Source organism: Lissotriton helveticus, chromosome 3_1 (genome assembly GCF_964261635.1).
Source record: "Lissotriton helveticus chromosome 3_1, aLisHel1.1, whole genome shotgun sequence".
Classification (NCBI taxonomy): Eukaryota; Metazoa; Chordata; class Amphibia; order Caudata; family Salamandridae; genus Lissotriton; species Lissotriton helveticus.
In genome coordinates, this window is record NC_136061.1 from 726,825,841 (window position 1) to 727,114,198 (window position 288,358).

The 288,358-nt window shown below is 43.9% G+C and overlaps 1 long non-coding RNA gene across 1 annotated transcript; it reads right to left on the bottom strand.

Moving 5' to 3' along the window:
• Window positions 1–26,807: 26,807 nt before the first annotated feature.
• LOC144824729 (uncharacterized) lies at window positions 26,808–223,183 on the bottom strand. The gene is made up of 3 exons (XR_013609086.1): window positions 223,080–223,183; window positions 63,693–63,810; window positions 26,808–26,881 (listed from the first exon to the last, which is right to left on the bottom strand). It is a non-coding gene; the product is annotated as an uncharacterized LOC144824729 (long non-coding RNA).
• Between the last annotated feature and the right edge of the window lie 65,175 nt (window positions 223,184–288,358).

A 288,358-nucleotide genomic window follows, 5' to 3' on the forward strand; every position in this document is an offset into this window, starting at 1 on the left:
GGAATCACAGGTTGCACTGCCCTTGTCTTGTGGGTGCCAGGTAATAGGAAAGTGATAGCTTGGTAATCAGACCAGTTTCATGGGTCTATAGAGATAAGATTGACCGCTGACTCCTTAGCGATGATCCAGTCTGGAGAAGTGTGGCTCACTGGTTAGAGGAGGCAGACCTGGAAGCAGAGGTCAGCCCGGGACCAGGGTTCAATTCCCGGCTCGGCGGGGTCTTGAGTCCTAAAAAATGTCCATGGACTCGACAATTCTCGCTCCGGTGCCTAATCGATTCATGGGTTCACACTCTGCGACTCTGGGCAATAGATTGCTTAATCTCCACAATGGCCCCTCGCGGCGGGATGCCTGGCTTTCACCTTGCGAATACCCTGCCGGGGTATCTCACAGGGGAATACCAGGACGGGTTCCCTAAGCAAGCGCTTAGAAACCAGTGGTGATTTGCGTTATACAAATCCATGTACATTTACATTTACATTTACATTTACAGTCTACAGTGGTGCCTTTCAAGTGTATTGGAAGTGAGCAGGCTTGGGTATGGGCTTGGTCAGCCAGGAAGTCTTTGATGGCGTTGGGCTGAGGGTCCTTGAGGTCGTTCCAGTGCAGATTGAAGTCAGCAAGAAAATTGTCTTTAGAGTTGGAGGAAACCTTGGTTGTAATGATTTCCATGAGGTAGTCAGTGAATGTGCCCTTCATACCTGGAGGGTGGTAAAAGATGTGCACACTACACAGTTGTGTAGAGTTGCTGCATATGGCGAGAGCAAGATATTAACAGGAGTTTGTGGAATCAGCCAGAAGTTCCGTGACGAGGAGGTTAGATCGGTAGATGCAGGCAATGACTCGCCCTTTTTTTTTTAGATTGCCTGTCCAGCCTTGTGATGTTATAGTTGGGAGGGACTAAGAGGTCTAGGCAGGGAGATAAGGATTCATTGAGCCACAATTCGGTCAGGATTGCTAAGTCAAGTTTTTGGCTCAGGATGAGATCGGTGATATCAGTGGCATGCTTAACTGCTGAGTGGCAGTAAATTAGGAGGCCAGACAGAGGGGGGACGGAGAGAGTGTTGTGAGTTAGGGCGGACAAGGGTATTAGCGCTAGGTTGCTATCAACCACTCTTCTGTTGCGGAGGGTAGCTGATCTGTTGTAGTTGATTGAAACCGTGCAGGTAGGATGTTCGTGATTCACGTCTAGTAGACTTGGGGCTACTGGGGCAGGAATTGTAGGAACAGAATATGGCTAGAATTTCCTCTTATGTGAGGTCTAGTGGACTTGGGCTACAGAGGTAGATTTGTAAGTTAGGAGGAGGGCTAGAATTTCCTCCTCCGAGAGGTGGCAGGGCTGCTTGCGGGCGTGAAGGTGTCTCAAGGATAGCGGTAACTGGTGATGGGGGGCTCGGTGAACAGGGTTGGGAGTAGAGTTCAGCAGGAGCTTGAAGTTCGAGAAGGACAGTTCAGCGAGGTGAAGGAGACTCTTTAGTTCCAGAATGGAGTTATGGATACTCTGAGTTAGTTTGGCTGCTCAGTGTTGCAGAGTTTCCAAATCCATATAAGAGGGAAGAGCTTGTGGGAAGGGGTCAAAGGTATGGGAGCGATTCTGTGGGCATGCGCTGGTACTGTGGCAGTGGGGCTAGGCCGACCGGTGTCGTAGGCTCTTGGATGAGTTTCTATATCCAAATCAGAGGGAATTGGTTGCGAGCAGGAGGTCAATGGATTGGGAGCGACTCTGTTGGCAAGCGCTGGTAGCATGGTTATGGGGCTAGGTTGACCTGTGTTGTGAACCCTTAGAGGAGTTGTTTGTGAGTGGCTAGGCACAGTTGGCGGATTGGTTGGGGGATCGTTGGGGCGGATGTTTGCTACCCTGCAGGTGACAAGCATATGGGTCACTGTGTAGGTGGGGGATGAGCACTGGTTGAAGGAGGTTGGCGGCGGCAGGATCTCCTTGAGGGATGGCAGAGGAAGTGTAGGAGTGGGAGGAGATTCCCTAGAGAAAATATGGGAGACATACTCTCGAGAGCCGTTTAGTGTAGGGAATGGCCAGGGTTTGGTTGGTGTGGTCCCCGCCCTTAGAGAGGGTGGGGAGGTTGAAGGGGAACTGTAGGGTCTATGGTGTGACTAGGTGGGAGTCAGGTGGCGACAGATGGTGTTGAGGGAGCATGGCAGGATGCGGATCATTCACATGTTTTTTGAGGAGGGTGAAAAGGTCCGTGAATTTTTGAGGTTTTTGGTTGTAGCTTGGATCTGGACGATGGCGTTTTTGTATAGGGTGATGGTAAGGTCAGCTTGCAAGATTGAGGAGTGTGTGATTGTGAGTTTAGTGCTGTACAGAATATTCCTGGTTTCCTGTACGTTAAGGAGGTTCGAGATGTTTTTGCGCCATAGGGATGTTATTCTGGAGTAGAAGATGAGGTAATTAATGACTGTGCCCTTCTCCACCCTATATCGTAGGTCAGAGATCAGGGTCTCAGTTTGAGACATATTTTGAAAAGGCTGCCTATGTGGATGCACAATTAATGTGGCATACCCACTACTAGCATTAAATATATAGGCCCTTGGTACATGTAATACCACCCTACTAGGAACGTACCAGTAAATTTAATAAACCAATCACGTGTAAGTCAATATTACCATGTTAAGAAAGAGTGCACACGCACTTTAGCACTGGTTAGCAGTGGTAAAGTGAGCAGAGTCCTAAGATCAACAAAATTAATTTAGCAAAGAAGGAGGCGGAAGCCCAAATGTATGGGGGGAAAACCACACCAAGGATGTTAACTTTAACAACCACTAACCCTGAGATCTTAGTGGTATCTACAAATCAGGGATGAGAACCAGAATAAAAAAGAATTTAGTGGAGAGCCACATTTTTCCTAGTGATCCAGCGGGTTACCAGCAACAGGTAATCTAACACCGCATACTCACCTGGGCCCATAAATTCATTCACAACACACTGATAATAACCGCTGGGGTCATGTTTTTGTAATTCTCTAGATTAGTTATCTTTAGTCCCTAACTAATCTTTTCACTGAACAAAAGTTCTTTCCTCTGGTCAATTGGCCATTTGTTAGAACTAGTTGATTGTGAAATGACTTAAGATTTCAATATACTTACACATTGGAAATGATCACAGAGTCGGGATGTCTTTAAATTTTTATCTCAGATTAAATTCATGTGAACCACTTGCACAGTACAGAACAAACTCCGTCACTCTCTCCGACAGCTTCCCAGCCTCCAGACTAACTAACTAACTAATGCTATCTCAATTATACCTTTCTGTATGCTCATACCACCCATTAATGTTTCAAATTTATGAAATGCCTAACTCTGATTGGACAGGCATGGGGAGGTGATCATCACACCATGCTTGTTTCCCATTATTTTCTTTCAGCTCTTTGTTTAAAATCCCACCCCTTAAGTTTTATACAGCAGTCTTTATTCCCATCCGTATTCACAATGTCATTGTCACATATTAGAGGGAAAAAAACAGTAGTTCTCATGCATTTCAGTGGACTGTCATTCCGGTTCCCATGAATGTAACCATTCGCAGTTGACATGGCGTCTGACGAGAGGGAGTAGACTGTGGCTCACAACTGCATGCCCATAATAAGCACTATTGAAAGAGTCAAAAAGACAAATGTTAAAATCTAAAATAAATGGTTTCACTGTATACCACCTATCTCTACTCTAATCCCATTTACTTATTATTATTATTCCCGCATTATCATTAGCAGTATAGCTGGGTTTAGTTTTTCAGCAAGCAGGTGGCAAGCAGGTGAGTTTCAAGCGGCCATCTTGTTAGCTACTGCGCAAGTGCAGAAAGTTCCCTCCAAGCGTTAGATACGTCATACTATGTAGATTCAGTAGATGCATGCGCACTACAGAATTTCAGTTAGCGGCCATCTTAGCATCACTCTCGATTTCCTGGTTAGTAAAACACATAGGCAAGCTTCGTTTATACTATTACATGGCATGTAAATGCATGTTATTTTTACAATACAAGTTTAGTACGGGGTTAGAGGTTACATGAAGAGATTGCATCCGAGCAAGTCTCTTTTCCACAAGTCCTTGCGCCATCAATCCCCTCTCTGATGGCATTTCAAAGCCATCACAAAATGTACCCATGCCTCATCAGATGCCAACATTAGCATTTTACAATTTCTTTCCTTTTTCCCCCTTTGTTCTCATTTTCGTTCTTTAACCCTTTCATTTGCTCATATAACTTGCCTTTCATTACTTCTAACTGAATTTCTTCATAATTTCTTTTGTTTACCTTTTTATTTATTTCATTTCCTCTCTTTCTCAGTTTACTTGTACAACACTTACACCATATTATTATTGATAACACTATTAATGCTATACCTACTATAGGGAATACTATTTGTCCTAGGAAACATTTCCCTATATTGGAAAACCAATTCCCTACTGAAGCAATACTCTTTGTCAGTCTTTCCCATACATTATCAACTTCCATTGGTTTTAATTCTTCTTGCATTTTTGTAATATTATTATATATCCTTTGATAGTGCTTTTATGTTGAATATAGGTGCAACAATGTTGAGCTTTCAACATTTTACAGACTCCGCCCTCTTTAGCTAAGAGTATATCAAGTGCAAGTCGATTTTGCAAAACAATATACCTAATTGCAACCATTTCTGTATTAATCATCAAAAAGCCTCCAGCAGTATCAGTTGATAGACGATCAACTACTGTTGACAATTGACAGATTCTATGTGAATTTAGTACGACTCCCACTGAAAGTATCAATGCACAAAATATGTCATCTATTATTTCTGCAAAACTAGCTCTCTTTCTACATGTTAGTCCATTAGTATTTTCATTGCTTCCAGTGATTTTCTTTACATGATACATGTTTGGAAAAACTATTCCAAAATAGCAACTCCCATACCACCTGGCTGCAGCTTATATTAAGCTTTATTCCCACACACAAAGTAAATTCCAGGAAATATTGGATCAGTTCCCCCTTATATTCCCAAACCTCCCAAAATTAGGAAGTTATGCTCACATTCACTGGAACCAATAAATACGTTATTATAATCTGTCTTTAATCTATGGAGGCATATTTTCCCATACTTCTCAAAATCTAGAGCCATCGTAGCATGTTTTTTGCCAGCTGTGTAAATTCCTTCTTTTCCTGCCCATGATGGAATATGATGCTTCTGTTCAGCAGCTTTTCTTTGGAAATCTTGCCTCCTCTCCTCAACTAAATTAAAAAACATTTCCTCTTCTTCACGTAATGAACATGTTAGATTATTTGTATGTGCTTTTTCTATATCTAGTGACTTCATTGTTAGGAAAAATGTGCCCATAAACTGTGCATCTAAACTAACTTTTACTGGATTCTTATTCTTTCGAATACGAATTTCTGTAAACACTACATCTACATTGGAATAATAATATTGTAATTTTCCTGTTCTATAAAATAAACTTGAAAGTACACTACAAGAAATGCCATATGTTAGCGGTACATGGTGATATGTTACTCCCTCAGCTACTGATGTAGGTAATTTCATACAACCATAACAATCACTAATCTCCATTGTCTCTACATACTGGAGTAACAACTTTGTGAATACGTTTAAAGAGGTATCATTGTCAGTCACTGTGTGATGTAATTCTACCTCATCTGATGCTTCTAATTCTACTCTATCTCCTTTCATGTTAGCTGTATTTTTATTTAGGTTAGTGTCATATTTTGTATCTGTTATTATAAGATAAGGAACTGCTATAGGTAAAAATAGCAAAACTAGTGTCACTGATAACAAACTACATATACAGACCCTACAACATCTTTTTATACAATTTCTTTTTGGTCTTTCAGTAATTCTGGTCTCAGCCATTTTTTTGATTCCAGAAGATTTCTCTTCTTTCTTTTAATTTAGAATCAAATTATTTTAAAAACTTCAAGGAGATCTCACTTTCCCTTCGTCAATCTGTTCTACGTTTGCTTCTTCTTCAGTTTCTTCATTTATGTCTAGATTCTCAAACTCTTCAAGAATCACATAGGCCCATTCAGGTCCTTTGAACTTATTGTTTAATGTTTTCAATCTTGAACTTCTACGAATGTTTCTAGCAATTGACTGTTTAACCTGAGTTTGACTTGTAACTTCGTTTACTTGTTCTGGTTCTTCATTTATTGTTTTTAAACAATATTTTAACCTTTGATCCCACTTTGCCAATTGTCACCTTTTCTGACCCTTTTGACTTGCACTGCACTTTCACCTTCTTGATCTCTTTCAAGAGCTCTTTTGTTTTTGTTAAGTTGTGGGACAACTTAAGCTCTTTTCTTCCTTTCCTCATTCAGGACTTGTCTGTGTTGCTTTTTCTGCCTGAACTTGTTCTTCTGTTTCTACCTGTTCCTGTTCATGTATTCTGTCAAATTGTTCTTTTTCTTCTTCTTCCCGATTTTTTTTTCTATTCCTAACTGGTCCTGTTCAGGTCTTATTACACGTTTGTCTTTTGCCGCCTGAACGTGTTCTTCTACACCTGTCGGTCCCTGCTCAGGTCTTTCGACTTCTCTGTTTGCCTGAGCATGTTTTTCTGTCCCTATTTGGCCCTGCTCAGAATATTCAGTTTCTTTGTTCAATTCTTCCTGAGCATGTTCTTCTATACCTGTCTGAGCTTCACTATTCTCTGGTTCTTCTAATTTTGCTCTATTTCATGTTTTGATGAAGGCCTCGGGTATGTCAACTATTGGTACCCAATCCTCATGACTTGTGCTTGGTTGTTTGTTGTCAAACTCTCTGGAGTCTCTTGCTCCAAGATTTTTGACTGTACAACCTTCAGCAGATTCAACTGTTTGCTTCAGTTGTGGTCTTTCCTCATCAGGAGCTGGAACCCTTTTGTATGATTAGCATGGACCCAGTTTGGCAGGCCTGCACATTTCACTGCTGTGGTAGTGACCAGTATGACTTGTCATTGCTCATCCCACCTTGGTGCTAGGCTCGACTCTCTGGTGTGGTTCTTCTTCACCACCCAATCTCCAGAACTCAAATCATGAGCTCGATCCGGCTGCCTGTTCACTGTGTCTTCTCTAACCTGGTGAGAGATAGAACGCACTAGGTCAGCCAATCCTTTGCAATAGTCCAATACCAGATCATCAGTTATATTCAGCAATCTATATCCTGGTATAAATGCCTGTCTCATTGCTATTCCCATGATAATTACATGGGGACTCAATCCTGTGTTCCTGTCAGGAATACTTCTGGGTCCCACCAGAACATGAGGCAACGCATCTGGCCAACTCATCAAAGTCGATGCACACACCTTTGCAAATCTTGACTTTATTGTGCCATTCAATTGTTCTCCCATGTCAGAAGCCTCTGGGTGGTATGCACAGTGCAGTTTCTGTTCGATTTTGAATGCTTCACGGATTATTCAAAGTATTTAGTTGTTAAAGTGAGTTCCTCTATCTGATCCCAAAGTTACTGGAAAACCGAATCTAGGAATGAGTTCCCTCAACAATAACCTGGCAACAGTTATGCTATAATTTCTTCTTGTGGGATATGCCTCCACCCACTGTGAAAACAAACACACAATCACTAGGACATTCTTCAACCCCCTGCATGATGATAGAACTATGAAATCTAACTGTAGCCTCACAAATGGTCCCTCTGCTTTCCCAATTTTTCCCCAACTGACCACTGTCTTTTTTCCTGGATTTATTTGCTGGCAGGTTAAACATCTCTGGCAAAGACGCTCTGCGACCGCCCTAAATCTTGGATTGTACTAATAGTGTCTGAATAGTCGTATCATTGTGTCCCTGCCCTACATGTGTGTCTCCATGATACATTCTTGCCATTTGTGATAGCAAACAATCTGGCATAGCTGGTCTGCCATTATGGTATACCCACACACCATCTGCTTCCCTTAGTTTACAACCCTGTCTTATCCAATTTTCCTTTTCACTTTCTTCACTTCTTCCTATAACTATCTCACTTCATCCAATGTTTCAAGAACTGAAAATTACATAAGTTGGCAGCTGATTCCACTTGTTTCCATTTTTCTGTTTATTGACATTTTTCTTTTAGCACAATACTGAGCAACTTAGTCAGCATAACGATTACCAGCTGTCACTTTGTCATTTCCTGACTGGCGAGCAGCACACTTGACCACTGCTAGTTCTCTTGGCAATTATATTGCTTCCAATAATTCTTTTACAAATTTTCCATTTCTAATAGGGGATCCTGAAAAAGTCATCTATCCCCTTTGTGACCACAACTGGCCATAATCAAGCACAACCCCGTAACCATATTGGCTATCAGTCAATATGGTCACTCTCCAATTTTTCCCAATTTTGCAAGCTTTAATTAAAGCGATCAATTTGGCTACTTGTGCAGATTTAACTCCAGGTAAATACGAAGCTTCAACAACCCCAGTCAATTTGCATACAGTGTAACCTGCACTCAGTCCACCTTCCTCAACTCTTAGACAGAAGCCATCAACGAATAATTTGTGTTCTGGCGCTTTCAGTGCTTCTTCTTGTATGTCAGGACGTGGCTTAGTACACATTTATGTAACATTTAAACAGTCATGTTCGGTATCATCTCTCACTTCTTCACATGTCGGATCTGGCAATAGTGTGGCTGGGTTCATCATTGTACATCTGATCACTGTCACATTCTCTGCTCCTAAAATGATTCTTTCATACTTAGTCATCCGACTAGGGGTAAGGTGCTGTGTTCGAGTTCTTGTTAACAAAATCTCGACTGAATGTGGAACATACACTTTCACGGGATGTCCCATCACAATAGACTCACTTTCTTCTATGCTCATACAAGCAGCAGCAACTGCTTTTAAGCAGCCATGTAATGCTGAAGCCACAGGATCCATAGTAGCAGAAAAATAGGCTACTGGACGTCGGCTTAATCCATGTCTCTGTGTTAAGACTGAGAGTGCACAACCTTCTCCTTCACAAGAAAACAGTGCAAATTATTTGTATAGTCAGGCATTCCCGGGGATGGGGCTTCTCATAAACAGCTTCATAATTTCACAAAGGCTTCTACACTATCATCATCCGAAACTATTGGATCTTTGGTTCTTTTCCGTGTCATTTGTATTAAAGGCTTCAACAATAACGAGTATCCCAAAAAACCATTATCTGCAGTATCCTACAACTCCTAGAAACATTCTGATCTCTCTCCGAGTTTGAGGTAGTGGCATTTGTCTTATTATTCTGATTCTTTCTGTGGTCACTTTCCTCACTCCTCTTTCTATTTGATGTCCCAAATATTTCACTCCTTGCTTGCAAAACTGTAATTCTTCTGGAGATAGCTTGTGTCCTCCGTCAGCCAAATGATTTAATGGTGCAATTGAATCAGTGACACAATCTCTGCACTTTGATGCCACAAACAGGTCATCAATATACTGCACTAAAACTGAGTTTCGGGGCATACCTAACTTTTCTACATACTTTTTCAAATTCTGATTAAAAATGAATGGACTTTCAGTATACCCTTGAGGACCAGGATTCCATGCTAAAATACGATCCTCAAATTTAAAAGCAAAAAGATACTGGCTATCAGGGTGTAAAGGAATCGAGGAAAAGGCTTGACACAAATCAATCACAGTGAACCAGCCAGCATTCCAAGGTATCTGATAAAAAATTACTGCTGGATTTGGCACCACTGGACAACATGGTACTATAATTTTATTGATTTGCCTTAAATCGTGCAGACCTATTACAGGTGAGTTACAAGAACTGCTCGTTATCTCTTTTAGAATGCATTGCTTAATCTGTCAATCAATTTCAGAAGCTACTCCTGTTTTAACTTCTGGACTCATTTTGTTTTGTCGGGTATTTGTATAAACTGCACCTTCTTTCACAGTCACTTTCACTAGGTCTACATTTGCCATTAGACCTATTTCTTTTCCAGTGAAATCCCATACTGGATTTACTGTATTCTGCAACTCCTCTGGTAAGTCATTTTCTGTCATTAATAAATACATTTCGTCAAGTTTGGTACCTTGCTTAGCTAGCATTATTTTATGAATCATATTATCCTCAGGGGTTTGGAAAGCAATACCATCTAATGTCCGATACATTGTGCAATTTATTTTGCACAAAAGGGGCCATATGTATGAACACATTTTCCCATAGAATCAGAATGGGTAAAACCCTTTGATACATCTGGCCCAAGGTCTCTACCTAATAAATTTACTGGACTTGAATCACAGACTACAAATGTAATCATATCTTTAAATGTCCCGATTCACACCTTCATAGGTTCTGAAATTGGGGTTCTAATCTCCTGATTAGCTACTCCAACCATTTGGATACAGTCTCCCAAGAGGGGCAGGTTTGGGATGTCTGCTGTTCTCACAATAGAATGGGTAGCACCAGTGTTCAATAGAAAAGTGATGTCATTACGTTCCACCTTCCCATCTACAAATGGACCTGAGTGATCTACCGGTAAGGATGCGCCAAGTACGCACTCCTCTTCCTCCCCCCTCAGGCATCGTCATTGCATCAACATGTCTTCCTCAGTTTTATTTTTCTTACCGCTTCCTGGAAATCTGGCGCCCGCACTCTACTGTGCCTGATTCATAAAATTTGGAATAGGGGCAGGTGGTACTGACGCTGATACTTCTGATTAACAACCTGCTGTGGTTGATTCACACATCCCTCATTCTGCGTCTGTGGATTTAAGATTTGATTTTAGCCATTGGTATTCTGCATATTTTTACACTTGTTTTTCCAATGTCCAAGCTTTCCACATCCATCCAAGGAATCTTTTTCTTTGCATCCTCTCTGCTCATACGTCCCTTTTGTTTACCACTACTTACCACATTATCACTCTGACTCTGCTCCTTTGTCTGTCCATCTGTTTGGCCATCTAAATGTATTCCTTGTTGTTCTGCCAATTTCACTTGTGCCCACATCATCTTTTCTTTTAATTTCTTATGCCTATTCTCAATGTCATCACCACAATACTTACAAAACTTGAATACTTCATCTATGGTTTTACTCTGTCAACAAATCATATGCAGTTGAATCATTTAACAAATCTGAGGTTTCAACCCGGTAACAAATCGGTGGACAAAATGTCCCATATCTTTATCTTCAATACTTTCGCGCCCACTATACTGCTTAAATACCTGTAATAACCTTTCATAATAGGGATGAACAGATTCATTTTGCTCTTGAGGAGTTCTATCTATTTTTAGCCAATCTGTTTCTTTTGGAGGTATCTTCCCTTTCAAAATTGTAATTACTTGATGATATTTCTTCATCACTTCATCTGTAGGTGCTCCTGTTTTTGGATCTCTTGGATATTCTTTACTAGGCCAGTCAACTGTGATTTTACATTCTGTCCATAAGTCTACAGGCACCGCTACATCAAATAAACCATCTAAATATTTCAACAAAACCTTCAATACTTTCACAAACCTTTCAACTTGCCTATACCATTCAAATGGTTTTTCTCTCAACTTTGGGAACTCGTTTGTAAATGACACACTATCTTGTCGAGTCCATGGAACATGTATGTATCCTCCACCAGGTACCTCCTCATGGGACACAATCTCTCTACTTTCCCTGTTTCTTCCATCAAATATGCATGAGATGCTTCCTCAGCCTGTGCTTCTTCCTTTTTCCTTTGCCATCTTACTCTCCACTTGTCAAGGTCTCCCCATTTCTGAAAAATACTCAATAATTCTTTAACTTTAATTTTCTTCCTGACACATTCATATTTTCCAAATCCTTGTCAGTAAAATCCACTCTGTAAGGCTTCTGCAATACCTTAGATCTCCCTATGTCTATTCCCATCTCAGAGGATAGTTCTGTCAATTTCTCATGAAACAATCTCACATTTCTAGTTATACTCCGGCATACAAACAACAATTCTTCTTCATCATAGGTATTCAATCTATCTATTCCCACATTTCCAGCAATTATTTCTTCCAACTCTTCTTTCAATGTGTAAATATCTTATATTTTAGGAGGTGAAATCTGTTTTTCAAATCCTTGTGCCCATCTCTCAAAATATTCTGGTGTTACTGATGTGGCACTCCTGATCACTTAGGATGTTACTGTCCTTCCTTCCTTTGAAATGCTAGATATAACTCTTATTGGGGTTTCACTCACATTGTCTCTTATTTGCAGATCCATTAATGAAATTACTGAATCGCACTCACTGGCTTGGTCATCAGTTATTATGATTTCTTTTCTCGGATTATTTAAAGGCGTTACTGTAGCTGATGTTTTTGGGCAATTTACTTTATCTCCATGCAAAGGAACAACAGGATCTATAGTTACAGGTATTGTCAATGCTTCAGGATTTACATTTAATTAAGTTAATTTCTCTATTAATTCTTCTCTATGTTTATTCAAAGCTTCTTTTTCTTTATCATAAAGTACTGTATTTACTGTTTGCTCAGGTATAACCTGCGGAATCAATGGAAATCCTGTTATTGGAGCACATGGGCTAACTTTACTTGGTCCTTCTTGACACAGTGGAGGGTTTTTATTCAAAATGTCCTCTAATAACTTAGCCTCTGATTCTCCATAACCAGTGGCACTTAAATGTTTCGATTTCTCTTTACACTTACTCCCTGCTTGTTCCTCAGCCATTAATACAGGATACAACCCTTCTGATACCATTGTTCTCCTCCACTATTTCAATTGTTCTTCACACGTCCCATTCATACCTCTTGTATAATATCCTGAAAATGTTCCTCTTTGACCCTTTTCTCTCTCAAATGACTCAGTCTCCCATTCTTCTAATGCTTCATACTGTGTTACTCTAGGTCTTGGTTCTAATTTATACATCTGCATCCTCAAATTCTGTAATATTCTTCCATTAAAAGTACCATGCTGTGGGAAAGCTAGAACACCATCATCTTTTGTGTATTCCATCCAATTTTCCATCCATACACATGAATGATAACGTCTCTCCATCATCATAAATGAAGCAGGCGTCTGAGGTGGTGTGATAGGAATTCCCTCCCTGGTCAAAACGGGTTAATCTTTCTTGAAAAAATTCTTATTTTTCTGAATAAATTACTTTCCTCTTTTCTCCATACATTTTCCTAGACACTCAGTGAATAAAACAATAATCCGCAAAGTCTTAATTTTTCCTATCAGGGCTTTAGCACCAAGATTTGAAACGATCATACAAATTCCTACTATCCAATCAAAATGTAGTTCTTATTCCGGCTTCCAATCAAGTTTCAAGGTATAAAGCAGGAATATCGACGGGATAATATCGACTAGCATAAATATCGAGGTAAATATCGTTGTTGTAAATATCGATTTTGTATAATGACAAAAATATCGTCAAAATAAAATATCGTTGTATAGAATATCGTTTAGAGAAATATCGTTGAATATAATATCGACAAAATAATTGAATGTGTTATATAAGTGTAGAAAAATGTGTTTTATGTTTAAATATTATTAATTAAATGTCTATTTTTATTATTATAGGGATCAAAATGTAAAAAAAAATTAAATGTTTGTAAATATTTTAGGAGCGGGTTATTGGTATTATAGGGGATAAGGGTGGGTAGTAATTTAAAAAAGTAGTGTAAATAATATATATAGAATGGTAAAAAATTAGAAAATTTTAATTAATTTTTTATTTTGAATGGCGAAATTTGAAATTTAATTTAAATAACAGAATTATTTATTTAATGGGTTTTTAAAAAGATTTAGCAGCGGGTTGTTGGTGATATAGGGGATAAGGGTGGGTAGTATATTAAAATATGTTTCATAAAATTTAAATTTAATTAAAAAAAATTATAAATTGAAATACGAAAAAATATTATATTTAATTGAAATTGAATGTAGTATATAATAATTTTGTAATTAAGTGTGGGTTTTATTTATATAGTGTTTAATAAAAAATTAAATTGCTATCAAAAATACGAAATTTGAAATTTCAATATTTAAATTTGAAATTTGAAATTAGAAAATAGATTTTTAAATTATATTAAAATAAGTCAAGTGTGTAATATTTTATGTTTGTGTATTTGTTATAATATATGCTAAGAATAATTCGAAAAACACAAAAACAAAGTTTGGGTTAAAAATTATAAAATTGTGAAAATTATGTAAAAATTTATAAAAAATTCGAAATTTGAAATTTCAATATTTAAATTTGAAATTTGAAATTAGAAAATAAATTTTTAAATTATATTAAAATTAGTCAAGTGTGTAATATTTTATGTTTGTGTATTTCTTATAATATATGCTAAGAATGATTCGAAAAACAAAAAAACAAAGTTTGGGTTAAAAATTATAAAATTGTGAAAATTATGTAAAAATTTATAAAAAAATCGAAATTTGAAATTTAAATTTTGGTTAAAAAATGTGTTATTGTTATTTTCAAAAAACATATTTTGGGATTGTAATTTAATAGTCTATTTTGCAGTATAATAGATAAGAGTTGTTATTAATATATGTAAAGTGATGTTTATGTGTTATAATATCACAAATATTATGGTTTACTGTCCAGCAGTTTCCCTGACTTATGTAGGATTGGAGTTAGAATAGTTATTAATTATGGTTTCCTGTCCAGCACTTTATCTGACTTATGTATGATTGGAGTTAAAATAGTTATTTATTGTTGCTTACTGTTAAGTATTTTCTATGAGTTATGTTTGATATTTTTTTATTTATAAAAATTGTTTTTAAATATATATATATTTATTTTAATTAGAATTATTATTATATATAATGTTGTAATATTATTTTTATAAATAAACAAATATGAATATTTTCAACATTTTTACATACATATCACAAGTGTCAACATTTATTAAGTACAATAGTAATATAGTTTTGTACACATTTCTTTTATTCATACTTTCATTTGTTGATGCAAACATTTACATAATTTTATTACACCTTTTTCAATTATTTGTTTACATTTTACATTGCAATTTTAGTCATATATACATTGTTATATTACATTAATTAGTATATTAAATTTTAAATTTTCTTTTTTTAAATTTAATATGTTAATTAATTTACATGTAATTGTATTTTTCTAAAGTATGTACATAAAATAGTGCTCAGTTTTATACATATAAAAAATATTTTTAACAATCAAAAACATATTTTTAATATACAATAATTAATTAATATATAAATATATTAAATTTATTATTGTATATTTTACATTAATCATATGTTTATTTACAAACAATAAGTATAATTTTTAATAATGGGGATTTAGTCCTATTTTTATTTTTATTGTGCTGCCATTTTGTTTTTTGAACTTCACTTTTTAGTCTATCTACATCGTTGTTTGGGTCATTTCAGAAAACGGAACCTCGCGGTTGGGAGCTGCTTCGTGTTGGTGAATGTAAGTTTATTTTACATTAATTTTAACTACATTTTAAGAGCTAGTTGTAGTGTGTACGTGTTGCTATGTGTTGTACTTTACAGTTTATGTGAAAAATACGTGTTATTTAAGGTCGTTATTGATAACGTACTTTCTTAGATATTTCTTACGAAATTAAGGTTTATGTATTGTGTAAATGAATTAGTTCAGGTGTTTTCCTATGTTTTATATGTTATGTTTAGGCTTTCTGGCTTTCGTATTTATTGTGGGTGGGTTTTGTTTGTATTTATTTACAGGTGTTCGTTTTGGTGAGCAGATGGATTTTATCTCGTATTTTTTGTAAAATACAGGTAAATGTTTCACTACATTTCTTGATTTTTCGGGATTTTGGAGCGTTTTTATCGTGATTATTTTTCGGGTTTTTTATGGTTCCTTTCTCCAGAGTATTGCTACGTGGGACCCTTATAAAACAGTTGTATATTTTGCATTTTGTGGGGATTTTTTTAAAACATGTGGATTGATTTTGGTTCTATTCGTCTTGAAACCATCTTCTTGGAACACATTCTACAGCTGCAGAACAGTTAAGTTATTATTATATTTTTGTTTGGGGTGGATTGTGCTATATTGTGCAATTTTTTTCAATGTCGTTTTATTATGTCTTGTAATAATAGATTACATTTATTTTTACATGACATAATTTAACTACATTAAAAAAAATTTGTTTTATTTATTGTTTGAAATGTTTTTATGTGTTGCTTGTTAAAGGATAGATTTGGCTATTAGTTCTAGTATTCAAGACCTTCGATACTTGGGTACATTCTTATTTTTTGCTGTAGGTATTCGTACATATTTAATGTTTGTTTACTTAGTTTAGGGCCGATTTTAGATAGAGATTGCTCTATTCTTAGTTCTTGGTAGCTTTGCTCTTTTTTGATGCTTTGGATTAGTTTATGAAGTGTGGGTTGTGTTCTTCCTATTGTGGCTTGGAAGGCATTATGCCATCCTTCGACCGCGTTGTTAGTTTTGGATTTCTGTGCCACAGTACTAGCATACACATTCCACCATGGAATTTGGAATTTAGGTTGTCTGCGGTGGCTAGAACGATGTAATCTTCCCACCCAGGTATCTTCAAAATAGTCTAAGAAGGGAGTTAATTTTTTCTCATTGGTGCGGTAGAAAGGGCTGTCAAGTAGTAAATTGTAATAGTTAGCAACTTCTGTTGTTGGTACAAATGCCAATGCAATTAACTTTTTAATCTGATAAGCAAAGTTACTGTTTGTTGAATATTCAATGCTTAAAGTAGATTTTTGTAAGTGCCTCCATATACTTTGGTTGTAGTGATAATAACACCCTTGTATAGATGTGTGAGGATATATTTTAAGTATAGCTTGAATCATGGCTATTTCAAAGTCTATTATTATTCTTTGTGGATAGTAATTATCAGTATAATCTTTGATAGTTGTTAAAATTTCTACGTAGATAGCATTTGTTTTATTTGGCAGCAGTGTATAAATTAAAGGGATATTTGTTTCTTGGTATTCACCATGGATGGTGTAAAGTTGATAGAAAGGTTTGGGACATACTTTAAAAGTTCCGTCCATCATCCAGGTTTCACACGATTTTAGTTTTTGCAAATTGCTATTTGTTGCAAAAAATAAAATTCTTTTATCATGACTGTGGTTATCATACATTAAGAATGTATCTTCATTGTGTGTAATAGTATATTCAGGATATATTTTAATGTCTTGAAAAGTTTCAGGTGCTGGTGGAGTTGGATCAGAATCTCGTTTTGTTTTAGCAATTAATCTTTTCAAGTTGGGTATTGAAGGTAACTGTCCTGTGACATGTTCTGGCACCTTGCTTAAAACATTTTTCAAAATAGTGGTGCTTGTTTCTTGTGAGCCTGTACTAGCTTCTCTCAATGTCTCTAGTGCTTCTCTTACTTCGACTTCTGTTACACTGGGTGGGTGGTTATGCTCATGTACATTTACAACATTGTTATCAACAGTCTTTGCTCTACCATAGCATGCAGTTGAGTAATATTTACTACATTCCCTTTTATTCTTTCTTGGGTGTAGGTGTAACCCATGTAGCTCAGCATTATTTTCCCTTTTTGAGAAGTAATAAAAGTAGCTCCTGTTGCCATGTCTAAGGTAGATCTTTGAAGACATATATATGTTTTTTTAGTAAAAGTGAAAAACATTTCTTGAGATGTGTACGTTAAAAGGAAAAAGTGCAAAAACTTACTTACAATGTTGTTTTCCTGCTAATTTTATGTTTTCTGTTCTTATATGTAGATTTTCACTCTTTAATGTTCTGTAGTTGTGGTAAAGAATAATACAAAAAAATGATTTAGTTTTATAGTTGTTTATTTTTTCTTTCTGATTATTAATAGACACAGTGGGTATACTTACTTAATGTAGTAGAAGATGTTGTTAGTTTAGTTGTAGATTGGTAGATGAAGTTTGTATATTCTGTAAAAGAAAGTTAATTTGAGTTATTTATTGTATTAGGATATATTAGTAGGTAATAACATATCAAGTCTTTTGCAACTTTACTTTGCAACTTTTTAAAATTATATAAAAGCTTTCTAAGTAGACATGGATAAGGCAGTTCATAATTTCATTTAATTATTATCTTGTGGTGGTTGTTGATAGGATGTTGTAGTTATATTTAAACAAATATAAAGAGGATGTTTTTAGTTTAGGGAGTTTAGCTACTTTTCGACAGGTTTGTATGATAAATGAAATGGGACTTGACTTACTTGAGTTGTAGTATGCTGTGTTGTAGTTGTTGTAGTAGGTGTGTATTCTCTTCTTTTCAGCAAGGTAACCGTTTTCCTCCAAGTTTGGCCAAAAAATGGTAATTTAAGTTAAGTTTGTATTTGTATTTATAGTAGTGAGTTAATTAATGGTTATATTTGATTGGTTCAATTAAATATAATTTAAATTCATTGGCTGACAACATTAGTTTGAATTTGAAAGCCGTTATTTTGTAAAGAGTTAGTAGCATCAATAATTGTTTTCGATTTTTATTACCAAATGTATTATATGTGTTTTATTTTAATGGTAAATATTTATTACAATGTTAAAATTAGTGAAATGTGATTTAAAGTAATCCGATAAGAGTGTATGATAGTGTTTGGCAATGTTTATATTGGTATACAACCTTTACAACGCAACTTTTACAACGCACTACCATTACAACCAAACTTTTACAATGCAAAAACCATTACAATGCATGTATTTACAAGGCATGTTTTTACAACGTAGGTACCTTTACAACGCATATCATTACAACGTAAGTATTGGTAAGTATATAATTATATTTAAAATGTAATATGTTTGGGGTTTTTAAGGGATATTTTTAGGGTTCAGGGTCAGTTTTGGCTTTTAGGGTAAAGGGGTATTTTTAGGGTTCAGGGTCAGTTTTGTGTTTTTGGGAAAAGGGGTATTTTTAGGGTTCAGGGTCCGTTTTCAGTTTTTGGGTATAGGGGTATTTTTAGGGTTCAGGGTAAGTTTTCAGTTTTTGGGTAAAGGGGTACTTTTAGGGTTCAGGGTCAGTTTTCAGTTTTTGGGTAAAGGGGTATTTTTAGGGTTCAGGGTCAGTTTTCAGTTTTTGGGTAAAGGGGTATTTTTAGGGTTCAGGGTGAGTTTTACGTTTTTGGGTAAAGGGGTATTTTTAGGGTTCAGGATCAGTTTTCAGTTTTTGGGTAAAGGGTTATTTTTAGGGTTCAGGGTCAGTTTTCTCTTTTTGGGTAAAGGGGTATTTTTAGGGTTCAGGGTCAGTTTTCAGTTTTTGGGTAAAGGGGTATTTTTAGGGTTCAGGGTCAGTTTTTACTTTTTGGGTAAAGGGGTATTTTAAGGGGTCAGGGTCAGTTTTTAGTTTTTGGGTAAAGGGGTATTTTTATTGTTCAGGCTAAGTTTTGTGTTTTTGGGGTACAGGGGTACAGGGTAAAAAAAATTAAAATAATATATTAAATAAATAAATTAAATGAAATTAAATTAAAATAAATTACATTTAATTAAAATCTATTCATTTTAATTAATTTATATTAAAAAAATTATTATATATTTACTAATACTTACGTTGTAATGGTATGCGTTGTAAAGGTACCTGTGTTGTAAAAACATGCGTTGTAAATACATGCGTTGTAATGTTTTTTGCGTTGTAAAAATTTCATTGTAAAGGTATGCGTTGTAAAATATGTGTTGTAACGTCATACATACTTTATATTACTAATGTATTTTTTCTTATTATATATAAATAAATATTACATATTGTATATACATATATGTTAGAAAAGCTTTTTTTGAATTTAAATAACTATGAAAAAGTGAATAACAGAAAGTAATGTGTATATAAGGTTATAAAGAAAATGACAATATTTTTTTTATATTAATATAAGTAGAAAGGTGGTCGATATTAGTGTTGTCGATATTAGTGTAGAAGGTAATGTTATTTTAAATATTGTCGATAATGTAGTAGTCGATATTTATGTAGTCGATATAATTGTTAACGATATTAGAGTAGTCGATAAAAAAATATCGATATTTGTGTAAATCCTTGTTTAAGTATATGGTTACGATATTTTTGTAGACGATGTATTTGTGGCGATATTTTTGTAGGTCGATGTTTTATTAATCGATATTTCATCATGGAACCAAGTTTCAAGTCACACTCGTGATCAGACCAATGCTACCGCAGCCTTTCGTTTGACGTCAGTTCTGCTCCTTACTACTGACCCCTCCTTTACAATCTGTGTTTGCCACACACCCGCTGTTTCCACTAATCCCAGCGCGGCTCACTGTGACGTCAGTGCAACGCCGGCAACTGACCCTCCCTTTACAAGTTAATTCATAAACATCTTTTCTCTATTTTCCTTTTAAAATAAAATCCATTACCAACAACATATAAACATTCGCTACTCTGTCTGTTCCACTGAATTAAAGGAAAGTTAACTTCTCTTTATGGCAAGTAAATCCTTCCACTCACTCTTCTCTTGAGTAAGACCTTCTGTTTACTTTTCATACACTGCAAGTAAACTTTTCCGTTTTACCTTTCAATCAAGTTCGGAAGAACTTGCTACTCCTTCGGTGTTACCCTTACCTGGTGATTTTTAAAAAATGTTTTTATTTATTTATTTGAGTTTTATATAGCGCTGGCTAGACCCAGAGGTATCAGACCGATTTACATGAGGAGTGTTAAATAGGTTACAAGTTATGCATTGTTACAGAAGGTACATCAATTACAAGTTACATCCGTTGGTTCATGGCATGTAGAAGGGTAAGGGGGTAATGTAAAAGGGCGACGGGGAGGGAGATTAAGTGGAGCATAGACACAAGGATAAATAAAGCAGGCAGGGGGAGAGAGATTCAGGGGCAAGAGAAAGGAAAGCAAAGAATGAAGGAGGGAAGAGATGGGGAGGGGGTAGGAGACACAGCGAGGAGAAAAGGAAGAAACTGTGTCTGATGTCCAGCTGGGTGGAAGACGGCTCCCCATGGTAAAGGGATCATTCCCAGTCTTCCATCACAAAGGTTCACCAGCTAACTCTGTGCTATCAATAACTTTCACTTTCACACAAAATAGTCCCTAGTTCAATACTGCCAGCCCCACCTAGCTTCTCAGTTTTATTCCAACATATGAGTAACCTCACTGCAGTGTGTTTTCGATTGCCACCCACTATTCAATTTCCCTGGAATTGTGGACAGCATAAAACAAAACATAACAAAAACAAATAATCAATAGTCAATACTTATCACCAAACTAGTCAATAATAACCATAGCTCTGCTACCAGAAAACTGATCCAGCGGGAAACCTTTTTGTAAACCAGAAAAGGATGTGCCGTGTCCATAATCCCAGTGAAATGTCTTTCATTTTTGGTGAATGACAGGACTTCTAATGTTGGAGAAGTACTTGATTGAATATTATTATAAATTGGGAAAATCCATACATTTCTGAATAACTTTGACAGTGGCAAGGTGAGGCCGTTCCAATATAGCTTATACTTTAGAGATGTCCATTACAGCCCCCTTTTAAGTTATTTCAAAACCTACAAACATGATTTCCTGCACTTCAATATGGGTTTTCCCTCAATTTACTGTTGTATATTAAGTAGATCGATATGTAATCTAAGCACACAACCATGATGGTATCAAACAAATCTCTAAAAATATAATTCTCAAAGAATTGGAATGTAGTGGGTGCAATGAATAGGCCAACTGGCACAACAGGATGTTCAGAATATCTGGACCCTGTATTGAATGCTATTTTCCACTCATCTCCCACTCTGATTCTGACAAGATTGTAGCCTTCCCATCAACCCAATGTGGAGAATATCTTGTCAGAATTTAGTTTTGTCCAATAGTCCTGAGATGAAAGGAAGAGGGTAGCGAGCATAGATGGTGATAAAGTTCAAATCAAAATTGTCAATATATGGTAAATACATTGTTTTAGCCTGGTGTATGAAAAAGATGAGACGTCATGCTTGTGTCATGGAATTCACATGAAGCCCTTGTCTAACAGCCCACATGTTCACTGCTGTGCAGGTGATTTGACTTTAGAGCCTGATTGATAATGTTGTATCCAGTTTATTGTTGTTTTATTTCCACCTGTTGGAATTGTTTTGTTTTTTAATAAAAATTGGGGAAGAAATATAGGGGCCGATTAGGATGGCGGTTGGACTTGCGTCCGTCCGCCACCCCTGAGTAGGAGGGACCGTCCGCATGGGCAGCGGCGGTCCCTCCATGGCAATTAGGATGTGACCGCCACCCTGGCGTTCACATCCTGTATGTTTTACATTGCGGCGGGTGCAGCTTGAAGCAGCACCCGCCGCAATGTAAAAAACGAAAGCTGTGCATTTGCATGCACAAAGCGGCAGGCACCGCGCGGTGCCTGCCGCTTCATGCACGCAAAGGCAGGGTGCACCCCCCACGCAACCTTCACCCAGGGGGCCCGCAACGGGCCCCCAAAGTGATTGTCCGTATGCTTTTCCACGGCGGAAAAGCCGCCGCGGAAAAGCATTACTTTCCCTACATCCTAATATGGCTGGCGGTGTCTGATAGACACCGCCAGCCATGTTAGTGCTTTTCCGCCGTGGTCGCCTTCCGACCGCGGCAGAAAAGCGGCGGACACATTGTGAGACCCACCAGCCATCCTGATTTGGCGGTGGGTCTTTCAGGCCTCCTCGGCGGATTTCCCGCATACTCCGGGCCGGCGGTGGCTTCCGCCGGCCCGGAGTATGCGGAAAATCCGCCATCATAATGACCCCCATAGTGTCCTGCCAGGCACATAGTAGCATTTCGGCCAGCCACTCCCTTTAGGGCTGGCTTTCACTACCATCCCACACCCATCCAACCCAGGCATCACGTGTGATGTGTGCCTGTAAATAAAAGGGTCTGAGTACTCGAGATCCGTTATTAGTACCACATATCAGTGTCCGTGTCTTCATTCACTAAGCATGCGGGCATAGGGTCCACAACAAAATAGGCACCTTCACAGCACCTGCTGCAGATGAAAGTATGCAAATTTGCTGCTCCTCAGTCACAGCATGCGATGACTAGACACCAGGTCGGAGTAGACATGAAAATGACTACTGTGATCCCTTTTTCCTATATTAATTTTTATAGACTTGTGTGTTCTTACAATTCCTATTGTAAGATGTTTTTGTGTTCCTAGACCATGGATTCAATCCCTGTAAACTGGTTTTAACCCCATGCCTAATAAACCTTTTCCATGACATCATTCTATTTTCATGAAAAAGATATTTCGTCATTATGGCCTTTTCCCAAAATGAAGGTGCAGCCGCATGATCTTGTTAGCTGAACAGCTGCCAAGTTTCTCAGTTTCATGCATGACTAGGAACACCAGACCTTGTTTTCTCTTAGCATTCTGAACTTGTATTCTTATTTAACCCCGTATAAAACCAGGACTACAAGTCCCAGAATTCTAGGAAAAAAATTAGACTGAACTAACTAGTCACTCATGAACCTGGGATAATTGGCAGCAATGCAGGTGGCTATATTCATTTCTCCATAATGATGGAATTCCCAAATGCACACTGAGAGAGCTTAGGAAACTTTCCTCATGATTGCAGCAATTTTGTTTAACTTTTCCAGTTCACCCGTGAATTTTGAGAATAGTGGTGTTAGACATATGGACTTGAGCATGTTGGGAAACCTTGGGGTAAAAGAACCCCTGGTTACTCTCCTTCATGTTTACACTGGAATACTTTGGCTAAAAAGCTTATAGGCCCAGGGGAGAATGTATGTCATCTATACATTGCAATCAAGGTATCTGTCAGGGTTACATCCTAGCCCCCTTTTTGTTTCTTATTTATAATAATGGTTTAGGAACTCATTTGTTCCAAAAGAAATTGGATTGTTCAAGGGCAGGCAATCATTTTATCCCCACACTTCTTTATGTGGATGACGCCACCCTATTAGCTAGGAGTGCAATTAGCCTTCAGACAGACCTGGATGCCTTTCTGGAGTTTATGTTATCCTTGGATTTGAAGATTAATCAGCAGAAATAATTTGTAATGGTTTGTGGGCTAAGGAAAACTAAATCTAAAACATTTTTTATTGAGGGAGCTCCAATTGCAAAGGTTCAAAGTTTCTATTATTTGGGGTTCCCTTTCGATCCACAAGTTATTTGACAGTCCTTGATGGTGTTAAGTGCGCAACAAACCAATGGAGAGGTGGGAGCGATTTTTCACTTCGCAGCCAAGCTTGGACATAGGGCAGTGAAGGAAATGAGGGCCATATTATCAAGAAAGGGCGTAACATTATCGCCACTTTAGCCTCAGGAAACTGCTGCTAAAGTGGCGATAAGGGGCTTGATATTATGCCCTATAGCATTCCAATAGAAGTCCAGGTTTGATGTCCTTCCCACCAGAACCTGGGCTACTATTGGAATTCTCTAGGGCATATTATCAAGCCCCTTATCGCCGCTTTAGCGGCTGTTTCCTGCTGCTATAGCAGCGATAATGTTATCGCCCGTTCTTGATAATGATAGAGCGCATACAGCACTCTAATTTTAGGGGTGCATTATACTCCTAGTTTAAAAGCACCCACATGTGTTTTCAGTATTATTATGTATTAAGTCTGTTAAATGCATTTATTCTACACGTAATCAAGAAAATGTCATGTATATTTTACATAGAACTTGCGTATACTAGAAGACACCATTATATTGTATACACAGGTGCAGAAAGACACTATATTTATATTCATGTAATCGTATGTGTTAAAAGTTGACTGCACTGTAGGCCCAAAGTTAAAAGTTGTTTACTGTTTCACTTCCTCAGCTTCTGAAGAATTAATTGAATGTATCAGTGTTTGTGCTAGAACAGTATACTTTCATCCTATTGTAGGTAGAAGGAACTTATCCTCATTATTTTGAGTCGAAGGAGATAACTGGAATGTCTTTGAACAATCTGAGAAGCGAGAGGGGAGGATATCTTCTGTTCCTGGCCTATCTACACTCCAAGGTCACAAGAAGCAAGGAAAATTTAATTGAAGAAGTAATGGAAAATTACCGAAACCTGGAGAAGTGAAATAATTTGTCACATGATCCATTTAGGAGGGAGGCTGAATCTATCCTTTTTGTATTGTGTGCCGGGACAGAAAAGGCAGACTTCTAGATTTTCGGAGGAGAAGGAGCATCTTAAGAGCGAGCTCCAAAGTTTTAAGCGATTTTGACCCATTTGACGTGAGTACTTCTAAGAAAGTCTACACGTGCTGACACCTTTGAGAACTAAGATAGGGGAACCCACCAGAACCATCATTCATGAGAGTAGTGTAGGGAAAGATATTTTATGCTTTCTTTCCTAATGAAAAGGGATTTGGATTCCTCCTCCATCTTGAGGGTGTATTAATCTTGAATTTTATTGTTTTCTGTCTCTTTTGCCAAATTAATTATATGCGTAGATTTGGCTCTGTATTGATCTTCCTGTATCTATATTTGCTGATTTTGTGGTGAGGATATATCCAATTATTTTTGGCCTTATAATAAAAACCCATAACTAGAATCTGGAGTCTGTGGTCTTTAATGCCTTAACCGCGGCGGTTTTTCAGCCGCGGTGCGGGCATTCCATTGAGTGGGCGGGGCTCCGTCGGCAGCACCCGCGTTGGCCGACGGGAGCACGGAACAGGTTAAAGCATGACTACATTGTAGCCATACATTTATTTATTTATTTTATTTAATGCTATTTATAAAGCGTGTGCAATTACCCTTAGGCGTCTCGGCGCTGAAATTGCATTAAAGTCTCACCCTAGACAGAAAAAAGCAGGAAGTGAATTACTGAGTAAAAAGCCATGTCTTCAGTTTTTTCCTAAACTGAAGAAGAGTAGAACTGGTCCTAATATCAATGGGTAAGGTGTTCCAGAGTCTGGGGGCCGCGATTAAAAAGCGGCGATCACCCCAGGAAACTGTACGGCTACGTTGAACCACTAGCTGGTTAGAAAATGTGGATCTGAGCTTTCTCACAGGGTTGTACGGAATCAATTGTTTTTTAAAGAATCGAGGTCCTAAATCCTGAAGTGATTTAAAAACCGTGCACAAAGATTTGAATTTGACCCTATTGTGAATGGACAGCCAGTGGTATTTTTTTAGCGTGTCCCAAATGGGGGCAAATCTGGGTTTTTTTGCAAGTACGCGGGCAGCAGCATTTTGAACGGTCTGTAATTTTTTGATGACTCTGTTCTGGGCATTAAGCAACAGACCATTACAGTAGTCTAGTGAAGACAACACTAGCGAAGAGACTAGTGTTTTTGCTGCTGATTCAGGTAGGTATGGTATGATTTTCCTTACAATACGTAACTTAAAGTGAGCGTTAGCAGCCACTTTATTCGCATGGGCCATAAAGTTGAGCTGGTTGTCAAAGGTAACACCTAAGTTTCTAACTTTGACCGAGGGGCAAGGAGGTGTACCCATAGCTGCTGATTTGATGTGTTCCTTCCCCTCGACAACCTTTAGCAGGCAAAGAGAAGACCCTCATAGCTGAACTTGGGTAGTAAGGCAAGGCCCAATTTTGGCTAAATCAATAATATGGCCCTGAGTGTCTCTAAAAATATATTTATGGGGCAGGAGTTTGGGGGTTGTGTAATAGCTCTAGAGTACCAACAGCAGAGAACGGCTTTCTCCAAAGACGCTTAATGGTACCGCAGGATGCAATGACCATCTTTTTTCATTCGGAAGTGGGATTACATTTTGTGGGGATATTTTGGGTCTGGCACTAATGTTAATACATTTAAAAATTTGACAAACTCTGGAACTAGGATTCTTTAACTACATTCTTCAGGACTGCCTGGCCTCGAATAATGATGAGTCTATACCTTCGATAGGGTATCTTAAGTGGCCTTTTTAATAAGTGTTTAACACACAATGGTCCAGCACACTAATCAATAAATACATTCCAATTCTCAAATATTAATGGTAAGAAAATTATTTACATTTTGGTCAACGAAGACAGCAATTCAGCGGAGTTGTTTGTTGTTCAATCTTTATTCTTTTGTTTTATCTTCAAATAAAAACTGTAGCCGTATCCAACGCATTTCGTCCTTCACGGACTTCTTCAGGGCTACAAAAACATATATACATATATAACAACTACTATACATAAATTTACACTATATACACATAAAAATGATTTTAAAAGTAGAAAATCCATTAGAACAACTTTCATTGATCATATACATTTAAGATATTTACAATATTTACAAAATGTTCTATAATGCAGAACAGATCAACTATATATACCTCCACTCTTGCTATTCTATCATGTTTTTATGGTCCATAATATAAATCATATTAAAAAAACCGAAAGGAGAATTCAGAACCTTAAACATATTTTTTTTATATAGTGGGCTCGCAATAAATAAACCATTATAACAAAACCCCAGTTGGTACAGCTTAAAGTAGAAAGTTAGCATTTCTTACCAGAAAAGTAATATAGATGGGATTTGATCTTTATCAAGTACTTTAAGTATTTCCCAATGGCATCAAACTTGAATTCGGATTTCCTAGTGTATAAAAATAGGGATCAATTTTATAACCTATCATTTCTTTATCATAGGTTTTGAAATTGGTCATATATACAAAGAAAAGGCAAAAATATTTTTTCAAGGTATGAAAACACCTTGAAAAAATATTTTTGCCTTTTCTTTGTTTTCAACATATGTAAGATTTTCAAGGAAATTGTAGAAAGAAGGTACTCCTATATTAAGGATGCTCCTGTGTCCAATATTCAGTCCTGTTGTGAGGTCCCCAATGCGGTCAATAAGAAAAGGGATAGTATTGAGGTGTCCTAATGAGGAAAATGACATTTTGCCTGACCAAGATGCCCCCCACGTGTACCCTATGTTACATATGTTACATATATGTGCATGTCATGCATGTGTTTTTCCCGTGGTGGCCTGAATCACAAGGCCTCTGCATTTACGTCCTGCATTAGGATGCCAGTCATCAAGTCTCCCATGTAAGAAATGTTAAGTTAGCATAAAGCCCATGTATTTGCATGGTGCACTTTTAAATAAATCACGATGAACCCTTTTTGTGGTTCAGTCTGAACCACCAGTCCCTGAATTAGTGTTTTCATAACTCCTGACACACTGAAGGCTGCAGTTACTATCTCTGACCTCGCATGCTTCTAGCTCAGCCGAAAGAAACCCAGCGAGGTCTGCCAAGACAGTATATTTTGCTTAACAGTTATCTGCATGCCCGGTGAAAAAGGTAAACAGAACCCGTCTGCTGAGATAGGGCCCAGCTTTTCTCTGTTTAAATGTCTCTGTTTAAATGAAATTACAGTACTTGCATCTGTAAAAAGCTCACAGCCCCATGTAATGAACGAAGAAATATATGCTTTTTCTGATTCTTAGCGATGAATAACCTTTTCTTCAGATAATACATCCCCGACTCAAGATATCAAGGTATCAGATAGTACCAGATGTGCTGGTCGCCCTGACACTGAAGGCTTCTCTACTAGACTTAAAGTCAGCTCTCCTCCCAGTTACACGTCAATTGCACGTCATTCTCAAATTGCGTGCACAAGTAGGGCAAAGTTCCAGCCTGCCATGTAACTCCTCCTCTATTTAGCCAGCCACCTATCACACACCTGTGACTCATCAAGTGTACACCCTCATGCACGCCCACATGCTCTTATCTCTTTTTGTCATGCTCTGCCTCGAGCCTTCCTTCCTGCGCCCTATGTACAAGACAAAATGTATATATGTTGTTCATTGTTATGAAATGTTAGAAGACCCTTCCTGAACCTCAGTGGTGATGGAACAGATTCTCCCTTAACTCGAGTTATTGGAATAAAGCCCTTTTAACTTGGACACCACGGACTCTCTGCCTCTCATTTGATATATGCTAATTGTTAATGCCTAGAAATTATGCCAGGGTAATTATTTTATTTACCACATTAATTTGGCGCCCGATCAGGACTATCCCTTTCCCCACGCGCCGGCGACGTAGGTCCAGCCTTTGCCCCCTTCCACAGCCGTGACGGACTTTAAAGTGTACACGCCATCGGGATTTCCCGCTACTCCCTCAGGCCCAGGAGGAGGACGGACTGCGACCAGGCGTCCACACGAAGCGGTGAGGATCGCGGATCATCCCATCCAGAGCCCAACCCGTGAGAGAGCAAGGTCCGAGGTCTCCAGAGGTCCACCTGTTCCGAGGCGCATGCGTAGAAGTCCGAGGCCTTCAAGTTTCAAGTCCTGCTTCCCGGTGAGTACCACTATGGGGAATGCATAAAGTTTCAAGACGGGTTCATTTTATATGAAAACGGTCAAGACGGGTCCACGTTATTCGTGGAAATGGTCAAGACGGATCCACGGTTAAACGTGGAAACGGTAAAGACGGGTTCACGTTATTCGTGAAAACGGTCAAGACGTGTCTCATTTTTGAGACCGGTATGGTTGTACTGTATTCCAGTGCATAAAGTTTTTCAAGTACATGTTTAGCTCTCTGTATCAGTTTAGGTTGTAACTGTTTTAGTGTTTAATATTTGTTTGTGTGTGAATGATTGTTGATTGTTTCAGTCTATTTTGTGAATATTGGTTTCAAACATGCCACTGTTTTCAAAATTGCGTCAGATAGGGACCAGAAAAGGCATACTAGAAGAGTCAGTTAACATCCCGCCTAGAGACACACCTGGTCATTATATGTATAATAAGCATGGATTAGACGCCATTTTGTTTTTAGATTTATGGGTAAACTATACAAAGGACCTGGAGGAAAAGTATAGATGGCCTGTCTCGGGAACATGGGATCCTGAATGCATTATGAGGGTGGAAGAAGCGCTATGGAAAAAGAAGTCAAGACCCTCTCAGAAAGATGCCATCGAATTGTGGCGCAAAGAGTCACATAGGAGAACAGAGAAAGAATTGAATAAAGCAGATAGAACTAGACAAGCAGGGGAAAAAGCCAAAGAAAAAGAACTACGGGAGGAGGGGGAACGGGTCAAAACAGAACAGACTGATAGAGAAAGAAATGCCGTCATTACTGGTATTTATCCCGTCCTGGTTGAAGAACTAGCTAGAGTGACCACCTCTGAGAGACCCAGTAGGTCGCGTACGCCACCACCTGTACCATATAGAGAACATAGAGTAAAGCCGACAGCATCAGAGGCGTTCATTTCCTCGTATCTAGACGATTCCCTTCCGGACTACGTTAATGCAGGTTTCCCTCCACTCCCACCAGCAGATCAGCTCCAGCAACTTCAGCAGCAGCTAGTAAAAGATGACGTAGGTCCCGGGGCAGTGGGAGGGGTGCCTACTGTAGATGTAGCAATTCCACAGTGTATATATGATCCAGAACCAGGAAAGGGTTCAATGCTTGTGATTTCAATAAGACTAAGACAAGCCGTTGCATATCTAGAGACATTACCAGACATGAAAGAACACCTAGATAAAATGTACCGTTTTATTAGAACGGGGGAGGGACCAGATAGTATAGCACAAGCCATGGCACAAAGAAAGGTAGGGGTTAGGAACCATATCCTACGTTTTATTATTAACTGCCTGATCAGGGAACAAGACGAAGGAGACGGAGATGTAAAACAAGGCTTGATAGAATGGAGCGAGCACATAGATGCCGGTAGACATGATAAACAGGGACAGATAGATGCCATGTGCAAGAAAATACGAAAGGAAATAATAGAGAGAAACAGAAAAGAGTCTGATGAGAATGGTGAGTTATCAACAGAAGAAGTAGATGAGCCAAAAGACAAAATGAATTATGTAGGAAAAGCGCGACAGTTTGACAGACCCAAATGTCTTGACTACCGTAAACAAGGGCCAGCTATAAAAGAAAGATATTCCCTTGAAAATCTGTTCCAAGCTACTGAACAAGCCCTGAAAAAACGGATAGGGAGTGAGAGACCTCCCACCTCACACGAAATTGAATTGGCCCGGTCAGCCACCCAGTGGGTGTCTAATTCTGATATATATAACAGTGATATAGTGGCTCAGACTTTCTTAAGCCTTCCACCGAACGAACAGCGTTTGGCTGGTATTTACATGGTCCAACACTTGATAACGTTGTATGAAAGTCAATATTCTGATCCTGGTCACTTGCATAAATTACTAGACGACATTTTACTAGACAGATGGTCAGGTTTAGCTACCGAATTAATTAATGTTATTCTGGATCAACGACATAAGTACATAGATTCTCTGACTACATGCATGCCTCCAGTCTCACACCACGGCAGAAATAACTTACACATAGACAGACAGAACCCCCTACGAGAGGTACATCCCGTCAAAGACGCGGACAATGTGTTGCAACGGGTGTATGTTTACACCCCCTTAACAAAAATAGAAATCTTAGAAATGAAAAAGATGCTGCCTTGTCATGATAAAGACCCAGGGGGGTTTCACCGAGAATTAAAAGACATCCTCCGCATAGGAGATTATACGTACGATGACATTCTGAAGTTATTGAAAGTACTGTTACCTGCAGGGATTTATGAAAAGCTTAAGGAAAAAGACTGGGAAGTGGGTGATAAAAAGTTAAGTTGGGAAGCACTGGAAATAGAAGAAAAAGGCAGGCTCCCTGGAGTTGGTCTTGGGGAAAGAGCTAGAGAACTACCTGAATTCTTGATACAAGTTTTGCCGAGATTATTGATTACTAAAAAGGAAGACTGGGATGCTATTTCAGCCTGTAAACAAAAGCAAGAAGAGGACACAAGTGATTTCTATTCTAGATTTGAGAAATGTTTTACTATTAATAGTGGCCTTAAGCCTGGTAGCGAGTCATTTCCACATCTTTTTGTGAGCAAATTAGTTGAGAATTCCTTACCCCAGATCAAGAATAGAGTACTGAAGGTTGAGAGTACTTGGCAAGCAAACAGCCCTTCACAAATGTTACAGATGTTACAGTCTCATCAGAACAGAATTAGAGAAGAGCAGGATCAGGAAAAGAGACGCATGAAAGAGACAAAAATGAAAGTGCTGGTTGCCCAGACGGTACCAGCAAATAAAACCAAACATAACACGACACCTGTTAAAGGGAACTGTAATTATTGCAAACAACCAGGTCACTATGTAAATGAATGTACTGTCCTGAAACACAATATAGCTACAGGCAAGACAAAAGAACGACAATACACTCCTAGACAGAATAGCACGCCACAGAACACACAACAGACAGTAGCGAATTATCCTCCACCACCGCCTGTTAATGCCACACCACAAATGTATCAGTACACACAGTCTGACTATCCAGAATATCAACAGTTCTCATGAAACAGCCTCGAGAGGGAAGTAGGCTTGCCCCTTATTGAGGTACCTGTAGATCAAGAGGGTCCTTATGTACATAGTCGTGTATTAGGACAAGACCGAAAATTTCTGATTGACACAGGGGCGAGCAGGACTACCATCAGTCATGACGAGGTTCCAGGGGCACCTCTCTCAGGCTCACAGAATGTTTCCCTGGGATTTTCAGGAAAGCCTATTGTTAATGAAGTATCAAAACCAGTTTCCCTAGGGGTTGGTCCACTGTCACGTACCACTGACTTGCTACTTACTAAGTCATGTCCAGAAAACTTACTTGGTATGAAGACATTAAAAGATCTAGGAGCAGTTATCTGCTGCTCTCCAGGAGGAGTATGCCTGTTCTTACGTGATTTTAAAGGACATTATGTACTGACTGATTTTGACCACAGACTCAAGAATGTGCAACAGACTCTATGGGCACAAGGACCGACTGACGTAGGTTACATGGACATAACGCCGCACCATGTCACACTCAAAGCAGGAGTAGTGCTTCCACGCATTAGACAATACAAGTTACCACCTGACGCCGAAACAGCCTTATTGAAATTAGTTGACAAACTTATTGCACGAGGAGTAGTGGTAGAGACTGACTCGAATGTATGTAACTCGCCTGTCATCCCTATCCTTAAACGATCTGACCCTAGTGTACTGCCAGTGTACCGACTAATTATTGACCTACGAGAATTGAACAAATGTGTAGTACCACAATATCCAGTGGTTCCAGACATTTCTTCATTACTGACTGCCATTGATTCTGAGGCCACGTTCTTCACTGTCATAGACTTAAAGAACGCTTTCTTTAGTGTTCCCATTCATCCAGATAGCCAATATCTGTTTGCATTTAGTTTAAAAGGGCGTAGCTTTGTGTTTACAAGAGCTCCTCAAGGTTTTACAGAAAGCCCTAGCATTTACAGTCAAGCATTAAAAAGACAGCTAGACAGTGTTCACATGCCTCCCAACACTGCTCTACTACAGTACGTAGATGACATCCTAATTACAGCACGTTCAGAAAAAGAATGCGAGAATGCATCACTGACAGTTTTACATTTTCTGGCTGACAAGGGGCACAAGGTGTCCCCTTCCAAGTTGCAATTCTGTGAAAAGCAAGTGGTGTGTCTTGGACACTTACTTTCCAATGAGGGTAGACAACTAACACGAGAACGCATACAGTTAATTTCTAACCTTTCACAGCCCAAGACACAGAAAGAAGTACGTGCATTTATTGGCCTCACTTCTTACTGTAGGCAATGGATTCCCCAGTATGCCTATCTAGCCAAACCACTCATACAGTTAACTACACAGGAGGCAGCCACTCCGACTGTCCTCCCTTGGACACAAGAACACACCTTGGCATTTGAGGAATTAAAAAGAGCATTATGTCAAGCGCCAATTTTAGCGACTCCAAGCTACAGTAAACCTTTTATGCTTTTCGTAACTGAACGAGATGGAACAACGTTATCTGTCCTCACACAAGATCAAGCAGGAAAACACAAGCCTTGCGCTTATTTTTCTAGTACCCTAGATCCAGTGGCCCAGGCTCTGCCTGCGTGCCTGAAATCAGTTGCAGCAACAGCCCTAGCCATAAGACAAAGTGACTCGATAGTGCTGGGACACCCTCTGACAGTACAGGTTCCACATGCAGTGGAGGTTCTCTTAAACAGGACACAGACACAACATTTGACTGTAGCAAGACTGACAGGATATGAACTGACATTATTTCAACCACACATAGAGATCAGACGTTGTAATATTCTGAATCCTGCAACACTTTTGCCCTCAAGTACAGTAAATGCACCACCACATGACTGTGTGGAAGTAATGAATATAGTGACGAAACCAAGACAAGACCTGACAGATATTGCACTACCAGACCCAGACTTAATGCTCTATGTAGACGGATCATGCATGAGAACAAGTGCAGGAGAATTAGTAGCAGCTTATGCTGTGACCACTGCTACTAAAGTCATAGAGACACAGAAAATAGACACACTATCAGCACAAGCAGCAGAGCTCATCGCTCTGACACAAGCCTGCATAAGAGCTAAGCACTTGAAAGTAAACATTTATACTGATTCACAATATGCCTTTGGCGTAGTTCATGATTTCGGGGTACTTTGGAGGGAGAGAGGTTTCTTGACATCCCATGGGACCAAGATTCAGCACGGCCAGCTTATTCAAGCCCTGTTAGAAGCCATACATTTACCTACAGCCATTTCTATCCTGAAGTGCAAAGCTCACACCAAAGTTACAGACACCATTTCCCAGGGTAAGGACCTGGCAGACCGAACAGCTAAACTTACAGCCCAGACAGCCCAGACACCAACAGACACGACAAGGACTGAGGTACCATTACTGACAACATGTATGACAGTCAGGGATCCCACTCAAGATGTACTCGACATACAGACACATGCCACTGCAGATGAGATAAAGAAATGGACTGAACAAGGAGGGGTCCAGACTGAACAAGGTTGGATGACAAAGGGAAAAGGTACATGGTTTCTTCCAGATTCTATGGTACAAGTAATCATAAACACAGCACATAGTCCAGCACACTTAGGAGAAAAGGCAATGCTAGACAGCTTACAGAACATTTGGTTTAACAAGCACATGCGTGCAGCAGCGAAGCAGAAAGTACGAACATGTATGATCTGTTGCCAGTTCAATCCAGGTAAAGGCATTCCGGTGGAACAAGGCGGATTTCATCCTCCTGACCACCCTTTTGAGGTCCTCCAGATGGATTATATCCAAATGAACAGATGTAGAGGTTACAGATATGTCTTGGTAATTGTGTGTGCACTATCTAGATGGACAGAAGCATATCCAGTTCCAGATTATACTGCTGTGACAACAGCCAGGCACTTAGTGCGCGAGTACTTCCCCAGGTATGGATTACCTCGGGTTGTCTATTCTGATAACGGTCAGCCATTCTCCTCTGAATTAATGAAACAAGTGTCTCTTCTGTTAGGATATACTTGGAAATTCCATTGTGTAAGACACCCAGAAGCAGCAGGCCTTGTAGAAAGACATAATCAGACACTCAAAACAAAACTTGCCAAGATATGTACAGAAAAAGGCGTGGATTGGATGGTGGCCATGCCGGTTGCCCTCTTTTACATGCGAATGGTAGCTCATTCCAGAACAGGCCTATCCCCGTATGAAGTAGTCTTCGGTAGACCGCCAAATATGTGGGGTACGCCTATACCAAAAAAGATAACTGATGTTGACAGTAACATGCTGACAGATTACCTGGCTTCCTTGATGTCTGCACTACTCTCTTGTCGTTCACAGGTTGCTGCCGCCTTCCCTGACAACACCCAGGTCAAGGAACACGCCATTGTCCCTGGGGATTTTATATGTGTCCGGAACTTTGATCGATCAAGCCCCCTTGAGCCACGTTGGAAGACGCCGAAGTTGGTGCTACTAACCACGAGGACCGCAGTGAAGGTGGAGGGACGCAAGGGGTGGATACACGCCCAGCATTGCAAAAAGTACTTTGGACAATCTGGAACTTTGATAAACGATAAGGACAATACATACTTTGCGCCGCCTTTGCTAGAAAAGACTCCACAGCAGGAGTATAAATCTAAGTTAAGATCTAGTAAGTCAGACGTAGTTTAATTGTCTAAGTCCACTCAGTGGTGAATCGGTTAGACTAAGATTTCTGACATGTATAAGATCACATACGAGAATAGTAAGAAAAGAAACATGAGAGAAAAATACTGCAAGTTATTACGCAGTAGATGTATAGTTAATTTGATCATTCTTTTTATTCTGTGCATTGATATAATCTGTGTCAGTTTATTACTACATGTTTTCTTTCCTATTTCCCCACATATACACTCTTCCAGTAACAGCACCATAGAGCATACATTTAGCCAACTGCCACCTTATCAAAAGGTGAAGGGAGTTCTGCCCTTCTATCCTCTACCGTTCTCACACAATGGTTCATGTGGAGCATGGTTTGCCTTAATGACCTCAATAGATAGAAAGTACATAGCTTATCCAGGTGGCTGGATATATGGAAACCTGAATAAAGTAATGAATGAAACATGTTTTCCAGACAAAGACGGATTCCCCCAAAGGAAGGGAACCGATCTAGAGAATGAAGAGTACGAGCAGGGAAATGCATCCGTTAATTTTATAATGTCAAATGTGCAGCCCAAGCAAAATACAGGTCCACCGTTTATTTCAGTTCTACCAGCAAAAGGTGATTTATGTGTTAATAAGAAAGGCTCAGTACATATGGGACACAGCGAGTGTAAAGTTGTAGTAGTGTTTAATGATGAAGGACTTTCTTCTTTCAAAACATCACGCCATACCTATTTCATTTGCGGTCAGACAGCCTATGTACATCTGCCCTTAGACTGGGGTGGGACTTGTTATATAGCATTCTTATTGCCACCTGTATTCTTGGCCCCATCCCATTATCATAGAGATTCACGACTGGAACATGTTAGAGTGAAGAGAGAGACAGATGCCTCAGGGATTGATCAGACTGTAACGGCTTGGGAGCAATATACAGATTTTAACAAAGGATTCCTTTTTTTCATAGGTCCCGTCCAAAATAGTAAACTGATACGCAAATTTAACAAGAACTCTTGAAGCAGTAGTGAATGTGACTGCGTCTGCCCTGGCGAACTTGACCCAGGAGCAGTCTGCCATTAGACCTACTCATGATATTTGGTTGCTGTCTCTGTCTGCAGTGTGGCCCGGCCATTTGCGGCCTTTGTGCAACTGCATGTGTTCCACATCCGAGTATACAAAGGGTTAAGGACGAACAAATGATGCTGTATGATCAACTATACGGTCTCATGAATATAGATGTATCCTAAAGGGTTACGTAGGGGACAAGGAGGGAATGAGGAAAATGAAATTTTGCCTGACCAAGATGCCCCCCACGTGTACCCTATGTTACATATGTTACATATATGTGCATGTCATGCATGTGTTTTTCCCGTGGTGGCCTGAATCACAAGGCCTCTGCATTTACGTCCTGCATTAGGATGCCAGTCATCAAGTCTCCCATGTAAGAAATGTTAAGTTAGCATAAAGCCCATGTATTTGCATGGTGCACTTTTAAATAAATCACGATGAACCCTTTTTGTGGTTCAGTCTGAACCACCAGTCCCTGAATTAGTGTTTTCATAACTCCTGACACACTGAAGGCTGCAGTTACTATCTCTGACCTCGCATGCTTCTAGCTCAGCCGAAAGAAACCCAGCGAGGTCTGCCAAGACAGTATATTTTGCTTAACAGTTATCTGCATGCCCGGTGAAAAAGGTAAACAGAACCCGTCTGCTGAGATAGGGCCCAGCTTTTCTCTGTTTAAATGTCTCTGTTTAAATGAAATTACAGTACTTGCATCTGTAAAAAGCTCACAGCCCCATGTAATGAACGAAGAAATATATGCCTTTTCTGATTCTTAGCGATGAATAACCTTTTCTTCAGATAATACATCCCCGACTCAAGATATCAAGGTATCAGATAGTACCAGATGTGCTGGTCGCCCTGACACTGAAGGCTTCTCTACTAGACTTAAAGTCAGCTCTCCTCCCAGTTACACGTCAATTGCACGTCATTCTCAAATTGCGTGCACAAGTAGGGCAAAGTTCCAGCCTGCCATGTAACTCCTCCTCTATTTAGCCAGCCACCTATCACACACCTGTGACTCATCAAGTGTACACCCTCATGCACGCCCACATGCTCTTATCTCTTTTTGTCATGCTCTGCCTCGAGCCTTCCTTCCTGCGCCCTATGTACAAGACAAAATGTATATATGTTGTTCATTGTTATGAAATGTTAGAAGACCCTTCCTGAACCTCAGTGGTGATGGAACAGATTCTCCCTTAACTCGAGTTATTGGAATAAAGCCCTTTTAACTTGGACACCACGGACTCTCTGCCTCTCATTTGATACATGCTAATTGTTAATGCCTAGAAATTATGCCAGGGTAATTATTTTATTTACCACACTATAATAAAGTGCACTATAATTTGAAAATGTTATACTTTCTTGCACTAGGTGTTAACTATCCAAATATTTAAAAAATACATTTTCACTAGCCTTATGGGTTGTTTGCCCTTTTCATTTTACTGTATTTATCTATAGGAGAACTTTTACAAGGACTCCAATTGGTATACTCTCCAGACATCACTATCAACATGTGACCTTTTCCTTGTGGCACCATATTAGTCTGTTCTAAGATACATTTAACCACGGTATTGACTCTCCAAATTCCCCATATATAATTTTTAACTTTGGATGCTATTAACTTTCAATATTAGCTATCCGAAATCGCACACACGATATTGTGACCTAATTTTCAGAAAGGTAATGCAGACCCCTGCCTTGTTCCCATATTATGGGCTGCATCAGAATACTGTAACATTCTGGCCGCGCCATATCAATCTTACCATAATCGCATAGGCCACATTTATTAGCTGCCAGTAGTTGCCCATACATTTCAGAAACGTCAATTATGTCTTAAACAGAATGGGTCCCAGGGGGATGTGGCACATGCCGCGGTCCCCCTGGGAAAGTTCGCGCAATTGGATCGGTCCATGCGTGGGGATTGGGTAAGAGAAGGAAAAGGGGAGGGGCTTAGCCAGCGCGCAAGGCGGGAGGGGCTGTTGTCGGAGGGAGAGAGAGGAGTGAGCAGCTTTGTTTGTTTTTTCCTGTCAGCTGAGAGAATTCCTGTCAGGTTATTGGAGTGTTAGACGACAGAGCTTGGAGGCGGTCCTTTATGATGGAGGACGCTATCGTCAAGGAGGCTGTCAGAGAGCTCCTGGCAGTTGGCAGAGGAGATTTGTTGCGCCCTGGAGCTTCAATTGATGTAGCTGAGGAACCGAAGCGACCGAGGCGTGTGGCGGCAAGAGGGGTGAGTCAGGCAGTTGCTGCATACTTGCCGCAGTCTAGCCGCCCCCCTTTGGTGTCGATTCTTGCGTCAGCTCCCACCTCACAGGTGCGTTGAGCGCGCTCCTCAGGAAGGAGCTTTCGAGGGAAAAGGGCGCCGCTGCGCTCTGCTTCTGCCGCAAGAGTTTTGAGGGGTCGCTCTGGTAGTTTGGTGCCCAAGAGTTTGAGAAAGGTTGGGAAGAGGGGCGGCAGAGGCAGCGTCAGTGTTGTGAATAGCGCTCAGCGGTGTGCTTACAATGAGGGAGCATTGGTTCAGGAGGGTGCAGCAGGAGCCAGAGACATTACCAGGTCGTCAGAAGGGTTTCTACTACATAAGGAGGCAGCATTTACTGGCATGATACCGCCACAAATACAGACTCTACAGAGTGGCTATTCTACCATTAACATAGCGCCAGCTGTATGGGAGGGTGGTTGTAGCGGCGCATTAGTGGATTATCCAACTGACAGCGAGGAGGAGGAAGAGGTGGTGCATTTGGAGTCTTCTGCGAACAGCAGTACATTGCGCAGGGGCTCTGTTTCCATTGACACCAGGGACTCTCAGCAAAATGTTGTTTTTGAGCAAGCAGTTTTGATGCCTCAAGCTAGAGGTCCACCAAGATCACCTGTGGTGATTGACCAGCAGCAGGTTGGTGGAGAGGTATTTTTCTCGGACACATTCACAGAGGAGGAACTTTTTCTGGATAATGGGTGTGAGGTGGGTTCTTTGAGGGTGGGTGGTCAAAGCTCACTTCGCTCTAGCAGCTCGGACAGTCGTGTGTTGGCGGTGTATCCGGAACCTAGGCAACCACCGCACCACCCTCAGTTAGATTTTGACTCTGCTTTGGGACCACAGCAAGGCCAATGGGTGTGGGTTGAACATTCGCATATGGACAACAACGAAGCGCCTGGTGTGCGTCAGGCTCAGGTAATGGGTAAGTTTAAAGCGGTTCCTGGCTCGAGCGGCGAGGAATTTTTCAGGGACTCTGGTTTCCATTCTGTTTCTAGGGGTTCTTTAACAACCAAGGCGAAGCACGGTGCGGCTTTTGGTAAGTCCAGGTATACCCGAGGCGGATCTGTTGCGGATTTAGGGGCAACGGCCGGGAGTTCTAGCCAGGCTCCTGTGACCTATTGGGAAAATTATGATGAGGGCATTGGTGATAGAGAAATGCCAAGTACAAGTGGTGATACCGGAAATTTTAATTTGGAGCAAAGTCATGTTTTGGATGGGCATGATAAAGAAAATGTGGTTACTAATGTGGAAGTGTTGTCACAAGATGCGGCTTCTGGACTTTTCAGTCTGGATTTGAGTATGGGGGAAGGGGTCATTTCACGCCTGCTAGTGTCTTACAGAACTCTAGTGCAGTTTTCTCTGCGGCTAGCAGACGGCGTGGCGGACATCATAGGCGTGATGATCCTAATGAATTCCAACACAGAGCTTCACAACTGCCTTCAGGTAGGAATGATTGGTGGTCTGTGTGGAAGCGGCCTGTGTTGAGCGGCAATGTTGACATTCAAAGGGGTGGTGTTGCGGAAATTGCAAATGTTCCTGTGGGGTCAAGAGCTATTTCAAATTTAGTTCCAGGGTCTCAAGACAGTTGTGGGTCGGTAAGTCATGCAAGTTCAGTGCCGACTGTGGTGCATTCACAACAGACTTTGGTTCCAGGTACAGGTAGAACGAAATTGCCATATATGGGTTTAGCCATGCCTTTGGGCACACATCTATCGGAGAAGACACAACACAAAATTTGAAACCACGACTTCGTGGATGTCTTTAGATTGTTGCATAGAGAGTTGCAATCCAAAGAGGGCTCGAAAGAAGAAGAGTTGAAACTGGAGCGCCGCCCGAGGGTGCCTAAGACCATAGAAAACTGGACGGCTGCCTTTCTCATATACACGAGTGTGTATTGTGAAAGGCATCCGGAACGGGCGGTGGCCTTATTTAAATACATTGACATCATTAGACGTGCACATTTGCATGTGGGTGGGTACTCCTGGCTTAACTACGATGAGGAGTTTAGGGCCAGGTTAAGTATTGACAATGACAAGGCTTGGGGGGAGGTGGACCAAGAGCTATGGCTTCAATGGATGTCGGTTCACCACACATCAACGACCATTCATACAGCAAGTGGCCTCCCCATCTCTTATCAGCCCTTTCTGCAGTGTCCCGCTCCATCGGGGGCGGGTGGGGTTGGCAAAGCACAGTTGCCGGCAACAGGAGCATGTTGGAGTTTTAACCGCGGTTCCTGTATCCGGCAATACTGCAAATTCAAGCATGAGTGCTTGCAGTGTGGGGGGAGACACCCACTTTCTCAGTGTTTTCCCAGCCAGCATTTTGGAGACCATGGGAGGGGTCAGAGGGGCAGAGGGGCCGGTGCATCTGTTGTCCCACAAGGCGCCTACCCCAGTTAGGCTACAGGCTATGTTACCGTATTTGGACGAGTACATGGATGTTTAGGGGTTTCAAATTAGGTTTTCGCATAGGTTACCAAGGCCCTCGGGCCCATCGCTGGGCGGATAATTTGAAATCGGCCAAAGAGTTATTTCAGGTGGTTCGTGCGAAATTGGATAAGGAAGTGCAGTTGGGCAGAATAGCTGGTCCCTTCCGTTGGTGTCCCCTTCCAAATTTGATGGTCTCTCCTTTGGGAGTGATTCCGAAAAAAGCAGAAGGTGAGTACCACCTCATTCATCACTTATCATGGCCAGAAGGTCAGTCAGTGAATGACTTCATTGCTCAAGAAGACACGGCGGTCTCTTATGCTTCAGTGGATGATGCTTTGCGTTTGGTTCGTGTGGCAGGAGTTGGTGCACTTTTGGCAAATGTGATGTCCAGTCTGCTTTCCGCCTGCTTCCCATTCACCCAGTGGATTTTGAGTTGTTGGGAATGTTTTTTGAGGATGCTTTTTATGTTGATCGGGTGTTGCCAATGGGATGTTCCATCTCTTGTTCTCTTTTTGAAACATTCAGTACGTTTCTTCAATGGTGCTTGGTGAAGAAATCTGGGCATACGGTAGTGTGCCATTATTTGGATGATTTTTTGTTTATTGGCCAGGCTAACTGTGATCAGTGTGAACTGGTTTTGGAGTGTTTTCAAGGACTGGCAGAGGAATTTGGAGTGCCATTGGCTCCGGAAAAAACTGCAGGGCCAACTACCAAATTGACATTCCTCGGCATTGAGATAGATACTGAAAGCATGACAGCTTGTCTGCCGGGTGAAAAGGTGGCTGAAATTAAGACCTTCTTAAAGGAAGTGCTATGTCATCGAAAGCTGGAGCTCAGACAGGTGCAGCGTCTGCTGGGATATTTGAACTTTGCCTGTAGAGTGGTGAGACCAGGTAGGACGTTCTGCAGACGGCTTGGTTTCTCCATGTCAGTAGCTTCGCTTCCTCATCATAGGATACGTCTGACTAAAGCAGTGAACGAAGATCTAGTTATATGGTTGTGTTTTTTGGAAGACTTCAATGGCGTCTCCATCAATTTTGTTGAGGATGATACTGTGTGGCAAATACACATTTTTTCGGATGCCGCTGGGACTCACGGCTTTGGGCTCTTTTGGGAAGGACGGTGGTGTGCTGAGCGATGGCCAGCACATTGGTTACAACAAGGACGTAGCATGGAGTTCTTTCCTCTGCTGGTGGCCTTACAGGTGTGGGGTGAGGATTTCAAGAATCGCTGTGTACTTTTTCACATTGATAACATGTCTGTTGTCAACTTAGTTAATTGGCAGAGAGCTAGAGATGTGAGGGTTCTGCATTTATTACGTTCTTTTATGCTACAAACTCTGAAATTGAACATTGTGTTTAAGGCAAAGCATATCCCAGGCATAAATAACTCCATAGTAGATGCTCTGTCTCGTTGTAATTGGCAGGCATTTCGGGAGCTGGCGCCAAAGGCGGACAGCTGCAAGACGGAGATTCCTTCGAACATCTGGGACCTGGGGGAGTGAGAATTGCTGAATTGGTGGAGCACTCCATTGCGCAGTCAACGAGATGTAGCTACCATCAGGCGTAGTCCGAATTTTTATCTTATGCTTCTTCTCAAGATCAAGGGGGTGCAGCAGTTGGTAATGAGCAGTTTATGTTACGTTTTGTGCTGTATCTGATGGACAAAGGGTTGTCGCACACAACCATTTCAGGTAAACTTTCAGGCATTTCTTTTTATAGTCAGTTGTTGTTGGGGGTGGCGTTGCGGGTTGGGATTTTGTTACGTAGGATGCTGAAAAGTTTCAGCAGAAGCAAAGTTCATCCTTCCAAGCTAAGGGAACCAATTACCTTTGCTCTTTTACAAAGACTTTTAGTTTGGCTGCCCAAAGTTTGCTACAACGAGTGGGAATTAATCAGGTTTCGGCTGTGCATGTTATGGCTGTTTTTTTTTGGTGCTTTCCGGATTTCGGAATTGCTTGGATTAAAGGATCAGAAGAGTTTGTTAACGTCTGAAGTACAAGTATTTAAGGGGTTGTTTGTACGGATTTGGTTACGACAGTCCAAAACAGCTCAGATGGCAAAAGGAATGTGGATTCAGTTGGGCGGGAATGGGGTGGTTGGTTGTTGCCCTTTAAGCGAATGTGAATCCTTTGTTAAGTCCCCTCAATTTCGAACAGGGGTTATATTCTGTCACAATGACGGGTTTAAGATTACCGGTTTTCAATTTTTGGCTGTGTTGAGGAAAGTGTTAGCATTGGCTGGGGAAAATCCAATGCTATATGGGACTCACTCCTTTCGCATTGGAGCGGCCACGGAGGCGTCCAGATTGGGTTGGGGGAAGGAGGAGTTGCAAAATTTGGGTTGTTGGAAATCTGATTGTTGTTACAGATATGTTCGTACTTGAATGCAGTTCACATTGTGTATATATGCTGTTTAATTTTGGTTTCTATTCTTAGGTCGAGTTTTTTCTTTTCCAAGGAGAAAAAGGACGTGGATCTTAGGACACTCCTTTGTGAAATGGTCAGCTGTCTTTGCGGAACAACAACTATGTGGAAGAGCCTTGGGTTTGCTTAGTAAAAACCATGAAGTACTGTGGAAAGGGGTTGGGGGAATGAAGTGGAGAGATCTTTTTCCCTTATTGTCTAAATTGGCTACTGAGTGGGGATTTCCGGATCTGTTAATATTGGGGGAGAATGATCTCGTTGAACTTTCAGGTCTTTCGCTCATTCGTCAGATGCAACTTGACTTAGCTGTGATTAAAGACAATTGGGTAGGGACGGCTGTCGTATAGACTGAATTTATATATCAACAGCAATGGAGGGGGACTCGCACACATTCAGCAGTGGAGAGAGCTCGCCGGAAGTTGAATAGAGCCATGAAAATATATTGCACTGCAATGGGAATTCATGTTTTAGTTCGCCAACTTATTTCTGGCAAAGAGCTGCACTTGTTCAGGCAGGATGGTGTACATTTGTCTCAAATGGGACAGGCGTATTACCTCATGGAGTTGCGTGATTGGTTAGCTCGTTTCTGGGGTGTTGAGTTATGGTGTACGAACAAAGTCAATTAAACATTTACATTTTCTTCTTGGGGGGACAGGAAAACTCGTTGGTTTTCCTGGGTGGCGTTCTTTTGGGGGGGATAGGATGTCTAGAGCGGACTTATCCTTTCCCTCTGGGGGTGGGGGGCGTAGGTGGAAAATGGTGAAAAGGAAACATTTGGAGAGAAAAATATTGGTTTGGAATTTTACAGTTTGGGGATTTTGCAAATGATGAATTGTTGGGGAATTGTGTTTTTACAGTATGGGGAAATGTGCTGGGGTAATATACAAAAGTTTTACCTATATAATAATAAATGTGAAGTTGCGGATTTCTGTTTTGAACTGTTCTAAAATAAAAGTGACCTTTTATTCTATCCATGAGGTAAGTGTGGAGTGTCCTTATTGCGCGATTGGTCCCAGGGGGATGTGGCACATGCCGCTGTCCCCCTGGGAAAGTTCGCGCAATTGGATCGGTCCATGCGTGGGGATTGGGTAAGAGAAGGAAAAGGAGAGGGGCTTAGCCGGCGCGCAAGGTGGGAGGGGCTGTCATCAGAGGGAGAGAGAGGAGTGAGCAGCTTCGTTTGGCCCACCCACCCTTCCCCTTTAGTTTATTTATTTTGTTGTCGTTTTCCCCCCCAAAAAATGGTAATTTTGTCACGTTAGGAGAGTCTTTGCAGTTTTCCAATTTCTTTTGTTCTTCTCAGGCGTTCTTTTGGGGGGATAGGATGTCTAGAGCGGACTTATCCTTTCCCTCTGGGGGTGGGGGGAGGGGAGGTTGAAAATGGTGAAAAGGAAACATTTGGAGAGAAAAATATTGGTTTGGAATTTTACATTTTGGGGCTTTTGCAAATGATGAATTGTTGGGGAATTGTGTTTTTACAGTATGGGGAAATGTGTTGGGGTAATATACAAAAGTTTTACCTATATAATAATAAATGTAAAGTTGCGGATTTCTGTTTTGGACTGTCCTAAAATAAAAGTGGCCTTTTATGCTATCCATGAGGTAAGTGTGGATTGTCCTTATTGCGCGATTAACAGTGTGCCCTTTCTTTTTCGATTTTAATTGCTTTCCAAATGTTCGTGCGTCAAAATGTGCAACCAACTTTGGAGTAGGTGACAAAAGATCCCCTTGTCTTGCTTACACTTATTTAACTAGGGATCTCAAACCAGCGCCATGTTAGTCTAACTGCAATCGCATTGGCTGTAGTTACTGCCAGTAGTTACCCATGCATTTCAGAAACGTCAATTATTTCTTAAACAGACTTTAGCAGTGTGCCCTTTCTTTTTCTTTTTCGATTTTAATTGCTTTCCAAATATTCGCACGGAAAAAATGTGCAACCAACTTTAGAGTGAGTGACAGAAGATCCCTTTGCCTTGCTTTTATTTATTTTACAATGGATCTCAGACCAGCGCCATGTTAGTCTAACTGCAATCACATTGGCCGCAGTTACTAACTTTCAATAGTTACAGATGCACTTCAAAAGCATGATTACATTTTAACAAACATGACAAAGTGCATTTTGTTTTCGAGTATTAGCAACTACCCAAAATTTGCACGGAAAATGTACACCTTGGTTGAAACAAGTAACAAAAGCCCCTAGCCTTACTGCAACTTACTTTGTGAGTGGTTTTGAACCGGTTCCGTGTGGTGGCGTCGACAGTGCTCGAACGATAATTATGTGAGAAGCCACCATTTAAATAGTCCCGTAATAGTTGGCAAATGCGTTTCACCTGGAATAAAGCCACAAAACATGGATACCTGATCGCTGTCAGGTCCCCGCCATTTTGAAATGTCTAAACTATGGTTATTTTCATTGTTCTTTACAACAATGCATAAATATATCACTTTTAATTCCACTATATTTTGATTTACTTATAATCTTCATAAGTAAGTGCATTTATAACTCGATATATTTTTCATTGCGACACAAAGTTTTTGTCTACTTTTTATTTGTTGTTTTTTATTAGTATTTCTTATATTTATGTTTTACAAAGACACGGTATTGGTAACGGACATAGAGCCTGATCTAAAAACTAGTAGGCGATTTTCAAGGGATCTTTGGGCCAGATATCATTTGCAGTAAGTCCGTTCTCAATCTCCATTTGGGAACTTTCTTGTAATTATAACATTTTATAGCGGTAAAGCCTCTCACATTATGCTCCGCATTGTACCTTAATAATACGACAAGTACAGACTACCTTGTGCACGAAAGCAGAAGATTTAGGAATAGTGGATAGAAAGTATTTTGAAACACAAGCCAATCACAGAACATCGCTAATCATTATTTGTGAAGTGCTCATTTGTCCACGCCATTTTAAGACGGGAAACGTGCACGTATTGAACTGGTTATAACTAATTTAAACACAAGTTGTATTGTTATCGCTCGTCCATTTTTTAAAAGAACACACAATGACCACCAGATTCAAAGCCCCAAGAGATTAATGTTGTTATTAGAGGCATTTCATTATATCAAACCCTACGTGCAGCGTACAGTATTCGATGGACAATTGATAAATAGCTTTTTTTCAAATCAATAACATAAGTTTATATATCAGCATAAGAATTCACTTTATGTATATTGGTATTGTTATTGTGTTCATTGTTGCAGGACTGACACCTAGTCATATTGTGGATCATCAAAATGTAAATCTGTTACATCCTGAATGCATTCCCACAAACTGCAGAAGTCAAGTATCTCTTTTTTTAGTGTATATTCACCTTGAATGCTCATCAACAGTAAGATCAACTAGTGGGGTGAGATTGTATTTACTAATGATGACCCTGCAACTTATTTGGACGTCAACACTAATATACCACCTAAGTTTTTTTGGAGAAATATGGGTGAATATTCTTTCCATATTATTATAGAAAGTGATGTAATTCAGTATTTATATTCAATCCCATAGCTGTAGTCCTAAGGCGACAGATCCAACAGGCTTCTGCCTTTCTTAATGCTAATTCCCGAACACCCCCTCTTGGGAGTGCCTGTATATGTTTAACAGCATGAAACCAGACATTACTTTCGGAAGGGTGTTTCTCTTGGATATGGAATGCAACTGGATATTTACCATCATTGTTTTTAATAGCTCTAATATGTTCCTGTATTCTTGCTTTTAAACATCTGATGCTACTACCTACGTAAATTTGATTGCAGGCACACCCTAGTATATACACGGTGTGTTTAGTATTACAGTTTATAAAGGTTCTAATTGTGTATTCCCTATTCGTATTGTATTTGAATCTGTTTTTTTTATTCAGGCCAAATTTACATGTTACACAGGTGCCACACACATAAAAACCATCCGTTTTTTGGGGCAACCAAGATGCAACAGTTGTGTCTCTTTTAATTTCTTTTATATAGCGGGGACAGAGGATTTTTTTCAGATTGGCTCCCTTCCTATATACCACTTTGGGTTTAGGTGAGACCGTGCCTGATGGCATCCCGCCAGATGCTATCATGTGCCAATTCTTACGTAAGATATTCTAAAGATGGTCACTAAATACATTGTATTCTGTTATGAAAAGTACCTCTTCGCTTTTGTTAGTTTTGCCCTGTTTATTCACATTGGTTCTCAGAGTAGTTTCGCGCTTTACTGCTCGGGCCCGAGATTCAGCCTTATCCAGGCACTTTTTTGAGTATCCTCTCTTACTGAAGTCACATTTTAAGGTTTTGACATCTTTATGGAAATTCCTTTCCTCACTACAGTTACGGCGGGTTCTTATCATCTCCCCATAAGGTATTGCGTTGATAGTACTCTTGGGGTGGGCACTTGCAGCATGTAGGATGCTGTTGCACGCTGTGGTCTCTGCGGTAACCCTGACCTCAGCCAGAGAGCAGATAAAGTAGGAATGTAATAAGCAGGTGCAGTGAATGCGTAGGCAACAAGCCACTTAGCTTCCCTGTCTGGCTCATTACCGTATTTTAACATCTGGCCATGAGTTGGAGTTCTACATCTCCTGTATGGAAAATGCCAAAAAATAAGTTTTATTTAACTATGCTCCATTTGTGGTCATTGCATTTTCTCTTAGCTTAGCCACACGGGAAATGGTTTGTGAATCTTGCTTTTTCCTCTTTTGATAATTTGTCAAGGCAAAGCACATTGCACTTTTTGCTTTTTTTGCACCATATAAATCAGTGAGGCCGCGTTTTTTGCTTCATCTCCTGCACTTACCCCGTTTCAATTCTCATCAGGAAGATTTCGGATGTTTCCAGTACCTGAACTGCCAGAGATTTGCCATGCTGTGAACAGTTTTATCAGAGGGTCATTTAACAGCAGGAAAATACATTGCTAATTGGGGTAGATTGTCGGTCTTGGCTTTCGGATTTCACTTGTTATTGATATTTGTATCCCTTGTTTTTATATGTTGAGATTTTAAATGTTTTTATTTGTTTGTCCTATGAAATTAACTGTGTGTGTAATATGTTTATAATGTGTCCTTTATGGCTTTTCTAAGTCTAATAAAGTCTTATGATCGACTGCAAACCACCTGGTTCATAATCAATTGTGTCATCTCAGTAGTTGCACTCTTTTATCTACCTTTGGTGATAGTGGTATCAATAACTTTCGTGGGCTGATTGATTCTCAGAAGCATAATTGAAAATGGCGCCAGCGGTGTTTGCGTGGCCTGAAATCGCTTCCCTTCTCAGAAGAAACCTTTATCAGATCTTTCTCTTTCACTCCCCTGTCACAGTATCATTTTCTTGGACCACTGATTTATGGAGCCATTTTGTCTCTGACCAACAGATTGGTTCCATATATTCTCAGCGAAGGATTATCAGGCTGTTTCTTTTTTTGCTATTAAAACCAAAAGCAAAACTTGACTTTTTCGCCGTTACGAACAGCATATCGCCTAATTCGTAAAAAAATGTCGTTAAGATATTTTAAAGGTTTGCATAGTATGCAGAGAAGACACGTTTATTTTCTATCCAACGCTGAGGGCATCTTCAGGAAGCCAATCGGTAAAAAAACAGAAGACGTAGGTTGAAGGCTCAGCATAGTTTTAAAGACACTTCATTTCAATAAATACCTTTTATATAAGCTTTTAGAGAGGCTACTGAAATATAAGTTACCTGTTGCTTCACACAATTTAAGCCTATTGTACCAGCATGCATGCTATTTCTACCCTAAACATTTCCGTTTACTGTTTTCCAATCAAAACACACAGCAATGGATGAAAAAGTGCACGTCTCACCAAAGATAAATCAGTTGTCCATCTAGTGTTGTTTGTCTTTGAGAAAAGGTTTATAGACTTGAGATCCAAGCCTAGACATGTAGGTTATAAGTCTCTCTGATAGATATTGATGGGCATATTACCAAGCAATAGCGATAATTATCGCTATTGCTTGGTTAGAGACAAAATTTTACCGCTGAGCTGCGGCGATTTTTATCGCAGATAAACCTTGGTATTACCAAGGTTTATCGCAAATGCGATAAAAAATGGCCGCAATGCATGAATATCGCTGAAAAGTCAGCGATATTCATGCATTACCGAGCTAATGCTCTTAGCCATGTTATCCGCCTCCCATTGGATAACATAGCTAAGAACTGCTCAGGGCAGGTGTTAGCTTTTGGAGATATTCGCGCTTAGCGCGAATATCTCCAAATGTTGGTAATAGGAGATAGCGATGTTAGCGACTGTTTCCAGCCGCTAACATCTTGGCACGCCCACTTTGCATGTCATTAGTGATAAATATCACTGACAAGCAAAGTGGGGCCCAAGATGGTCGCTATCTCCTACTAGCTGTCGCTAACTGGTGTTAGCGACAGCTAGGTAATAGGGAGATAAATTTATCTCCGCTTTCTTGGCTTTTAAAGCCAAAAAAGCGGAGATAAACCCCCTTGATAATATGCCCCTTTGTCTCTCTCGTTTGACAGAGAGAATGTGTTGAACCAGCTCAAAGGGAGACATTCTCTGCAGTAAAGGCATTCTGTACTGCTGGTAATGCTTAAAAGACTCCTACAAGTGATGGGCAGACATCTGGCGATAATTTACTGGAAATTAGGGGGCATATTACCAAGCAATAGCAATAATTATCGCTATTGCTTGGTTAGAGACAAAAAGTTACCGCTAAGCTGCGGCGATTTTTATCGCAAATAAACCTTGGTATTACCAAGGTTTATCGCAAATGCGATAAAAAACGGCCGCAATGCATGAATATCGCTGAAAAGTCCGCGATATTCATGCATTACCGAGCTAATGCTCTTAGCCATGTTATCCACCTCCCATTGGATAACATGGCTAAGAACTGCTCATGGCAGGTGTTAGCTTTTGGAGATATTCGCGCTTAGCGCGAATATCTCCATAAGTTGGTAATAGGAGATAGCGATGTTAGCGACTGTTTCCAGTCGCTAACATCTTGGCACGCCCACTTTGCATGTCATTAGTGATAAATATCACTGACATGCAAAGTGGGGCCCAAGATGGTCGCTATCTCCTACTAGCTGTCGCTAACTGGTGTTAGCGACAGCTAGGTAATAGGGAGATAATTTTATCTCCGCTTTCTTGGCTTTTAAAGCCAAAAAAGCGGAGATAAACCCCCTTGATAATATGCCCCTATGTTTTAGATTGCACGTAGAATGAAATACTGATTGAAACAAAGCTTAATTAAATATGTACACAATAGAACGTATTACCAAATTAATTCACAGGCTGAGTTAAAGGGAATACGAGGAACTTTTGACTAAGAGGAATGAAGGATGGGAAATAATTTGAATAATTTTTGTGATTTTTTACAGGGTTTTATATAGCCTTAATTTGACCCGATATCGGGTATCAGAGACCTTTACATAGCACCTGTTCTGTTACATGAGGACACAATCATTTTTGTTGTTGTTAGGCACGGGGAGATTAAGTGTTTTGCCCAGAATCACAGAATGTTCAGCGCCATTGCTCAGACACGAACCCAGTTCCCCAGATTTGAGGTCGACCACCCTAGCCGTTAGGCCAACTTCTCTCTCCAAATAATCATATCTGAATGTCCATCTTTACCACAAGAATATAGGCACATTTACAATGAAAAACTGCTAGGCCAGAAGTCAATTTTATTGCCTCAAATGTCCTGCCATAAGACGCCAATCTCTGATTTTTGTTGTGCAACGTGTTTTTCCTATGTTTATATTAAGACTCAACATATGTTTGAAATTGGGCAGTTGGAGCTTAATCAAGGGAAAGTATTTTTTACCAAGACTCAATCAAGGATTTATAGAGCGCTGCAAAGCACCTGTGAGGGTCCCAAGGTGCTGGAGTTTGCTACCTGCTACGTGGTGATCCGTTCATTTGACAGCCAGGTCTTGAATGCTTTTCTGAATTGCTGGTGCAATAAGGCAGTTGTGAGGTGCAGGGGAAGGTCATTCCATGCTTTAGCCGCCATGTGTGGGAAGGAGCGTCCTCCCCTGTTGCTTCATTGGCTCCTGGGGTGGTGTTGGCGAGGAAGAGGGAAGCAAATCATAGGTGTCTGGTTGGTTGGTGGAATGTCATGTGTTTGTTGATTTATACTGGTCCTTGGTTGTCTAGAGCTTTGCATATGTGGATCAACATCTTTAACTGGCATCTCTTCTGGATTAGGAGCCACTGTGGCTTCTTGAGGTGGTGTGTGATGTGGGACCCTCTGGGGAGGTCAAGGATGAGCCTTGCCACTGCATTTTATTTTGTCTGTAGTCTCTTCAGGCGGTGTGCGGTGATTCCTATGTAGGATGTGGTGTCATAGCCCAACCTGCTTATGACAAGGGCCTTCATGACTGTCCTTCTGGTGTTTAATGGGAGTCATCTCAAGATCTTGAGGAGCATGCGTAGAGTGTGGAAGCAGATGGATGAGACTGTGTTTATCTGATGCTTCATAGGTAGATTGCTGTCCAAGATGATGCTGAGGTTGCGGGCCTGGTCCGTCAGAGCAGGAGATGGGCAGAGTTCACCAGGCCACCATGCATCATTCCATGGCAAGGTGTTGTTTCCAAAGATAAGGACTTGTCTTGTTCGTATTGAGCTTGAGATAGTTGTGTTTCATCAGCGATTTTCCCAATACATCTGTGGAAGTTGGTTTCGGTGGTGGAGAGATCTCCTGCCAGAGAGAGGATGAGCTGTGTGTCATCTGTGTAGGAGAAAATGTTGAGTCAGTGCAATCTGACGGTGTTGGGCAGGGGTCATGTACATGTTGAAGAGGGTGGGGCTGAGGGACGGTCCTTGGGGACACTGCTGGTGATTTCTTGGATTTAGAGGTGACTGGTGGGATACAGAGTTTCTGGATTCAGATCTGGTGGAGCCTGTTGTTCAGGACGTGATGAGAGACGGTGTTGATGGCGGCTGACAGGTCTGGAGGATGAGAGCTGCCATATCTCTGTGGTCCAGGAGGGCACTGATGTTGTCAGTGAGTGTGATCAGGACTGTCTCTGTGCTGTGGTTCACTTGAAACCCAGACTGGGAGGTGTCCAGCAGGTTGTTGCTTTCCAGGCATTTGGTGAGTTGTTGTTGATTGCCTTCTCCCGGACCTTCGCTGGAAAGAGAGCCAGGGAGATGGGCCGGTAGTTCTTTGATTCCACTGGGTGGGAGGATGGTTTCTTATGGAGTGGTCTTACTTCCGCAGGTTTTCAATCTTCAGGGAAGGAGGCTGAGGGGATCAGGACTCATCAATCATCTTGCTTCTGGGGTTGAAGACGTGGTGGGGACAGGGATCTGGGAGTACTCACCTTACTTTGTGAGTCTCCCAAAACTCTACCTGCTTCAAATTCCAGTACTAAATTCTCTAATTTTACCTGAGATGTGTAAACATTTCCAATATAGCATAAGTAAACTGCAGTCATTATTGTTTATGGGCATTCTCACCTTATACGGCAAAATAGATTATGTTGCTCAGCATTTAAAAGAGTGTTCCTTTGTAAACAATGGGCATTTCTTGACAAAAAGGGCCCTGGCTAGTTTCACAAATCAATTCCAATAACAATGGATAAGAACGATGGAGCTGTAGTAACCACAAAGGCGATTGGTGATCATCTATTGCCATTTAAATATATATTTATTATATATTATATATATATATATATATATATATATATATATATATATATATATATATATATATATATATATATATATATATATATATATATATATATATATTTTATATATATTATATATTTTTAATATATTTTATTATAAATATTATATTATTTTTATATATATATATATATATATAAATAAAATATATTTTATATATTTAATTGTATATTTATTATATATTATATATATTATATAATAAATATAAAAAATAAAAACAAAACACATTGTGTGTTGCCCTGAATGGTAGCCCTGGAGAAAAGCCTTGTTGCCTAGATAATTCGTGTCCCCACCCAAATTTGCCTCCTTGAGGCATATGGGAAATGTTTGCAGTTTTTGAATTTTTCCCTTCTCTGTATTTCTTCATTTTGTGTAATTTTTCTTATGATGTCTTCTATTCTTTTATTTAAAATTAGTTTGGACATTTAGGTTAATTATATCGTCAGCTGTGTATTTATCTTCGGATGGCCTTGCAGTTGAAGCTAAACTAAAGGTGTGCCAATATTGCCCTAAATAAATCTGCTGTAAGTCCTTCTGATTTGGCAATGTGGCAAACTAGTCACGACTCAAATCAAGAGTATAACATCTCTACCCAGAGCTTCCACACGGATTATCGACAATTCATTTATCACTATTCATTATAGTCATATACTGACATATGAAATGAAATGAACACAACACCGTTACTCAGAAAAAAACAATTTTCTGACATACTATGCTTTTGGAAGGCTAGTAGGCCTGGGGAGGAGTTGGTCACTTGCTCGGAACAAAATGTTGAATGCCAACACTGCTACAACCACGTCACGATATAAAAAGCACATGTTTTGTAACAAGTTGTGAGCGCTTAGTTTAGAACAGCCATGGGTGCATATGGGTAAACACACTGGACTTCCCTGCTTAAAATGTTCTACCCATCGCATTGATTGTTACATTTTACTATCTGGTGGTAATTACTGTTAAGTGGGAGTAATTGATACTAAGTTGATATATGATAGCAAGGGGGTGAATGGGCCATTTAGTGGATGTGTCTGATCTCATTTGGTAGTGCAAAGGACAAACAGGTTGAAATGTCTTCTAATGGAGGAGGGAGGGGACCGGTGTAGTGTCCCTGCGGACAGGTGTCCTCTAGCTCCTCTCCTAGGACTACGTAGGCTTACCAGACTCTGGGGCACATGGACAAACCCATTTCACCCTGGGCAGTGCTAGTCCTTACTTTGCTTACAGCTTAATACCAAGAACCATTAAATGTCAGCAGAAGGGGTGGATTTTATTCATATGTTGCATTCCTCTGTGCACATTAGGTCCACCTGGGTGAACAAAAACGTGGAGGGACACTGTGGTGGCTCAGTACAACACCAAAATAACAACCAAAATGCAAGTACTGATGGAAATTTCAAACAATTGAATGAATGGTGCAAAGATATCCAAACCATGCAACCATAATCTCATTAGTAGCCTTTATTTTCAATATCCAAAGATTTCCTTATTTGCAAAACACATACAGGGAACATACTAATACAAACAGTACAAAGAACAAATGAAAAACACCTTCAAAAAATGACTGGTTTCAATTACTACCACAAACTTTACAATCAACTTTACAATCAAACTGTCACACTCACTCCATCTTCATTCAAACAATCACCACACTCGCCACACACCACAAAGTCCTTTTGGGCCAATGTAACTTTTTCCAACTCATGGACAGGCCCTATCACCCACCAAACAAAGCACTGGTAAATTCTAATTTTATGATGCACATAACATCGTAAAAGTCATTGTGACATTTATTAATCACAACAAAAAGTTTCTAAATTTCTAAAAAGTTTAACATTATTTTCAAAGTGCACCAAAGCAAACCACAAGATTATCACAATTGTTTGGTAGTGAAAACAAAAAGGTCTACGCGTTTCAACCCCCTAATGGATATCGGGGTTCTCATCAGGACCAAGAGACACTATTTTAAGAAAAGCCACAGCCGTGGGCTTCCTTCGTTTTTTTTTAACTCGATGTGTGAAATTTCTAAGAATACAGCCTAGTGGAGGATTTGTCAATTGCCAAGTATTCAACCGCCTCCCTATGTTCAAAAGAACGATCACCTTCTAACTAAGGTGTTTCCGAACAGAGCCGCGTTCACTCTGCTCCCCCTCGCTGTTTATTCTTTCACAGCTCCGGATGGCGTAAAACTCTGCCGTCTTTAATCCGCCATAGATTCCACCAATTGTTTTCGGATGTAGCCGAACAACACCAGCAGGGCTAAGTCACTAAGGGTCACTAAGTAATGTACACTGACTAATGGCAGGTGAGCGCTGTGATTATAGACAAGCAGTATGTTACTCCCCTTTAAGTAACAAGAACAAATACTAGTTTTCACAGGTAATGCATTGGGCCTTATATAGAAGTGTATAGCAATAGGACATCTGGTAAGCAAAATGGTGGATGTCCCATGCTCATACTTGTTTTAAGTGATGCCATATTTAGAAGGCAGTGGCTCATGGTGGTTCTAATGGCAAAGCAGGTGTCCCACTCTGTAGCATCGTTCCGGCAAGCCTGCCACTTTTCAGTGATGCCATCAAAGGGACTGCCAAATTCAGAGTGGATCCTCCAACATCATCCCCATCGATGTCACTTCTGTCCAGGACAGCCACTGAAACTATGGTAGTCCCAAAAAGAAAATCTTTAAAATGTCCCGAGTGTATACGGAAAAATTCCTAGAGCTTGGGGACCAGGTGTTACATACATTAGGAGCAAAAAATAGAAAGTGATATGTGGGAGTCTAGAATACTATGCCTTTTAGAAATGAAACTACAATTTTAAAAAGCTCCAAATGTCCCATTAAAGCTTAAAATGCGCATATTTTGTGTTAGTAAATTAAATACAATATTTCATAACTTGTGTATTTGTTTGAAGTACAATTGTTTCTGTATTGTTTCGATGTACAGCTGGTATTGAATAGGTGGGGTCCCTGGCTTCAAGTATGAGGCAGTGGGACTCCACAGCAGTCAAACTGTTAAGAACTGCTTCTCTTTGGTATTTCAACCAAGGGTATGAAAAGGGGTAAACATCCTTTACAACGCGGTCAAAACACCGCGGTGCCATTACGACGCGTCTTTTACAATGAAAGTCGTTACCACGACTTGCGCTGGAGGGCACTCTAGACTAAGGAATAGTAGATTTACTATTCCAACACCTTCCCTACTGTACGTAGGCTGGAGTTGGAATACTAAATCTTACTATTCCTAAGTCCAGCACCCTACAGCGCAAGTCGTGGTAACGACTTGCGTTGTAAAAGATGCGTTGTGATGTACCACGATCATTTTGATCGCTTTGTAACATCATAAATCCTGAAAAGGAGTAATGTGTGGAAACAGGGGCTTCTCAACCGGAATCAGTTCATTCCTATTAGGGAGCAATTTTATCACCTTGCCTGGGCATTTTGCCTGCTTTGAGCAGGTGGGAGGTCCGGTTGGCCATTGTATTCCTGCAGTATTTCAGCTAATCTCTCTCTCAAAAAAAGGGGCTAGAAGGGGCACTGTAACAGAGAGTGCTTGACTAGCTGGAACATGTGACTAACACATAAACACAGCTTATTTTAAAGAGTATGCGTGCCACATCCCTAAAAGCTTTGCGGGTAATATTTTGATTTGCTATATAATGATATTTTTCTGTGTTTCTTTTTTTAATATGCTAAATTTGCTTTGACAATGCTGTCATGTGTTCTGTTTCTGTATTATACCAGGTAATGCATATAATACCACAATTATATATAAATAAATTAAGCAGCGTTTGCTTTTCTCGTTTACAGTCACAGCCTACCTTTAACAACTGAAACTAATTTACACCCTCCAGCCTCCAGTGTTCAATCTGTGATCACACTTCTATTTTTATAAACAGAATAATTCGGAAGCTAAGCTTTCACAGACAAACAAATTAGTCTATGGAATTGAAGTACAGAGTTATTTTTGGTGCCATTTAACATGCTCAGTTGTTATTGAAAATTATTTTCCCCTTATAAATAATCATAAACACACCAATTAAACAATATATCCTTGATTTATTACAGCAATAAACAAGGCTTACAAGCGTTTAAATGTGATATATATTAGCTGTAAATCTTGATAAAGCAGTTTGGAGGAGAAAAAAAACACCGGAAAGAATCTGAACATAGGTACCTTTCATTCCTAACTCGACTTCTGTAAAAGTAATGCACTGTGCTAATTTTTTTTTAATTATTGTTATTAATAATGTAACTGTTATATTGTAAATATCTATGTCTAACCTGTGCATTTCATGAGTCACAGTATAGTGTTGTTGCGTGTGGCTGTGGTCTTTTGCTGTCCAGGGTTGTCTGTGATGATCTCCGAATTGTACAAGACAGTCGAGAGTAATCAATGTCATGGGTGCCTTGGCTCACGCATTTGCGATGCAATCACAGGGGTGACATGGGTGGATGTTTCCATCACACTGGTCTTTCTGGTCTAGTGTTTCTGGCTGCTTCCTATCCAGCACTCAGAAGTCTGCAATGTTCTCGAACATGCCCCGGTAAATTACTGACAACCTTTATTCAGTGCTTAATCAAAAGAATTTTTTACTGCCAGGGCCCTTCTCGGAAGGCCAAGGCAGCGCTGCCAACGGAAGCAATAACATAACACCTAACCCTCACACTCTGACAATTCAATCCATTTCAAGCTGCACAACGCTAGAATGATGGCATGAGAGACTAGTATAATTTATTTTAAATGTATATTTACTTAATAAACATGGCTGTTGTGCTCATCTCAAAACAGCGCCACCATGTGATGGACTGTCACTAGAGCCGTGCTGACAATTAAGTGCTGGTGCCGAGCCCCGGAACCCACAGGCACAAATTAAGCACTGCCTTTATTACCCTTAGTCCATCTTGTCCTCGCCGCAGTCATTGCAAGATGAGGTGGTGCCACCTGATGATTGGAACAAAGAACAGCAGGGTCTTTGACGGCTAGCCACACTCACCGAACCTGGCAGCCATGAAGGGGGCAGGCACTCCAGGTTCCTCCTGGACTGACAGAAGGCACGGTGGTGGGGATTTATTGACTTTTACAAGGATAAGATGGACTATTGGCTACTTTGGCTTCCGTTCACCACTTATCTTTCTTCCAAATCTCCTACTTCATTACTTTCTACTAATCCCACGTTTTAAATTCTTATCTTCTCTTTCTTTTATTCTTTTCCCTCTTTCTTCTCTTTTCCTTTCCTCTTTTCTTTTCCCTTATCTTTCCCTATCCTATTTCTCTTTTCCCCTCTTACTTATAAACTTATTTATGATTACATATGTCATGTATACTTAGTCATATGTACTTTTTCCCAACATGTATGACATGTCTTTTGTATTATCTTTCAAATGATAAATAAAAAGTTCCTAAACAAAAAAAAGATGGACTATTGGCAATGAAGATTACCAGTAAGTAACTAGGGCATTACCCCTATGTCCCTTGTCCTTGTCCCAGTCTGTACAAAATGTAATATACCAAAGCTAAAGTCAGTGGCAGCTCCTTTGCTAAGGCAGAGGCGCATCACCCCACTGAACAAAAGGACAAATAAAAAGATAGAACTATTGTTATTATCATTTTCTTTTTCCTATAGCTGTCAGTGGCTCTCGGGCGGGGCAGGGCTTCCAAAGCAGGGAGAGAGGTGGTTTGCACTTCTGAAGTGTGCACAACTGCTTGTTGCCCTCCAGGCTGCATTACGCATTACTCCTGGTTCTGAGCGCCGAACCACTGTGCTCAGACCAATCAGAATACTGCATTGCAGCGTTATGATAGGCTCAGGGGAGCGCGGGTGCTTCCTGCTGCTGGCCAGGAATCTGCAGGAAATCGATGGAGGACTCAGGAGAGGCATTGGCCGGTTTGCAAGAAGATGACGGAGGACTCAGGAGAGGCAGCTGTGGGCTGGCCATTCCAGGTAAGTGGGTTTTTTATTTGTAATTTTTTGTTCCGTCCTTCAACCTGCAGGAAGATGACAGAGGACTCAGGAGAGGCAGTGGCTGCTGGCCAGCCGTTCCAGGTAAGTGGGTTTTTTATTTGTAATTTTTACTTCTGTCCTTCGACCCCTGGCCTCACCTCCCAGGTCCGATAGTAGCCGCTACTGGCTGAAGTCCTTTGAAAAACTGGAAGGAAAGAAGATAATGAATCACAGTATTTATGCCACACCCTCTGATTTAATGTATTGCAATACCAAAAACAGAAGTGGGAGCAATAGCAAATTATAGTGCAGAGTTAAAAAAAAACCTTCACCTAATTTCAAATGCAAATCACTCTCAAGGTGGTAATGCTTGACAAAGGTATGCACGGAGGACCATGTAGCTGCCCAACAGATTTCTTGGATTTATGCTTCCTGAAACTCTGCAGTAAGTGGCCATTCCTCTTGTGTATCTTCCCTTAACTGGAAGACTTCCTGTAATTTCCTGAAAATCAATTACATTGTTGACTTATTCCATCTATTGAGAGTCATAGAAGATGCCTTCTTCCCCTTTCCAGACTGCCAGAAAGTCACAAAGAATGATTCAGTTTTCATGACGAGATCTGTAGTATGAATCAAAAATGCTTTTTAGCATCAAGTGTATTCTACAACTGTTCTTCTGCAGAAGAGGGAGAAGGGAAAAATAAGGAAGAATTATTTCCTGGCATCTATGAATGATAAAGTTAACCTTTGGAGCAAAAAGGTCACAAATCAAATGAAGGAAGGGCAACACTTCAAGGCCCTCAGTTCCTCAATTCTTCTAGCCAAGGTGATAGATGGGAAAATAATTTTGTAAGACAGAAACTTCAAATCTACAGGATCCAAAGGATCCACAGGATGATACTGCAAAACCTACAACACAATATGATGATCCCAAGTAGGCTAAGAGGTTTGTTATTGGTCTTACCACCAAGAAGATTCCAAACAGCCTAGAAACGAAAGACTGGCCATCAAGGAAGGCTCAGAAAAGTTCCTGAACGCTTTAATAACAAACCAATGAGCTCTAAGAGTTGACGGAGAGAGATTTAAGTGAAACCCATCCAGAAGCAAGTGCCAAACATCAGACAAATCCCAGACAGATGCAGAAAGACCATAAGATGCACACCATATGTCAAAAGACTTCCAGTGTTTTGATTAAGACTTTAAAGTAGACGGTCTGCCAGAGTGCTTAGTTACCTCCATCAAGGGAGGGGAAAGACCCTTTGCTAGAAGTCAGGACTTCTCAACACCCAAACCGACAGAGTGCGTTGAAACCAGTAAGCCAGAGCCAATGCCTTGAGGGGACAAGGAGACTTCGGCAGAAGCCAAGGAGATAGAAGAGTCAGGGACTTTCAAAAGCGGAAACCACGACTTACTCGTCAAGGCAGCCAGTACAAATGATACCAAGAGCTAGAACACTCATGACATGCTGATAAGTTCTATGTCTCGCCCAAGCACGAGTCATTAAAGGGATAACTCCAGGTAAAATACATAAACAAGAAAGGACTACACAGCACTGTGATACAAAAGGGGATGATGGACTGAGCGTTTGAGCAAATCAAACACTCACCCCCAGTCAACTGATCTGGGTTTAGTCCATCACCATTCTTTAGCCCACTCAGCCACCCCATTTCAGACATGGCTATATGCAAATCAGTCTGACCCTGTGCCTCATGGGAACAGTCCAGCCCAAACTGCCAAGCCATGTCTTCCATTGACCGGAAACAAGCATCCTGGGAACCGGTTTCGGATTCATAATCCTCATCAGCCAGGCTATCTTGAATCCAGTGGCCAAGTGAGCAAGGGACTCACGTCTGAGCATACCCTGCCACACTTAGGGCGAACAAAGCGATACAAAAGGGGATGATGGACGGAGCGTTTGAGCAAATCAAACACTCACCCCCAGTCAACTGATCTGGGTTTAATCCATCACCATTCTTTAGCCCACTCATCCACCCCATTTCAGACATGGCTATATGCAAATCAGTCTGACCCTGTGCCTCATGGGAACAGTCCAGCCCGAACTGCCAAGCCATGTCTTCCATGGACCGGAAACAAGCATCCTGGGACCGGTTTCGGATTCATAATCCTCATCAGTCAGGCTATCTTGAATCCAGTGGCCAAGTGAGCAAGGGACTCACGTCTGAGCATACCCTGCCACACTTAGGGCGAACAAAGCGATACAAAAGGGGATGATGGACGGAGCGTCTGAGGACTTGAAGGAAGTTCTGGTTTGAAATCTAGCTGACAGATCATGATTTTACTGCCTTCTTGAAGGTTGTTAAAAAGAGGAACCGAACTTTGAAGAGCTTGACCTCTTTCAGGAATTGCAATGAAAAGAGGAAGAATGTTTTCTCTCCTTAAAAATGCAGTGGTTTGTCTTCCAGTTCCACTGCAAAGAAACAGGAGCCCTCAAACAGCATCTTGAGGGCAACTGCTCTTTGTGCTGCATCAGTATTCCAGTCCTTTAAATCGAGATTCCTCATTGTGGCTATGGATGCACGTCCTGCTCGAGCCACTGATCTTACTACATTAAGAAAGATGTCAGACAGAAATTCGATTTGGTGCTCAATTTCCTCCAGCAAGGAAAGGCAATCTCTCTCATTCTGAATGGCTGCCAAAGGTGCCTTGAAGTCTGTGATAAAAGATTGTGCCATGTAAGCCCCATAAATTCCTGCTCTCATTCCAAAATGGGATCCAGAAAAAACCTCCCTTAAGGCAGAATCCCCTTTCTTGATTGAAGAATCATTTAGCATGTTCTCCTCTGCCATCACGGAATGACCCACATGACTCTCCACCAGAGAGTCAGCAGGAACAGTGTCTGGCAAAATAGAGTCCAGATTCTCAAGGATATTTAATTTAGACATAAACTGAGGTAACAAAATCCTATCAGGACCCTTCCAATCTTGTTTAATGACATCAGTGACAAAGTGATGAATTGGCAACTCAGAACTGGAGGCCTTATTGAACTGTCACAAAAGAGATTCTTTGAAAGTCCTCAGCTTTTCAATAGGAGGAAAACAAATATTCCCCCTGAAATGGACCAACAGATCCCCAAGCATCAGCACAGATTTTTCCCTTTAAATGAGCTCGAACAGGGTCCAAAATCCTAGAGACAGACAATGCCTCAGTGCCTCTTGTGACAAGGCAGGAGCAGTGGCGGCTCCCCGAGGGAGTGCTGCGGGTTGGTGAGGCAGGGCGTGGGAGGGGCAGGGTGGGGGGTAATAAACTCAGGAATGCGGCCTGATGGAGTTAAGTAAATAAATAAATAAGACACATTACATTGGGAGCTGCATCGCCGATTTGCCGTTGTAGCGCGTGCAATGTAATTCATTTTATTAATTTATTTTTACTCAAATCCGTCAGGCCGCATTCTGGAGTTTACTACCCACCACCCTGCCCCTGCCCTGCCTCACCACCCTGCAGCACTCCCATGAGTAGCCACCACTGGGCAGGAGGGAGTCTTCTCCTTACAGGCAGACAAAATTTCAAGTGCAATTCTGCAAATTCTTTCCTCCTCCTCCTCCTGTGTTTGTGCGAAGAAGAATGGTCGGAGGAGGAAGAAGAAATGGATGGTGAGGAAGAAACATGCCTTTTCCTAGCCAAATGCTTGGCCATCCATCCCAAACATAGTAGACTGTCAAGAAAAACACATAATTACAAACTGGAAGGACACGCATGCACTGAATGAGGCTTCCTGTAACACTCCTGTGCGGATCCCCATACATCATGCATTCGCCAGGCAAAGGACGCTCCCTTAATTTCGCCTGCCACTGGAGGGAGCCCTGGAAACAGTAATCTTATCCCTGACCATCACAAGGATACATCTGAGGCTGATACAAGAGGAGAAATCAATAATCCCCCTCCTGTAAGTCGCTCCCTCTCTAGTGGCCTGCCACTGCTCAAGCCTGGCAGGAAAGGTGTGTCAAAGTCTCATGGAAGCCAAAGCACCAGCCAAGCAGGGACCTCCCTTACACATTCCAGTCATAGAAAACCAAACACAGGAGGAACCAGGAGTGCCATCCCCCTTTATGGCACCCAGGTTGGGTGAGTCAGGCTAGCCTTCAAGGATCCTCCTGTTCTTTGTCCCTGTAATGAGTTTACACCACCTCATTTTGCAATGATTGAGACGAGGAAGAGGGATGTAGGGGAGTTTGTCAGGTTACAAAAGCCTTGTCCAAGAGAATCCCAATGCCTTCTATTTTCGTTCTAAATTCTTGACTCACCTGATGCTCATTTCTCTGGCCAGTATCCTGCTTCTTTTTGGAGGTTGGTGCCCAAGTTGTGCACTACTATCATGAAGTTCATTGTCTACATTCAGTGTAATGAGGATTCCAAGGAAACCTGCAAAGATAAACGAACAGATGACTACAATTTAAAGGTGGTAAGGTGCACATAATAGATGTGGCATGGATATGTGTTTATCGCCCTGGATATTTTCCTAGTATTTATCAGTATCTGGATTTTGAAGCTCCTGAAATATAAAGAGAGCATATAGTTGACTTGAGAAAGGTGCATTTTATCCCCATAAAAGTACTGACTTAATTCTTTTCAAGGACACTTAGGACTTTTCTGCTTGTCTTTTCCCTCTATCCTGGTCTGCAACACATTGTTGGCTCTAAAGAAATGGTTAGGAGATTAACCAGGAATGATTATGTAATTCCCCAAACTGATTTTAAAGTACATCTATTCTGAACGATATATCAGGTAATCAAAGGGATTCTAAAAGAGCATTTTTTACACACATTTTTGTGGAAAAGACTCCTTTAACTTTGCTAATCTAATCTATCTTCTTCGCTATAATTGTTTTCAAGATCTGATTTTGCCCCCATAAGTTGAATCGAAAGTAGAAAAGAGGAAAGTTATAGATAAGCAAGGGGAACTTACGAGAGTTTCAATTGTTATGCGACTTGTGTTTGGATTTTCTGAAGTTTACACAATTTCTCTTGTTTTTTTATTGATATACGTGTAAATACTGTTGTTAGCACATAGAAGGGTGTTAGACCTGGCTTTGACAGCGAGTTTATCCCCAGATTTTGTGCTTTATGGCCTTCTGTTTCTAACCTGTTTTTGTTGGTTTTATGACTCTGGGCACTTTACCACTGCTGATCAGTGCATATGCTCTCCCTGTAAAAAGTATTGTTATGGATTAGTGAATCCCTGATTGACATATTCTATTTACTGGGCAGTCCCTAGTACAGTGCAATGTGTGTGCCCAGGGCCTGTAAATCAAATGCTGCTAGTAGGCGTGCATCGCTGATTGTGCCACCCACATAAGCAGTCTGTAAATGTAACTCAGGCCTGTCATCGCAGATCCTGTGGACAGTTTAGGTCTGCCATGTTGACTTGACAAGTGCACCCACTTGCCAGACTCTAACCTTCCCTTTTCTTACTTGTTAGTCACCCCTAAGGTAGGCCTAAGGTACCCCTGTAGGCAGGGTGCAGTTCATGTAAAAGGTAGAGCATGCCCTGGTGTGTGTGGCATGTCCTGATAGTGAAATACTGCCCAGTTTATTTTTTACTATTCCAAGGCTACCTTTTCCCATAGGATAGAATTGGGAGTTTGCTTATAACATCTTATAAACATAACTACCCCTGGGAAAAAGGTAGGAAAATAAAGTTTAGTATGCCTGAACTCAGAATGTTAAAATGCATCTTTTAGTGAAGGTGATTTTTACATTCTGTGTGTGCAAATACCACTTTTAGAAACTAGGTATTTTTTTGCTTAGCCATTCAGTGTGCCTCTGCTAGGATGTGTTTTGACTGTCTGGCTTTGGAGTTACAGAGGTTGGGAATGAGCCGTGAGAGTCTGATGGGTCAGGGCTGGTCTGAATAGCCATGAGGTGCATTTAGAGTAGGTGGGAAGATTTACTTTCACCTGAATGGGGCTAGCCTGCCTGACACAATGCTGTCTCCACCTCCTGCCAGGAAGCAGCACCAGAGAGGACAGACCTGGTTTTGACTGAGCACAGGGCTTCTCTACCACCAGAGAAGAAATGATTTTGCTGTATAAAAAGAGGGGCCCAGACTCCAGACTTTGAGATCACTTCTGAGAAATCAGAGGAACTTTTGCCTAGGAGAAGAGCTGGAGAAACTGTAGAAGAGTGCTTCCCCTTTGCTGTGTACTGTTTGGGGTTGGCTTGCAGTGGCTGTTTCTGCGAAGGAAAGGAGAAGGACTTTGCTGTGTGCCGTATCCCCTGCTTGAAGAAGATCTCCAAGGGCTTGAAGTGGAGTTTGCCCCCTGTCCACAAGGTCTCAGGAACATCAAAGACCTCATCAAGCTTCAGGGCACCGTCTCTGGAACCACTGGTTTCAGTTGGCTGAAGAAGAAAAGGGTAGCCAACTCTGTCACCTAGTCTGTCGCAGGATTCTATGTCCTAAAGGCACCGTAGAGACCATTGGTCCACTGGTGCCCTCCAGGCAAGAATTAACCCTGTGTGGCAGTGCCAGTATTTTGTCACAAGTCTATCATGTTAAGAATTACTGCAAGCATGTAAGTGCCAGTATTTCGCCCTGGGTGTCTCTGTAAGAGAATAATTACCTTCACAGTGTGGCAGGTTCAATGGCACACTTGCAAGCATCACATCACATTCTCACTTTTTTCCGGTTAATCAATCTCATTCTATCACTCACTCTCATTCTCTTACACCCATATCCTCCTCCTTATTCATTCTCACTCACTCACTTTCGTTCACTGTTAATCTCACTCGTTCTCACTCACTCATACCTACTGACACTCAGGCCCATGTTTACTATTGCTTTGCCCAGCACAAAGTGTTACGGTGGGGTTGACTATCCAATGCAAATAAGGATTTGCATTGAATAGTATCCCAAAGTATTTAAGGTTGCTCAAAGCACTGCTATGCGTAACTTTTCGTCAAGGGGGAGTTCCATGGGTGGTGCATGGCTGTTTCCATACAAAAACTCATGAGTTTTGTTTCCACTCCCTATCTACAAACATTGGTAGACAGGAATGATAGCTAAAATCTTATGCCTTCTCAAGGCAGGCATAACAAGAAGAAATGTTTGGATTTCTTCTTGTTTTTTCTACTTTGCATGTTTTGCACCACCGCACCCACTAGATATTACAAATTGTTTCTCTCTCCCATTCATTCAGGGCAGTTAGTAATTCTGGTGCAGTGTTGCATTATCAAAAAATGGTTACACATACAGACACACATGCTCACATATACAAAGACTCTCTTTCCCAGAAAAAATTCTCACCCGCAAGCAGGTGCACCACATACATTTAAAACGACTTTGACTCACCCCTACTGCCACCAAAGGTCCTGTCCCAGCTAAGTGTGCCCCAACTTTTATCACACAGGTAGTGAATAATAGAATATTATTTACAACTAGTATAATGAAAAACAGGCAAAAAGTAAGAAATGCAGAGTCAGGCCTGTAATTTTGCTATTGATATTGACATGAGGCCATGGGTCACAAAGGCAGTGCCAGGGTCAGAAAGGGAATGGCAAGGGTCATAGTTGTGACTCCTGATGACTGATAAATGATTTCCATGAAAACCATGCAGGGTTTGCAATGGAGAGGGCGAGCTAACAAATCAGGGCAGTGTGTCTGACAGCTCCACAGCTATTTGAAATTGAGTCAGGCATAACCAGGCTCAATACGGAATGATATTGTTATACGTCATGTGTATCGACACTGCAGTTAGTGGCCACATTTTGGTCAAAGAACCACATTGATATGAAATTTGCTCTACTACGGGTGTGTTACAATAAGCTGTCACACATTGATGGAAACATATCTGAAGAAAGAAGTTCAGTTTGAATACAAACATGAGTTGCACTAAGTACAACGTGTATGTGAATAAAAGGTGAGATCCATGCCAGGAATGAAGGATGGTCGAATTATATTTATGTAATGGTTTGGAAAGACTTTGCCAGTGTTAATTTGCTTCATATGCATGAAATACTAACTGGATCATAACTCAATTCAGGTTTTGTATGGAGATTTTCAAAACAGGCCTGGGCATCATAAATAACTATTAAAACAACACCAGCTAACAATATAATATTTTTCACAAACCATTAGCATCAATACACGTTTCCCTCTAGTAAAGAAATAACACTTTATATAATTTTTGTATTTTTTATACTGGCTGGGACATTAAAATACCAGTAGTGCCGGTAGAAAAGTATTCAGGTGGCAGCCCTATCTGATTGTAGATTGAATACTCTGCTGTAAATCCACTCTAGTACTGGGTACGTATTGTTCATTATGTGAGTGTGGTAAACAGAGTAAGCTGAGTGTGGTAAACTGAGTCAGCTGAGCACCCCAACATCAAGCCACCTCCCCTTACACTCTCTGCCCTCATGCCGCTGACCTAGAATTGGGTAACCTTCTTTATTCCAGTGAGCAAAATTAATCTCCTACCACTGTTTTAGTCACCTATCTTGCATCACCTCATGACCCCAGGTCTCATGCACTCTATCCAGACCCACACTTAGTACAAACACTTAACAATCAATCAAGCTGGAGAAGGGCACCTACTCATTTAAGATTATATTAACTTCTCCAAAACTCGAGCTAAAACAATATAAACACAATACCCTAGAGAAATTTCCAGACATCCTCTTTGACCTCATCTTCACCCACAACAACACATCTTGGATCAATATCTTCTACAGTAAGCTAAATGTTACATCATCTGCCAACATTCATCATTACTGCAAGCTTAGAATCTCTCCATCCTCTCTATTCAATGGTTCAATCACCATCTTTATCTACAACAATAGCACCTATTCCAAGCTCTACTCAGTATCTCATCACCAGTCCCTTCTGCCTCCCCTCCCAACATTTAAACTGACTGCACTCAAACTTCTTCACATATGCCACCAGAGCTCAATCCACCCTGTTCCCCCAACAACCCTCATACAGTGACTGTGAGTCCTATCACCAAATGGTACGTCCACCCAACTCACTATCCCAACCATACCTCTCATACTCCACTAACTTGTAATCAAGAACTATGAGTCCTATCCCCATCATGATGCTTCCACTCAACCACTCATCAGTTCCAGCTAAAACTCATAATCTACCTGCCCCATCACCTGACATCTCAGGACTACACATTTTGCCTTTCAGACCTCACTTGAACACGGCCACCAAGTCTGATTACAAACAGAATAATTCATTTCATGATACCATACCTTCCCTTATCACATTACACCTATCTTCAGCAAACACTCCAGAGATACCCTCCCCACTCACTGATTACCTGGAGTGAGCTTTAACTTCTGCTCTTGCGGAGATTTGCCCACTCATCCTACCAAACCTCTACTGCAAGCCCTCTCCCTCAGCCACACTCCCGGAATAGGAACTAGATCTCCACTTGTATCTTCAAGTTAGATGTCACAATATCCCACCTAAGCTGCAGAATGTATTCTCCCCTAGACTCCCTACCCCAGTTGAGATCACATCATCCTTTGTGACCAATACCAAGGAGCAATCTCCTATCCTGACCCAAGAGAATCATTCCCAAAGCAAATGAATATTGACAATCTGCTTGCCTGCTACAGCTTCCCTTTATCATCCTCCTCCTGCACTTTCTCAACTTCCTCTTCTTCAAACGATAAAAACCAATACACTATTCTGACTATTTTATAAACTAGAAATAAACATCAGCCCCATGCACATTAGGTAATGCCTAAACAACAGACACATGCAACACAGGCACTAACTCACAGGAATGTTATGCCTATAACGACTGCATCTCCTCTGGACGCTGCATGCTTCTTAACTGTAGATTAGAAAGGAAGTACAAGCTGGAAATCTATGAAACTATCTCTCACTATAATCTTAACCTACTAATGCTTACTAAGACTTAATTCAATGACACATTACACAACATAATGGACCTTCTACTTCCTCCAAACTACTCCATCGTCAGAAATTATTGTGTTTAGAGAGCAGGAGGAGGTAATCCTGCCATCTTGTGAGACTCCTTCCAATCCAAGGAGCCACCCAACTGCTCTTTCTCTGCATTTCAATACTTACATATAGTTCTACAAACACAACACGACCTACCTCTCAGATTAAATGCCATCTATCATCCATAAAGTGACATATGGCTTTTATTGAGGAATGCATCAATCTCACACATAATCTATCAATGTCAAGTGCGAAAGTGGCCTTTTTGAGAGACTTCAATCTACACTGGGTAATTAATGAGGACTCAACAGTCAACTATCTAGCCTCCTTTCTTACTGGGAATGATCTGATCCAACATTTTTTAAACTAACACACATCAAAGGAGACATTTTCACTTAATAATCTCAAAAGACAACCTACTCAATTGGTCTGATCATTTTCGAATCCCTATCTCTTGGCAACTATCACACTCAGTAACCATGTACCCCAAACAAATTAAGCAACTACTTTGTTTTGTGACACTAAGAACATCGATGTTTGCATTCTCAGCATTAATGCACAGAACATTCTACTAACCATCAGCATAGACCCAAATATCAATGAAGCATCTGCACATTGCTTTACCTGCCTTTTAGATCAGTCATGATGAGGATGCTTTACTCCAGTGCAAAAAGAAAAGACTCAAACCTTTGGCTCACTGGTTAAACAAAGCTTTATATGAAGAAAGAAGAGCCCTGAGAACTCTGGTAAAAATTCAGACAATCAAACTCCACCTTTAACCTCACATATCTCCACAACACAAGATCACTCCACAAAAAGCATATTTTCTATGAAAAATTAAAAATCACTCATTGACTCAGCCAAAAACTGACCAAAACTACTCTATGATCTAGTCAAAGCTGCCAATTCTACCTCTATGTCCATGGCCACCACAAATGTGGACCCAATCTTGAAGGCAGAGGAATTTGTACAATTGTGTGACACCAAACCAAAATTACTTCTGTTTCGAGAAGAAAGCCCTTGTCTCTTTACTCTGTGCAAATCCAAGAACATCTGGCAACTATCTGACAAAAACAGAGAGGAAGGATTACTGAAGACTATCATGAAAACAAAACCATCAACCCACTTTATGGACCCTATCTGAGGTACCTTTACACACACATGCTCCCTTACTGGGCAAAACTGCCCAGTGTGGATCTATCACTTAGTCAAGGAATATGTTCTGACTGCCTAAAGACATGGATAACTTACTGGTCGTGTTAAGAAGCTACAAGAAGGACATGCAAGTAGCATTCTAAAGAGCTTCAGCAGCAGCTGATGAAGTTTAATTAAACTCCCATAAAGTTATACGTAGAATCATAACCTATGAACCTGTTGATTACATCAAATAATGACGAAGATGGGTAAGTGATATTAACTTACCCAATGTGTCAAAGCAATCTATCACGTTATCGCTATGACTAAGGTCCTGATGAAAGTCCACTGATCTTTAGAGACATCCATGGACAGAAACATGTCGACCACTGAAATCATCATTATATAGGTGCGGTGGACCATTCACACATCCACCCGAGGACCAAACACTGCTTTTAATCTTACCCCATCCTGACGAATAAAACAAGAGTACAGTATAGGAGGTACTTTTAATTTATCTCTTTTTTCTGCTAACACTATTGAAATCACAACCACCAAAGAACCAGATGGTCTCCCTCCAGGTGAATGCCACAAGAACGGGAATCTCAGGCGAAAAAGGACCCAATTATAAAACCAATCACCTAACCTACTCAAGCGGAGAACCAAGATGTACTGCTGCCCATGGGTTAGAGTGTTTGAGGGCCTTTGTACAACACTTATAGAACCTATTTTTTCACAATATGTGTTTCATTCTCTTTTGATTATGAACTAAAGACAAGTCAAGTCATCCCAATTCTCAAAGAAATACGTGTCTCCACCCTCCCATTCCATTCCTTGCAAAAACATTGATAGATGCATCGTTGATTAACTTACCCATCACATCAGAGACACCAGCCTTCGGGATGAATACCAATCTGGCTTCAGTCAAGGCTGCAGCACCAAAAACTGCTTTGCTGCAGGTAGTTGATGATACACTCAGAGACCTAGACTAAGGCAACTCCACCTCTTCATTCTTCTAGACCTATTAGCAGCTTATGATACAGTCAACCATTCTATGTTCCTTGATGCACCAAAAAATGAATGGGCATTAATAGCACTGTCTTTAAATAGTGTGATTCATTCCTCACAGCCAAGTTCAAGGGTTAAAAATTGACAATTGTTTCTCATCACCACTTTAGAACAAAGAGTGCCACAGGGATTCATTCTGGCTCTGAACTTATTCACTATCTATATTGAGCTCTTGAAGTCGTATTAAAAAATCTTATACCCAACTATTCTTAAATGTCGGGGGGCGTGGCTACGCAGGCGAACGAAATGGCCGCCTGAATGTAGAGCTCCGCCGGGCGAGAGAGGAACGGGGCCGTTCGCATGAGATCCGGCACTGCGAGGGGGTCGAAATATGCCTACAACTGACCCCTAACGCCACCTGATGCAGCCTGCCTAGTCTGGAGGAAGGGGGATGGAGTAGACGGGCGGAACAGCTGAGGTTGTGCTGAGGCCGCCTGTGCCTCGCGGGCCGTTACGTTGCAGCGCCGGAGCGCCTGGTGAGTCTGCTTGATTGCCTCCTCGTTGTCCCCTTCGGCCTTGGGGTCGCCGTTGTGCTCTCCCGGGTCCGCTGCTCGGCCCCGGTGGTGTCCGTTGTTGGAGGCGCGGCCCCTCGGTCCGCGACCGGCACTTGCGGCCTGGTCCGGCATTGGGAGCCGGGGCCTCGATTTTCGGGGACTGCCCGGGAAGTGCGGCGGCAGGCGGGGGGTGCGGGCGGCGGGCTCCGAGGTTGGGGGGTGATTGGCGGGGGGTGCGGCCGGCGGGCTGCTAGGCGCGCTACGGTCGGCCACGCTTCGCTGCACACGGTGGGGGCCCGTCACCTTTGCCCCCACCGGTAACGTGCACCCCAGACCCGCGTCTGTCCCCCTGCAGACCCAGAAATTGCACACTCTCCTGATCTCCTGCTAATGAGGCTGGCCATGAGTTTCGAACGCCTGTGCAAATTCACAAGACCGGCGCTGGCTGCATGACCTGCGTACCTTCGCCCATTTGTGCTGCTGATGCCTCGAGGACCTGCACACCTGGTCCCCACACTACGCCATCATTTGCTACCTGTCCCGGCGGGGCTCTGGACCTGCCGGCTGCTGCTCAGGGATCGCCGCGGCCATCTGCTGGCCCTACCTCCTATGCAGGGCCTCTGACGCTTTGCTCCAGCCGGGTTAATTCCCCGTCGACCTACGTTCCTCTGCCTTGGCGTCTCTGAGGCTCCTGCGGTGCGACTCAGCCCTAGTGCGGGGAAATATCGGGAACCCCTGATCCTCTGTTCCCGACCTGAACGCCCTGCTGTCGGGGTGCCCTGACGCTGTGCTCGACTTTCTGGCTGGTCGCAGTTGTCGTTGGGTCCTGTGACACTGGTGCTTTGCCCGCCATCACTTCCAACATGGTTAAGAAAGATGTTACCCAGAAGAGACTTACCTTCAGTTCGGCGCCCCCCCGTGCATCTGCGGCTTCGCCTGCAGCTGAGGCGGACACCGGGGGCCAGGCGGCGGCGAAGGACACCGCTGGTATGGTCGCTGAGATGATGGGTGAGATGCGGGCTGGATTCAAGGCCTTGGATTCTCGCTTCGATACCCTCGAAAAGAAAATGGCGGACATGGGCGCGACGATTCAGCTGCACGATAGGCGCCTGGACCTGGCGGAATCCAGAGTCTCCGACATCGAGGATGGAGCTGCATCGACGCTGAAGAGGTTGGAACGTGTGGAAAAGATCCTTAAAGACGTCGCAATCAAGAACGAGGATTTAGAAGCGCGCAGTAGGCGCAATAATATCCGAATAATTGGTGTGGCGGAGACGACAGCAACCGGACGCTTTGACACTTTTGTGGAACACCTCCTGATCGAACTTTTTGGCCGAGACACGTTTACAACTGGCTTCGTGGTGGAGCGCGCACACAGATCGCCGGGGCCCCGGCCTAACCCGGGCCTGCCGCCCCGACCCATTATAGCCAGACTCATGAACTTCAGGGATAGAGACGCGGCGCTGAAAGCTGCCAGAGAGACGGGCGAAGTTAGGTGGCAAGGGGACGTGCTCTCTTTCTACCCGGACTTCACAATCATGGTCCAAGATGCGCGCCGCAAGTACACTGGTGTCAAGGCTGCTTTGCGCAAACTGGGGTTACGCTATGGGATGCTGTATCCCGCCAGGCTCAGAGTAGACGTGGATGGCAGGTTTCGCATTTTTGATTCCCCTGCGGAGGCACAGTAATTTTGTCGAGCCTACAAAAACAGAGGGTTGCCTCGAAACTCAGGTGATGCACAACGATCTCCGCCACACACTGACTCGCAGGCTAGTGCTGACCTGTTTACTGAAACCGGACAGGGTTGACTTGTCTCCGCCCCATCTTTTTCATGACAGGCTATTTACCTCAGTATTATGCATCTGACAATGCTGTTATATTTTTTTGTAGTGCTTTACGTAATTGCTGAGAATTGAATGTTGCCCCGATTGTGGTTCTCGCATGGCGGAGCGTCGCCTACCCCCATGGCACGAGCCGTACTGTACTTTTCTCTTATGTTGTCTTTATTTTACAGGTACATTGTTGGACAACTGTTATTGTTTGTTGCTCTTGGTTATTCTCGTGAGGGTGGGAAAAGCCTCCTAGGGCTTAAGGAGTGGCTGGGTGGTGGGTGGTTGGGGTGGGTTCGTTTACGCTTTGGTTCTGTTATTTGTACACACGCACTGTTTTTCTCTTTGGATGATGCCTGTTTTGTGGGAGGGAGGCGGCGGTTTTGCACACACATGTTTTACTATGATTCCATCAGGTTTGAATGGCTAAGATAGGGCAGCAGTCTGGTCCTTCCAGACTTACCTTCATGTCTTGGAATGTCCGGGGTTTAAATGACACGAGGAAGAGACGGCAAGTTCTAAATTACGCAGCGCGACACGGGGTGGATGTATTATTTCTGCAGGAGACACACCTGGCGGGGGCTGACTCTTCCTCCTTTGCAAAAGGCTGGGGCACACACAGATTTTTTTCTAGCTATAGCAGATATGCAAGGGGGGTGGCGATATTGATACATAGACGCGTCCCATTTGTGCACTCGGACAGTCTCTTTGATGTAGATGGCAGGTATGTTGTAGTTACAGGGATACTTTTGGGCTTCAAGATCACCTTTGTTGGAATATATGGCCCCAATTCAGACTCCCCTGCCTTCTTTCAGGGTCTCCAGGATGTTTTGCTGCGATTAGACACTGATATGATGGTACTGGGGGGCGACTTTAACCTGCTGATGAACCCTACCAGGGACAGCACCTCCTCTTCCCCAGACTGTAAGCCCCGCTCACGCGCTGTGCTGGCGGATATGTGCGCGCACTACCCACTGATTGACATTGAGGCCCGTCTGCACTCCAGCACACCCACCTACACCCATCACTCGGGATATCACAACACTAGCACCAGAATAGACTATTGGCTCCTTTCCCCAGGGGTGGCCGGTTGGGTGAGAGACCATTCGACGCTCCCTCGCATGCTGTCTGATCACTCTCCCATTGTATTGACCCTGCTGATCCCCAGGTTGGGAGGGTATGAGAGACAATGGCGCTTTCCTGGCAAGGCGTTATCTGATCCGGTCTTCAAAGAAGACATTCGTACTGCCATAGAGGAGTATTTTGAATTTAACGAGGGCTCGGTGGACATTTGGGCTACATTGTGGGAGGGATTCAAGGCCACTATTAGAGGGGTTTGCATCAACAAACATGTAGGGGCTTTGCGCGAGATCCGTGCCTCCCTGACCCGTATTGAGACGGATATTGCCGCACTGGACGTGGCCACGCTCACTGACACAGACGGTAGGGTAGAGGCGCAAAGACTAGAGCTACTGCAAGAGTTCAGAGACACTGCTGATAGGGAACTGACATATCTCTGCACACAACACTCAGCTAGACAATATGGTGAAGGTGACAGACCGGGCAAGCTCTTGGCCCACTTGCTCCGTCCCCCCCGCCAGGCTTCATACATCTCTGACATGGTAGATGATCTAGGTGTTCGTCATCAGACCACCCCCGCCATTTGCGATGCCTTCCTATCCTACTACAAGGAATTGTACACCTCACATCTGACGACTGACTGTCGCGACCCTGGCCCCTATATCAACGAAATCTCTATGGTGTTCCTAGAGAAACATATGCAGGAATTTCTGGCGATGCCTATCGACCAGGACTGCATTGTGGAAGCCATTGATGCATTAAAGGGCTCCTCGGCGCCGGGTCTGGATGGCTTTTCGGCCGACTTTTATAAGGAGTATGTTATAACGAAGTCAGGGGGCTGACATCTCTTGTAGGTGATAAAAGTAGGTTTATTCAAATAGATGTAAGCAGGTAAATAGTTACAAGAAGATCCTTATTATTATTAGTAGTTTTAGGTTAAAGCCCCACCAGGAGCAAGGTCCACTCTGCTCAGCCCATCTCACCAACTGATCTTGCTACATACAAAGCCATCTTAACATTCTACATGACATCATAGCAGGCTGAGCAGGCAGAGAGAGAACCAAAGAGGGGAGACATGAAAAAGGTAATAAGCACATTATAACACATCCCCTTCCTTAATAACTGAACAATTAAAGGAAGAAGAAACAGAGAATGTATTAAAACATAGATTCAAAATATCCTCTATCCATTCGAAAGAAAGGGAGAATAAGAGAATGCATTAATAAACGTAACAAGTGGAAGAAGAGAGAATGAACTAATAAAAACCAAAAGGAGAAGAAGAGAATTGTATTACCTAATGTAACAAACTCAACTCTCCCTATGGATTGTGATCATAATTACAAAAAGAAATGCTCAGATGGAAAACGCATTTCCTACAGAAAGAAGAAGACACAGCATTAACTCAATACAATACCTCCTTCTTCCTGAAAATGATCAAAAATAAACGAAAAACAATGTAAGATAATTTATTCTAAAAATCAATAAATCCAAAACTATGCCCAAAACTTAATGTGCCATTCACAAAAACTGCAAAAAACAAATTCAGCATAATATTAAATCCGGATAAACTGGGGCAAAACAGGGAATACAATCCTTAAGTGCACTAAATCCCAAAATGTGGTAAAGAGTGTGTACTCGTCACACACAGACTGTGTATGTAAATAGCATATTCAGAAAAACCAAAAACTTAGGGTAACCCTTAACCCATTTGTGAAGTAAACACACTCAGCATGTACATGCTAATCAAAAACCAAGGGTAATTTAAAATCTAAGACATTCTCGTATAACTGTGGGCAAGTTTTAACCCATGTCACACACTCGATAAACTAAGGTAATTCTTAATTCAAAAATCCTGTACGAAATTGACCAAAACTTAAAATTTCAGAAAAAAAACCAAGCACAACGTGCAGACAAGACATTCCAGTGTACAGAATTAAGGGAACAATTGCACTTGATGGAAAACAAAACACTGATCAACAAGGCCTATGACAAATCCCATGAAAACCACTAAACATCTAACATTTACACACAACTGTAAAAGGGACACACTACACAAAGTCAAGGAAAAATACTTATTCTCATCAACACCATCCTAGAGAGCAAGAGACAAAAATACAAGTGACCAGCAATGATAAAAGTGTCTCAAACTCTGGGGAGCTGTTTCAAGTAAAGAATATCGTAAATACAGGAAGATTCGCGACGTCTTCCGCAAAACAATATTATTCATATAATACATACTCAAAAGACATACATATATTAATAACATTAAGATGTCCCCAATATATAGTTGTGAATATGCAATTAAAAACAAGGGATATTATTAATAAAACAAACTAAAACAAAAAACGTGGTCACCGTAGTCTAAGGTGAGCGATATCTCACCCGAAAATCCTGTTATTAATCTTTCATTCATTGTTTAAAAGTTGTAGGAAATATCCAGCGTAAGTAGTGAATTGCGCCATAAACAGTATCATCTACACGAGAACTCCCTTCATGGTTGAGCGTAGAATCACCATAAAATCTTTGTTAGCGCATGTAAATCCAGATTTGCGCATGTTAGACCAGGTTTGCCACAATTATAGAAAAGTTAGCCTTCTCGTAAATGAAATGTAGGCAAAAGTAAACAATATCCGCCAGCGATGTATCTGCTAGTCAAACTTGGAGGTGAAACGTCGTGAAACTCAGGATAATAAAGGGATTCATCCCAATGTCTCAAAATGGCCGCCATAGCGTCGTTCGGCGTCGCTTTCTAAGGAAATTAGACCACACAAGGACGTTGGATCTGACGCTGTTACTGAGGTCAAAGGAGAGTTGCACCAATACCAATGAGGATTCCAGTGACGTCACCACACCAATCATGCAGGCGAAGATGAAGGAGCTGCAGAGACTAACCGTCTCTGGTGTCAACGATGAGAAATGACTCGCTGCTGCCAGCATATGCGCAGTAACAAAGGGTGAGTGAATGCAGTGAAACGTCCCTCATGTGCGCAGGGTCCATCCGTAAAACAAAGGTCTCGAGTAGAATTACGCGCCGTGTCCCTTCCAGAGACAAAGCCGTCGGTCTCAAACTGCCCAAATCGCAAGTGCCACACATCTTCGCTGCACTGCTCCCAACACAGTGTAGTGTGTTAACATGGTGAGTCAGTCAGGATACAATTGAAGTTTACTGCGTAGCCAACCAACAAAACGCTGCGTGTGTAGCACTGTGAAGAACTCCAGGCACACAACATGACAGTTCATGAAAGTGATCACTCCAAGACGGTCAAAATCTGCCTCCAGGACAAGGCGATTCTCCCAGTGCTTGATGACAGTAAAATCCAGATCAGTATCCATAACATTAAAACAAGAGGGTATTCGTAATTTTCCAATAAGCGAAAATAGTCATAAGCTGAAATCTTGTTGTGAGGTTGTATACAGGCTAATGGAAACTGGCACAATTTAATCCAAAGGGCGACCGTTGGTAGGGTCACTGGTGGGGCCTTTAGGGTGCCTAGTTTCCCCCATTCAGCTTATTAGAAGACAATAATTTCAAAACTTTAAATCCTTTTTGTGAAAACGCTTCTTCATGTACATAAACAGCTTCACTTACTTCTGTTTAAAAGTCAAAATCAACAATGTAGCTCAAGTAGGTTCTTTTTCCGTCGTCGCCAGTGTTATAACGAAGTCAGGGGGCTGACATCTCTTGTAGGTGATAAAAGTAGGTTTATTCAAATAGATGTAAGCAGGTAAATAGTTACAAGAAGATCCTTATTATTATTAGTAGTTTTAGGTTAAAGCCCCACCAGGAGCAAGGTCCACTCTGCTCAGCCCATCTCACCAACTGATCTTGCTACATACAAAGCCATCTTAACATTCTACATGACATCATAGCAGGCTGAGCAGGCAGAGAGAGAACCAAAGAGGGGAGACATGAAAAAGGTAATAAGCACATTATAACAGAGTACAAGGAGGAACTGGTGCCCCGCCTGATCGAGATGTATGCGGAGGCGCTCGAGACGGGGGTTCTGCCGCCCACGCTGCAAGAGGCAGTCATCATTTTACTTCCTAAACCGGGTCGGGACCCCACTAGGTGTGGATCCTACAGGCCCCTTTCCCTACTCAATCTTGACTATAAGATTTTGGCGAAAGTCCTTGCAACTCGACTGTCTTTACTTATGGAATCTATTATTTCACCAGCCCAGTCTGGATTCGTCCCCCATAGATCCACCTCCTTTAATCTGCGGACGCTGTTTTCTGTACTTCACAGGGTTGACCCGGATACACCGGCGGCTGCGGTGTTTTTAGACGCCGAGAAGGCATTTGACTCCTTAGAATGGTCGTTTTTTCTGTCCGTCATGAACCGGATGGGCATGCCATCATTGTTTGTCTCCACGGTCGAGCTGCTTTATACTGCCCCCAGAGCACGACTGCGCCTTAATGGCACGCTCTCTGATAGCTTCCCACTTTCCCGGGGAACCAGACAGGGATGCCCCCTGTCCCCCCTACTGTATATTCTGGCCATGGACCCCTTGGTGCGACACTTTCAGGAGCGCCACTTGCACCGCGGACTCCAGTTTCGGATGGGTCCATTACTCATCTCCCTCTACGCAGAAGATACCATTCTATATGTCAGATATCCGGAGACCAACCTGTCGCCCTTGCTGCTTGAGGTGGAACGCTTTGGGAAATACTCCGGCCTTCGTATTAATTGACACAAATCTGACATTTTTCCGCTCACCCCCTCCACTGCCCGATGGGACTGCCCGTTCCTGCTTGAGTGGAATACTGATTCGGTGAAATATCTGGGTATCCACATTCATCTAGATACGGTATCCATGATCCGTCTTAATTACGGCCAGGCGTTAGACTTTCTGGAGGATAATATTACGCGTTGGATTCGCCTCCCTCTCTCGATGGCCGGCCGTATCGCCATAATTAAAATGCTTATACTTCCCCGTTTTTTGTATTTATTTAATAACATACCGATCCCGCTCACTCAAATCTTTTTCACCCAACTACGCTCATTGTTGTTGCGTTTAGTATGGGCGCATCCTAACGCTGCCTTATGAACGGGGTGGCTTTGGAGTGCCAGACTTTTATATTTATTACCTAGCCGCGCAATGCGCCTATGCGCATCCTTGGTTCCATCCGGACGCTCGGATCCCATATTTGAGACCTGAAGCGGACTTGGTACTACCACTTGCCCTCAATTCGATATTGCCCAAAGGCTTACCCCGAGACCCACTTGACATGCAAACTGTGTCCACTACCTCGTGGGCCTGGATGCAGATGCGTAGACTGCTCCAGTTGGACGTACTGTACTCCCCGGCTCTTCCATTGCCTAACCCACACTGGCTCCCCATCACCGCGGAGGCGGTGGTCCGCAGAACGTTGTCCAAATACCAGCTCGCCACGATAGGGGATCTGTTCCCAGACGGACATGTTTTTTCGGTATCCGAGGATCCACGATTTACGGACCGGACGTTTATGGACTCCTTTGTCCTGACCAGGCTGAGGTCCATGCTTAGAGCACAGTTTCCCTCGTTCCCACTTCCGCCGGATGACATGGCAGCGCTGACTTTCCTACTCCAGTCACAAACGGGAGCCCACATGGTCTCCAGGTTATATGGACTCTGTGTGGCTGCCCTTCCTGCTGCGGATGCAAAAGTTCGTGCGGCATGGGAAATTGATCTGGGTGGCCCCATCACGGACGCCCAATGGGCTGCCTGTTGCCGCTCCACTAAAGAGGTATCTGTCAACAGTAGGCATAAGCTAATACATTTTAAATTTTTGAGGCGCCTATACTTCACGCCGGCGCTGGCCCACAGAATCGACCCGGCCAGACCTCATCACTGCCCTAAATGCAAGGCTCCACATGCCGATTTTGCACATCTCACATGGACCTGTCCGAAACTACACACCTACTGGCTACAGGTACACCACATCTTGGGCGACATTTTAGAATGCGAACTGCAACACAAGCCGGAGATTGCACTGCTTGGCTATGTCGCTGAGTTCCCCCGGACCACGCGTAAGCTTGCTGCCATAGGTTTCTTGCTGGCGAAAAGGGAAATTGCTTTACTTTGGGGGTCCAGGCGAATCCCTGATTCCAAGACTTGGATGCGCAGCCTTGCCCAATGCAATACCAACAGTGTGGAATACTCCACGCAGATCCCAACAGCTTCCCGCCCGATCGACATCTGGGGCCCATATCGACAGTATATTAGCAGGATTACACGGGATACACGCTCCCCAGCTGCAAGCTCTATTGTCCCAGAAGGGGTGGGCTAGGCGGTTTTGGTTCAACTGGCGTGCGCTGCCTAGTGCGTTCTACCAGGCTTAGCATATACACACTATTGGAAAGGGGTATGCGTGGGCTGCTGATTTTAGAGTGTTTGCTGGATGGGGCCGAGCAGTTTCCCTCCTCCGTTTCCCTGTACGCCTTGCCCCGGTTGGAGTGGTCGCTTCACCCTGGTCTTCATTTGTCGTTTTACCTGCCCTCGTCTGCCTATGCCAATGCTAACGCCATCCTGCTTGTAAATGGATGTGTTGCATGCCGCTCTCTCTGTCACGAAGGCTCATTCGTTTTCGTTGTGTTTGAAAAAGGTTATATCTCTTTGCGTCACCTTTCCACATGTGCGATTTTCCTTCAGATTTGGAAAAGTGGAAATAAGACTTTAGAATGTGTTACAATTCTTGTAATGTTATTGGTCTAGTCCTCCATTTACTCACTTTGTATAATGATCACTACTGTTTTCATTGTAAGCAGTTTCATGTATAAATGTATGCTTGCACGGACCAATCTGATGCTAATAAAGAGATTTAAAAAAAAAAACTATTCTTAAATGTCTGCTAACACCTTAACTACTGTTCATGACTGGATGACTTCACACCGCTTAGAGCTAAAACCTTCTAAAACCAAATTTCCTCACATTGTTTTAACGCCACCACCACCTCCAGTACATTCATGAATGGACACACTCCACATCCTAAACAGTATACCCACCATTTTTGACGGTGGAAAATCCTTAATAGTCATCCTAGATAGAAGATTAAACCTTCAATTGCAAAACAACACCATGGACAAAAATACACAATATCAACGACACCTTCTCTTGGGGAATCCACCTGTTCGTTCCAGAGCAAGATTTAAAAACTATGGTCCATTCCTTGGTGCTCTCAAGACCTGACGACTGCAACTTTCTCCTGATTGATTTTCCTATGACCAGTTTCTCTCCCCTTAAATCTTCGCACACATGGCAGCATGCTTCATTTATAGGGCTAAAAGAAACAAGCATTTGCAATGCAATAGGTCTTGCATTTGCGAGAGTTTAAGCTATTTACATTGTAAATGACAATGTCATTTATTTATCTGTTTTGATCATTAACACATAAATAAAATGCATTGTCATTTATAATGCCAGTAGCTGAAACTCTTATAAATGCGAGACCTATTTAATTTCAAAGAAGCGGCTGCCATTGTCCCGGACAACTTGGAAAGTAAAGCCCGCATGGCATGCTGAATGTTGTAGGGAAGGATGTTGTGCCTGCAGTAGGAGAAACGCATAAAAAAAAATAGTGCTTACAGACTAAATAAGACATACTGTGTACAGTTTACAATTGAAGACAAAGCGGTAATAAGGAGGTACTAACAAGCCTGTTAACGAATCAGAAGCCAGCATTTACAAAGGACAATGACACAAGCCAATGAAAAATATGGGTGGAGAGTGGGCGGAGCTTCAAGTTCATACGCATGAACTGTCCAGGCTCGACCTAAATATAAGTTATGGCCCAATGCGTAGTGCCTGTTGAACTAGCATGTTGATTCTTCACAGCATATAAATTCTATGGGTAAGGGTATAGGGGAGTGTCACAAGTGGCATATTGTGGGGGGCCACATATATCCATCAAGCAGGGCTTTAAGCGTGCCTGGTCCTGCTGGGATTGAGTACCAGCAGTTTTACCAATCATTGGTAAATATAACAGGGTTTGCCTATGTGATTATTGATACATTATTTGTTGTAAATTATAGCAACCTGTCTGGAGGAAGCGAGAATAAGGGATGATGCTGTAAGTGAAGTAGAAGCTATACACAAGTGATATTTATAAAATATAAGTTATGATAAGGGATATAATGCTGTTAATATTTCTGGGAGAAATAGTTATGAGAACCCCTTGAATTAGCAGCTTAGAGTTCAACAAGACTAGGGGCCCGATGTAGGTAAATGACATTTACCAATTCTTAAATACCGAATTTTACCGATTCGGTGTTCATGAATCGGTAAATGAGATGTAGGGAAAAAATCGGTATTAATTACCGAATCGGTAATAATCGGTATCTGACTTTCGGAATTTACCGAATCGGTAAAGGCCCATAGGAATGAATGGGAAATACCGATTCGGTAAATACCGAATCGGTAAATTCCGAATCGGAAAGCAAGCAAAAGTGAATCTTAAGACAACAGCCAATCAGGTGCTACCACCCTCCCCCTCCCTACCATGAAGTGGCTACACAAGCAGCTGCAACTAATTAGAAGGTTCTGGAGAGGCAGTTGGAGCAGAGAGACTGGGAGCAGCAGTAGAAAGAGTTTGTGCAGTTTAAAACCAGAAACATGGCAACCAGCAAAGACACAGAGCAGACAGAGAGAAAGAGAAAGCTGAAATTCACTACAGGTCCGAGTGGAGGAGGTGGTAAAGGTGCACCACAAACTTTTTGGAAGGCAGTCCCTCTCTGTGCCTGAATCAGCCAAAAGGAAGATTTGGCTTGATATACTCGACAAAGTCAATGCTGTGGGAGTGACCACCAAAGTCACAGAAGATTTAAAAAAGAGGTTCTATGACCTGAGGAGCCTCACAAAAAAAAAATTAGCAGACCACCACAAACAGGCATCGCAAACAGGTGGAGGAAAGAACACAGCACCCCCCCTCACTGACCTGGAGGAGATGGTGGCCACAACCTTAGAGCCTGAAAGTGTCTACGACTGGGAGAAGTGGACAGCTCTGCCAAATCTGCAAGTAGAAAAGGTAAGATGCATGCACAGCAATCCCCCTCACACCCTCACCCTTCCCTCACCCCTTGAAGCTAAGTTACCCCAGTCCCAGTGTGCCAGCGCCAAACAGTAGCAATGCATCATGGTACATGTAGTCTGTTAATGAAAGACCATGTCATACAGCACAGTAACCACCAAGTTCGGCAAATGATTGCAGACATAATGAAGGGCAGGCAACATGTAAATTGTGCAATTTTCAAAGTTTTATTGTAGTGGCTGTGAGACATTTGCGCCTAGCTGATATACGCTCATATGTCCACAGGTCACACACCCAGAAGGCAGTCACAGGAGACTGAAGGCACGGAACCCGAGAGGGATGAAAGTCAGGAGCCAGGTCCCAGTGCATCACAGGACACATGTGTACCGAGTGGCCAGCCACCTTCCCAAGACCCTGAAATCACACAAGAATTGCAGGCATCCCCACGACGTTCTCAGTCCCCTCTGTTAATGTCTTCTCCAGATATGCCAGCATCACTGGATGTTGATACACCTGCAGCACAACCTAGCAGGAGGCATGGCGTTCCCCCACTGATCGAAATGGAGATAGCTGCCGGTGAAATGGTGGTTGAAGACCCACACACCATGCCTGTAGCTGATATCTCTGCCACACTGCAGCCCAGCGCAGAGCCTGTCCCTAGTAGCACAAGACGCCGCACAGTCCAAGGAAGGAGTGTAGGTGCACGTGGGGAGGGGTCCAGTGTGTTCCAAGGCCTGGAGGGATCCATGGTCAAGATTCAGAGGATGCAGGGAAAGGGCATCATGTCCTGTCAACGACAAATGCGCAACCTCAATATAAATATGAAAGAAATTGGAAAGGGCATCAGGGAACTGGTGGAAGTAAACAAGAACATGGCTACAGGGATAAATGACATGACACAATCCATGCAGCTACTGTGCACCAAACTGGATACAGAAATAGCATCAAGGCGCAGGGAGAAGCAGCGTGCACAGAGAACTGACAAAGCAATTCACTGCCTGGCCACAGCCACATCCCGGCTATGCAGGCGAACCATGAACAGTCAGGAGGTCTTGACGCAAAACAGCAATCATCTGACAAGGGGCACAGCCGGAATGACCAGTGCTCTTGAGGCGCTAATAAATGCTCAAACAGCACAAACAGCTGCTATTGATGTGCCAGAGAGTGAAGGGAGCACCAGTAGGAGCAGCATGGCAAGCCCCCTTGTTGTAGAGACAAGGAGGAGCAGCAGACGACAAGGTGATGCTACAGGCCAAACGCCCAGCGAACACAGTGAGCCACATACATCTGGCAGTGCCAAGCGTGGACGCAAATGAACAGTTAATAGTATGGGCTAGTGACCCTGGACATACAATTTTGAAAGTTAAAAGTTTGTGTTGCACATTTGTACCTTGGATACCTGCGTAGTGACAATATCGAACTACGGTGGGTGCTTACAACACCTGTCTGTGTGTGTTTACTCACTGTGAGCATTGCAGTGAAATGCTTTCTGGTGCACTTTTGTTATTTAAAATACCGAGATCATTACAAAATTAAACTAGTTTTCTTGCATTCTACATATGTCTTTGTCTCATTACTTACTCAGAAATAGTTGCGTGTGATATCCTCACATCTGTATCTGCCATCACTTGGTGTTGACACTCCAGCAGGTTGTGTTTCAGGCACAGCAACCTTGTCGTCATGATCCTCAAAGTCTGACAACTCCACCTCTGTGCCCTTCTTCACAGCAAGGTTGTGCAACATGGCACAGGCAGCAATGATTTCACAGCAGGTGATGGGGTTATACTGCCGGGCACCTCCACTCTTATGCAGGCACCTGAACATGCTCTTCCATATACCAAACGTACGCTCCACAATATTTCTTGTGCTCTTGTGGGCCATGTTATATCTCCTTTGGCTGGGTGTTGAGGGGTTGAGGTAGGGTGTGAGTATGAAGGAGCAGAAGGCATATGTACTGTCTCCTAAAAGGAAATGGGAGTACATTACTCACATGCATACATGTACTTCTTTCTGCAATAGGTGTTAATGGGGTCGCACACTGTGTCTCACCTAGCAGGTATCCTTCACCAAATTCCCCTGCTGTCAGCCGTGCATAGATACCGCTGTTTTGAAATATGTAGGAGTAGTGGGTACTCCCAGGAAATTTTGCCACAAGGTCAGTGATGGCGCACTTGGCATTGCAAATCACCTGCACATTGATGGTGTGGGTGGACTTTCTATTCCTATATATGTATTCTGTGGCAGCTGGGGGACAAATGGGAATGTGGATGACATCAATGCAGCCAATGATATTGGGGAAACGCGCCATCAGATAAAAGTCAGATTTTGTTTAGAGCAGTTCAGCATGGGTTGCAGGGAATGATATATAATCGTCCATCCTCTGTAACATGGCATCAATGAATTTGTTGAAAAAGCGTGACAGGCTGCTCTGGGTCACCCCACCTACCGCAGCAACCACACTCTGGTAGCTCCCAGACGCAAGCAGGTGTAGGCTGCACAGCACGTGCACGTGGGGTGGAATAGCGTGTGCCCTTGGGGTAGTGTGCTCCAACAGTGGTTGGAGGTCGCTGATGAGGTCCAAGATGGTGTCTAGGTCCAACCTGTACCTCTGGAGTATCTCTGCCTCTGTGAGCATGAACAAGGTGATCCTGTGTCTGTAGACCTGCTCCTGTCTCTGCCATTCCCTCTCTCCTTCCTCCCGTAGCCGTCTCGCAATGACATAGAATGCCACCATTGTGAAAAAAAATTGCCTTTTGGGTCCTTTTTTATAGGCTGTTCCTGGTTACCACCTGATTTCAATCCATGGTAATTACCGACTCTTAAATACCGAATTTCAAGCAAATTCGGTATTTAAGAACATACCTACATCTCAATATTCAATTTTACCACTTCTTATTTACCGATTCGGTATTTTACCGAATCGGTAAATTTACCGATTCGGTATATTTACCGATTCAGTAAATTTTCCGATTCGGAATGTTTACCGATTCGGTAAATTTACCGATTCGGACGATTTTCTGTCTCCTACATCCCAAATGCTCAATACCAGTCGGAAACGGCCGAAAATCGGTTTTTTCGGCCGTTACCGACCGGTATTGGGCTACCTACATCTGGCCCTAGATCTCTCAAAATGTGGTCTTATTGGTTGACATGGTAGTGGATATGAGTAAAGAGCGAGGGGAAACATGGATGATTTAGTTTCTAACCTATTGTGTAGTAGGGTTTGTGTAAACTGTTAGAGTGACTCCAAAAGATTGCTTAACTATAGTTAATATTTTAGCATGTCATTTGAACATTATGGTATGGTAATTGGACCGCTAGAAGGGAAAAAATCACAGAGTGGCAGACGTGGTTGTGCAGGTGAGGGTTCACAGAACTTTGCAGGCAACTAAAAGTGTATGATGTGCAGTGCCGAAGTGGGTCAGTCCCCTAGAGGTAAGAGGTTCACATTGCCACAAACAGCCATGCTGTGGATCGAAAGTCGTACAGTGTCATAAAAAGATACAAATATCAGTTCTTAGGCTTTTTTCTTTCCGCTGCTTTTTTCGCTGAGTCTTCCCCGAGAAACGAAAATCTGCAAGCAGCTAGAAGTTATTTGTGGCATAATGCACCAAGAAGCACACAGAAATGCAATGCCACATCCAGAAAACCCATATCTAGAATGCACAACGTATAATTCTGGATTTGCTCCGGACCAGGTGAGTTATGTCAATCAGTGAGAACCAGCAAGACGACCCGAATATGTATTTTAAAAAATGTGAGATCGAAGATGTGAAAGTGTTCTTAGTAGCTCGAGCGAGCAGGATGAACTGAATGGCAAAATAACAGGAGTGGTAGTACACACAGACTGCACAGCAGAAGCAGTGTGTTCAGTATCAACACACACAGCATGCCAGAAGGGAGGGTCATGAGGCACCACATAGAATCCACAGAAGAAGCCAGCAGGGTGCATGAATAGACCGTCCATCAACAGATGTGAGTGTATGTATTAAACCTTCCTACATGTACACTTCATCAGGAGCTAAGAGCGCAGTGCCTGTATGGCCCGTACACGTTGTGCACTAAGGAGTGGAATCCACTGTCCGCATACATAGCGTACATTAGGGGCTAGGGATGGAGCATACACAAACACTTTACACCTAGAGACAGAACAGTAAAGGCAATCTGTGAGCACACAGTGTACAAGACGCTATAAATACAGTGCTCGTTACAAACAGATGGCAAGGGAAGCATCACCACGCATAGATATAAAATACTGCACATTACGACCTAGAGGGACAGTATGCACCTTACACACGGAAGGAGAAAAATAAAGGTAATCCGTGAACATACAGTGCTCGAAGCGCTTTCTATACAGTGCATTTTACAAATGGCAAGGAATGTGGGTCACACATAGATACAAAAAATACTCCACATCACGAGCTAGAGGGAGAGTGTATACTTTACACATGAAGACAGAACCGTGAAAATAATCTTCGAACAGAGTTCATGAGGCGCTATAGTAACAGTACTGGGAGTTCTGATTGAAGTTTCACAGATACTGTTGTGTGCACGAGGGAGAGTTTGCACCCGTGAAGCATGATGTGTTCTGTGCATATCAATATAAACAAAGAGAGAAGGAGAAGTCGTGTTCCATTCGTCTTCCCAATCCACAATGATGTAAAACAAATATAGAACAGATCAGTCACCTTTTACTGTTACGGTTGCTCCTGTCTTCTTCCTTTTGTCCCTTTAGATATTCATATGGGTACATAGGAACCTGCAGGGTGTTTTAAAAGAAGACTCATTCACCTACCTAGTAGGTGACATGCTTCATCATCAATGGGTTCCCACCCTGGTTGCCGAATGATTCCAGGGTGTGCTGTGACACCAGAATTACTGCACAGCTGGTTGTTTTTTCAGTGCTTTTTGTGCATGTGACGTGGTGATTTAATAAAATAGGCTCAGGAAGCCTCACAATATTTTTTGAATTAAGAGTTCAAGAGTTCCCGGTCAATGTTAAAAACCAATGGCGGATATATATATAGAATGTTAAATTGATCCCATTTATCCTCATTAAGGTAATGGGTGTGGTCTACATGTTTCAGCCACTAGTAGTAGCCCTGAAAGGTCTATGTGGCTTTCTTCAGGACCAGAAAAGATTACAGTGGTAGGGGGTGAGTATATTTAATGTGATGTAGCGCAAGGAGGTTTAAGTATAACAATGAGGTTTAAATCAGCACAGCGACGGTCACATAGAGGCACGTATAGGAATAAGTGATAGCTGGCTAGGGGAGGGCATCAATGCGAAGGTCACGTAATGACACATAATGAATTGACACAATATAGGCAAGGAACATATGATGCTGCTGTTTCGGGTTATATGGGCCACATTGCATTTAGCCACTGTTAGAGGCCTCACCTTATTGGCAAGAGACAGAACAACTTAGGCAGCCCTTGCTCATTGCACATCGTGGCTGTCTCCATTGACAGTGCCTAAGAAAACTGGCTTGGATGTTCTTGTTCATTGCTTATGTTAAATTACAGCCTACATTAACAGTAGTCACTGCCCAAAGAGGTTCCCCTGTCTTTTTATTCTAGCCATATTTCACTCTGGCTAAGCATACAGTTGCACTTTTACTGCACAAGAGTCAGGTGGGCAGGCTGATGGAGTTACCCAATGGGTCTATTTACTGCCCCATTGGATAGCCTTGTGATCGCATGTACTGGTCCTGGTCACTGCGACCTGATGTGGAGCTTGTTGGGCAACTGAGACATACACACACTGCTCTGGGGAGCTTGGGGCAGAGGTGGCACGAATGTAGCAGAGGGAGGCGTGGAGTTCAGCCACAGCACCAAGCGCTGACGGGTGACTGGACTGGGTGGGAGGGAGCCGGTCTAACACCAGGCATGCACACTCGGGGAACAGGTGATGTGATATGACGAAGATACGGGTCGGGTGAAATGAAATGAAATTAAAAGGAAATTTATAAAGCGCAAAAACATTCAGCCAAGGGTGTCAAGGCGCTAACTCATCGAACACATAGTTAACAAACAGAATGTACCACATCAAAAATTGAAAAGCCATGTGTTTAATGCCTTTCTGAAGGCCAACAGATGAGTTTCTTCTTTTAACCTTAGTGGAAGTGAGTTCCAAAGTCGGGTAGTGCCGACCAGGAATCTGCCACACCTGGAAAACTTTTTGAACCTGGGAAGTTTCAGGTTATGAGTACAGGCTTAGCGGAGATGGTGGGTCAGAATATAAGGCTGCAGATTTTGTTTATAAAAGGCAGGTCCTATGTCATGAACAGCTTAAAAAGTGCCAACGAGACAGATTTGTGTTTGGATCATTCAACAGCAAACGTGCTGCTGCGTTCTGCAACTTGGTCAAGCATCTCTTCCGAAGATTGATAAAAAGGCCATTGCAATAGTTGGCCTTGGATAAAACAAGGGTGGAGACCACTAATTTCTGTAGGTTAGACAGGACAAAGAAAGACTCCTTCTAAGTAATTTTAAAGTGTAGAGGTAACCTGGTTCACATGACCCTCGAACGAAAGCATGGAATCAAACGTGACACCTAAGTTCTTTACTTTACTCTAATACCGGAAGTTCGTATGACTGCCTACGAGAAGAACTTCGGTCTTACCGGAGTTTAATTTCAGACCGTAGTCTGCCATCCAGTCCCGACTTGACGAAGACAGGTATGGAAATGTGCTGCCATGTCTGATGGTGAGCCTGTCATGGACATCACAATCTGAGTATCATCGGCATAAGAAATAGCAGAGAAACCCAGCAAATGTATCAGCCTTGCCAATGGGGCAACATAAATATTAAAAAGAGTAGGGCTCAATGAAGAGCTATGGGGTACTCCACAGGGCAATGTGAAATTGGGTGACTTAAAATCTGACAGAGCCACAAACTGTTCCCGGTCAGACAGGAAGGACTTGAGTAAGGCAAAAGCTTATCCCTTAATGCCAATCCTATCTAGAACTTCCAGTAACTTTTAATGATTCACAGTATCAAAAGTGGCCGAGAGGTCAAGCAGCACAAGTTCTGATGCGCCCAAGCATTTTAAACTGTAGATCCTTTGTGCCATCTCCCATTGCCTGATAGAGGTGGTAACAGAGACATCGGATCTTATCTTATACCTAACTCCGTCCACCTCAATTGATTTCATCCCCAGGGCTTTCGAGACAATTTTTTCATTTAGTGAGTAAGTTAAAAAGTTTAATAGGATTTTCCTGGCTTGGACCTATTTGTGTTGAGCCTAAAGGGGTCTCTATGGACGCGTTGTAGGTCTTTTGCTATTTCCTCTTCTGATTCTTCCAACTGGAGTTTATTCTTTATCAACTTAACACTGTATGATTTAATGTTTTCTCCTTCTCTGCCTTCTGTCACCTTCAAAATCTTCAAATTGTTGCGTCTCTGGACATTTTCTAGCCTTTCTATTCTGTCCATGATCTCTTTTTCAACAGTCTTAAGTTTATCAATCTCAGCACAGTTTGCCTGCACTGTTTCTCCAAGCTCTTTGACCTCCTTCTGTAGTGTTGTTGTTCTGCACCTGAGGTCATCGATCTTCTTTTCCATCACTGCACAGGCCTTTTTTATCTCCAGCAGATTGGACTCCGATATCTCAAATCTGTTCTTAATTTCGTCTGTAATGCTGCTAGGAGTGCACCAACTGACAAATCTTCCTTAGCTGGATGGCTTAAGCCCTGTTCAGATTTTTTTTTCAACATTAGGGGCTAGCTTTTACAGGTCGCTGTCGGGATTTATTTGCGGCCCTCCTATTTTGTGACCTGTCACCTCTGGACAGATTGGGGACTCTTCTTCAGGAGATATTAGCTGTCTCATGCATGCTTCGCCAGGTCATTCTTTGACCCCGCCATCGTGTTTTCACCCAGGATTAGTATTTTCGGTAGGACTCTAAAATTGTTTTTTAGAGAGGGGGTAGTTTTTACTTGAAGGGCTTCAATTCTTTCATTTGTAAGAGCCCTTGAGGGGATTTTCTATGTTTTATTTTGGTAAAAGAGGGAATCGTTTTAATTGCTGTGATGCATGGAGTTTCAGATGTCCCTACTGTTAATTCTTTCTCTACTTTCCCTGTCTCCCCACACTTACTCCCCTTCTCTCCTTTCCCACTTATATCACCCTTCTGCCTCCTATCTCGTTTGCCAGAAATCTCTCTGTCTTTCTGAGGCTCACCTGCCCCCCAGCTATCTCCTTTGCCCAGCGTTTCATTCGGGCTACGCAGAGCATACCTAGTTATCCCTACTAATGCCATCTAGGAGTTGGGGAGGGTTTTCCAGGGAGTGGGGTGTTTGCGGGGAGCACAGGGTGGGGAGCAGTGGGAAAAAAACAAAAAAAGATCCTCAGATGCCTCTAAACTTTTATTTTTTAGTATTGATTGGTTTCTTTTTTCTCTCCTCTCCTTTCTCTAGTCCGTGTGTGTAATTCTTTTCTTCAAGATAGATAGATAGATGGATGAAAAAAGAGGAGAAGTAATACAAATTCTTTCATGGAATGTTAATGGTCTTAGGGTCCGAGGGAGGAGGGACAAAATTCTACAATACCTAAAAGACTGTCCAGCCCAGGTTATTATATTGCAGCAGACACATTTACCAGAAAAGGAGGGCTTAGATCTTTTTAGGTGCCAAAGTTGGATCTCCGAAGTTGTATGCACATCGCATTCGGCTGTAACAAAAGGCGGTTGCCATTTTAGCAAAGAGAGGGTCGCAAGTGGTGTTTGACGCCCATATCTTGGATAAAGCCCGAAGATGGTTAGTGGTCAAGGCAAAGGTTTCAGGCTATGCTTTCACTCTAGTGGGATACTACGGCCCCAATCAGGATGATGTCTCCCCTCTGGGGGATTTACTGGCGGAACTAGTGGACGCTTCTGATCCAATTATCATGGCTGGAGATGTTAACGCAGTTTTAGATCATAATTTAAATAGGACTTCACATAGTAGAGCTCGTGTTAACCCAAAAATGTCAATGCTTATCAAACAAATAAAGACCCAGCTAGGACTCTGTGATATCTGGAGGCGGAAGGCGGACACAGAAAAGGTTTTACATTCTATGACCAAAAATACAGACATCAATCTAGGATAGACTATTTTGTCACTGACAGCAATCTGACTAAATGGATCCACAGGGTTGAACATGTGGGTGTCCACCTTTCAGACCACTCTGCAGTGATTCTACACCTAAAGCTATAAGAGAAAGTCTCCCAATCTAGATGTACTCTAGATCACACTATTCTACAGAATGAGGATGTAATAGCAACACTGACCAGCGAAGCAGAAGAGTTTTTTCATTTTATTCAGGGGTCAGCCTCATATGGAATAGTTTGGGATGCTTATAAAGCTTTTCTTAGAGGCAGATTAGGCACATTAGCGGCTGGAAGACGGCGTTGTTATCATAAGGAGGTGTCAACAGTCGAAGAACAGGTCCGGAACTTTAGAGAAAGATCTGCCATCCCTATACTAGATGAAGAAGCTCGGGAGAATCTATCCCAAAAAGTGCAGACAGTAAAATCCAAATTGGCAACAATTTTACATGAAATGATGTGAAAAAAGTGGGAGGCAAGCAAGTTGGCCCACTTTGAATACAGTGAAGGCTGCAGCAAGTTGTTGGCCTGGAACGTTAAAAAAGAACAGGTGAGGAATAGAATTAACCAGGTCAAATGTGACAGCACAGATATCCTTATCAGTGGAAATGAGGAGATTGAGCAGGCCTTTCATAAGTATTACAGCAGGGTGTACCAAGAAGATCTACTCAAGATGAGGTAGAAGCTTGGTTAGGTCAGGGCTGAAGGAAGACCCTTACAGCTGGAAAAAACAGGCATTTGAACCAGGAAATTAAGGAACAGGAAATTGAACTTGCATTAAGACAAGGAAAGAAAGGAAAAGCCCCAGGCCCTAATGGCTTGTCCCTTGAAGTTTATAAAGCGCTGGCAAATACATTAAAACCCTTTTTTCTAGAAATGTTTAATGATTTTGTCATCAACTGGGCTGAAATGCCAGCCTCATGGAATGAGGCAAATATCTCCCTAATCTTGAAGCCTGGCAAATGTCCAACCAACTGTGATTCGTATAGGCCGATATATTTACTAAATTGTGATTACTAGATCTTCGCTAAGATACTGGCCGATAGGTTGAAAGGATGCATAGGAGAGTTGATCCATTTAGATCAATAAGGCTTCATACGTGGAAGGTTTCTAAAGGAGTTAACTTTTTCTCTGATAGGCTCAATAGATCTGGCATCTACTTAGGAGCTCCCACCTGCGGTTATAGCTTTAGATGCCACTAAAGCTTAATTAGGTTTTTCTGCAGTCAGTGGCAAAATCCGTGAATCTGAGTCGGAACTTCTGCAGAGCATGGGAAGCCATATATAGGTCGCCAAAAGCTAGATTATTGATCAATGGCTCCTTGCCAGAGCCGGTTTTCATTAGCAGAGGCACGAGGCAGGGGTGCCCTCTATCACCACTCCTGTTTAATTTATACATAGAGCCTCTGGCCAGAAAAATCAGGGATGACCCGTAGATTATACCTTTTCAGTTTGAGGGATGGAGTAGGAAATTGGGTCTTTATGCAGACGACATTCTAATTTATACAATTAATCTTCAAAACACCTTAAGTCATAGTACGGTATTAACAGCAGATTTTGGAAAAGTATCGGGATACGACATAATTAGAAGCAAGACCGAAATTATGTCTTGGAATTTAGAAGTAGAGTAAGTCACTAAAAAAGAGGTAATGAGATATCTGGGGGTTATGATCCCACAAGATATTTCTAAACTAACAAAATTTAACCTGGAAAAGGCAAAAAAGAGATCCGTGGGCTCCTAAAAATCTGGGCACATCTTCAGGTCACTTTGTTAGGCTGAGTTAATCTAATAAAAATGATGATTCTCCCCAAACTAACTTTTTTGTTTGACACCATCCCCCTACCCTTTGAAAGTGAAACACTTAAAAAACTGCAAGGCCAAATTAGTAGTTTTATTTGGTCGAGCAGAAGTCCAAGAATAGCCTGGAAGAAATGAAGAAGGAGAGTGGAAAAAGGGGGTCTAGCATTGCCAGATCTGCTCTTTTATTCTTGGTCTTTTTTATAAAAAAAATGGGAAAATGCTACTAAACACACCCACACCATCCGAGCCAGAGGCGGCCTTGGCTTTATGTTCAAATACACAGACCCTAAATACTTCAAGAAAGTCAGGCTGAAGATCTTGAGAGGTCTGGCAGAGATCTGGTATAGGGCCAGGAAAGCACTAAATATACCATAATATAGTTTTATGGCCCCATCTGGGACTCATCAGGCTCAACGGGTTGGAAAAAAGATGCCTTCGCTAGACCATTGAGAGAGGCAGGTCTAACAAGTTGGAACAACATCATACTGGATACACAATTAATAAGCTGGGAAACGTGCAATCATCTGTTGAATCAACAAGTATCTAGATTTAAATATATACAAATACAGAGCTAGGAAACACAAATGAACTGGAGGACAGGCTGCTGGATGAAACAACTACTAAAAAAGAGCTTGCAATGATCATACTGGCTGCTGGTCAAGCTAGAGGATGGAATTATGCTGAAGATGCTTGCCGGAGTCCTCGCTGGAAAATAAGGGGCAAAAATCAATGGCTATGTGTTAGACCTGGCATCTTTGGCGTGGTTTCCCCCTATCTTTTTGCCTCTACCTCCTGTATTTTTGATGCTGTGCTGGATTTCGTTTTTGCTGGTTTAGATGCTTTGGACACTCTGCCACTGCTGATCAGTGCCAGAGTGTAAGTGCTCCCTATGTAAAGTATTATTCTGATTGGATATACCTGTTTGGCATATTTGTATCACCATGAAGTCCCTAGTAAAGTGCACTGGGTGTGCCAGGGCTGGTGATGACAAATGCTACTAGTGGGCCTGCAGCACTGATTGTGCCACCCACAGGAGTAGCCCTAAAATGATGTCTCAGGCCTGACACTGCAGTGCCTGGGTGCAGTTTAGAAATTGCCATGTCCTCCTGGTCAGTGTCCCCACTGACCAGGCCTAACCCTTCCCTTTTTGTGCGCATCAGTCACCCCTATGGAAGGCCCAAGGTACCCCCCTGGGCAGGGTGCAGTGTATGTAAAAGGTAGAGCATGTACTAGTGCAGGTAACATGCTCTGATAGTGAATGGCAGCCATTTTCGTTTTTCACTATTGTAAAGCTATCTTGCTCCATAGATTAACATGGGGGATGCTGGCTACAATGGTTAACAGCATTTCTTCCCATAGGAACAAGATAGGACATAAGTATCTAGTATCCCTGAACTCAGAATTTAATAACACATCTTTTAGGAAAGGTTGTTTTTAAATCCTGTGTTTGAGAACAGCACTTTGAGAAAGTTGCTGTTCTCTTGTCTGACCCTTCTGTGTGCCTTGGTCTGCTTGTGTATTGACTGTCTGGTTTGAGAGTGACAGGGGCTGGGGATTCCCCAGGAGGCTGGCTGAGTCAGCCCTAGGCTGAATGACTGCATTTGCAACTGGAGTGGTGGGAGGAGTTAGCACCTGGGCCTGAATAGGGCTGTGCCTGCCTTCCACAATGCTGGCGCCACCTCCTGTTGGGCGGCTGATGACCCTGCCCCTCATTCTGAAAGGAAAGAAGAAGCCAGCAAAACAAAGTACTCAGGAAACACCCAGAACTGGTTCAGACCGGGCTCAGGGCCCACATGCACAGAGAGAACAAAGACTTTAGGGGTATAAGTACAGGACCCCTGACAACAGAAAATTAGATCATCCTAGAATCAAGAAGGAACCTCTGCCAAGGAGAAAGCTGAAACTGAAGAAGGAAGACTGTCCTTCTATTGCTCTGCTGGACTGACCTGTTGCTTTGCTGCCAAGGAGAGGGGAAGGACTTTGCTGCTGAGTTGTGTCCCCTATCTTGAAGGAATCTCCAAGGGCCTGAGTAGAGCTGGCTCTCTGTTCTGAAGTCCCAGGAACAAAAGGACTTCACCCCCAGCTTCCCTGAACTCTGCTGAGAGAGTTCTGTCCTTCCTAGAGTGCTTGATCCAGTTGTGGGACCTCTGGAAGTTGTACCTGTGCTGGGAAGCTTGAATCTAAGCTTGAGAGACTTTTGAAATTGAAAAGTGTCGCATCGCTCGCTTGCGGAGCGCATCCCCGACAGAGCGAGAAGTTTCCCGCCGCCACGAATGCCGAGATCGTCGCAGCACCTGACGCCGCTGCCAGAGCCGTCGCATCCTTCGTTTGCGGGACGCACCAGACCGGTGCGGGAAAATCGAACATCGGTGCGAGTGTCGTCGCAGAGCCTGTTGTCGCTGGGTGAGATCGCCGCACCGCTTGCTTGCGGACCGCATCACGTCGCTGCGAGCATCGTCGCAGAACCATCGAGGAGCTGCAAGAGAGAGGATCACCGCTGGACCGCGCATCGTCGCCCCGGAGATCGTCGCAGCCCCTACGAGATTGTTGCATCGTGCCTTTGCGAGAACAAACTTCCTACGGAACCTACGCACCGGAATCCATACAAGTGCCCTTCCTCCCCTTACTGACCGGATTCGTCGCAACACGCCCGCTGCTGGAGCGGGGCTGTCGCAAACACCTCCCCAGGGTCTCAGGAGCCACGCTCGCTGTTTTCCACCGCACCAGATTCTGCTTTTGGAACTTTGTTGCAACTGAAAGGTACTGTGAGTAAACGTGACGCAACTGTCAACTTTTCACGCATCTGTAGAGAATTCTATCGCAACCTAAAGAATTTTAACATAACCTTAAGAACTCTTTTGAAACCATATTCTTGAACTGTGTATGTTGGATTTCTGTCGTTTTGGTCTTGTGTAGTATAGATTAAAATACCTTTATTTTTCTAAACTGTTGTGGAGTCAGTTTGTGGTGTTTTCACTGTGTTACTGTGAGTGTTGGTACAAAAACTTTACGCATTGCCTCTGGTTAGCCTAGACTGCTCGTGCCAAGCTACCTAGAGGGTGAGCAGGGGTTATCTCAGAGGGTTATCTCCTTGCCCTGACTAGAAGCAAGGGTCCCTATTTGGACAGTGGTACCTACCTCTGCCAACTAGAGACCCCTAGTTCTAACACTATGCTTTTTAAAATTTTGAAACCTGCGCACCTAAGGAGAAATCACCTTTACTCCATCCACAGAGTTTATTGGTCGCCACAGAGGTTGTCAAAGTTCAGGAGAGGAGGTGATGTAGCCTGCCCTAAGTGCGGTAGCTTGAAAAAAGACGATGTGCATATGTTCGTGGATTGCCCTAAGATCCAGATATTATGGTTCGACGTGAGTAAGGCTTTGTCCTCTATGCTAGGTTCTGACATCAAGGTAAGCGTTCTCTCGATTATTTTTGGTTGCGAAGACTTCCTTGCAGGATCCACAGAGAAAAAGGCTGGCTGTTTTTTTACTCTATGCTACTAGCATGCAGAGAAATATGTAAGCAGTGGATTTCTGCATCCCCTCCCAGGTTTCTTGATTGGGTTTCCTCTATTAAATATGTGGCCAGTATAGACATGAAGATTTTTAAAAAGCATAACTTTTGGTCTCCCGTTTTTAAGTGGTGTGAGCAACAAACGAATGTTGATATCCAATGATTATGCCCTATCTGCCTGGTATGGCTGGTCTAGTTCTCTCTCCTTTCCTGCTTCCTAATCAGCGCACAGGGGATTGCAGAGGAGATTTAGCGAGGAAGTTGAGGTGGAAGACTGGCTTCTTTTTAAACCAGTGCGGCAAAGATCTGAAGCAGGTGTCTCCTCTCTCCTCTCCCCCTGTTTCCAGCACAAATGTATAGATGACCATGGTACTCTCCATTTTACTGGTGTAAGTGGAATGGTGCTTTTTTTCTTTTAAGGGGCAAATGAGAATAAAGAAAAAAAGAAAAGCAGCACAAGTTCGGCACTACCTCCTGCATCAACTGCCTGATCAACTCGGACGCTGAAATCAATGCCAGCTCTGTGCTATGATGCTTTCTAAAACCAAACTGAGTGGTATCCAGAACAGAATGTTTTTCAATGTGATCCGTGAAAAACATAATTGATGGACTTTTCAACCATTTTTGCAGGTAAGGGGAGTCTTGAGATTGTGCAGTAATTACTAGGACGCCTGCAGCCAGAATCCACGCATGCAAAGGCCTGCCCACTGACCAACAGTAATCTGTGGGAGGAAGCAGATTTTGGCAGGGCTCCCTGAGATGGACCAGCAGCGTCGACCTTTCCAAAAATCCTGTGACCAGGACATATGTTTGCTTAGGGGCACAAGGAGTAAATAAAGGCTGAGGGTTGCTGGGCGTGGTGTAGCCCCTGGATCACTGACATAATATCGAGGGACATAATATCGACAATCAAAAATATCGGCGAAAAAATATCGACAGACAGAATATCGACTTTGTATCTACAAATAGGTAAGTACAAAAATATCGAGTAAAAAATATCGTTTACAAAAATATAGTTTATAAAAATATCAACTTTATTAAAAACAATGTTAAATTAATATTAAAAATTAATTACTAAAATATACTTAAAAATACTTAAATTACCTTATAATTAAATAATTAATGAAAGTAATAAAAAAAAAATTACAATCATATTTGTTAAAACATATAGATACAGTAACATAATATAAACAAATAATATGCAATATTATCACTGTAGGATAGCGGAAGTGTAAAAATGACTAGTCACACTCCAGAGAGTGCAACAGTAGGGAAAGCGTTAGATAGCGTAGGGGTAAAATCTACTATTCCCACTCCAGAGAGTGCAACAGTAGGGAAAGCGTTGGATAGCGTAGGGGTACAAATTACTATTCCCACACCAGAGAGTGCAACAGTAGGGAAAGCGTTGGATAGCGTGGAGGTAAAAATTACTATTCCCACTCCAAAGAGTGCAAAATTAGGGAAAGCGTTGGATAGCGTAGGGGTAAAAATTACTATTCCCACTCCAGTGAGTGCAACAGTAGGGAAAGCGTTGGATAGCATAGGGGTAAAAATTACTATTCCCACTCCAGTGGGTGCAACAGTAGGGAAAGCGTTGGATAGCGTAGGGGTAAAAATTACTATTCCCACTCCAGTGAGTGCAACAGTAGGGAAAGCGTTGGATAGCGTAGGGGTAAAAATTACTATTCCCGCTCCAATGGGTGCAACAGTACGGAAAGCGTTGGATAGCGTAGGGGTAAAAATTACCATTCCCACTCCAAAGAGTGCAACAGTAGGGAAAGCATTGGATAGCGTAGAGGTAAAAATTACTATTCCCACTCCAGTGTGTGCAACAGTAGGGAAAGCGTTGGATAGCGTAGGGGTAAAAATTACTATTCCCACTCCAGTGAGTGCAACAGTAGGGAAAGGGTTGGATAACGTAGAGGTAACAATTACTATTCCCACTCCAGAGAGTGCAACAGTAGAGAAAGCGTTGGATAGCGTAGGGGTAAAAATTACTATTCCCACTCCAATGGGTGCAACAGTAGGGAAAGCGTTGGATAGCGTAGGGGTAAAAATGACTATTCCCACTCCAAAGAGTGCAACAGTAGGGAAAGCGTTGGAAAGCGTAGAGGTAAATATTACTATTCCCACTCCTGTGGGTGCAACAGTAGGGAAAGCGTTGGATAGGGTAGGGGTAAAAATTACTATTCCCACTCCAGTGAGTGCACAGTAGGGAAAGCGTTGGATAACGTAGGGGTAAAAATTACTATTCCCACTCCAAAGAGTGCAACAGTAGGGAAAGCGTTGGATAGCGTAGAGGTAAATAATACTATTCCCACTCCTGTGGGTGCAACAGTAGGGAAAGCGTTGGATAGCGTAGGGGTAAAAATGACTATTCCCACTCCAGTGAGTGCAACAGTAGGGAAAGCGTTGGATAACGTAGGGGTACAAATTACTATTCCCACTCCAAAGAGTGCAACAGTAGGGAAAGCGTTGGATAGCATAGGGGTTAAAATTACTATTCCCACTCCAAGGAGTGCAACAGTAGGGAAATCATTGGATAGCGTAGGGGTAAAAATTACTATTCCCACTCCAGGTAGTGCAACAGTAGGGAAAGGGTTGGATAACGTAGAGGTAACAATTACTATTCCCACTCCAGAGAGTGCAACAGTAGGGAAAGCGTTGGATAGCGTAGGGGTAAAAATTACTATTCCCACTCCAATGGGTGCAACAGTAGGGAAAGCGTTGGATAGCGTAGGGGTAAAAATTACTATTCCCACTCGAAAGAGTGCAACAGTAGGGAACGCGTTGGATAGCGTAGAGGTAAACATTACTATTCCCACTCCTGTGGGTGCAACAGTAGGCAAAGCGTTGGATAGGGTAGGGGTAAAAATTACTATTCCCACTCCAGTGAGTGCAACAGTAGGGAAAGCGTTGGATAACGTAGGGGTAAAAATTACTATTCCCACTACAAAGAGTGCAACAGTAGGGAAAGCGTTGGATAGCGTAGAGGTAAATAATACTATTCCCACTCCTGTAGGTGCAACAGTAGGGAAAGCGTTGGACAGCGTAGGGGTAAAAATTACTATTCCCACTCCAGTGAGTGCAACAGTAGGGAAAGCGTTGGATAACGTAGGGGTAAAAATTACTATTCCCACTCCAAAGAGTGCAACAGTAGGGAAAGCGTTGGATAGCGTAGGGGTTAAAATTACTATTCCCACTCCAAGGAGTGCAACAGTAGGGAAAGCATTGGATAGCGTAGGGGTAAAAATTACTATTCCCACTCCAGTGGGTGCAACAGTAGGGAAAGTGTTGGATAGCGTAGGGGTAAAAATTACTATTCCCACTCCAATGGGTGCAACAGTACGGAAAACGTTGGATAGCGTAGGGGTAAAAATTACTATTCCCACTCCAGTGAGTGCAACAGTAGGGAAAGCGTTGGATAACGTAGGGGTAAAAATTACTATTCCCACTCCAAAGAGTGCAACAGTAGGGAAAGCATTGGATAGCGTAGGGGTTAAAATTACTATTCCCACTCTAAAGAGTGCAACAGTAGGGAAAGCGTTGGATAGCGTGGGGGTAAAAATTACTATTCCCACTTCAAAGAGTGCAACAGTAGGGAAAGCGTTGGATGGCGTAGGGGTTAAAATTACTATTCCCACTCCAAAGAGTGCAACAGTAGGGAATGCTTTGGATAGCGTAGGGGTAAAAATTACTATTCCCACTCCAGAGAGTGCAACAGTAGAGAAAGTAAATACTTCTTCTATTATTTAAAAACAGTATAAATTAATATCTATGAAAAATTAATTAAAAGTAATTACCAATTTAATATAATATACTAATTAATCAATTAAAATTACAAATTACAATTAATTTTTACTATTAGTTACCTATTCAAATTAATTACAAATTAACAATCAATTAACAATTAAAAATTAATTAACAATTAATTAAAATTAAAAACAATTAAATAAATTGAATTATTTAATTAATTATAAATAAATTACTTCCCACCCTATTCCCCTATAAACTCACAACCCGCTACAGAAAATAAATTAGTAAAATTAACATAATTAGCAATTAATCAATTAAATAAAATTAATTGGCAATTAAAATTCAATTAATTACCCATAAAAATTAATTAACAATTAATTCTAAAAAAATACCCATATATATTTTTACATATTTAATTAATAATAAATAAATTACTTCCCACCCAATTCCCCTATAAACCCACAACCCGCTATAGAAAATTAATTAGTAAAATTAACATAGTTAGCAATTAATCAATTAATTAAAATTAATTGCCAATTAAAGTTTAATTAATTACCAAATATAAATTAATTAACAATTAATTAAAAATGAATACCAATATAAAAATGTACATATTTTATTAATTATAATTAAATTACTTCCAACCCTATTCCCTTATAAACCCACAACCCGCTACAGAATTACATTACGCAAAAATTAAATAAACAAAATTCATTAATTAAAATTAATTATAACATAAATACACACTTTTCACACATATAATAACATAACAAACACTATAAAAAATTCGATATTATTAAAAATTCGATAATTTTAATAACCTATATTATATACTTCGATATTTTAACTTTCTATATTTTTAACATTCGATATTACATTACTTACCTTCAAAACGATATTTTTGATGTCTATATTCTGTCCATTCGAATTTTGTCCAGCCTATATTTTGGACTCAATATTATGTCCATTCGATATTTTGTAGTCGATATTATGTCTGTTTACCGTAGCCCCTAGCCTTTGCTCTGCAGTGATGATGATACAAATCTGGGAGGAGCTGCGGGGAGGTCAAGCCTGTGGAAGACGTCCAGATCAGGACAGGACAAACAGAGGCTTGAAATGGCCATAGAGGAGGGGCCAACCACAGGTATGTAATGACCATGAAGGAGGGTAAAAACAGAGGCTTGAAACGGCCATAAAGGAGGACACAAACAGAAGCTTGAAACAGCCATAGCGGAGGGGACAACCAGAGGTTTGAAACGGCCCAAATCCAACAACAGACACAGGTGCCGGATATCGGGAAACAACTGAAATGGGAGGAGGGTGAATAGTTAGGGAACAGCGCTGGGAGCTAACAAAACAAACAAAACATTTGCCAATGTAAGAAAAGAGGCCACAGCAAATAGAACTACAGGAAAAGTAAGCAGCCCGCACATGAACCAATGAAAAGCCAGGAAAGAGAGGAGGTGGGATATAAACCCTTTGCAGACCGTAACTAAAAAACAAGCCCAATCCTCCTTAAAGGAAAGCCCAAAGCAAGCAAATATCCAACTAGAAAAAGTCCACATATTGGTGGAGATCGAAAAATGCAAATAGCCTAATACAAAAAATACAAACAACGGATTTCAGTCACGGTGTGGGTGGCAGCTGTAAAAAAGGCAGCAGTAACACAACTGTGGCATTGAGAGGAGATGGGAGGAAGAATGCTGTATTTGAATGTATGTAGCTATAGCGCTGAAGCCAAACACAGACAAACAGTAACAGAGGAGGAAACCAGCAAAAGGAATAGTCCCCTAAAGAACAGATAAAGAACCATAAGGGAATGAGACAGTACTAAGTCCCTGCTCTGTGGGAGGAACAGAAGAGAGAAAGGAGGGACAAAGAGGCAGGACTGACCACTAGCATGCAAGGACACTGACATAGACAAATGACCAGCAATGCCAAGAAAGGGGATGGACTTGATGCCCACAGACAGATTACAGCAGGTCTTAAGGAGACAGCTGCGCTGTCTAGCTCGACCTTATGATCACATCACACCAATGCTGCTTACTCTTTGCTGGCTGCCCATTGAAGCCAGGTCCTTATAAAAGACTGCTTGTATCAGAAGCAGGGCCCTACATACATCTACTCCTCACTGCCTGCCTGACAAACCCAAGATCTCTGCGGGCATCAGGCTATTGTGAAATGCAGAAATAGGTCTACTTAAATCTCTAACCTTTCGAAGTAACGACTCACGGCACAAATATTCTTAGGTAGTGTTACCAAATTATGGAACTCCTTACCTCTAAACGTACCCACCGCCACTTTGACAGCTGTCTTTAAATCATAATTAAAAGCCCTCCTCCATCAAAAACATTTTATGTTGTCCCATCAATTGCCATTTTCATGTCTTTAAATACTTTTCTTGATTTGGGCCTGTCTAGGGTAGCTGCTTGTAGTGTTGGCTTTCTAGTTGTTTCACATATGTCATCATTTGGAATGTTATCACAGATTGGAATGTTATGTTCTGATGCTAGTGTCAGTTAGGAGTTAAGGATTGAGCTGACTGGTGACAGCTACTGGTGGGGATTTACTAAGGGATTTTACTAAGGATTATTCTTACCATCTTATCTTATATATGAACTGATTTTATTGATTATATATGAGCTCTATGATTTTCTCCTTTGCGCAAAGGTTTTCAAGACTTTTTATGTGCGTAGACGTACGTTACATGAATTGTCATTATTCATTTATTACTTAGAAGTTTTTAGTGTCAACTACTCGGTTCATTGTTTCACAATTACGCCAGTCTGGCCAATTGGTGTGTTTGCTGATTCCGTGAATTTTGTGTTCGGTGTCCATATTCTTATTATCGTTTTCTTCTTTTCCTTTAGGAAGAAGATGTGTTGTCTTTTGTATTTCCATTTGGTTTCTGTTCATTCTTCTTAGTTCTAATCTTGTTTGATTTTCTCTGTTGATTCTTCTTGCTTCTAATCTTGCTTTATTTTTCTTTGTTGATTCTTCTTGGTTTTGATCTTGCTTGATTTTCCACCTCTTAGATGTTACGGTAATTTTCCTTTTCTTCTAATTCACCTTTTCTTTTTCTTCATTGTTACTTAATTATCTTCTACTCCTATTTCTACGTACCTCCTTTCTGTATCCTTTTATTTTGTGTAATTGCTCTTTAACATCTTTGTTTTTGGTTGCAATTGTTAAATGTGTATAAGGGGAAGATGTGTAGTGTTGGCTTTCTAGTTGTTTCACATATGTCATCATTTGAAATGTTATCACAGATTGCAATGTTATGTTCTGATGTTAGTGTCAGTTAGGAGTTGAGGATTGAGCTGACTGGTGACAGCTCCTGGTGGGGATTTACTAAAGGATTTAACTAAGGATTATTCTTACCATCTTATCTTATATATGAACTACCACCTCATGTCAACTTAATTAATAAATACATCCTTCTACAAGAACCTACGTGACCTGATCTTCATTTAACATCACTACACTGCTACCTCCAGTAATGTACATATATCTCAGGAATATCTAAACAGTGTCTTCTGCATGATTTGTAATCCTATGTCTTTGTATTCAAGTATCTTTGTTACAAACCTTTTTTATTGTGAAGTGCTCTAGCATCTTTGATACACATAAATACATTTAAAAAACTCCTGGAGCTAAAGGGAGGAGAGAAAGCCATTGAAGTGAGGGAGGACGGAGACAGGGGGACTCTTAGCAATTTTGTGGGGACATTTTGGCAGGGTATTGCTGATTAGTGAATCCTGAGCACTGTCCTGCGGATGGTAGGGTGATGGGGTGAGTTGTAACACTTATTTGTTGAAATTGAGGATGTTTCTAGACAGAACATGCCCTTTTTGCCTTCCATGATTTCTATTTCAGAAAGGCAGAGGACAACCAACTGTAGAGTGGAGTGTTAAGACTTCTCTGTGTCCATGTTTTAGGAGACCTTTGCTTGCAGCCAGTCTTATCACTATCTGCTGTGAGAGACATCACAAAGGCTGTCTGCACTGAAGCCAGAAAATCACATTTGAAAGGGAAGCCTGCCCAAACTGGGCTTGGCTCTTTAGACAATTTATCAACACTCTTCGTCTTGAAAATAAGCATGAATGCAGAATTCAAATCATCCCACTTTTTTGCAGTTCCAAACTTGTCTTGCTCAAGAAAGAGAGTGCTCTGCGGAGTACTCAAAGAACTGCTGTGAATCAGGGCTGGCGTATGTAAGGCATTCAGACTTCCAAGGGTGAGGGGCAACAACCAAAGCTTCAACAACTTGCTGGAAAAGCTATTAGTCTCTCTAGCACCTAGAAGCATGCCTGTCTGGTCAGAGAGGGAAGGAGCGACTGAAGCTGCTGAAGAAGTGACTATTCAGAAAGAGAGGCCTAACTGTGTTTCCAGTGAGTGGAACACCCAGAAGAAGTTGTCTTGTGTTCAGAAATATGTATGGTGCTGATGCAATCTGAGTGGGTCACGAGGCTTGCGTGTGTAGTTCATGTAATGAACTGCATGCAGCGCCAACAACCCAGTAAGTACCAGAGTGGCATCCATTTTCTCTGGCGTGACCTGACGCACTTGTCCTGCTGCTACTGAAGTCTTGTGGATACAGACAACATAACCACCTTTGTGGAGTGACTCCCAACAGCCTGGATGTCAACCTGTTTAAAAAAGACAACCGCTGAATCAGGCATGCAACTTTGTTTTTTGCTATCGAGGAGTTTTTGTCGCTGCCATGTCCTGCTCCTGCTGACAGAGATACTGTCCATGTGAATTCAAAGCTAAGACAAGAACTAAGCTAAGACAAGAACCACTGCAGTGCTAAGCAGCATCCACATTGTCAGGTAAAACACTGGTTGGTGTTCAGACACAGACAGACTATGCCCTGCACTAGAACTATACCACGAAAAGAGTAACGAGTGCTGATACAAACTCTATTGCTTGATTTAAAATGAAATGACCTACGGAACCCCACATTTAGCAATTATCTGCAGAAACCAAACAGTGATTTCATGCCTGAGCGAATTCTTGCCCTACGTTTTTACGCATGACTAGGTCACTGTAGCAGGGAGGAAGCAGCATCCACTGTGCTACACCTCTTTTGTGGGGCAGTCGCTGCCACCATGAACTAAGACATTGAGGAACTGAGCAGGATGGTATGTTATCGTGAATGTTGGCTGACTGTTGAGTTCTAAATCTGTGTCCCCTATTCTACTACCCTGTGAAGCCACCCTCACTACCTTGAGAGCCAAGTACTGAGAAGATGTACTTGGTCCAGTTTGCAGAACTGTAGTAGTCAGGTGAGCCAGAGGACACTAACTGCACCCACAACGGCTGTGGACTAGTAGACCCAGCCTGAACCGTGACCCTACAATGGGGTATGACATCTAAAATTGCAAATAATTGCTGTATCTTAGCAATTGTACCTTGGTTACCTTGTTGTTGGATGACATGTACACTAGATTCTGGATTGTAGAATCCAGGGGACATAGAGAGATGAGCAGTTACTGAGGGAAGAAGGACGTCTGTGCCTAGGAGTTGTATACCACAAATAAACTACTTAATATCTGCATAAAGCCTCCTGTGAACTTTTAAAAGTGGCGACGAGGATGGGATACCTTTGTTGAGGCTTTATAATAATAAGAAGACGATAGTACAAAAAAATTCTCAATGGAAAACACCCCTTGAGGCGTGCCGCAACTTTAATCTCCTTTTCAACCAGTATTTTGAATGTCTACACAATATACAGACCATTTCTATGTAGATTTGGATCTTTAGTAAGGCGGCTGTTAAAACTAAATATTTTTAAAGTTGGATGCTTGTTACGACATGCTTAAAATCCTGGTGTGCTTGGAATTCGATGTGCCATATTATTTAAATACTTATATGCCAAGCTACTGAGAACTGATTTGAAGTTCAACGTGCCTTACCGTTTAAGTATTTATGTGCCAGGTTGCTGAGAACTTTTCTGAAGTTCATGATTGTAATTGACGGAGTGCCCAGAATTCGATGTGCTTAAATGTGACATATTTTATAAATATTTACATGCCAGACTATGGAGAGTGGATTGAAAGCCGTGATTGAAATTGACGGAGCGATCAGAAACGGAAGATGGAAACCGTTCGCTGCTTGTTATTCTTAGAAAGCTTTTCTTTGAAAGTCACTGCTAGATTCTTACTGTCATTTTATTGGAGCTTGGAGCTTGGTGGTGTCTGATCCGAATCCTCCTCTGCTTCGTCCTGCATTACGTTACCGACGCTAAAGACGTATTGCACTTTGGGAGTGTTTTGATCACGCTGGGGGAGCGCCTAACCTCATCACCGTGGATACTATGATGCATTGAAACAACGTATAGTAAATCACCTTCGATTGCCGGAAAGACGCGTAAAACGAACCATAGCTACAGAAGGAAACAACTCCAATCAAGTTGTAATTGCCTGCACATTATTATCGATTTTGACAACGGTGAATACTATTCTTATTCTATTTCATTGTGTTATAGTCAGTAGACAACAGTGACTGCTTCCTTTATTTTAATTATTTGCGTTATTGAATTTTGACATTGTTTGAGTTTATTGACAACAACTTAAAAATCCTTCTCTACAAAAAACTATAGATACTGCTAGAAGAATAGAAAATACTTCCCATTATGTTAAAGTGCTAAATACTGAGCAACATAAAGATAAAGTGGATACTCATAATGTTAGTGCAATAAATAAGGGAAAAAAAGTGGAACATAGAGATGAACAAAAGAAAATCAATCGTTCAAAACCATTTATGGGAAAAGCTCAACCAAACATGAACAGACGCATGTGCTATAGATGTGGAAGACCTAAACACACTGCTGATTTTGAAAGACGTCCTGCCTCTAAAGTTACGTGCTTCAAATGTGAAAATCTAGGTAATTTTTCAAAATGGTGCAGAACAGGAAACAACAAAAGCTGGAAATATTCCATAAATGTTGTAAGAATACAAGATAGTGATGAATATTATGATGATGATCTAGATGAGGATGATGTTGAAGTCATGGTAATTTGTGATAACAAAGTAAATGAAATATCCAAAGGTTATCAACCTCCCAGATGTGATGTGTTAATCAACCAAGTTACTACATCATTATGGGCGGACTCATGCTCACCACACACTATTATGAATAAGCGTATGTAGGAAACCACAGGTAAGGCTGCATTACTATCACCTGATGTAGAACCTGAAGGATATTGTGGTACTAAATTACCTTTACTAGGGTATTTTATATGCCAATTATCTTACACGAGCAGATCTACCCAGGGCAAAGTGTATGTAGTAGAGAATGGGAGAGATCTATTGGGTTGGAGAGAGCAATAGGAATGTAGGCATCAAATTAGATCAAAATCTTCCTGATCAAGTGTTACTGACTAATGAAAGCGCTATGAAATGGCAAGCAAAATGTCCCAGGTTATTTAGCGACAAACTGGAATGCTTAACCAAATTTGAACATAGAATTATACTGAAGGCTGGTAGTGTTCCACTTGTCTATAAAGTCAGGAATGTTCCATTTGTATTACGCACTCGACAAAAAGAAGAATTTAACAGATTATGTGATGCTAAAGTCATTGAACCTATAGAGGCTTCAGAACGGCGCATTCCCATTATTTTGGCACGAAAACCTAATGGCAAATTGCGCCTGTGTGTGGACTTGAGATATTGAAACAATAACATCTGGATTGATCGCCATCCATTACCACGTATCATTGAGATGGTGGCCAGTTTTAAAAATGCTATGTATTTTTTTTCCATTGATCTATCCAATGCTTATCATCATGTCAAGTTGCACTCAGATTCTAAGCATTTAACTTCATTTTTAACACCCAAAGGTGCATTTCAATGTCTACGAATGTCATTTGGATTGGCATCCGCTTTTGCGGTTTTTCAGACTTATGTGCAGTATACTGAAAGGTATAGACAATGTAAGGGTGTTTCAAGATGATGTTTTAATGTGGGGTGATAGTTTATGCAACCATGATGACATTTTGAAGGAAGTTTTAAACAGACTGCAGGAGGCTGGTTTGACTGTATGTGCAGATAAATGTCAATTTGGAGTCAAGCAAATAGATTATCTTGGTCATACGATATCAAATGATGGATTCAAACCTAAATTGAACTTGTTAGAAGCTATTGAAAAAGGTCCAGCACCTTCCAACAAAGAACAATTACATTCTTTCCTAGGACTCGCTGAATATTATTCAAAATTTGTTCAACATTTTGCTAACGAGGTGCATGATTTGAGACTTTTAATGAAAAAAGGTACCTCATTTGTATGGTAGGACATCTGCCAACAAGCTTTTGACAAAATCAAGTCAGACGTAGTAAAAGCAGTTCCTTTAAAGCCATATGATCCATGTGATGCATCCATTGTTGTAGTAGATGCCAGTGCTTATGGTTTAGGTGCGGTACTTAGGCAAAGAAAGGAAGGAGTTGAACGCATAATAGCTTTAGCTTCACGCACTCTTAAAAGAGCTGAGGCAATTTATTTAGTGATTGAAAAAGAAGCGTTAGCATGCTGGTAGGGGGGTCGATCATTTCAAAACATTCATTTGAGGGACAACATTTGAACTTAGGACTGATCACAGACCTCTTGTTGTATCGATTACACGAGTACAATTTTAATTTGAAATATGTACCTGGTCACAAAATTATTAACTCTGATTGTCCTTCTCGCTTACCCCTACCTCATAACGAGAATGACTTTCAGGAGGACAGGGAAGAATGGCTTGTGGCAAGTGTAGAGGAATCTTGCAATGGTGCAATAAGTGAACAAACATTGAAAACAAGCAGTACTTGACAATAGTAAATTACAACAAATTGTGTGTAACTTATCTACAAATACAAATACATTAATTTTTGAAAAGGGGAACTCACAGATTATAAAATGATATGGTCTGAGTTATCCTTTGCTGATGGTATTCTTAGGAGAGGGGACAGATTAGTGGTACCTTCAGAGTTACATAGCAGACTGTTAACATTGTTACATGAAGGTCACAGTGGCATGACGAATATGAAGAGAAGAGCCAGGTACGATTTCTGGTGGCCTACTATGGACAAAGATATAGATAGATGTGTGCGTAACTGTATAGGATGTATGTGCAGTGACAAGTCACACAAGTCTCAGGAAACGGCTATTTTACCTACTACTTTTCCTTCTAAACCATAGGAAAAGGTTGCAATTGACATATGTGGTCCTTTTTATGTCACAGGTATCGACAACAAATATGCCATTGATTTAATGGATTATTTTACTAAGTGGCCAGAAGTTGCATTTGTAAAGGATATCAAGGCTTTCAATGTAATTGACTTCTGCGAAGAAGTGTTTCGTAGGGAAGGATATCCTAATTCCATTTTAACTGATAATGGACCACAATTTATAGGTGATGATTTGCTAAATATTTAGAAGATGTGTGTGTTAAACATCTCACCACAGCAGTTTATAATCCTAGAGAAAACGGTCTTGTGGAAAGGTTTAACCGAGTACTAAAAGAGTGTGTACAGTAAGCTAATGCAAATGGTGATGATTGCAAAAATGCGGTAAAGGAGATGTTATGGTGCTATCAAAATACACCCCATACAAGTACTGTTGAATCCCCTTTTCAGTCTTCCTAAAGGCCGGGTGGCATGTGATAAAGTGAAGCCTGCGTGGATGTGCAGTACTGACTTAAAAAAAATAACTAGGGGAGATATCTTGGGCAGAGTACAAGATTATCAAAGTAAGTTATACACAATGGCAGAATTAAGGGAGGTACAAGGAAATGTACTATTGGAGAATGGGTATGAACACACCTATATGGGAATCAAAGAACAAGTTTATCAAGATGGTCCAAACCCAAACAGGTCACGAAGGTTGAAGGTAAAAGTATGTGGTTGAGCGATGGAAAGCGGTGGAATGTGAGGAGTGTGACTAAATTTAATGAATTGGAGCGTGATGTTGGTTCAAGGGACCAGGGTTCTGTACCTTTCCATACAAAATCATCCAAGAAGGTAAAATGGTGAAACGTGATAGGTCCAAACTTGTTTGAATTAAGGATTACGTTTGTACTTAGATGCAATTTCTTTTAATTTTTCTGGTAGATGTAATGTTTATTTTCTTAGTGATATATTGTCTTAGTGATATTATTAATAGATAATTTTTTAGTTTTTTTTGCAGAAAGGAAGATATGTTGTATCTTAGCAACTCTACCTTGGTTACCTTGTTGTTGGATGACACGTTCACTGGATTCTGGAATGGAGAATCCAGGGGACATAGAGAGATGAGCAGTTACTGAGGGAAGAAGGACCTCTGTGCTCAGGGGTTGAATACCACACATAAACTACTTTATATCTTCATAAAGCCTCCTGTGAACCTTTAAAACTAATAATTCAAATATTTCTCAGAATAAGCTGTGTTGCCATGCATCACAAAACTTAAGTTGTCTACTTTTGAATTAATGCCTTTACATACAAAAAAACATTCTATACTATCAGCTCAACCTATTGGCTTTGTCATTGCTTGTTTATTTTGCTGTTCCTTTGTCAATAGAACAGGACTATCCACTGTGTGATAAGTCAGTCTGCAATTATTTTCATGTGAAGCATCATGTATAATTTATTTCTTTTAAAAAAGAAAGGACATAGTCATAGCCCTGCCGTTAGTCTGCTTTTACACCTAAAAGAGAAGGTAGGACGATATGTATTTTGTTTGTCATTTGTAATGTGATTTGCTTCTATTTTACGGCAGTAAGCCCTCTTTCTCCACTCTACCTGCTTTTGTTTTGGAATCAATTTTCAGTGACTTGCCAATGAACTGAAAAAGCATCATGAGAAAGAGAACATAAGGGAGATACTACCAATTGTTTGCTGAACCCTAGACATTATATCTTACCTCTAGGCGTACTTCTAAAACGTGGGACTGGAGGAAATGAAAGTGAAGCACTACCAAGGGGACCGAGAATGTTGCTTACAGTAAAATAATATTAAAGATCTATAGAGGGTACATTAGAATGGATTTGTCCGTCGCTACTAGACGAAAGTTAAGAATACCTACAATCATACGATGAATCCTGAGCGTGAGCCTTCTTGGCTTCTCAAGTAACAAATAACAGCGATATCAACAAAAAAAAATTGGTTTCACTGATGACAGGTGTACTTTGATCATAACCAGTTTCTGCGGGTTCCAAAACACATGACCGATGAATACATTTGCCGTAGGAGACTCTAGGACCACCATCATTGGGTCCACTGAGGTGTGAAGAACGGATGTACATGTAGTTGCTTTCGCCCTTACATGAAATAAAGGGTTATTTGTTATCTAGGAATGACGAGGAAAGGTGTAACCTACCTTAAGACTCTTTCTTAAGCCCCTTGTTTTTGTAAGGGGGATAGTAATGATAGTATACCAGTGCTGTTCAGGTCCATCAATTGATGGCTCCTAAGTAGAAAATGTCTTCTCTTACCTCGCCATCTTTTGTTACACTTATTAAAATATTGTAACATACATCTGCACAAGTAGTAAACAAGGCCAGTTCAATTAATAGGACCCCTACTGGAGGGAGTTCCGTCTCGTTCTTGAAAGGACTATTTTTTTTATCTATGTGTAAGAACTGGGACCGCCAGTTCTCCGGGGGGTAGCATGGCTCGAGCAGGAAGGCGGCCAGGGGCTTATGTGTAAAGCAGCCACTTAACACACACGTCCAGTAAAACACACAGTGGCGCAATAATGGAGACCACACTAGGTGTTGTATTTGAAAATTCAAGATCTTTTATATAGGCTTTCAATCAGAGCAAAGCATTGGTAATTCATTAGCATTTCAAATAAGCATTTCATTAAGACATTTCATGTATGATGTGCAGATTGCATTTCTTTTGAAGAGTAAGCATTTCAGTAAGGCTTTGCATTAAAATTACAGCTAGTTCATCTATGCAATGAAACGTTAACTGACCCCGCCTGTCACATCAAACTCTTTGACAGGCAAAGGGGTAATGGTATAAACCTGGAGGATCCTACAAGAAGCGACAATTATAATGCATTTAACCACTTGGATGCTAAGGGGTGTGCGAGTAGGTCCATTGACTTTCCATTGAAATCAATGGAAACTCCAAGACGAGTTACCCTTGTCATTAGCACTGAAGGGGTTAAATAACACATCAGCAAGTACTTTTCAGGTTAACAAAGAACTTCAAAGTACACAGCCTTTAGTCATTTGTGACAAGCCTTTCTTCTTGTGAATGCGGGTCGGCTGCGACCCGGATCAGGTCATCAGAATACTAAGGAAGGCCACCTCTGCAAGAAAACTCAGTACAGTGAAGTGAATCTCCCTTGCATTTCCGGCTTGTACATATGGTGCACTAGGAGCAAATCAGGCTTGTAAATACGGTGCACGCTAAACACTTCAGGCTTGTAAATACGATTCATGAAGAGTAATTCAGGCTGGTAATTATGCAGCACATTGAATAATGCAGGCTGGTAAATTTGTAGGCAAAACGATAAAATGAGGCACATTCAGAACAGGGGGGCCAACAAGACCCGGTCACAGTTAACCCCGGGGGAGGGGCGACCTCGGGCCTCTCTTGGCCTACCGCCCTCCTCCCCAGGGGGTTACCTCACTTCTTCGGCCCTCCGGGGCCCTTGCGCAGACTCAGGGGACCGGAGTAGGAGTTCCAGCACGTCCGGGGCCTCACCCGTCCCTGCACAACGCGGGGGCAGTTTGCTGGGGCAGTTCGCTGGGGCGAGGCTGAATTAGCTTTTGGGGACAACCGGAGGGGGCTCTCAGGCTCCACGGCCCCCTCCGCGTCGATCTTGGGATTCCCTCGAAGGTAGGCAGGGGCATGGAGCAGCAGCCAATCGCTGCCCGGCTTAGGCAAAGGCGCGGCCGATGACGCGGTCGCGTCTCCTGTCACGTGATGAGGGACCAAGGCGGCTACAGGCCTAGCGCAGCCTGTCAGTTTCGATGCGGCGGCCCTCTTCTGGTATACGGGGGCCGCCGAGGGGATCAGGCCAGAGCGGCGCTCCAGCCGGAGGGTACTTCCAGGCCCAGCGCGGCCTATTGAGAATTCCGGCGGCCCTTTCCTGGCATACGGGGGCCGCCGAGGGGGAATACACGCTCCCTCTGAGGAGATTCCTGCGGTGAGTTGGCCGGGCAATAGGTGCTTCAGTGCACAGCGCGGTGTCGGGGGTAGCGCTTGGGAGTGCTTCTCAGCGCTAGGGGCCGGCAGGGCAGGGAGGCAATTTCGATGATCCCTGACAGGGCAGGCAGCCTCAAACACAGCGCTGGGCAGGAGGGCAAATTACAGCGCTCCACAACTTAGTCAGTTAGAACTGTGGCAGGATGGGGCAAATTATAGCGCTTATCACACAGTTCAGTCAGGGGAAGTCAGATAGGCCCAGCTGAAGGCAGGGGATGCGCAGGGCAGGTCAGTCCAGTACCTTGTCTCATGTAGTAAGTCTCTTGGCGCTTGGATGATTCTGCGCCCTTGCTTGCTTGTTGCTTGAAGTTGCAGAAGAGGGGGGGGAATGAGTTGAGGGCCTGAAGAATTTCTCCTTAGTAACTGCAGATGGGCCCTGGGGTTCCCTACCACTGGGCCAGATCAGGGGGATAGCTTTGGACACCTCACTGAGCTTAAGAGGCAGCACCTAAATCCTGTCACTCCCAGTAGCATAGGTTCCTCACTAGGCCCACCCGCCTAAAACTCCTGCGTGATTTCCCCAGGTCAGTGATGCCCCAACTGACTAGAAAGTTTCCCTCCTTTTCCTTATATAGTGTCAGTTGGCAGTTGGCAGTGGCAGTTGGTACCTCCCCTATTCTGGAAGGTTCCAGGAGCTTCCCTCATTCTAACAATGGACAGGGGCTGGGTAGCTGGTGTTGTAACAATGTATGGGGACCCAGCCTGCTCCTGGCAACTAGGGTGCTACACTAAAAAAAACACGCTGCAGTAGCAGGGGCCAGTGGCAGCCATGTTGAAAGTAGAGAGCACCTGCACCCTAACACAGGTTAGCTGTAAAAAGGTGCCCGAAGACCTAAGAATCAACAAAAAATAGGTGTAAAAAATGAGGCTAGGGCGAAAAGTCACGGGGAAAGATCACCCCAAGGCTGACAGGTCTAACACTATGCCTGAATGCTAATGAGTCCTATTTCTTTAGGAATATATTTCTATATATATTGCATATGTATATATAAATCTGATCAATGGAATTGAAATTGAGATTACATTTGCATAGGTAGACATAATGGAGTAGTTTCCAGGGCTGAGTGACTTTTTGTAAAGCACACATTGAAAAAACGTCATGAAGTGGTACAAAATTAGATTGTGGAAATCGTGATTTGTTTTAACTAGTCAGACAGCATCTGCCGAAGACTTGCGATCTTTCTTTTTCACAGCTTTTTACTTGTCTGAGGAATTAACTGAAGCTGTTAGCGCCTGTTACTGAAATTGCTAATGAAAAAGTATATGTGTGGCACGACCCTTTCAAGTGTTTGCCAAGGAATACCATTAAAAGTAAATCTGATAACAGACTTTGTCCGCAGTCGTGATGCTGAGCTAATCTTTATTTTTGCTGACAAATAGAGAGAGGTTTACCGAGCTCTTTTTTGTGAGGACTCCCATTATTTCTGGTTTGATCATCCATTCATGTCAAGTGCCCAAGGTCCAATCACACACATGGTGTAGAATTGTTATCAGTGGGAATGCTCAGAGGTAGGAATTTTGGCGATCCCTGCAGGCTCTTGAAGGTTCTGTCACAGAAATACAAGGTCACAGTGAGATTTGAGGTTTGCATGGCATTGTGGGTAAGAAAATATTGTGAAATACATGCAAGGCACACGGCCCTGGAATCCCATGGGGGTCTAGCTTTAAAAAATGTGTAGGGTTGGCAGAATTTCATGGATGGGGGCCAATCTCAGGCCCAAATACCCTTACTACCTCTGCCGCCGATTTCTCCATTTAGTGCTTAAGGGACTTTTATGTCACACGTGCTAGGCTGATCAGACAAGTAGGGTGGTGTTTTTATTGGGAGCTTTGTGGAAGCACTACATGGTAGAAAATGGTTTAGACTCTGCAGAATCTGAAACTTTCTCTCACAGAAATGTGAGGAAAATGTCTGTTTTTACCAAAGATTATGTTTTGAAAGCCTTCTGGGTAAAAATAAATTGTGAGAACCATGCAGGTCACACCACCATGGACCCCCTAGGGTGCCAAGGTTTTGGAAATGACTTAATTTTATAGGTATACCTGTGTGGCAACTTCCCCCATCGCCTATGTAGTCCGGATGCTCTTTTGCAGTGTTTGGGACGCGGGCACTAGGCTGAACCACACAAGTGGGGTAGCAGTTTTCGCAGAGGATGTGTGGAAATACTGAGCAGTAGCAAATTTGTGGATACCCACGATTCTGGAATTGTTCATAATAGAAATTGGAGGAAAATGCATGATTTTTGCCATTTGCGCTAAGTTTGAAGAGGGATCGATGCAAGTTACACCACCCTGGATACCTCTGGGTGTTCCATTTTCAAAAAGATGTGATTGGCCCTTTAAGAGTCCAGATGTGCTAGGTTCAAAGAGCAATTATTAATACCAATATCAGATCATTGAACTCATGACTACTGGAGGTTGGCAGTAAAGCCACAGGCCTAATACAACACAGCAGAACATTCACATTACCATGCCACTGCCATTCAAGAGCCTATTACTTTCATACATGTAGGAAATGGCCATCTTTTGAAAGATGTCCCTTAGATCTTTGCCCTATCTATGTTGCTGGTTTTAGAACTTGTGCACCTTACTCCTACCAACCAGTAGTTAGGTGCTTCTGCTCACCTTTAAACATGGTCAAATTGGAATACTATTAATTGGTATATTTTACTTGCATACAAGTTGATAGTACATCGAACTAAGTGTACCTTGGGCCTGGGAGTCAAATGATACTAGTGGATTGCAGCACCTATTGAGACATTTACTGTAGTGGCAGTGAAAACATGACTTCTGGCCTACATTCGTAGCCAGACTGTAGCACTGTGAAAGTTCCAATTCAACCTGTCAAAATAAATACTATTGATAGGTCAAAACGAATAAGTTAACCCTCTGAGGCCTTGTAGTCCACAGCATGACATGTAGAACTTTATTGTTAACATGACCTTGCAGTGACTAGCACCGAAAGCTATTTTTACAGTAAGAAGGCCAATTGGCCCATTGAAAAAAACTGAAAAGCAATATTAAATTAATAATTTTGCTATCGCAGTAGAGACAAGCTCTAAAAATGATTCAACAACTCTTTTTTATATTTATTAACCCAATGGTGAAGTCACATTTGTAATGTGAATTAAGAAAAATAGATTTTAGAAGGTTACTTAATCCCCACTTCAAACTTTACAGCCTAATTTAAATTGGCCTTCCAGCTGTCTCCCAGCTTGTGAATGGCCCTAAACGAGATGTAAAAACTGTTCCTGGAGCAGAGACATAGGTCTGGGTGTGCAGACGTGTTTGTGTTCCCCTAGCAAGAAGACTAGTTAGGGGTATCCAGGAACTTAAATTACTTCTAGGAGGCCTCCCCTGTCACAGGTACATGTTAGCTGACACCTGGGCACACCTTTTCTTTATTCCTCTAGTCAGACAGGCACCACATCCAGTGGGAGAAGAGATATTTCTAGTACTGGTTTGGAGTGACCACAGCGGAGGGACTGCTCCTTACCCGTGTCACATATTTGGGTGGACACACAGGCTTTGCACAGGGGGAGAAGGGTTTCATTATTTTGGATTTTAGTAGTGAGTGACACTGTAGGATTCTTAGGGTGAGAAAGCAAAAGACACACAATTGATGGACGGAATGCAGAACACATCAAAACATTCACCCTCAGTCAAGAGATCTGGGTTAAATCCATCATCCTTTTGCTCATCATGCCACCCCAGTTTATACCTGGCTATATGCAAATCAGTCTTGACCCTGTGCTTCATGGGAACAGTCCAGCCAGAACTGCCAAGCCAGCTCCCCGGACTGGAAACAAGCATCCTAGGACCGGTTTCGGGTCCCGTGCTCACTACACCCCTGGATTCAAGATGGCCTGGCTGATGAAGGGTGATGCCCTCAAACCGGTCCCAGGATGCTTGTTTCCGGTCCAGGGAGGACCTGGCTTGGCAGTTCGGGCTAGACTGTTCCCATAAGGAACAGGGTCAAGACTGATTTGCATATGTCTGGGCCAAACCGTGGTGGGGTGGTAAGCAAAAGAATTATGGATTAAACCCAGATCCTTGGGACTTGGGGTGAATGTTTGTATTGTCCAGCATTCCTTCCATCAATTGTTTCTTTTGCAACTGTAGGATTCTTTGCAGTAGGAAAGACAGGAACTGCTGCAAAGGTGGGGAGGGTTGCCCATGGGAACCTTTACTCCATTGTTTAGGGAGGGGCCAGTAGTCACCTGCTCCCACAAGCTAGTGCCAGAAATAAAAGTAGTATCCACTGGCAGCCTCTGAAGAATACCACTGGACCTGAGAAAGAACAGAGGAGGACTGAACATTCTATCTGTGATCTGAGAAGAGACTGAAAGGGCTGGACCTATTCGCTCTTATACCAAGGACAGAGGAGTAGACTCTATGGGTCATAAGGCTGGCATCCTGTTAAATTTACAGGAACACAACTATCTACAAGAGGCGTTTTCTTGAATCTGTCCAGTTGACCAGTTCTAAATGAAACTGCCCTGGAACTTGCATTTGGCCTCTGCTGGAGGGAATCCTGATCCCCAAGTGCTGTTCAAGAGGTCTTGGAGCTCCTGACTGTGTCTGACTTGATTTCACATACTGTCCTCAAAGCCTGAGACTTAGAAATGTTTTCAACTTTAATACCTGGAGACCTGGGACACACCTACCAAGCCAATCAAACCAAGGTGTGTTGCCGCTGGACTGAAAATACTAGTTTATCCTGCTCAGAGCTTCCAGCAACAGCAAATCTGATTCTGCAGGACTTCAAAGACCATTTTTATAGCCTTGTGGAGCCCCTTTCGTGTACAGCCTCCAGTCTAGCCTCCCCAAAGGATTCCAAGTTATGAAGGAGAGACCAAGAGCAAAAGTAGAAATCTTGACTATCTGAATGTGTCAAAAGTATCAAGTTGGTGAGAGTACTTTCCTGGGCTTGAAGTTTAAATCCTCCCACTTGGATCTTTTGTTGCAAAAACCAGCAGCTATTTGAAATCAGCGAGTCCTCTTGAGCTACTGTCTGCTGCTTTGCCCCGCTGAAGATATTTAATTTTCACTATTGAAACTTAGTTCCAAGGTAAAATCTCCGACCGGGTAGAACTTGGTTTCTGTTTCCGATGCTTGCTTCATCATGATCCGCCTCAAATTGTGCCTAAAGCCCAGTCTACTGTGACCAGTTCACTACAGTTGGTGCTTAAAACATTTTGTGCTATTTTTGTTTAAGATTTTGAACACATCATATCTCTGGTTCCCCTTATTGGATTGTTATCATTTGATGTCATTTTATGTTTTCAAATGTTTTTAGTTTTCTGATTTCGTTTGAATTTTTTAGTTTTGTTTTTTGACTTTGTAACTGTTTTGGAACTGCATAAATACTTTTAATATTTCCCTAAATTAAGCCTGTCTGGTCTGTTCCATAGCTACCAATTGATATGCTCATGTTAATGTAGTGATTTTAAGAATTCACCTGGTAATGATAGTGGTTATTACTTGAGGTGAGTATTCATTCCCTCAACTATTGGCGCTTTTGTTTTTTTACAATACACTACAGGACTAAATCACCAATCACACAGGCTCTCACTTAGTCATTGACCAACTTGCATATAAACACACCACCAGCAAGCTTCTACACACAAACCACCAGACATGTTGTATGTCGATGCATCAACAAGCTTAAACATTTTAAAGAAACCTAGACTAAGGGCCTGATTTAAAAATGTATGTATGGTAATTATTCTGTCATGGCTGTGGAGTAAAATACTTCATCAGAAACGTGCGCTTACTCTTTTCTTTCTCTTCCATTTAACCAGACTGAGCCACAGCAACGTGTGGCCGGGTATAGCTAGTAATAAATAAATATTCATATGGTCATGAAAATTAAGGTGTGTGATCATCGGTTTTTAACAGAAGGTTGAATGCACATTAGTATTTTACATTTGCCTTATGGTTTGTGTTAGAAATGGGGGTCGCTAGTTGGCAGAGGTATGTGCCTTTGTCCAAATAGGGACCCTTGCTTTTAATCGGTATAAGGGGGATACACACTTTAGATAACCCTGCTCACCCCCTAGGTAGCTTGACACGAGCAGACTGGTTTATCCCAATGTGTAAAATATTTGTTCCAACACTCACAGTAACACAGTTAAAAAACCACAAATGGACACCACACCAGTTTAGAAAAATAAAATATTTTTATCTAAACTAAACAAGGCCAAAATGACAAACATCCAACTTACACCGTTATAATATGACTTTCAAAAGATTTCAAGAAATTGCACAATAGAAAACTATGGATGCGTGACTTTTCACCAAAGTACCTGCAGATGCGTGAAAGTTCCAAAAGCCAAAAAGACGCAGAATAGGAAAACAAGGAGATGCAACACTCCTGAGACCTTGGGGAAGTGATGCGACAGTCCAGCTGCACGCAGAGGAAGTGTTGCATCAAATACGGTCTACATGGGGAGTGATGCGTCAATTCTTTGTGCCGGTTCCGGTACACAGGTGATGCATCAGATGAACTTGCTGCACAGGTACGATGCGTAGAAATCCGAGATGCATCGGCGATCGATGCGGCGGTGTTGATCGGCTCTGCTTCGGTCCTTTTTAGGCATGATCCCTTGATTTGTCGATTTTAGCAGTTCTTCACGTTTCTTCTTTCTTCCATGTCCCAAACAGCAGCAACATCCTCCAGTGGACCTCTTGGCAGGCTAGAACTCACTGCAGCAGAGTTCAGGGGAGTGGGGCTGAGACTTCAGAACAGGAGGCCAGCTCACTTCAGGCCCTTGGAGAGCTCCTTCAAGGATGAGACACAGCACACAGCAAAGTCCTTCTCCTTTCCTTGGCAGAAATAGCAACTGCCGGCCAACCCCAGACACAGCAAGGGCAGTACATCTCCCCAGTCTCTCCAGCTCTTCTCCTTGGCAAAGTTTCCTCTTGAATTCCAGGAATGAGCTAAAGGTCTGGGGTTTTGGGTCTGATACTTACACCCAAAAATGATTTGTTGTCTTTGTGCAAGGGACTCTGAGCCCAGTTCAAACCAGTTCTGGGGGGCACTCTGCAAGTGCACAACAACATCCATTTTCAATATGAGCCTTGGCTCCAGACACACCACAGGGGGGAGGAACCAGCATTGAGGAAGGCAGGCACAGCCCTATTTGGGTACAGGTGCTGCTCTTCCCACTACTCCAAATGCAAATCAGGCCTATTCAGCCTAGTGCAGACTCATCCAGACTCCTGGAGCCACTGCTCCTCCCCAGCCCCTATCACTCCAAAGCCAGACAGTCGATCCACAAACAGGCAGAGGCACACAGGATGGTTGAACAAGAAAATAGCCAATTTCTGATAGTGCTATTTTCAAACACACAGTTTAAAAAACATCTTTACTAAAAGATGTGCATAAAGATGAATAAAGAACTCCAGATTTCTTCCTTCTTTAATTAGTTTATTCTCAGCATCCCAGCTACAAACAGTTGACTCTCCGCCGCCAGTCAAACCTCCTTCTTCTTCCAAGAATCCTCCCCCACATTCTAAGTTCCATACAGTCAACTCTACACATCTCCTTTGCAACGCAATTATAATAAAATTCAAACATTGGTAAAAACATCATAAAAGGTACCGTAAAAATATCAAGAACAAAATCAAGAATAACAAGAATCAGAACATTAATGTTGAAATTACCTCTGGCATACAGTATACAAAGCGCAACCACTCATTGCTGGACATGCCCAGCAATCACCCATCTTTGGACTCACCCAAAGACTGATTTACTTTACAAATATGACCAAAACACCACGTAGACCCATCATAAAGAACCACCACATTATGTTTCACCTTTTTTATCCTTTGTGGTTGAATGAATTTACTCTCCCCTTCACACACAATTCCACCTTTCCTTACTACTACCCAATCACCTTCCTTCAACCACTGTGTCTTTACCCTTTGGGTATGATCATAATACTTCTTAGTTTTTTCTTGAAAATCCGAGACCCTTTCTCTGAAGATTTTTCGATCCACACATACATCACGAGTACCACATAACCACACCGGACATTCTTTCCTTCACAGTTTTCTCCCCTTTAATGAAACAAAAGGAGACACTCCAGTTACTAAATGTGGTGTAATTCCATGTGCCCAAATCATTGTCCTTAACTTGTTTCTCCACGGAAGATCATTACTCAGAGAAAGTTGAATACTCTCCATAACCATTCTGTTGATCCTCTCAACTAACCAATGAGCCTGTGGCCTGACCAAAGCAAATCTCTCATGAACTATGCCCATCCGAGAAAGATAGCTAGTAATTTCACGGGAAACAAATTGGACCCCATTATCAGAGCCCAGGGTCCTAGGAATTCCTTCATCCATAAAAACTCTTTCCAAAAATTCGATTATATAAGCTCTTGTGATATGTTCAAAAGTTTCCATAACAAACCATTTAGTATGGTAATCCACTACAATCAAGGTGAATCTGTTCCTTACCCCTAGTTTAGCCACTGGACCGATCAAGTCAATAGCTACTCTCTCTCACGGCTTCATGGGAAATTCTGAACATTCCAGAGGTTGCTATCTGACAACCTTGGTTTTGTCACTATTTGCACACGCTACGCCCATTTAAAAAATAACATCAACGTCATTATCCATCCCAGGCCACCAATAAGACTGTCACACTCTGTTCTTTGTGATGCTCCTTCCTGGGTGTTCTCCATGAGCTAAAGCAATGATTCTACTCCGGATGCCAACAGGGGGTACAATCTGGCTCCTTCTCAACACATTATCCCATTCAACACTCAACTCATCCCTCAGCTTGTGGAATACCTTAGGATCACAACTCAAAACATCACATTCATGCCAACCCTGAACTATTCTACTGCTCACTTCTGTCAAAACCAGATCTCCATTCATGGCCAACTTCCATTCTTCAGAACCTAGGGCCATTCCACTGTCATCACAGTCTGCAATGACCTCAGCTTCTCCAAATTTACCTTCCAATATCTTTTCCTCCTTATCCTCTCCACCAACCACAGGCAGCCTAGATAAACAATCAGCAACAATGTTCCTACAACCTTTAACATACTCTACTTCAAAATTAAAGTCAAGCACCGATAATATTCATTGTGATATCTTCAGTGTGATATTTCCTTCCAATCCACGGCCACCGTAAAATATATAGGTAAGTGGCTTATGATCAGTTTTTAACTTAAAAGGAATGCCCCACAAATAAAACCTAAAAAGTTTCATGCCCCAACAACAGGCAAGGGCTTCTCTCTCTATGACTGAATAGGAAGTCTCCACTCATCTCAGCCTCCTAGGTGTGAAACCTAAAATGTGTTCCTCACCATTCACACACAGCACCATTCACACACCTAATCCAACACCACTGGCATCCGTTGCAATGTAGGTTTTTCCAGACACTTCAAAATGTCCCAAGGTAGAGGCCATCACTATACACTCCTTAATCTTTCTGTAAGCCTCCCTGCAGTCTTCACTAAACACAAACAATGCATGTTTTGCTATAATCACTCTCAATGGCTCTACAATATCTGTAAAATTCTTAACATATTTCGAACAATATTTAGCGAGACCAAAGAAAGATCTCAGTTCATCTTTGTTTGTTGGCTCAGGTGTGTTTTCAATGGCACTCTCTTTGGGCCTCACACCATTGGCATTGAGGACATGCCCTAAATATGTTACTTTCCTCTCCCTCAGCTAGCATTTCACTCTCTGAATACTTAACCCTTGAGCTTAGCAACCTCTACATCACCTTTCAAACAACACATCCGTTTTTTTTTCATCCTTCCCCACCATAAGGATGTCATCCTAGAAACACATGACCCAATCGATGTTTCCAAATATGTTTTTCAGCACCCTCTGAAAGACAGCAGAAGCTGATGCTAATCCAAAACGGAATGCTACTAAAGGTGTTATAAAGGAAGTTAAGTGGTGTGACCCTTCGTATAAATTCACTTGGTGATAGGCAGAAGAAATGTCTAGAACACTAAAGATAGATCCATCCCCATCACTGCAATGGTCTCAGAAATATTAGGAAGCAGTTGTCTGTCCACCCATATGCTTTTGTTTAAGTCACACAAATCCACACATAAACTAATCTTTCCCCCTTCTTTCGGTGCAACCACAACAGGGGCCAACAATTTTGACGCCTCAATTGGATCAATTATGTCTTGTTCCAACATCTTATCCAAATCTTTCCGTAAGGGCTCCAGCATCATATTTGGCACATTCCTTACCTTGTGCACAACAGGGTTTACTCCCTTCTTCAATATTATTTAACAGGAAAATCCTTTCAACAATCCCAATTCATCAGTAAATACTTTAGGGTACATTGACATGATGAAGCCTTCATCAGTACGTATAGCTTCCACCTTTTTTGTAGGTTCTACCACCATCACTGATTCTTTGGCATTTGGATTTATTACAATATTCAAGTTTCTCAGATGACGCCAACCCAACAGGTCTGACCCAAAGTTAGTTACATACACACGACCAAAAACCCCTTCAGACTTGAATTTGAGAGCCATCAACTTCATTCCCAGAATTTCAATCCTCACACCATCATAGCCCACTGCCTTTAAATCATGTTTATTCAAAAACATATTTTCATCCATCCCACTCTTAACTATGGATCTCTAGGAAATCAACCTGTACAAACTTCCGGAATCTGCAAGAACTTTCAACATTTTGCTATTAACGGAAATAATACAATGAGGTTTTTCCAACTTATCAATACTTTCCAATTTTATTCCATCTTTCACCCTTGGTTCCATTTCTAATTCCCTTACACCAATATCGTCTTCACCATCAATAGAAAGGAAAATATTGTTGACATTTTCACACACATCATTGATATCTAGTCCAACTTCTTGTACTTTTTTACTACATATTTTTATCCTGCATACTTTGCAAAATGTCCCCTTATTCCACAATTTCTACATATTACATTTCTTGCTCCATATCTCAAACTAGATGATATATGTCCTGGAGCTCCACACCTAAAACATTATGGGGTATATTATCAAGGGGTTTTATCTCCGCTTTTTTGGCTTTAAAAGCCAAGAAAGCGGAGATAAAATTATCTCCCTATTACCAAGCTGTCGCTAACACCAGTTAGCGACAGCTAATAGGAGATAGCGACCATCATGGGCCCCACTTTGCATGTCAGTGATATTTATCACTAATGATATGCAAAGTGGGCGTGCCAAGATGTTAGCGACTGGAAACAGTCGCTAACATCGCTATCTCCTATTACCAACTTTTGAAGATATTTGCGCTAAGGGCGAATATCTCCAAAAGCTAACACCTGCCCTGAGCAGTTCTTAGCCATGTTATCCAATGGGAGGTGGATAACATGGCTAAGAGCATTTGCTCGATAATGCATGAATATCGCTGACTTTTCAGCGATATTCATGCATTGCGGGCGTTTTTTATCGCATTTGCGATAAACCTTGCTAATAGCAAGGTTTATCTGTGATAAAAATCGCCGATGTGCGGCGATAATTTTTGTCTCTAAACAAGTTAGAGACAAAAATTATCGCTAGTTGTTGATAATATACCCCTATATTTCCCTGGAACGTCTCTCATAACGCTAAGTTGGCTTACGCAAATTATTCCATGGCTCTTTCTGAATATCCATTATCTTATTCACCATGCTTCCCTGGGTCTTTGTCTTCATCTTATTCTCGTTCAACACTTCAGAAACCCCTTTTCGTTGATCACTATGTTCCATTTCCTTGATCCATCATGTGGTATGCTCCATACTTTTTGCAATTTGTATGGTTTCTTTGAAATTATTTTCTTTCATCAAAGTTTCTATTTCACAATTTTACCATTAGTACATCTAACTATGATCTCGTATTAATGAATCAGATAATTGTTCAAACTTACAAGGTACTGCTTAAACTCTCAATGCGGCTACATAGGATGCAATGTCTTCATCCACTTGTTGCACCCTAGTAAAGAATTTATATCGCTCAAGAACCATGTTTGTTTTTGGTGTAAACTGCAAATCCACATTTGCAAAGACATTTAATAAGCTTTGCATGGTCGACCATCACCCATTCCCAAGGACAACTCCGAAAGTTCTTCATATACTCTTCTGCCTTCCACACCTAGGTGATGCAACAACATTGCCTGAATGTGCAATGGCCCATACTTATCACCACCACTTGCCAAAATATATGTTAAAAACAATTTCTTCCAATGTGTCCATGGTACCGGGGAACACCTGGAGCAGATAAAAATGGTGGTGGTGATGCCATTGCTTGGTCTGCCATACCTCCAAAAAACACTTCAAATAATATTCTAAATAACAATCCAAAATAACACTTTAATAAACCTAACATAAAAGATTTAAAACATTGACTAAAATAACAATATAACATAATAAATCTTGACCTTTTAGAGGTTTTACTAATGTCAAAGATACTTCCACTGACTTTGCAAAATATAATAAAATAAATCTTGAATTGTTCAAGGTTTTACTGGTATCAAAAATTATTTCACTGACCTGCAAGGGTCCACTCCTCTAATTTCCTTTTTATTTCTAGACTCCTGAATGCAATGCAATACAGAAATGTTTGGCAGTTCAAGAAAGAGAAAGTCTCAGGTAAGACACTACTGACTCCCTACGGTTAAGTTAGTTTATATGATGTAACGCCTGTCTGTGAAGTTATTTCCTGAGGCCTCGAACAGCAATGCTTGTATTTCACAAATCAGCTCCACGAACCTTCTCAGTACTCACTGGACGATGTCACTGCTGAGAGGCTCATTTACTTCACTATTCCAAATAGGCAAACAAGATCTCCCATACACGGTAGTGCTCGCGGTTTAAAGGCACAGTGACATTCCTTTGCTTCTACGAGCTGCCTAACATCACTGCCAGATTCGAGTCACCACGCGCTTTTCTGTGCTGTTTCGCGATCCTCATGATCTGCCAGGCTCGAGCCACTGCGCAGCCATACAATATTCCTTACGCTCGAGCCATATTAACCGCCACAGTAGAATAAGTATTGGTACCTGTAATCATGTGGGATTACGATCACACCCATTGCCAAAGTACTCACGACCATAGGTTCGTTCAGTAGAAATCTTCTGTGATTTCAGTTTTAATAAACAAATTGTGCTCCAATTTCAATCCACTTCCAATTCAATTCAATCCAGCTTCCAGTGGTTAATGCCTGATGTCTGTCCCCTGCTAGACCATGTAAAGATGAATAAAGAACTCAGAATTTCTTTCTTCTTTCTTTAATTAGTTTATTCTCAGCATACCAGCTACAAACAGTTGACTCTCCATAGCGAGTCAAACTTCCTTCTCCTTCCAAGAATCCTTCCACCACATTCTTAGTTCCATACAGTCAACTCTACATTGTGTTATCAAATTCTAAGTTCACAGATACCAAACTCTATTTTTCTATCTTATCCCTATGGGAAGATATGCTTGTAAAATGTCACAAAGCATTCCTCATTCTCTCCCATGGGGCAAGATAGCCTTTCTAAAGTGGAATACTAAATTAGCAGTATTTCACTATCAGGACATTTTACACACACCAGTAGATGTCCTACCTTTCACATATACTGCAGCCTGCTCAGGGGGTGCCTTGGGCCAACCAAAGGGGTGCCCTATATGTAGGACTAATGAAGGTTAGGACCTGGAAAGTGAGTGCAAAGTCAAAATGGCAGTTAACGCCTTCGCTGCTAGGCCTCCTCCCCGTGCTAAGCCTTTTTTTGGCTATTTGGGGTAGTTCACGCTTAGGCCCCTGTAACTTTTAGACCACATAAGGAATCCACTCCAAATTTGCGTCCTTTTCTTCCAACATCATGGGGATTCCAAAGGCACACAGGGTTTGGGTATTACCATTGAGGGGACCCAGAAATTAGCCAAAATATAGCTACATTTTGTTTTTTGGGGAAAAATGGGAAAAAAGGGCTACAGATGAAAGTGTCTATTTTTTTCCCTGGAAATGGTATCAACAAAGGGGTTGTGGGACTGAAATCACTATTTTCCCAGCTTTCAGGGACAAGCAGACTTTTGTCAGAACACCAACATTGTTTTCACAGTTTTGGCATTTTTCTGGGAAATAGTCTATTTTTGCTATTGTTTGTGATTTCAGCCTCCTTCCAGTTAATTGTAGAAATGGGTATGAAAGCAAGAGTGGATCCTGGAAAGCTATACATTTTAGAAAAGTAGACAAAATCTAAATTCAGCAAGGGGTCATTTGTGTAGATCCTTCAAGGTTTCTTTATAGAAACTAACAGTTGAATATAGGAAAAATTGAAAATTAGTTGAAAAAACAGCCATTTGTGTCAACGTTTTCAACTGTAACTTGTTCTAATTATGACAGCTGTTTGAAAGCAATATACCGTTACATCTGCTGGACCTTTCTGGTTGTGAGGATATTTAGGACTTGTTGTATTGCTGTGAGTGAAGTTTGCATTTGTCTCATGTTGATGCACCGGAACATCTTTAAGTGTTTTGGCTATCCAGTTGTTATTCTGTACCTTTCCAGCCTGGTATTGAGATTGTTTTATATCAACCTGACTGCTACCTTGTAATACAACTTCTCTCCTTTATTTACTGATCCCTCGTCCTTATTGTGTAGCCGAATGTGTTAAACTATTAATTACATGCTCTTGACCAAGTGCTAGCTCCCATCACCTCTCAGTCACAGATAAAGACAGATTGGATAATCAATGGTGAGAGGTTGGCCCAGGGCTGGATCCGGTGCATGTGAATCTCAGTTTTACAGTCAAATGAAGGATGGCATATTGTAGGGATAAAGTTTGGTGCCATTTAGAAGATGTATGTTGAGACTGTGACTGGTTGAAAATTAGTGTGAACATTCTAAACAATACTGTGTATAAACCTAGCCATTTGGAAGTGTCTCAGTGTTAAGCAGCGTTGGTCTAGTGCCAAAGGTAATGTATGTCATACTGGATTCGAGCAATGCTGTGCAGTAAATCGTACTCGATTTCCTGGCCATGTGCAAGAGTGTGAAGATATCTAGGGAATAAGATATAAGAGAGGGGAAAAGGTTGTCAGATGTTGCAGAGGGATAATGAAGGTTTAAAATGACTGTTACCATCTCTCAAATATAGTTTGACTGTGGGTTGAAAAGGAAGGAAAAGAAGAAATTATAGTCCAGTATCATCAAAATAAAGGTGCCAGAAGCCAAAGTAAGAGTAAAGTGGTATAGAAGGAGAACAGGAGAGCCTTAGGAATGCCCAAATGGTACCGGTCTATGTGTGGAGGGCAAGGAGGACCAATAGGTGGAGCAGTCTAGCGCCTTACCTTTCACACCTAAAGACGTAACTATCTAGATCAAGGTAGAGTGGTCAACAGCACCAAAAGCACTATCGGTTTACAGGAGAATGGGATTGGAGAGTAAGTCAGTATGTTTGAAGATGTGTGGAAATTTGAGACAAAAGCCAAAGTGTTTCAGTGGAGTGGAATTTTTTTTAGCCACTTTGCTGGTTATTCACTGCGCGTACTTGGGTGAGATATAGAGTGAGCTGACTAAAAAGAAGTTAAGTTGAGGTACTTAGGTGAAGGTGGAAGACGGATCGTGCTTGACTTTATCAGTATGAGGATGACTGCAAACATAGCATTCTAGTTAAATTTCATAGCAAAGTGAATTGTTAAGAGAGGTCAAGAAATAAAGGACACATTCAATAGCTCTAGCAGGTTAATATTGTCAGGGAAAGGGGGTCAGAGAGAATGGGGGCTGAAGTTGTGTTTGCTAGAGTTCAGTTCAATGGAGTGGATTGAAGAGAATGAATGTATACATGCTCCATAGGTGATGTAAGTTGGTGAGAGTTAGGAAGTTACAGAAGGGGCCTTATAAGGGAGCAAGGTGGCAGCAGGTAAGTTATTCATCTTTAGAGTTATGGTACTCTGATCTCACAAAGACAGAATACAAATTAGCATCAAGCTCAGCTACTTTTGAATGTGTGTTGAATAGAGTGTCATCATTATTGTCACCTCGTTCCCCCAGGTAATAAAGTACTGGAGCCAGGAGTGATGTGTGGTTACTTCTTTATTCACTCAGTGCCCTGCTCTAACTGACCCCCGGTCCTTGTCCCTCCTGTTCCTGTTCCTATTCCTAGCTCCGCCCCCCAACCACTAGACTGCATCACGACACGACATCTCCCCCCTTTCTTGACAAACGAAGTTGATTTCCGAAACGTCTATGGTTTCTTGGTCAGCTGCACAGGGCTGCGACCCGTCTGTTTGAGTCACGAGACACATCTCCATTACAGACTCAAGCTCAGTCTGTGTCTCAGGCGTCAGCAGGGTGCAGTCTGTTGGAGATACTTCGTTGTGTCTTTTCGGCTGTCTTGACAGGAGTATCGCTTCTTGTGGTGTGGCTGTCGATGGCTCCGCTAGATGTTGGCTGTCCGTATTCTTTTGTAATTCTTGTTTGAGTGGCAATTGATCTCTTACATGTGTGGACGTTGTTTTTGTTCTCTTCCGAGCGTCTGCATGCACTTCTATTTCTCGTTGTCTTATTCGGTCAGGGGCAACACTGTCCTCCTGTCCGTGGACAGGTATACCAGACAACATCGGTGCACGTTTCCCTTCTAACTGATGATGATGACCTCTCTTTCCCAGCGTGTTGGCCCTTCTGGGTAGGGTGACTGGGTGGTCCCTTCTCGTCCAGCGGGTACAGTCACCTGTATCTGTGCTTCTTCGGTGCCCCCTTTGCATAAGCCTTGCTGACCCCTTCAATGGTGACGGTATATTCTTCACGTCATGATGTTCCTGGGGCTGACATGGCATGTTGTTTTGTGGGGAGTTCAGGCATTGCGGGTTGTTGGCCTGAGGTGTGTTATTTTGGACAGGGAAGACGGTCTTTGCTTCCACTGTGTTTTCAGGTGGTGGACACCGTGACCGTTGTTGGTACCAGGATTCTGTTGATCTAAGTGATCGTCCGGACATGCTTTCTAAATCGGTCGATGACACACTCCTGGAGTTGACATTATCGAGGAGACACTCCCCTGGGTGCATCTCTTGAAGTGTCTTTTGTGTTATTGCTGTGACGGGGTTGTTTGCTAGCCACGTATTTACTTCTTTGGTTTGGTCTTGGAACATTCGACTCTTCTCTGTTTTCTCCTGATCACGGATGGCTTGAGCGTATGCGTCTTGAGTTGTTCGAGTGTGTATCGGTTTCTGGAGATGGCGTGGCTTGTCCCCTCGCCTGTGTTTGGTCCTTTCCTCATAACCGTTGAGTCGACTGTCGTCGGTCTCCTCGGTGTGGTCTGTGTCTCTGCTTGATGTTTCTCCAGAGTAGTATGTTAGTTTCCGGGAATAACGTGACTTGTCCCCTCGCCGGTGTTTGGTATTTTCGTCATAACCGTTGAGTAGACTGTCTCCGGCCTCCTCTGCGTGGTCTGTGTCGCTGCTTGATATTTCTCCAGAGTAGTGTGTTGAGTGACTTCTCGATGTTATGTCAATCAGGCTGTCACAATTCCTGGTTGTCCCAGTCTTTCGTACACCCTTATCCATTGTCCACTGTGTTGGTGACTTAGGGAGTTCCCTGTCACTTTGTCTCTCATGGTATCTTGTCTCTAGTCCGCCTTCGCCCTCCCTCTCTCGGGTTTTGTTTGTCTCCTGGACTTTCCTCGCGGACGTGGGGGATGTCTCCTTTCTTCTCTTTTTGTTTCCTGCGTCCTGGTGAAATTCTTCGGATGCTTTCCTCGCTGTGACTCGCTCTCCAACTTCGGCTCTCCTGATGATCTCTTTTAGCGAGAACCGCCCTTGGATGATCTTGCGCTTGGTGTCGGGTTTTGAACAGCCTTCAATCACCCGCAGTCGGATTGCATCTTCATTCGTGAAGGTGTCGAAGTGGCAACCTTTCACTAGACGTTGCAGCCGGGTAATGAAGCTTGGTAAGGATCCTAATTGTTCCTGCCGTGCTGCGTTGAAAGCAATGCGTTCATGATCCATGTCTTCCTTGGTGTAGAAATGAGCGAGCAGCGTCTCTCTGAGTTTCCTATATGTCTCTGTGTGTCTTGCTGAAAATGTTTTGATTAGGCGTCGGCCTTCGTGCCCACCAGCTGAAGCAAAAGTAGTCGACGTTTGCTATCCCTTCGCTCGCCGGTCGTTGCAAGGAATTCGTCCAGCGACTCCAGCCACCTTGACCATTCGGGACCTAAACAGTGGCCGCTGGTCTGTGCCACTGGAGGAGGTACTCCGATGCAGGGGTTGGGTTTATGCGTGTCTTTCCTCACTGGCATGATGGTAGAATGTGCACGCTTCAGTTAGAAGAACTTGGTTTCTTGAGATCAGCGTGGTCGTCACTCACCCGTTGGCGGTATGTTTCTTTGTTCGTAATTGTTGCGTTTGATTTGTTCGTATTTGTTTATGCTTATTGTTTGCGCTCACCAAGGCTTGTTCTCTTGTGTTCGCCAATGTATGTTGTGGTTTCCTCTCGTCTTTACCGCTGTTTGTTTTGTAGCTGCTTGTGCTTGTTTGACTACATTTCACGCGTTTGCTCTCTTGCAGTCGCTCGTGTTTGTTCACTCTACTGTTGTCTTTACTTGTGCTTCTTTCTTATTCTATCTCTTGTATTTACGCAGGCTTATTTTATTGCTTGTTTGTCGTGCATTTGCCAATGCTTGTTGTATGTGTGTCAGTCTTATTCTGTCTCTTGTACTTGCTTATTATTCCTTCTTGCACTTGCCTGTGCTTGTTTCTTTGTTAGGCCTCTTGCATTTACTTGTGTTTTTTTTTTCTATTGACTTCAGAGGGTTGCATTTTCTCACGCTTGTTGGCAGTTTCCACAGCTGCCTGACCCTAACATGGCCGACACATAAATTCAATGGGGGCCTATGGACGGCGACTGACTTTAAGATGGCCGCCGCTCCAGACAGACTTTGCTTACAGTTGCTCGGTCTCGAGTCCGGTCTTCGCTTTCTCCTTTCAGTGCCTTCCTCGCTTCCAGCCGGGTCAACAAGCACGCAGCTGGGCTTGGGGTGACTCGACAATCTCCGCACCTTGGCTGCAGCCTGATCGTGTCTCCCTTAATTCCTTTCGAGGATTTCACGCGTCAGCAGGCAGTTCCTTCACTGGGGTAAGTGAGGCGTTCTGCGATTTCCGCGCTCTTTCCGAGCATCGCGTCGGGACCCCTGCAGGCTCTCGGGTGTCGGGCTACCCTCCGGGGCACACAGGTCAGCGGGCAATATCTCCGCTGTGATGATCAGCAGGTCTGGGGCACGGGCAGCAGTTTCTGGACTCACAGACGCAATTTTTCCGCGCTTCTTCTTTTTCCTTTTTTTTTTTTTTTAAGTCGCGCCAGGACCGCCGCAGGCTTACCGGAGGCAGGGGAATTTCAGGAAGTGTAGATGGGTTTGAATTATCCCACCCTCGTCGCCATTGTCACCTCGTTCCCCCCAGGTAATAAAGTACTGGAGCCAGGAGTGATGTGTGGTTACTTCTTTATTCACTCAGTGCCCTGCTCTAACTGACCCCCGGTCCTTGTCCCTCCTGTTCCTGTTCCTATTCCTAGCTCCGCCCCCCAACCACTAGACTGCATCACGACACGACAATAATATGTTTGATCTCTCCTGGAGAGGCAGTCCTATATAAAGATCTCAAATTGATAAATAAAATGCTTTCATTTGCTGTTTTAGTTGTGCTCGGATAAAGCAGACGTTCCGTAACCCTAGTACACGAGAAAGCCATATTCAGAGATCAAAGAAGGCAAAAAGTGCACACCGCCGTTGATTGCCAATTGTTGAAAAGAATGAAGAATGAAGTGTGGGTGGCAATGCCAAAGGATTCTGCAACGTGCCAACATGAACATAACATATTAGATATCAGATACATGATCACCAACTTGAATATTATTTGCATACAGGCAGCAGTATAGCTATCGCTCCTGATAAAAAAATGACTCTGCTGAGTCGGATTCTATCAAGTGCGATGGATACTAGCAGTTACAGCTCATACAGCAATTAACCAGGCCATTCCAGACCATGTAGGCGAATGGCCTTAGAAAGTGAAATACACTGATGAAAGGGCGAGATTTTGATCGATACCTTATATCTATTGATCCAAACCTCGTTCTGGTCGACTGAACCTTTGTTGCCTGTCTGTGAGGAAAGAAAGTGCACCTATTTCCAAATTAGTTCACCCAATAAAGGACTCTGCTCCCAAAGATCACAAACAACTTCTAGCTTTCAAAAGTTTATTGTAAAGATATAATAAGCTGCAAATACAGGCATCTCAGAATGAGATTCACGAGATACACAGGTCCAATTACATACATGTGCTCTCGGAAAGCCCTCAGACGAGCAACAGAAATCACTAACACAAGTTCTAAGAATAATAAAGCTATCAGCATAGACGCATATCTCTCCTTCATTTAGGTTGGAGGAAACGCAAAGGTTAGGCTGTCCCTACCCTGCTCTAGATGGTATCCCTACTTAACCAAATCCCAACCTAACAAAGGTGTCAGCAGTGAATGACCCCCAAGGGAAGTCACTCACTCTAAGTCTCTTGATGAAAACCTATAGTTCTCCAGTCATGACCCCTCACTGCCTACCCATCCGCTCTCTAAAGGGTCCTCAGGTATCTGCTCTAACTCCACCCAGGGGTGCTGTCCCTAATACAAAACAGTCAACAACATTTGAGACGCCCCTCTCGAGACGCCCCTCACGTGGTGTAGCTTCTGGGTTTTTCCATGATGCTTTGTATTGGGCCTCGTACGTTAGAGTTGACCTTGCTTCTCAGACTCTTCTCCGGCCCGCTGATACCCCTCAAACATTCCAGAACCCTCCTCCATGTCTGGGCCGTCCACTGAACAGACCTCTATTCATTCATTTATAATTGGATCCCCCCTTTCCTGTTGCAGACAGATATCTGCCGCCAAGAACCCAACTCTCATAGACTTCCAAAAAGAAAGGCTTGCAACATTTCTCAGCCCAGACATGTACGTGTAAATCAACGTTAAAACATTTCAGGCCTACAATATTTCTCATAATGATTATAGCATTCAACTTCTTCTTTAATTAAAGCATGTTAATATTCTTATTCTATTATTTAGTAAACATCTCTATAAATCCTGGCCCATTAATGCAATGACCAAAAACATTAATACAGTCTGTGTCGTGAAAAGAACCACCTTCCCTTTCCCTCCAGCTCTGGCCCTGAGGCCTACCACATTCTGCGTTTAACCGCCTACCATCTTACATTTTAACAGCTACACGACATGGATTCAAGAATATTCATATCTAATAAAATCATATAGTGTCACACATTTCTGTATTAGTTCCACTTCTACTCAAATCTCTATATTAGCTATACATTTAGAATATATTTGCAGATACTATTAGCACTCATGGCATTTCTCCTCATGATTTGTGCTTACTACAGGTAAGTGTGATGTACTCATACATTTAAGTCAGTTTGCGCTCTCTCAGTTCCCCCCTTTGATGACCTCTCGGGGTCATCACTAACATTTAGACTGCAGTTATTGCTGGCATTCTCTGCGCTTCCAGAGCCCTCAGGCTCCTGTACTGATTATCTTGTATGGCAGCCAATCTCTGCAGCTGCTCTCTTTGGGCCCTTTCTGACCTTCTTGCTCTGTACCATTTGAATACCCTCACCAATCCCCACAATATAATCCCACAGATCAATATTATGATGATAGGCTTTAGGATATACCAAACAAAGCTTTTGCCTAAGGTGGAAAACCACCCTCCAACTGTACTCATTCCGTGGCCCACCTTTTCCCAGACATTTTCTCTACTCAAGTCTTCGATCTCCTTGTGAATATTAGTTATGTTCCTAATAACTTTCTCAAGGGGCTTCGAATTGTCTGGAATGTAAGTGCAGCATTCCTGGACCTTCAAAGCCTTACAGACTCCGCCCTCTTTTGCTAATAGGACATCTAACGCAAGACGGTTTTGAAGAACCATAGCCCTTATCGATTGCATCTCTCCTTCTACCAGCATTAAGGACTGAGCAGTGCTGGCAGACAACCTGTCGACAACTGTTGCCAGTCGTCTAATTTTAACATCATTAAGGATTACTCCCAAAAGAGGGAACATAGCTCCAAAGACATCTCCAACCATTTCTGCATCTCCTACATCTCTCCTTCCCCTCGAAGATGTCTTGCCCTCAATGATCACTAAGTCTTGTGCATGATATATTTTGGGGAAGACAATTGCTAGGTAACATGATCCATACCAGTTGTCAGGTAGTCTCACGTAAGCATTTCTTCCACATACAAAATACACATTTGGAATCACTTGCATTCCCTTTAGGAAATCCTTAGTATAGTACTCTAGATTGAAAGCATGTTCACAGTCAACTTCACCCACGTATACATTTTCATAATACGTTTTGGCTCGGTGAAGACATAGCTTTCCTCTCTGCGTCTTATCTAAAGCTATTGGACCACTACTACCCTTTCTCTTGTGTGCCTTCTCTTCCTCGGTCCAATCTGTTTTCCATTGTCCTGATTTTTTCAAAATCTTTTGTCTCCTGTAACGATCATCCACCTGCCCTATGAACTTCTTCTCGACTTCTGACACCTTACATGTCAGGTTATTTCTACGGGCATGTGAAGTATCTAAGGTAATCCAAGGAATGAAGAACTTGGCCAATCTGTCTTCACTCTTCCAGTAATCCCATTTGTTCATCTGCTTATAATTTGGGACTTCTGGCAACACTGAATCATAATTGGAGAAATAGTATTCAAAACTATCTCTCTCATAAAATATACTAAGCAATAAGCTACATGTAATGCCATATGTCAGCGGGAGGTGATGATATCGGATTCCTTCATCTACAGACGCAGGCAACTGCATGCAGACATAACAATCCTTAACCTCCATGGCATCCACGTATTCATATAAGAGTTTAGCATAAGCATTTGACCTAAAGTCTCCTTGGGACTCGTCTACGTGTAACCTGCGGGCTTCTGCAGCTAATAACGCTTTCTCTTGAGTGTTTTCCCCTTTTTCACCAGCAACAGTGGGTGTAAGCGTTTTTACAGAATTCACATCAGTTACCTTTGCCTCTTCCTCATGTCCCTTTACATAAGAAATTGTTACCGCTAAAGCTATTAATATTATCACTCCTACTATTAGTGTACCTATCATACATTTAGCTCTGCGGTTCTGGGTGCCGGCCTCCATTTCGTCAGACAATATGGCTCTCTCTTATCTTAGCAAAAAGTTCTTTTCCTCTCGTTCCTTTACAGTCTCTTTTTAATCCATTTGTCTTTAGAATCCACACAACTGGAGGCTGACAACCTTCTTCGCAAAAGTCCTTTAACAGTTCAAAAAGACAACCCTAGCCCTTCTCCATCAACTCAAGGGAAGTTCCCTAAAATTCTCTGCTTCCTGGGCGCTAGGTAATCTTCTTTTTCTGGTTGCTTTATTTACAAAGTCCTTAACAGTCTACTATCAGATTTGTTGTTGCAGCTTCAATAGCATAGTTCAATATTTCCAAGCGAAGATTGTGCTCTTCATGTGCTGTTATCGTTGTACCAAAGTCGGGGAATTGCAATTCTGAAAGGAACATGTGTTTTAACTTGCTGAGGCGGGGAGGTCTGGGGAGCATGAATGTTAGTGACCCTTCTTGTTCGACACCGGGTACCAACAGTCGTATTTCCACGGTGATAATGGGCTCAGAACTGGACACCACCACCGCTCGGATCCTCCCTGTCTCCGGTTTCACAGACATTTGTCGCCAGATATGTCCACTCAGGTGTGGAGTATCTTCTGTTAGGCACACGCACTCTTCTTGACCTTCTTCGGTCGGGTGCTTCAGCGCCCTGAGCACCTTCTTCTGGGTCTGAGTCTTCTGATATCGGAGGAAGGGTTACCTCTGGAGTTGACCTCAGGCTAGAGCTCCTTCTTTGCGGCCAATTAGCTTCTCCACGTGCCCTTCTACTCCTTCTCCTTCTTGTCTGTTCTCGCTCTCTCTCAGACCTGTCAGGGTCTGACTCGTACTCCCAGCTACTTTCTCCTTCTGTAGCGTCTTCTGTTTCGCTGTTGTACTGACCGTCCTCAGCTTGGTCAGACTCGTTCCCTGCTTCCGCTGGCACCTCTACAGCTTGGCTAGCCCCCTCTATGGCTTCTCGGTCCCCTGCTGGACGTCTATCCGAGAGAGGAGCTGTTTCTTCCAGAGGTGCTGGAACCCTTCGCGTATGTGACGCGTGGATCCAATTGGGCAGGCCTCCCACCTTCACAGCTGTGTTCGTGATCAGGATGATCTGGAAGGGCCCACGCCAACGAATATCCAAGCAGCTTCTTCTCACATGTTTTTTCACCAGGACCCAGTCCCCAGGGTACAGGTCATGGCACGGGCCCTGGCACGCTGGAACCTCGGCAGCCTGCACCTGAAGGGACACAGAACGAATGGCGTCAGACAGCCCCTTACAATAGTCCAGGATCATATCATCTGTGATATTTAACAGTGCAGTAGCTGGGACGGATGGCAGCCTCATTGCTCTCCCCATTAACACCTCATGTGGTGACAACCCTGTCCTTCTGTCTGGGGTACTACGAAGGCTCATGAGAACCAATGGCAGGGCATCAGGCCAACTCAGGGTCGTTGAGGAACAAACTTTGGCTATTCTGGCCTTGATCGTGCCATTGATCTGCTCCACAATTCCTGAGGCTTCTGGTCGGTAACTGCAATGCAACTTCTGGTCAATATTTAGCGCTACACAAATCATCTTCACAAGCTCGCTGTTAAAATGTGTTCCCCTATCTGATTCCAAAAAGGCCGGCACCCCGAAGCGCGGAATGATTTCCCTAAGCAGTAACTTGGCCACTGTGAGGGTGTCGCACCTACGTGTAGGGTATGCCTCAACCCATCTGGAGAACACACAAACAACCACCAGGACATAGCGGAGGCGGTTGCACCTTGGCATTTCAATGAAATCTATCTGCATTCGATTGAATGGACCTCCAGACCTTCCTATGTGACTTAGTGCAACTGGTGTTCTTTTCCCTACGTTCAGCTGCTGGCAGGTCACACAACGCTGGCACACTGCTTCTGCTGCTATTCTAAACTTAGGATTGTACCAAGTTTGTCTAAACACTCTCAGCATAGCATCTCTCCCTAAGTGTACGGGACCATGTATGAGTCTAGCCATTGGACTCACCATCTCATTGGGCAACACTGCTCTGCCATCTGCTGAGACCCAAAAATGGGTCTCACCCATTACACATCCTGCCTTTTCCCATGTTTCTTTTTCAGAATCAGGAGCGTTTTCTTGCATGGTTGACAGTTCATCCCAAGTATCAACAGTTTCCAGTATCATGGCTAATTCAGTTCTTACATTTATTCCACCCACTTCCACCTCTGTGAAAGAGTAACCTTGTTCCGCGCAATACCGCGCAACTTCATCAGCATATCTATTGCCTTTCGAAACAAAGTCCTCATTTCTGGTATGTGCGGTGCACTTTACAACTGCGATACTTGCTGGGCATTGCAATGCCTCTAACAACAGGCGCACAAACTCTCCATTGCGAATGGGAGAGCCTGAAGAGGTCATGAAGCCTCTTTGAGACCATAACTGCCCGTAATCATGAACTACCCCATACCCATATTGGCTGTCGGTGTATATGGTGACTCGAATTTGATTGCTTGCCAAGCAAGCACGTGTCAGGGCAATAATCTCGGCTACCTGAGCGGAGTGTACTCCTTCCAGGCACCCAGCTTCCACAACTCCAGTAATTGTACAAACCGCATAAGCTGCTCTCAATTGCCCAACTTCGTCTCTTACACATGAGCCATCGACAAAGAAAATTTCATCTGGGTCAGTCAGTGGCTCATCTACGATGTCGGGTCTGGGTTTGGTGCATAGTTCAGTCACATCAAGACAGTCATGGTCTGTACATTCATCATCATCATCGATATCATTTGGAAGTGGCATCAAGGTGGCAGGGTTCAAAACAGAGCATCTCTTGAGGGTCACATTCTCTGCAGCAAGAATAACTTGCTCATAGCGCGTGAGCCTGCTGTTGGTCAGATGCTGTGTTTTGGTCCTGGTCATCAACAGTTCAACAGAATGGGGCACGCACACCTCTAACGGGTGCCCCATGACGATATTTTCACATCTCTCAATGCTGACACCCGTTGCAGCAACGGATTTGAGACATCCGGGCAACGCTGCGGCTACTGGGTCTAAAGTAGCCGAGAAATAAGCAACTGGTCTACGGGCATTCCCATGGATTTGGACCAACACAGACAACGCACAACCTTCTCTCTCACAACAGTAAAGAAAAAATTGTTTATTGTAATCAGGCATTCCCAATGCCGGAGCACGACACAGGTCCTCTCGCAGCTGTAAGAATGCCATCAAACAGTCTTTGTCCCATGGTACCGGATCGCTCACCTCCTTGTGCGTCAGTTTTTGCAAGGGTTTTGCTTTCAGTGAAAAGTTCGCAATCCACTGTCGGCAATAACCCACCATCCCTAGAAACATCCTGACCTCTCTCTGTGTCTTAGGCGCATTCATTTTCATGATCGCCTCTATCCTGTCTGGTGACACCTTTCGTTTGCCTTTCTCTATTCTGTGTCCTAAGTACTGCACTTCTGTCAGGCAGTACTGCAATTTTCCCGGGGACACCTTGTGCCCATTGGCAGCTAGGTGATTTAACAAAGCAATGGAGTCCTCCCTGCAAGCTTCTTCTGTTTCTGACACCACGAGGAGGTCGTCTATGTACTGGACCAGAACTGACTTCTGGGGCAGCACTAGACTTTCAAGATTTTTCTTCAAAAGCTGGTTAAAGATCGATGGGCTCTCTGTATACCCCTGAGGGATACGACACCATGTTAGGACGCGATTTTCCAGCTTAAATGCGAAAAGAAAATGGCTTTCTTCGTCCAGAGGGATCGAAAAGAAAGCCTGACAAAGATCGATCACAGTGAACCACTCAGCTTGGAATGGAATCTGAAACAGTATCACTGATGGATTCGGTACCACTGGACAACACGAAACGACTATGTTATTAATCTTTCGAAGGTCCTGTACTATCCGAAATTTCCCATTTGGCTTCTGCAGACCCATAATCGGGGAGTTGCATGGACTACCCACGATTTCTTTCAGTATTCCCTGTTTAATCATGGACTCGATCACGGGTTTTATACCTGCAATCGTTTCTGGAGTCAATTTATATTGGGGTGTTCTTGGGAACTCAGCATGCGGTTTCACTACAATTTTCACTGGGTCCACCCCTTTGACCAAACCTATCTCTTCCCCAGTGAAATCCCATACTTCTGGTGCCACTGTCTCTCTCAAGTCCCAGGGGAGCTCATCTACTGTCAAAGTAGGGTACAGCTCCACACATATTCTTGAGTTTGCAACTTTGAAATCTGCATCATCATCATTGGTCAATACCTCCACTCCCTGAGGTGTACAATATATAGTACAATTCAATTTACACAACAGGTCTCTCCCTAGCAGACACACAGGACTTGAATCGCAAACCACAAATTGGTGCTCATCGCTGTACTTCCCTATTTTCACCTGCACCGGTTCTGTCAATTGGCTGGTTATTCTCCTATTTGCGACCCCTACCACTTGTATGGTCTCTCCAGACATGGGCAGGTCTGGAACTGCAGCTGATCTGATCGTGGATCTAGTGGCTCCTGTGTCCACCAGAAATGTCGTAGGGCACCCTGCTACTTCTGCTTCGACATAGGGTCCCCTCTGATCCACCTCTAAGGCTGCCCCAAGGGTGCAGTCTTCTCTTTCCACTCTCTGTCCGGTTAATGGGTCCACATAATAGCACTCTTCACCTTCTACAAACAGTGGCATTTGTCTATAGGTCTTACCCATACTCCCTACTCGAGGAGGTTGCGGAAACTGGGCTCGGGGAGGAGCCCCCCCCCCTTTGAGCACCTTTCCTTGGTATGGCGTTACCCCTCTTGTAGGCGCGCTTTGGACCTCTTCCTCCTCTATCTCTTGCTCTCCTATCTCTACATTGTAGGGGCACTCGCGTTTCCAATGCCCCACCTCGTTACACTGGTGGCACCTAGTCGTTTTCTTCAAGGCAGCTATATCTATTCTGGGTCTAAAGGTGGAACTCTCCTCATTGCCCTTGTTCTGACTGTACTGCTTCTTTCCTCCTGTACCTGTTCCTTGCTGCTGTTGCTGTTGTCCCCCCTTTCCTGCTGCCTGCATCTGTACCACCATCAACTTTTCTTTTAGTTTCTTAGCCTTGGAGTCTATCTCATCACAGCAGTACCTGGCATATCTCAGTATTTCATCTAGGGGTTTAGTTTGCCAACAAATCGAGTGTTGCTGAATCATTAAACTAATATCCGGTCTCAGTCCCAGGACGAACTTGGACACAAATTGCCCTATGTCCTTTGGATCCATTACATCCAAGCCGCTATACTGTTTAAACGCCTTCAGCAATCTCTCGTAATATTCGTGAACTGTCTCTTTGGGTTCCTGTCTTGTTCGGTCTATTCTGACCCAATCTATGTCTTGCATTGGCACTTTCTCTTTCAGCCAAGTCATCACCCTCTCGAATTTTGCCATCACAATCTCGGACGGCCCATTAGTCTTAGCATCTCTCTCTGGCTCCGTTGTGGGCCACTCAGCGCTAACCTTGCATGCTGTCCACAGATCTCCTGGTACTACAATGTCAAACAGCGTGTTCAGATCTATCCAAAGGACCTTTGAGATTTTTACAAATCTCTCCACTTGCTTGTACCACTCCACAGGGTTTTCACGCAATTTGGGGAAGGAGGTGGTAAAAGCAGCTAAATCTCCCCTACTCCAAGGGACATGCACATAGTTCCCATTTGCGACTTCCCGCAAAGGGTATGCCTCTATTCCCTGCTGTCCTGGTGTCATACCAAGCGTGCTTCTCCTGCCGGTCCCTTTCTTGGACCACCTCTCTTCCCACTTATCTAGTGCCCTCCATGTCCTTATTCCAGCGATCAGTTCCCTTATGTGCGTTTTCAGCCCAATCGTTCTCCTCTCATCTAGGTCTCGATCTGTATAATGTAGCCTGTGGTTACCCTGTAATGCTTTGGTTCTTGACAAGTCCACCATATATTTGCCTGCTAGTTCGACTAACTTCTCATGGGCTGCTCTCGCTTTTCGAGTAATGTCCTTTGCCATATACAGTATTTCATCCTGTTCATACATTTCCATTCTTTCTAAAGGCAGGGTACCATCTACCATGTCATCCAGGTCTGACCTTAAACTGGCGACATCGAGTCTCTTGGCTTTTATTTCAGCTCGCAATATGTCTTTCGAAGGGGGCTCACTGGTCTCCCTACCATCCCAACTTCGAGCTCTACGTTTGGGCTCGGGAGAGTTAATGGGTGCCCTCCCTTGCTCCCATCTCTCCAGGTCCCATGCTCGGCCATCCGATCTTGGAAGGTGATGGAACACGGGCCTGTTACCCCCACTCTTTCTCTGCCCACTCTCTTCTTCTTCCCTCCTTTCACCGTGCGCCTCTCTGTTATTTTCCCTCTGCTCTCTACTCTCTCTTTGCCTAGTATCGCTCAGTATCTGATACGATCCTTCCTGGTTCCCCATATTCCCTGGGCTGCGCTCATTTCCGTCATCACAGGGTCTATGGTGCGACCTCTCACAACTCCCATTCGGTTCTCCGGTGCCGGGCACACAGTGTGGACACTTAAAGCTGTTTCTGTACTCTTGCGCTCTCCTCTCCCCTTCACTGAGTATTGGGCGTGCCACCCCTCCTCTCCCGGGGCCCCCGTTTTCCAGGTCTGTTCTATCTCCTCTCCGGGCCCAATGGGTGACTCCCCTACTCTCTCTCTCTCTACAGTCCCACTCCGGGCTGCTCTCCCCAGCCCCGCAGTGAGTCCGAGCTCGGCTGTCCTGACTTTCCCTTTCAGCTTCTGCAGCTATGATGCACTTTTGAGCCTTCACTGCCTCATCCCACTGCTTCATGTACTCATTTAGCTCTTGAAAGGATTTTCGTCCAGATCCCCTCAGATCCATTGGCCATCTAGGGCCCCCAGGATCTCCTCCTGGGTCCCCTGCTGTGTGCATCGGGGTACTCCACTCTCTGGGTATCGGCATCTGACTTGGGGAATTAATCGTATCGTTCCTCCTTGCCTTCTCTGCTCTTTCTCTGTCTTTCCGTACCCGTTCTTCCCCTCTTGCTCTCTCTTGGTCATATATCGATATTATAGGACCTATGGTAACAGGTACCTGTAGTGCATCTGGTAATGGGTAGGATGTGGCGCTTTCCGTTTCCGGCGCTCTTTGTACCACAAACCTCCCAACTACCTGTTGCACCTGACTAGGCTGGGACAGCTCTTTCTTTGGCTCAGGATCCCACTCTGAACTGGGAAGCGGTCTATGCTCTCCTGCATTGCCCCCCTTTTCTCCTTCACTATTCTCGACCTCTCCCCCTGCTCTATTATACGGGGGTGGCCTGTCTGTCAATAATCTGTTTATCAGGCTATCCTCTGTTTCGCTCTCATCATCTTCTTCCAGGGGACTTTTATTTACGGGCACCTCTAACACTGGGTACAGTTTATTTATTTCCATGTTATGCACTCTCCATCTCTTAGCATCCGCATCCCACCTGGCATCCTGCACTGCCCTTACCGATCGTTTCACCCTTTCTTGTCGTCTGTTCATATTCTTTTCATGCGCTGCCCTAATCCATGCATCAAGAGCTTCAAACTGGGTTGGTCTAGGCAAGGGTCTCATTGAGGTCATGACTGATTTTAATCGATGTAACACCTCTAATCTGAACGTCCCGTACTTCGGGAACGTCAGTTCCTCATTTCCTTCAGTAATCTTACTCCACTCTGATATCCAAAGGATCGTATGCAACCCAACATTCACTGCCATGTATCGAGCTGGCGTACCCTCCGGCGGGGCTTCTTCCCCTTCATACGATCCCCGCTTCTCTTTTTTAAACACCGCTTTCAACCATTTAAAACACTTCATGATTATGCGCACAATATCCAGCCTCGCTACTCTGTTTACTTCCTGATGACAATCCACCAATCCTGTCGCGGCTTTGCTAGCTTGGCCTATCACAGCGCGGTCTTTCTCCGGTCGGCCAATCACGTCGCGACCCTGTCTGACGTCTTTGCTAGCTGGCCTATCACAGCGCGGTCTTTCTCCGGTCGGCCAATCACGTCGCGACACTTTCTGACATCACTTTTCTCCGCTTCGCAGCAGCACCCCTCCTTTCTCAACTCGTCTCCCGGTTATGCATGCGTCCCATTCATACACCGAAAAATGACTACTTCCGACCAAGCGGTCACTTCTCTCGACTGTACGTCCACAGTCTATCTGTAATTGTCAACACAACTGACGAAATGTCTATCGTCTCCCTGATAGGTTGCTTACACACACAGTAACTTCCGACCAGCGTCCGTTACTCACGCACTCACTCTTACGTTCCCCCTATCTCGGTCTTTCGGGTGATCAATGGTACCTCATGACCCCCTTCACACTAGTTGACAATTACTCTGGGTGTCCGATACACCCGAACCACTTAAGCTCTCCTTGAACTTAAGATTTCCACCGGTTGCGCGCGCTCACAACCTGTTCCACAGTCACTCTACAGACATTCAACTCCGCCAGACATTACAACATAGATACAATACAAAACACCGCAATCTAACACGCATAACCCTTTATACTCACTCTCGACCGATACTGCTGCTTTTTCTGTCTCACGTCATCCGGATCTTCTTCAGCGGGCTGTTCTTCCGATCATCGAATTCTAGGGGCCTTGGGGTAAGCTAACCTGGCCTAGGTCACCGTCCTCAAGAAGGCAACCATCCTCTATAGCTACCAACTGAAAGGGCGAGATTTTGATCGATACCTTATATCTATTGATCCAAACCTCGTTCTGGTCGACTGAACCTTTGTTGCCTGTCTGTGAGGAAAGAAAGTGCACCTATTTCCAAATTAGTTCACCCAATAAAGGACTCTGCTCCCAAAGATCACAAACAACTTCTAGCTTTCAAAAGTTTATTGTAAAGATATAATAAGCTGCAAATACAGGCATCTCAGAATGAGATTCACGAGATACACAGGTCCAATTACATACATGTGCTCTCGGAAAGCCCTCAGACGAGCAACAGAAATCACTAACACAAGTTCTAAGAATAATAAAGCTATCAGCATAGACGCATATCTCTCCTTCATTTAGGTTGGAGGAAACGCAAAGGTTAGGCTGTCCCTACCCTGCTCTAGATGGTATCCCTACTTAACCAAATCCCAACCTAACAAAGGTGTCAGCAGTGAATGACCCCCAAGGGAAGTCACTCACTCTAAGTCTCTTGATGAAAACCTATAGTTCTCCAGTCATGACCCCTCACTGCCTACCCATCCGCTCTCTAAAGGGTCCTCAGGTATCTGCTCTAACTCCACCCAGGGGTGCTGTCCCTAATACAAAACAGTCAACAACATTTGAGACGCCCCTCTCGAGACGCCCCTCACGTGGTGTAGCTTCTGGGTTTTTCCATGATGCTTTGTATTGGGCCTCGTACGTTAGAGTTGACCTTGCTTCTCAGACTCTTCTCCGGCCCGCTGATACCCCTCAAACATTCCAGAACCCTCCTCCATGTCTGGGCCGTCCACTGAACAGACCTCTATTCATTCATTTATAATTGGATCCCCCCTTTCCTGTTGCAGACAGATATCTGCCGCCAAGAACCCAACTCTCATAGACTTCCAAAAAGAAAGGCTTGCAACATTTCTCAGCCCAGACATGTACGTGTAAATCAACGTTAAAACATTTCAGGCCTACAATATTTCTCATAATGATTATAGCATTCAACTTCTTCTTTAATTAAAGCATGTTAATATTCTTATTCTATTATTTAGTAAACATCTCTATAAATCCTGGCCCATTAATGCAATGACCAAAAACATTAATACAGTCTGTGTCGTGAAAAGAACCACCTTCCCTTTCCCTCCAGCTCTGGCCCTGAGGCCTACCACATTCTGCGTTTAACCGCCTACCATCTTACATTTTAACAGCTACACGACATGGATTCAAGAATATTCATATCTAATAAAATCATATAGTGTCACACATTTCTGTATTAGTTCCACTTCTACTCAAATCTCTATATTAGCTATACATTTAGAATATATTTGCAGATACTATTAGCACTCATGGCATTTCTCCTCATGATTTGTGCTTACTACAGGTAAGTGTGATGTACTCATACATTTAAGTCAGTTTGCGCTCTCTCACTGATAATATTTGTGTTCTCTACACTGAAGAGAGTGGCTACTGCTATGTCCAATGCACGAATGACACCAGACGTCCCTCACCAGAAACAGATGCTGAAAGATGACATGTTAATGATAAAATATACATTTATATACTGCTGTGCGAGTTTCTTAGGAACACTGCATTAGCTAACTGCAGTATTCTTGTCCTATTTTAGATATCGAAATCATGTTACGGCTGATTTTCAATGAGAATTGTTTGTATCTGTTGCATTCTTCAAAAGCAGAAAGTAGAATTGTACCCTGCTGCTTCAATGTACGTGCAATAACACTTCAAACAGCAATATGCGGAATGCCCACAGTGCGGACGCCTTTGGATTTCCAGCAAAGGCCCTCCCAGGGTAAAGGAAGAAACCACAGCTTAGATCGAATCGTGCTGTGAGAAATTTCTTCCTAGGAACATGCGTATTGCATCCGTGTTTCTTTTTGTTTCCAAAACAATGTTGTGCTATTGTTGCGTTCCAATGAAAGCCTCGTTTCGAATTTAAAGGTGGTCAAAATAAAGAAATGTGCTCATATTGCTACGCTGATCAAAGTTCTTAACTTTCAATGCACATTCAAATGAAATGCACACATAATTATGAATGGAAAGTACTCACCACATTTTTGCCTTTCAACGAGCATTAAAAAAGCGGCGTCAAGATGGGGACTGCTACCTGGACGCTCAGTGAAGAGCTCCATCCGGACCGTGGCCAAAATACTGAAAAATATGGGCCCAGCCGCTGCTGACCACACTCTGAGCAGAGCCCCCAAGATGCGGGGGTGGATTAAGACCCTGGCTGTGCCCTGAAAACCAGAATGCCAAACGGGGTGATCCAGCTCTCACCAATTAATCAGGGATCAATACTCAATAACATCACATACAATGGCCCTTACACATTCACCCAAATGCCTGACATGCTGGGGGTCAGGTTTTAATGACGTTTAGAAATTCGTTCTCTTCACAGGTTTATGTTTAACATTTCTAAATACATAACTAAACCTGTATATTAACTCTCTTTCTTCTGGTGTATGGACCAATTGGTTGAGAAGTTGATGGTAATAATAGTACTATCTAACTAACTATTTAGTCAGCGAAATATTCACAGACTCTTGGTAAGATTAATGAATTTTATCTCAAATAAATTGTCAGTATAAATGCTCATTGCATTTGGTTACAATTGTAAGCAATGAAATTCACAAGAGGGAGAGAAAAACATCAGCAATGAAAACAGTGTCATAACTCATCTTCAACATTCGATATGCACATGAAGTAGTGGCTAGATTAAGAAACATCATTAATGTGGCTAGATTAAGAGACAGTTTCAGCAAAATAATGTGAAACAACATACATATGTCAGAGGGGATAGATGAAGAGACATAAGTTTCAGCAAAAATATGTGAAACGATATACGTATAATGGAGGGGATAGATCAAGAGCCAAGTTTCAGAGAGAAAATTACATTTGCAAATGATTATGCAATGTACGAGTCAGAAGTATAATACTAACCCAGAGATCAGTAAAATACCACCCCCCTGGCCATGGGAGTAGTGGGGGTCCCCTGAAATAGAGTCAGGGAACAAAGACTTCAGTACACAGGAACAGGACAGGGACAGGAACAGCTAGGCCTCTCTGCAAACCGACGGACGTCGACGCATCACCCCTCTCTTCTCTCCCCTCGCAAGTCTCCTTAATGATCACGCATTCTAAACCACACCCCTAAAGGAACCTAGGTTATTCCCTAAAACTTACATGTCCATCCCACCTCAGTTGAAACATTTTGTGAAATTCGACAGGTCATTGGTGGATTTAGGAGCTGGTCTGTCACACCATCAGGTTCCCATTCACAGTTCTGTATGCTCATTGTTCCATAATCTCTCCCATTACATCATTTTTGACTCGTTTGTTTAATTCAATTCTTGAAACCTTTCAATATTTTCACATATAGTTTTCAGCTTCGTCTAAGGAAAACGTCTCATGTCCCACTGTCGGCCTCATCTTTTGGTAGGCGAACAACGCACTTCGAGCTGAACAACCTTGAACTTTTATTCATCCTCTGCAGCGCTAATCGCTTCTGTCTGCTTTGTCAGGTCACTTTTGCTCATTCTCCAACACCACATCTGTCTGGCCAATTTAAGAATAATAGAGGCCCATTCGGCTCACTATTGCAAATGGAATATAAACATTCATTAATTACATAAAAATGGACGTTACACTGTTTACCACCCATCTTTGCACTATCCCATGTTAGTGTATTTCCTAGCAAACATTTAGGTAAAAAACTGAATTATTCATTAATTCTAAAGCAAAATGCAAGATGAGGCCTTGTCATGCATTATTTCTTGTTTCTTTCAAAGCAGAATGTAAATACGGTTTAGTTCTTTTATGCATTATTTCACATGAAGGCATGCATGCGCAAAGCAGTTTCCCACGTGTTTCATTGTGTTTTGTGTATTAGTATTACACTGCACACTGTTAGTACGTATTATGGGGGTGTTCATCCGAGCAGGTTTCTTTTGGCGAAAAGCCTGCTCCATTAGGGGCATATTGAGAACGGGCGCCAAGTCCTGCCTGTGAAGACGGATGAGTCGCAGCGCTACAGCACACCCAAAATTGAGCGCACCGTCTGGATGACAGACCCTGGGCCTCGCCTACGATCGTACTTAAGTAGAGGGTCCGCGGCCAAGTCCGGGCTGCAGACCGGATTAGCAGCGACCGTTTGCTGCGATGGTCCGTGAGACAGAACTTCTGGGCCAGGAGGCAGGCAACAAGCGAGGTATGGAAATCGTGGAGAAATGCTATGTGAATAAATAGAACGTGACTGAGCAGCTGAGAGGTGATTCTAAAAGCGGCTGCGGACCTGAGGTACTGTGTGCAGAACAGCCGCGATGTACGTGAGTGTGGGAGGAAACCTGCACCTGAAATACAGAGAAGGCTTCCGGTTACGAAATCTTGCCACCGAAACTCATGGGGGACAGAAGAGGGGCAACAGCAGTGGCGCAGGATAGAGGCTGGCACAGGGGCCTACTCGTGAGAGCCAGCCTGAACATATTGGTGATGTAGGGAGTGCCTGAGCCAAAGCAGCAGTACTCATGAAGGAATGAAGGCCGTTGCCAACTGGATGAAGACCAGCCATCTGAAGATGAACTCGGACAAGATGGAGGTCCTCATCCTCGGCTCCAACCCTTCAGCCTGGGACGAATCCTGGTGGCCGACGGCACTGGGGGCAGCCCCGACACCCACCAACCATGCACGCAACCTGGGAATCATCCTTTTTTTTTTTTAAACTTTATTTTGCATTTGTACTTCAGAATTATACATTAGTTTCCATGAATCATGTCATCAACCCATAACAGTTCTCTCCATTAACATTTATTGAATACATCGGCGAGTTCTCCATTGTCCGAGTGAGGCAGTGTCAGTTACTGTCCATTGCATAAACGACTAATCACTTTTCCGGCACCCCTCCCATCACATCCTCTCACTGCCGTACAAATGTGTCATCCGGGTTCCATGCCCAAACATTTTATCTTCTTATACAACTCTAAGTACGGAAAGCAGCTCGCATAGCTTGTTCTGGCGGTACACATGGAGCATTGTAGCTGCCTCATTCCTTCCCCCTAGTATCCCTGCACAAACCATTCTAGGTATGCTTTAAACAGTATGTCTTGTTCTCATGGACTATGCTCGTGGACCGTTGACAGCTGTGGCGGTTCGCAAATGTGTCCCCGGGATTCATTCCATTTCTCCCAAACTTTTGCCCACTTCTTGGGACATCCACTGTGTGTATAGACCGCCCTTTCCGCCACCATCGCTACATCCATGTAATTTCCCCATTGTGTCTGTGCGGGCACTGTTCCGGAACCCCAATGTTTCGCAATGTTCCTCTTTGCGATGGCCAATCCGAGCATGGCCCAGGTTTGGAGTCCCAGGCTAAGGTCTGTGGGGGGGGACAAATACCCAAGACACCATCCGGGATCCAGTTGGACATCTGCCTCCCCCACCTTTGCTATTTCCGCCAGTATGTGTTCCCAGTATGTTTGTATTTTAGGGCATTCCCATATGGTGTGAAAGAATGTTCCCGCCAACCCACAGCCTCGTAGACAGAGTGCGTCCGGTGCCCGTCCCAACTTGTGGAGTAGGGTGCGAGAGTAGTATACTCAATGTAGCACTTTGAGTTGTATTAATTTCAACCGTGATGGGATAGCCGCCTCTCTAGCCGATGCCAGCGCATCCATCCAACCTGTGTCGTCTATGTCCCCCAGCTCAACCTCCCATTTACTGCGTAAAACAACCATAGGGTCTGGGAGATTTTTGACAAGTTTACGATATGTTTGTGAGATAGCTTTTTTGTCTAAATGGTCAGTAAGTAGTCTGTCTTCAAGGGGACATGAGTCCGCTAGCTTAGTGCCTGTTAGGATTGCACTCTGGAGCGCGTGTCGGACTTGAATGTATCTGTATAGTTTGGTGTCTGCCATCCCATATTTCTCTTGTAGGGCAGCAAATGATATGACCTCCTCTTTTATCCACAGGTCCCCTATTTTCGTTATACCGATGAGGTCCCATTGCCTGAAGCCCTTGGTGTTAGCCAGAGTACCTAGGCGGCTTGTGTCCCAAAGGGGGGTAGCCAACGTGAGCACTCCCTCCCAGCCCAGGGCCCTCTGTGCCATATGCCAAATTTTGATTGTGTGTTCTGTTGGGCCTGTAAGTGTGTGTCGTTTTTTGTTCGTATAGAGGGCCTTCATTAGGTGTTCCACAGGAAGTGTAGTTTTATCCAGTCTGTATGCAGGATCGTGTTGTGGGGCGTGCAACCATTGGTTAACAACCATCAGCTGTGCCGCCCAATAATAAAGTTTAACATTCGGTAAGGCTATGCCTCCATCATACCAGCTGCGGACTAACTGGGAATCATCCTTGACTCAACGCTCTCAAGGACCAAGCAAGTCAACGCCGTCTCCTCCTCCTGCTTCAACACCCTCCGCATGCTCTGCAAGATCTACAGATGGATCCCGACAGATACAAGAAAGACCGTCACCCAGGCCCTCATCAGCAGCAGACTCGACTACGGAAATGCCCTCTACGCAGGAGCCCCGACCAAGCTCATCAAACGACTACAACGCATCCAAAACGCCTCGGCACGACTGATCCTCGATGTACCATGCCAAGGCCACATCACCCCCCACCTGAGAAACCTGCACTGGTTCCCCGTCAACAAGAGGATATCCTTCAAGCTCCTCACCCATGCACACAAGGCACTCCACAAGACTGGCATAGCCTACCTCAAAAGACGGCTCTCCTTCTACGCCCCCAACCGCCAGCTATGCTCCGCCGACCTCTCACTCGCCACCGTCCCGCGCACCCGAAGAACAACCACCGGTGGGAGATCCTTCTCCCACCTCGCTGCCAAGACATGGAACACCCTCCCACTGAGCCTACGACAGACCCAAGACCTGCTGACCTTAAGGAGGATACTCAAGACCTGGCTGTCCGATCTTTAGCGGCCCCCCCAGCGCCTTAAGACCCTCGCGGGTATGTAGTGCGCTTTACAAATGATTGATTGATTGACTCATATTATGCCTGCAGATGGGGTGAGTCTATACTCCTCTAAAGCAATAAATGAGGCATGTAGTACATACTATGAAAAGTTATACACAGCCCCAGACCTGGTATCGAGGAGGTTATATCGCCTTTGCCACTGCAAACATTAGACCCTCAATTATGGGCAGCGCTAGGGGCCCCAGTGACAGTCCATGAAATAAGGGGGGGTATTTGAGAGATGGCCTCGGGAAAAACTCTGGGATCTGACGGCCTGCAGGTGGAGTTGTATTCAGCACTGGCACACACACTGACTCCAAAATGGAACTATTATATGTGGAGGCATTTGAAGCAGAGGTGCTTTAGGCCTCGACGAAAGATGCCTTCGTGATACCCCAGCCAAAAACAGTACAAGGGGGAGCGCGAGTGTCGGGGTTCCAACCTCTTTCTAGGTTGAACACTGACTTTAAAATCCTGAGCAAAGTGTTGGCATCATAACTTCTCCCACATATGCAACACCTAGTTCACTCGGACCAGAATGCCAATATTTGTAGGCTCTTTTATATTATGCACGACCCAGATGGGAGGGGATAGCCAGAAGCCCTTACAATGTCAGTAGATCTGGAGAAAGTTTTTCATTCAGTATGGTGGGGCTTTCTATGTGCTACGATGAACAGAATGAGACTGGGAGATGGGTGGATAAAGTGGGTTCAATTGCTGTATGCTGATCCCATGGCTCAGGTAAAGCAGAAAGTGTGATATCATGATCACACAATATAGTTAGGGGCACAAGACAGGGATCCCCATTGTCCCTACTCCTGTTTTCCCTGGCCATTGAGCCATTAGTGGAACTGTTCAGACTGAGTGGTCCACTGCATGGGATGTGAATAGGGAAGAAACACCAAATTATCTCACTCTACGCAGATGATCTACTAGTAATAAGTCTGGGAGATGGGAGTTGGAGAGTGGCACAAGCGATGGCTCTTTTGCAGACCTACTCTGCTTTGGCGGGGTTAAAACGAAATAAAATAAAAACGCATATATTCCCGCTATTAGGGGAAGCACAACGCCCGACTGACCTGCCTGCGGATTTGAATTGGGCTCCCCGTTCCTTTAAGTACCTTGCAATACAAGTATTTCATAGATCTGCGAGAGGGAACTCTGAACCCAGTCCTGCGGTCCCTTAAGGCATGTTTCCCATTTTGACGTTCGCTTTAACTTCCAATGATGGCTCGAATTGCACAGACAAAATGATCATGCTTCCCAGATTGTTATATTGCTTCGGGAATTTACTATCAACTAACTTACTAGATTAGTGCAAGAGCTGATATGGGATGGGGGGTTGGTATAGAGTCTCCTTGGCCACATTGCATAGAACCCCAGTGGTTGAGTTATACTATCCGGTGGCCCAATTGCAGTGGCTGGCTCAGTGGTTGGAAGATCGGAGCCCAGAGCTTCTACATACAAGGAACTTGGTCATTACCCAGAAGCACCTACTGGCTGGGCTGATAAATACCTTGATGGCTCCTCAAGACCCAGGGAAACTCCTACAAGTGGCACTGTACAGCTGGAAGAGATGCTGTAGGTGCACAGCGGAAACCTGCATTAAGCATCAAACCTGCCTATAATAGGGCTCCCAGTGGGGAGACCAACTGTACTACTTATGAGCACTGAAATGGCTAACTGGATAGAAGCTGGGGTAACATGGGTGGGTGATTATCAGGACTGAAAATTGATCCTGATAGAGGACTTCCTGGCTCAGAATGATTTGGCTGGTGGGCAATTCCTCACCTACCATGCAGTAGTTGAAACATTCAAAGAACTATGGGGCAGCAATCAGTTGGAACCACAAACCCAGGAGACCCTACAAGTGTTGGTAACACCAAGTTCTGATAGGCACCTAGTAAAATGGCACTACAAGGCACTGATGGGTATGGTGAAAACACCTTTGGAACGCTTAAGATCTGGATAGAATATAGCAGTGGGAGAGACTTGCAGGACAAGGAATGGTCCCAGGTGTTGAGGAGCCCGAAACATATATCCAGGAATGCAGTGTTAAAACTCATCCAATTTAACAATTTGCATAGCGTTTATCACACACCTCACAGATTAAATGTAATGCATGGAGGGGAAACCGAAGCTGCCCTAGATATGGTCAACAAGATGTGGGGTTCATAAACATAACATGGGGATGTGTGTTATTACAAGAATAATGGGACACAGTGCTGTTTCAGATAAACTCCACTGTGAAGGTATGCCTCCCAGGTTATTTCCCAGACCAAAAGCAAAGAAGTTAGGGTCCCTCTTCGCAGATAGAGCTCTGGTCCTGGCATGCAGGCAATTAACCATGAGTTGAAAAACACAGAAGGGTCCCTCAATAACGCTATGGGAAAAGACTGTAGATAACTGGAACAAGACAGAGAAAAGAGCCATACAACGGTGAAAGGCTAGGGGGCTCCACAGACATCCTATCGCTGAGCTATGGACAGAAATATTGAGGGTCTGGGCTAGCAGGAAGGACAAACATAGAGATAAACAGGGGATACTGAAGTGAGCATAGAGAGTGATAGCGATACTTCTATAGGCTCATAAATATTGGAAGTGTGAGACTTCCCCACCGATGAACCCACTGCCCACATTACATGGTAAGAAATAGAATATAAAATATACTTATGGAGTACCACTGGATAGCATTAAGGGGCATATGTAGGTAGCCGTTTGAGATTCGCAAACGCCGAAATTCGGCGAATTTCGACGTTTGCGAATCGCAAACGGCGTATTGATATGTAGGTGCCACTTAGCAATATAAGGAATCGCTAAAATTGCAATTCCTTATTTTGCGTATAGCATTTAAGAAATCGCAATTTTGCGATTCCTTAAATGCTATGTAGGGGTGCTTTAAAAATTGCGATTTTTGCATAAGGAATCGCAAAATACCACCTACTTCAAGTAGATGGTATTTTGCGATTTCCTTCAAAAGTGCATTTTAAAAAAAATTCTAAGTGCCATGTGGCGCACAGACATGCCCTTAGGACATGTATGTGCGCCACATGTACTTACAGGCACATTCCCGGGGTGCAACAGGTGTCCTTTGGACACCCTGGCACCCTTGGAATTGCGATTCTCAAATTGTGATTTTCACACAGAAAATCGCAATTTGAGAATGTATCCCCATTCATTCCTATGGGCCTTTTGGCCCATAGGAATGAATGGGACACTCATTCCTTAATTGCGATTCGCAATTTGCTAATCGCAAATAAGGAATGTTAAAGATTCGCAAAAAAATTGCACATTTTTACCTACATTCCATTTTGCTATTCTCAAATAGCGATTCCTTAAAAATCGCTATTTGGGAATCGCAAAATGGAAATTACCTACATATGCCCCTAAGTTACATGGTTTCCCAGGAAATGGAACAGTTTGGTTGTTAACAAAAACAATATATGGTTCTAATGGGTGTAAAAAGCTGCAGCGCCCCATATTAGACAATATTCTATCGGGACAGGAATGATTGTATAAACATCAATACAGTACAAACGCATTATATATGTAAACAATTCAAAGATAGACTTGTAGACATTTGCACTATGGAAGGGTTGACATAATTAGGGACTTAGATGATGAATAAGATATTGAAATGCATTTCTATTGATGCCTGCATGTATGTTATGATAAAAAAACTTTAATTATGATAAAAAAAAGACTTTAAAAAAAATGCTAATAAAGACATATCCAAAAAAAACAAGCATCAAGAAACAACACTCATGTTTATATCTTAGTGCAAACCGTTGGAATCTAAGGAATATCTCCACAGGGAATCTCTGTTTGCGATGTTGGTTGTAGTTTTCTTGCCTTGTCTATTCTAACATAGGCCGGGGTGTTTTCAGACTCACCAAAGTGCAGCCAGTATGCTATCAGGCATTAGAGAGGACTTCTTACACTATGTATACTATTAATTTAGAAAGGTATAGTTGACTCAGATACCGACTTACTGATCAATTGACAGCACCTGATATGGTAGATAAACTAATTCAGCTCTTATACTGGTAAAATGTATATAATTGGATCGCACAGCTGGAGACCAAATCCTACCCCACCAGTCATAGGTATTGAATGACAAGAGGCACATTCTGTTTTAATGTGACTACAGTAGTTATGATCCTTTTTGCTTAAAAAAAAGATGAGATTTGAACACTCTGCACATGGTACATTTTTGTCACTGCTAACAAAAAAAACGCCCAAGTTCCAGATTTACAGATACATTGTTCAACGCTCTGCAAAAGAGAAAAATAGCATCATATCTACTAAGGTGTGGCACTATTCTGATGTCTCCCTGAGTTGGTGCTATCTATGCTGTCATGCCCCAATCCAGACACCCTTGCAATATAGTGCAAGGGTGTCTGTGTTGTGGTCAGCGTAGATATTTTCTAGGAAGGGTTCCTTACTGCACAAAAACTATTCTGAAGGCAATTACCTATTTGTATGTGTTGTGCAGAATCATTTTGTCCACCATAAGCGTGGAAGGGTATACTCAGACATGAGTCCCATGCTCACTGCTCCATCAGGATTCAAGCAAGCCGGGCCGACGACGCCTGGAATGGCAGAAACCGGTCCCCGGAAGCTTGTCTCCTTTCTGGTGAAGAATTGGCTTGGTAGTTTGGTCTGCCCTGTTCCCATGATGCACTGGGCCAGGGACAGACTAATTTGCATATAGCCAGGTTCTGAGCTGGGATGGGGCAGTGAGCTAAATAACGGTGATGGATCAAGCCCTGATCTTTGGACTGGGTAAGAGTGGTCTGCTTCATTCAGACACTCTGTTCATCACCACCCCCTTTTCTGAATCATTTTGTCCACCATAAGCGTGGAAGGGTATACTCAGACATGAGTCCCATGCTCACTGCTCCATCAGGATTCAAGCAAGCCGGGCCGACGACGCCTGGAATGGCAGAAACCGGTCCCCGGAAGCTTGTCTCCTTTCTGGTGAAGAATTGGCTTGGTAGTTTGGTCTGCCCTGTTCCCATGATGCACTGGGCCAGGGACAGACTAATTTGCATATAGCCAGGTTCTGAGCTGGGATGGGGCAGTGAGCTAAATAACGGTGATGGATCAAGCCCTGATCTTTGGACTGGGTAAGAGTGGTCTGCTTCATTCAGACACTCTGTTCATCACCACCCCCTTTTCTGAATCATTTTGTCCACCATAAGCGTGGAAGGGTATACTCAGACATGAGTCCCTTGCTCACTGCTCCATCAGGATTCAAGCAAGCCGGGCCGACGACGCCTGGAATGGCAGAAACCGGTCCCCGGAAGCTTGTCTCCTTTCTGGTGAAGAATTGGCTTGGTAGTTTGGTCTGCCCTGTTCCCATGATGCACTGGGCCAGGGACAGACTAATTTGCATATAGCCAGGTTCTGAGCTGGGATGGGGCAGTGAGCTAAATAACGGTGATGGATCAAGCCCTGATCTTTGGACTGGGTAAGAGTGGTCTGCTTCATTCAGACACTCTGTTCATCACCACCCCCTTTTCTGAATCATTTTGTCCACCATAAGCGTGGAAGGGTATACTCAGACATGAGTCCCTTGTTCACTGCTCCATCAGGATTCAAGCAAGCCGGGCCGACGACGCCTGGAATGGCAGAAACCGGTCCCCGGAAGCTTGTCTCCTTTCTGGTGAAGAATTGGCTTGGTAGTTTGGTCTGCCCTGTTCCCATGATGCACTGGGCCAGGGACAGACTAATTTGCAATAGCCAGGTTCTGAGCTGGGATGGGGCAGTGAGCTAAATAACGGTGATGGATCAATCCCTGATCTTTGGACTGGGTAAGAGTGGTCTGCTTCATTCAGACACTCTGTTCATCACCACCCCCTTTTCTGAATCATTTTGTCCACCATAAGCGTGGAAGGGTATACTCAGACATGAGTCCCTTGCTCACTGCTCCATCAGGATTCAAGCAAGCCGGGCCGACGACGCCTGGAATGGCAGAAACCGGTCCCCGGAAGCTTGTCTCCTTTCTGGTGAAGAATTGGCTTGGTAGTTTGGTCTGCCCTGTTCCCATGATGCACTGGGCCAGGGACAGACTAATTTGCATATAGCCAGGTTCTGAGCTGGGATGGGGCAGTGAGCTAAATAACGGTGATGGATCAAGCCCTGATCTTTGGACTGGGTAAGAGTGGTCTGCTTCATTCAGACACTCTGTTCATCACCACCCCCTTTTCTGAATCATTTTGTCCACCATAAGCGTGGAAGGGTATACTCAGACATGAGTCCCTTGTTCACTGCTCCATCAGGATTCAAGCAAGCCGGGCCGACGACGCCTGGAATGGCAGAAACCGGTCCCCGGAAGCTTGTCTCCTTTCTGGTGAAGAATTGGCTTGGTAGTTTGGTCTGCCCTGTTCCCATGATGCACTGGGCCAGGGACAGACTAATTTGCATATAGGCAGGTTCTGAGCTGGGATGGGGCAGTGAGCTAAATAACGGTGATGGATCAAGCCCTGATCTTTGGACTGGGTAAGAGTGGTCTGCTTCATTCAGACACTCTGTTCATCACCACCCCCTTTTCTGAATCATTTTGTCCACCATAAGCGTGGAAGGGTATACTCAGACATGAGTCCCTTGCTCACTGCTCCATCAGGATTCAAGCAAGCCGGGCCGACGACGCCTGGAATGGCAGAAACCGGTCCCCGGAAGCTTGTCTCCTTTCTGGTGAAGAATTGGCTTGGTAGTTTGGTCTGCCCTGTTCCCATGATGCACTGGGCCAGGGACAGACTAATTTGCATATAGCCAGGTTCTGAGCTGGGATGGGGCAGTGAGCTAAATAACGGTGATGGATCAAGCCCTGATCTTTGGACTGGGTAAGAGTGGTCTGCTTCATTCAGACACTCTGTTCATCACCACCCCCTTTTCTGAATCATTTTGTCCACCATAAGCGTGGAAGGGTATACTCAGACATGAGTCCCTTGTTCACTGCTCCATCAGGATTCAAGCAAGCCGGGCCGACGACGCCTGGAATGGCAGAAACCGGTCCCCGGAAGCTTGTCTCCTTTCTGGTGAAGAATTGGCTTGGTAGTTTGGTCTGCCCTGTTCCCATGATGCACTGGGCCAGGGACAGACTAATTTGCAATAGCCAGGTTCTGAGCTGGGATGGGGCAGTGAGCTAAATAACGGTGATGGATCAATCCCTGATCTTTGGACTGGGTAAGAGTGGTCTGCTTCATTCAGACACTCTGTTCATCACCACCCCCTTTTCTGAATCATTTTGTCCACCATAAGCGTGGAAGGGTATACTCAGACATGAGTCCCTTGCTCACTGCTCCATCAGGATTCAAGCAAGCCGGGCCGACGACGCCTGGAATGGCAGAAACCGGTCCCCGGAAGCTTGTCTCCTTTCTGGTGAAGAATTGGCTTGGTAGTTTGGTCTGCCCTGTTCCCATGATGCACTGGGCCAGGGACAGACTAATTTGCATATAGCCAGGTTCTGAGCTGGGATGGGGCAGTGAGCTAAATAACGGTGATGGATCAAGCCCTGATCTTTGGACTGGGTAAGAGTGGTCTGCTTCATTCAGACACTCTGTTCATCACCACCCCCTTTTCTGAATCATTTTGTCCACCATAAGCGTGGAAGGGTATACTCAGACATGAGTCCCTTGTTCACTGCTCCATCAGGATTCAAGCAAGCCGGGCCGACGACGCCTGGAATGGCAGAAACCGGTCCCCGGAAGCTTGTCTCCTTTCTGGTGAAGAATTGGCTTGGTAGTTTGGTCTGCCCTGTTCCCATGATGCACTGGGCCAGGGACAGACTAATTTGCATATAGGCAGGTTCTGAGCTGGGATGGGGCAGTGAGCTAAATAACGGTGATGGATCAAGCCCTGATCTTTGGACTGGGTAAGAGTGGTCTGCTTCATTCAGACACTCTGTTCATCACCACCCCCTTTTCTGAATCATTTTGTCCACCATAAGCGTGGAAGGGTATACTCAGACATGAGTCCCTTGCTCACTGCTCCATCAGGATTCAAGCAAGCCGGGCCGACGACGCCTGGAATGGCAGAAACCGGTCCCCGGAAGCTTGTCTCCTTTCTGGTGAAGAATTGGCTTGGTAGTTTGGTCTGCCCTGTTCCCATGATGCACTGGGCCAGGGACAGACTAATTTGCATATAGCCAGGTTCTGAGCTGGGATGGGGCAGTGAGCTAAATAACGGTGATGGATCAAGCCCTGATCTTTGGACTGGGTAAGAGTGGTCTGCTTCATTCAGACACTCTGTTCATCACCACCCCCTTTTCTGAATCATTTTGTCCACCATAAGCGTGGAAGGGTATACTCAGACATGAGTCCCATGCTCACTGCTCCATCAGGATTCAAGCAAGCCGGGCCGACGACGCCTGGAATGGCAGAAACCGGTCCCCGGAAGCTTGTCTCCTTTCTGGTGAAGAATTGGCTTGGTAGTTTGGTCTGCCCTGTTCCCATGATGCACTGGGCCAGGGACAGACTAATTTGCATATAGCCAGGTTCTGAGCTGGGATGGGGCAGTGAGCTAAATAACGGTGATGGATCAAGCCCTGATCTTTGGACTGGGTAAGAGTGGTCTGCTTCATTCAGACACTCTGTTCATCACCACCCCCTTTTCTGAATCATTTTGTCCACCATAAGCGTGGAAGGGTATACTCAGACATGAGTCCCTTGCTCACTGCTCCATCAGGATTCAAGCAAGCCGGGCCGACGACGCCTGGAATGGCAGAAACCGGTCCCCGGAACTCCCAAGCATAGCCCATAAAATCCCTCCTTGATGCATAATAATGCAAGGCAGAGCATTGTGCTGCTTTGCTTTATTTTGAATTAATATCCAATGTGAATCGAGCTTTGCACTGGATTATAAATACCAACACAATGCCTTGCATCAGCTGTGCATTAAAAAAGCAATGCAAAGATGATACAAAGTTCTTTTACATCTGGGCTTAAATCCCCCATACCCTTTTGATCCTCCAAGCAGCCTATAGTAGATTCACTACCTAAAATATCTTCATGGCTCATAAGGCAAGGTGTTATTCATAATTTAAAAAGCTGTTGATCATTGTACGAACCTTCTTCCTCTAATATCTATTTCACATTAAATTATTAAATCTGTTGATATCAATGAATATTTTCTTAAGAAAATCTATGTGATCACATTTAAAAATGTACAACTCCACATCTCACATATATAATCTCACATTACCCTCTGTCATACCCACCATGAGACTTCCTCAATTATTGACCTCACAGTTTCTGTCTTCATACTCTTTGAAAAAAACCTAGGGGTCCATTATGATGTCGGGCGGATTGCCTCAGGCCAGGCTGGCGGTAGCCACCGCCGGCCTGGCGGAGGCAATCCGCCCGACATCCATTGCCAAATTCCCCCCGCCATATTAGGATGGCGGGGGGGACCGCAGCGGTGAAAATCACCGCCCGCCTGTTTTCCGCCCCGGTGGCCTTGCGGCCGGGGCGGAATATGTTTAATATGGTGGCGGTGTCTGTTAGACACCGCCAGCCATATTACAATGCGCATTCTGGCACGCCTTTCTGTGGCGGCAATGCCGCCACGGAAAGGCAGGCGGAGTCCCCCTGCAGCGGCCCGTTGCGGGCCCCCAGGGACTCCGTGGGGGTGGGGGGTGCACATGGGGGGTACCTATGGTACCCCCCTGCATTTCAATGCACAACATAACAGGCACCTCGCGGTGCCTGTCATGTTGTGCATTGAAATGCACAACGTGCATTTTTAGCATTGCGGCGGGCGGTGCTTTCAGCACCGCCCGCCGCAATGTTAAAAATGCGGGAAGCGCCCGCCACTGTGGCGGGCGCATCTTAATATGTACAACGGGACCCCCGCCCTTATGGCGGGTGGTCCCATTCACCGGTAGGATGACATGCGGACAAAGTCCGCCCGTCATCCTAATGGACCCCCTAGTCTGATTTTATTATTTTTCAGCAAATCATGGCCTCCTCATTCCCTTACATCTATTTTGAACATCAGGAACAGCTTGTTGCTCACAGACATTTTACCATTGTCCTTGAAACCTGGCATAATACGCCCCTCCTTTAAAAAAAATCAAACATTGATCTAGAGAAGCTCTGCAATTGACCTCTCATCACACTCCTTTCCTTCTAAGGAAACCTTATTGAAATTACAGTGGTGATTAAGCTTCGATGTTCTGGTACAGAGTCTGCCACCATACAGATTGTAGATTACATTCCACTATTAGTTGAAAACCTCGATCCTTGTCTCCTGGTACTGCTTGGCCTGTTGGTGACCATTGATAATGTTGACCATCAAACCCTAACTGAAACTCTTCAACTATGCATAGGCCTATCTGAAACGGTTAAACTGGGTTTCCTCTTCTATCTCTAGAAACTCAATTTGATAAGATGGAATCCTCCTATCCCCTGACATGATGCCACTGGGGGAACTACATAGCAAACTATATATTGCCATCCACCAACATGCCGGTCAGTGGCGGCTCCTCTGCTATGGCGGAGGAGCGTTGCCCCACTGCTTTTGTGTAGTGTAAAGGGATGGAAATATAAAATGATAACAACTTTGAGTTATTATTATTTTATCTTTCCTTTGTGGGCGGGCGGGTGAGGCTGCTCTGATCAAGGAGCCGAGCAGGGGATGAGTGGTTTGCCTACTCCTAAGTGTCCAATTACTGTTTAGTCAGCCCTCTCGGCCCACCCAAACCTATCATGTGTACTTTTACAGTTCTCCATGCAGGCTGCATTACAGCCTGCGTGGAGAACAAGCCCAGGCCCCCATATCCTAGTTGAGCGTTGAACCAGGATTCTGAAAACCAATCACAATGCTGCATGGCAGCATTATGATTGGTCAGGGGAGCCTGGGCGCTTACCAGCGTTGTGATTGTTCAGGGGATTCTTGCTGTTCTTCCTGGCTTCCTGTCCCACGAGGAGAGTAAGGCGCAGTGATGTGGGACCCAGGGCAAGGTAAGTATGTAATCCATTACTGTGAAAAATATTGCAATTGTAAAACATTACAATTAATAAATAGTTGATTTATGTACTTCATCAGTGTATGGAGATTGTAAATTAGAAACAAAAGAGATGTTGGGTAAAAAGGGAGTTATAGCAGACCATAATTATTAATGTTTAATAGAGATTGTAATAGCTCATATAAATTGCTTTATCTAGTCTATGAATATAACATACTCTATCCCCAAGCTAGAAATATGACGTTTGAATGTTCCTTCTAACGCTGCATTGAAACCTTCTGAAATCCAGCAGCAATCAAATGATCCCCAATACCAACTTCAAACAAATATTGAGTCCATTTTCTGATCAAATGCCCAGAAAGTATGAAACATACAATTAATTTGAGGCCAAACTCTATGTCAAATCCAGAGATATTATTAGAAAAGAAAAGCGTATAATTCAAATCTGCTTCAGGTTAATAACAAGACCAACAATTTGTGTGTACAATAGGTTTAATCTTATATAAGTGGTTAGGGGCAAATAGCAATTCTATTGTATTTAAAAAATAATCTTTGCGTAGCTTTAGCTGTATGAGATGACATGCAATTTCCTCCAAATTTTTATGCGTCCGAAAATGAGAATATTGATCTGTCAGAAATAAACTGCTGTGCTATGTAAGTCCTTTTTGTTTACAGGTGGGACAAAATGAGAAAATGAAAACTGATTGACTCCTCCCTACTCTCGCGTTCTAATATTCGGAGCAAACGAGAGAAACCATCGGATCTAGAGCTAAAAAATATGGACGAAGATAGCAAGACAGTACAATCTCCAATATTCCTAGCCTATCTTTGCTAAGTAAGATGCCATGACCTCTGCTACTACTTCTTCTAAAAAGTCAAGGAGAGAGCCTCCCTCTGCCATTTAATCTATGTCATGGGATGTTCTATTATTGGAGGAAATCAGAGCTTTAACACCATGTTTTGAGGGAACTAACAAAAGACTACAGATCCTTGATGATAAATGGTTTCATATTGATAAAGTGACAGAAGTTGAGCAGCGAGTAAGTGCAGTTGAGGATTTAAAGCAGAGATTGATTCTACGCAGCAAGAGGTATGTCTTCTAAAAAAACAGGCACAAGTCATAGAAAATATAAATAAGAGAAATAGGGCCAGATGTAGGTAATCACATAATATCGATTCCTAAATACCAAATTCTACCGATTCGGTATTTAGGAATCGGTAAATGTGATGTAGCCAACAATTCGGTAAATATGACCGAATCTGTAATATTCGTTATTTACCGATTCGGTCTTTACCTAAGGGCATGTATGTCTGCCACATGGCACTGTTAAAAAAGCCTAAAATTGCTTTTTTAACGGTTTTCGATATTTACCACCAACTTGTAGTTGGTGGTAAATAACGAATCCTTAAATGAGGAATGCACTCACTTGAGTGCTCCCTACATTAGGTATTCGGTAAATTACCGAATCGGTATCTTAAGTATTCAGTAATTTATCGATTCCTTAAATTACCGATTCGGTAAATTACTGAATCCTTCAATTTGGCCTCCTACATCTGAAAAGCCTAATAACGGACGGTAACGGCCGAAATTCTGTAATTTCGCCCGTTACCGACTGGTATTAGGCTACCTACATCTGGCCCTTAATCTTCAAATATAGGGTCTACTGAAAGAAATGGAAGGGAGTGATCCTGTTGTCCTTTCTGTTCTTTTATTCCAGAAGGTCTGGACATGCCTGAGATGACATCTCTAAATATCTCTAAAGCACACAGATTGGAGCCAAAATACTGATCCTTCAAATCGTCTACTAAACCTAGAGGAATTATTCTTCTTTTCCTAAAATACACTGATCTCCTCTATATCATTCCTTCAACCGAAAGCAAAAAGAACATTACGTTGTCTAAGAAAAAGCTTTTCATTTCACAGACAGAATGTTGCCAAAAGCACAGCTGATCATCTTAAGACGTTTTTGTTTATACTACCTGGTCTGTGAACTCTCATTGAAAGATTTCATCCTTGTTTGTTTAAAGTTACATTTAACAACAAAACTACAATCTATGAAGGCCCTATGAAAGTAAAGCAATTCCTGGAAACATCACATTTCTTATGCTCTTGAACCTGTTTTGTATGCTTTAACCATTCCTACTTGCTTTTCCAGAATTATTGCTTTGTCTATTAACTTCTTTTCTTATAAAATTCCCTAACTTATGATTTTTTTGTTTGTTACACGAGTCCTTGTGTTGCCTTCTCTATGTTTTATATTTTCTTAGGGTATCAGAGCAAAGAACATGTATGAGATAATTCTAAAGCAGCGTATCTGAAATTTCTATCTAAGGTGAGACAAACTTTAAAATTAACAATAAGCTTTTCATGAAAGAGGAATATCTGCTGCTCTATGTATACTATAGCATTACAACAATGTGAATAAAACACAACTGAGCACTTTAGAGAAAAATAAATTGCCGTAAGAGCTTCCAAGTAAAATAGATGACTCTTCAGGATTTTGAAATAAGTACTTCCATAGACTGTATTTTGTATGCCAGCTAAATCCAGTAGGTACCACAATCAGATAAATAATATAAGATCATTGAGGAGAAACTGTTATGCCATCATGAAAACGGTGCCTGAAAACTTCCTTCTTGTGAATATAAGAATGAAGATTGCAGAGACAGTGGAAAAAAATGATGGGGCATACTTACAAGAACTTAACACCGCAGTAGCATTACTTTCTTTACATTATAGCATGTTTTTTTTAATCGCCTTATTTACAAAGTGCTTCTAACTGTGGTTAGTGGCACTTTTTATGCATAAACTGTATTTCTCAGGGTCACTTCTGTTAGCGGTACGTAACAAAAATTAGATGCAATGTAGGTGTTCCTGTGAAGAAACTGCTGCTAACCACACTTCAGGATATTTACAATGAAAATCCTGACCATCGATAACCCCCCAAAATAGAAGTCCAGGTGGCGGCAGGTTTTTTAGACCAAAAACTAACTGGTCTTAAAAATAGTGTAATCACACCTGTATATAAGTGAGACAATCCCAGACCCTCATTGGCGTTCTCAAGGATGCCATGGAGGTACTACTCTTGCAACTTGGAGCTCCAAGAAGACCACCACCAGCACCACCACCAGCTCCACCACAGAGGCAGCGCCGCAGAAGAGAACGGGTCTACCACCAACGGATCACCTTCATACACCTCAGCCCAGAGGAGGTAGAAGCCCATTACAGGCTAAATAGGTCCTCCATCCTCTGACTGTTTAACCAGATAGGGCCAAGGCTGCAGGCCCCATCCCAGGGCAGCACTAACATCCATCCGCAGACCAAGCTACTTGCTGTGTTGCACATGTTGGCCTCAGGCACCTTTCAGCCCGCCACTGCCAGAGTGGCAGGAGTCTTCTTGGCATCCTTCTCAAGGATCCTCCTCACTGTCTTGAATGCCATCATCAGCTTGACGGCGCAGCGCCTACGCTTCCCCAACACTTCGCAAGAAAAACTTGCCACCAAGCAAGGCTACTATGCCATTGCTGGTTTTCCTCATGTGTTGGGGCAATTGACTGCACCCATGTGCAACTTGTGCCTCCTGTGGACACTGCATACATATACAGGAACAAGAAGCACATATACTCGATGAATGTGCAGGCAATTGTGGACCACCTTGGCCTGTTCATCAATATCGTTGCCAAGTTTCCAGGGAGTGTGCATGAATCATACATATTCCGCCAATCGGTCATCAGCCAGCAGTTTGAGACAGGCACATATGGAAATGGACTGCTCGTTGGTAAGTACAAACTGAATACACCACACACCTCAAGTCATCAATCATCTAGCTCAACTATGTGAGCATGCACATGTAGTAAATTGAAATGACAATCATTGTAACTGACCCAACTATTTTACACAAACACCTAATACCAAACAACCACATATATGTAAGTAGCCCCAACAAGGGAGTAGGCCAGAAATACAATCACAAACCAATAAGTCACTCTCGAAATATAGATCTTTCAGAACTCATCAGACAAAAATTGCAAGGAACCAATTCAGCATGTGCCACAAGACATATGCTTGCGCTGTGCTGCATTCATTCTGAAACAAAGACATGTGCCATAAGTACAACAAGATGACAGATCACCATGCTATCCCTTGCTCTGGTGCACAATTAGCTTACATGCACAAATCTGCACCCATGCACCATGATGCAAGGGTGCCTGCCTCATGGGGAGGAAAGTATTTCTGCATGAAGGGACACCTAACTGCTCACAAACAATCACAAAAGTTGATTTAGCATTAGTCTGGGTCGTGTCAGAATGCAGCATGCATAGAAAGAGCATGTAAACAAGAGAAATGTAATTCTCACTACATGTTGCACATCCATACGCCTCCCCTGGTGAGGTGCAGCAATCAAATGCATTTCGTGGTGGGAAATGAATACCAGATGCGCAAATGTAGCCAAATTAACGTGTGCTGAGTGGGAAAACACTAACCCTGGGCAAATCACTACACTATGCTCGTGTAGTTTTCGAAGTTCGCTCTACTTCGCACAACGCGAACTGCACGTAGCACAGTCCGAACACGCGTAGCGTAGTGCAGCGGTAATTTTTTGCTTGCTCGCGGTCAACGTCAAGTTGGTGACCGCGAGCAAGCAAAATTACATCCTGGCGAGACTTTTTCCTCGTTTGCGATCAGCAACATTAAGTTGCCGATTGCGAGCGTGGAAAATAAACCTCCCGGCGAAATTCTCAATGCGGGGAGGTCAGGGTTCTCATTGCGAGTGGTCACGTATGCTCGCGACTGCTTGTGATGAGAAACTACCAGTCCGCGTTGAGAAAGCTGCCTCTCGAGTAAAAATCTACTCGAGCGGCAGCAATCTACAACTCGCACTGGGCAAGATGCCGTTTTCAATGATTGCACAGTGCCGGATGCTTGTCCGCACTATGCAATCATTGAAAACTGCATCTTACACAGTGCAAACAGTGTACTACGCAGTTCGCGTAGTGCTACGCATAGCTTGCGTAGTGCAAAGTGCACTTTGCGTAGCTTCGCCTACCGCTACTTTGCAAACTACGCCCAGCCCTAGAAAACACACAGCAATATCAATGGGCTGACCCCCAACATGTATACAAGCAGATACAAAGTTTACATATGCCCAAGAACATCAATAGACCTTCCAGTTGTCTTTACATGTCCCAGTTATTCAAGTGCACAAGGTAGCAGTGCTATTGCGACTCAAACAGTGACCCACCTGGGGAGCAAGGGGGATATAAAGAACCCACAATGAGTACAACATTTAGCATCCAAGTACTTCGGGTGTCAGCTAGCCTCAGTACAATAGCTCACAGTGATGTATCTTGCTGATGCACATACATAGTAATATGCCAAAAATCAAGGAGGCGGCTTCACAAAGCCCATGCGCCACCAGTGCCTCATTTACATTATGTGCATCAGTGACATACCAGTGGAGCAATGGGCCTGTAAATAACCCCAAAGTTGTTTTGAGGTAACCCAGACATCCTGACAGTTACAACATGGAGGTAATACGGAGGACCTGGCCAATGGCAACATGGTGATGTGTAGGCTGTAAAGTACAGTCAATTCAATGCCAGTGATGCAGGTCAATTGTATGTACCACAACACGATGAAGTAGAAAGTACAAAGCTGTACAATGGACACACAATTTAAAAACCCACTCTGCAAACACATCAGGCCTGAATACAAATGGACACTTCTCTCCATTTTCTGTATCAGGTGATCAAGGATATGTATTGTCACCATGACTGATGACCCCCATCAATGTGACCCACACACAGGCCGAGAGAGACTGCAATGTTGCACTGGGATGCACAAGGGCCATTGTGAAACAGACCTTCGGAGTCCTGAAATCAAGGTTTCTGGGCCTTGACATTTCTGGGGGAAGACTCTGACACAGGCATGAACTGGTCCACAAAATCATACTGGTGTGTTCCATTTTGCACAACATCTGTGTATGGACCAACACACCACTGCCAGAAGACCGAAAGGAGCAGGACAATCCTGAGGATGGGCAGGACGATGAAGGTGATGCAAAGCACACCACAACTTCTGCAGCTTGAACAGCAAGGATGGATGCCATCATCCAAAACCTTTTTTCATAATCCGTTAAAACAAATGTCTTGTCACAAACATTTCATTCAACCAAAGTTTACACATTGTGTGTTTCCAAAATAAAAAATCACTATAACAATGTCTTGTATGCTGTGGCTTCGGAAGGTGATCAATCATGTAAAGTTGCATTAACAAAACAACAGCGTCACACAGATCACTCACCTAGTGGGAATGGGACAATGTATTGGGCAGCTGAACTTATTACTATGTATGGTTTGTCGGACAGAATCAAAAACTGTGTCTTGTGTCTTCACAGGAGCACAATCAGGTCTGTTTTCACACAGGAGCGTAATACAACATACAATGTGTGTCTGATGCATCATTGTAGCTGGAGCCACATAGCTCTAAACCATCATAAAAGTTGAAACGCAACATATCTGTGCATTCTGTACCACAGGAAAAAAGGTAACTGACAATAGTCACCAAGATACATGACAAATGTGGACTGGATCCACTTACGTGTGTAGAGGATGAAGATCCAGAGGATAGTACACCTAGAATAATGGATGTATCAATACAGTGCAGGGAATGCTTCAAACACCAAGCATACCCATTCATTCAACATTAGCAAGTGACACGACCTCCCTAGCTGACACATGTGTCACTGGAATGACAGATAAGACATGTCTTACATCACTAACACTGTGCATGAATCATTCATCAACACCGGCACTGATCTAACAATGCTATAGTTCCATAAGCAAAAATAATGACACATAGGCCAGCCATGGGACAACTAGCAAGGCATCAACAATCAACAACGTGCATGTAGGCCTAGGACTTGGCAATGCAATGGCAAGAATGTATGTAAGTAACATGCACATTAACATAAGTGTGGCATAGCAATGAAGGTGGAGAGTGGGCTACATCCTCATCAAATAACACGCTGTGTTGACAACCTCAAGACAGAGAACAGACATACACTTGAGTGAAGTGCAACAGGGAAACCAATAAGTACAGCAAAAACATGCAAGTAACGTACCACCAATTTCATCAGGAATGAACATTGTATTGGGTGAGACGGATATGGAAAAAATTAGTAGCACCATGAAGTTGCACCACCTATCTCTGTATGGTCACTTTTAGTTTACTTATGTCAATTGCATGGTGTGTTTAATTTAGTGATTTATCACATTACACCAATCAAAATACCCACACATCTGCAGGCACAGTAGAACTCATAGACAAACATACATATACAAATAATTGTCACATATTGATGTATCTCTCAAGGAATTTACAACATACTTTTTTTAAAGCTTTGTTGTGCAAGATGGCCAAACACCATGCATGGCATGTGTTGCAGTCCAGTGTGGCCAACCAGCACCTCAACTACAGTCAGGTGTATGCTAGACAGAAACCTCTGTATGGATAGCACCAAGGAAAATCCACTGTACACCCAAGAGATCCATAACGTGTTGAGGAAAAGCAGCCCCAACCGGTTGCCTCCTGGATGCCAACTTTGGCAAGCAGATTACGTGTGAGACATATCCCCGTAAATCTGGGTTGGACAAGTAGTGTGGCCATCACTTTTGGGAAGATAACATCCCTGGGCCTCATCCACTTCACAAACAACCAATTCACAACCTGGACAATGACACCAGGACTCAAAACACACCGCACTTTCCCAATCAATGACTCAGCAAGCTGAATCCTCTGTCAGTCTGAATTACACAAACCTGTGTACAGCAGGGTACTCAGAGTAGAGCAGGAGATGCAAATATATTTAATATTATTTTATTTTATATATATATATATATATATATATATATTTAAATCAATACTTTTTACATCTATATGTGTTTCATCAATATTTTTGATTCAATATTTTTGTACTTACCATTTTCTGTATGGGGTCGATATTTTTGTAGTCTATATTTCTTCTCAATATTTTGAACATCAATATTCATGTAATCGATATTCTACCAGTGAACCATTTCAAATTCAGCTATTCACTCTGTACAACTTCTTCTTTTCAGTTACCCTAGGCTACAATGTGGCTCTGAGTACAGTAGCTACAATGAGTTCTAAAGTGACACCATGGTATATGTGAATTGTTATATATGGGTTCATACAATGAGACATGTCTTTATACTGTTAGAAGCAGTTGAGGGTGATGTTAGCTAAGTTTACCATCCCACTTATCACTGAGCCTATATCAGACTTTGTAAAACAATTGTCTTGGAGGAAGCTATACCTCACAACCCCTTTCAGACAGCCAAACAACCATATGTTCACATACAAAAGGGCCAGAGGTTTCACTTTTCTATATTGAATTGAATAGAAATGCGAGGCTCGTGTGGGTGTGATATGTAGCCTCAGCCTGCAGAGAGCAAGGCCTGGTATTGATATTTGGGCAGTCTGGGCCATCGACCCTGCCTAAGCTAGAGCTACTGTGCCAGGAGAACTGATGCACAGAGTAATGTCCCTGTAGACCTGCTGATTCATGGATGTTCACAGAAAGAGTGATCTGTACCACTAGTAGCCCTGCTATCTAATATATAAATAATATGAAGCAATGTGACTGCGGTGATCCCCAGACCTGATACTTCTTTCCATTAAAACACAGTGTCAATGTGTTTCTGCTAACAATGACTGCCCCTTTACTAACACAGGTCTGTTGAGACTTTTCTAATAGTGTTGCTTCCACTGGAAAGGCCTATTGCACATCTGAGACATGATAGGGGTGGATAGTTACTTTTGAAGAGATTTAGAAATGTGATTCATCTGCTTGGCTACAATATTCCATGTCACACAACACATACAATGATATGTTTATTGTCATCACTGTTACAGTGCCTCATGTGGCAAATGGGGTGCCCTATGATAGCAGTACATACCACACAAACTTATGTTGACTTACTATGATACTCAAATAGGTAGTACACCTGTCCACACAGCCACCAGAGAGGTAGCTTTCAGTGTCACAGATACCAGCCCTTACCTTGTGACATTAGTCTTAGGATGCTGTGTACACTATGTTTCTTGCCACTAAGCACCATATTCATCAATGAAATGGGCCTGGCAGAAAAGGTGTCTGGACAGGACTCCTCACAGGACTCCTCACCCACGCGCACAAAGCCCTACACGACCAAGGCCCGAGCTACCTCAACAACCGGATCAACTTCTACACTCCCAAGCGCCTCCTCAGATCAACCAACCACGCCCTCGCCGCCGTCCCCCGCATCCGAAGAGCGACAACAGGAGGAAGATCCTTCTCCTACCTGGCCGCCAAGACCTGGAACTCACTCCCGACCAATCTGCGCCTGACCCAAGACCACCTCTCCTTCAGGAAGAAGCTCAAGACCTGGCTGTTCGAGCAGTAGCGGCACCCCCCCCCCCTCCCAGCGCCTTGAGACCCTACGGGTGAGTAGTGCGCTCTACAAATGACCTGATTGATTGATTGATAGGTAGTTTTCCCTCCAGAAGGTCCAACTGGTGTGTTGTGTGTCAAGGTATCTCACATCACATTCCATGTAGATTGGGCCTGGCCTACATGATGTTAGCGGGTGGCTTTGTCAGCATACGTTATGACCAGGGTAGAGGTTAGTCATCAGATGAACACAAAAGGGATTATCCAAGATTTAGTTGTACTTAGCATGTGACATGGACACATGTAAATGTTGACTCTTGATGAAGGCTTGTGCTACATATCAACATGATATGCACCGAGCTTACAGTTCTCCTCAAACTTCCAGTTACAATCTTTTTCTACATCTATTGCATCCATACAGTCAATGCCCAACAGAAGAAGGCCATTTGGAAAGCCATTGCCTGGAAGGTGCAGACACTGCGAGTACCGGCGTAGGGCCAACTACAGGAAGAGGTGGGAGGACCTACGGCACTGGACTTGTAAGCTCACAGAGGTCCAGCTGGGGAAGTCCTCCCAACATGGAAGGGGCATGAGATGGACCTTTACCCACCTGATGGCCCGCATACCGGCGGTTGCCTACCTGGAATTTGTTGGGCAGTTGAGGGCCCAACAGCAGCAACAAGGGGCTGAGTCCTGGCCAGAGTCATGCATGTTACTCTGCCAACTTTGTGTGTTGCAGGCAGGCATGTCCAAACCAAGATTAGTGGTGGCCCATGTCCCACACGCAAGTTGAGTCATTGTTACTGTAAGTGTGGTATTAAGTACATGCTGCTGTGCTGTTAATATTGTCTTTCTGACCTGGAAGACATCAGAGTACTTTCCACATCAAATCTTCTTCTTTTGAGCAGACACCTGCCTGAGTGAAGTGAGTAATCATCTCATGTTCTCAATAAATCTAAGTGACAATTGTACCACACAGGCAACTGGTCTTGCTTGTGTGAGAAGTGATGTACCCTACCTACTGTCTCTCATTTGATGGTGGCCCTATTGCATGTGAGATGACATAGCGTTCAGAGTACATGCAGTAAATGTACAACAGTTCAGAAAGTACTGGTTATACAGTGAAATAAGAGGGCAAATATCACTGGTGCCATCAGCATTAGTGCCTACATCTTGGTCAGTGTGCATTTGGCAGTTGATGGTTTATCTGCAAAAGCATTTCTAAATACTCATTCACTGACTGGTGACATGCATGAGTGAGTGAGATGTAGAAGTGTGGGGATCTTAAGTGAGTGTCCACACTGATCCCCACAAGGCAATGCAATACCAAAGAGTGGTGTGATGTGCCTTACCTTTGTGACTCTATTGATCCCACATCTTCATGTCATACATGTTCAGGGACACCCAAAACCTTCAAAGGTGTATTGGCTTGTGGTTAACAATTTCTGACTGGCATCATTACCTATACCAAGCAGGATTGGGGATGTTCATATTGCTATATGGAGTGTTGTGCTACGTGAATTCAGAGTATCTATCTCCCAAATGTTAGTTCCTCATGGTTTTCTGGGAACTTTATCTGTTTAATGTGTTACATAGCTAAACTACATGCGTCGAAATTTCAATTGACTATTCAGGTAGTGCTCAAATGGTGTATTTTGAACTCCAAAATACCATCAGTGTGCAATGAGCATTTGCATGTGTCTCAGGACTAGGGTGGTACGCGGTCTAGGGCCCGCCCCACTTCGCTCAAATGTCTCTGTGGTGCGCCACCATTGCATCCCAATGTCAGCCTGTGCTAAACCACGCTGAGGGCAAGCGCACGGCTCTGTCCCCATGGCGCAGAGGTGAGCCTGGTGTCATTTCTGAGTGTAATGGTGTTTAGACTGTGTAAAACACACTTTAGATGTTTAGGTGTTAGAAATGCATGTTTGGCTGTTTACAACTGTCTTTGCATATCTAATTTGTGTTCTAGTAGTCTTTGATGTATCAGCTGCCCTTGTATAATAGACCGTTTCTTTGTAAATGCTTCACTGTGCTTACATTATTTTACAGGGTATTGGTAGTCTGGCTAGACTACAAATCCCATGATGCTCGGAGCGTGAGATAACGTCATAACGTCATCTTCTGGAGTCATGCCCTTCCTTCCGTGCTCACTATTCTTTGACAGCTCGCACGGAAGGATCGCTCTGCTTCAGTTCCGTTTCTGGAAAGGGGAATCTCTTTCTGGGATAGTGGTAAGTTCCCTTGGTCTTCCGGAGTTCTTCCTGTCATTTGGAGAGAGGCTGGCCATCTCCTTCGATGGTTTCTTAGCCGCCGCTCCTCGCTCTGAGAGACGGTGATCGACCACACCCACAGAAGCCTAGTTTCAATGCCGGCTCCCGCAGCGCCTCTTCAACACCAGGCATAGAGAGTGTGCTCAAAGTAGATCACACATTGAGAGGCGGTAAGATTTAAGTACAATTAAAAGTCTATAATTAAGAATATTTGCGTTATTAGAATAGCCACACAATTTTCCGAGCTGCCACTTCAAAGGTGTTATTCTATGCAAAAGACAGAGACTATCTTTTGATTCTTATTTTGTTTACGGATAATTTCTGATTCTTATTTTTAGCCTTTCATTCAATAAGTGAATGTTGCTAGAAGGGTTACACATACAAGAGAATTTAGTAAAGATAACTCACAAACTTTTTAAAGAAAAAAACAAAAAGAAAGCTTACCTCCTATATCAGTGTGGCTTAACTCTCACTGTGGTGAAATGTGCTCTGATCAGCAAACCACAGAAAAAATTAATTAGCGAAATTCTAGCTAAGTGCAAAAGAATAACAGTGACACTGTAGCTATTTTGTTTTTGTACGAATCTTTTCCTTTCCACGCCTTCTTCCCAGCTGTTCCCTACCCTAATTCCCTTCCCCCTGTCTGAACACTCCAATACTCTATTATTCACAATTCAGAGTTTGTGGAATCAAGAGGTCTGCCCATTTGTCTTCACGTACAGATCCAGAGGAAGAACGTTCACTCTGACAATGTGACATGATGTTATGTTATGTTACAAGTTTGTTAAAGCGCGACAGCTGCCCCAGCAACGGGGCATCCCGGCGCTGAGAAACCATAGCATAACCTACTGGGAGGGGGTGAGGAGGCCGGAGGCTTACAATAGTGGGAACAGGTGAGTTTTTATTGCCTTGCGAAAAGCGGACAAGTTGTCAAGGCGGCGGATGTTCAGGGGAAGGGAATTCCAGAGTTTTGCTCCCAAAAGTCTGAAAGAGCGACCCCCGACACGGCAGAGTTTCGTGCGGGGGACCACTACTAAATGTTGACCTAAGGAGCCGAGATTGCGCTGGGGGGTGTAGGGTGTTAGAGGCGGACGGAGGAGTTCAGGGCCATCAGTTTTGAGGATTTTAAAGGCAGTGGTAAGGGCCTTAAATTGGATTCGGGCTTCCACTGGGAGCCAGTGGAGTCTTTGTATGGTGGCTCTAGCAGAACATCTTCTAGGAAGGCCAACTATTGCCCTGGCCGCAGAATTCTGAATTCGTTGAAGCCTGGTTGTCTCAGCTTTGTTAGCGCCTAACAGTAGGACGCTAGCATAGTCTAACCGGGAAAGGATGGTGGATTGGACTATGAGCTGCCGTGTTTTGGGGTCGAAGAACCCTAGAATGGAATTAAGGCTTCTCAGCAGCCCGATACACGTAGCTGCTACTCTTTTGGTGTGAGTTTGGTAGCTCAGCGAGCAGTCCAACCAAACTCCCAGGTTTTTTACCAGAGATTTAGAAGGAGGGATGTGGCCCAGCAAGGGGGGCCACCAATGGTCACTCCAACAGCTGGGGTTCTTACCCAGGAGCAGCACCTCGGTTTTCCCTGTGTTCAATTGTAAGCAGTTAGCCGTCATCCAATGGGCGACTGCAGCCAGTCCATCCCTGAATCTCGTGGCAGAGGTTGAGGGTGCCTCAGTGAGGGTAATTACCAGCTGTGTGTCGTCGGCGTACGACACCAGCGTGAGGTCCCATTCTTTGGCCACTGCCGCGAGAGGCTGCACATACAGGTTAAAAAGGGATGGACTGAGAGCCGAACCCTGCGGAACTCCTTGGCCGATAGAGTGTGATCGGGAGGTGAACGGGGGTGCTGAGACACGAAAGGATCTGTTCGTCAGGAACGAGCGGAACCATTCGAGGGCCAGATCACTGATCCCTATGTTTTCCAGGCGACTCAGTAAGATATTATGGGAAACCGTGTCAAAGGCTGCACTGAGATCGAGTAGTATCGGCGCATCACTTTGACCGGCATCTAGTACCCTCCGGAGATGTTCGGTGGTGGATAGAAGGGCGGACTCCTTACTATGCCCTGGCCTGAACCCGTGTTGGGAAGGGTCCAAGATGTTATTTTGGGCCATGTGGTCTGATAGTACGGTGTTAGCATGGGCTTCTGCTAGTTTGGACACCCAGGGGAGCAGTGAGATGGGCCTATAGTTCTCCGGCTTTGTGGGGTCCAGGGTAGGCTTTTTGATAATGGGAGTGACCCATGCCTGTTTCCAACATGTAGGAACGGTTGCCGAGGAGAAGGAGAGGTTGAGGAGTGTGGCCAGGGATGGAAGAAAGAAGTCCAGAGCCTCTAAAAATTGAGCAGGTCTCATGGGATCTGAAGGGGCACCGGATTTCACCTTTCTACAGAGTTTAGCTAGATCCTCGTGAGAGATAGCAGGTAAACAAGTAAGTCTGGTGCCTTTAAAGGGGGAGTTGGAGGAACTAGTGCAGTCAGAAGGATTCTGTGAGAAGGTGTTATAAATTTTCCTCACCTTTTCAATAAAGAAGGTGGCGAGGTCCTCACACTGCTGAGTGGAAGAGATACACGAGGCAGGATTGCCACAGTTTTGAAGCTTTTGAACCAGTTTAAAAATGGTTTTCGTAGGGTTGGAGCTGGAATCGATTTCCTTGGCATAGAAGGATGCGCGGGCCGCGCGTATAGCTTTATGATATGATTTAAGTTTGGACAGGTAAAAAGCTTTGTCCTTGTCCTTATAGTCTTTTCTCCAGTAACGTTCAGCTACTTTGCATTCCTTTCTAAGAAGTTTCAAATTTTCATCATACCATGGATTAGAGGGGGTGCTACGTCCTCTAGTCCATTTGGCAGGTATGAGGGTGGCGAGTCCTTTAGTGATCCAACCCTGAAAGAAGGCATACGACGTATTGATGTCGTTAGTGGTTGCGAGGTTAGGTTCTCCTAAGATAGCGGAGAGATCCTTATTTTGGAGTTTATGCCAGGGCCGTTTAAGACAGGAGGAGGGCAAAACCTTGTTGGATTGGGTATCGGCCGATATCACAAATTTGATGAGAAAGTGGTCAGTCCAACCCATGGGTTTGGGTGGATCAGCTCTGGCTTCCAGGATATTGGTGAATACAGGGTCGAGTAAGTGACCAGCAGAGTGTGTAGTGGACTGTATAAGAGGGATCAGCTGTAGGGCTGTTAGGTCCGCTAGGAGATTACTGATGGTAGGATCCGAGGTGGAGTCAAAGTGGAGATGTAGGTCTCCCAAAATAGTAAAGTTGGCGGAGCTCATAACCAGAGCGTTTGCTACCTCTAAAAGTTCCTCCGTAAATTTAGAGGTGGGCCCCGGGGGTCGGTAGATGAAAAGGCCAGAGAGGGAGAAATGAGGGCTAGTGGTGATTTTGAAACGGGCGCACTCACATCCCGTGATGTCTTCCTTCAGAAAGGAGCAAGAGTATGGCGTTCTGTAGATAACGGCAATGCCGCCTCCCCTAGCGTCTCTATTGATGGATATCATAGAGAATCCATCCGGCAACGTAAGGTTAGGTATGCTGGTTAGCTCGTCCTTGAGCCAGGTTTCACACAAGAATAATATGTCTGGGTTCTCATCGGTCAATAGAGTATTTACCTCAGGATGGTGCTTTACCAGGGTCCTGACATTAAGCTGAAAAATCGTGAGCAGAGTATGTTTTCTTATACTGGCTTTGTGTCGAAGTAGGCTCGGCTTAGATATGACTAAGTTACAGGATTTACAATGAAGATCAGTCTGTCCAATGCAGCCCACTAGCTTGTCACAGCGTTGGCCCGGGTTAAGTGCAAGGAGATAGTTTTTATCATAGTGGTATGCCGTCTGTGTCATTTGAGCAGGGGGACCGGCGAGAGGCGATGACTTGGCTATGACGGGCGAAGACGGGCGAAGACGGGCTTGCCTTAGGCGCACCTTCGGCGCGCAAACGGCGCGCCCGCTGCGCCCGTCCGCTGCGCATACGGTGAAAGCACATACTTTATCGAGGGAGAGGGGGCGATGGGCGTGTCCTCAAAGGGGGCGTGGCCTATCTGCACGCCGGCAATGGCGCCGTGAATTGTTTGTAGTTTGTAAGTCCGCTGACAGCGCAGAGACAGCTGTGCGGTGTGCTCAGGATCCGAGTCCTGTGGTGCCTGGACAGGTAGGTGCTTTTAAAATCAGCAATATTTATAAGTGACACACAAAATTTTAAAAAGAATTACAGCTAACTCCCGGCTTCCGCCTCAGGAGGATACGAGGTTCTGCCACAACAGTAATTATTAGTGTTCATCTTGACCTTATTGACATCTCAAAATTGTATCCATCCTATTAAGTTGCAGCTCTTTACAATGGTAAACACCAAGTGCCAAAAGTATGTAAGTTGATCGACTATCTGAGAATGGGCAAAGTGATTGAGTGTAGATAATTCCATCCATGCATTTGGGCCAGTCTGGGGTTGTACCATGATGAACCCAACTGTTTACAGGTTATGAGCCATGCCTGCATGTGCTCATGATAACTTGGAAGCCTATGAAGTGAACCATGAAGCTGGTGTGATATGTGGACTTCTTCAATGTTTTCTGTGGATTTGTGATGGTCAGGTGTGGAAATGCAGTTGCAATAAACCCATGCTACATGTCATTTCAGATACATCCAGGGCAAGTGGAGGAGAAGGGGTCAACGTCAGTGGGGACACAGCTGGTTACAGCGGTTAAGGACGTGATTCGTCAGACCCAGAGGGACCCAGTGACTAGGAGGGTATGAGGAGTGACCCGGAGGACAACATACACATCTTATCGTCATCTGAGTCATCCTCCGGGGGACACTCCAAAATGTGGTGGCGGGTCCAACCACAGTGTGGAGTGCAGTGTGTACCTCACAACTACTTCATCTAGCTGTGTGCCACATGCTGTTAATTCTGTTTGCTTTCCTACGTTGCATTCACCCATTACCTACATATGCATGGCACTTGGTTCTGCTTTTGGTTGTCCCTGATACACTTCACTTTCCAGGTCCAGTGCACATGGAGTTTGTCAGGCATGTGTAAAATGTGCTGTGTCCCAGGGCCCCAACCTTTCAGGGTTCCCCCTAATGGAGGCATATCTATCCTACAGAGAGTGTTTCCATTGTGAACTTAAAATGGTTCTCTCCCTGATTCTATGTACTCCCATTGACTGGCATTACCTTTTCATGTGGGTTATGTGTGAGAGTCTAATACAGAGTTGAAGCATAGAAGATGTGTGTAACTTTACTGACACATCCATACAGATGTTTCTTTGAGATAAAAGTAGAACCTGGAATGTGTGCAATCATGTGAGTGCGCCACATTCACTATCTTAATTAGAGTTACACTGACAAGGACTCATGGTATTTGAAGGCAGTTCAATGTCACTTTCGTAACACTTGAGAAATGATAACCTGCACTATAAGTGAAGATCAGTAGTGACATGGGAGACAAATGAAAAGGGACAAAAAGAGTGTAGATTCTAGGTTAGATTTGGAGTGACAAGCCTCATGGTAGTTGTAGTCACTTCAATGTCACTTTTGCAACACTTAGGAATTGGTGAGCTGTATTACTAGTGAAGATCATTAGATGCATGGCAGACAAGTGAGAATGGACAAAAGGAGTGTAGCATCTTGGTTAGAGTTGCAGTCACGAGGCCCCATGGTAGTTGTAGTTACTTCAATATCACTTTAGCAACAATTAAGAAATGGTAAACTGTATAACTAGTGAAGATTATTAGTAACATGGCAGACAAGTGAGAAAGGGCAAACGTTATGTGGGGTAAAGATTAATAGTTTGTTGAGGGGTTGATGTTGTGGAACACCAAATAATGCACACATCACTATCAGTGCATATAATTTGCAAACACATGTCCATATGTGTACAGTGTGCCTGTACAATACCAATGTTTTGGCCTAGGAGTGCATTCTACAGATGTATTTTTGATGATTGATAATAAACAATGCCAGACATGTATATGTGTATAGGGGAGAGGGGTTGGCCTAACAGCTAAGGCGCTCGACCTCGGACCTGGGGATCTGGGTTAGAGTCTCGGTAACGACGCCAAAAACCCCCTGTGATTCTAGGCAAATCACTTAATCTCCCCGTGCCTAAAAAATGTAACGTAACTGGTGCTATGTAAAGCGCTCTGATAACTGATTCGGTTCGGTTCTAGTTCACGCTATATAAAACTCTACAAATTTTTTTTTTTTTTTAAATGTGTAAATTACTTGAGGACCCCACCTTCCTTGCCTGGTCCATGGTGGTGTATCGTTTTGCGGAGGAGTCTATGGCAACAGGTAGTTGCGTGGCTTACCCCCGATTTTGACCGTGACTGACTGGGTTTTGATGGTGGTCAAGGAGATAGAGTTGTGGCAGGAAGTGCATGATGAGTTCCATGATGGTAGAAGATGATTATACGTGAGTTTTGGCCTTATATCCCACCCTTTCTGCCGTCTCCGATGCTGTGGTTGGCCCGCCATGGTCACACCGGCTGTAAAGCAACTTGTAATTGCGCAGGTGGCTTCACTGGCGGTCTGCACCTCCCACAACATCATAGGCCCACTCAGCGGCTCCCACGATCGGAATGGGTGGGTGGTGTAAGCAGTTGGGCAGCAGTCTTCGGAAAGCCAATCTGCACAACTCATGATACGGTGGTCAGACCGTCAAGGTCACTGCGCTCCTACCACCGGTACGGTGGTCCACAGGACCTCTGAACTTATGGCCTTTAGTCAGAAGGTAAAATATTTGACTGGGCTAAACCCATTTGGTGTATCCTACTCGATTGTGGTCGGCCTGAAATTGTGCCTCGGTACCCGTCTATCGCTTTCCAGACTATGATTGGCATTTAGCGATTTTAGTCACTATTTTTACTTAAAACTTTATTCCTCTGGTTCCCCTTATTGAATTTGTGTTGTTTTGATGTTATTGTAAGTTCACACTTTTATTCAAACTCGGGTTAGGATTTTTTTTGTTTGGTGTTTTGACTTTAATACTGTTTTGGTTCTCCATAAATACTTTACACATTGCCCTAAGTTAAGTATCTTTGCTCTGTGCCATAGCTACCGGAGGGGTGAATTCATGTTAATTTAGTGACTTTTGGGGTTCAGCCTGAAAAGTTAGTGATTTTATTTCTTGAGCTGGGCGGCCACTCACCTAAAATAATAATGCACTTTCTTACAATGAGCACCTCTGGAACCCTGGAGCTAGTTTTGCTAGTGGAGTCACCCCTATGGACTTCTAGGGCCCGATTTACACATTTTCCAGTTGCGAAAGTACGCACTGACTTTTTTTAATGGAAATGTATTGTCCAAACTGAGGTATGCTCTAACAAGTCAGTTCACAGATTTCTGAATCGTAGTGGGTTGCAATTTGACTTACCTCATTAATATGCATAAGACAGATCAGAAACTGTGACCCACTATGATTGGCTTAGTCATGTAGAGTCAGCAGACAACTATATATGTGATTACTTTTCAATAAAGCAATCATTTTTTTTAATGCAGATCAATTTCCTAAAAAGAAAATGAGACACTTTTAAAAAAGATTTTAGTAAAACAAACGTTTTGTAGGAGTTAAACAACTGCAAAGGTGCACCACAAAAGACAATGAAAAAATTCCAATGCTATTAATAAGCAAGAAAAAGAACGTTTTGCATTGACAGGATGTTGTTAATCTTCAAATGATCTTTATTTTCAATGTATTCAAAAAACAATGTACAGCCGACGCGTTTCGTCCCAAGCTGGGACTTCTTCAGGGCTTTTGTAAATGTGAGCTGTCCCATAAGGAGTGAGAATATGCCGAGATTGAAGAGTCTGGACCACGTGTTCACAGATTCAATCATCCAATGTGCACTTATTGATGTATGAAATTTCTGATGTTTCCTTTTCTCATTCAGTATGGAACAAACCGGGTTGTACCTCTATGTATCTTTTTATTGGGTCGGGACTAGGTCAGGTTGGAATCCTGAATATAGGCAGTGAGAACTCTTCAAGAATTCATATGTTTGAACATCTTATGCATGTTCTGTAATAATAACAAAGTAACAGGGGACAAAGAAGTCCTATAAGTCCCCAGAAGAAGGAGGTGGGCACTGTATTCCAGTAGGCCGCTTGTGTTCAAAGCAGCCGGCGCCCATCCACCAAACCTCCGTCCCGCCGAAACACCCACAAGATCGCTGGATTTTGGTCCCAAAACAATAATACATCTCTTAAGGAAATTGATTTGGAAGGGAGGTCCTAAACACCCCCATTCCCAATAGCAATTACTTGACATAATTAACCATTTTAAGGGTTCAGAAAATGTAAATGTATTGCGACTTATATAGCGCACGTATCACCCGAAGGCATCAAGGCGCTTGCCTTGGGAACCCGTCCTGGCTTTTTCCCTGTGAGATAGCCCCTACTGGGAATCCCCAGGGTGAAAGCCAGGCATCCCGCAGCGGGGTGGGCCGCCGTAGTGGAGATTAAGCAACTATTGCCCAGAGTTGCAGCGTGGGACCCCATGATTAGAATAGGCACAGAGGCGAGAATTGTCGAGTCCGTGGACATTTTGGGCTCAGGACCCTGCCGCGACCAGACCTCTGCATCAGGGTCTGCCACTCTAATCAGTGAGCCACACTCCTCCACTTTACCGAATAATTAATTGAGTTTAGTAAATTAGGGAAAGTGTTTTAGTAGTTGCAAACACTCAGATGCACCGAATTGGAGGGCTTGCAACTGTTAAATAATTTTGAAAATCAGCCCCCTAGTTTCTCCAGGAAGACATTCAGTCCAGCATGGGGGACTTCCACAGTGCATCTCACAGTGCTGAAGCACTTAGGTCATGCAAACCTCACATTTTTGTTGCTGTCTTTTCCGTGCTATGGTGACAATCTGGCACATCCCATTCAGGGGGCTACTGGTGTCCTGAGATCTAGCCTACTATGGCTGTTTGAATTAGACCAAGTTTAATCCTTTCTGCACTTGGCTCAGTGAGGCGAGAGTGTGCAATAAAATGCTTCTCAGGGAGCTATTGTGGGGGCAAGAAAGAAGAACTGACAGGTGCTTTTCTTTCATGGAAAAAAATACTTTACACATTCAGCAAAATTAAATACTACATAGCACAATGAGAGTGTAATGCTGGGTTGTTATAAGTTGCATCGAACAGTGAAGCACTACTATCCCCTTCTCCCTAGCAACCCTCTCCTCTTCACTATGATTGAATTATATATTTACCGTTTTCAACGCTATACAGAGTAGGCAATTAGTAAGCACAGGTGCAGATATCTAAATGCAGTCTCATTCATTATCACAACAACTCGATACAATGTCTCTTCAACCCTTTATTAAAATGACTTAGGTTTCACAATGGTCTTGTCACACGCATCAGTTTCTGACCCTGTGTGCTGGCTAAGCTTTGCATTTATCTACTTTTGGTTGCATTGCAGTTCACTATGTATGGTGGACATGGGACTTTCTCCCACCCTTATAATGCTGGCCCTTTTTGTATGGACTGCAGTATCAGCCTTGTGTGGGTCAGGGTTCAAGCAGCGGACTCACTCAGCAGGTCTGGTCAATCAGTCTAATTTTCAGCAGTGGGAGCCCTCATGGCTGGTTGCTGACCTAGAAGTTGCCGCCAACCACCAAAGTGTCTTCACAAGGATACTTCTGTGGCACTTGGGACCTCCACACTGATTCTGGCTACCCTCTTCGGCTGCACACAACCTATGTCTCAAGCCAATGGCAGAATTCTGGATGAGACAGAAATCTTTACAATGGTGTAATCGTGAAACAGTACACGCAAAGAAATTGGGGGCATGCCTTTGCAGCACAGGTCACTCCTGGCTTGAGCTCTTTGTTTGTCAGATTCTTCTGGATGTTCCACACACCAGGAACAGGCTGAGTCTCTCCTCAATGGTCATGGATAGTTCACAGGAATGCAAACATTCATTCTTCTCTGTGCACTGTGTCTCTGGCATCTTGGATGCAGACTGGCAACGCAGGCTTAACAGTCAAGTCATGTGATGTCCCACTTGGGTCAGGGAGGAGGCTGAGAATCATTAAAGCACTTGAGGGTATTTGTGGGCTCATTCTTTTGAGGTAGGCCACTTCTGCAGCTCCGAGTAACGCTCACGAGGCAGGTGCAGATTGTACTGGCATGTGAAAAGTTCAGTCAAGTTCTTCTGGGCAGCACCTTTGTCAGGCCACTGTAGTTTGGATGCTAGATCTGGGGAAGTTTCAGCTGCATGGATGCCCTCAGCAGCGCTCTGCTAGAAGGCCAGGTCATCTCTTTTCCAAGGCAGAGTCACAGCTCTACTCCAAAAAGTAGTTACTTAATTCTTCTGGTCATGTTCCCTCACCTCTGAGTGACAGGCTGTTAGTGACACCCGCCTTTGATCTCAGACATTTCTCTGACGCTGTGTGGCATGTCACCTACACAGAGTATTCAGAAATCCTAGAACCATTTGTGTCTGTCTGAGCTTCTTCTTATAGTACTTTTCCAGACATGCATTGTTGACTCCCCATTCACTATTCTGGAACCAGATATGTCCCTTGTTTTGTGTATTCCTCCTATGCAGAGCAGACACTGTTTTGTCTTCAGGTGATGGTTCACCATCAGCAACCTGATAAGTAATGTTAATGTTAACTGTACTTATGAAGCGCAATTTCACTCAATGATGTTTTGGCCCTGAAGTAAGAATAAGCAGTATCAAGTAGAAAATGTGGCGCCTAGGACTTCTGGCCAAATGCTTTATTAAAAAGCCAAGTCTTTAAGTTTAAGGCCTACCTTTAGTATGTGTCCGTATGTCTGGTGGGAGGAAATTCATTTAGATAGTTGCCAGCACTGAGAAACTTTGACACCGCCTCTCAACTTAACTTTACGATATCCCGGGATGGGCAATAGATTACATGGGGATGGGTGAAGTACTTTTGGAGGAGCGTATCTGGACACAGCATTGATTTGTGGAAAGCTGGTGCTCAAATAAAACTCCAAGACTTTTAGCAGCTGGCTTAGGTACAGGGAGTGCTCCCATTTCTTTGGGCCAGAATTGATTGGACCAGGCCGTTGAGTTTTGTTTTTACCACTACAATTTCAGTTTTCTCTGCATTTAGTTTCAGACGATTTTTACCAATCCACCTACTAATGAAACTTATTATGTCTTGTAATTTTTCTTGTGTGGCAGTGTGATCATCTAGACATAATAACATCTGATAGATATTAAAGGGATTTGGTGAGAAGGTAAAACAGTGTGGAACCCCACAGTCACCTCTGCTTACCTCAGCCCAAAATGAGAATAGCGGCATTGCCTGCATTCTTTTCTCCAGGGATGAAGCAAGCCATTTATGTGCTGTGACTGAGATACAGGCAGACTAAGCATGGTGAAGAAAGATTTTATGATCAACTGTGGTAAAGGTTGCAGATAAGTCAAGCAAATTTAAGACTGAAGAAAGGCCTGAATCAAGATCCCTTCTTAAGTCATCAATGATTTATATGATCACTATTTCTGTGTTATGTCTAGGGTGTAATCGGGCATGGTGGGGGTCCAAGTAAATTTAATAAGGAGAGCACCTGTTACTCAAGCACATAGAGGTGTGCACAATACGTTTCTGGCAGGCTGCATCCATCTTGCATAGCATTCAAACAGTGGCAATCCAAAATGTATTACACTGACTGACAGATTATCAAACAGTCCAAACACTCACCTGGCTCATGCTATCATCAATGTATTATAACATGCATGGGTCATGCTCACGGAATCAAGTAAAAAGGACCCAGCTACAAAACCTGAGAAAATGTTTATTATCAATGTAAGTAGGCCATTCACCATTGCAGGTAAAAGAGAAAAGGGCCTGTCCAGCATCTTTGATTAAATAATATGCTGTCCCCACTGCCTATCTTATGTCAGGATAACAGTTCAACTTCAGGGAAGGTTAGCCTGGTGCACTCCTCTAGGCTATAGAGCTCTGCTCTCTGTCTTCACTACCATTTACTAAAACAGCAGTCATGTCAACTTTCTGAACAAAATAGCTTTTGTGCTTGAAAGATAATGGCTGTCAATTCCACTGCTTTTTAATTTGATAGAGCTGCCCAGGACAAGATTAGGAAACCAAAAGCAGCTTGGCAAAAAATCTCAGACCAGCCCCTCTCCCTTCATTCCCTTGCACAATCTCTCTCTTTCCATAATCCATTCTCTCTGTCTGTACTTCTCTGCTCTCTGTCTCTCTTTTCCACCTGTGATCACTTTCTCTGTACCTTTTTACTCTCCTTTCATTTCCTTTCCTCTCTCTCTTTCTCTTTCTTTGGAAATCTCTTTGTGTCTGTTGCAATTAACCTCGGGGAGCAGGGGAAAGTGACAGAGGCACCAGCAGCAACCCTGGGCTTTCAAAACTGACCTGCAAGGGGCTTCTGACCAGAGAGGAAATGTCCGATGGAATCGAAATCTCTCCAACCCTGGCACTTCCACAAAAGTGTAGTACATCATTATGCTGTTTTTTGCACTACCTAAGTACAGAAGTGGTCTATGTGCTTTTTATTAGCGACGTCAGTGCATACATTAGCTCGAAACATCTTCAAGTTAATGCATGTTTTGCTGACAAGAGAGCTCAGAAACACAGGGCAGTAATTGTCTCAGAGAAGATTATTAAAATTAACTATGGTATGAAGGGGCACAAACAAAGAGCCATGCCCTTCAGATCTGACACAGCAGAGAAAACGCCATCATAATATAACGAACTAAAAAATCTGTAGAGTTCCAACACCTTCACCTAATAAATGTGGCCACAGTTGTCTTTTGCATATCAATCAGTGTTCTTCTTTAGTCAACATTTTCAGAACCAAAATGAAAGTAGTATAGTGACACAGGGCTTGCATGCACTGTAGGGCTTATTTATGAGAGTCCTGTGTCACATTGCATCATGTAAAGTGATACATGCATGATGCATGATCTCATAACTATTTATGAAGTCATGCAAAGCCATCAGCATGGCTTTGAGTGGCCCCATAAATCATGAGTAAGGCAACACATCTCAAATCGCTGCTTTGCCTTACTCTGCACCCAGGGCGTGTTCCATAGGCATTGTGGTGTGATGTATACCTGGGGAAGTGCCAAATCTGTACACTTCCCAGGGTGAGGCGTAAGGAGGAGAAATATGTTTATATCTCTCAGTTTGTTCCTCTATCCATGTGTTCTCCATTCTGCAGCACACATGGAAAGAAGAAAACTCCCTGAAGACACCACAAATATCGACTTACAGAATTATCAAAACCTAAATATTGTTAACAAAAATATTGAGGCCCTATACTTAATTTAAAAAGTCACTAATATTGTACAATAAAATATCAACATCAAAAATATATTAACTAACTGTTGGGATTTGCATATGCTTGTTTGTTCCTTTTGTGCACGTTCTCTGTGTTCTCTGTGAGAGTGTTCCCTGCATGGAACACACATGGACATTCTTAGCTCGGCAGTTGCTGCCGGGGAGTTGTTGAGATTGGACCCAAATAAACGAGCTCCTACTTACCTTCTGGTCGAGTGCTCTTCCTTTCAGTGGCGACGATGGTTCCAGTTTCGGCCTCCCCATCGATGTTGTTCCCATGTTTCCTGCTCGATTTCCTGTTGTGAAGCAACTTGGTGCCTGCGGTTCTCCTTCGTAGTTGAATCTGCTGGCTGTCCATGATTCCTAGAAGTTGCTGTGTTGTGGTGTCTTCACTCCCGCTTTCCGCTATCTGCTAGAGCCTTTTCATGCTCTGTAAAGTACTTTTGCGAGGTGCTGCGCCACGCGCTATGGGGAACATCGTTCGCTATGGGGAACATCGTGTGCTGGAGGTGCGCACGCCTCCAGTGACGTATTCTGCTCCTGCTGTTTGGATGGATGTCTCCTGTGACGTCACAGCGTCGTTTGGCCTGTCTCTGCCTGTCCTATTTCATGTAACGTGGGGACGTTACGTGCGGCCATTTTGTCGACTCTATTTGTTGCCATGGCTACGCTACACTTCGGATTAGCACGCTGATGCGCACAGCTTCATTTTAACGTGTTGACAGTGAATTTCTTTATTATTCTACACAGCGTCCTTATTATGTGCTGAGTGCCAATCTTTTCGCCAATGCGCACAGCTGAATTTGCGTTCTGTATCAATCTCTTCGCTGATGCACACAGCTGGACCTGTTATGTAAGCTCTTTTCCAATGTTGCAATTGTTTTTTTAGTCAATACGATGGCACGCATTTTGTTCTAACCATTGCTGTAATATTAGTCATTTGTTTTTGCTTTGGTTAATTTTATTTCTATTTTTGTAGTGTGAGGCAGCAAACTCACCCACGCAATGGATTGCATTTTGGCCCCTCCTTCTTTTTTGCAAACTGCAGGTACACCACCTATGCCATGGGAACAGTGGAAAGACACTTTTTAGGCTTATTTGGAGGCCATTGATGGTGATACTTTTACCTCCAAAAAGAAAAAAGTTTTATTAACTTACAATCTTGGCGCAGAGGGTAGAAACATATTGAAAACGCTGACTCTTGAAGTGGTCAGCACTACTGATAGTGGTGGCGATGCTGGTAATTCACTTCTAATTGATGAATATGCCTCGTTGATAAAAACTCTTGACAAAAGGTTTTCTCCCAAGAGGAACGTAGTGCTTCAACGTCATAAGTTTCTTCAACGTGCTCAAACTCCTGGTGAATCTATTGACGAATTTGTAGCAGCTCTTCGCATGCTTGCTATCAATTGTAATTACAGGGAATTTAGGGACGAAATCATACGGGATCAACTTATTGAGAGAACTTGCAATAAGAAAATTCAGGAAAAACTACTTGCTTCTGGTGATCCTGATTTGGAGACTGCTCTTACTCTGGCCAAAAGTATAGAGCATTCTCAGTTTTGTGTCAAGGAAATGAGTTCATCCTCTTCATTCACGTCTTCTGCTACGGTGGAGGTTAAACTTTTCAACTCTAAACCTCTTTCCAAACCCAAAGCAAGTGTACCCTTGCCTAATGTTACACGTCCTGCTTCAGATAATGTTTCTCCTAGATCTAGGTCTGTGCAAAATGAATTAGTGTGTTTTCGTTGTGGTGGTAAATCGCATCTGGGTTCTGCAAAGTTTTGTTTTGCCCTCAACCAAACCTGCTACAAGTGTGGGAACAAAGGTCATTATTCCTGAATGTTCAAAGTTACTTCTGCAAAAAAGCCCATTCACTCTGTAAAAAACATTTCTGGGGATTCTGATGAGGAGTGCTATGAATTATTGATGCTGTCTTCTTCTCAGGAGGCCGGTTTGGTTGAACTGTTTTCCTTGTCTGGTCTCCGGAAAAGGAAATCCCCTTTGTGTTTGATAACTGTGAATGGGGTTGTCTGCAAATTTTTAGCAGATTCTGGTTCTCCGTTCACCTTGTTGAATTTTGCTGATTTTAGTAAACTTACTTGTGTGCCTTTAGAACTCTCCAACATTAAGATTTTTGCTCATGGTGGAAAAAGGGTGGAAGTTTTGGGAAAGTGTTCTGGGAATCTGGGTTTTCATGCTGACCATACCACTGCTGTGGTATTCGTAGTCAAGGACGGTGCCAATTTGTTGGGGTGGGACGAGCAGGGTGATTTGAATATCATTTTGGATCTCAACCACCCTGACATGGTAATTTCCCGCAGTGCTCTCGGCGTGTTTTATTCTTCTTCTGCAACACCTAGAGCACTGACTGTATCACAAGTATCAAACACCAAGTGGATGCTAATGTTTCCTGAAGTATTTAGCGGGGAGTTGGGCAAACTCAAGGGTTTTCAGCATCGTATAATTCTAAAGGAAAATGCCAAGCCCGTTGCTCACAAGGTGCGCAAGGTGCCTCTAAGTTTACGTTCAGAGTTGAAGAAAGAGTTGGAACTTTTATGTGCTGCAGGGGTGATCGAGCCAATTGAGGGTTCTAAGTGGCTCGCCCCCATAGTTTTGGCACGGAAATCGGATAAGTGTTTGAGGATGTGTGTTGATTTGCGCGATCTCAATGCAAACATCTGGATCGACTGTCAACCACTTCCAAATATCAACGAGATGTTAGCTACCCTTGAAGGTGCCAAATTTTTCACTTCTCTTGACATCTCATCTGCATACTATCAGATCGAGCTGTGTCCTAATTCTAGGCACCTTACTTCTTTTGTAACCCCGGAGGGGGCTTATCGTTACGTCTGCATGCCATTTGGTTTGGCTTCAGCCTCTGCTGTTTTTCAGAGGTTGATGAATAACCTGTTTAAAGATATTCCTGGAGTTGTCTTTTTCCAGGATGACACATTGGTCCATGGAAAAACAGAACTTGAGCAACGATGAACGTGTTAAACTGATTCTGAGCATTCTAAGGTCCAGTGGGCTAACTTTGAGGGAGAACAAGTGCAAATTCCTTCAGGATGGGGTAGACTATCTTGGTCACCACATTTCTCACAATGGTGTTGAACCAAAAGTCAAGATCATTGATGCCATTCAAAAAACTCCTATTCCTGTGAATCAGGATCAGCTACGCTCATACCTTGGGCTGGTGGAGTATTACTCCAAGTCTGTTAAAAACTTCTCCTCCAAGACTGCTGCTATGCATAGTTTACTTAAAAAGAATGTTAAGTTTGTTTGGGATAATGATTGTAGTAGAAATGTCAATGTTATTAAGCAAGAAATTGTTGGGGCACGCCCACTGAAACTGTTTAATATCAATGATTTAAGCATTCTCTCCACTGACGCCAGTAATGTTGGTTTGGGGGCTGTTCTCATGCAGAGAAGGGGTGATGGGCGTGAAGAAACCATTGCTTTTGCCTCCAGAACGTTGAGGGGTGCTGAGGGGACGTATTCTACCATAGAGAAGGAGGCTTTGGCAATGTGGTGGGGTGTGTTACATTTCAAGAATTTTCTCTGGGGCAACAGATTTGTATTGAGAACTGACCACAAGCCTTTAGTTGACTTGTTCACGACTAAGGGGGGTGGCAGGGCAACCCCACGTATCTCTAAATGACAGTTCAGGTTGCAGGAATTCCAGTATCAACTTGAATACGTAGCGGGTGCAAAGAACTTGGTGGCTGATTGCTTATCCAGACTTCACCTTTCCGATAGTGATGACAGTTTTGAGTGCGATGACTTGGAGGTGGTCTGTGCTGTTGGCTCTTTGTGTGACCCTGTCGGTTGTGCCCTTTCTGAGCAGGAGTGGTTGGAGGGGATTGTCTCGGATGCAGACATGCAGGTTGTCATTGACCTTCTGTCCAAGGTTTGGCCTTGTGAAATGGATTGTTCTTCCGGAATTGTTCCTTATATGAGTGTTAAGGATGAATTATCCCTTGTGGATGGGATATTAAGGAGAGGGCGTTTGTTGGCTGTTCCTCTTTCTATTCGCTGTAAAATTCTAAATTTAGCTCATGAAGGTCATCCAGGGATTCGTTCCATGAAACGTAGGGTTAGGCAAGACTTTTGGCGGTCGTCTGTGGACAAAGATATTGAACATTTTGTTCGCAATTGCTGTGAGTGTGTAGTTAGCGACAAATCACAGGTCACTCATCCTTCGCCTGTTGAAACCATTGTCGTGAGGAATATTCCCTGGTCCAAGTTGGCTTTGGACATTGCTGGACCATACGGTCTCATTGGTTACACTCCCAAGTATGTTCTGGTGCTGGTTGACTACATGTCCAAGTGGCCTGAGGTTAGGTTTGTGGACTCTATCAGTTCATCTGTGGTGATTACATTTTTACGGGATATTTTTTGCAGGGAGGGATTTCCTGAGGAGATAGTGTCTGATAATGGTACGCAGTTGGTTTCAGCTGAGATGTCTTCATTTTTCAAGGAAGTTGGTATAAAACATATTTGTACGTCACTTTATCATCCTCGTAGCAATGGTTTGGTTGAGCGTTTCAACCGTATAGTCAAAGAACATCTTCAACTAGCTTTTGGTGAATGGTCTGCATTGGCGTCAGGCGGTCAGTGATATGTTATGGGCTGTTAGGACCACTCCACATGTTTTGACTGGTGTTGCTCCTTTTACATTGTTACAGGGAAGGGTTGCTGGTACCAAATTGAACAAAGAATGGATGGCTAGGAAAGCTGTGGATGCTGCATGTTTAGCTGTTGTAGCTGATGTCAGAGCTTCGGTTCAGGAAAAGTATGACACTCGATTGGATGTTTTGTCCGCTTCTAAGATGAAAGTTGGTGACTGGGTGAGGATAAAAAAACCTGGTTTTCTCCGCAAGGGCGAGTCACGGTTTTCTTCTCCCAAGAGGGTGACTGTGGTGAAGGATAGTGTTGTGGTTAGATGATGGTAAGGTTTGGAATAAAAATACAGTTTCAATTGTGCCTGATTCCATGTCTGAGAGTGTCAATAAGCGGTTTGGGATCGACGTTTCTTCCGCTTGTCCAGGTGATCGGGGAGTGGGTGTTAGGCATTCTGGTGCTTCTGTTTCCAACCCTCAGAGGGAAATCTCCACCAGAGTCAGATCTGTTCCTGCCAAATTTCAGGATTATATGATGGAGTAACGCTGTGTTTTTGATGGGTTTATTATTGATTCTATTTGAGGTATTTTTCTTTTCCTTGTTTTTTTTCTTCTACGTTCCTAGTTTCCATCTTTTCCTTTTCTTCTTGTTGCATGTTTCCACCTTTCTCTTTTTCTGTCCTTGTCTTCTTTTGTTTCTTTTCGAAGAAGGGGAGGTGTGTTGGGATTTGCATATGCTTGTTTGTTCCTTTTGTGCACGTTCTCTGTGTTCTCTGTGAGAGTGTTCCCTGCGTGGAACACACATGGAGATTCTTAGCTCGGCAGTTGCTGCCGGGGAGTTGCTGAGATTGGACCCAAATAAACGAGCTCCTACTTACCTTCTGGTCGAGTGCTCTTCCTTTCACTAACCTATATCAAAACAAAAATATTGGAAACAAAAATATTGGGACATATCTAAGCATAGACTATGTCAAAGATATCGAAATTAAGAATATCGACTATATAAATGTTGTTAAAACAAGTAATAAGTAAAAAATACAAAAATACATTATTTAAACTAACTAACAACAACAAATATATCCCATATTAATAACTACAATTTATAAATAAAATATATTTTACTTCACCCAAATAATACTTTAAAAATATGTCAATATAAAACTCTTCTAAATTATATTTTACACATATTTACATCCCACTTACATGATGATGGATGGCACATTTAAAATGTGCCCCAAACCATTCCATCAACTATAAACCATCCATGATGAATTTCCAAAAACAAATATACCTTTTGTGTATGCATTACTCCCAAACAAACAAGGCAGAATCTACGTGAGCTGCTAAACCAGATTAAGCAACAGACAAACAACTACTATTCGCAAAAAAATATTATTGACTTTGAGCAAGCTATGATGCAATCTGTAAAACAAATATATCCCCGCACAGCCATACAGGGATGTTACTATCATTGTAATCAAATTGCATGGTGTCACCTACAAAAATCTGCACCAAGAGCCTTATTACGAGCATGGCAGCCCCGAGAGCGCCATACCGATGGTGGCTGAACGACAGTCGTGACTTCGGCGGTCCGACCGACGGATTCCAAACCTGGTGGTCGGACCAACAAAAGACCACCACTATCATCAGGATCTTGGATCCTGCGGTGGTGTGGAAATCAGTGGGAATGAAGCCAGGGCCGATGCCAGCACCACCTAATCTGACTTGACTTTTTATGGCGGGGATTCTGCCATGAAAAGGACAGTGGAAAGGCAAACAGGGCCCCCTGCCATTTTCCCCCATTGGGCATTGTGGCTGTGGGCAAATTTTGAGCCCCCATGCCTGCACTGTTGTACGAGCACTGTGTGCACGCACAATATGGCGCATGGTAACAGTGCACGCATGACAGTGCTGTTGCTGCAATGTAGTGGCATTGCCTTCAGGCTAACTCTGTGAGCTGCTAAATAAATTACTAGAAGCCTTTCAAAAGGAGCACAGATACTAAGAACGTGGGGGCCGATTACGAGTTTGGAGGTCCTACATTGGATGGGCAATTGGCCGTCCGATGTAGGACAGGCAAAACCGTGGTGCGACCACCTGCCAGACTAGGACTTAAATCCTGGTCTGATGGATGGTCATGCGGCAGTCTGACAGCGGGGTCTGTTAGACTCAAAGAAGAGCCTAAAATTCAGACTGATGAACTCAGAGCGCTTCCTGCATCTACCTGCATGGTGTGGCAGGGAATGGGGGTGCAAACCCAGGTGGGCACTGCATGTGCCCCCTGCATGCACCCACGGGGCTGTGAGGTGGCAGAGAACGCAATAGTACCCCCTTAGTTGCCTCAAGGCCACCCTATTTATGGCAGGTTGACCGCCATGAAAAGGGTGGTGGTGAGGCAATTTGAAATATGCTCGGTGGTGCAGCTGTGGCACTGCCAGTATATTTTTGCCTCTGAACGTTGCGTGAACACAGCAGGATCCTGGATCCCTTGCAGTCGCAGCGGTCCTGTGCCGGTCCAACCACCACCACTGCTGTAATACTGCTGGCGTTCCCGCAGTGCAGTGGTGGTTTGACCGCTACCACAGGTTTGGCAGTCCTATTGGCCCCTGAACTCGTAATCCGGTCCTTAGACAAGTACAATCTGTTACAGAAATCTGTCCTAATCTAACCAAGCAAACTAGAAAAATGTACGAACATCTACAATTCAAAACAAGACTATTTTAATTGTAAACAACAAAGGACTAGATTACTTAGTAGTAATAGCTAAATCAGTCCTCTTAACCACATATAAAATGTACCGGGCATCTAAGAATCTACAAACTAATACACGAAAATAACTTAAACATATTTTTATTTGAAAGTAATAAAATATTATTATGTCAGTGAAATAATTTTACATTTTGCTTTACTTACTGAGTTAATGCAAATATTTATACTATTATTAAAATATAATTTACATAATTTAATATATAAACAACAAACTACCTACGCATAATATTAAAAATCCATCACATAGTTTCTACAAAACAATATAACAACTATATCAACATAACATAATTATAAATATATAACATATCACACCCACAGTAAATTAATAAAATAAACTTCTGATTTTGTTGCTGCAAAACTCTGCCCAAAACCACATAGTTCCAAAAAGTAATCCATCAAAAAGTTCTTATAACATTAGTAAAAAGTCCCCCAAGCAATGCAAAAATGTAGTTTAAAAAAACACAACCCCAAAGAGCCAATCCACATGATGCAGGTTCCATAAGCAAGCTGAAAATTGGTTTTAAAAAAAAGCTGCTCCAGGAAACACGAAAAACAAGGAAATCTATTTATTTAAAAAATTCTTTATAAAAAGTGAATTAAGATTTCCTTAAAAATAAAAACGGGACTTCTGACTTACCTTAGAACCTTCCAGGAAAATGAAGCCTGCGAAAAAGAGATATAACACCCTCACGCAAAAAATCTACAATCCCAAATATGTACATATATATTACAGTACACAAAACTAGTCAGTAATACATACATTACAATAAACTTACAATAAAAAACACTTCCATTCCTACAACATATAATAAAATTACGCAACATCAAATAGCAACCCCAAAAAAAATATAACAACCAATAAACTCACCAATAATATCACACAGCTCTCCTATCACACTCCTACCTTAGCAAATCCGTAAACAGACGTGGAAATTATTTTAACTTTACCGTCGAATTGCAGCACTCAACCTCGACTTCCATGAATGACCCCAAAATAACACCACTAGACTACAAAACGTGGTGAAGAAAATGGCTGCCTAAAAAAAAACCCTATCTCATTTGTTCTGTTTTTCCAAGTGTTGCCAAGCCCAGTGACCGCAGACCTCATTGAAGAATAGCACCTGTTCGAATAGGGACCTGACAACTCACCGCATGCCAGACTCCCTCTGCGTGCTGAGCAACCAGGAGTGTTCGGGGGCTCCCTGCACAGAACAGGACGAACTGACCCACCTCCCACTTACCCGGCTTAAACTACCCGATGGAGGGCCTGAGGATATAGCTTAGACTCAATAAGAGTGGCCCTGTCCACTGGATCACGGAATGGGTCCCAAGGGAGAAAAGGACCAAGGCCCTCATAATTCAGTGTGCCTGTTTCACGCACCTTAAGGGGAGGCCCTCTCTCAAGCTGGCTCTCCCTGATGCTTGGCATTTAGCCTGAATAGCCTTATGAACCCTCCCATATATGGCCTACCCAACACCAGGTACACTACCGGGAGGCGACTGCAGGAAAGGCACTGGGACCCTCGATCCCTGATGCAGCAATCTACCCAGTGACGGCGCACTCTCCGGGGTGAATGGTTCTGGTCACCTTGGCTGTGCCACAGCCGAAATAACACCCCCCCTTTCCGCACATAATGAACACACCGCACTTGTGCTGTCTCTGCCTTTGAACCAGGAGGAGGGGCTGCAACACTTCATGCAGGCGATGAGCGCCATAAAAACTTTGGGATACGTCCTGTGGTGGGAAAATGCTGCACTTGTGCTGACTCTGCCCTTTGAACCAGGAGGAGGGCCTGCAACGCTTCGTGGAAGCGCCGAGCGCCATAAAAACTGCGATGAGGCGTCCAGCGGTGGGAAAATGCTGCACTTGTGCTGACTCTTCCCTTTGGACCAGGATGAGGGGCTGCAACGCTTCGTGGAGGCGCCGAGCGCCATAAAAACTGCAGGAGGCGTCCCACAGCGCGGGACATGCATGGGCGCGGCCCGGGTGAATATCGGGGCAAGACGGGCCCATCTTAGCCCATCACAGATCAGTAGAGGGCGGGTTGGGCCCCCTCTTGGTTTTTGGTGGTCTGCTGTTCTGGTGAGTACTTGTACCACTCATCTACAGCGGATATTTTTTACTGCTTTCAGCCAAGATTGAACGGAAAACTGTTTGATTAATTGATCTAAGCCGCCTTGCATACTAGCTCTTTAAGCTTCCTCAATGCATTTAGTAAACATAGCAGCTTACAAGAACACAGGACTATACTCTTAATTGACGTTGACTAAACAAGTAACTGAAGATTAAAATGGGGAAAAGAAAGGTAGAATGCAGTAAAGGTCATCCTAGGAAGATGGACCCCAAGAGGGGTACAAGTTCACGCTCATCTTTATTGAATTATTTGACTGGATTGATGCGGGCAATCGAAAAACAAATATGTACTGTTGAGGAGACTCTAAATGCCGAAGCTAGAGGAGACAGCCTAAATGCTGAGAAATCCTCAAATGAGAGAAGCCAGGCAGCAAAGGGAACTGAATGTACTTTCCATAAAAATGGCTGCGTACAAAAACATTTCAGATCATCTGTGGATTAGTGAGGAGGATAGTGAATCCCCACCTCTGTTAAAGTGTCCAAGAAATCCAGAGGGTGAAAATAGGCTCACACAAGGGGATTTTCGTAGCCAAAAAACTCTGAGTACTAAAAAACTAAATAGGGTGACAAAGCAAAAAACAGAATTAAATTCAACACAAGTAGGTCAGAGTGTGAGACAGCCCACACGAAAGGAGGCTCATAGCTCAAGGGATGATGTAAGACAAGTTTCTGAAGTTTCAAATTGGACAATTAGAGAGCATTCTAAAAGAGTCAGTAGGAAAGATGGATGAGAGGTTAAAAAACATAGAGGTAGTCCTGGAGAAACTCCTCGAGAAGAACATGGCTCATACTAGTAATGATAAGAATGAAAGTGGGTACCTCATAAGATCCAGGACGACTAGAGCATCAAATGCGATATCATTGGAAGCAGTAAATGGTCAAACCATAAGAATCAAAAGGATTGATAACCCAGTCTGGCATAGAAAGTGTTTATCAAAATTGAAATGGACGAAGAAAAGGACAGGGAAATCACCAGGGGAGGGAAGTAAATGACATCTCCCCTCACTATAGCCAACAAAATCCTAATATCATGCGTAACCCAAAATTCATTACTGAATCTACTATTCGAGCCCTAGATCTCCCTCCCAAAGCAACTCCCTGTACTGTAATTTTGACAAATGTCCCGCAGCTTTCTACCAGTTAAAACGAATCCTGGGTGGCATTAAGAAATAAATCATTGTATTGGTTAAGCACCAGGACTGGAATGAATAGGGTACTCTTCTCAGAATTAAAAATAGTTAGGAGAATGGCCTGGGTAGGTAAAACCCACTAAGCGCTTCCAGTGGATTGCGTGGTTTTGACTTTTGGTTCCCCTTATCTGGTGAGAAATATTTTAGACCGACTAGGGACTGATTTTAGTAGCCCCCAAAAGGTTAATGTTGTACCTCTAGGTCACTTTTATAAACCTGCAAATTTATTGGGAATTACAAATAGAAACAGGAATTATATAGGTGAGTGCTACCTGAGGTACTCTGTTCAAACAACAAATTGGTTCAAAAGTCTGAACAATCTAGAAGAGTTAGACTGACTGGAAAGGAGGACACATCACAAGACGGAAATAAGAAGGTGGTAGTTAACGATAGGCTTACTTATTAAAATTCTAAAGCCTTTTTAAACATTATAGAGCGCCAAATAGCTCTCCAGAATTATTGCCGATAGAGGGTGAAATTCCAGCATTACAGGAGATGACCAAGGTAGCCCCAATAACCAGTCAAAGGGTAGAGGTCAGTGTACCAAATTTAGGAGAAAGTCAGTCACAGACTCCATCGGCTGTCCATATTGTACAAACTATAGATGAAATTACATTAAAAGGAGCATGTGGTAAAGCCGCCAATCTAACAAAATTGGTTTATTGGAATATAGCGGGACTACAGACAAAGTTAGGTAACCCGCTGTGGTGTGATTTTATCTTAGAGTATTGTATTCTGTGTGTTCAAGAGACATGGCTAAAGGAGGCTATTCATATACATGGGTATCGTACTTTTCACAGGCAGCTGAGGAAGGGAAACACGGGAGGGCTAAGGGGGCTTAGCTATTTATATATCTAACATATTATATGTCAGAAAAACAGAACTGAAATACGAGGAAATATATTAAGTGTTGTTATTGGATATTGTTAATAAGTGTGTTGCGCTCTAGTCGTCGCACGTCACGTTACGACGTGACGTGCTGGCGGCCATATTAAGGCTGCGCGCGCATCGCGCACGAGAAGCGCGAAAGCCGAGAGAAACGGCAGATCGGCTCGGCGCTCTTTAGGTAGGGAAAAGTGAATAAATAAACAGTTAGACAGCAACAACGTGTGGAGTCTTTATTGGGAGTAACTCCCACACTACAATGGCGACGATGACGGGATCCTGAACCCCTGCACACAATAGGGGACGAAATCGGCAACAAGAACACACCGAGGGAAACATCTCTATTACCGGTGAACAGAAGAGCCCCAGCATGAAGCAGGGCAACTGTGCCAGGCGGCCAAGGAAAGCACATGGTCAAAGAGAAGCCAACAAGCTACCACATGAGGTACCTACCCTAAAGAGCGTGGCAGAGCCCAACCCACCCCAGAGGGAAAAGACAAGTACGCAAGGGGTGGAGTGATTAGACCCAAGAGAGATGAAGCAAAGCGCGCCAGATCACACAGCAGACCGCAGAACAAGGAGAACCACGCTGGCTGCCTTAAGAATAGGCGAGGGGGCAGACACAGAAAGTCCCCAGTCACAACCTGATAAACAAGAGCAAGACAACACACCGGGCAGTCATTCATTCATTCATTAAGTCTTTATTTCGACACAAGTCATAAAAGACATTACAGTAAAACAACAAATATAAAAAAAATAATAATAACATTACGTACTTAAATCATCCTAATGTCCTTGTGGTCAGGGGAAAAGTCATGGATTAACTATTCAGTAAAGGTTTTGTACAGGATGTTCCAAAACACATCGTTAAAAAAAAAATATATACTGTTTCTTAAAAGTTTTATAAGACATTTAAAAGTTAATTACATGATTAAGAGTTAATAGTTGTTAAAAGCCAGGTTAGGACACTGCAGTCTATGTTGGCTTCATTTTGTCTCTGCGTATAGTCCACATCCATTTTAGGAACTTTGCAAGTGCAATAACCATGCTGTTGGAGCAGTCAGTTTTTTAAATCCTGAGTGCTACAGTACCATTGAGAATACCTTTTTGTAAACAGATTGGTTTGATCCATTTGTGACGCGGAGCTTTGTATACTGGACATATGAGTAGGACATGGGCTAGAGTTTCAGATTGGCCTAAGCAAAAAGGGCATTGGTCATTCTTATTACTTGACCATTTGCTTGTGAACGCATTAATAGGAAGGGTTCCTACCCTATATTGATGAAAAAGTTTCCTGTCAATGGGGATGGTTATAAGCCCTAGTTAGTGATGCGTCAGTGTTCATTTGGAATTCCCTTTGGGTGATGTTAGTCCAAAACATCTCTTTTAGGGCTTTCCGTGATGGAAAGATGTTTTTGATGGATTTTCCCAATGTTGCTCCAAACCCAAGGCTTTATATTGGGACTTTACCTGTTTAAACCATGATATTTTGCCCCCTGTGTCCATATTCCTGGTTTCTAGGAGCGCTGCTGCATAATGGGTTAGTTCGGGCGTAACCCAAAGCCTTCTCCAATATGCAACTGGTCGAAAGCTAGCTATGTCCTGAAATTTCTGACATCCCAAGTCCATGTACAGCGGTGTCAATGGTGTTGATTTGGGAAGTTTAGTTATACACCGCAAAAATTTATTTTGGGCATTAGCCAGGACAGAGACATCAGTAACCCCCCATAGTTCGGCCCCATATAACAACGAGGCCCTGACTTTGGTGTCATATATTTTTAGAGCTGGGGCTATTGGTTGAGTAGCTAATGATTTTATTTCTCTCAGGAGGACACCTGCTAGCTGTGCATGTTTTGCAGTAAGGTAAGTCATGTGTGGCTTCCATTCCATCCTAGATCACAGTGTAATGCCCAAATAGCTAAAGCAATCTGTCTGTTCTAAAAGCTCACCATTCATGAAAACTGTGCCCCTCACTTTCTTGTGTCTATGCATGACCATGAATTTTGTTTTAGACACATTTATAATTAAACCATGGTCTTTGCAAAACTCCTCAAAACAGCCAATTGCTTTTTGAAGCCCTTCTTGCGTCTTGGAGATTAACAGGGTGTCATCTGCAAACATTAGCAGGGGTATAGGGATGCCATTTTGTTTGGGTGCATCTGTATGAACCTCCCTGTAATATTCTATAACCCTGTTTATATATAGCGTAAACAGAGTTGGTGCTAAGACGCACCCTTTTTTTTTTTTTATGTCCTCATTTGCCTCTCTTCACCCTTCTCTCTTATGGTTGCGCCTCAGGGTGTTTTCATCTCATATAATAGGAAATTCTTTTACCCTTTTGGGAGGGAGTACACTCCCTTACCTAGCCTTCGTAGAGCAACATTTCCACAGAGATTTCGGAGAAGCTTAATCATGGGACTTACAAACACCCTTGCCTTAAATTTTCACCCATACCCTTCACCCATAATGATTTAAAAAGGGGGTCCAAAATTTGTATCTCTTCTCATGCTGGCCACTCATATCCAACTTTGCCACCGCCCTCATAGCCCTAATTCAAGCTAAGCTTGTCGGGGAATCAGCAGAGACCCATAACTTACATATTTCCCTTCGGGCCAACAGAATAGCATAAAACACCAACTTAGCTTTATCGTCCACGCCCCTGACTTGAATATCTAGCGTGCTAGTGATGACAAGTTCAGGGCTTACCTCAAAATCCTGGGCCAGTGCCGTAGACAAGCATATACTCACATCTCCCCAGAAACCTTTTATCGCCGGGCATGTAACAAACATGTGCATATCGTCCTCATTTGGGCTGGTACATTTAGGACATCTCACCAACCCACCGTTTTTGAATTTAGCCAGCTTCTTTGGAGACCAATACGCCCTGTGGAGAGTGAACAAGTGGTTCCTTCTTAAATTCGCAGGTTTTACCACCTTATAAAGAATCAACATAGTTACTTGCCAGTAGTCTTCTGTAGCGATCCTTGGCAAGCACTCTCCCCACAGGCGATCCGGCAATGTAAATGGTCCGTCCTCCATTTCAATGATTGCCCAGTACCAGCTCGCCACTTCTTTCTTTATCGGGACCTCTTCAGCCAGCTTCTCCTCGAACTCATTGTATACCCCTATTAGATTGTCTTTCCCCACCGCCCAGCTTTGTATCTGGAGGTATTTAAATTTCGAAAAGAGGTGCCCCCATTTTTGTTCGCAATATGACCACGGCAATAAACTCCGGTCCATAAAGAGATCCCCCCAGCACTGAGGACCCTCTATTCTTAACCCTCTTGCCAACGCATCCTCTGTCCAGCTTGGAGCACCTGGTGACTCCCAAATCGGTGCTCTTGCGCTAAAGTATGGTATTCTTGTGGCCCTCCTGATTCTGTACCAGAGCATTGCCAAATCCTTCAAAATTTTCAGTCTCACTTTTTTGAAGTATTTTGGGTCTGAAAATTTGTACATAAACCCATTTTGTTTAATGCTCTCGGCTCTTAGCATCACAGATAATAGTTCCCCGATCACCGAACTTCCTGGAGTTCCCAAAAGCATTCTGCAATTTTTGAGCCCAAAGGCCCAAGCATATATCTGGAAGTCCGGTGCAGCCAATCCCCCTTTCAGAAGTTTTCTCCTGATTTTCTTCCAGGACAAGCGTGATCCCTTGGCCGCCCAAATAAAAGACCCAATCTCACTCTGCAATCGTACAAAACCCTCTTTCTCAAACATAAGAGGTAACGTATCAAATAAGAAGGTTATCTTAGGCAGCGCCATCATTTTCACCAGATTGACCCGTCTGTAGAGCGTTAGAGGCAGGTGGGCCCAACCCCTCAAAGCCAGAGATATTTCCTTCCTAACTTTAGTAAAGTTGACCTTAGTTATATCTTTTATATCTTGAGTAATTTGGACACCCAAGTATCTTATTTCTTTTTTACAAACTATACCCTCCGCTACCAAATTCCACAACATAATTTCTGTTTTATCAGCATTTAGCTGATATCCCGAAACTTCGCCAAATTTCTTCGTTAAAAAGCCTATAGTGTCCAGTGTTTGATGTAAATTTGATGTTAAGATGACTATATCGTCTGCATATAGCCCGATCTTTTTAACCCAACCCTGACATTCAAAAGGGGGGATCCCACCTGCCTCTCTAATTTTACAAGCTAAGGGCTCGATATACAAATCAAACAAAAGGGGGGATAAGGGACAACCCTGCCTTGTGCCTCTCATTACTCTTATTGGCTTTGTTAGTACCCCATTAACTAAGACTCTCGATGTAGGTGACTGATATATTTGAGCCAAAGCCCCACCAAAATTGACCCCCAATCTTAAATGTACTATCAAAGCCTTCAAAAACTCCCAGTTCACACGGTCAAACGCCTTAGCGGCTTCGAGAGCAACAACCGCCAGAGGGAGGCTGTATGTACCTGCAAGGTCTATGCTCCCTATCAAGGAGAATATTAGCTCCCTTAAATACCTGCCCTTAATGAATCCTCTCTGGTCTTCATGGATAAGGTGGGGGGCTATCCTAGCAAGCCTATCTGCCATGATCTTAGTAAACAGCTTGTAATCATTATTCAAAAGTGATATAGGCCTGTATGAGTCCAGGTACTTTGGTGATTTTCCAGGTTTAAGAATAACCATAATGTTTGCCTCATTCCATGATGTGGGAAGGGTCGCCTTGCCTAAAAAAACCTCATTAAAAACATTACTTATTAAAGGCAGCAAACTCCCCCCCAAAACCTTATAAACCTCCACCGGTAGTCCATCCGGGCCTGGTGCTTTCCCTTTCTTGGCCTGCTTAACAACTTTCTCCACTTCCCCCTGGCCAATTTCTTGGTTCAACAGCTCTTGCATTTCTTCTGTCACTGGGGCAAAAGCTTTTGTCCATTTTTCTATTTCATACTTATCGGGAGAGAGATCTTCCCTACATACCTCCTCGAAGTGTCTATAAAAGTCTTCAACTATCTCTTTAGTCTCTGTCACTACACGGCCTGAGTCCCCTTCTTTTATTTCTTTAATCATGTTTCTTATCCGATCCCTCCTGGCTTTCCACGCAAGTAGTTTACTAGTGCCTTCTCCATACTCAAAGTGCATCAGATTAGAGGCCTCCCATCTTTCTTTCACCCTTTTGTTAACCACTGTGACTACCTCTTCTTTTAATTGCTCCAGTTCTTGCACAGTTTTTTCCTTTACCAGAGGGTCCCCAAAATTCACCATTACTGCCTCCTTCTGACGAATCTCCTTTTCTAAAACCTCTATTTTCTTAAAATAAGCTCTTCTTTTCTTTGCCCCCAAAGCTCCCAGTCTGCCCCGAAGAAAAGCTTTAGCCGCCTCCCAAACAATATCTATCCTTGCTGAACCCACATTTTGCTCCACAAATGCGTCAACTTCCTGCCTGAGGGTTTCCATAGCCTCATAGTCATACAAAACAGTACGATCCAGTCTCCAAACTGGAACTGATTCAATAGATTCTATTTTAAGCTCCAAAATGACTGCTGAATGATCTGATAGATGTACCCCCACATGCCTTATCTGATTCACTTTATCTGTAAGTCTTTGGTCTATTAAAAAGTAATCAATCAGAGACCTGTGGTTATACTTTTTATTATAGTACGTATAACCTAATGCCTGCCCTGCCCTTAGTCTCCACACGTCACTTAGACCGAACTGCTCTATCAGGCCCTTTATTCTGAATGACATTTTACTATTAACCAGGGCCCTGCTGTTAGCTGATCTATCAAGTTTTTTATCCAGCACCGTGTTAAAGTCACCAGCTAAAACAATGTACCCTGTCAGACCCATCATTTCTTTGATTAATTTATCTAGGGGGCCCACATCATCTTGGTTTGGACCGTAATACCCTATAATATTATACATAAGACCATTTATCCTCAAATTCACAATCAGCCACCTTCCTTTGAAATCGGCCACATTTCCCTCAACAAAACAATCTAACCCTTGCCTGACCAGGATAACAATGCCTTTAGTCACCGCCATTTGTGGAGTGTAAAATACATGTTTTAACCATCGCTGTGAGCCTAAATATTTCTTACATTCTGCTCCCGTTAAATGCGTTTCTTGCAGAATCATAATTTGAACCGAGAGATCTCTCAAATATTTCATAATCCTATCTCTTCTAGCTTTAACGCGAAGGCCAGTTACATTCCAGGACATCCAGGTTAATACCTTAACTTTACCCTCCACCATCCCACATCTTCTCACTACTTTTCAACACCCAGGTGAAAAAATGGCTTATGAGAACAAATTTTATCTTTTTTCCTGTCCCTTCCCCGTGGCCCTTCCTTCCTACCCTCATCTTTTTCCCCACCCCCCCCTCTCTTTCTCCCCCTCCCACCCTCCCTGGAAAACCCAACCATCTTCCTTAGACCCAACCTAAGACGCACCCTTGTCTGACTCCCCTTTCTGTATTGAATTTGTCAGTGACCTGACCATGGTTACCCCACCTAACCTGTGCATAGTTGTTTTTATGGAATTTAATTAAAAGAGTAAGGAGTTCTTGTGGCATACCTTGATCGTGAAGCACTCGCCACAGCCTTGAGCGTGGAACTAAATTGAATGCCGATTTCAAATCAACAAAGGCTGCGTAAAGAGTGCCTCCCCCAAGGATAACCCACTTCCAGTATATATTGGAAAATCTAAAAACTTGGTCCATGGTGCTGGTAAACGGGCGGAAGCCTGCCTGTAGTGCAGACATAACCCCCGAATCGTAAACCCAGTTCTGGATCCTCTGTAGTACAAGCCTTGACACCACCTTCTGAATGCATGCAATTAGGCTGATTGGCCTGTAATTTGCAGGGTCTGCACGATCCCCTTTTTTGAAGATTGGGATAATTTCAGCTCCCCTCCAGGCGTCGGGTACCGGGGAGCCCCTGGAAATTGCGTTCGCCAACAGCTCTATGTACGGCACCCATACCTCTCTACAATGGATAAAAAGATCTGCCGGAATCATATCCGGACCCGGGGCTCTTCCTCTCGGGATGGTATTTAGGGCGTGTTCAACTTCACTCCGACTAAACACTATCGGAGTGGTAACTACATGATTAGTAATGGGATCCAGATTATCCCCAATCATCCGGACACCCGGTTTGAAAATTGGGATTTAAAATGGGCAGTCCCAGAAGCCAAGGGAGTACACTACCCACGATCAAAAGTGAGAAGATGAGTGCGCAAGCGGGATACGCGATGGCGCCAGTGCAATTCCTGCCCAGACCAGGAGAACCACTAAGGAAGTGGGAGGACTGGAGAGAGTACATTGACAACTTCATAGGGGTTTTAGAAGACGAAAACGAGGAACAGTTCAACCCCAAGAGGAAAAAACGTATTCTGCTACTCAACCTAGGGCCGGAAGGACTCAGAATGTACAAAAGCCTGGTGCCTAAACAAAGAGGTAGCACGGACGACGATGTGTATGCCCACGCCATTGATGACCTAAACGAACACTACAGGCCGGCAGTGTGTGTATCTGTGGACCGGTTCAATTTCCAACAAAGGAAACAACGCCCAGGTGAAACAGTAGAGGAATACGTGGCGGCACTGAAGAAACTAGCGTCCACATGCAAATATGACACATGGGAAGAAGAAATCATCAAGGATCAGGTGGTAATGCACACCACGAGCACTGCGGTGCAGGACAAGCTGTGGGCCAGCGGGGACACCAGGCTGAAGGAAGTGATGGTGATAGTTAAGAGGGCAGAGTTGGCGCGCAGGTGTGCGGAAGCGACAAAAAAGGAGATGGCGCCCAGCACCATGGTAAACAAAGTTGACGAAGAAGGGCCCCGCAGAGACAACAAGCACAAAGGGTCGTCGATGAAAGGGCCCTACAAATGGCAAGGCAACCCGGGTTCTACAGGAAAACAGGCAGGGAGCAACAAGAAGTCTTGCTACAGATGCGGGAGCAGGTCCCGTGAGGCACACGACAGGAAGTGCCCTGCGTTCCGCGCCAAATGTATGTACTGCGGCATCGTGGGCCACTATGAGAAGGTATGTCGGAGGAAGTCTGCCAAAGGCATGGTAAAATACATTGGCCAAGAAAGCGAAGAACAAGATGAAGGCCCAGAGGAGGACGTTGTCACGGTACTGTGCATTTATGATCAAGTGTTGAGCGTGAATGGTGGAAGAACGACGAAACCTGTACTGGAAATGTCGATAGGGGGTGTACCGATAAGCATGGTGGCTGACACAGGCTCGCTATACACCATTGTCCGGAGAGCAGTGTGGAATGAGAGTTTCGCACCACATCTAGGCCCAGAACTGGAGAAACTGGACATCCGCCCAGTCACATATAATGGGGACCGCATACCCATGGCAGGATTCAGACCATTAAAGTTTGAGTTCAGAGGCCGTTCCGCTTTCTGCAAGCTCTACATATCGGAGAGAGGACCCTCGGTGCTAGGATGGCTGGACCAAGGCGACCTAGGCATCAAGTTGGATCCAGGGGGAAAAGAACAGATACTACTTACCGAACTGGAAAACTGGCCAGATCTTGACAAATGGAAGAGTGAGTACCCCAAAGTATTCGGAGGCACGGTAGGAAGGATGGAGAAATTCTCACACAAGATAATCCTGAAGGAGGAAGCTGTACCAGTCGCCCACAAAGTGAGAAATCTGCCCTTGGCAGTGAGAGATGCCGTACAGGAAGAGCTACAGGACTTAGAAAAAAAAGGGATCATTGAACCTATCACGTGTGCGGAGTGGCTGGCACCATTGGTGGTAGTTATGAAACCAAGTGGGAAGGTCAGGCTGTGTGTTGACCTGCGCAAATTGAACAAGAACATTGTGGTGGAGTAGTTCCCCTTGCCTAGAATCGAGGAAATGCTGGCTAGGACCAGGGGAATCAAGTGGTACTCCACTATAGACTTGACCTCAACCTACCATCAGATTGCACTACACCCAGAGAGCCGCAAATTAACATCGTTCATCACCCCATTCGGGTGCTATCAGTTCCGCCGTATGCCGTTCGGGCTAGCCTCAGCGGCTGCGGTGTTCCAGAAACTGATGCACCAACTGTTTAAAGACATGGAGGGTGTCCAGTATTTTCAGGACGGCATCCTGGTAATGGGGCGAGACAAACCTGACCATGATGTGAAACTCAGCAAGGTACTGAGGATCCTAGAGGGTAAGGGCCTCACGGCAGAATGGACCAAATGCCGGATAGGAATGGAGTCGGTGACCTACTTAGGGCACGAAATAGGGGTGCGAGGAGTGACCCCGAAAGCAGAGAATGTGAAGGCTATTTGTGAAGTGCCACCGCCCACCAACAAAGAGGAGGTCAGATCATTTTTGGGCATGGCGGAGTATTACAGCAAGTTCGTGCAGCACTTCGCCACCAAGACACATCACATGAGGCAGCTGACGAGAGACAGTACGGAGTTCCGCTGGACGGAGGAAGCGCAAAGTGAATTTGAAGTCATCAAAAGGGAGGTGGTAGGAGCAGTACCACTCCAAGGATATGACCCCCAGGGAAAGACAGTACTTACCACCGATGCCAGTGACAAGGGGCTGGGTGCTGTCTTGATGCAAGACCGAGGTCAAGGCAGGATGGAGACACTTAGCTTTGCATCCCTCACACTGAGCGAAACGGAAAAGAAATACAGCGTGATTGAAAAAGAAATGCTGGCAGTCGTGTGGGCAATGACCAGATTCAGGCAATTCCTGTCGGGCACACGGTTCCAATTGAAAACTGATCATAAGCCCTTACTGAAAGTACTAACGTCCAGCGGCCACGCTAGTGCAACGCCCAGGATCTCAAAAATGACCCTAAAACTGCTAGAATTCAGATATGATGTAGAATTCATCCCAGGCAGCAGGAACAGAGTGGCGGACTATCTGAGTAGGGCAGCGGCCATGGAGCGGAATGAGGAAGACCAAACAGGAATGGAAGAATTAGTGGCACTCACGGAGGACCAAGAAAGAGTAATAGGAATTCAAGAGTGGAAACAAGCGTATGATGAAGACCAGACCATAGAGAAAGTGAAGTCATACATCATAAAGGGATGGCCAGACAAGAGGCAGACCAGTGAGGACCTCAAACCATACTACGAGATCAGGGAGGAGTTGTCGATGGATGACCAAGGAGTGTTCGTGTACAGGGGGGAGAAGGTAATCCCCCCGGCAGACATCATCCCCAAGTTATTAAACATGCTCCACGAAGGACATTTGAGGATAGGAAAAATGAAGCTGAGGACCAAGCAAAACTACTGGTGGCCAGGAATGGACGTAAGGGCCGAGAGACATGTCAGGGACTGCTCACAGTGCCAAGGGGCAGATAAAACACTCAAACCACTACGCCCGGCTATAGGAAAATTCGACCCTCCGCAGAATCCGTGGGAGGAGTTGTCAGTGGATATCCTAGGCCCGATCCTGGACGTACACGGAGTCCACAAATATGTGTGCGTCCTCATGGATAGGTATTCGAAATGGCCAGAGTTGAAAGTAGGCGAAGCGATGGGTACAGACACCATCATAAAGTTTCTGTCTGACACCTTTGTGAGGGAAGGTATCCCAAAGGCCATCCTGAGTGACAATGGCCCCCAATTCAGATCAGAAAAATGGAGCAACTTCATGCAGAGGAATGGTATCCTAGCCAAACACACGTCCATCTACCATCCTGCAGGAAATGGACTAGTAGAGCGATTTAACAGAGTGGTGATGGGAACGGTCCAGGCAGCTATCTCCAACAACAAAGACTGGGAAAGGGAGATGTGGCACATGGTATGGGCGTACAGAATCACCCCCACAAGGACTGGATACAGCCGTTCCAAATATTGAGGGGTCGAGAACCATTCACTCGGGACAACCACGTATGGAAGGAAAAAACCATAATGAGCGAGTGGTCCCCAGCAGTGGTGCACGCAAATTTGGAAAAGGCACAAGCCATCTACTCGAGACACTACAACAACCGAAAAAATGTGAAAGAGACAGGTCTGGAAAAAGGCGAATGGGTGCGAGTAAAGTTGGCCACGCTACAAAGAAAGGGAGACAGCAAGTACAGTAAGCCTATGCAGGTCAAGGAAGTGTTAGGCAGAGCGGCTCTGCTAAGCGACGGAAACGTGTGGTCCCAGGATCGCATGGCAAGATGCAACAGAGTTCTACGATGGGACCAAGGTGGAGCAGACCTAGAAGACATGGAGGAAGGAAACACGGAGCAGGAGCAAGCAGAAGCGGAACTGGACGAGAGAAGAGGAGAACAGCAGGAGGAGAGAGCGGACGACAGCATCCAGGGGGCTGAGAGGGAAAGAGACATGAAGAGACGAGATGGAAGCGCGGCCACGCGCGGCAATGGAGGAGCGGGCATAGAGACTCAGGAAAAGGAGACTCTGTCCACTCCGGTGAGGCTGACCCGAAGGGGAAGAGCGGTGGTGAAACCGGCAAGATTTCGAGACTTTGACATGGACAGCGGACTGTGAGTTAACAGTTTCATTGTTTGGAAAAAAGGGGAGATATGTGGTGTTGCGCTCTAGTCGTCGCACGTCACGTTACGACGTGACGTGCTGGCGCCCATATTGAGGCTGCGCGCGCATCGCGCACGAGAAGCGCGAAAGCCGAGAGAAACGGCAGATCGGCTCGGCGCTCTTTAGGTAGGGAAAAGTGAATAAATAAACAGTTAGACAGCAACAACGTGTGGAGTCTTTATTGGGAGTAACTTCCACACTACAATAAGTACAGAGTTGCAGTGGTAAATGTTTATAATAATGCCCAACTGGATCAGATATGGGGAATTCTGGAAAAACTAAATAATGTATTGAAAAGGGTCCAAAGTGAAGGGAAAGGGGATGTGTTTATTATTAGGGGGAGATTTTAACATAGCATTGTGCCCAAATAATGGCAAGGGTATATGTGGCATTATGAATGAGGCGGGGAAAAGTGAAACCCCTTTCCCACATTTACAGTACAGGAATGTTCTAAATGAAATGGTGAGCGGTCATGATCTGGGTTTTGTACATGAGTTAAGCACCAACCCTGTTCCTTTTGAAAGTACTTTCAATGGAAGAGGATGCTCTACCACAAAAGATTATATCTTAATTTCAAATAGTTATGCATCGAGGGTGAAGTCATTTGAAACTCATGAAATCATTCTGAGCGATCACTTTCCTCAGAGAATATCCCTGACACAACTAACACAACAAACAAACCATGAACACAAACGTATTCACGGCCTGCAAAATCTGGAAATGAACAGAGTTAATGGTAATGCCTTGAAATGGTTGATGGTGGACCCTCTAGCAACCACGAAGAGAATTGTGGCTAGTAGCAATTCGACAATGGTGGCCATCCTAGATGAAAATGCTACACATGAAATGGTTTTAATTGCCTTTCAGCACATCACAGGGGCCATTAAAGAGGCTCTCTGGGTACAAAATACAAAAACATCTAGAAGGACTAAAGGATGATTTGATACAAAGTGTACGAAGGCTTATGTAACCTTAAAAGAATTGGCCCATAGCACCCTCAGAAACCCAATAAAACTAGGAGAGGCAAGGAGGGACTATAAAAATGCAATGAAAGCACATAAAGAGGAACTAAGAGAAGAACTCTGGCAAACCCTGCAGGAAACAACTATGTCCAAGGATGGGGTGGGTTTTTGGAGGGCTGTGAGGCTTCCCTTCCTGGAGTTGGGGGATGCTCCTTCCATTGAAATTACGTTAGCAGAAGTGCAATGGATGGAGCATTTCTCAAATTTTTTTTCAAATGTGGACTGGACTAATGCTGTGGAAACTTACCTGGTGGATGGCGATGAAATTACATTGCTATGTCCAACAAAATCAACCGATCTCCAGGTCACTCTGGATGAGGTAAATAGGGCGATCATGGCCAGTAAGGGAGGGAAAGCTCCTGGACCAGATGGGATCCCCGTCGACCTATTCAACAAACATTGACATAGCCAATAGGTCTCGCCTTTGGGACCTTATAAGTGTTTAATTATCCAGCACAATATCCTTGGTGCAACAACATCAACTGTTGCATGGCTAAACACTTATAAGGTCCCAAAGGCGAGACCTATTGGCTATGTCAATGCTTGTTTTTATTTGCTTTGAGTCTCGCCATAGTAAAGTCCCAACCACAAAATGAAATCAACACAAATACGAAGTACAGAAACCTGGGGGCAGGAGTAGTTCCCAGAGAGGAGCTCGCCATGCGCACTCCAGCGGCCCGGAGGCTCGGAAGTACCGGCGTCGTTCAAGCGCTACCACAGCCTCACCGCTGCACAGGCAACGTCGTTAGTTTATACAAAATAGCCACGTGAATGTCCCAATATGTGGTGTCGTACAGCTGCTCGTCTGCACTCACTGCAAGTACTTTCAGTTTCCATTCTCTGATGTAGGAGCAGAACGAAGCCAACAGGAAAGAGCCGCTTATTTCTACTTTTACAAGGTCGGCAGCCTTGGTGGCGCAATCACGTACTTTTCAGAGACTGGCGACGACGATGACGAGGAGCGGCGATGGACTGCTGCATGGGTCTGTTTGCACAATGTGGGAGGTGCCGCATGTGGTCTTGTGGTCTGGTGCTACACTGGAGCTGAATCAGGGGAAGTGTTCTTTATCCCCACCCGCAAACCTGTGTTAACCCTTTGCTCCTCAGTTCCCTTTTCTGTCAGGACTGAAGTGCTAATAAGGCGATTAATTCCAGCCAACAGACTTTGGGGCTGATTTAAAATAAAACAAGCAGAGTACGGCGAGCTGTACAGAACAAAAGAAATACGCGTCTGCCATTGTGAAAGTGAAAGCTGGGGATGGCATTTGTTAAGCTGGGGGAGGGAAGAGAGGAGGGGGCCAGCGCCTGTTTCCCTTGTGGGAGCAAGCAGGAACCATCTGTTAATTACAAACAAATGGTTTGAAAGCTCGCTCCGGCAAGGGAATTGCCAAACGTGCACGCGTTGCCATTGAAAGCAATGCATTGCAGTGCACGTTTTAGCCTGAAAAACTGAATCGATTTCTAAAGGTATTTTCCTATGCAGGGCATGTGCGCCGCATAGGCGAGGCCTAAAAATAATATAGCATTGCACAAGTAATCACAGCTAGTTGTTCCTCCAAGCTCATAGAGTCGTGGCCGGAATCTATTTTCGTTCCCATTTTTAAAAAAGCCAATAGACAGGATCCCACCTGCTATCGACCTATATCCTTGTTAGATTCTTCTGCAAAAATTGTGGGACGTATTGTATTAGAGAGACTACAAGATTGGGCAGAGGAGAATAAGATACTCTCAGACCTGCATTTTGGATTTCGCAAGGGATTGGGAACTACTGAACAAAGCCTAAATCTGTACATTTTTATTGGTAAATGTACTCTTTTAAAAAAAGGAAGACTGTTTTTAGCATTTGTTGACCTTACCGCAGCCTTCGACTGTGTAAGACACAATAGGCTTCGGAGAGTGCTCCAGGATTTAGGGGTAGACCACACCATAATATGTTTTCAAAAACACCTTTATCAGAATGCCAAGGCCAGAGTACGTTACTGCCACTACGGAGAGTGTACATTCCCATTCCAAATCAAGAGAGGGGTTAGGCAAGGATGCATGTTGGCTCCCTTCCTTTTTAATCTTTGTATTAATGGGCTAGGTCAAGCTTTGACAAATGCAGGCAAAGATTTCCCCATGATAAAAGGACGGGCCATACCGGCATTATTGTATGCGCATGATGCCGTCCTGATGTGTCGCACCCAAGTGGGGTTGCAAAGACTATTGGATAGCTTTGCAGCCTTTATGCATGATCTAGGTTTAAGGGTGAACACAACAAAAACCTTTGCTATGAGGTGGGGCTCAGGCAGCAACAAATGCAGATATATGTTTATTGCTGAACAAAAAAAGAGATTTTACTAATAGTTTTAGTTATTTGGGAATTTTATTTGACCAGAAAGCCAGATTGGTGCAGGCGGTGCATTCAAGAGAACTTGCTTTTATGAAAACTAACGCAGCCCTAGTCAACTTCTCAAAAAAATTAGGTAGGAGGCCACCGCTAGCTTATTACAAATCTATAGGGCTGAGTGTCTCTACGGCTATATATGGCTCTGGAGTTTGGGGACATTGTAATGTTCAATCTTTACAAATTGTTGAAAATCTGTTTTTAAGATATATTTGGCATTCCCGGGTAGTGTATTGTCATACTTTTGCCATTCGGACTTAGGGGTTCCATTCATAACAGATCTAATTAAAATGGAATGAAATTATGCTCTGGTATAGGATATGGATAAGTGCGGAAACTAATTTAAAACCTGGAGACATTAACTGCTGTTTTAAGTACGAACAGTGTTTTAAAAATGAGCTGGTTATAATATGTTTGGGACTTTTTGTATGACTTAGCCCAGTCAGAGTTTTATAATGAACCAAGCACTATGAGTACCATTTCAAGAAAAGAGCTGAAAGCCAAAGCTATGTCTTTACTTGAATCGCTCAGACTAGAAATGTCCAAACCCACAGTACTGCATCATCAACTGAGATTAACAACCTATAGTATCCAACCATACCGTATTTTAGAGAGGTACCTATGACAGACTACTGTTGACAAGATTCAGATTGGGTACAGTACACAGAATAATCAGTTTCCCAAACACGAATGATTGGGCTAGGGTGATGCAATTATGCCCCTGTGAAGATAGATCACTCCATTAAGTTCTTTTCTGCAAATTTTACAATACACAAAAGAAGAAATGGATATTACCTGTTTTGAAGAAGCTTGGTTTCAGAAGCTGTCGACCTGCGTTTTTAGCACTGCACTTTTTAGAAAATGAGTTTACGATATGGATTTTATCAGTGTTTCTGAAAAGTATGGTAAAATGGAGAAATTCGAAAATATTATGATAAACACATTGTTTGAGAATCCTGCTTTTAAAATGCTATATTTTTATGTGCTTTTATGATTTTTTAAACTGGAAATCGAATAAAGCTTCTTACTATTACTACCACTACACATAACGCAACAGCGTACGCAACAGCGCACGCTCCTCCTAAGGGACTGAGACCTGCAACCAGAGGAGCCTGGGACTGGTTGCCCGGTACAACAGGTTCACCTACATCACCCCTCATGTGATCTGTGTGCTTACGGACCTCTACTATTACCCACTCAGCTGTCTTTTGCTGGAGTGCCTGCCTGCTCCGATCATCCCTGCCTCCGCCTCTGAGACCCAACTACCCATAGAGTACTCCCCTGATGAGGACACCACCTACACCAGTTGTGCCCACTTTTATCATCATCGGTGGTCATTTTGCATACCACTTCCAAAGCCAACATGTTTATTTGCCAAAGAAATGTAGGCAAATTCTTCAGGGTCAAACCACTTCGCCAAAGCACCCGTATTGGACACGCCATAATGGAAGACCTCAGATAGCCAATGTCTTTCGTACTAGCTCTCGCTGTTGAGGTCAACCAGGAAACTCCATTAGTGATTCTTCCTTATGGATTGACCATACGTGTATTGTGTCAATCGCCCAGGGCCTCACGAAGCACGTAGCTGACTGCGCGCTCCGTGAGGCTTCGGGCGATTGAAGTGGTATGCATGAATTGCAAACTATCCATTTTAATTTGATAAAAAACACTCAGTAAATAATAAAGAGATTGCTTTGGGAGTGTTTTTTTCAATTTTAATCACATCTGGTTACATTGTGTGATGTGACCTGTGTCACTTCACTGCACCTGATTCTAATCTTTCTTTTTCTTGGACACTTTCTCCTTTACTTTCTTGACAAAATGACCACCGATGATAATAAAAGTGGGCACAACTGGTGAGTACCAACCAGTGACCCCATGGTGGTGCGCATGTGTGGGGTCATTTTGTCTTTTCACGTTTTTTTTATATACACAATTGTCTATACATTTTGTGATCTTGGGTTTCCACTAGGTAAAGTTTTAAGACCTTAGTTTTTGACCTATGGAGGACTGTCTACTGCAAAAATTTGGATTTGTAAGAAAGGCGGATAAACGTGTTGTGACTACCTCATAATAGGAAGAAAAGAGGAGTATATGGAATTTGGTAAAGGACAGTATTTCGCACATGTTTAATAAAGTTTTTGAATTTGAAAAAGGTGCCTTAGAAACCAGGTTTTGTCATTTTAAGGATTTGTGAGTGGAGGGCGACCTGCTCTTCTTTTTCCCTCTGTTGCTCCTATATGAATATATAAACCAACGTGGAAGCCTGCAGGACAGCTCCTCTTCACAGAAGCTTTGAAGCAGGGCTGCATCACCTCTGGCGCCCATTATACCGACCATCTGGTGCACAGCTCATATCACCCAACCATGGCTGCCTCTCCAGATACCACTATAAAGCGGACACTTCACGAAATCTTAGCCATGGGCCGATGGCTAGAGGGCATATAGACATGAATTTCCACCCTTACTTCAGAGACAAAGTCCGTCCGCACAGACATTGCAGGTTTCCAGAACCGCATGGACGGCCTGGCTCAATGTGTTTCAACGATGGAGGCCCATCCTTATACTATCCCGTACCGAGACCAGGAACTCCTTTACCTACGCAGTAAGGTCACAGGCCTGGAAGATAGAAGCTGCGGAGATAATGCCCGCTTTTTTGGATTCCCAGAGGGAGTGGAGGGCTCTGATGCCAGAGCTTTCCTGCATCCACCCTTCCAAAACCCACAGACTTAATCTTTGACCCACCACTGAAGATGCAGCAGGCCCATCGTATTAGCCAAGCTCATGGAGGGGCCCCTCTGCACCCACAACTGCTCATAGCTTGCTTCCTGAGCCATGACTAGGCTTGTCAACTCATCACAGTGGCCCGCGCCCATAGACACAACACGTTTGAGGGTCAAGAGATCCGGATAGCAGCAGACTTTTCCAGGGAAACCAATGAGTGTTGCAAAGCTTTCCTCCCCATTAGACCCCTGGTAAGGCAACTAAATATTAAAGATGTACTCTTTTACCCTGCATGCCTCCGGATCACTAGAAATGGAGTATCCAAGGAATTCTATGATCCAGAGGACCTCTGCCTCTTCCTGGAAAGCCTTACCCCTCAGAACATGCACCAAGCTGCATCTGACCTGTGAAACAATTTTACCCAATCACCGACGGCCCCCTCATCAGCCTCCACCGGAAACCGGCCTAACTCCAGAGGCTCCTGATTCAGGGATAGCGATACAGACATGGGTGCTCGCTCCTTGGGAGACAGGACACAAGCCCTTCAAGCAGTGGCCGCTCTCATGCAAGACCATGACAGGGGCAAATCACGGTCCTCCCTGAAACCAGTACCTGCAGAGGCGAGCGCCTCCTGAAATGTGCTGATGTTGATCCAGGACCACTCTGCCCAACAAAGGGAAAGAGGCTCGCTGCCCGACCACCCGATGACCACAACCAGCGGTAGGATGAGTACCAGATCCTATGTGATGTTATACAATGTTCTCCTTTTTTAGGTCGAGCCTAAAGCGGCAGCGCGCATGCGCTGCTCGCTTTGCGAGGCATGCAGTAATGGAGTATGGAGTGGAAGCTCCGCCCACTTCCCCACCTATCTTTTTCATTGGCTTGTACCTTTGTCCTTTCTCAATGCTGGCTTCCGATTTGTTTATAGGCTGTTAGTCCCTCCTTATGACAGCCATGTCGTAATTTGTATCATTCCATTGCTACTAGCCCCTTTACTTTGAGTGTTGCATGGTATGTGTTATTTAGATTGTGAGCACTATTTTTTTCCCATGCCTTCTCGCCCCCCCACCCGCCCGCACTCCTGTTGTTCATGCCTACTCGCCCTCCTGCCCCCCGCCCGCCCACACTCCTGTTTGCAATGCAATAGGTCTTGCATAAATGCGCGTCCTATTGCATTGCAAATGCTTGTTTAAGCGAGGCAGGAATAGGACGAAGGAATAGTTACTCAGAGCAAATCTGGTATGGGTGCGAAGGAACAGCTGCTAGGGATTTTGCGACATTGAGTTTTTAATAGTTTTCCGCTGAGTTACAAGCAGCAAAACATTTCAAGCACTGGCAAAAGAAGCATAGGAGACCATGCATCTTCAATAACTTCATATGGGTTCTTTTCATGTTTTTGTTTGTTTAACAGTGTGTTCAAAAGGATGACGAGTTTTACATGGGCAGAGCAGAGGTCACTACATCGCCCGGCATCGCACAGTCTCAACTTGAAATCACAGGCTAGCCGACCCATTTACAACTCAAGAGAGGTGTTAGGTTATAACCAAAGCCGAGAAGACAGGGGCTGGGCTATAGGGCCTGGTGCTCTTCAGGATACAGGAATGTGCGTGTTCCACAGCGTGAATGACTGGTAACTCACAGGCACACTTAGCTATTGTTTAAAGAGTTTAAGAAACTTGGTAAGAGTACTGTGACTTTAGTGCAGCCTCTGACTTGAGTTGAATACATTAACCCTGCAATGCTCACTTCTTTGTTGTCCCTGATGTGTTTGTTTTTAGGTAAGCCTTTGGGGTGGCCTTGACAAATATTTGTCACTGGAGAGTTTTGTTACAGAAGTCAATGGATTTGCAATGGAAACGCTGTGCTTTCCAGGAGGAATGCAGGGCTGATGGCCGAGGCAAGGGTCCTTCTGAACTTCGGAGGGACGTCCTGGCAGAACGCGCTCTGGGTCAGAGGGGCAGCACGGCTCCGCGAGAGTCACAGATATACTACGTGCTCTTGAAAACAGCCCTCGTCAGAAATCCCGTCCTGCTCTGAAGGGATAACCGGCGCTGTGCCCAGGACTCCTCGCCCTCCGAGGGCCCTCCAGCTGATAGCAGAGCCCTGATCCCGTGTTGCGCTCTCCTCTATGCCACCCATCTGCTTTCCCTTGTCACATCCCTGGGCTCCTGGGAGACACTGGGCCCGAGCAGTGAAAGCGTCAGTCCGCGGGAATGCACAAAGTGGACATCTGATTCCACAGATCATCCTGCTCGGGAGTCACAGTGTTCACATCTTGGGTAGATGTGGACACATGCACGCCGTGCACCTTGGGGCCACCTAAAACCTCCACCGCATCAAGAGACTCCAGCGTCACTTAGGAGAGCTTTACAAGTGGCCACACGAACACTGAGGCAATCTGCTCCGAGGTAAGGACACAGATCTCAGATTTTGTTTTATATATCGCTTGCTGCCAGAGTCATGGTGGTTCACAGCTAGGCGCCACGTTGTTACACATAACAGGTGTTACTATCTCCTACCCCAGTCGCAACAATTTAATGATGGCATGAAAAGTTGTGCTGGGTTCAGTGCACGGATTGCAAAAAAATAAAAAAAATTCCCAGGAACCCATGCTTTGGAGAACAATGTGTGGTATATGAAAAGTGGTGGAGTCAAGAGCGGCGGAGTCTCACAAAGTCTAATAGTAAACATATACATTTATTTAACAAAAAATTCTGCTGCACAGAAAATGGGATCAAAGACAAATGTGGCTGTAAACCTGTTCTGACTTAATTGGTCACAAAGATGCTGCGTTTTGAAATCTTTCACAGGGTTAAGGCACCTGCTGCAGAGATCTTTGTGTGCCCAGCAATCATCCAAGGATTATAATAATGGTGGGATAATTCTGGTAGTTAAGGCAGTTCCGCAAGAGTTCTTTGTTCTGTCTAGTTTTATCTCCAAATGTAGCATAGAGGGTTAACGTGCTTGCTGCAAAACACATCTTGTAATATGCCAGGGAATACATTTGTGCCCTATGTGGCTAGGAAAGCGCCCTACATATAAACAACATGAAGAATGCCCTTATTGAGGGTGATATGGATATCGGATTGGACATTGTTCGATCCCTGTGTTGCTTTATGCAGACAATGCCATCTTTACTTTCAGAACAGCGTTGGAGGTGGATCGTCTGCTTAACTCTTTTGTGCACTTTAAGGATAGCCTTGATCTAAGTACTAACTTTACCAAATCACGTTATAGTGATCAGTCCCTGGCCCACTAAGTTTAGAACTTTCGAGATTAAAGGCAGTATTGTTAGCCATACCACTACGTTTCTTTATCTATGTGTTTTGTTTGATTCGTCTATGACCTGGCACTCTTCGGTATCTTCCAGGTGCCATATGCTGACTAGGAGCATTGCCTCTGTTATTGATTTTTCAACTAGGTTGGGGCACAAATCCATCAAGGTTATGTTTCATATTTATAAAGCAAAGTGTTTTCCTGTTGCTGCCTTGAGTAGCGGTACTTTGGACTTTGCTAACCTGTCAGCATTAAACATAATATAGAATACATTTTTAAGAAGGCTTTTATGCCTGCCTCAAAGTTCCTCTTCTTATATCTTTCCTGAGGAAATTGGACAAGGGTTTTTGGGCAACATTCTGCAGGTGTGGCCCTTACTTCTTTGGTTATTCGTCTTGCAATGACCTGCATATTTTTTCCCCTGAGGCGGAAGCCAAGGGATCTTTGCTCTAATCTTTGCCTTACCTGCAATTGTGATTGTGTGCTCGTTATTGATTAAAAATAACGTTTTTTAAGACCTGTATATATTTTAGCTTGTAGTTTTAAAATTATTGTCCCTACCTCGGCGCGAGATTCGCGTCGCTCCGAGGCTGCTCACCGACCTGTCCATCTACAGCGCTGCTGTTACTAGGCGCTTTCACCTCACCCAACCCTCCTCAGCCGCCATCTTGCTGAGGGTAAGGCTGGCGGTGTAGTTGTTCGAGCCCTCCCGGGATATTTAAGGGTTGGTCTTCAGTTCATCGCGCAATTTGCATATTTTCTCCCCTGAGGCGGAAGCCGGGGGATCTTTGCTCTAATCTTTGCTTTACCTGCAATTGTGATTGTGTGCTCGTTATTGATTAAAAATAACATTTTTTAAGACCTGTATATATTTTAGCTTGTAGTTTTAAAATTATTGTCCCTACCTCAGCGCGAGATTCGCGTCGCTCCGAGGCTGCTCACCGACCTGTCCATCTACAGCAATGCTGTTACTAGGCGCTTTCACCTCACCCGACCCTCCTCAGCCCCCATCTTGCTGAGGGTAAGGCTGGCGGTGTAGTTGTTCGAGCCCTCCCGCCCTCCCGGGATATTTAAGGGTTGGTCTTCAGTTCATCGCGCAATTTGCATATTTTCTCCCCTGAGGTGGAAGCCGGGGGATCTTTGCTCTAATCTTTGCTTTACCTGCAATTGTGATTGTGTGCTCGTTATTGATTAAAAATAAAGTTTTTTAAGACCTGTATATATTTTAGCTTGTAGTTTTAAAATTATTGTCCCTACCTCGGCGCGAGATTCGCGTCGCTCCGAGGCTGCTCACCGACCTGTCCATCTACAGCGCTGCTGTTACTAGGCGCTTTCACCTCACCCGACCCTCCTCAGCCGCCATCTTGCTGAGGGTAAGGCTGGCGGTGTAGTTGTTCGAGCCCTCCCACCCTCCTCGAGCCCTCATACACATGTATAAAACCACTAGACCTCCCCGTCTGCGCAGCGGGCGGGCGCAGCGGGCGCGCCGCTGGCGCGCCGTAGGCGCGCCAAAGGCAAGCCCGTCTGCGCCCGTCCGGCCGGGCCCAGGGCCACAAACCCTGGCCCAACATACGCTAACCGGCATTTGGTCTATTCCCACTCCTTCCTGATGGACCTCCGACCGCCCATAGCTCCAGGTTGTATACCACTTGACTTAACCTTAACCCCAAAGGATGCTGTACTGTGTTGTTCACACTGTAATAGCGCGATATTAACTAACTTTATTAGAACGCACGCCAAGCTACACACTAAGGGCATAGATACACCTATTGTCATGGCCCTTATTAACGCACGTTCACTGTGTAAACACAGTCAGGAAATAGCAGATCTCATAACCGACTTTCACCTGGACATCCTCTTCATTACGGAGACTTGGACTGACGATTCTTCAGAACCGGACTTAGTGATCGCCACACCTAGCGGTTACAAAGCTTATAGACAGGACAGAGTCAGGAAAAAAGGTGGAGGGCTAGCTATCATAGCCAGGGAAAGGTTCGCTGTTACAACCTCACACATTCCGGACACTTCATGTGAAGCCCTGCAGTTCGCAATCAAGCTTAGTGCTCTCTGCAATTTTAAGGGGGTACTTTTATATCGACCCCCAGGAGCTAAGACAGGCTTTCTAGCTAGCCTAAGCACAATACTGGAATCACTCGCCACTGAGGATTCCATTACAGTCTTGGGTGACATGAACATCCACCTAGAAGACAATAACCATAAATATACTTCTGCCCTTATCTCTGATATGGAAACACTGGGGCTTAAACAACTGGTTGCCTCAGCCACCCATTTGGCGGGGTATACCTTAGACGGCATATTTTCTAATGTTGAGGGTCTACAGGTATCAGATATCTTACCGATGCCATGGACAGATCATTATGCCGTATTCAGTACTATGAAAATTAAGGCACCCGCGAGCAAGAAAGTCATCCCCCCCGGTCTTGACTCCTTCAAAGCATGGAAGAATATTAACCAGCCAGACCTAAAAAAACAGTTGGATAGTACACGACCGCTGGTTTCCTCCGATCCGATTATGGCAATACAACAATTTCAAGACTGGCTAGGCCACGCTACTAATCTTTTGGTCCCTATTAAGTCTATATCCAAGAATAGATCTACTCCAACTGCTCCGTGGTATACGGACGAACTAAAAACGCAAAAACAACACAATAGGAACTGCGAAAGGCATTGGAGGAAAACGTATGACATAGTAAGTAGGACCCGCTACAAAGATTCATTGGCTGTTTATAAAACAATGATTGTAAAGGCCAAAAAGTCTTTTTACTCAGATCAAATTGAGCAAGCTAAGAACTCCAGCAAAAAACTATATGAAATCACCAAATCTCTGTCAGGTAATGTTCCCGACCTGACTCCACCTCCGTCCCAAGCAATGTGTGATGTGCTGGCTAATTTATTTTTTGCTAAAGTGGATGACATTTACCAAGCCTTTACCTCCAAGTCCACTATAACGAACCCCTCTTCCTCCAATACACATCCAGCAACAGCCTTTACCAGCTTCAAACCTCTAACGAATGACCATACAATAACTATTGTCTCCACAATTAAAACAGGATCAGCATTGGACCCTTGTCCATTCTCGGTCCTTCCTCCGGTGATGGACTCGATCATCCTGGTCATCACCCAAGTATGTAATTCCATTCTGACCTCCGGAACATATCCCAACTCCTTAAAAAACACACTACTGAAACCTCTTTTAAAGAAACCAAGCCTTGATAAGACAGAGTTAAAAAACTACCGGCCAATAGCCAGTCTCCCTTTCATAGTGGTTGAAAAGGCCATGAACATACAACTATCGGAGCACATCGAGAAACATCGATTGCTCGACGATACACAATTCGGATTCCGGAGATATCATGGTACCGAAACTGCCTTAATTAAAGCCTCAGACGATGTGAGAGCAATTCGAGACCAGGGCGGGACAGCAGTTATGGTATTGCTGGACCTATCAGCGGCCTTCGATACGGTCGACCATAAGATCTTGGTCGACCGTGTCGGAAAGATTGGCATTTGCCATACTGCAAGAGATCTGCTCGCCTCATTTCTCACAGACAGAACCCAGGCCGACACTCTCGGGCCTTACCAATCTGCTAAGCTTTCATTGCCATGTGGGGTACCTCAAGGCTCATCCCTTAGTCCGACACTATTTAATATCTATGTGTCGGACCTTGCTAAAGTCATCAAAGCACATGGGATGAGCCTAACCTCTTATGCGGACGACAAGCAATTGGTATTGGCCATTAAAGGTGACGGAGGGGAGGTGGCCCAACGTTTCCAAAATGGAATGTTAGAAATAGGAGAGTGGATGGCAATAAATTGCCTGAAGCTCATCTCGGAAAAAACCGAGGTAGTTATCTTCGGACCTCTTTCACCAGATTGGTCATCATATTGGTGGCCTCTCACATTTGGAGTACTCCCAACTCCAGCAACTAAGGGTAGGAACTTGGGAGTCACCTTTGATGACGGCCTTAATTTCATGGATCATGCGAACAAAGTGGCTATTACAGCCCATTACAAATTGCGCATGATCAGAAAAATCAGTCCGTTCCTGCCAGCAGCTGCCATTAAAACTTTGGTTAGTTCCCTGGTCTTATCGTCCCTTGACTATTGCAATGGCCTATTTTTAACACTCAGGTCAGGGTTACAAGGAAGTTGCAGTCGATACAAAATGCGGCAGCACGCCTGCTTTCTGGAATCCCTAAATTCGTGGCCATTTCAGAAACTATTAAACAACTTCACTGGCTGACGATCCAGAACAGGATCAAGTTTAAATCACTATGTATAGTGTATAAAGCTCTAAATATTCAAGGTCCGCATTTTCTAATGGACCAACTGGTTCCATATCACCCCTCTCGACAGCCCCGGTCTTCTAATCGTAACCAGCTAGTGATCCCTCGTTCCAAAACAGTGTCCTGGGGCGATCGTCGCTTTTTGGTCGCAGCCCCCAAACTGTGGAACACCTTGCCCCAAGACATCAGACTAAGCCCTACACTCATCCAGTTTCGCAAGAGACTAAAGACCTGGCTGTTTACCCAATAGCCACCATTAAAAGAAGGTAACTTGTCGGAGCACATAACATCGATCTGAATCTATGCAAATGGTCTAGCGCCGAGACGCCTGCGGGTATTTGTCGCGCTTTATAAATGACAATAAATAAATAAATAAATAAAAAAGTTTAATTCATTTTGTTTTAAAGTATTGTTTGGCCCTTGATCCTGTGTCCAGTAAAGGCTGCTTAAATTATGTAAACAATTGTTTTAGCCTGCAGGGCAGGCCTGAACTTTTTAGGTCGAGCCCTGAGCCAGCCCACAAGCACTGCTCCGGGGTTGATCTGTGGTAGTTTACTACTTGAGTGAAGCCACGCCCACTCCCCCACCCATCTTTTTCATTGGCTTCTGTCTTTGTACTTCCTAAATGCTGCCTTCCAATTGGTTTATATAGGCGTGTTAGTCCCTCATTATGACAGCCATGTCATCATTTGTATCCTTTCATGGCAACTGGCCCTTTTACGTCGAGTTTTCACAGTATGTGTTATTTATATTGTGAGCACTACTTTCTTTAATGAGATTCTCTTACTGCCTGTCCTTCTCCCCCCTCCCGCAGTCTGTGATTTCTCACCCCCCTGCCCACACGCACTCCTGTTTGCAAATGTGAGTCCTATTTGATTGCAAATGCTTGATCCTGGATGGACTGGCTCCCCCAGTTTCCATGGTACATGTATTCATCCTCTTACAGTTCCATGGGAGCATGTGGGCTCTTCCTTGCCCCCCTGTGGGTGCACCACTTTCTGTCAGTGTGGCAGGGCGAGGCCCGGCAGCCGCAAAGACCGCCTAGACAACAACGCGCACAACAGCAAAGATCTCTTCAACATCGTGAAGGAACTCTCCAACACCAACGATGTCCCACCCTCGCAAGACCTGTGCGACTCGCTGGCCACCTTCTTCCACCGCAAGATCACAAACATCCACGACAGTTTCAACGCCACAACCGCCCCGACAACCACTGAGACCTCCGCCCCCACGACCACCATCCGCACCAACCGCCTGCTCTACTGGACCAACATCAACGACGATGACACCATCAAGATCATGAACACCATCCACTCCGGATCTCCGTCAGATCCATGCCCACACCACATCTTCAACAAAGCCAGCACATCCATCGCACCCCATCTCCGGAAAGTCATCAACACCTCCTTCGAGACAGCAACCTTCCCTGAGAGCTGTAAGCACGCCGAGATCAACGCCTTACTCACGAAACCCAAGGCGGACCCCAAGGACCTCAAGAACTTCCGTCCCATCTCCCTGCTCCTGTTCCCGGCAGAGGTCATCGAGAAGACCGTCAAAAAACAACAGACCCGCTACCTCGAGGAGAACAACATACTGGACCCTTCCCAGTTCGGGTTCCACAGCAACCACAGCACTGAGACTGCCCTCATCACTATCACCGATGACATCAAGTCCCTGCTGGATAACGGAGAAACGGCGGCCCTCATTCTCCTGGACCTGTCAGCCGCCTTCAACGCGGTCTGTACCACACACTACAAACACGCATCCACAAAGCTGGGATCCAAGAGAATGCCCTGGACTGGACCACCTCCTTCCTCTCCGGCAGAACAGAGCGTCCGCCTTCCCCCCTTCCACTCCGAAGCCACCAAGATCCTCTGCGGTGTACCCCAGGGCTCATCCCTCAGCCCAACCCTGTTAAACATTTACATGGCACCGCTTGCCTACGTCGCCCGTCGGCACGACCTCAACATCCTCTCCTACGCCGATGACACCCAGCTGATATTCTCCCTCACCAAGGACCCCCACCAAAACTAACCTTCACGAAGGAATGAAGGCCATTGCTGAATGGATGAGGAACAGCCGACTGAAGCTGAACTCGGACAAGACGGAGGTCCTCATCCTTGGATCCAACCCTTCGGCCAACCATTCGGCCTGGGACGACTCCTGGTGGCCGACCGCACTGGGAACCGCTCCAACACCCACCGACCACGCACGCATCCTAGGGGTCATCCTCGACTCCACCCTCTCCATGACTAAACAGGTCAACGCCGTCTCCTCCTCCTGTTTCAACACCCTCCGCATGCTCCGTAGGATCTACAAGTGGTTCCCCACTGAAACGAGAAGAACAGTCACCCAGGCCCTTGTCAGCAGCAGGTTGGACTATGGAAATGCCCTCTACGCAGGAGCCTCGGCCAGACTCCTGAGACGGCTCCAACGCATCCAGAACCCCTCTGCATGCCTGATCCTCGACATCCCTCGCCGCAGCCACATCACACCCCACCTGAGAGAACTGCACTGGCTCTTGGTCAACAAGAGCATAACCTTCAAGCTCCTCACCCGCGCACACAAGGCACTCCACAACACCGGACCAACGTACCTCAACAGACGACTCAGCTTCTACACCCCCACCTGCCAGCTCCGCTCCGCCGACCTCGCCCTTGCTACAGTCCCCCGCTTCCGAAGAGCGACCTCAGGTGGCCGATCGTTCTCCCATCTCGCCGCCAAGACCTGGAATACCCTCCCCATCCACCTACGGCAGACCCAAGACCTGCTGACCTTCAGAAAACTCCTCAAGACCTGGCTTTTCGAGCAGTAGCAGCATTCCCCACCCCAGTGCCTTGAAACCCTTGCGGGTGAGTACTGTGCTTTACAAATCATATGATTGATTGATTGATTGCCAAGCCAGGGAAGGAGGCTGCTGTCTCACAGGAGGGAGTGCATCCGACAGAAAGCAGGAGGAAGGGTTCTCTCTCTAGAGGGACCTGTGAGGTGAAGAGGAGAGGGGCGGCCGCAGAGATGGTGTCCCTGGAGGAGAAAGGCCTCATCGAGGGGCTGAATCAGCACATCTCAAAGCTGTTCGGTAAGAGGAAATTTCTGATGGGAGTTAGATGTTGGGAATAATCTGTGTGCAATTGTCAGAGATTCAGGCGAGGAAGAGGATGCACACCTCACCCAGCAGTGGGAGGTGCTAAGACGGTATAGGTATTATTTAGCAGAAGGCCCTGCTACTCTGGGACCAGGGTCAAGACTGATTTGCATATGGCCATGTCTGAACTGGGGTGGCTTGGTGAGCAAAATAACGATGGATTAAACCCAGATCTGTGACTGGGGGTGAATGTTTTGCCATTGTGCAACATTCCGTCCATCATCTTGTGTGTTTTGCTGTTCACCCTATGTGGGAAGGGTATGCCCAGACATGGGTCCCTTGCTCACTAAGCCACTGGAGTCAAGCTATCCTGGCTGAAGACGGCTGATAGCCAGAAACCTGTCCTAGGATGCTTGATTCCGGTCCAGGAAAGACATGGCTTGGAAGTTGGGGCTGGACTGTTCCCATGAGGCACAGGGTCAAGACTGATTTGCATATGGCCATGTCTGAACTGGGGTGGCTTGGTGAGCAAAATAACCATGGATTAAACCCAGATCTGTGACTGGGGGTGAATGTTTTGCCATTGTGCAACATTCCGTCCATCATCTTGTGTGTTTTGCTGTTCACCCTATGTGGGAAGGGTATGCCCAGACGTGGGTCCCTTGCTCACTAAGCCACTGGAGTCAAGCTATCATGGCTGAAGACGGCTGATAGCCAGAAACCGGTCCTAGGATGCTTGATTCCGGTCCAGGAAAGACATGGCTTGGCAGTTCGGGCTGGACTGTTCCCATGAGGCACAGGGTCAAGACTGATTTGCATATGGCCATGTCTGAACTGGGGTGGCTTGGTGAGCAAAATAACGATGGATTAAACCCAGATCTGTGACTGGAGGTGAATGTTTTGCCATTGTGCAACATTCCGTTCATCATCTTGTGTGTTTTGCTGTTCACCCTTTGTGGGAATGGTATGCCCAGACGTGGGTCCCTTGCTCACTAAGCCACTGGAGTCAAGCTATCCTGGCTGAAGACGGCTGATAGGCAGAAACTGGTCCTAGGATGCTTGATTCCGGTCCAGGAAAGACATGGCTTGGCAGTTTGGGCTGGACTGTTCCCATGAGGCACAGGGTCAAGACTGATTTGCATATGGCCATGTCTGAACTGGGGTGGCTTGGTGAGCAAAATAACGATGGACTAAACCCAGATCTGTGACTGGGGGTGAATGTTTTGCCATTGTGCAACATTCCGTCCATCATCTTGTGTGTTTTGGTGTTCACCCTATGTGGGAAGGGTATGCCCAGACGTGGGTCCCTTGCTCACTAAGCCACTGGAGTCAAGCTATCCTGGCTGAAGATGGCTGATAGCCAGAAACCGGTCCTAGGAAGCTTGATTCCGGTCCAGGAAAGACATGGCTTGGCAGTTTGGGCTGGACTGTTCCCATGAGGCACAGAGTCAAGACTGATTTGCATATGGCCATGTCTGAACTGGGGTGGCTTGGTGAGCAAAATAACGATGGATTAAACCCAGATCTGTGACTGGGGTGAATGTTTTGCCATTGTGCAACATTCCATCCATCATCTTGTGTGTTTTGCTGTTCACCCTATGTGGGAAGGGTATGCCCAGACGTGGGTCCCTTGCTCACTAAGCCACTGGAGTCACGCTATCCTGGCTGAAGACAGCTGATAGCCAGAAACCGGTCCTAGGATGCTTGATTCCGGTCCAGGAAAGACATGGCTTGGCAGTTCGGGCTGGACTGTTCCCCTGAGGCACAGGGTCAAGACTGATTTGCATGTGGCCATGTCTGAACTGGGGTGGCTTGGTGAGCAAAATAACGATGGATTAAACCCAGATCTGTAACTGGGGGTGAATGTTTTGCCATTGTGCAACATTCCGTCCATCATCTTGTGTGTTTTACTCTGGGACCAGCAGCATATACACACAGACGAGAGGCTCACGAGTGCTGCTCCTGCCGCTAACTGGAGAGAGAGGCAGCAATGGCTGCTGTTCGGGAAGCCTACCGGCACATGTCTGAGAGACGCTGCTGTGCCTTACAGAGCGCTCTGGTCTCATGGGTTCTTTTTTTCCTGGTGTGTGCCAGGGCCCTGGGAAGGGCAAGGGTGGCACCCACAAGTTCACAGGACACCACTGTCCTCACAGATATGACAAGGATGTGCAAAGCCTGTTTGTGGTGTGAATAAGGTTCTTGCTTTGTGGTACACTTTAGTGTGAACATGATGCGTACATAGTGTCCGAGTAAAGATGTACACTGCACACTATGGGCAGTGGCCTAGAAGTCGTGCCATCTGCCCTAAAGCAACTCCTGGTTCGAAAGTAAAAGAGTTAGCCGGAACTAGTGTGCAGTAGGCTATTACGTGCTTGGACCCCGGTGCCACTGCACCTGCCTTCGGAATCTTTGATCACTATAACCGTAGTAACCCAGATGAGGGCGGAAGTGGGTTTGTCTGGAATAACGACTTTATGGTGAGTAGCATTTTGTAGTGTTCACTGTCCTTTCTTACCCAAGGGGATTCCATTCAATACGTTTAACTATTTACAAGTTCAGGCAATTTTTATATATAGATGCACAACTATAACTCGCACCCTCGTCATGGATTGCTTATCACCTCACACATTACATCACTCATGACATGCTCTAAGGTGTCAGTGATAACATCGCTGCAACATCTGAAATGCCGTGATTGTTGACATCACTGTGCATGGTGGGGGCACGAGTTATAGTTACTTGAGTTAACTGTAACTGGTGAATTTCAGTGGTTTGTTAATTTTAAAATGGCATGTTTTAACTGACATTTTCACCTACACTATAAGGTCCTTTTAACAGTTCTATTTTTTCAGTGAGTATATTATCTTAACTTGCAAATAGATAATAGACATATATACTCTAGGAACTTATGTATCTGGAAGATCAGTTCTTGTGCTAGTGTATTGACTCCCTCTACACATTCTATATCGAATTCTGACTGCACACACAGGCTCCTCTCACACATAAAATACCTCACACCAAGGTACCACATAGTTAAAGAGAAGATTACTGGAGGTTAAAAGCTTGTGCAGTTGGGAAGCTAGAGTGCATGCTACAAGAATATTTTTCCTGGTGAAGCAAAGTTCACCTGGTTCAACCTGGTTTTTCAAGGTTTCATTTGACTGTCAGTCATTGACAGTAGGAAGTCTGGTGGTGTGAAGATGTTTACTTGGCTGGTCATGGATGTGCTTGCTGGTCTGAAGCTAGAAAAAAGTAAACATTCCAAGTCACCCAAGGCGCTTCAAATGGGATGGTTTAGTAACAGATGTGGAAAGCTCGCCTAAACTTGAAAATACCAGTGTGTTTGGAATTCGTGTCACAATACGAAGCGTGCACTCTCTCTGAAATTAACTTCCACATATAAAAATAATAGTTATCTTGTTTTGGACACAGATGTTAGTTGTACTATTAAATACTACTAATGTCATTGCCCTTGTAGTGATGAATGCTGAGCATGTCTTCTGGGAGTGGACCAGGGAGTTCAGGTTGCACACATTGCTTCTTTATACCCTTTAATCCACATAGCTGTAATTTGGCTCAATATGGTGTAAATATTGCTCAGTTTAGACTTATTTTTATCACGATGAGACAAAAAAAGGCAGATACGTTTATTGCTACAGGAAATGCTGCTTTTCAAGTTCCTGTTTTTAGGTCAAGCCTGGGCAGCACATGCGCTGCTCTGCAGAATGCTGTATTGGAGTATGAAATAGAAGCCCCGCCCACTCCCCGCCCACATTTGTCATTGGCTTGTGTCATTGCCCTTCATAAATCCTGGCTTCTGAATCATTAATAGGTTTGCTAGTTCCTCCTTAGTACATGCCTTGTCTTCATTTGTAACCTCCCATGAGGACTGGTACTTTTACTTCGGTTGTGGCATGGTACATCTTTTTTAGTTTGTAAGCACTATTTTCTTAAATGAGTTTCTCCTACTGCAGGCACAACATGCTTTCCTGCAACATTCAGCGTTCCATGCGTGCTTTCACTTTCTGAGCATCCAAGGACAATGGCGGCCTCTTCTTTGAATAGGTCTCGCATTTACAAAAGTTTGAGCTATTGCATTGTAAATGACAATGGGGTAGATGTATCAAGCCGTTTGCGATTCGCAAAGGCCGGAATTAGCAGAATTCCGGCGTTTGCGATTCGCAAACGGTCTTTTTACATGTTTGGACATGTAACAAAAAATCGCAAAATAAGGAATCGCAAAAATTTGCGATTCCTTATTTTGCTTAAGCATTTAAGGAATCGCAATTTTGCGATTCCTTAAATGCTATGTATGTAGCATTTTGGAATTGCGAATTTAGGTTAAGAATTCGCAAATTACCACCAACTTGTAGTTGGTGGTAATTTGCTAATTCTTTTGAAAATGCACAATTTGGCATTTGTGAAGTGGGCATGTGATGCACATACATGCCCATAGGGCATGTATGTGCGCCATATGCACACACATGTAAATTTCAGTGGTGCAGCAGGGTGTTCTTGAGACACCCCTGTACCCTTGAAATTATTCTCAATTTACGATTAGCAAATTGCGAATCACAAATAGAGCATTATTTCACAATCATTCCTATGGGCCTCCTGGCCCATAGAAATGAATGGGGAATTATTCCTTAATTGCGAATTCGCAAATTGCGAATTCGCAAATAAGGAAAAATAAGAAATCTCTAAAAAATAGCGAATTTCTACATACATCCCATTTTGCGATTTCTAAATAGGGATTCCTTAAAAATCGCTATTTAGAAATCGCAAAAAGGGATGTTGATACATCTACCCCAATGTCTTTTATTTATGTGTTAATTAGCAAACCAGATAGATAAATGGCATTGTCATTTACAATGCCAATAGTTTAAAGTCTCGCAAATGCGAGACCTATTGCATTGCCAATGCTTGTCTCTCCCTCTGTTCTCCCCTCTCTATTTGAACTGTTCATGGTATTGTTCAACTGTTCAATTGATATTGGCAAATTGCATGATCTCTCTACACTCTGTGTCCTGCCTCTCATGGGCCGCATCCTCATGTAAATCGCCCCACCTACATCACTGCCCTGACCCAGACACACACACCCGAACTTAGAGGGGGGTACAACACTAGGGATCCATGGACCACTTCACCTTGAATGGTTTACATATATAAATGTCCGCCAAGACTCACCACCACCACTCTCTTCCATACCTGGATCAGGACAGAGACTATGGCCCTGTATACCCCTGACCCCACGGTCTCTGTGTTCCCAGGGAATGCATACCCCCATTCTACATAGCCCATCCTTGATCCTGCTACCAATAACAAGGCCATACTGCCACCCCCCACTCATCCTGCGTCCCCCCACGGACCATGTGTTCACACCCTAAAGCGCATTCTCGATTCTGCATCCCACCGTACATCTTTGAGACCCCATTGAACGCACCTGCCACACCAGTGTAGTGGGCGACCATATGCATCAGAGAATTCGGAAATATCGGTCCCACGGATACGGTCAGGGATCGCTGATTGCATATGACACAACTACTACTCCCCTTCACCCCCACTCCTCCCTCGTATCAGCGATGTTCCTTCCTCTGCGCGAGACACTGAACCTCTCACCCCCTCCCCCGCACGTTTGAATGGCAGCCAATTCAAAATGGTACACAGATGTACTCCCTGGAGGTACTCTCCTACCTCCAGATAAAAAAGGCTGATGCCACTCTCCTACAGGAGACGCAGCTGGACGCCAAAGAGACCAACAAACTACACAGGGATTGGGTGGGGAAGGTATTCCACAGCAGGTTGTCAACGCAGACCCCCGCCAATAGGAGCCCTCCATGGAAATGCGGAGTCGCTGTTCATCTTTGCAAATCCATACCTGTCACCATTGTTAAATCTTGGTCTGACCCTGATTGCAGATGCATATTTGCCAAGCTAAAAATGGGTGACAAGTCCCTGTGTGTAGGCTCGGTACAAGCCCCGATGGGGAATAAACGCTCCTTTTCCCTCTGGCTGAACCGACTAATCATGGAGATAGGGGCGACTCGATATATCATTGGTGGGGACTAGAACCTTGGTTGCAATGCGGTGTTAAACAGAACAGGAGCCATGGACAAGGGAAATGATGTGGACAGAGCTCTGTGGGCGACATAGCCTAGGACCATGGCCTTGTGGACCACTGGTGTCTCTGTCACCCAGTGGACAAGGAGTACAAGTTTCTATCACTGGTCCACTGAACCCAGTCACGCCTTGTCTATTTTGTCACTCTGCGGTTGCACTTGTTGGCGAGTCACACATACTAGAGGCTGCGCTATCCAACCACTCCCCTGTACTATTGGCAGTTGATATAGGACTCACTTCAAACAATCAAAGTGAGAATGGACACTTGTAACTGCGTTACCTAGGTTTCACTTTAAAAAAAAACTCATAAACGCAATGGTAAGATCGTTAGCGGTATATCTTGATTCTCCGCTTTTACACATGCGTTATTGCATTATCATTGGGTTTATTAATTGTGCTGTATGCAAGCCTCATCCTGAGGCAACCTCTGGTTAACGCAATAGTGGCCAGAGATAGGTAATCGCCCTCAAAAATAAAAAATAAAAAAGAAGCCTACTACCTGAAGTAACTTTTAATTAAGATTTGGTGAGGGTTGTTGTTAACATATACGTGGGTATACTGGTAGATCGTGTTACTGCATCCTATTATACAACTTAAAGGACGGTCGACATGTTTCTGCCCCACCATGCCCAGCCGGGTCTATGGGGCATTCATCAGGACATAAACAGTAATACTCACACGATTTGTGCAGTAATTTAAGTGCTTTTTGTGTAGCCACTATGTTTCTTTTGGAGGTAATGATGTACCTGTAAATACAGAAACATAAACAAACAATGCGGGGTACGCATATATAACACAGCACACATTAATATGTAGTTCTTTGCTCAATTTGAGTTAAACTGCAGTTGGCTCATTATAGCCTAAATTCTTACTAGAGTAATGTAGGTATGGAGACTTTCGTGGTTTAGCTATGTGTGGATGGTTGTTATAAAAGTTCTGCATCTATGAATGTGGGTGGTCCGTTGTCTTTGCCCACTATGTTCGAGTTATCCGGAATTTCAATAAATATGTGTGTATTCACCGTGTAAAGTTGCGTATTTTCAAAATATATAGGTGAATGGTAGCGTTTTCGCCTGTCACCAATTCGCCGTTTGTTATCATGGTGACCATAATTACCTTTGTTAACTTTCATGCACGTTTCTTCAGGGGTTAAGGATACACTGATCCCAGGCTGTAAGTAAAGCAACAGAAACATCACTTAGTTAAAGTTTTACTTACGCGCTGGAAATCTCTCTCGGGTGTTCATCTTACCCGCTTGCAGCGTTTCTGCGTCTAGTGCTGGCTCTATCCCCGGACGTGGAATACACTTACCGGGCGTCCTTTACTTTTACTACAAGCGAACATCAACATAGAAACAGGACTGGATACAATTGTAGTGTTATTTATCTTCAGTCTTAAACATTTTTATCGGTAAAGGTGAAACTTCAAATACTACTTTTTATGCCTGCCACTACCTTCACTATTTTTATATAACCTTGTGTGGAGTTTCCTTTGTGGTGGGCCTAGGGTGTTGTTGCTGGGGTGCGCGCGCAAACGCTTTACACATCGCCTCCGAGATTAGCCTTGCTGCTCGCGTCACGTTACCTAGAGGGTGAGCAGGGGTTATCTTGGTGTGTAACTCCCTTGCCCTGACTTAGAAATGGTGATCCCTGACTGACTTTGGCGTGAGCCTTGGCCGGCCAGGGGTCCCGTTTCTAACAGTCACCATGATAACAAACGGCGAATTGGTGACGGGCGAAAACTCTACCATTCACCTATATATTTTGAAAATACGCAACTTTACACGGTGAATACACACATATTTATTTAAATTCCGGAATACTCGAACATAGTGGGCAAAGACAACGGACCACCCGCATTCATAGAAACAGAACTTTTATAACAACCATCCACACATAGCTAAACCACGATAGTCTCCATACCTACATTACTCTAGTAAGAATTTAGGCTATAATGAGCCAACTGCAGTTTAACTCAAATTGAGCAAAGAACTACATATTAATGTGTGCTGTGTTATATATGCGTACCCCGCATTGTTTTGTTTATGTTTCTGTATTTACAGGTACATCATTACCTCCAAAAGAAACATAGTGGCTACACAAAAAACACTTAAATTACTGCACAAATCATGTGAGGATTACTGTTTATGTCCTGATGAATGCCCCATAGGTGGGCATGGTGGGGCAGAAACATGTCGACCGTCCTTTAAGTGGTATAATAGGATCCAGTAACACGATCTACCAGTATACCCACGTATATGTTTTAACAACAACCCTCACCAAATCTTAATTAAAAATTACTTCAGGTAGTAGGCTTGTATTTTATTTTTTTATTTTTGAGGGCGATTACCTATCTCTGGCCACTATTGCGTTAACCAGAGGTTGCCTCAGGCTTGAGGCTTGCATACAGCACAATTAATAAACCCGATGATAATGCAATAACGCATGTGTAAAAGCGGAGAATCAAGATATACCGCTAACGATCTTACCATTGCGTTTATGAGAGTTTTTTAAAGTGAAACCTAGGTAACGCAGTTACAAGTGTCCATTCTCACTTTGATTGTTTGGAATGTTTATACGGGGAAACTGAATGGACAGATATTCCTCCTCCCTACCTGGTGATTAGTAATAGGACTTACTTCCCCAGGCCGCAAACCCTGGTGCCTAAATATTCAGAGGTATTGCTCCCCCCAAGGAAAGACCCAAATGAAGGCGCATCTGTCTACTTACTTGATGGATAGTCACACATCAGTGACCTCATGTAGAACACTATGGGCTTCCGCAAATGCAGCTATCAGAGGTCTACTGATGCAAGATGCAGCAGCAGCTAGCAAGGCGGCCCTCCGAATTATTGAACTGGAAGACCAGATCATGTCTCTCACCCACCTCTCTTCCTCTCACCCTTCTGTACCTAATCACCACCACTTAGAACTAGCTCTTATACACCTCCAAAGCTGAGTATGCCATCCAACGCCTCAAAGGTAGGCACTATGAGCAAGGGGAAAAGCTGTCCATCTATTGGCATCACCGCTGAGGCAGCATGAGGCTGCGATGGCTAGCCCCTCCATCAACGCTGCGGATGGAGTAATCCTTACTATACACCAAATCATAGCCCACGAATTTGCCTCATTTTATAAGAAACTGTATACCCCGGAAACACCCGCCAACGAGGAGCAGTTGGCTACATACCTTGAGAGAATATATCTACTATGCCTCTCGGACAAAGGCTGGGAACTACTAGAAGGGGACATCAGACAAGGATGAAGCAGCGGAAGCCATTGCCAAATTACCCTACCATAAATTCCCAGGGGAGGACGGGTTCTCAGCAGAATACTATAAGAAGTCGGGAGAAGAGGCTGTTGCCACCCTTCATGCTGCCCTACAATAGGCTGATAGAACCGCAACCCTAGGCCCAACCTCCAACAGAGCGGTGATTGCAGTTATACCCAAACCAGGGAGAGACCCGCTCTCTTGTAGTAGCTACCGTCCTATCTCCCTTATAAATGGATACATCAAAACCCTGGCCAGTATACTAGCAGCCCGGGTGAGAAAAGTCATCTCATCCCTCATCCCAGCATACAGGTCGGTTTCGTCCCAGGCCGCTCTTCCAGGAATCACCTCATCACGCTGGCCCACATGCTATGGGCTGCAGATGACCTACGAGATGATGCAGTGCCCCTCTCCTTGGATGCTGAAAAAGCGATCAACCGTATTCACTGGGGTTACCTGTTCACTGATATGAGGCGCTTTGGACTAGGAAACCAGTTTATTTACAAGGTGAGTCTGCTTTACACCTGCCCTGTGGCCCAGATCAATTGCGGTGGATTCCTATCAGACACCTTTCAGATCCACAGAGGCACTAGTCAGGGATGCCGACCCTTCCCCTGCTGTTCCTGCTTGTCATGGAACCACTAGCTGCTCTTGTTCATCACTCATCACATATAATGGCATCCCCATTGCGGGAGGCATATCTAAAATATACCTCTACGATGATGATATCCTTCTCACCCTTAGAGACCTTCCACGCTCCTTGCCGGCACTACTAGAAGTCATAGACGGCTTTGCTGCCCTATCTAGATATAAAGTGAACTGTGCAAAAAGTGAGGCCCTCCCACACTCCTCCGGCACCTCAAATGCTTCGATTCATGGCTACCCCTTCCGCTGGAAGCCACACTGTCTTAAATACCTTGATGTCTTAGTGAACAGAGGCCTTGAGAACATGGTCACAGACAATCTGACGCCCCTAATTACACAAACGAAAATGTATTTCAACAAATGATCCCTACATGGCTTCTCCATGCGGGGCAGAGTGCAAGCTGTGTGAATGGTCACCTTACCACATTTTACATACATCTTGGGGATGTTACCCATCGTAGTGCCCCTAGACACACTACGACACATAGACACTCTGATACGGGCCTTCTTCTGGGGTTCTACCCACCCCAGTCTCTCCGCATCCAAACCTATGGCCCACTGATTTTCCAGCAGCTTAGGGTTGCTGTTCCTGGAACACTACTCTTGGGCCCTATACTTCTCGCAGCTTGCTTATCTTCTACTCGATACACCAGATCCCCCACAATGGGTCACAGTGAAACGATCACTTTTCCTGTGCGGGGTGGCTTAGCAGCCTTTTTGGTACTCACGCCCCCTCTTACCCTTCACACACTCGGTGATATAGGCCACACACAAAGTATGGCCGCATGCTCTCCATCTTTTAGGCATAATCCACCGCCTACTTGCAAAAGCTCCGCTATGGGACAACGATAGCATCAGCATTAACGGCCAAACTCTCCAATGGCCCAAATGGAAAGGAGCAGGTGTACGAACCTTACATCAGGTCCTATAAAACAGGGACCTAAATCTCTTTGCCCAACTTAGAGAAGAATTTGCTTCCATTCCCGCTACAGGCCTGGCAACATATGCTGCTGCAACACTGCCTATGGTGTTGCTTAGGCCCCCGACCCTGGACACTACAACCATCAACGATATTGGACTACCTAACAACATGGGGCTGTCACAAAGGAGTGATGTCAGAACTCTATGGTACCCTGGTGAGTTACTTGCATAATCTGTGTGCAACAAGACAGACAGGCTTGCAATCACAGTAGAATAAGTCTTGTTGGAAATGGTAGAGGCCCTAGACATCGGAACCTGTGAAGCTTGACGAAAATTCTGTGCTTGTTTAAGACCCTATCAACTGGTATTGGACACCCTGAGACTGCAACGTGCTGGGCTACTGCCACATTCTAATTGTTGGAGGTGCCCGGGACTAAGTTGCGACATACACCACATTCTATGTGAGTGCCCTTCGGTCCAGCCCTTTTGGACTCAAATTGGGGAGACCATGATGGGGTCCATACACCTCCACCTCTCCTTAATTCCTCGTAAGCCTTCTTGCATGACCTCAGAGACTCCTTGGAGCACATCAGTCCATAATGCAGCTTATTACACACGGCGCTCTCTACAGCCAAGCCAAGCTCTGCATTCTGCACCAATGGAGGTCATCTACCACCCTCCCACGCAAGAGGACTGGACAGTGGCAATGGTCCAAATGGCCTCTCATGAAAGAGTCACATACAGCATGCAAGACCAGGAGGAGGTGTTTCAACAAACATGGGCCCTTTTCCTCCAAGAGACCATCCTCTAAGATTCGACCACCTATCCTATCCTATCCTACCCAACCATCCCCTTATTGCCCCTTCCTCCCCCTCTCTTCTTCCCTTCTCTCTCTTTCTTCCCTTCCTTCCCTCTTCATTCTCTTTCCTTTCCTTATTGTTTCTCCTCTTCCTTTTCCTTCCCTCCCACCCCTCCCCTGGCGAGGGACCCGGCGCGTACCCCCATCCGTATTCCCAATTATTATGGACAGATATTTTTGCACACCCATAACTAACGCACTTCCCCCCCACCCGCAGGAAAGCCACTCTGCCATGTATCCACTGCGTATATCCTTATCTCAGATGGTGTCACCACGACACCACATCCCCCTTCACCTCCTTGCACCCAGCTCACCTCTCTTCTTCAACATATTACTGAAGGTTGAGACACAGTACACCTTTCCAGTTTGAAAAACCGGTTAGGGGGCCTACACAATTGCACACCCCCTCCACCCCCCCTCCCCCAGTTCGAACACCCCTCCACCAGCACCTACTAAATAGTTATTGTGGGTTGATCTGGCTGCACCATAAAAGAAGCTGTATGATACCCTACATTAATGTACTGCATGTTACCTGTAATGCTACTGGACTGTACCTGTACAACGCCAAGGATGATGATGATGATTATAATGTATCTGATGTGTGCTACACCCTACCCCTCGCTTTCCTTTCACCCCGAGGCCCCTCCCTGGTTCCCACTGCAGTATAGCTGTATATACAATGTTGCAACCCATGTGGATATATGATGTGTAATGTAAAATGCTTTCCACCATCCATTTCTTCTACTGTATTTCAATCTCAATAAATAATTACAACTCCAAAAACCCCCACCTAAAATCGATATTTTTGACAGCCATATTAAAGGCAACGATATTTAGGTGTTATGATATTCATTTAAAAAAAAAATCTGTTTATTAAACAAAAGCTTGGCAGTACAGTTATTCAAACATCAGTTGTGTACACTCTCCAGGGAAGTGTTGGTTACACCGCCCACACTCAACACCTGCTGCATCATAATGTTACATTAGCAAAGTCAGCACTAGCCACAGTTCCACCCCATTTCTTAGCCCTGAAGGAAAACCCCTACCATCGGGTTTTCTTTGGACATGGAGGGCCATATTACCAAGATGTGCGTTAAAAAACGCACATCGCACATTTCCCTATCGCCGGCTATCGCCGGATTTTATCGCCGTGTTAGCGCGTCATTATCAACACGCAACACGTAGGCGAAATTAAATCCGCCGATAGCTGGCGATAGGGAACATTAGCGCGTGAAAACAAGCGTTGTTGTCACGCGCTAATGTGTGCCTTGATAATATGGGGGGTGGATTCAGATTTATGATCCACACCCCCATGTTATCAATGCCTAACACCTGATCAGAGCAGGCGTTGGGACACCTGCGATAAACGAGTTTATCGCAGGTCTCCTTCTCCCAACGCCTGTCTTGGTAATAGGGTGTTACCACCTCCAACCACATTTTACATGTGGTTGGACGTGGGAACGCCCACTTTGCATGTGATTAGCGATGTTTCTCGCTGACATGCAAAGTGGGCTAGAGGCAGGCAATAGCATGCCCTTGTTAATAGGGCGCTAGAAGTATTGCCTCTTTCTCGGCACAATTCGCCGAAAAAGCGGCGATACTTCACCTTGGTAATATGGCCCGCAGACCTCAAGTACCTCTATAAGCCATCCAGTGGCCCCAAATCTTGTCCCACATCCTCGGGCACCCCCTACTTTCATACACCACTTTTTCGGGTGCCCAGCACCAATCTAGGTCTTCCTCCCACTCAGTGACCCCGGGTGTGTTATGATATTCTCAACACAATTATTATTATTATTTTTTATTTTTGCGATTTTATATAGCTCGTACCTTACCCGAAGGTGTCAGAGCGCTTTACATAAGAACCAGTTGAAAAACATAAGGACTTAGGATTACATGCATTACATAAAGGATACAAACAGAAAACAATTGCAAATGTACAAGATGTAAAGTCACACAAGGAGGAGGTACAAATGGATATACTCTAAGCGTCACATAGGAATGGTAGATAGTACAAAGGTCTACTGCATATACTAGTGATTAGAGTTCTCTCTATATACATAGGGAAGGGATACACATGGATATACTCTAAGAGTCACATAGGAATGGTAGAGAGCACAGGGGACTACTGCATATACTAGTGATTAGAATTATCTCTATATACATAGGGAAGGGATATGACTGGATATACTCTAAAAGTCACATAGGAATGGTAGAAAGTACAAAGGTCTACTGCATATACAAGTGATTAGAGTTATCTCTATATACATAGGGAAGGGTACACATGGATATACTCTAGGGGTCACATAGGAATGGTAGAGAGCACAACGGTCTACAGCATATACTAGTGATTATAGTTATCTCTATATACATAGGGAAGGGATACACATGGATATACTCTAAGAGTCACATAGGAATGGTAGAGAGCACAGCGGACTACTGCATATACTAGTGATTAGAGTTATCTCTATATACATAGGGAAGGGATACACATGGATATACTCTAAGAGTCACATAGGGATGGTAGAGAGCACAACGGTCTACTGCATATACTAGTGATTAGAGTTATCTCTATATACAGAAAAGCAGAGTTCCATTAAGTGGGGTCGGAGGGGGGATGCAGTCACAGCACCAAAGGAGGGACAGAGAAGGGAAGGAAAGTGATACAAATGAGAGAGGGAAGCAGATAGTAATGAGTAAGACAGCGAGGAGTGTGTCAGAGGCATCAGGAGAGACAATAAAAAGGTCGCTAGGACAGAGGGGGAGGTGAGAGATCGCTAAAATGGCGGAGGAGAAAGGTAGAAGAAGAAACGAGTCATAAAAGAAAATGGCTGGGAGCACAAATGTCCAAGTCCGAGAGTCCAGGAAGAGGGCTGCCATAGCCAGCAAGTCCGGGGGGGGGGGGGGAGAGAGAAAGGCAGTCCGCAAGTCACAGCTTCTTCTTCCAGAGGAGCTGGGGCAGAGGAGTTCAATCCCGAGGCATGGTGGGTTGTTGTCTTCGGGTGGGCACCTCACATTAGGGCACTGCAGATGTCAGGTAGATCGTGCTAGCAGTGTGACAGCAGTGTGGAAGTCTCCTCGCTGAAACCACGTTTGTTACGGATCTCATGGCGCTCCTCGCCATTCTTACCTCGCACATCTCGCTAGCTTATTCCTCAGCCGCCGCCATTGTTGAGTCAGGCTGGCCGGTACAAAGCCGGGGCTTGTTGGGGCACGGTGTGACGCTGGGGTGCAGGTGAGGGGGAGAAGCAGAGCACTCAGCACAAGTCCTTGAGGAGGGCTCACCCCCGCGGGCATGATACACAGAGCGAGCACGTGGAGTTGCTTAAGGCTACTCCGCGCCATTTTAGGGTCAGGCGAGCCGATCGCGAGGTGAGCTTTATTTCAGTATTTCGCACATGAGAGGCACCCACCTTAGGGATGTAAGGCTTGCGTGTAGTAGAGGGTCCGTTCAGCCCAAAAAACAGTGTCCAACATGAGAGGGTCATAAATCAATTAGTGCTGGGAGTTGGCGCCATTTTGGGGGACCGCAGTGGGCTCTGCAGCGATCCGCTTACATCGCGCTGCAAGTTAAACTTCGGCCCGTTCCAGAACGCGCTCCCCGCGTCCCCCGGAGCCCCATCTCTGAACAGTGTGCAGGCGCCCCAGCTGCTGGTCCTCCGTCTTGTGCCTGTTCCCGGGTCCCATTACTCTCACTCTGTCTCCCTGCGCTCCAGCTCTTTGGTGCCTGCTCAACCCATGGCCACCTCGCAGCATGCAGTTGGTTTAAGGTTCTCCGAGCTGTTCATGAATCCCGACGCAAACATCAGCGCCAGGGAGCTCAGGCGTGGTCCCTTGCGGCCATTCCCTGCCATTGATGCCAAGATGGCGGTCTTTATCCTCGGCGTCCACAGTTATCGCCCTCCGTTACAGTCACTACTGTTCCAATTGCCCTGAAACTTTGTACAATGTGTGTTCTTATCTAATGTGTTTTGGTATAATACAAAGGCTATTTTTATATAACCTTGTGTGGAGTTTCCTTTGTGGTGGGCCTTGGGTGTTGTTGCTGGGTGCGCGCGCAAACACTTAACCTACTTAGCCACCAAGTTTAGCCTGGCTGCTCGCGTCATGTTTGTTTTCTCGACCCCAATGTTTATTACCCAATATTTTTTATCAATATTTGGCCAAACACCTTCCTGTACAAAACAATCCTGCCTGCAATGGAGGCTTACATCGGTGTCAGCCCGCTAAAACTGCACTAGCACACGCAAAAAGAACAAGAATGCACCGTATTGCTTAAACACGGTGCAATCCTGCCCTTTAACTTTGGCGCCTTGCTGTGCTGCCCAACTCCAAAACGACATAAATGAGGTTCAAAATGTTTTTATATGTTTGCATAGTTAGTGGGTCACTATTTTCAGTGATTCTCTTTCATGAGAATTCACAAACACATACGAACTTTGAAATCAGTCAAAGGTGCTTCTAAGGTTTGGCTGAAGGCATTTTCGCTTTTGTCTGTCGCTCTGGGGTTCTGTGAACATATATATATTTATGAAGTGAATACCAGAGTGGCACTACAAGCAGCCTTTCTAACAATCAGCATATCACCGCCTGAATAACACAAGTTTTTCAATAATTTATATGTTCACTGTACGAGTACTGTAGACGAATGTACATAAATAAATATCTTCCCAAAAACATTACCCCTAAGGCAGCATGCATATTGAAACCTGATCTTTCCTTTGATTGCATCCAGAGTAAGGGTGGGCGTCCGAATCGGCTACGCCCACGGAGTAGGCGTAGTGTTGCCTTCTACGCATTTTGCGTAGACAGCGTAGCCGGCAACACTACGCCCACTCCGTGAGCGTAGCCGAGTCGGCCGCCACCCGCCTCCCTCCCGCCCTCCACTAGATACTTTATTTAAACAGTTACACGGATAAAAACAAGTTAAAAGCACTTACCTTGTCCGGGGCTCGTCCGGGTCTTCATCTTTGAATAGCGTCCTTTGCCTGGATACCAATGCGCATGCGCGGGCGGCCGCGCATGCGCATTTCTCGGGAGAAATGCGCATGCGCGGCTGCCCGCGCATGCGCATTGGTATCCAGGCAAAGGACGCTATTCAAAGATGAAGACCCGGACGAGCCCCGGACAAGGTAAGTGCTTTTAACTTGTTTTAACCCGTGTAAATGCTTAAATAAAGTATGTAGGGGAGAGCGGGAGGGAGGTGCGTAGTGGGGCTACGCGGAGTGCGGGAGTGGGCGTAGCTTCTCGCCCTCTCCGCGTAGCTCCGCGGAGCCCCACTACGCCCCACTACGCCCAGGGTTAATCCAGAGTAAGACAACAGCACGTTGTTGTCCTTCTTGTTGGTTTCGGTCACACTCTTACTGTAATGTTTTTTTCATGTTTTCGCTTACATTATTTTTCAAAAGTCTGCAAGTTCCAACCTTGCCAAGAAAACTGCATGCTATTACTTTAACTTCAGCGCATAGAATGAAAATGTCAGTCTGAACTGCTGTGATCTGTGTGAAAATCTAAATAATGTATCATTTGAATGCACAAACGCGGCTTGAGAAAACCATAGCTGTAAGATTTCAAAAGAGATGCAAATGTGCAACACCACATGTACTACACTGAGGTTTAGTACAAGCTCGTACAAATATGTAGGTCAGAACCAGTAAAAGTAATCTCCCATTTTTGTTTATTTATGTGTCTATCAGCCTGCTACTGTAAACCAGAGGCAACCCCTTTTTGATCAGCAGAGATTCTGAGAAAGTGAAGTCCTGTTTCGAGGACTGAAGCCCCAAAGGCTATCCCTGAGAGGCATCTTTTAGGATACATGAAAACTCTTGCCAGTATCCTTCATCACTCGCATTTGCTTAAGCTGAGATAGCCTGTGCCTCAGAATTTGACATACATTGATTAATATTTATTATTAATGGTATAACAAAAAATGCACATGCAATCTGCCATTGTAAGATGTCCACATTTGAAATATGTGTTTGTCAATGTGATTTAATCGAGTAGCTACTCTGCAATAAATATTAGATGAAAAACACACTCATCCACTGACTGTGCAAATTAATGATTACAATCAATACGAGTATATAAAATATAATTCCCCCCTCGATAATACATTGAATAAAAAAAAAAATAGTCACATGACTAAGGGCCTTATTACGACTTTGGTGGTCCTCCAGCAGATGGTACACCCTCCTTCCACTCTAGGGCCACCAAAGCTGTGGTGTGACCGCCCGCCTGATTAGGAGTTAAATCCAGCTTTGTTGGGCGGTCTGACAGTGGCTGTGTGCTAGACTCATAGAGGAGCCTATCATCCAGACTGCCGCAGTCAGAGCGTCGACTGCACCTTCCTGCTTGGTGTGGCATATATGAATACATGCCCCCACCAGCAATCACCCACACGCCCAAATCCAGTTAGGGCCCCCTTTGTTGCCCTTACGCCACTCTTTTCATGGCAGGTGCACTGCCATGAATAGGGCCATGAAATGTCAACTCGGAATATGCCCGGCAGTGCCAGCTGTGCCACTGCCAGTATATTCCTGTCTGTGAAAGACTGCTGGCCAAGCTGGATCCTTGATCCCAGCAACGCTGGTGGTCTCATGGCAGTCCAACAGCTGCAGTCGTAATACTGCGGCGGTCCCGCAGTGTGGCGGTCATCAGACTGCTACCATGGGTACAGGAGTCCCATAGACCGCCACAATCATATTAAGGCCCTAAAATAAATTAATTAAATTAGTACATTTAAAGAACGACCTCTTGGTAACTTGTTTAAGATCAAATTAAGCTTGATCAAGAAACTTTATAGGTGTACTAACAAAAGATTAGCAGTGTACATTAAGACTGTTTAATGGTCTCTTCTACTGTATCTGCCTTACATTCTCAGACATGTTCCCATAGGTACCTCTTTCGTATATCCAGCGATTTAGGGCACAAAAGATAATGTGTCCAATTGACTCTTACTTATAGCTACACAACCTTCATCCAGGGGTTCCTATGCAACAAATATTCCACAATCCTCAAACTGGAAGCTTGGTATGTAAATTCGTCTAAATCTTAAAAATGTAATTTGTGTGTGACCTTCCAAATTTTAGGTGATGTATTGTTATCTTGAAGTAATGTAAGAGTCTGTAACCAGTTCTGAATGTTTAAATTTCAATGATGCTAATAAGTCTTCCTCCCAACAATTATCCAACAATATTTTCGTTATAAGAATCTTCTGTATACTTCTTGGAATCTCAACTCTGGCGTAGCATTATTTAATTCGGTAATTGGGGTAATTTTAGTATTTCCATTATTTTGCTTAATAGCGAAAGATTCAAATCCCTTTTCTCTCCACTTTCATTTTGTGTTCTAGGATAAGCCATTTAAGTGAACCAGCATTAGCCCTATTGCACTAACAAATATAATATATTTTAGATGCCTAATGGAGCATCCACAGGGATGGTATATTCAATTCCAAATGTTTAATATCATGTATTATTTTTTTATTGAAGACTAGTGAGACATAAGTCAGAGACGGTATGATTTTTGCATTAAACTCAATAATTGACTGAGCTATGAACCTTCCACATATAAGCTTGAAAACCTTTTGACAAATGTAGTTGTTATTTCTACTTTGTGTTTCTTTATTTGCACCACCAACGTCTATTTGTGTTTATCATCTATGGATACACCTAGATACTCGTAATTCTCAAATGTATCGGGACATTACCAGTTTCCATTTTTTTTGTTTATTGCTCTTCCCAAAGCCCATTACTTTTGATATACATTGGTTAACCAAAATACAGTTCACCTTGTTAAATTCATGAAGTCTTGATAGTTGATATTAAATGCCTTTGGCTGTTAATGTGAAAATGACCAGTTCATCTGGGTAGGCTACAAATATAACTGGTTGTTTCCCTATTTTTGGTTGAATACCATATACATTGTCCAATTGCACATTTAGATCAGAAATATCAAGAGTGGAGTCAGTATACAACCTTATTTACCCCAGTACAGAGATCTGGGCCTAAATCCATCGTTTTTTTGCTCACCATGCCTTTCCAGTTTGAACCCAGCCATATGCAAATCAGTCTTGACCCGGTGCCCCATGGGAACAGTCAAGCCCGAACTGCTAAGCCAGGTCCTCCCTGGACTGGAAACAAGCATCCAAGGACCGGTTTCGGGCTTTCAGCTCTCTTCAGCCTGGATAGCTTGATTCCAGTGGCATGGAGAGCACGGGACTCACGTCTGAGCATACCCGTCCCACTCGGGGTGACAAATGCAAAAAGAACAGGTGATGGACAGAATGCAGAACAATGTCATACATTCACCCCAGTACAGAGATCTGGGCCTAAATCCATCGGTTTTTTGCTCACCATGCCTTTCGAGTTTGAACCCAGCCATATGCAAATCAGTCTTGACCCTGTGCCCCATGGGAACAGTCCAGCCCGAACTGCTAAGCCAGGTCCTCCCTGCACTGGAAACAAGCATCCAAGGACCGGTTTCTGGCTATCAGCCGTCTTCAGCCAGGATAGCTTGACTCCAGTGGTGTGGAGAGCATGGGACTCACGTCTGAGCATACCCATCCCACTCGGGGTGACACATGCAAAACAACAGTTGATGGACAGAATGCAGAACAATGTCATACATTCACCCCAGTACAGAGATCTGGACCTAAATCCGTCGTTTTTTTCCTCACCATGCCTTTCCAGTTTGAACCCATGTCTGAACTGGGGTGGTGTGGAGTGCAAAAAAACGATGGATTTAGGCCCTGATCTCTGTACTGGGGTGAATGTAGGACATTGTTCTGCATTCTGTCCATCAACTGTTGTTTTGCATTTGTCACCCCGAGTGGGATGGGTATGCTCAGACGTGAGTCCCGTGCTCTCCATGCCACTGGAATCAAGCTATCCAGGCTGAAGAGGGCTGAAAGCCCGAAACCGGTGCTTGGATGCTTATTTCCAGTCCAGGGAGGACCTGGCTTAGCAGTTCGGGCCGGACTGTTCCCATGGGGCACAGGGTCAAGACTGATTTGCATATGGCTGGGTTCAAACTGGAAAGGCATGGTGAGCAAAAAAACTATGGATTTAGCCCAGATCTCTGTACTGGGGTGAATGTATGACATTGTTCTGCATTCTGTCCATCACCTGTTCTTTTTGCATCAGTAATCAATAAAGCAGACAAACAGTGAGCAGTGCCTGTCGAACTCATTTTGGCCTAACAACGTTAAGGCACCAATGTTATCCATAGTAGAGCAACCAGGCCAAAATCCTGTTTGGTGGAAGCTTATTAATCTCTCCTCAACTAATGTTTGGAGTAAATATTTTACGAAGATCTTACCATTGCAATCTCGAATAGCTCTGAGCCCATTTTTTGGGATCAGCTTTCTCTCCTTTTTGTGTACTGAGTGAATAATGGTCCCTTTCAAGATGCAGGTATTATACCAGAGTACAAGATTTTAGAAAATAAATAAAATAAAAGAGTGCTCCAGAGAGTAAACTCCTGTTTTATGATATTAATAGCATGGCCACTGAAATTATGTGATTGTGTGGCTGTGTCAGTTTAAGCATAATCCATGATATGCAGCATAATCTGCACATTTTAACAAAAGGAAATTTTGTTTATAGCTCAAACAGTTCAAAAGTTACTAAAAATGCAGTGCAATGAAAGGCCCTTTGCAAAGATTGGCTGGTCACCTTCCTGTTGCTTATTGCTATATTGGGGTGTAAAACCGGTAACAAAGAGGTGCAACCAATGCCCAAACAGTTTAAAAGTCACAAAATAATTAAGTAATAGTATAGCAAAATGTGCCACATTACACCACATAATTTGCCTTTTTTTGCTGCATAATTTACTCAACCCATGCGCATTATTTGATCCTTGCTTGCCGCATAATTCATATGGCCCTGATTAATAGGTAGGCCGTTAGGTACGTAAAACCACGAAGATCGGCTTTTTGCAATCAATGTTGTAAATTCATCTTGTGGTATGCGTAAAGAGGTATAAAATTTGAGTCTCTGTTAGATGATTCTGTACAGCTGGTTGACAGTGGCAGCCAGCATGGCTCACGGGTGATGGGGAGGGCATGGGGTCGGGGGTTGTTGTATGGGAGTTTGCATGGGGGTTGCGCGGGTGGGTAGTGCAGGGGGAATAATTTTGATTTGTGCTTAAGTAACAACATATTTATATTTGAAGATCAATTGTATAAACAAATTCAGGCCATGGACACCTGCTTCACCCCCAGCCATGCGAATATTTTCGTGGGCTGGTGGGAGAAGCAAGTGGCCTGGTCAGACTCTTATGATGTCTGGGTGGAAAACGTCATTAGTTGGCATAGATACACAGATGATCTCTTTATCATTTGGAGGGGGCAGAGGAGTCAGCTAGTGATTACATAGCAGCACTCAACAACAATGAAATCAATCTCAGATTCACCTATGAGTTCAGCCTCATCAGTGTGAACTTTTTTGATTTTCAGGTTTTTGTCAGTGAAAACAAGCTATGTGCCTCATTGTATAGAAAATCAACAACAGGTAATGCAGTGCTCCACGCTAATAGCAGTCATCCGAGTAGATTGGTGGAAACCATACCATATGAGGAACTTTAATGGATAAAAAGGAACACCACACTGGAGAAAGATTATCATCAATCAGCTCAGGAATGCATAGAGAGATTCATAGTGAGAGGATACAGCAAGGGCACACAACAGGGGGCTGAACAAAGAGCGGACAGTAAGAACAGAAAGGACCAACTACAGGGCGTGAAAGAAAGGGGGCAGGATGATATCACTAACTCATTTAGGATGATCACTGACTTCTCTAACAAGGCTAATGCAGTGAGAAAGATCCTACAGACTCATTAGGAAATCCTCAGGTTAGACCTGATTATAGGCAAAGACATCCTGAGGTACCCAGCTATGACGATTAGAAAATCGAGATCTGTCAGAGACACTTTAGTGACAAGCCATCTATCCTGCCCACTAATTGAAACCTCACTATCTACAGTGAAAGGGTTTTACCCTTGCATCAAATGTAAGGCATATGCCAATAGCAGTAAGGTTCTTACTTATGAACTCCCTGGTCTCAAAGAACCTAAAAAGATCAAGAAGCCGGTGAACTGCAATGCCCCTTACACAGTGTACTGTCTAGTTTGCCCTTGCAAACTCCACTACGTGGAGAGTACTATTCATCCCTCAAAAATGCAGATATTGGAGTATCTGAGAGCTATATTGAATTGTGATAGCCCATGCCCAGTAGCTAGACACTTTAAGCTGTATCATAAAAGTAACAGGAACCTATTGCAATTCTTTTGTCTAGACCATGCCCCACGAGAAACAAGGGGAGGGAAATGGGAGTTAAGGCTTCGATGACTGGAATCCAGATATATATTAGATATGCAAACGAAAGCACCAAATGGTGTGAATAAAAAGGAAGATTTAGCAATCCACCTGTACTCCCTAACTGAGGAGTAAACTGATAGTGCGATGTGGTAGGAAGAAGAAGTTCAATCAGGCTAAAGGAGTTTTTATGGTGTTCCAGAGCTTAGCGTAGAGCTCCTCCAGTCAAAGCTCAGACAAGGATTAATCACTATGGTCGTCCATTTTGAACAAGGCCCATAGAGGGCTTCATTAATTCATTTGCAATCTATGCCAAGTAATGCCAGCATATAACACAGATGAATTGCTCATCAGATCCTTCCAGCCATGAGAACATTTATAAATCTCTTATATCATTGTTGAAATCATGAAATGATGGCTAGACAGTGGAATGCTGGCACTGGGTGTCAACGAAGAATTGAATTTCAAAAGGTCTTACATGTTGCAATAATGGTGAATAACTGGCCAATTAGACATAAGTAATGGTAGCCCATTCAGGGCGATATGAATTTTAATTGTTTTTCACTGAAGGCTTTTTAACTGCATAAGATTTATAAAATCATTACATAATTGAATATATATACAAATGTTATGTAGCACATAATGTATTGACAGCTTTAAATTTCTGACATTGAATGGCAAGATGTATTGCTTTATAACTGTTTTATACGTTTCAAAATGGCGCCCCAAAAAACACTAAAGCCGTATAATGTTGAACTGTTGTCCTGTAGCTATGTTCATTATTGTTGTTGTGATGATTTTTAAATCGTGATGTCATTTGAGATGTCATCAGTGATGTCACTGACCATGTCATGAATGATCTAATATGTGACATCATCAGCAGTGGATTGCGGGTGCGCGAAATATAGTTAGTACAACTAACTATATAGGAGCAATTTCAATGGTTTTGTATGAGTAAAATGTCCAGCTAACTATAACACCACTAAAACTTATAGTTTTTTGAGTGAATTTCTAAGGTTTTTTAAAAGCTAATTCCTAACTATATAACTCCTGAAACCTATGGGTTTTTTTCAGTGAATTTCAAAGGTTTTTTAAATGCTAATTCCTAACTATATAAGGCCTGAAACCTATGTTTTTTTCAGTGAATTTCAAAGGTTTTTTAAATGCTAATTCCTAACTATATAAGGCCTGAAACCTATGTTTTTTTCAGTGAATTCGCAAGGTTTTTTTAAATGCTAATTCCTAACTATATAAGGCCTGAAACCTATGGTTTTATCAGTGAATTTCAAAGGTTTTTTAAATGCTAATTCCTAACTATATAAGGCCTGAAACCTATGGTTTTTTCAGTGAATTCGCAAGGTTTTTTTAAATGCTAATTCCTAACTATATAAGGCCTGAAACCTATGGTTTTTTCATTGAATTCGCAAGGTTTTTTAAATGCTAATTCTATTAGCGGATAACGTTTTTATATATTAAAACTTTTTTTAAATCTCAAATGCCTGCTTTGCTAACAGAGTTTTTAAGCATGGGCTCTTTTGTCTCTGGTGGCCATCTTGGGAGACTGCATATCAGAATTTTTTTAATGAAATATAAGAGGATTTGAGAAGTCACTCAAAATGTGCCCTAATTTTTCTTTCGAGTGAATGTGGAGGTTAGTGAACTAGCCTCGAGACTTGGCTCCAAATTTACAATGAAAACGACGTTTTCTCATTGATTTACTTCAATTTATTTGATTTATTTATGTTCATTTTGAAACAAATTTCTTGGTGAAATAATCCATGATGTTTATAACAGACATAATAACCTTCTTATGTCGTGCGTACAATCAATGTATAATCCATTTTTCCATACACCCAATGCATTTCGGGTCAAACCAACAAACGTGACCCTTCGTCAGGGGTCTGTAAGGGAAAATCAGACAGGACCGGATTAGTCACTCTCTATCGTATAGGACTACACAATATTCACTGTAAGTTTACATCACTTTGCTATGGCTCTGTTCCACTAAGAACATGGTCTGTAAAATTATGTTACCAATCCACTCAAAGACTCTTACTAATCAGGCCTAGATACACATGAGAACAAGATGGTCCATCACATAAAGCTACTAAACTCTAACTTCATGGCATGTTTCATCAGTTTCAAGGACTTACGTGAAGTAGGACGCCGAACGCGTCTCGAAGGGATTCTGAATGAAATTGACCGCGAACGATCGACGGTCCTGATAGGCAAACGGCTCAGTCACGTGCCCGCGGTCGCATCCAATCATGATGCGGTAAGCAGACCACGTGAGATGAGTAGACTGGCTTCACAACAAAGCGGATCACGGAACTACCATTGTAAAATCCTATGTAGACAACAACATTTATAATTGCTAGAGCATGGTTTAAATACAATGCGAATACGATGAAAACTAAAAGGTTACATTTGTAAGTGAAATGAAAAAAACTCAACGTTGCAGATATACGTTACCACTTAAATACGGGGTACAGGATGTTGCAAAAGACAATGCATGAAAATCAGTCCCATTATAGAACCCAAGAATGTTCAATCCTATCGTTCAACCCCCATGGGTGGGCAGAGTTTAGTCTTTTGATCCAATAGTATTCCGCTCTCAATCGTTGTTTTATTGGATCCATGTCGGGGCGCTGTTGGATTACCTCGATCACCGTGAATTTTAACTGAGAGATTTGGTGATTCATCTCTTTCCAGTGTGTTGCCACTGATGATTTGAGATTATTGAGTCTGATGTTGCTCTTGTGTTCCGTGATCCGGATCTTGACCTTGCGCTCTGTTTGCCCTATGTATATTTTGCCACAAGGACATTTAATCAAGTACACACAATTCGCAGTGTCACACGTGCTCGAGTGTTGTAAGGCTATTGGAAAGCCTTTAGTAGGATGCATTAGCGTTTTTCCACACATAACGTTGTTGCAATGGGTGCAGTTAAAACACTTGGACATTCCTTTCCACGTTTTGATCTCCTTAGACGGAATATTCAAAAGTTCCTTCAAGTTTTTTGATCTTTGGTAGGCGAAAGTGATATGTTCACTATATAACCCCTTCAGATCTGGTTCTGTTTGGATCAAGTGCCAATGGTTCTTGATGATTCTCTTGATTTTCTCAGAGTCTGAAGAGAATTTTAGAACACACACTGTTTTTGATTCAATTTGTTTGATCTTCGGTGTCAACAAGTCTGTTCTTTTGAGTTTATCTACTTTCATTATGGCTTGTTTGAGGACATCATCTGGGTACCCTCTTTGTTTGTACTTAAACGTTTGATCTTTGATCACATTTGGAACTTCTTCTTCGACTGATGTAATTCTCTTGAGTCTTATGTATTGCGATAGTGGCAGATGTTTTTTCAACCCTTCGGGGTGGAAGCTTTGGAAAGATAAGCAGGCGTTTCTATCAGTGGATTTCCGAAACACTCTAGTTGTGATCTCGTTCTGCTTGAGTGTTATATGTACATCCAAATAAGATATGCATTCGTTCGAGATGGTGTGTGTGAACTTAATCCTTTCATTGTGACTGTTCAAATCCTTAATGTTGTTTTCCAAAGATTCTCTAGAACCACTCCATATTAAAAAAATGTCATCAATGAAGCGTTTGAATGTCACTAGACCTTCAATCCATATTGGATTTTCTAGGATGTGGTCTTTTTCGAATTTTTGCATGAATATATTTGCGTATGAGGGGGCCCCCCCAAAGCCCATCGATGTACCATTCGATTGATTATAGTATCGTCCTTTCCATTCAAAGTAGCTGTGATACAGCGCAAACTGCATCAGCTCTAGTAGAAGGATTCTCTGGTATTCCTCAAGGTCACTGTGTAACAAACTCCACTCTAATGATTCAATACCTTCTTTATGAGGAATCGACGTATACAACGATACCACATCGATGGTGCATAGCCAGTACATCTCACCATCTTTGAGTTCCACTTTGTTTAAAATGGTTAAGAAGTCCGTCGTATCCTTGATGTACGTTGTACTTTTTTGAACAAGAGGTTGTAGAAATGCGTCCACAAATTTGCCTACTGGTTCCGAGATTGATCCACAGGCCGAGACTATGGGTCTGAACGGTGGTCTAATAGGGTCCTTATGGATCTTGGGCAACATGTATAGTTGCGGTCTTCTTGGATACTTCAGGTGAAAGAAAGCATGGGTTTTTTGACTAATCCATTTCATGGTGAGTGCATGATCAACGATCTGATATAACACATCTTGATATTCTAGTGTAGGATCTGAAGATAATGGTAAATAAATGTCTCTGTTTTCTATGTGCTGATTCACACTCTCATTGTAGAATTCCGTGTCCATCACTATGAGTGCACCCCCTTTATCTGCTCTTTGGAAGGTTAATCCTTTGTCGTTACACAGGTTTTTCAAAGTGTTCCATTCTTTAGTATTCAAATTGTGTTTTTTGGGTTTACTGAATGGGATTTTTTGAATGTCTGACATCACAGATCTCTCGAACGCTTCTAGGGTTTTATGAGTGGTAGGTGCACAAAATGTGCTGGGTGGTTTGAATTGCTGATCCCAAGTAGGAATCACAACCTGGGGGTTGATGTCTTTGAAATGATATCTTAGTTTGAGATTCCTGAAAAATTTAAACAGTGCTATTTCCGTTTCTCCTGTGTTGGACCTGTATGTAGGGACAAATGTAGTGCCTTTATTCAATACTTTCAACTGCATGTGCGTCAATGGTTTGGAGGAAATGTTAATTACTAAGTTGGTTTCTGTACTTGACTCCGTGTCCTCTTGGCCACTTCTTCCTCGGTTTCTTTTCTTTTTTGCCCTTCTAATTGTTGAATTGTTGGTGGCTCGTTTGCTGCTGGGCTTATGTCTAAAAAAGACGTCTGTTGGTTGCTTGGTTGGCTGGTGGAAGGTATCGCGGTTTGTTGAGTGGTTTTGGCTATAGGTGGTCTAGTCTGTGCGATGTCTGCGTCCGATACCACACTTTCCTGTGATGATGTCGTCGTCGATTGTTTCTTTTGAGGTTGAGTTTGCCATTTGCGTTGATTGTAAATCTCCGCCCATGTATACACCTCTTCTAATTTGTAGTCTAAAGTATCACGACGATACTTTCTAATTTTCCTTTCATTCACCTCTTTGGCGTAACGATCAAGTTTTTGATTAACCTCTTCCAATGTTTTACCTAGATCAGGAATTTGATTGAGTTCGTCTTTCAAGGTTTTGATTTCTTCTTCTAATTCAGTTAATGCTTTAGAAAGTTCTTCAACGATTAGTAAGATCAGATCAAGAGAACATTTATTCAATATTTGATACCATTTTTCTAGGAATCTTTTATTGTTGTTACAAAGCATGGGCTTAAGCGCTATTCTGAGCCCCCTCGGTATTCTCTGATTCTTGTGGTAGTGTATCAATGTGGTCGCATGCAACCTTTGATTTATTTCTTTCTTGCTCATGTATTCAAACTGTCTGAGAATTTGAGCTGTAGTCGTTTTCTGAGGAGTGATGCGTCTGGTCTCCTGTATGAGCCCATAGATATCTTTGGCTGACTCTGTTGAGTATACTAAAGTTTCGGCTCTGTTGGTGGTAGTGAGTGCTATATCATCCAGTTGCATTTTTGAGGATCGGTGCTTGAAGGATAGGGTATGACTGAGATAATAATAGGAAGACTGTTATCCTAAGCACTCTATTTCTCTGAAGTTTATCCGTTTTTATGATTCTGGAGGTTGGTGCCTCAGTCGTCGCACGTAGTCAAAAAACGTGCCCAATATAACGAGTGAATGTGGAGGTTAGTGAACTAGCCTCGAGACTTGGCTCCAAATTTACAATGAAAACGACGTTTTCTCATTGATTTACTTCAATTTATTTGATTTATTTATGTTCATTTTGAAACAAATTTCTTGGTGAAATAATCCATGATGTTTATAACAGACATAATAACCTTCTTATGTCGTGCGTACAATCAATGTATAATCCATTTTTCCATACACCCAATGCATTTCGGGTCAAACCAACAAACGTGACCCTTCGTCAGGGGTCTGTAAGGGAAAATCAGACAGGACCGGATTAGTCACTCTCTATCGTATAGGACTACACAATATTCACTGTAAGTTTACATCACTTTGCTATGGCTCTGTTCCACTAAGAACATGGTCTGTAAAATTATGTTACCAATCCACTCAAAGACTCTTACTAATCAGGCCTAGATACACATGAGAACAAGATGGTCCATCACATAAAGCTACTAAACTCTAACTTCATGGCATGTTTCATCAGTTTCAAGGACTTACGTGAAGTAGGACGCCGAACGCGTCTCGAAGGGATTCTGAATGAAATTGACCGCGAACGATCGACGGTCCTGATAGGCAAACGGCTCAGTCACGTGCCCGCGGTCGCATCCAATCATGATGCGGTAAGCAGACCACGTGAGATGAGTAGACTGGCTTCACAACAAAGCGGATCACGGAACTACCATTGTAAAATCCTATGTAGACAACAACATTTATAATTGCTAGAGCATGGTTTAAATACAATGCGAATACGATGAAAACTAAAAGGTTACATTTGTAAGTGAAATGAAAAAAACTCAACGTTGCAGATATACGTTACCACTTAAATACGGGGTACAGGATGTTGCAAAAGACAATGCATGAAAATCAGTCCCATTATAGAACCCAAGAATGTTCAATCCTATCGTTCAACCCCCATGGGTGGGCAGAGTTTAGTCTTTTGATCCAATAGTATTCCGCTCTCAATCGTTGTTTTATTGGATCCATGTCGGGGCGCTGTTGGATTACCTCGATCACCGTGAATTTTAACTGAGAGATTTGGTGATTCATCTCTTTCCAGTGTGTTGCCACTGATGATTTGAGATTATTGAGTCTGATGTTGCTCTTGTGTTCCGTGATCCGGATCTTGACAAAGGATTAACCTTCCAAAGAGCAGATAAAGGGGGTGCACTCATAGTGATGGACACGGAATTCTACAATGAGAGTGTGAATCAGCACATAGAAAACAGAGACATTTATTTACCATTATCTTCAGATCCTACACTAGAATATCAAGATGTGTTATATCAGATCGTTGATCATGCACTCACCATGAAATGGATTAGTCAAAAAACCCATGCTTTCTTTCACCTGAAGTATCCAAGAAGACCGCAACTATACATGTTGCCCAAGATCCATAAGGACCCTATTAGACCACCGTTCAGACCCATAGTCTCGGCCTGTTGATCAATCTCGGAACCAGTAGGCAAATTTGTGGACGCATTTCTACAACCTCTTGTTCAAAAAAGTACAACGTACATCAAGGATACGACGGACTTCTTAACCATTTTAAACAAAGTGGAACTCAAAGATGGTGAGATGTACTGGCTATGCACCATCGATGTGGTATCGTTGTATACGTCGATTCCTCATAAAGAAGGTATTGAATCATTAGAGTGGAGTTTGTTACACAGTGACCTTGAGGAATACCAGAGAATCCTTCTACTAGAGCTGATGCAGTTTGCGCTGTATCACAGCTACTTTGAATGGAAAGGACGATACTATAATCAATCGAATGGTACATCGATGGGCTTTGGGGGGGCCCCCTCATACGCAAATATATTCATGCAAAAATTCGAAAAAGACCACATCCTAGAAAATCCAATATGGATTGAAGGTCTAGTGACATTCAAACGCTTCATTGATGACATTTTTTTAATATGGAGTGGTTCTAGAGAATCTTTGGAAAACAACATTAAGGATTTGAACAGTCACAATGAAAGGATTAAGTTCACACACACCATCTCGAACGAATGCATATCTTATTTGGATGTACATATAACACTCAAGCAGAACGAGATCACAACTAGAGTGTTTCGGAAATCCACTGATAGAAACGCCTGCTTATCTTTCCAAAGCTTCCACCCCGAAGGGTTGAAAAAACATCTGCCACTATCGCAATACATAAGACTCAAGAGAATTACATCAGTCGAAGAAGAAGTTCCAAATGTGATCAAAGATCAAACGTTTAAGTACAAACAAAGAGGGTACCCAGATGATGTCCTCAAACAAGCCATAATGAAAGTAGATAAACTCAAAAGAACAGACTTGTTGACACCGAAGATCAAACAAATTGAATCAAAAACAGTGTGTGTTCTAAAATTCTCTTCAGACTCTGAGAAAATCAAGAGAATCATCAAGAACCATTGGCACTTGATCCAAACAGAACCAGATCTGAAGGGGTTATATAGTGAACATATCACTTTCGCCTACCAAAGATCAAAAAACTTGAAGGAACTTTTGAATATTCCGTCTAAGGAGATCAAAACGTGGAAAGGAATGTCCAAGTGTTTTAACTGCACCCATTGCAACAACGTTATGTGTGGAAAAACGCTAATGCATCCTACTAAAGGCTTTCCAATAGCCTTACAACACTCGAGCACGTGTGACACTGCGAATTGTGTGTACTTGATTAAATGTCCTTGTGGCAAAATATACATAGGGCAAACAGAGCGCAAGGTCAAGATCCGGATCACGGAACACAAGAGCAACATCAGACTCAATAATCTCAAATCATCAGTGGCAACACACTGGAAAGAGATGAATCACCAAATCTCTCAGTTAAAATTCACGGTGATCGAGGTAATCCAACAGCGCCCCGACATGGATCCAATAAAACAACGATTGAGAGCGGAATACTATTGGATCAAAAGACTAAACTCTGCCCACCCATGGGGGTTGAACGATAGGATTGAACATTCTTGGGTTCTATAATGGGACTGATTTTCATGCATTGTCTTTTGCAACATCCTGTACCCCGTATTTAAGTGGTAACGTATATCTGCAACGTTGAGTTTTTTTCATTTCACTTACAAATGTAACCTTTTAGTTTTCATCGTATTCGCATTGTATTTAAACCATGCTCTAGCAATTATAAATGTTGTTGTCTACATAGGATTTTACAATGGTAGTTCCGTGATCCGCTTTGTTGTGAAGCCAGTCTACCCATCTCACGTGGTCTGCTTACCGCATCATGATTGGATGCGACCGCGGGCACGTGACTGAGCCGTTTGCCTATCAGGACCGTCGATCGTTCGCGGTCAATTTCATTCAGAATCCCTTCGAGACGCGTTCGGCGTCCTACTTCACGTAAGTCCTTGAAACTGATGAAACATGCCATGAAGTTAGAGTTTAGTAGCTTTATGTGATGGACCATCTTGTTCTCATGTGTATCTAGGCCTGATTAGTAAGAGTCTTTGAGTGGATTGGTAACATAATTTTACAGACCATGTTCTTAGTGGAACAGAGCCATAGCAAAGTGATGTAAACTTACAGTGAATATTGTGTAGTCCTATACGATAGAGAGTGACTAATCCGGTCCTGTCTGATTTTCCCTTACAGACCCCTGACGAAGGGTCACGTTTGTTGGTTTGACCCGAAATGCATTGGGTGTATGGAAAAATGGATTATACATTGATTGTACGCACGACATAAGAAGGTTATTATGTCTGTTATAAACATCATGGATTATTTCACCAAGAAATTTGTTTCAAAATGAACATAAATAAATCAAATAAATTGAAGTAAATCAATGAGAAAACGTCGTTTTCATTGTAAATTTGGAGCCAAGTCTCGAGGCTAGTTCACTAACCTCCACATTCACTCGTTATATTGGGCACGTTTTTTGACTACGTGCGACGACTGAGGCACCAACCTCCAGAATCATAAAAACGGATAAACTTCAGAGAAATAGAGTGCTTAGGATAACAGTCTTCCTAATTTTTCTTTCTTCAGCACTAATCAGAATTTCTATGGCAAAATGAACCCCCTCATTTTGTTCCTTTGCAAATTAAATGTTTTAAGTGTTAACACTTTATTCCAATCAAGATGACTTCAGGTGTGCCATACTTTTGTCATAAGTAAGACTGTTAGCGCTCTAGTTGTTCTTTAGAACACTCTAGGACATTCTGTCATTGGGCTATAGTTGGGCTATATCTGGCTGATATTTGGGCTACATTTGTTTTTTTTTGTCTCTGGTGGCCATCTTTGGGCTACATTGGGCTACATTGGGCTACATTTGGGCTCTAACATATATATAGCCCAATGTAGCCCAATATATATTTTTCAAAGTTAATTTTCGTAAAAACCACTGGAGCACATATCTTGAGACATAGCAAAGGCACATCGGGCTATCAGTCCCTACAATTTTGCCAAGTTTGGTGGAAAACCATTCAGCCTAGTTGTTCTTTTAGAACACTCTGGGACATTATGTCATTGGGCTATAGTTGGGCTGCATCTGGCTGATATTTGGGCTACATTTGTTTTTTTTGTCTCTGGTGGCCATCTTTGGGCTGCATTGGGCTACATTGGGCTACATTGGGCTACATTTGGGCTCTAACATATATATAGCCCAATGTAGCCCAATATATATTTTTCAAAGTTAATTTTCGTAAAAGCCACTGGAGCACATATCTTGAGACATAGCAAAGGCACATCGGGCTACCAGTCCCTACAATTTTGCCAAGTTTGGTGGAAAACCATTCAGCCGTTCGGGCTAAAAGTGAGTCCAACCGCCCTATGGAAATTAACATGGGGAAAACACGTTTTGGGACCCCCTTTTATCTCGGCCCCCGCTTGACGAATCCCCCCCAAACTTTCAGGGAAGGACCGGAGCGCCGCAAGGCAAAGTTAAGGAAAATTTCAGAAAGATTCCTCAACCGGCGCCAAAGTTATTCCCAATAGAATGTTGCAATTTCCCTATGGAAAACAATCCTAACTATATATACCTACTGGCTATTGCCATATATCGTATATATATATATATATATATATACATATATATATATATTACCTACGGGCGGTTGACAGTAGGTAGTTATAGTTAAAACCTAGTGTCCATAGGAAATCCGCAACATTCTATTTGGAATAACTTTGGCGCCGGTGGACGAATCTTCGCGAATTTCTCCATGAAAATGTCCTGCTACGCTCCTTCCCTAAAATTTTGGGGGTGATTCGTCAAGTGGGGGTCAAGAAAAAAAGGGCGGTCCAAAACGTGTTTTCCCCATGCAAATTTACATAGGGATCTTTAGCCAGGGCTACAGCCTGAAAGGCTGAACGGAATTACACCAAATTTGGCAGAGAGGTAGATTTTGTTTCGCAGATTGTGCTTTTTGTTAAATAGTGTAAATCCGTTCAGTAGTTCCTGAGAAAATCAAAAGTAAAATCATGGCGATATCTAGCGACGGAGTACAGTACGCGTACCTTCCTGGGCACGAGCTGCATGCTGATTGGCTGTCAACTGTCTGTCAACACTCGAAACCAGGAAGCGTTGGCAGCCATCTTGTGCCTCGGTAGAACCGAGACACAAGAAAACAGGGAAACAAAGGTAAAAACAAAGAAAAGGGGGCAGGGTAGAAACACCCTGACCCCCTAGGCCTGCTCAGGGGGTCCCACAAGGACCCCCAAGGCCATAAAAAGCATTAAAAAAAAAAATCGCGGGTACTCGTACACTGCCGAATCCCAAAAAAACAGATAAGGCAGTAGCCCACCAACAACCTCCAGTATGCGCCAGGGGGCTGTCTTGCAGAGACGTGTAAAGAGGCCATGCCCCTTTTTACACCTCTCTGCAACACCGCCCCCTGGAGCATACTGGAGGTTCCTGATGGGCTAGTTGGCCCTCAGGGACCCCCAATACGCAATGGGAATTAGTTCCCCCTCTGTAAACGCGCCAGGGGGCTGTGTTGCAGAGAGGTGTAAAAAGGGGCACGGCCTCATTACACCTCTGTGCAACGCAGCCCCCTGGCACATACTGGAGGTTCTGGTGGGCTAGTTGGCCCCCAGGGATCCCCAGTATGCAAGGGGAATTAGTTCCCCCTCTGCAAACTCGCCGGGGGCTGCATTGCAGAGAGGTGTAATGAGGCCACACCACTTTTTACACCTCTGTGCAATGCAGCCCTCTGGCACATACTGGAGGTTCCTGATGGGCTAGTTGGCCCCCAGGGACCCCCAGTATTCAAGGGGAATTAGTTCCCCCTCTGCAAACGCACCATGGGGCTGCCTTGCAGAGACGTGTAAAGAGGCCACGCCCCTTTTTACACCTCTCTGCAAGGCAGCCCCCTGGCGCATACTGGAGGTTCCTGACCCCCTAGGCCTGCTCAGGGGGTCCCACAAGGACCCCAAGGCCCCCCAAAAATGTTTGTTTTTTAAATATTCCTGGGATACGAGCAGGGTGCGCATACACTGCCAATCCCCAAAAAAACATAGAGGCATCACTCTGCAAATCTGCCCCCTGGTGCGTTTGCAGAGGGGGAAATGATTCCCCTTGACTACTGGGGGTCCCTACAGGCCAAGTAGCCCACCAGGAACCTCCAGTATTTGCTAGGGGGCTGCCTTGCAGAGATGTGTAAAGAGACCATGCCCCTTTTTAAACCTCTCTGCAACACAGCACCCTAGTGCATACTAGAGGTTCCTGGTGGGCTAGTTGGCCTCCAGGGACCCCCAGTATTTAAGGGGAATTAGTTCCCCCTCTGCAAATGTGCCAGAGGGCTGTCTTGCAGAGTGGTGCAATCTGTCACCTCAAGCCCTGCCCACTCTCTGCACCACTCTGCAAACGCGACCCTGGCGCGTTTGCAGAGGGGAAAGTAATTTCCCTTGAATAATGGGGGTCCCTGGGGGCCAACTAGCTTACCAGATACCCCCAGTAAGGCCACGGAGCTGCTTTGCAGAGTGTTGTAAAAAGGGGCGTGGCCTCATTACAACTTTCTGCAATGCAGCTCCCTGGCGCATACTGGAGGTTCCTGGTGGGCTAGTTGGCCCCCAGGGACCCCCAATATGCAAGGGGAATTGGTCCCCCCTCTGTAAACACGCCAGGGGCTGCGTTGCAGAGAGGTGTAAAAAGGGGCGGGGACTCATTACACCTCTGTGCAATGCAGCCCCCTGGCGTATACTGGAGGTTCCTGGTGGGCTAGTTGGCCCCCAGGGACCCCCAGTATGCAAGGGGAATTAGTTCCCCCTCTGCAAACGTGCAAGGGGGCTGCATTGCAGAGAGGTGTAATGAGGCCATGCCCCGTTTTATACCTCTCTACAATGCAGTCCTCTGGCGCATACTGGAGGTACCTGGTGGGCTAGTTGGCCCCCAGGGACCCTCAGTATTCAAGGGGAATTAGTTCTCCCTCTGCAAACGCACCAGGGGGCTGCCTTGCAGGGACATGTAAAGAGGCCACGCCCCTAGGCCTGCTCAGGGGGTCCCACAAGGACCCCCAAGGCCAAAAAGAAATATATATATATTTTTGAAAAAATCCCGGGATACATGCAGGGTACGCATACCCTGCTGATCCCAAAAAAAAACATAAAGGCACCACTGGTGCGTTTGCAGAGGGGGAAATAATTCCCCTTGAATACTGGGGGTACCTGGGGGCCAAGTAGCCCACCAGGAACCTCCAGTATGCGCTAGGGGGCTGCCTTGCAGAGACGTGTAAAGAGGCCATGCCCCTTTTTACACCTCTCTGCAACGCAGCCCCTGGCGCATACTGGAGGTTCCTGGTGGGCTACTTGGCCTCCAGGGACTCCCAGTATTCGAAGGGAATTAGTTCCCCCTCTGCAAATGTGCCAGGGGCGTGTTTAAAGAGTGGTGCAATCTGTCACCTTAAGCCCTGCCCCCTCCCTGCACCACTCTGCAAATGCGCCTCGTGGCGTGTTTGCAGAGGGGGAAATAATTTCCCTTGAATACTGGGGGTCCCTGGGGGCCAACTAGCTCACCAGGTACCTCCAGTAAGTGCCATGGAGCTGCTTTGCAGAGTGTTGTAAAAATGAGTGTGGCCTCATTACACCTCTCTGCAATACAGCTCCCTGGCGCATACTGGAGGTTCCTGGTGGGCTAGTTGGCCCCCAGGGACGCCCAGTATGCAAGGGGAATTAGTTTCCCCTCTGCAAACGTGCCAGGGGGCTGCATTGCAGAGAGGTGTAATGAGGCCACGCCCTGTTTACACCTCTCTGCAATGCAGCCCTCTGGTGCATACTGGAGGTGCCTGGTGGGCTAGTTGGCCCCCAGGGACCCTCAGTATTCAAGGGGAATTAGTTCCCCCTCTGCAAACGCACCAGGGGGCTACCTTGCAGGGACCTGTAAAGAGGCCACGCCCCTTGGCGCATACTGGAGGTTCCTGACCCCGTAGCCTGCTCAGGGGGTCCCACAAGGACCCCAAGGCCAAAAAGAAATATATATATATATATATTTTTAAAACTCCCGGGATACATGCTGGGTATGCGTACCCTGCTGATCCCAAAAAAAACATAAAGGCACCACTCTGCAAATGCACCCCCTGGTGCGTTTGCAGAGGGGGAAATAATTCCCCTTGAATACTGGGGGTCCCTGGGGGCCAAATAGCCCACCAGGAACCTCCTGTATGCGCTAGTGGGCTGCCTTGCAGAGACGTGTAAAGAGGCCATGCCCCTTTTTACACCTCTCTGCAACGCAGCCCCTGGCGCATACTGGAGGTTCCTGGTGTGCTAGTTGGCCTCCAGGGACTCCCAGTATTCGAAGGGAATTAGTTCCCCCTCTGCAAATGTGCCAGGGGCGTGTTTGCAGAGTGGTGCAATCTGTCACCTTAAGCCCTGCCCCCTCCCTGCACCACTCTGCAAATGCGCCTCGTGGTGTGTTTGCAGAGGGGGAAATAATTTCCCTTGAATACTGGGGGTCCCTGGGGGCCAACTAGCTCACCAGGTACCTCCAGTAAGTGCCATGGAGCTGCTTTGCAGAGTGTTGTAAAAATGAGTGTGGCCTCATTACACCTCTCTGCAATACAGCTCCCTGGCGCATACTGGAGGTTCCTGGTGGGCTAGTTGGCCCCCAGGGACCCCCAATATGGAAGGGGAATTACTTCCCCCTCTGTAAACGGGCCGGGGGGCTGCTTTGCAGAGACTTGTAAAAAGGGGCGTGGCCTCATTACACCTCTCTGCAAAGCAAGTTCCTGGCGCATACTGGAGGTTCCTGGTCGGCTAGTTGGCCCCCAGGGATCGCCAATATGCAAGGGGAATTAGTTCCCCCTCTGTAAACGCGCCAGGGGGCTGCGTTGCAGAGAAGTGTAAAAAGGGGCGGGGCCTCATGACACCTCTGTGCAACCCAGCCCCCTGGCGCATACTGGAGGTTCCTGGTGGGCTAGTTGGCCCCCAGGGACCCCAGTATGCAAGGGGAATTAGTTCCCCCTCTGCAAATGCGCCAGGGGGCTGCATTGCACAGAGATGTAATGAGGCCATGCCCCTTTTTACACCTCTGTGCAATGCAGCCCTCTGGCGTATACTGGAGGTTCCTGGTGGGCTAGTTGCCCCCCAGGGACCCCCAGTATTCAAGGGGAATTAGTTCCCCCTTTGCAAATGCACCAGGAGGCTGCCTTGCAGAGACGTGTAAAGAGGCCACGCCCCTTTTTACACCTCTCTGCAAGGCATCCCCCTAGCGCATACTGGAGGTTCCTGACCCCCTAGCCCTGCTCAGGGGGTCCCACAAGGACCCCCAAGGCCAAAAAAATATATATATACATTTTTAAATCCCAGGATACGTGCAGGGTACACGTACACTGCCGATCCCAAAAAAAAACCATAAAGGCACCACTCTGCAAATGCACCCCCTGGCGCATTTACAGAGGGGGAAATAATTACCCTTGAATACTGGGGTCCCTGGGGGCCAAGTAGCCCACCAGGAACCTCCAGTATGTGCTAGGGGGCTGCCTTGAAGAGACGTGTAAAGAGGCCATGCCCCTTTTTATACCTCTCTGCAACACAGCACCCTGGCGCATTCTGGAGGTTCCTGGTGGGCTAGTTGGCCTCCAGGGACCCCCAGTTTTCAAGGGGAATTAGTTCCCCCTCTGCAAATGCGCCAGGGGGCAGTGTTGCAGAGTGGTGCAATCTGTCACCTCAAGCCCTGCCCCCTCACTGCACCACTCTGCAAACCTGGTGCGTTTGCAGAGGGGGAAGTAATTTCCCTTGAATACTGGGGGGCCCTGGGGACCAACTAGCTCACCAGATTCCTCCAGTAAGGCCACGGAGCTGCTTTGCAGAGTGTTGTAAAAAGGGGCGTGGCCTCAGTACACCTCTCTGCAATGCAGCTCCCTGGCGCATACTGGAGGTTCCTGGTGGGCTAGTTGGCCACCAGGGACCCCCAGTGTGCAAGGGGAATTAGTTCCCCCTCTGTGAACGCACCAGGGGGCTGCGTTGCAGAGAGGTGTTTAAAGGGGCGTGACCTCATTACACCTCTCTGCAATGCTGCTCCCTGGCGCATAGTGGAGGTTCCTGGTGGCCTAGTTGGCCCCCAGGGACCCCCAATATGCAAAGGGAATTAGTTACCCCTCTCTAAACGCGCCAGGGGGCTGCGTTGCAGAGAGGTGTAAAAAGGGGAGGGCCTCATTACACCTCTGTGCAACGCAGCCCCCTGGCGCATACTGGAGGTTCCTGGTGGGCTAGTTGGCCCCCAGGGACCCTCAGTATTCAAGGGGAATTAGTTCCCCCTCTGCAAACGCGCCAGGGGGCTGCCTTGCAGAGACGTGTAAAGAGACTATGCCCCTTTTTACACCTCCCTGCAAGGCAGCCTCCTGGCGCATACTGGAGTTTCCTGACCCCCTAGGCCTGCTCAGAGACGCCCAAGCCCAGGCCAATTTTTTTTGAAAAAATCCAGGGATACGTGCAGGGTACGGGGGCTGTATTTTAGCACGGTTTCCAGCTCTTATACCTCCAATATCTTGCCTTGGTAGGTGATGTTTCTGGACAAATCACTTAATCCTGCCGCCTTTCATTTTTTTAAGTAGTGCACCACGTGCTACTTCCTCCCCATGCACTGCACATGTAATCGATTGCAGAGGGGGAAATAATTCCCCTTGAATACTGGGGGTCCCTGGGGGCCAAATAGCCCACCAGGAACCTCCTGTATGCGCTAGTGGGCTGCCTTGCAGAGACGTGTAAAGAGGCCATGCCCCTTTTTACACCTCTCTGCAACGCAGCCCCTGGCGCATACTGGAGGTTCCTGGTGTGCTAGTTGGCCTCCAGGGACTCCCAGTATTCGAAGGGAATTAGTTCCCCCTCTGCAAATGTGCCAGGGGCGTGTTTGCAGAGTGGTGCAATCTGTCACCTTAAGCCCTGCCCCCTCCCTGCACCACTCTGCAAATGCGCCTCGTGGTGTGTTTGCAGAGGGGGAAATAATTTCCCTTGAATACTGGGGGTCCCTGGGGGCCAACTAGCTCACCAGGTACCTCCAGTAAGTGCCATGGAGCTGCTTTGCAGAGTGTTGTAAAAATGAGTGTGGCCTCATTACACCTCTCTGCAATACAGCTCCCTGGCGCATACTGGAGGTTCCTGGTGGGCTAGTTGGCCCCCAGGGACCCCCAATATGGAAGGGGAATTACTTCCCCCTCTGTAAACGGGCCGGGGGGCTGCTTTGCAGAGACTTGTAAAAAGGGGCGTGGCCTCATTACACCTCTCTGCAAAGCAAGTTCCTGGCGCATACTGGAGGTTCCTGGTCGGCTAGTTGGCCCCCAGGGATCGCCAATATGCAAGGGGAATTAGTTCCCCCTCTGTAAACGCGCCAGGGGGCTGCGTTGCAGAGAAGTGTAAAAAGGGGCGGGGCCTCATGACACCTCTGTGCAACCCAGCCCCCTGGCGCATACTGGAGGTTCCTGGTGGGCTAGTTGGCCCCCAGGGACCCCCAGTATGCAAGGGGAATTAGTTCCCCCTCTGCAAATGCGCCAGGGGGCTGCATTGCACAGAGATGTAATGAGGCCATGCCCCTTTTTACACCTCTGTGCAATGCAGCCCTCTGGCGTATACTGGAGGTTCCTGGTGGGCTAGTTGCCCCCCAGGGACCCCCAGTATTCAAGGGGAATTAGTTCCCCCTTTGCAAATGCACCAGGAGGCTGCCTTGCAGAGACGTGTAAAGAGGCCACGCCCCTTTTTACACCTCTCTGCAAGGCATCCCCCTAGCGCATACTGGAGGTTCCTGACCCCCTAGCCCTGCTCAGGGGGTCCCACAAGGACCCCCAAGGCCAAAAATATATATATATACATTTTTAAATCCCAGGATACGTGCAGGGTACACGTACACTGCCGATCCCAAAAAAAAACCATAAAGGCACCACTCTGCAAATGCACCCCCTGGCGCATTTAAAGAGGGGGAAATAATTACCCTTGAATACTGGGGTCCCTGGGGGCCAAGTAGCCCACCAGGAACCTCCAGTATGTGCTAGGGGGCTGCCTTGAAGAGACGTGTAAAGAGGCCATGCCCCTTTTTATACCTCTCTGCAACACAGCACCCTGGCGCATTCTGGAGGTTCCTGGTGGGCTAGTTGGCCTCCAGGGACCCCCAGTTTTCAAGGGGAATTAGTTCCCCCTCTGCAAATGCGCCAGGGGGCAGTGTTGCAGAGTGGTGCAATCTGTCACCTCAAGCCCTGCCCCCTCACTGCACCACTCTGCAAACCTGGTGCGTTTGCAGAGGGGGAAGTAATTTCCCTTGAATACTGGGGGGCCCTGGGGACCAACTAGCTCACCAGATTCCTCCAGTAAGGCCACGGAGCTGCTTTGCAGAGTGTTGTAAAAAGGGGCGTGGCCTCAGTACACCTCTCTGCAATGCAGCTCCCTGGCGCATACTGGAGGTTCCTGGTGGGCTAGTTGGCCACCAGGGACCCCCAGTGTGCAAGGGGAATTAGTTCCCCCTCTGTGAACGCACCAGGGGGCTGCGTTGCAGAGAGGTGTTTAAAGGGGCGTGACCTCATTACACCTCTCTGCAATGCTGCTCCCTGGCGCATAGTGGAGGTTCCTGGTGGCCTAGTTGGCCCCCAGGGACCCCCAATATGCAAAGGGAATTAGTTACCCCTCTCTAAACGCGCCAGGGGGCTGCGTTGCAGAGAGGTGTAAAAAGGGGAGGGCCTCATTACACCTCTGTGCAACGCAGCCCCCTGGCGCATACTGGAGGTTCCTGGTGGGCTAGTTGGCCCCCAGGGACCCTCAGTATTCAAGGGGAATTAGTTCCCCCTCTGCAAACGCGCCAGGGGGCTGCCTTGCAGAGACGTGTAAAGAGACTATGCCCCTTTTTACACCTCCCTGCAAGGCAGCCTCCTGGCGCATACTGGAGTTTCCTGACCCCCTAGGCCTGCTCAGAGACGCCCAAGCCCAGGCCAATTTTTTTTGAAAAAATCCAGGGATACGTGCAGGGTACGGGGGCTGTATTTTAGCACGGTTTCCAGCTCTTATACCTCCAATATCTTGCCTTGGTAGGTGATGTTTCTGGACAAATCACTTAATCCTGCCGCCTTTCATTTTTTTAAGTAGTGCACCACGTGCTACTTCCTCCCCATGCACTGCACATGTAATCGATTGCAGAGGGGGAAATAATTCCCCTTGAATACTGGGGGTCCCTGGGGGCCAAATAGCCCACCAGGAACCTCCTGTATGCGCTAGTGGGCTGCCTTGCAGAGACGTGTAAAGAGGCAATGCCCCTTTTTACACCTCTCTGCAACGCAGCCCCTGGCGCATACTGGAGGTTCCTGGTGGGCTAGTTGGCCTCCAGGGACTCCCAGTATTCGAAGGGAATTAGTTCCCCCTCTGCAAATGTGCCAGGGGCGTGTTTGCAGAGTGGTGCAATCTGTTACCTTAAGCCCTGCCCCCTCCCTGCACCACTCTGCAAATGCGCCTCGTGGTGTGTTTGCAGAGGGGGAAATAATTTCCCTTGAATACTGGGGGTCCCTGGGGGCCAACTAGCTCACCAGGTACCTCCAGTAAGTGCCATGGAGCTGCTTTGCAGAGTGTTGTAAAAATGAGTGTGGGCTGATTACACCTCTCTGCAATACAGCTCCCTGGCGCATACTGGAGGTTCCTGGTGGGCTAGTTGGCCCCCAGGGACCCCCAATATGGAAGGGGAATTACTTCCCCCTCTGTAAACGGGCCGGGGGGCTGCTTTGCAGAGACTTGTAAAAAGGGGCGTGGCCTCATTACACCTCTCTGCAATGCAGCTTCCTGGCGCATACTGGAGGTTCCTGGTGGGCTAGTTGGCCCCCAGGGATCGCCAATATGCAAGGGGAATTAGTTCCCCCTCTGTAAACGCGCCAGGGGGCTGCGTTGCAGACAAGTGTAAAAAGGGACGGGGCCTCATGACACCTCTGTGCAACCCAGCCCCCTGGCGCATACTGGAGGTTCCTGGTGGGCTAGTTGGCCCCCAGGGACCCCCAGTATGCAAGGGGAATTAGTTCCCCCTCTGCAAATGCGCCAGGGGGCTGCATTGCAGAGAGATGGAATGAGGCCATGCCCCTTTTTACACCTCTGTGCAATGCAGCCCTCTGGCGTATACTGGAGGTTCCTGGTGGGCTAGTTGCCCCCCAGGGACCCCAGTATTCAAGGGGAATTAGTTCCCCCTCTGCAAATGCACCAGGGGGCTGCCTTGCAGGGACGTGTAAAGAGGCCACGCCCTTTTTTACACCTCTCTGCAAGGCATCCCCCTGGCGCATACTGGAGGTTCCTGACCCCCTAGCCCTGCTCAGGGGGTCCCACAAGGACCCCCAAGGCCAAAAAAATATATATATACATTTTTAAATCCCAGGATACGTGCAGGGTACACGTACACTGCCGATCCCCAAAAAAAAACATAAAGGCACCACTCTGCAAATGCACCCCCTGGCGCATTTACAGAGGGGGAAATAATTCCCCTTGAATACTGGGGTCCCTGGGGGCCAAGTAGCCCACCAGGAACCTCCAGTATGTGCTAGGGGGCTGCCTTGAAGAGACGTGTAAAGAGGCCATGCCCCTTTTTATACCTCTCTGCAACACAGCACCCTGGCGCATACTGGAGGTTCCTGGTGGGCTAGTTGGCCTCCAGGGACCCCCAGTTTTCAAGGGGAATTAGTTCCCCCTCTGCAAATGCGCCAGGGGGCAGTGTTGCAGAGTGGTGCAATCTGTCACCTCAAGCCCTGCCCCCTCACTGCACCACTCTGCAAACCTGGTGCGTTTGCAGAGGGGGAAGTAATTTCCCTTGAATACTGGGGGTCCCTGGGGACCAACTAGCTCACCAGATTCCTCCAGTAAGGCCACGGAGCTGCTTTGCAGAGTGTTGTAAAAAGGGGCGTGGCCTCAGTACACCTCTCTGCAATGCAGCTCCCTGGCGCATACTGGAGGTTCCTGGTGGGCTAGTTGGCCACCAGGGACCCCCAGTGTGCAAGGGGAATTAGTTCCCCCTCTGTGAACGCACCAGGGGGCTGCGTTGCAGAGAGGTGTTTAAAGGGGCGTGACCTCATTACACCTCTCTGCAATGCTGCTCCCTGGCGCATAGTGGAGGTTCCTGGTGGCCTAGTTGGCCCCCAGGGACACCCAATATGCAAAGGGAATTAGTTACCCCTCTCTAAACGCGCCAGGGGGCTGCGTTGCAGAGAGGTGTAAAAAGGGGAGGGCCTCATTACACCTCTGTGCAACGCAGCCCCCTGGCGCATACTGGAGGTTCCTGGTGGGCTAGTTGGCCCCCAGGGACCCTCAGTATTCAAGGGGAATTAGTTCCCCCTCTGCAAACGCGCCAGGGGGCTGCCTTGCAGAGACGTGTAAAGAGACTATGCCCCTTTTTACACCTCCCTGCAAGGCAGCCTCCTGGCGCATACTGGAGTTTCCTGACCCCCTAGGCCTGCTCAGAAACCCCCAAGGCCAGGCCAATTTTTTTGGAAAAAATCCAGGGATACGTGCAGGGTACGGGGCTGTATTTTAGCACGGTTTCCAGCTCTTATACCTCCAATATCTTGCCTTGGTAGGTGATGTTTCTGGACAAATCACTTAATCCTGCCGCCTTTCATTTTTTTAAGTAGTGCACCACGTGCTACTTCCTCCCCATGCACTGCACATGTAATCGATTGCAGAGGGGGAAATAATTTCCCTTGAATACTGGGGGTCCCTGGGGGCCAAATAGCCCACCAGGAACCTCCTGTATGCGCTAGTGGGCTGCCTTGCAGAGACGTGTAAAGAGGCCATGCCCCTTTTTACACCTCTCTGCAACGCAGCCCCTGGCGCATACTGGAGGTTCCTGGTGGGCTAGTTGGCCCCCAGGGACCCCCAATATGGAAGGGGAATTACTTCCCCCTCTGTAAACGGGCCGGGGGGCTGCTTTGCAGAGACTTGTAAAAAGGGGCGTGGCCTCATTACACCTCTCTGCAATGCAGCTTCCTGGCGCATACTGGAGGTTCCTGGTGGGCTAGTTGGCCCCCAGGGATCGCCAATATGCAAGGGGAATTAGTTCCCCCTCTGTAAACGCGCCAGGGGGCTGCGTTGCAGAGAAGTGTAAAAAGGGACGGGGCCTCATGACACCTCTGTGCAACCCAGCCCCCTGGCGCATACTGGAGGTTCCTGGTGGGCTAGTTGCCCCCCAGGGACCCCCAGTATTCAAGGGGAATTAGTTCCCCCTCTGCAAATGCACCAGGGGGCTGCCTTGCAGGGACGTGTAAAGAGGCCACGCCCATTTTTACACCTCTCTGCAAGGCATCCCCCTGGCGCATACTGGAGGTTCCTGACCCCCTAGCCCTGCTCAGGGGGTCCCACAAGGACCCCCAAGGCCCAAAAAAATATATATATAAATTTTTAAATCCCAGGATACGTGCAGGGTACACGTACACTGCCGATCCCCAAAAAAAAACATAAAGGCACCACTCTGCAAATGCACCCCCTGGCGCATTTGCAGAGGGGGAAATAATTCCCCTTGAATACTGGGGTCCCTGGGGGCCAAGTAGCCCACCAGGAACCTCCAGTATGTGCTAGGGGGCTGCCTTGAAGAGACGTGTAAAGAGGCCATGCCCCTTTTTATACCTCTCTGCAACACAGCACCCTGGCGCATACTGGAGGTTCCTGGTGGGCTAGTTGGCCTCCAGGGACCCCCAGTTTTCAAGGGGAATTAGTTCCCCCTCTGCAAATGCGCCAGGGGGCAGTGTTGCAGAGTGGTGCAATCTGTCACCTCAAGCCCTGCCCCCTCACTGCACCACTCTGCAAACCTGGCGCGTTTGCAGAGGGGGAAGTAATTTCCCTTGAATACTGGGGGTCCCTGGGGACCAACTAGCTCACCAGATTCCTCCAGTAAGGCCACGGAGCTGCTTTGCAGAGTGTTGTAAAAAGGGGCGTGGCCTCAGTACACCTCTCTACAATGCAGCTCCCTGGCGCATACTGGAGGTTCCTGGTGGGCTAGTTGGCCACCAGGGACCCCCAGTGTGCAAGGGGAATTAGTTCCCCCTCTGTGAACGCACCAGGGGGATGCGTTGCAGAGAGGTGTTTAAAGGGGCGTGACCTCATTACACCTCTCTGCAATGCTGCTCCCTGGCGCATAGTGGAGGTTCCTGGTGGCCTAGTTGGCCCCCAGGGACCCCCAATATGCAAAGGGAATTAGTTACCCCTCTCTAAACGCGCCAGGGGGCTGCGTTGCAGAGAGGTGTAAAAAGGGGAGGGCCTCATTACACCTCTGTGCAACGCAGCCCCCTGGCGCATACTGGAGGTTCCTGGTGGGCTAGTTGGCCCCCAGGGACCCTCAGTATTCAAGGGGAATTAGTTCCCCCTCTGCAAACGCGCCAGGGGGCTGCCTTGCAGAGACGTGTAAAGAGACTATGCCCCTTTTTACACCTCCCTGCAAGGCAGCCTCCTGGCGCATACTGGAGTTTCCTGACCCCCTAGGCCTGCTCAGAGACCCCCAAGGCCAGGCCAATTTTTTTTTTAAAAATCCAGGGATACGTGCAGGGTACGTGTACCCTGCCGATCCCCCAAAAAAACATAAAGGCACCACACTGCAAATGCGCCCCCTGGCGCGTTTGCAGAGGGCGAAATAATTCCCATTGAATAGTGGGGGTCCCTGGAGGCCAAGTAGCCCACCAGGAACCTCCAGTATGCGCCTACAGAGACGTGTAAAGAGGCCACGCCCCTTTTTACACCTCTCTGCAACGCAGCACCCTGGCGCATACTGGAGGTTCCTGGTGGGTAGTTGGCCCCCAGGGACCCCCAATATGCAAGGAGAATTAGTTCCCCCTCTGTAAACATGCCAGGGGCTGCGTTGCAGAGAGGTGTAAAAAGGGGCGGGGCCTCATTACACCTCTGTGCAACACAGCCCCCTACTACGCATACTGGAGGTTCCTGGTGGGCTAGTTGGCCCCCAGGGACCACCAATATGCAAGGGGAATTAGTTCTCCCTTTGCAAACGCGCCAGGGGGCTGCGTTGCAGAGAGATGTAATGAGGCCATGCCCCTTTTTACACCTCTCTGCAACGCAGCCCCCTGGCACATACTGGAGGTTACTGGTGGGCTAGTTGGCCTCCAGGGACCCCCAGTATGCAAGGAGACTTAATCCCCCAACTTAGAACGCGCTACGGGGCGCATTTGCACAGTGGTGAAGTTAGGGGGCGGGGCTTAAGGTGATATGTGTGCAAACATGCCCTGTGGCGCGTTTTAAGTTGGGGAATCAATTCCTCTTCAATCCAGAGGTTCCCTAGGGGCCAACTAGTCCAACAGGTACCTCCATTAAGCGCCACGGAGCTGCGTTGCAGCGTTTTGTAAATAGGGGACGTGCCCTTTGAACACCTCTCTGCAACACAGCTCCCTTGCACGTACTGGAGGTACCTGGTGGGCTAGTTGGCTCACAGGGGACCTCAGGATTAAAGAGTAATTAATTCCCCAATCTAAAATGCCCTACAGGGCGTGTTTGCACACATGTCACCTCAGGCCCCACCCCCTTCCTTCACTATTGAGCACAATATTCCTGTCAAATCAGCGGAACTACGAATTCCAATGTACTCACCTGTTATCACAAGAGACGTCAGTGCTGCATCATTGAGCCCAGTACGGACCCTGAAAAGTAAATATAAGCGTACTTACCAATAACTTGTATTTCCTTCCATAGGAATCTTTTTTGTGGTTTTCACCAGAAAAGTTTCTAAGTGTCTATTTTTTAAACGTACAAATATTCCTCTAAAATCAGCCGAACTACGTATTCCGATTTACTCACCTGTTATCAGGAGAGACCTCAGTGTTGCATCTTTCAGCCCACTACTGATCATGAAAAGTAATTCTAATCGTAGTTACAGTAACTTGAATTTCCTTTCTAGGCTAACATTGACTGGTTTCACTTGGAAATTCACACACGTTATAGTTAAAAATTAGCATTTAAAAATCCTTAGAAATTCACTGAAAAAACTATAGGTTTCACACATGTTATAGTTAGCTGGACATTTCACTCATACAAAACCATTGAAATTCCCCCGTTATAGTTAGTTTAGTTAACTATAACTCGCGCGCCCGCAATGCACTGCTGATGACATCACATACTACATCACTCATAACATGGTCAGTAACATCACTCATGACATCACTGATGACATCTCAAATGACATCACTGATGACATCACTGATGACATCATCCAGTGAATGTGTGTCTTTCTGAAAAATATTTTTTTTTATATATATGTATATCTAAACGTCGATGGAACAATAAATGGGTAAATAAATGTCGAAATGGATTTTTTTTGTAAAATTGATTCTATAACTGACTTATTAAGGTTATCTTAGTGAATATATGTATTAACGAGTAATGTTTAAATATGTAAATATCTGTATCAGTGTCTCACTTTGTGTATAAGTGGCTGCATGGGTTGGTGAGTAGCTAATTGAGTGTGTATATGGCTTATTAGTAACACTGGGCGGGCAAGTTCGCTACGCCCACGAAGTGAGCGTAGTGTTGCCTACTTCGCCCTTTGCAAAGTAGGCGAAGCAGGCAACTCCTACGCCCACTCCTTGGGCGTAGCGAAGTTGCCCGCCACCCGCCTCCCTGCCGCCCTCTCGAACAAACCTAAATTTACTAAATGGGCAAATAAAAGAAAAGAAAAGGCACTTACCTTGTCCGCGGCGTCCCGGGGCTCCCTCTGCTCGCTCACGGCGCCGTCTTCATAAATAATGCGCATGCACAGCCGCCCGCGCATGCGCATTTCTCGCATGTTTAAGTTAATGCGATGTAGTTTTTCTCGTGTAAGTAGTGCGTCACGTCACGTCCCCCATGCATTGCAAAAGTAATGTTTTCGGCAATGCTGTATTTTAGCACGGTTTCCAGCTCTTATACCTCCAATATCTTGCCTTGGTAGGTGATGTTTCTGGACAAATCACTTAATCCTGCTGCCTTTCATTTTTTTAAGTAGTGCACCACGTGCTACTTCCTCCCCATGCACTGCACATGTAATCGATTGGCTAATGTTGTATTTTAGCACGCTCTCCAAGTTTTTTAATAACCTTCAACTTGATTTGTCCCCTGTTCTATCTCATTATACAGATATCTCAACCATGGGACGTACTGGTCGCCACAAGCTGTTTATTCCTGCCCATGTACTATACCAGATGGTGGTCAACCACTCGAAAATACCAGATCCACTGACTGCTCTCCATTTTTTATTTAAAAAGAATTTTTATTGCAGCAGTAATACACGTACAACCTAGCCCCCAATGAGGGCAGCATCATATATTCGTGGTGCAACGGTTCTGATATGGAAAACTTAGTCTAACACGGCCAGTCAGCTCACACCCCGGAGGTCGAGCGGCAGTATACAGTAGAGCATCATTCGCTAAGATTTGTAAGGGCATTCACAAAGAGCTGTTTCTCAGGTAGTGCATATGGCTGTGTTTCTGAACATCCGGTTCCCCCTGTACCTGTTCCAGGGAGCATTTGAACAATAACAAACACTGTTCCACCCTCGTCACACTCCCTCCCTCCCTAAACACCCCCATCTCTTACCCCCCTAGTCTCCAACCTACCCTTGAATATTCAAATATGACTGCTCTCCATATGCTATCAGCCGAAAATTGCAATTAACCTAATGGAGTTATCAGGTTTGACTTTAACATTTCATGATAGAAAAGCATTCTGAGTATTTCATGTGTTTGCAGACAGATCACTGTGCTGTTCTCATGTTTTTGGTAGCATTAGTGGGCATTCTGGTATCAAGAAAACGAATAAAAACATGTCCTCCCGATTTTATAGGCCAAATATGTCATTTGAAATTGAACAATGTGTGTTATAATTTTTCTTGCTTCTATAAATATTTTTTCTAAAATGTAAATCTCCAATGTGATAGTCTTATAGATGGTTGTTTTGAAACCCATATGTTTCTCATTTAAATGCTTGTTACACGTTTTCAGCCTGCACTTGAGATACAAAGTGAAAATGTTGTTTTGAATTTTTTTATTTGAAGACGTGTCTTTCAATTTTTCTTGATGTTTATTTCTCAATTTCAAGATCTTGGAAGACCAAAAACGGTTCTATCAGATCATGGCCAGGAGTTTGTAAATGAAGTGAGTGACCAATCTCGGCCTAACATTTGTATAATGCAATGCTATTTCCTTTTTTGCTTGTCAAATATAACCTCTGATGATGGCTTTTCAACCGCAATACTATTGAGAACAAATGTTTTTATGTACATTAAAATTAATCTTGGACATATGTACAACATATACATTTTAACTCTTTTTTCAGTTTGCAGAATGTTACATAAGTCAGCAGCAAATTGCAGAGGTTGACAAAAGCATATCCTCCTGTTCCAGCTGATTACATCGATTTCTCAAATATGGCATGAACTAGTTGTCTGAAGCCATACAGATTCACAAACTTTTAATGGATAACGTTAAGGTAAATACTCTCAATATGAGTAGTTAACAAAGTTAAAAAGTAACAGATATAAGTACTTAAGGGTTTTTTGGTGGCAGATAAGGTCCAATTCACACTTGTACGGATGGGTCCGATCCAGGGTGGATCTCTGTATAACTAATGGATGATTAGGTATTAGGATGGCATACAAAGCTCCCAACCATCTTACTTTTTCTCTTAAAGGGTTCTAAATTGGGGACAAATATTAGGCTGTGCAGTAGAGGTTGAGTGTGGTGCTCCACTGGTACTTGGGCCTTCTCATGAAGCAGAAGGGGCCTCTCTCAATATCCTTAACTCTTCCCTTCCAAAGTTGACCGGATTCTTAGTCTGCAAGTCCTTCTGCATACTTGCAGTTCCACACCAGTACTCTTTATTGGGGTCTCCTCTTGAAAGCTGTCTTGCATATCCGGCAAGTAACCAACCAAAGCGGAGTTCAAGTTGAAAACTCTGTTGGCCACAGTGTTTACACAAGGTAAACAGAGCGGCCTAGTTATACAATACCTCCAATTAAATGCATTAGAAATAAAAGAGCTTATTTACAAACCCCTTGTGCCATTTTCGTGTTGCTTTCAACATGAGAAATGTAACACAATAGTGGCACAAGAGTTTTGTAAATAAGCCCTAAAAAATATTGTCCTGCATAATGACTTCACCTCTCACCTAATTCTGTCTCATCTGTGAGTCATTTTAAAGGCCTGTTCATCTGTAATATAAATATGACGCAGTAGGCACTTCTATATAGACACTGTTTGAATGCAAGCCTATAAGATAAGTGAAATCTATCAGGTACACTGCACACATTAAAAAAATAGAAAATATCGTCAAGTGTTACTTTGACTTGGAATGTGTGACCTCATTTAGTCACATCAATCTAATTTTAAAAACTAATTTTATTTTTTTGTTTTTTGTTATGGAGATTAAATACAGTACTTCTATTGGACTCCATATTATATGTTGTTTGTTATATTGTTTTGTTAAAGTTATGGTTCTAGTTATTTATTTTATTGTTATCATTTAGTTATATTTCCAGTTATTTATTATTTTAATAAAAGTTAATAAAAAAATGCATACGTCTTTTTTTGTGGGGGTAGCAGTCCACAATAGAAATGATATTTATAATATGAAGTATAATTCTGAGGCTAGCTCTTCACCAGATCTTTACAAGAGTGTATATCTACAACTTACGATTCCAATTCAAAAGAATAAAAAGTACAACGCCATTAGCAACATAGTGTGGTGAACTTCTAACCTCTGTCCTCACGTAAGTGTTCCATAAACTGTTACTATAGAAACAGGCAGAAAGCCATTTGTGGGTAGGGTTAAACGTTTCTGGCTGTACAGAAACCGTTATATTTACCCTGGATCCTCTTCATGACAAAAAGGGAAGCAAAGTAAAACAAAACACTGTGTACCATATTTACAACCCCCCTTGCACCACCTTCGCATCCAACCTACCCCAACAAAATTACAAGCATGTGGGCCTCAACGACACCCCTCAAGCTCTGGGAATCACCACATCTGGGAATTTTTGTATTACGGGAGGCAGACTGCATGGCCCTCCGCCTGGTGCCCTCGAGGGCCCTGGAAACTACTACGATCGGTGTCCCGGAGTGCCTACCCCCGGTATACTGCTGTTTGCTTTGACAGAGCGGGAATCTCACCCCTCCCGCCCTCCCAAAGCAAACATATTTTGCATTTTGAAAGACAGAGCAGTGAAATCTGTTCTCACTTTCAAAATCCAAAATAGATTACATTTCCGTATACAAATTAGCATCTACCCATGCAAAAAAGCACTACTGGCTACCGAAGAACGCAAAAGTTCATCACACAATATTGCTTAAAAAAACAGCAAGTGTGCTTGACTTCTCAATATACTACCTTATCCTACGTAATGTTATTTTCAATCACGTTCTGATAACCAATATGAATCATGCTTTTAAAAAACAGAAACATGCACCCTAGTTTTCTGTGTAGAATGTTGTCAAACAACCAATCATTTCTTTTCTGTTTTAATTTCACTTTTTCCCCAAACTCCCCTTGTCTATTCTAACATATGCCAAAGGCAGAAATGGAACGACTCCGATCTATTTTGTCCACAGATTGAGAAAGCTAGGAAACAATGTGAATAAATCTGTTTCTACTTTTCTCCGAGACTATAGAATGGTGTCCATATACCACAAAAATCTGAGTTTCAATATGCATGGCATCTACAGGAGAGATGCTGTACATTTTACAGATAAAGGGAACAGAGACTTTCTCATGAACTTTAGACTCTGCATCGGTACTTACTTGTAAGTACTAAAATCTCTCAATAAACACAAGGGCTCTTCTTAGAGCCACCCAACATCTATACACATAAGCTTGATGTATATCTCAAAAATACATGCTTCTTTTTTTTCTGCGGCGAAATGGGCGGATCCTACGCACATCCCGCAACTTTTTAAAAAAAATAAAAATACTATCTTACTTTTTTTGCCCTACAGGACCTTATGTGACCCCCTGAGCAGGCCTAGGGGGTCAGGGGGTGTCTACCCTGCCCCCTTTTCACATTTTGCACACATATTTCACTGACTTCCTCAGCCTCGCTTCTACCAAGGCACAAAATGGCTGCCAACAGTTCCTGATTTTGAATGTTTACAACCGCTTGACAGCCAATTAGAATTCAATGTGTCATCAGGACGGTGCACTTATCCTACGAGGCCAATCCTCACACAATCCGCGGATCCACTGCGCCCATAGATATATAAATGATTTTAACCGTAATTTTCAAAGAAACTACTGAACAGATTGACACCACATAAGCGAAAGGCACAAGTCGGAACTGAGGAATACCTATCTGCCAAATTTGGTGTAATTCCATTCAGCCGTTCGGGCTGTAGCCGTGGCTAAAGGTCCTATGGGAAATTGCATGGGGAAAACACGTTTTGGGACCCCCCTTTTTTCTTGGCCCCCGCTTCACCAATCACCTCCACACTTTCAGGGAAGGAGCGGAACTGAGCTGGCCAAAAGTTTGGAAAATTTCAAAAAGATTCATCAATCGACGTCAAAATTATTCCAAATAGAATGTTGCGGTTTTCCTGTGGATAATAGGTCCTAACTATAACTACCTACTGGCGACCACCAGTAGGTAGTGTATATATATATATATATATGTATATATATATTTATATATATACATATATATATATTCACTGAATAAAAAACATAGGTTTCAGCCACGTTATAGTTAGGAATTAGCATTTAAAAAACCTTAGAAATTCACTGAATTAACTATAGGTTTCACACATGTTATAAGTAGCTGGACATTTCACTCATACAAAAGCATTGAAATTCCCCCGTTACAGTTAGTTCAGCTAACTATAACTCGCGCGCCCACATTGCGCAGCTGATGACGTCACATATTACATCACGCATGACATGGTCAGTGACGGTGCAGAGCGGGAATATCGTCGTAAAAATATCGACTAACCTTAATATCGCCGCAGAAATATCGACAAGAAGAAATATCGATGACAAAAATATAGTTTGACAAGAATATCGACAGACAGGTAAGTAATATCGTTAACATTAATATAGTTGTAATAAATATCGTTTACAAAAACATAGTTTACAAAAATATCGTTTTTTAAATAATAATAAGTAATTAAGTGTTTTTAATGAGTATTGGTTGTCAAAGTAGTATTTTTTGTAGTATTTTATTAGTTAATACCGTATTTTATGTTGAATTTAGTGTTAATAGTTCCGTAGCGGGTTGTGGGTTTATAGGGGAGTAGGGTGGGAAGTAATTTAAATATAATAAAATAATTGATTAATTAATGTGTTAATTGAATATAAATAGTGTAATAAATAATAGTTAATTAATTTCAATTAGTTAATTGATTAATAATTATGTAAATTAATTATGTTAATTGTTTAATTAATTTTAGGTGTGTGTAGTTGAATTTTTAAGTGAAAAAGTAGTGAATTAATTACATTTTAATTGAATAATTATTAAATTAATTATGTTAATTGTTTAATTAATTTTAGGTGTGTGTAGTTGAATTTTTAAGTGAAAAAGTAGTGAATTAATTACATTTTAATTGAATAATTATTTAATTAATGATTAATTAAATAAAAATAAAGATTTGTTAATTTTTAAACATTGTAAATACATTTAGTAATTTTTACCCATACACTATCCAACGCTTTCCCTACTGTTGCACCCTCTGGAGTGGGAATAGTAATTTTTACCCCTAGGCTATCCAATGCTTTCACTACTGTTGCACCCTCTGGAGTGGGAATAGTAATTTAAACCCCTACGCTATCCAATGCTTTCCCTACTGTTGCACCCTCTGGAGTGGGAATAGTAATTTAAACCCCTACGCTATCCAACGCTTTCCATACTGTTGCACCCTCTGGAGTGGGAATAGTAATTTTTACCCCTACGCTATCCAACGCTTTCCCTACTGTTGCACCCTCTGGAGTGTGAATAGTAATTTTTACCCCTACGCTATCCAACGCTTTCCCTACTGTTGCACCCTCTGGAGTGGGAATAGTAATTTTTACCCCTACGCTATCCAACGCTTTCCCTACTGTTGCACCCTCTGGAGTGGGAATAGTAATTTTTACCCCTACGCTATCCAACGCTTTCCCTACTGTTGCACCCTCTGGAGTGGGAATAGTAATTTTTACCCCTACGCTATCCAACGCTTTCCCTACTGTTGCACCCTCTGGAGTGGGAATAGTAATTTTTACCCCTACGCTATCCAACGCTTTCCCTACTGTTCCACCCTCTGGAGTGGGAATAGTAATTTAAACCCCTACGCTATCCAATGCTTTCCCTACTGTTGCACCCTCTGGAGTGGGAATAGTAATTTAAACCCCTACGCTATCCAACGCTTTACTTACTGTTGCACCCTCTGGAGTGGGAATAGTAATTTTTACCCCTACGCTATCCAACGCTTTCCATACTGTTGCACCCTCTGGAGTGGGAATAGTAATTTTTACCCCTACGCTATCCAACGCTTTCCCTACTGTTGCACCCTTGGAGTGGGAATAGTAATTTTTACCCCTACGCTATCCAACGCTTTCCCTACTGTTGCACCCTCTGGAGTGGGAATAGTAATTTTTACCCCTACGCTATCCAACGCTTTCCCTACTGTTGCACCCTCTGGAGTGGGAATAGTCATTTTTACCCCTACGCTATCCAACGCTTTCCCTACTGTTGCACCCTCTGGAGTGGGACTAGTAATTTTTACCCCTTCGCTATCAAATGTTTTATTTAATAATATATTTTATATTTTAATTATATGTATTTATTAGTGTTGTTATATAAAGTAATGTGTTAAATATATGTATATGTACACATTTATTAAGTTTATAATGAAAAAGTGTAGTTAATTTGTTTTCAATAGTCAAAAAATAAAAGTAATGTAATGTATTTTGTTAATAGTACTTATATTTATTTAATATTTAATGTAATTTTAATTAATTTAAAAAGTCGAGATTTTTTACATCAATATTTATTACAACGATATTTTTGAGTCGATATTTATGTACTTACCTGTTTAGGTATAGGGTGTCGATATTTTTGTAAACGATATTTTTACAACTATATTTTTGTCAACTATATTTTTGTAATCGATATTTCAACACCCTACCGTCAGTGACATCACTCATGACATCACTGATGACATCATCCTTGTGAAAGAGTGGCAGACCTCCTCTCACCGTAATATAACCTTTGATACACACATTCAAAAATAGAAACTAAAATTTTCAAAAAAATGGAGATACCAATACCAGTTACAACAACCTACTCAGTAATTCCAACATCTACATACACATCCACTCATTCACCAACAGTTCTATATAGGCTGAAACCTATGGTTTTTCACTGAATTTCTAAGGTTTTTTAAATGCTAATTCCTAACTATAACGTGGCTGAAACCTATGTTTTTTTCAGTGAATTTCAAAGGTTTTGTAAATGTTAATTTTTAAATGTATTAATTGTTATATTTTTTACACTGATTTACTACATTGTTTTAAAGTAATTATTTTGAGATATTTTGTTTTTTAAGTTACATTACATATTTTTAATATAAATTGAAAAAAAATGTTTTTAAAAATATTGAAAATGTAATATATTTTTTTTTATTTTATATATTTTTTAATTTATATAAATTTTATATAGCAGGCAATGATATCCTATAGAAGGAAATTCCAGTTACTGGTAAGTACGGTTAAAATTACTTTTCAGGATCAGTAGTGGGCTGAAAGGTGCAGCACTGAGGTCTCCTGATAACAGGTGAGTAAATCAGAATTCGTACTTCGGCTGATTTTAGAGGAATTTTTTTAAGTACCAAAACTCCTCACTTAGAAGAATTTCCAAGTGAAACCAGTCAATGTTAGCCTATGGAAGGAAATTTAAGTTACTGTAAGTATGGTTAGAATTACTTTTCAGGATCAGTAGTGGGCTGAAAGATGCAGCACTTTTTTCAGTTGGGAAATTAATTCCTCTTCAAGCCAGAGGTCCCCTAGGGGCCAATTATCCCACCAGGTACTTCCAGTATGCACCAGGGAGCTGCGTTGCAGAGAGGTATTCAGAGACCACACCCCTTTTTACAATACTCTGCAATGCAACTCTGTGGCGCTTACTGGAGGTACCTGGTGGGCTAGTTGGTCCCTAGGGGACCTCTGGCTTGAAGAGGAATTAATTTCCCCCGTGCAAATGCGCCAGGGGTCGCATTTGCAGATGATGCAATCCGTCACCTCAAGCCCCACCCCTACCTTCACCACTGTGCAAATGCGCACTGTGGCTTGTTCTAAATTCGGGGATTAAGTCCCCTTGAGTACTGGGGGTCCCTGGGGGCCAACTAGCCCACCAGGTACCTCCACTATGCTCCAGGGGGCTGCATTTCAGAGAGGTGTAAAAAGGGGCATGGCATCATTACACCTCTCTGCAACGCAGCCCCCTGGCGCATACCGGAGGTTCCTGGTGGGCTACTTGGCCCCCAGGGATGCCCAGTATTCAAGCGGAATTGCTTCCCTCTCTGCCAACACGACAGGGGGTGCATTTGCAGAGTGGTGTAGGGAGGGGGCGTGGCCTCCTCCCCGATCCCGTATTTTTTTTTTTTTTTTCGGGCCCTGTGACCCCATCCCCCAGGGCCTGAACCCCAAATATTTTTTTTGTTAATTTTTTTACGGGAAGGGGGCTGCGCGGCCCACCCCCGTGGCTAATTCCAGGCCCCGGGGACCCCATCCCCTGGGGCATGGCCCTCTCCGTTGGGGACCGTGGGGGGGTCCCCAAGCCCCCTACGGGCGTTGCCGGCTCCCCGCCTCCTGCGGGAGCCGGCAATGCTTTTCTACATGGGGAGCAGCTAACATGCTGCTCCCCATGTAGAAAAGAAATTGGCTTTGGGTTTTGGAAGAGAGAGCAGGTTTCCTGCTCTCTCTTCCAAAAAATAAAGCAGTTTGCTATGGTAGGGCGGGAGTGTGGCTCCCGCCCTACTATAGCAGTTTTTTTTTTTTAAAAAGAAGCCCCAGGGAATGCCACCCCTCGGGGCTTTAACATGATGAATGTGCAGGGGGGCGTACGGCCCCCCGCAGTCCAGAGGACTGCCACCCCTGGGGCTTCTTTTTAAAAAAAATAAACCTGTGTGGGGGGCTCAAACCCCCCACATGCCCCGGGGACCGCCACCTCCCCGTGGCACTACATAT